The sequence below is a fragment of the Nomascus leucogenys genome, chromosome 11 (genome assembly GCF_006542625.1).
Source record: "Nomascus leucogenys isolate Asia chromosome 11, Asia_NLE_v1, whole genome shotgun sequence".
Classification (NCBI taxonomy): domain Eukaryota; kingdom Metazoa; phylum Chordata; class Mammalia; order Primates; family Hylobatidae; genus Nomascus; species Nomascus leucogenys.
Window position 1 is genome coordinate 105,366,107 of NC_044391.1, and position 275,180 is coordinate 105,641,286.

A 275,180-nucleotide genomic window follows, 5' to 3' on the forward strand; every position below is an offset into this window, starting at 1 on the left:
AAAAAAAAGGAATAAACTGATTCATACTACAGTGTGGATGAATGTTGAAAACACTATACTAAATGAAGGAAACCAGACACAAAAAGTCATATAGGATTCCATTAATATGAAATGTACAGAATAGGCAAAGCTACAGAGACAGCCATATTGGTGGTTTTTAGGGACTAGGAAGAGGGGAAATAGAGAGTGACTGCTTAATGGATACAAGGCTTCCTTTTGGGGTGAGGAAAATGTTCTGGAGCTAGATAGTGGTGAATGAGTGCATAATATTGTGAATGGGGCCAGGAGTGGTGGCTCACGTCTGTAATCCCAGCACTTTGGGAGGCCGAAGCGGGCAGGTCGCCTGAGCTCAGGAGTTCAAGACAAGCCTGGCTAACATGGTGAAACCCCATTTCTTTTTTTTTTTTTCTTTTTTTTTGAGACGGAGTCTTACTCTGTCGCCCAGGCTGGAGTGCAGTGGCGCAATCTCGGCTCACTGCAAGTTCCGCCTCCTGGGTTCACGCCATTCTCCTGCCTCAGTCTCTCCGAGTAGCTGGGACTACAGGCGCCCGCCACCACGCCCGGCTAATTTTTTGTATTTTTTAGTAGAGACAGGGTTTCACCGTGGTCTCGATCTCCTGACCTCGTGATCCGCCCGCCTCGGCCTCCCAAAGTGCTGGGATTACAAGCGTGAGCCACCGCGCCCGGCTGGTGAAACCCCATTTCTAATAAAAATACAAAATTGTCCAGGTGTGGTGGTGGGTGCCTATAATCCCAGCTACTTGGGAGGCTGAGGCTGGAGAATCGCTTGAACCTGGGAGGCAGAGGTTGCAGTGAGCCCAGATGGCTCCATTGCACTCCAGCCTGGGCAACAGAGTGAGACTCCATTTCAAAAAAAAAAAAAAAAAAAAAAAATCAATCAATCACTATTGCAAATGTGCTAAATATCACTAATGGCAAATTTTATGTTATGTATATTTTACCACAATAAAAAATAGTGCATTTTACTACATGTAAATTATACCTCAATAAAACTGATGTAAAATATTATTTAGGTAATTAATGGATGCTAAAACTGGTGGGTGAAATTTTGATGACGATTAGAATAGTTACATACAATCAAATTGTCTCCCTACAAATGTACTTATTTAATTATAAAAAGAAAAATAGTAGCATTATAGTGGAGAAATCTGGCAAGCAACACCCGTGATGGTTAATTTTATGTGTCAACTTGGAGTGTTTTTGAATGAGATTAACACTGAAATTGGTGAATTTTGAGTAAGCACATTGCCCTCCAGAATGTGGGTGGGTGTATGAGTAACAATTCTCCAGAGAGACAGAACCAATAGGAGATAGATGATGGATGAATGGATGGATGGATGGATGGATGGACAGATAAACAGATAAATGGATGAGAGGGGATTTATTAGGCGAATTAGCTCACATGACCATGGAGGCTGAGAAATCCCACAACCAGCTCTCTGCAAGCTAGAGACCCTGGGATGTGGCAGTCCAAGTCCAAGTCCGAAGACCTAGAGCCAGGGAAGCCAATGGCATAACTCTCAGTTTGAGGCCGTCGACAACCTGAGAACCTGGGAGGCCTCTGGTGTAAGTCCCAAGGCCAGAGAGCCTAGAGTTCTGATGTCCAAGGGCAGGAAAAGGAGTGTCCCAGCTCCAGGAGAAGGAGACAGAGGAAATTCTTTTCTCTCCTTTTTTCTTCTCTCTGGGCCACCAGCAGATTGGATGGTGCCCTCCCACATTGAGGGCAGATCTTCCCTACTCAGTCCACTTACTCACATGCCAATCTCTTCTAGAAACACCCTCACAGATGCACCCAGAAGGAATGCTTTACCACTTCTCTAGTCTTCTTTTTTTTTCCAGACTACAGTCAGCCTTCTTTTTTTTTGAAATGGAGTTTCATTCTGTCACCCGGGCTGGAGTGCAGCGGCGTGATCTCAGCTCACGGCAACCTCCGCCTCCCAGACTCAAGCAATTCTCCCACCTCAGCGGGGATTACAGTTGTCCACCACCACACCCAGCTAATTTTTGCATTTTTAATAGAGGAAGGGTTTTGCCATGTTTGCCAGGCTGGTCTCAAACTCCTGACCTCAGGTGATCTGCCTACCTCGGCCTCCCAAAGTGCTGGGATTACAGTTGTGAGCCACTGTGCCCGGCCCCGGCTTCTGAATAGGTCTTCCTTAATTTAGTCAAGCTAAGACCCAGAGTTAACCTTCATAATGTTCCTCATCTAATCACTTGAGGGCCTGAACAGAACAAAAAGATGGACCTCCATGAGAAAGAGGAAATTCTCCAGCAGGCTGCCTCCAAATTTCATCTGCACCATCTGGTCTCCTGGGTCTTTAGCCTGCCAGCCCGCACTGGACTTGCCTGTACAAGCACATGAGCCAATTCCTTATTTTATATATACGTGTTCTCTCTCTCTCTCTCTCTCTGTCTCTCTCTCTCTCTGTTGGTTCTGTTTTCTCTGGAGCACACTAACACACCACTTATTGAAAGGATCAAAGTTAAAATCGCCAGTAACAGTAGCTGACATGTACATCCTCCCAATGAGACATAGTGAAAAGGATACAACATCACTTATGTGGTGTCCCTGTGGAAAGTGCATATCCTGAATCTAATTATGAGGAAACAACAGACAAACTCAAACTGAGGGACATTCTACAAGACAACTGGCCAGTACTCTTCAAATGTGTCAGTATCACAACAGACAAAAAGGAGAAACTACTCCCAGTAGAAGACCCTTAAAGGCTGGGAGCGGTAGCTCACGCCTATAATCCCAACACTTTGGGAGGCTGAGGCGGGTGGATCACTTGAGGTCAGGAGTTTGAGACCAGCCTGACCAACTTGGTGAAACCTCATCTCTACTAAAAATACAAAAATTAGCTGGGCATGGTGGTGGGCGTCTGTATTCTCAGCTACTCGGGAGGCTGAGGCAGGAGAATCTCTTGAACTGAGAGGTGGAGGTCGCAGTGAGCTGAGATTGCGCACGCACCACTGCACTCCAGCCTGGACGACGGAGTGAGATTCCATCTCAAAAAATAAAAATAAAAACAAAAACACAAATATTAGCCAGGCATTCTGGCGTGCACATGTAGTCCCAGCTACTCTGGAGGTTGAGGCATGAGAATCACTTGAACCCGGGAGGCAGAGGTTGCAGTGAGCTGAGATTGAGCCACTGCACTCCAGCCTGGGCGAAACAGTGAGACTGTGTTTCAAAACAAACAAACAGGCCGGGCGCGGTGGCTCACGCTTGTAATCCCAGCACTTTGGGAGGCCGAGGCGGGCAGATCACGAGGTCAGGAGATCGAGACCACGGTGAAACCCCATCCCTACTAAAAAATACGAAAAATTAGCCGGGCGTGGTGGCGGGCGCCTGTAGTCCCAGCTACTCGGAGAGGCTGAGGCAGGAGAATGGCGTGAACCCGGGAGGCGGAGCTTGCAGTGAGCCGAGATTGCGCCACTGCACTCCAGCCTGGGCGACAGAGCGAGACTCCGTCTCAAAAAAAAAAAAAAAAGATTTACTGATATGTTCTATCCCCAGTCTGGGCAGTGGCATCCTGGGGGCCGAGTCTGAATCTTCCCTCTTGGGCCAGATCAGAGGAAAAGCAGCACTCTGCAGGCCAGCATGGTGGTGGCTGAGGTGAGCAGATGTCTGGACAGGGACCCTGGTGGCCACAATATGTTATAAATATATACAATATTTGTCTATTTAAAAATTAAAATGCCGGGCATGGTGGCTCACACCTGTAATCCCAACACTTTGGGAGGCCGAGGTGGGCAGATAACATGAGGTCAGGAGTTTGAGACTAGCCTGACCAACATGGTGAAACCCCGTATCTACTAAAAATACAAAATTATCCGGGCGTGGTGGCAGATGCCTGTAATCCCAGCTACTTGGGAGGCTGAGGTAGGAGAATCGCTTAAACCTGGGAGGCGGAGGTTGCAGTGAGCCGAGATCGCACCATTGCACTCCAGCCTGGGGAACAAGAGCGAGACTCTGTCTCAAAAAAATAATAATCATAAATTTAAAAAATTTTTTAATACTTTTTTTTTGTTTTTGAGACAGGGTCTTGCTCTGTCACTCAGGCTGGAGTGCAGTGGCTCAATCACAGCTCACTGCAGCCTCAACCTCCTGGGCTCAATCAATCGTCCCACCTCAGCCTTCCAAGTAGCTGGGGCTACAGGCATGTGCCACCACATCCGGCTAAGTTTTAAATTTTTTGTAGAGGTGGGATTTTGCCATGTTTCCCAGGCTGGTCTTGAACTCCTGGGCTCAAGTGATCCTCTTGCCTCAGCCTCCCAAGTTGTTGAGATTATAGGCATGAGCCACTATGCCAAGCCTTAATTAATTTTTTTAGTGACAGAGTCTGGCTTTGTTGCCCAGGCTGGAGTGTGATGAAGTACAATCATAGGTCATTGTAACCTTGAACTCCTAAACTCAAGGGATCCTCTTGTCCCAGCCTCCCAAGTAGCTAGGACTACAGGCACACACCACCACATCTGGCTAATTTTTTATTTTCTTTTTATTTATTTATTTATTATTTTAGAGATGGGGGTCTCACTATGTTGCCTGGGCTGGTCTTGAACTCCTGGCCTCAAGGGATTCTCCTGCCTTAGGCTCCCGAAGTGCTGGCATTACAGGTGTGAGCCACTGCCAGCCAGTTAAAGCTTTTATAACATCCATTACTCTTGTACTGCAGCACTTATCTCAAGCCACTGTAACTGTATATTTGTCTGCCCTTTTCACTGAAGTGTGAGACTCTCCTAGGCAGAGGCTAAGTCTTTTCAGCTCAATATCCTCCTATGGGCCAGGCGCGGTGGCTCACGCCTATAATCCTAGCACTTTGGGAGGCTAAGCAGGCAGATTGCCTGAGCTCGGAGTTCAAGACCAGCCTGGACAAAATGGAGAAACCCTGTCGCTACTAAAAATCCAAAAAATTACCCGGGCATGGTGGTGCTCACCTGTAATCCCAGCTTCTCAGGAGGCTGAGGCAGGAGAATCACTTGAACCTGGGAGGCAGAGGTTGCATGCAGTGAGCCGAGATCGCTCCACTACACTCCAGCCTGGACGACAGGGCGAAACTCTGTCTCAAAAAATATATCTATATATCTATATCTATATGTATATCATCTATATCATCTATTCTCCTATGACTACCACGTAGCCCACCCCATGCTATCCCTCAGCCCGGCCTGGGATCTCCTCCTGGAACCTGGTTCCTGTGCTGTCCCCTTCTACCCTTGGCTGTCATGCTGCTGCCTCACCACCAGAGGGCCTTCCAGCTGGACCTCAGAGACCCTTCTTACTACCCCACCCAAGGTGCCAGGCAGCCAGCACTGGCTCCCCACCCCCTGCCCCTCATCCTGCAGGGTGCCCTATGCTTTTTGTGGAGCCATTCACCTGTCTCACCCTCCATTTGCCTCAGCTAAGGCGGCCTTCCTAGCAAGATCTCAGGACTGGTCCAGCTTTGCAGCAAAATTTGGCTTCTGCCAATGTGTGTGTCTGGTGTCTGATAGGGATACTATCTTCCTGGGAGGCTGTCTTACATCCAAGCTCTCCTCAGGACCAAACAGAAGGACCTCTTTTTCCATTTCCATGTGTCGGAGACCTCCCTAATGACTGCTATTTGCAACCTCATGTTTGTCCAAGGGCTACATGTAGCTTTTGGTTCATTTGTAGAGGGGGCAGAGCACAAGGTGCTTGTGGAAAGGTGGCCACTGCCTGGATATATGTGAGGCCCTCAGAACCAGGGTTGGTCCTACCTGAGGCCCTGGATCACCTGGAGGGACCATCAGCCCATCCACTGTTTCTCCCTAGGCCTGAAAGAGGGACCCTTGTTCAGGATGAAGCTGATAACAGACTCAGTAGAGAAAGGGGGAGAGAGGTGAATGGAACCATGACCCAGGCAGTATGGAAAGAGGGCTAGGACCCAGCTGGAGCTCCCTGTGTGTTGGGTACATGTGACTGTGTCTGTGCTCCCTGTATCATTCCTGTGCATTTCCACCCATGAAATTCCCTGGGAAAAGGTCAAGCTGTCTCCACCATGCTAAGTGGGGTGAGCAAAGGAGATGGTTGGGGTTGAGGGTTCAGATGCTCAAGGAGGCAGGGATCCCCCAGGGGGACGATCACTGGTGATAGTGATTGAAATCAGAAGGAGAGAGTTAATGCGGAGGAGTGAGAACCATGGGCCCGACTCGAAAGCTCACTTCCTACTGGCTGTCCTCCATCCCCAGCTCTCCTCAAGCTCTCTCTGCAGAATCTCAGTATGGCGTCTGCCAAAAAGCTTATATGGATGATCCCCAAACATGGTCATCTCCTCTCACTTCCTCAGGGCTCTCAGACTCTTCCTTGAGGGTCCTGGGAGAGGTTTTCCGGACCCTCCTACTTTTTGACAGCATAACACTGTCAAGCACATGCAAAGTCTGCCAATAACAAGGGGCCCTCCTGACAAGCAGAGATGTTTTCTCTTCAGGGCTGCGGTGATGGGTGGGGGTCACTGCTATGAGGGGGCAGTCTGCAGCCATGAGAAGGCTCTTCAGGCTGGAAGGCTTCACTCCCAAGGCCCGCACAGCTGAAGAGACCAAAGGGTTATAGGCTGAGGGAGCTATCGTGCCCACCCTCCCACCCCAGCAGAAGTGGGGGGTTGGCAATGCCACGATGCCAAGGCCGGCTGCTTGGGGGTGGGAGGAGGTCACTGCAGTGACGAGGAATCCCTGCTTGGAGTGAGTGGTCACTGAAGTGGCTGCATGAACTAAAGTACCTGCAGGGATGGGGGGAGGTTTTCTGCGGTGATGAAGAGCACTTTGCAAAGGAAAGGGGTCAGCTTCTTAGGGGAAGAGTCCTGCGGTGACGGTGATGGGGGCTGGGGTTCGCTGCAGTCAGGAGGGAGGGTCTCTGCAGCGATGGGCAGCCACCCAGGGCAGGGGGTGGGGTGGGCTGGGGAATGGGATGCCGTCGTGGTAATGGGATAGCTGGGGTTGCGGCAGTGTCGGTGGCACTTGCAGGACCCCTGATTCCTGAAGAATGGAAAGGGTGGGGTCTCTGAGGCCTCGGTCCTGCAGTGACGGGGATCCGTGCGGCGGCGGGGACGCGGTCCCTGCACTGCAGTGCCCAGTCTGGCTCGGGCTGCCGCGGCTGGCGCGGAGGCGGTACCGCGCCCGAAGGAGGGGGGAGCGCCAGCCCCGCCGCAGCAGCAGCAGGCGGGGCCACGGCAGGCTGGAGGGGCGGCCTCTCGGAACGGGGGCGGGACCACCGCCAGCAGGGCCCGCGCCCCTGCGGGAACTCAGAGCCGCTGCAGCCACAGTCGCGAGCTGGCGGCCGGCAGGTGCCGGTACCGAGGGCCACCTGGGGCGCAGAGGCGGCACCACCCACACGGATCCCGTGGGCACCTAGAACTCCGCGGAGGACGCGACGGTGAGGCTGAGACTGCCACAGGGAGGGGGGCGATCCCCAGAGCCAGCCCGCGGCATCCCTTGCGCGGGCCGCGGCGACTGCAGGTGCCCCCTCTTCCCACATCAGCTCTGCCGGGGTGGGGAGCGGTGCCCTGGCGGCTCCCACGGACTCTCTCTGGCCCGACACCTCTCCCGGGCTTGCCTCCCAAAGACCCCCTCTTTTCGCTTTCCCAGCTCGTTCTTCCCACCCTTAACCCCTCCACTCTGGCCAGCACCCGCGTCGGATGAGGCACCAGGGAGAGAAAGACCGAGGCCCTTTCGGCGCCCCCTCCACTCTGCCCCCGCGATTCCTCGCCGGACCAGGGGCCTCCGGGGGGATTCGGGCCCTTTAAACCTCCGCCTTCCCAAAGCATCTTCCATCTCCATCCGCGCCGCTTCCGACAGCTGGCGGCCGCGGGGAGCCCCGGGGGGCCGACAGGTACGGGGGTGGCTGCGAGGTTGGGAGTGGGCGGTGGAACAGCTGTGACCGCCCCCAGCCCCGGGGGAGCCGCGGCGGGACTGCTGGGCGCCGAAGGGCGCGTTAATCATTAACCCTCCGCGGTCCGGCTGCCCAGGTAACGCGTGAGGATGCCCTCCTCGCCACCACGCCTGCCGCCCCCTTATCTCCCCCGCCACCTGTCACCCTCAGGAGCTCCCGCTTGGCCTCGCGCCCCGGCAGGCCCCGTCCGGGTGCTGGAGTGAGACTCTCGCGCTGGCCTCTGGAGCGCGGGGTGGGCGCCCCGTCACCCTGCACCCAGCTTCCCCGGCCGGTTCCCGCAGGGCCGGCCTCCGGGCGCCATGCCCGGCCTGTACTGCCCCTCCAGCTGGACGCCGCTGCCGCTCACGGACTCCTGGGTCCGGGCCTGCGCCAACGGCCCCTGCCTCAGCGTGCGGGCCCGGCTTACCTACCGCAACCCGCAGCCGCAGCCGGTGGACGGTGAGGCCCGGGTGGGGCGCGGGCGGGGCGGGGCGGGGGGTGAGCCGGGCAGGGTCCGACGCCGCCTCCCGCCGCCCTCCCCAGGCGTGTTCGTGTACCCTCTGGCCGAGGCCGAGGTGGTGTCCGGCTTCGAGGCCGAGGCCGCCGGACGGCGCGTCTCCTTCCAGCTGCAGAGCCGGCGCCGCTCGCAGGCCGCCTGCTGCCGCGCTCTGGGCCCCGGGTTGGGGACCCCGACGCCCCGCCGCTGCGCGCAGGGTGAGTCCAGCGCGCCCGCACCCGCGCTCCTGAAGGCCGGGCGCAGCTCAGGCTCCCGCACCCGCTCGGCCTCCGCCCGTCCCCCGCCTTCCTCCGGGCACTGCCTTGTGCATTCATTGGCTCATCCTGGTATTCAACAGTCGTGGGCTGGGCACCTGACCTGCGCCAGGTGCTGGGAGAACATGGCCCGGAGGTTCACAGCCTAGGAGACAGACACAGCAGGCAGCACAGGGCTTGCGGGGGCGCCAGCAGCCCTTACAGCCCAGGAGACCTGTGTAAGGGGCTGCAAAGGCAGCCTTCTCCCCAGGTGGTCCCCTCCGGCCCCTTACTTTTTTAGGCTGCACACGTCAGCCCGGCCCCGCGTGGGCCAGTGAATCAAGTGTAGACTCCTGTGCCTAGCAGCCAAGGCCCTCGCTCTCACCCCATTCCATCCCTCTCCCCGCGACCCCACACACCAGGTACCATTGCCACTGGCCACACTGACTGACAGGTCCCTTCCCACCTCTCTGCTCTGTCTTCCCATCTTCTATTGAGCAAATTCATACTTGTCCTTTAAGATCCACTAAACGTCACTCCTAGGGAAACCCTCCCTGACTCCCCCACAAATAGCTGCACTGTTTCCCGGCTCCCCAGCCTTTTATGCCCCCTCGTTATGGCACTTACAGGGGGAGTCATTGTCACAGATCTGCCTGTCTGTCTCCCCGCTGGAGCATCTCCAAATCCCAGCACCTCACACAGAACCTGGCACTATGAGGTCCAGCAAGTGCCTGGGGAAGGGACAGAAGCCCAGCCCTGTGCTGCGTGCTGTGCTTGCACCTGGTTCTTTCATTGATTCATTCATACATGCCTTTGATTCCTGCCCAGGGGATTTACAATCCAGGTAAGAAGAAGACGAACAGAAGCCAGTGGTGTTGAGAGCTGGCATAAGCCCAGCAGGTTAGAGGCTTATGGTTAGAGGCTAGAGTGAGCTCTGGGCTGAGGCCCCAGGAATGTTCCAGAAGGAGGTAGAGCCAGCATTTGACTGCAAGAAAGGGTAGGACTCAGTTAAGTGGAAGGTAGGGGCAACAGTATAAGCAAATGCTTATAAGTAGGTTATAGTGGGTAATGACAATAAAATGCCTCGTGTTTACAGTGATTTACAGTTTACAATCGCTAGTATCACCTCATTTGAATCCCAAGTAGTGGGTAATGCAGGCTTCTTCCTGTTATGGGGGATGGAAGGGGGATAATCCCCCTTCCTCCTGTTATGGGGGATGAAAGTCATAGCAGGGGTCACTGACTTATATGTTGGGTGCATTGCATACATTGCCTCATTTGTTCCTCACCACAATCACAGAGTTACTATGATCTCCACTTTATGGATGAGGAAACAGGCTCCTCAGAACAAGAGAGCTGCCAAAGGACTCAATTAGAGGTCACAGAGCTGATATGTAAAACTTGATGCTGTGCTGTCTCCACTGTGTCAGTTGGCTGGGATGGAAGCCCCTTTCTTTCTCTCCTTCCATCTTTTTCTTCCCTTCAGTTATTCAGCAAGTATTTATCGAAAGGATGAACAATTGGTCATTGTGAGGAAGTGAGGTACGGTAGGGCTGTGAAGGTGGGCTGGGGCCAGACCACGTCGGTGGTGTACACAGCTGCCACTGTACATGGCTGGTCATTATTCCTTTAGCAGCCCCACCAGTCCCCAGACAAACCTAGGAGCTAAATAAAACAGTGTGTGCAGTGTGCAAATGAAGCTTTATGTCGTCTAGCCTGCTTCCTGCTTCTCTATTCCTCCTGCCCGGGAGGAGTAGAGAATTCTGGAGCCACCTTGGTGGGCAATGGGGGAGCTCCTGATGGTTCAGGAGCAGGAAATTTATGAGCAGAGTGGGGTCCCAGGCCACAGGGAGATGTCTATCCACAAGGGATAGTGGCCAAGGGTTGAATGGAAAGAGGCAGGCAGGGGGAGAGGGGCGTAGGGTGTGGGGATTCCCAGGGCCTTGAGAGTGGACGTGGCCTCTTCTCCTCAGCCTTCCATTAGCAAGGATGTCACTGCGCTCTTGCCTGATGACAGCCAGATCTGTTCACAGTTAGTCTGCCTCTCCTGCCATCATTCATCTCATGCCTCCATCCTGCGTCACCAATGCATTAGCCTAGTGCCAACACGCAAAGTCCCCCTTGCCCAGGCTCCCTGACCCAATGCCTGCTCCCACCTCTAGCTTCCTCCCTCTCCTCTGCTTCCAGCGTGCTCTGACTCCATTTCTCACCCATCGTAGGTCATCTTGTCTTGGATCTGGCCCAGGCCCGGTCCACGTTGGTGCTGCCCACAGGCCTTATCGCCGCGGCTGGCACCATGACGGTGACCCTGCACAGCAGCCGGGAGCTGCCCTCAAGGCCTGACGGGGTGCTGCATGTGGCCCTGCCCACTGTGCTCACCCCGCTGGCCCCGCCAGGCCCGCCGGGGCCCCCTAGGCCTCCGGGGCTCTGTGACGACAGGTTGGGCCTATGGTGATTCTCTTCGTCCCTCCCTCGGCTTCTCTGGGTCTAGTGCGGGTGAGGGGGCACTGACAGGGTACCCAGAGGAAGGGTGAGGAAGGGCTGGGGCCAGTCAGCCGGAGGGGTTAGGGGCCTTCACAGTGGCCCAGTGACCCTCCTCATGCTCCCTTCCAGCCCCACCAGCTGCTTCGGGGTGGGCAGCCCTCAGGAGGAAGGGCTGGCCTGGGAGGAGCCGGCTGCCCCTCGGGACGTGTTCTCAGGCCCTGCCCGCTGCCCTGCCCCATATACCTTCTCCTTCGAGATGCTGGTGACTGGGCCATGCCTGCTTGCAGGTGGGTGCATCTGGCTGGCCTGCCCTCTTTTCAGATGCCCACTCCTTCCAGTGTAGTGACTGGAAGGGAAATAAGGCTCGGGCATAGGAGGGACACAGGACAAAAAGACAGGGACCCAAGCCTCTGGAACATCCGGGTTAGCGGTGGGAGCATCCCCTGGTCACCTCTACCCAACACACACACCCCTAATTTTATCAAGGTAATTTATTTATATCTCATCCCACCCACCAGTGGGAAGAGAGATACTTACAATGGGACCAGTACCTGTGATGAAGTAGGTTTTCCTTAGGCAGAAGGTTGGGGGTGGATGCTAAATCAGCACCTGGCTGATGCATGACTCTTCGACCAGCCAGAAACCCCGCTGGAATCTACTTCCCACTCCAGGAAAGCAGGCACATCCTTCCTCTTCCATCTGACCCCCTATAGATCAGACTCTGAGAGCTGACTGAATCAGCCATGACCCCTGCCAACAGTTGCTGTCCCTGGGAAGGTGTGATGGCTGCATCTCCCCTTCCTGTCTCTGTGTCCCTCAGGCCTGGAGAGCCCCTCTCATGCTCTGCGGGCAGATGCCCCCCCTCATGCCAGCTCTGCAGCCACCATCTGTGTCACACTGGCAGAGGGCCACCACTGTGACCGGGCCTTGGAGATCCTGCTGCACCCCAGTGGTGAGAGACTGGGACACACCGTGGGCCGGCTCTGACCTGCTTCTGTATGAATGGGGGAAGCATTTCTTAAGTGCAGGTTTCTGGGCCCCAGCCAGATGGACTGAGTCATCTGTGAGGGCAGAGCCTGTGGTGCAGGAAGGCTGGACCTGCAGGCTCCTCCTGGACAGTGAAACTGGGCACTTGGGGTCCAGAGGCAGGGACTTCCTTGACAGAATTCTGTCCTCTCCTCTCAGAGCCCCATCAGCCACACCTGATGCTGGAGGGCGGCAGCCTGAGCTCAGCAGAATATGAGGCCCGGGTAAGGGCCCGCCGAGATTTCCAGAGGCTACAGCGAAGGGACAGTGATGGGGACCGGCAGGTACCGCCATAGGAGCCTGGCCTGGCCCCCGGCCTTGGCTGCATTTGTGCACAAGGAGCAGGCAAGCAGGCTTGCATTGGGATGGGAGTGGGGAGGCCTCTTTTCTCAGCAAGATCTTTCCACAGCTGCCACCAACCATCACAGAGGACAGATGAGTATTGTCATTGGAGGGCCGATGTGAATCTCTCTGGGGTGTGTCTCAGAGGATGGAGGCTAGGTCTGATATAAACAGAAGACAGCCACCTGCCGTTGCCCCTGCCTTTATTCGAATTACTACAAAAAGATGTCCCCTCTGGGTGAATCAGATAGAAAAAGGCCCCAGAGCCAGTCCCACTGCCCACCCTCAACAAAGTAGCACTAAGCCTTGCCCAGGCTGACTTGGGACTCCCCTGCTCAGGTGTGGTTCCTGCAGCGACGCTTCCACAAGGACATACTGCTGAACCCCGTGCTGGTGCTGAGCTTCTGCCCGGACCTGAGCTCCAAGCCCGGACACCTGGGGACAGCTACACGGGAGCTACTCTTCCTTTTGGATGGCAGCAGCATGGCACACAAGGCCCGTGGGGGTGTGGTGTGGGCAGGCCTGGGGGGTTGGGTGGGGCAGTGGGTCTGAGGTGGGCTGGGGGCAGCCTCTTGAAGCCAGGAGTTACCTTGTTGCTTCAAACACCATCTTCCAAAGAGGAAGCAGATGGCAACTCCTCAAGGGATTCCCTTAGACAGCAGCCCTGCTCCAATCGCCAAACACACACTGTCATGCTCTCTTGCTCATATTCACGCACACACATGTCTCTCCAGGATTCCAAGAGCCTCTCACACATAGACTCGCACTCAGTCACAGGGAGTCACTCCAATCACAGGGAGACTCAAGTTTCATGTATACGTCCAGAGTCCCACCCAGTCACGTATACCTCCGGAGTCCCACCCAGTCACGTATACCTCCGGAGTCCCACCCAGTCACGTATACCTCCGGAGTCCCACACAGTCTCTCACACACACTTGGGGGCTCACTGGCACAGTCTTTCCCTCACACCCAGGGCCTCTCCCAGGTTACCACAGCCTCTCACTTGAATCACAGCCTGGATAAGGCAGTGATCTGGCTTCCCTTGCTCTCTATCAGGGCCCATGGGGCCGGCCTCACACCACCCTCCCTGGCCCTCCACAGGATGCCATTGTTTTGGCTGTGAAGTCCCTCCCGCCCCAGACGCTTATCAACCTGGCCGTGTTCGGGACATTGGTGCAGCCACTCTTCCCAGAGAGCCGGCCTTGCAGTGATGTGAGTGTGGTCCAGGGATTTGGGGGCCTTACAGAGAGGTTTCAGCCCAGTGCATCCCAGCCTGTGCCTTCTCGCTCCAGGATGCTGTGCAGCTGATCTGCGAAAGCATTGAGACCCTGCAGGTTCCGAGTGGGCCCCCAGACGTGCTGGCTGCTCTGGACTGGGCCATGGGGCAGCCCCAGCACAGGGCCTACCCTCGGCAGCTGTTCCTGCTCACTGCTGCCTCACCCATGGCCGCCACTACCCACCGAACCCTGGAGCTCATGAGGTGGCACAGGGGGACAGCAAGGTATGGGATGGGCAGAGCCAGATGCCTAAGATTGAGCCCCCACAAGGGGCTCCTGATGATCACAGCTGCTTCCTTTCCTTCATCAGATGCTTCTCCTTTGGGCTGGGGCCCACCTGCCACCAGCTGCTCCAGGGTTTATCTGCCCTCAGCAGAGGCCAGGCCTACTTCCTGAGGCCTGGGCAGAGGCTGCAGCCCATGGTGAGCTTGAGCCTGGGCCCTGTTCCCTACACCTGGAAGTTTTTCTCCCAAGTTACACATCAAGTCTGAAACAGAACTCAGGCAGGCCATGGGGGCTCCTGGCGCCCTTACCAGGCCTTCTCCCCACTCCAACCAGGGGAAGAGCTGTTGGTGCTGTGAAGGCCAAAGGTGTCGGGACACTGTCTCTGACCACCCTCTGAATCTCATTTAGTCCTGGAAGGGAGCCTCATCCTCACAGTCTTGCCCCATCCATGTGGCAAAGCTCAGGCCAGGAGACAGACCAAATCCTGAGGGCTGAGCACTCAGCCCCCTGCTTGCTCCTATGCTCATTCCTTCTCCTGACCCCAGCCTGGCCCTGTGCCCCATCAGCTCAGGGGCTAGGCAGATGGCATCAGGGGAAGGGCAGCCTTCCTGCTCTGTCTGGCCGTATGACACCTCTTTCCCTCCCATGTCTTCCCTGTGGCCACTCCCCACAGCTGGTGCAGGCTCTGCGGAAGGCACTGGAGCCTGCTTTGAGTGACATCTCTGTGGACTGGTTTGTGCCCGACACCGTGGAGGCACTGCTGACCCCCCGGGAGATCCCAGCACTCTACCCTGGGGACCAGCTGCTCGGTTACTGCTCACTCTTCAGGGTGGATGGCTTCCGGCCCCGCCCACCAGGGGTAGGCCTGGGCTGGGGTGTGGTAGGGGGGCTAGGGTGAGGCAGGGGGGCCTGGGATGGCTGAAGTCCCCGCATCTCTTCCAAACCCTTTCTCCATTCTCTGTGCTTCTCTCTACCAAGCTCCTCTACTATCCCCCAGGGCTCCACAGAGATCACACTGGGCCCCCCAAGGTGACCACACACTGCCCCCTTCATGGAGTCTTCCACTGAGTTGTCTGCAAAGTGTTGCCCCTGAGTTTTTACCCACGGTCACTAAAGCACACAGCCACAGAAAACAGCACCCGCATTTGCTATGAGGTTTCTGTCAAGGCTTGCTCATGGCTTCACATAGTTCCCTATAGAAAGCACCAGCCAACATATTTTCTGCGATGCGCAGTGATGGACGAGCATAATCTAGGCACAATCTCTAATCCCAGCTCTGTCACTTACCAGCCATTTGATTTGAGCAAGTCACTTCACCTCACTGACCCATTTCCTCATATGGAGATGATGTTTTTCACAGGTGGTTGTCATCGGGGTCATAAAGTGAGTACTCTTGGCAGAACACTTGACACAGTAGGAGCTGGGGACATGGTAGTTATTCTTTAATGAAAAGCCTTATCTCTTTAGAAGAACTATGCATGCTTCCTCCCTTTTGATCATGAGAGCTGTATAACAGACTTTTTTTTTTTTTGCCTGGCTGCCAGGGAGCTCAGGGCCAAACTTAAAGCTCAGCTTCCCAGCAGCTCTATTAACCCTTACGGCGACCATGTTTGCTTCCTCCTTCTTTAGTACTTGTCTTTTGTTTCGGGTTTATTGGTTTTGTTGCCTCTTGCTGTGAGCCATCTAAAAATGTTTGGAAAGAGGTAGCACATAACTGCAGTTAATTTTTTTCCCAATAATATTCTATCTAGGGCCAAGAGCCTGGCTGGCAGAGCTTGGGTGGGTCCGTGTTTCCATCCCCAGAAGAGGCCCGATCTGCTGCCAGCCCTGGCACTGAGCCCACTGGCACCTCAGAGCCACTGGGAACAGGCACTGTATCAGCAGAACTGTCCAGCCCATGGGCTGCCAGGGACTCGGAGCGGAGTGAGTGCCCAGGTGTATGTGTGTGGCTGTACTGGAGTGGGCACTGGGAGGGGTCAGGGCTGGGGTCCATTCTACTGCCTCCCAGCAGGTACTGATGCTCTGACAGACCCAGTCACGGATCCTGGACCCAACCCCTCTGACACAGCCATATGGCGCCGCATCTTCCAGTCCTCGTACATTCGGGAGCAGTATGTGCTCACCCACTGCTCTGCCAGCCCCGAGCCAGGCCCAGGCTCCACAGGCAGCAGTGAGTCCCCAGGCTCCCAGGGCCCTGGCTCCCCTGAAGGTAGTGCTCCCCTGGAGCCCCCTTCTCAGCAGGGCTGCCGCAGTCTGGCCTGGGGAGAACCTGCAGGCTCCCGCTCCTGTCCCCTGCCTGCACCCACACCAGCTCCATTCAAGGTGAGATCCAACCCACATTCATTCGCCTTGTATCCAGCAAATATTTATTTACCACCTGCTGTGTGCCAGACATTATGTAGAGTTTACTATTAAGTCTAGCTAGAGAGAAAGGTGAGGAAATCCCCAACGATAATACCATGTAACAACCAGTGATGAGCACAAGGCCATGTATTATGGGGCTTAAAGTCAGGGTGACTAATTCTGCCTGAGGGAGTCAGGAAAGTCAGAGCCATATCTGGAAGAATAAACACGAGTTAGCCATGCAGAGAGGGAAAAGGCATAAACGAAAACACAGAGACAAGCAACAACCACAAGTGGGAAATAGGGAGTGGAGTGGGATGATGCTGGGAAGGGGCCAAGGCCAGAGGTCATTGTAGGCCAAAAGGAACTTGGCCTTCCTCCTCAAGCTGGTGAGCGGCCACCCAGGGTTTCAGACAAGGGGCATGGGCCAGCTGTGCATCCATGTATGATGGTCAGGGGTTCTGCATTCCTTGACCAGTGGCCCCCATATCTCACATGCAGGTGGGGGCCTTGAGTACTGAGGTGCTGGGTCGTCAGCATAGAGCTGCTCTGGCTGGCCGAAGCCTCTCATCCCCTCCAGGCCGGGCAAACCAAGTCCCCGGCCGACCCCGGAAACCCTCTCTGGGTGCAATACTAGATGGCCCAAGTCCTGAGCCAGGCCAACAATTGGGACAAGGCCTGGATGACTCAGGTAAGTGTTGGATGGGGAGCTGGTTTCCCTGACACCAAGGCGGCCTTGGGGAGGTAAAGCCCAGAGGACCACTCTGCCCATGCACCTGCTGTCTTGCCTCCCCAGGAAACCTGCTCTCCCCAGCCCCCATGGACTGGGACATGCTGATGGAACCACCCTTCTTATTCATGGCTGTGCCTCCTAGTGGGGAGTCGGCCCCTCCGGCAGTGCCTCCCCAGGCTCCACGCTGCCATGTGGTGATCCGGGGCCTGTGTGGGGAGCAGCCTATGTGCTGGGAGGTGGGTGTTGGGCTGGAGACACTGTGGGGACCTGGAGATGGCTCACAGCCTCCCTCACCTCCTGTAAGAGAAGCTGCTTGGGACCAAGCACTCCATCGATTGACAGCAGCCTCTGTAGTCCGGGACAATGAGCAGCTGGCCCTCCGAGGAGGGGCAGAGACCACAGCTGACCGGGGTGAGTTGCTCATGGGTCCAGTCAGGGCCCAAAGGCATGGGCTTAAAAACAGCAAAGGTAGAGGTCTGTGTGTTTGATCACTCTCTATACCTCGCTTTGATAACAAAGGATTTGAGGCTCATCACAGACAAGATAAAAAATTAAGCGGGACAATGGGAAAAAGTAAAAATAAAAGGAAACTGAGAATGAGGTTATATTAAAGGTGCATGCTGTGAGGTTATATACTCTTGCAAGGATCAGATCCAGAACTGACAAGCTTCCTAGCAGCCAGCACAGAGGGCAATGTGATCCTGTAATGATTCACAGCACCCACAACATAAAAACAAATCTTTGTCATTTAGGAAAATACTTAAAGTTCATTTCCTCAGTTGCACTAGCCACAGCTGAAGTACTCAGTAGTCACATGTGGCTACCACATTGGATCATGAAGAGCGAGAACATTTCCAAGTTTTATTAGTGCAGAAATAGGTGGAGGAAAATGTGACAGTTAATGCTTCCTCTGGGTGGTGTCCAGAGTGCTGAATTTCTGGGCAGCCAGGGGGCCCTTGCTCTGCCATGGGTTGAAGATTCAGCCTGATCACTTCTTGTCAAAGTTGGGGAGTCTGAGCTGGTTCTGGGCCTAGCAAGGCAATCTACTCTGTTAAAGTCGATAGAGGGAGAAGCTGGGGAGAATACTGCAATTTTTTCTATGAGTCCTCTGTAGAGTGTGGGTGGCGGGGCCTCCACAGACCGCTCCTTGGTTCCACAGGCCATGCCCGGAGGTGCTGGCTTCGAGCCCTTCAGACAAGTAAGGTCAGCTCTGCCCCCTCCTGCTTCACTTGCCCTGTAGCTGTGGATGCTACTACTAGGGAGGTCCTGCCTGGGGCCCTGCAGGTGTGCAGCTCAGGTAGGGGCCTCTTCTGGTGACCTCTCAGGTGCAGCTCTCACCTCACTGGCCACTCTCCTGGACAAACCTGACTCCTGTCCCCTGTGCTCCTGCAGAGCCCGCTGAGCCCCCAGGAACCCCTCCTGCCTCTCACAGCTATCTAGATGCAGCTCCTCTGCCCACTGTTGTCTACTCTAAAGGTAACACCCAAAGGTAGGGAAAGGGTAGGGGCACCTGGGCTTAGAGACCGCCCCCTGGCACTGATGATCCCCACTGCAGGACTTCAGAGAGGCTCTCCAGCAGGCGCCTGGGACTCGGACCAAAATGACAACTCCAAGTGTGCTTTGGGGGACCCTGCCACTCCCACGGAAGGTCCTCGCCGCTCACCTCCCCGTCCTCCCTGTCGGCTCAGCACGGGCCGCCGTCACAAACTCTGTAGCCCTGACCCGGGCCAGGCCAACATCAGTGAAGGCAGCGACCATGACTACCTGCCCTTGGTGAGGACTCGGGAGGTGGAGGGTGGCGCCGCCGGGGCCGGGCGCTGTCTCAGCTCGCTTCTCCCCCCACCTCCTCTCTCCTCAGGTGCGGCTGCAGGAGGCACCAGGCTCCTTCCGCCTGGACGCGCCCTTCTGTGCCGCTGTGCGCATCTCGCAGGAACGCCTCTGCCGCGCCTCGCCCTTTGCCGTGCACCGCGCCAGCCTCAGCCCCACCTCGGCCTCATTGCCCTGGGCACTTCTGGGCCCTGGTGTTGGCCAGGGTGACAGTGCTACGGCCTCCTGCAGCCCATCCCCCAGCTCGGGCTCCGAGGGGCCAGGCCAGGTGGACAGTGGGCGGGGCTCAGACACCGAGGCCTCCGAGGGGGCGGAAGGGCTGGGCGGCACCGACCTGCGGGGCCGGACCTGGGCCACTGCCGTGGCACTCGCCTGGCTGGAGCACCGATGCGCCGCTGCCTTCGGCGAGTGGGAACTGACAGCGGCCAAGGCTGATTGCTGGCTGCGGGCCCAGCACTTGCCTGACGGCCTTGACCTGGCCGCCCTCAAGGCGGCAGCCCGGGGGCTCTTCCTGCTACTGCGCCACTGGGACCAAAACCTGCAGCTACACCTGCTGTGCTACAGCCCAGCGAACGTGTGAAGGCTGCCCGCTGCTGCTTGGGCCGGCGCCCCACCCAACACACTCATCACTGCCGCCCAAGGCTGGCCTCTTGGTGCTGGGAAAGTGTAGGCTGGTGCCAGCCTGTCCCCCACTGCTTCTTACTCCCTCCCTGGAGCCCTCTTGCCCCCACAAAAAGTGCCTGCCTGTGCTCTCTCCCGCTCCTCCCACCCCACTCACACTCCCCTCCATCCTCTGAGCTCCCTGCAGCACAGTGGAAGGGTAGAGAGCCACAGTCCCCAAATCCTATGCAATAAAGTGCCTCTTAGGACTGCTTGAGTGGATTCTTTATCTGTTCCATACGTGTCCCTCACAGCCTGGACCAGGCATCGGCTGCCCCCACCTCCATGTAGGTTGCACAGAGGTGGACTTAGCAAGGTTTATTTGGAAGGGCACAGAGTCCATCCCACCCCAGGTCCTGAGGGTGGACTGGAGGGAAAGGGACTTCAGTGGGCTTTCTTGCTGTGTTGGGTGCTCTTGGGGAAAAGCTGCGGGCCCAGCCAGAGCTGCAGCAGGATGACGGCATGGCATATGTGCAGGGCAGCAGAGCTGCAGGATGTGGAAGGGTATGTGTTCCAGGAGAGCTCGATGAGCCCCAGCACCAACAACCTGGAGATGAGAAACAGGTTCCACGTTTCATCCAGTTTCAAGGCCTGCAGACCTGCAGCTCCTCATGCCCTAGACATAAGCCCCCAACAGGAACTCCCTATCCCTTCCCACTCCCCCAGCTTGTCCCGGCTGGTACCTGAGCAGGTGTGTGAGCCAGCGTGCAGGCGTGGCCCACAGGAGGTAGGGCAGTGTGTGGAAATACCACACGTAGAACTGGTAGTGGAGGGAGCGGCTGAAGCAGATGCCAATGAAGTTGGAGGTGAAGAGGGTAGAAACGATCTGTATGTGGTGGTCAAGGCCAAGGGCAGGAGTGTGTGGGGGGGGGGGCTATCCCAAAACAGAGGGGCAATAGTTTTTAGGTCACATAACCCCCTGGCTCGGCCATTCCTTGATGCATGCCTTTGGGCAAGTTTATTAACCTCTCTGGACCTGCTCCTCAACCGAATATGGAATATGGAAAGAGTAATACCTAGGGCCATAAGGCCTTGTGGGTTTGAACCCCTAACTTACTGGCTGTGTGACCTTGGTAAGTTACTTAACCTCATGAAGTCTTAATTTTTCCATCTGTAAAATGAGAATAGTAAATGTAAGTGTACCTCCCTGTCTCGGGGTCTCTTGTGAGCTTTCAATATTAGAACATATGTAAATCTCTTATGATAGTACCAGGGAGAGGTACTCATAAGAGTAGCTCGTATTTAGAATTAAGAATCAAATAAACTTCAATATGTGAAGTGCTCAGCACAGTGGTGCAGAATAGGACTTGTATGATTGGGGTCCCCTTTCCTCGCCCAGGTCACCAGCTGTCAGGGGATAACTGACCAGGACTCTGTCAGCACCTAGAGAGGGCAAGACTTACCTTCCCACAATTTAAAGGATATGGTTGGGTGTAAGGGGCTGGGGTGGAACCTTCCTTTTGGAGGGATCCCTCAGCAGCGACAAGATACTTTCCCCTGTCCTGGGGAAAAGCCATTCAGACAGTTATCAAGCCCCTTTTGTGAGTCAAACTCTAGAACCACCCCATGAGCTTAACTGACACTTCCCCCAAGCAGCCCCTAAGGCTTAGGCCCTTCACTCCTTCCCCCAACTCTGCCCATAGCACTACCACCTTTTCTCACCTGTGCCACCTGCAGAGGGCAAACAGCAGGAGCAGGGTGAGGTGGGCAGTCAACAGGGCCAGGTGGAAGGCTCGATGCAGGAAGAGAGCCTCTGGGAGGAAACGCCAGTTCACTGTCCAGCGGAATAGAAACTGGCGGCCAAGGTCAAAGGAGCGGGACAGGTAGCCGATGGGGTTCTCCAGCAGGAAGGGCAGCCCCAGCACCACCTGAGGATTGGTGTGATGTCAGCAGAGCTGCCAAGGCTCGTTCCCAATGACCAGCCTTCATGCTACTCATTGAGGGGTGTGGGACTGGGATGTAGGCCTCAGAGGTTCCCCAATTCCCACTATAAATAGCAGGAAAACCACGCCCCCACCCCCACCCCAGGCCAGTGCCTGGAGCCAAAGAAGCTCAGGAGGCAGGTCACAACAATGCTTTAAGGTGTGGATTCACCAAGTCATAAATGGGCAGAGCAAGGAAGGTTCTCAGAAGCCAGGCAGGGTGGCTCATGCCCGAAATCCTAGCACTTTGGGAGGCCAAGGCAGGAGGATTGCTTGAGCCGAGGAGTTTGAGACCAGCCTGGGCAACCCAGCAAAAGCCCATCTCAAAACTTAAAATTAAAAAAAAATAAAAAGGCTCTCAGAGACCCTCAAATTTAATACCCTATTTTACAGCTATGGAAACTACAGCCTAGAGATAGCGGCTTCCTAGCTCAGAATCAACTCCAAAACCCTGTCTCTTGGCTTTGAGGGAGTCTCAGGGATAGAGCCCCTCAATCAAGACAAGTGGCTTCTCCTTGATTAGAAAAAGGAAGGGTGAGGTGGGGGTACCTGAAGGCCAGCACAGATGCCCAGCTTGGGGAGGGCCCCACGGAAGCCAAACTGTGTGAGGAGAAGAAACAGTAACCCAGGGGCGAAGAGCAGCACATTCATCTTCACAGAGACTGCCAGGCTGGGGTGAGCAGGGGAGAGGAAGGGTGGAGATCAGCTCCAGGGCCGTGCACACAACACCCAAAGACATACCTCCCACCATCACCACAGCAACCTCCCCCTGCCGCCATGCCAGCAAACTCCAGGATGGGACCTACACTCCCAACTATTGGAGGGAAGAGCCTGGAGTAGGCAGGAGGCAGATACATAGTCTCTATGCCTACTATATTCGAATGAGCATATACTGAGTATTTAGAATGTGAAGGACTAATTCCAACAATGAATACTGTCTGGGAGGAAGACAGGGTGGAAAGAGGGCATGTGTGTATGTTGGGGGATGGCAGGGCAGAAACTTTCTATAGATCCTGGACTCCCTTTGTGGAGCCCTGAGTGACCCATGCTGTCTTGGCTACTCCTTTACTCCCTCTGCTGCAGGAAATTGGGAAGAGATGGAAATGCAGAAAACGAGAGGGGGCCAGAAAGAAGAGGTGTTGACCTGAAAAAGCAGCAGCCCCAGCCCCAGCGCTGGGCCAGCAGGAGGTTGATACTGAGGAAGAGCAGCACCATAGCCACTGGGTCATTGAAGAGCCGCAGCACAAAGATGGAGTGGACACGGTAAGAGGCGCAGCACATGAAGAAAAAGACGAAAGGAGGTACCTAAAGGGAGAACACAGTAAGGTACAAGGTCAGCTCAGCAAGCCTGAGCCATCCCCACCACCCAGCCCTCCCAGGCTGGGGCCCTGTCTGCACTCACCTTGCAGGTCTGGTGATAGATCAAGAAGACAAGCAGCAAGGTAGCCAGGTAGAGCACAGCAAAGATGTTCTGGGCCATGCGGATGTCAGTGCCTCGGCTGGTGGCATAGTACAACCCCATAAAGATGTACACGAAACCAGCTGGGTACCTGGAAGATGAGAGAAAATGTAAGCCTGGGTCAGATCACACAGACTAGTACCTAACCAGCCCCTCACATCCTCCCTGAACTTCCTGTCCCCACTCACACAAGTGGTCCGGTGTCACCCCGCAGTTGGGTATAGTCATAGGTACCATTGATGACGCCTTCTACCTGGGCCATGTAGGCCTTCCAGTCAATCTCTGTGTCTGGAAGAAGACAAGATGATCTGGTTACTTCTGAGTCTAGAACTTGTCTGCCACCCTCCCCATGCCTCCAGACCATCAAAACACAGACCTTCAGCCAATTCCCAGGGCTTCACTACCTCTTAATCTAACTCTTTATCTGACATTCTCTGGGTGAGTCCGGGCATCTCAAACTCAACATTTCTATAAGTGAACTTGTGATCTTTCTTCCCACTCCAATCTACTCCCTTTCCTGGGTTCCGCAAATGGCACCACTGACCTCTTAGCTACCAGGTCACGAACCTGAGTAACATCTTTGATACTCCCTCCTCTCTCATTTGCAACCCTTCGTCAACAAGTTCTGCCTGTTCCTCACCGTAAATATTTCTATCTCATCCTTCTCTGCTACTACATACTCAAATTTGAGCCTAAAGTAATCTCTAGCCCCAATGATTATACAATAGCCTGCTAATTAGGCTCCTGACTTCTTCTTTTTTTTTTTTTTTTGAGACAGAGTCTCGCTGTCGCCCAGGCTGGAGTGCAGTGGCGCGATCTCGGCTCACTGCAGGCTCTGCCCCCCGGGTTCACGCCATTCTCCTGCCTCAGCCTCCCGAGTAGCTGGGACTACAGGCGCCCGCCATCTCGCCCGGCTAATTTTTTGTATTTTTTAGTAGAGACAGGGTTTCACTGTGTTAGCCTAGGCTCCTGACTTCTACTTTCACCCTACTACAATATATTTTCCACCTCATACACCAAAGAGCTCTTCCTAAAATACAAATCGTAACAGGCCTCTGCTTAAAACCTCTCAATGATTCCCCAAGACCCTTAAGATAAAGAAAACTCTGTATTATTCCCATTTTTAGAAGGGGAGCCTAAGAATTAATTAGGTTAAGTGACTGGCTTAAGATAATTGAGCTAGGATGGTGGAGTTGGGATTGAAGCTTGCAGGGTCCCAAGTTCTTAATTATCATGCTATCTTCTTAACAAAACTTTCAAATTCCTTCATGATCTGGCCTCAATTTCTGCATTCCCATCTCTTACTACTCCCTTCACTTGATTTCTACACTCTAGCTCTAAAAAAATTATTTCAGTTCCTCAAAGGAACCAGGCTTTTTTTTTTTTTTTTTTGAGACAGAGTCTCACTCTGTCACCCAGACTGGAGTGCAGTGGCACGATCTCAGCTCACTGCAACCTCCGCCTCCCGGGTTCAAGTGATTCTCCTGCCTCAATCTCCTGAGTAGCTGGGACTACAGGCGTGTGCCGCCATGCTTGGCTAATTTTTAAGTTTTGTATTTTTAGTAGAGATGGGGTTTCACCATGTTGGCCAGGCTGGGTTTGTTTTTCTTTTGAGACAGGGTCTTGCTCAGCCACCCAGGCTAGAGTGCAGTGGTGCGATCTCAGCTCACTGTAACCACCGTCTCCCCGGTTCAAGCGATTCTCCTGTCTCAGCTTCCCAAGTAGCTGGGATTAGAGGCACTTGCTATCATGCCCAGCTAATTTTTCTATTTTAGTAGAGACAGGGTGTCAACATGTTGGCCAGGCTGGTCTTGAACTCCTGACCTCAGGTGATCCGCCCGCCTCAGGCTCCCAAAGTGCTAGGATTACAGGTGTAAGCCACCGTGCACAGCCAGGCTGGTCTTTAACTCCTGGCCCCAAGTGATCCACCCACCTCAGCCTCCCAAAGTGCTGGGATTACAGGCATGAGCCACCGTGCCCAGTCTAACTGAAGATTTTTTTTTTTCTTTTTTACATTGAGTCTTGCTCTGTCACCCAGGCTGGAGTACAGTGGCGCAATCTCGGCTCACTGCAACCTCCACCTCCCGGGTTCAAGCAATTCTCCTGTCTCAGCCTCCCGAGTAGCTGGGATTACAGGCATGTGCCACCACGCCAGGCTAATTTTTGTATTTTTAGTACAGATGGAGTTTCACCATGTTGGCCAGGCTAGTCTCAAACTCCTGACCTCAGGAGATCCACCCGCCTAGGCCTACCAAAGTGCTGGGATTACAGGTGTGTGCCGCCGCGCCCGGCCTAGCTGGAGATTTTTAATAGAGGATCCTCTGTCCAGAGCACTCCATCCCCTCACCTTTTTCTTCTTTCCTTAAGTAGCTAGTTCCTACCTTCCGAGGGTGGCTCTATGAAGCCTTTGCTGACTCCTCCAACTTGGTTTAAGTGACTTCCTATGCCCTTTATGGCATCCTGTCTTACTACTACCATGATTATGATGCATTATAATTGCCTGCTAACTTACTGTCCAGGCCCGAGTTAGAAATGCATCCCCCCCCCTTTTTTTTTTTTGAGATGGAGTCTCGCTCTGTCGCCCAGGCTAGAGTGCAGTGGCGCGATCTCGGCTCACTGCAAGCTCTGCCTCCCGGGTTCACGCCATTCTCCTGCCTCAGCCTCCCGAGTAGCTGGGACTACAGGTGCCCGCCACCACGCCCGGCTAATTTCTTTTGTATTTTTTTTTAGTAGAGACGGGGTTTCACCGTTTTAGCCAGGATGTTCTCGATCTCCTGACCTCGTGATCCGCCCGCCTCGGCCTCCCAAAGTGCTGGGATTACAGGCGTGAGCCACCGCGCTCGGCAGAAATGCATCTCTTATTCACCACTGTACCTCTTTCTGGTAACCAGCATAATGCTAGGCATATAATAAGCACTAAATAAATATTTGTTGAATTAAGAGTCTTTAGCAAAAAAGCCAAGTGCCTTAAGCCTAGAGTATAGTTTCAGCCTGGAAAGGAGTAGCCAATAATGCCTAATGGACTCAAGTGGTCACAAAATGCCATCATTGAGAAGGGACGTTCAAAGATCACAGAACTGAACACATGGAAAAAGCTGAGACCCAGAAAGAGACCTGAGGTATCCAAAGCCACAGAGAAAAGCAGCAGCAGCAGCAGTACAACAATTTTGGCTCAAATCTGACTTCTAAGCTGGTTTGCAGGCTGTAAGTTCAGTGCAGAAGGCCAATCTCTAGGGTATCCACCTCTGCCATGCGGGCAGATTAAGATACGGTTTTCTGTAGAGCAGGCTTGGCGCTCAGATAAGGGATATGGATGGGTTCGCAATTGATGAGTGAGTGGATACAGAGTCTGGTTTGGAGTTCCAGGTCTGAGATCCAGTTTGGGTCGCGGGTTCAGGTCTCCCTCCCTCCCCTCCCCTCCCCCTCGGCGCACTCACATGCCACCCTGTGAATGACCCAGAAGGTGATGCCCACCTCCGCCAGGCAGAGGCAGGCGGCCACCAGCAGCGTGTAGCGCGGCTCCCGCAGCAGCAGGCGCCGCTCTTGCCAGGCGCGCTGCAGCCATTGCTTGCAGAGTCCCGCTGCCTGGGCCACGGAACCGGACCGGCCGCGTTTCCGCAGCCCAGCCGCCATCTTAACGGTGCGCCGCTTGTGAGGGCCAACCACCCCCGGAAACCCGAACCTTCGACACTTAGGTTCCGCTTCCCGCGCCTGGCGTCCCACCAGGCTAAGCGCCGATCCGAGTAGCCAGTCTTCATTTATTCCACTAAAATGTAATTTTTCTACATTTGTCTCCTCTGATGCACTCCACGCTCCATAGGAGCAGGGACAATGTCTTACTCCTCAGTTTATACCCAGCCCTGGGTACACAGGCGCTAATTCAGAACGAATGTCCAGAAAAGCAACGTTCCTGCCTACCTCCCCACAACTCCTGAAGCCAGCATTCTACTTCGCCTGCGCTGGGAACATCTGTGTTCATGCTGTCTCTCCAGGAGGGCAAAGCCCTTGTTCGCGCCCCTCCTGCCTGCCCTTAGAGCCTTCCAGATGCTGAGAAAAATGAGCCTTTCACTAATTTTCAGATTTCCTAATAAAAGTCATTCACACTGAAAATATGAGACGACGCAGTGATGAGCCCACGTGAGTCTGACACCATGAGTGCGGCCCTAGGAAATGAGCTGGCAGTACAGCCGGAGGATTCAGGGTCTGGGCGATGGTTTTCCCAGCCGGAGGATTCTTCGAAGAGCGCTTAGTAAAGGACGGAAGTTCCACGTGTTTGTGTTGAGCAACTGCAGATGGTGGGCGGAGAGACCAGGACCTCGCCTTCTGCATCCTGCCTTCTGTATTGGCTGAAGGGCCGGCGGCTCTGGCGGCCCCGCGGTTGAGAGCATGGCCTCTCCAGGGGCCGGTAGGGCGCCGCCGGAGCTACCGGAGCGGAACTGCGGGTACCGCGAAGTCGAGTACTGGGATCAGCGCTATCAAGGCGCAGCCGATTCTGCCCCCTACGATTGGTTCGGGGACTTCTCCTCCTTCCATGCCCTCCTAGAGCCGGAGCTGCGGCCCGAGGACCGTATCCTTGTGCTAGGTGGGTAATCCCCGCGCGGCCCCGCCAGGTAGAGCTGGCAGGACCGGCGCCGCGTGGGCTTGGCCCGGTCCGCTTTCCTCCCGCCTGTCTAACCGTCTTGGAGGACGCCTGAGTTGGGACGCGAGATCCAGCTCCTTCAGAGTCCCGGCTGTATTTAGTCAAGGCAAACAGGAGTAAGAGATTGTAGGTCCCGGGGCCCTCTGGAGAAAGACAGTCCCTCAGGGTTTGAGCGTGGGGAGTACCCAAGACCCTGTCCGGACCCTCGGGAGGCAGGCAGCCTTGGGGACCGGATTGCTCGGAGGACCTAGTTCAAGTTCTAGCGCTAATTGACTTGTATAACTTAGGACAAGTCATGAACCCGTTCTGAGCTTTAGATTCAGTTCTAGAAATGGGACTGCAAGTTCACATCGGAGGCGGCACGCGCAGGCACCTCGAGAATAATGCCCAGCGCTTTTCTTTTTGCCCCTGGGCACTGGGAGCCAGAGTCACCTAGAGAGAGTCCTATCTGAAACTTGGTCCTATGCCTTAGAGAGTGAGAACAGCACCCTCTAAGGGTGGAGGGGAGATTGCCGCCCAGGGTGATGAGATTCCCCAAAGGGAAGACGTGCTGGAGGAAAGGTAGGTCCCTGGGGTGTTCGGCTGACCTCTTGAGGTTCTCTCCTACTGTCAACCTTGGAGGCGCTAGTAAAGTTTGAATGAGCAACAGGTTTTCTTCCAATTGTCTTTTTTACTTTGCTCTTTGTAAAAGCCTTTGTATGTTTAAGTGAAGTCTTTAATAAATAAAAAAGGTATATGTAACATATATGTAAGGTATAAATGACAAATCTAATGTGTGTGTCTATTCCCCTCAGTTTGAGAAATAGAACATTACTAGGGATAGAAAAAAAGTATAATTTAGTGGTTAATAACTTGGCTGGGCGCGGTGGCTCACGCCATTAATCCCAGCACTTTGGGAGGCCAAGGCGGGCGGATCACCTGAGGTCGGGAGTTCGAGATCAGCCTGACCAACATGGAGAAACCCCATCTCTACTAAAAATATAAAAAATTAGTCGGGTGTGGTGGCGCATGCCTATAATCCCAACTACTTGGGAGGCTGAGGCAGGAAAATCGCTTGAACCCGGGAGGCGGAAGTTTCGGTGAGCCAAGATCATGCCATTGCACTCCAGCCTGTGCAAGAAGAGCAAAACTCTGTCTCAAAAAAAAAAAAAAAAAAGAAAGAACTTGGACTCTGGGCTGGGCTCATGATTCACGCTCATAATCCCAGCACTTTGGGAGGTCAAGGTGGAAGGATCACTTGATCGCAGGAGCTCAAGACCAGCCTGGGCAATATAGTGAGATCCCATCTCTACAAAAAATTTAGGCCAGAGCAGTGGCTTATGCTTGTAATCACAACACTTTGGGAGACCAAGGCAGGTGGAGCATTTGAGGTCAGGAGTTCAAGACAAGCCTGGCCAACATGGTGAAACCCTGTCTCTACTAAAAATACAAAAACCATCCAGGTGTGGTGGGACGTGCCTGTAATCCCAGGTACTTGGGAGGCTGAGGCAGGAGAATCACTTGAGCCCGGGAGGTGGAGGGTGCGGTGAGCCGAGATTGCACCACTCCACTCCAGCCTGGGTGACAGAGTGAGACCCTGTCTCAGAAAAAAAAAAAAAAATTAAAACTTAGCTGGGCATGGTGGCCTGTGCCCATAGTCCGACCTACTCAAGAGGCTGAGGCAGGAGGATCGTTTGAGCCAGGAGATCCAGGCTGCAGTGAGCTGTGATGGCTCCACTGGGCTCCAGCCTAGGCGACAGAATGAGACCCTGTCTCAAAACAAAGCAAAAGAAAAAACAAACAACCACCTTGGACTCTAGAGGCAGTGAATTATGTTCAAATCTTGGCTCAGCTTATACTGGCTGTGTAATCCTGGACAAAATACTTGAATTTCTGTGCTTCCATTTTCTCAACCTTAAAAACATAAGCATATTTATTAATTGGGCTTTAAGATGATTAAATGAGCATGAAAGATACCTAGAACAATGCCTGGCAAAATGAAAAGTATATTCAAGGTTCTCTGTGTGGTCCTCCTAAAACCCCTTCTTCCCACAAGTAAACACTTTCTTGAATCTGTGATTTTAAACCATTGCACTTATTTATAGATTTACCTTAGATCTATGTTTTCTCACGCTTTAGTGTGTATCAAAATTACCTGGAGAGCTAGACTGCACTGTGAGATTCTAATTCCAGGGATGGTCTAATGTGGGTCTCAGGAATCTGTATGTTCAACAAGCTTCACAGCAGATTCTTATGCTGGTGATTGGCAGAGTAACACTGCCTTAAAATCTATTTGACTGTTTTTTCACCAAACTGATGCTTTAAAAAAAATCTGCTTGACTGGGAACTATCCTTTTCTGGATAGGAGGGGCAAGAAGTCTAAAAATCAAAAGGGGAATTTCTAGAATCCGCAAGATGTAAGACCAAGACCCACAACTTGGGGAATACTCTACGTTACATTCCACCTCAACAGACTTGAGTGCCTGATAAGAGCCAGAGAATGTCCTGGGCCCTTTCTAACTTACTTAATCCTTATGACAACCCCTAAAAGCAAGTCAAAAGTATTAAGAGACTTACTCCAGGTTAGGGGTCTGTAAACTTTTTTTGAAAATGGCCAAACAAGTAAATATTTTAGGCTTTGCAGGCTACATAGTCTCTTTTACAATGACTCGCTTCTGCTATTGTAGTGGAAAAGCAGCTACAGACAATACAAAAGTGAATGAAGGCCAGGCGGGGTGGCTCATGCCTGTAATCCCACCACTTTGGGAGGCCGAGGCGGGCAGGTCACCTGGGGTCAGGAGTTCGAGAGCAGCCTGGCCAGCATGGTGAAACCCCATCTCTACTAAAAATATAAAAATCAGCCGGGTATGGTGACAGGCACCTGTAATCCCAGCTACTGCAGAGGCTGAGGCAAGAGAATTAATTGCTTGAACCAGGGAGGCGGAGGTTGCAGTGAGCCGAGATTGCGCCACTGCACTCCAGCCTGGGTGACAGGGTGAAACGCCCATCTCAAAAAAAAAAAAAAAGTGAATGAGAATAGCCATGTTTCAATATAACTTTATCTACCAAAACAGGTGGCAAGCTGCATTTGTCAACCCCTGCCACTCATTGTCTTAGATTGAGTTCCCCAGAAGCAAATCCTGAGATGAGGATTCATGTCCAAGTTATTTGTTAGGAATGTGCTCCCAGGAGAATTGGTAAGAGCTAGAGGGAACAGAGAAACGGAAGAAGCAAAGTTTCCCTGAAGGTAGTTTCAGCCTGAAGAGTCACAGATGTACACCATTAGAAGCAAACACACACCAAAACCCAGGGATATAAAACTAAAAATCGGTAAAAAGACTCCCAGGGCATCTGGTCAGAACACTGACAGTGTCCACTACTGTCATGCAGCAAGGAAGTGGTGAAGTAAGCGTGCTTTGTGACACCACACAGATGGGAGTAGGGAGGCATCTGGAACTCTTAAAACTGGTAAAATGATTACATTGTGAATTATAGCCTAATGGCCATATTGATATAGCTAACAATGGAATGTCACCACTGAAGGTGAGTGGGCCTCTTAAAAACTGGGAGGCAGTTGAACACAGTGGTTTAAGAGCTCTGGCTCTGGAGCGATAGAGGCCTGGGTCCAAATTCTGGCTCTTCCACTGACTATGTATGTGACCTTGAGAAAGTTTCTTACCACTTTCCTCAATTTTCCCATATAGAAAATGGGAATGGTAATAATAGTATCTTTTTTTTTTTTTTTTTAGATGGAGTCTCGTTCTGTTGCCCAGGCTGGAGTGCAGTGGTGCAATCTCAGCTCACTGCAAACTCCACCTTCTGGGTTCAAGCGATTCTCCTGTCTCAGCCTCCCGAGTAGCTGGGATTACAGGCGCCCACCACCACGCCTGGCTAATTTTTGTATTTTTAGTAGAAACGGGGTTTCACCATGTTGGCCAGGCTGATCTCCAACTTCTGACCTCAAGTGATCTGCCCGTCTCGGCCTCCCGAAGTGCTGGGATTACAGGCATGAGCCACCGTGCCCAGCCAATAGTATCCTTTATATGGCTCTACTGTGAAAGTAAACTGAAATAATTCTTATAAATGCTTAACATAGTACTGGTGTTCAATAACTATTAGCTATTATTATTTTTATTGAAAATGGGAATCAGAAAGGCAGTTTATCCAGGACTGTTCAGAGAACAGAGTACCCTGTTGGAAGACTCGTGTGTCTGGTCCCTATGGCTGAAACATCCTCAAAGCAAATGAATGTATATGGATGGCTGGCCCCACTTTGCTGTTATTGAGCTTCTCCGATTTGCTATGCTTGCTTGACTTCATGCTCTGTAGGAATCTTCTTGTTTTTTTTAGAGACAGGGTATTGCTCTGTCCCCAGGCTGGAGTGCAGTGGTGTGATCTTGGCCCACTGCAGCCTCTTGAACTCCTATGCTTAAGCGATCCTTTGGAATCTTTTGATCATAATCAAAAATTAATCTGGAAGCGGCCAGGCGCGGTGGCTCACGCCTGTAATCCCAGCACTTCGAGAGGCCGAGGCGGGCGGATCACAAGGTCAGGAGATTGAGACCATCCTGGCTAACACGGTGAAACCCCGTCTCTACTAAAAAAAAAAATACAAAAGAAATTAGCCGGGCGTGGTGATGGGCACCTGTAGTCCCAGCTACTTGGGAGGCTGAGGCAGGAGAATGGCGTGAACCTGGGAGGCGGAGCTTGTAGTGAGCCAAGATCAAGACTCCGTCTCAAAAAAAAAAAAAAAATTAATTTGGAATCAATTTGACTTCCAATTTAGATTTCCTATAAAGGGAAAAGGGACTGACCAGAGGATTCAACTCCTGTTCCCATGATGGCTATTTTTCTTGTTAAAAATTAGTAAATTAGCATTCTGGCTTATATTTCAATCTTGGTGTTGAGTTAGGATCCACTCAGCACTAGGCCCTCATGTGATGTATTCTTGGACATGGATCAATTCTCCAAGGCTCTACTTCCCTCAGGCCCCACTTTGGAAGGCAGTGGCTTTCCCAAGCCCCTTCTTAGTTGCTGGCCCCAAATCTCCGAGTCAACAGAATCAAAAGTCACTGCTTGTAAGCATGACTGCCCCAGTGGCCAGCTTTTGTTTCCCCTTCACCTTTGGTAAAGTTCTCTTGGAAGGTGCCATCTTGTACTAAGGAGAACAAAGGAAGGAAATCTGGATTTGTCCACAGTTTGGCAGAGCTCTACAGGTATATGAGGTCAGGTGTGGGGGTAATGAAGGGATTGTGGGTCAGCAAACCCAGTGGGATTTCAACCTGGAACTAAGTCAGGTTCTGCCATCCTTACCCCCATCCCATGTGCTGTATCTATTGTGGCTTTTTGTGGCTTCAACTTTGGGAAGCACGTGTTGGGTTTTCCTAGGCAAGATAGTTTTCCTTGAGCCCTAGGGCTTGAAGAGAAACATGGGAAGGGGCAGCTGGGGAGCAAGCAGCCAGCTGCCTCTGGGTACATTGTCCAGGTGCCAAACCCTGATAGATTAGGGCTATCCCAACTGCTGATCCTGTGATCCTCTTAGGGAGGCAAGTGGGGATTAAAGGAAATCTAATCCCAAGAGCTGAAGATCCCCAGTGGGGCTGTCAAGAGCTGTCACCCAGCCCCATTCTCAAGCTGGGACTGGCCATAGGAGGGCCTGGAAGAGGCCACTGGATCTTCTAAGGAAGTCATGCCCATTGGACTATAGATCCACATCCACTCCTCTCTCTTGTCCATCCTGACCCTACCCCCTTTGGGACTTCTTTCCAGGCACTTCCTACCAGAGTGTTGGGAAGTTGTCAAGACTCTGTTTTTCAAGACTTTGCTTGGTTGTCAGCTCTCCGGAAACTCTTGGCTGACTCACCTGAGGTGAGGTCCAGACCTTCCTGTGTGGTCTCACAGCCTGTCTCTATCGAAACACTCATCATGTTTTGCGGCAACTGTCTGATTACACATTTTTTCCTCCTACTGGAGCATGAGCTCCTTGAGGGCAGGGACTTTTATTCATGGGCAGAGCCTAATATGTAGTGCTCAATACATATATTAAGAATTGCGGCCAGGTGTGGTGGCTCATGCCTATAATTCTAGCACTTTGGGAGGCCAAGGCAGGTGGATCACCTGAGGTCAGGACCAGCCTGACCAACATGGTGAAACCCCGTCTCTACTAAAATACAAAATTAGCTGGGCGTGGTGGTGCATGCCTGTAGTCCCAGCTACTCAGGAGGTTGAGGCAGGAGAATTGCTGGAACCCGGGAGGCAGAGGTTGCAGTGAGCCAAGATCGTGCCTCTGCACTCCAGCCTGGGCAACGGGAGTGAAACTCCATCTCAAAAAAAAAAAAGAAAAAGAAAGAAAAGAAAAAAAGAATTGCAAGGAATTAGTCAGCTCCACTGTGTGTCCCCACCTAGTTTCCCCTTCACTTGTTAATTCTGTTTTGGAAAACAAAGTAGAATAACCCCTAACATGAGGTCTTCCCAGGGTTGATATCTTCTAAGCTTTTCTAAGAGGTTGGGGATTAGGATAATACTAATTTTTATCATTATTATGCTACTAATAATATTATGGTCCTAATGATACCAGTATTATCCCCATTTTGAATTTGAGGAAACTGAGGCTCAAAGAGTTGAATGATTTGCCGTGGCTGTGTGACTAAGAATATCAGAACCCAAATCTCTGAACTCCTAACTTTAGAGCTCCTTCAGCTACTCTACAGTTCTTAGTTCTTTTTCTTTTCTTTTTTTGAAACGGGGTTTCGCTCTTGTCACCCAGGCTAGAGTGCAATGGCACTATCTCGGCTCACCGCAACCTCCGCCTCCTGGGTTCAAGCAATTCTCCTGCCTCAGCCTCCCCAGTAGCTGGGATTACAGGCATGTGCCACCACGCCTGGCTAATTTTGTATTTTTAGTAGAGATGGGGTTTCTCCATGTTGGTCAGGCTGGTCTTGAACTCCTGACCTCAGGTGACCCACCCTCCTCGGCCTCCCAAAGTGCTGGGATTACAGGCGTGAACCATCGCGCCCGGCCCCTAGCTCTTAGTTCTTAAGTTTAATGCATCACATCCTGTATATGGCCTACATATTATTATCTTCATTTTTCTGAATAGGAAATCCAAGTTTTAGCCAGGGGTGGTGGCATGTGCCTGTAATCCCAGCTCCTCAGAAGGCTGAGGCAGGAGAATCGCTTGAACCCGGGAGGCGGAGGTTGCAGTGAGCGGAGATTGCACCACTGTACTCCAGCCTGGGCAACCGAGTAAGACTTCATCTAAAAAAAAAAAAAAAAAAAAATTCTATGTTTCTAGTATTTAAACAACTTGTCCCAGCCCACACAGCTAGGAGTGATAGAGCCAGGGTTTGCACCCAGCCCTGTGCGATTCCAAGGCTTGTGCTTTTTCTGCACTCTGCCACCTCCTCTCAGTACTGGAGGGTTTGGATTGAGAGAAAACGGGGCCAAGAGTGGATGGATATTCAGGGGGAGGTGAGAACCAAAGCTAACGTAGCTCTTTTGCCACCCATCCCCTCCCACCCCAGGTTGTGGGAACAGTGCCCTGAGCTACGAGCTGTTCCTCAGAGGCTTCCCTGATGTGACCAGTGTGGACTACTCGTCAGTCGTGGTGGCTGCCATGCAGGCTCGCTATGCCCATGTGCCGCAGCTGCGCTGGGAGACCATGGATGTGCGGAAGCTGGACTTCCCCAGTGCTTCTTTTGATGTGGTGCTGGAGAAAGGCACGCTGGATGCCCTGCTGGCTGGGGAACGAGATCCCTGGACCGTGTCCTCTGAAGGTGTCCACACTGTGGACCAAGTGTTGAGTGAGGTAAGAGAGCAACAAGAGAGGAAGGCAGATCAATAGGTGGGGCTGCAGGGTTGAGGTTTCAGGGGACAGGAAGAAATCAGAAGCCAGAAGCATGTTTTGGAGCAAGTAGTGGGTCGCCCTCAGGAGTGTGGCTCTCTGAAGGAAGGGAAGGGTTAAGCGGGGTCGAGATTTAGAGGCGGCTGGAATAGTCAGGCTCACAAAGGCTGATGTGTGGTTACTGGGTTGCCATAGGGATGAGGTAGCAGCCAGGTTCCTGACAGGTGACAGAGACTGCCAAGGTGAGCAGTTATAGGAAAGTGGTGCCCCTATACCTGATATCACTTCTATACCCCTCCCTGAATAGAATATAGCCCTAATCCCAAGGAATGGCCAGGGGCAGAGAGAGTGGCTCACTCTTTGCCATGGAAAGCCTGAGCTACGGATATGGGATGGTTCCTGAGGTTTGACTGGGAGGGCATCTAGAACAGTACTGACCTTTGAGAACCTGAAGATCCACTTCTCACCAATGGCTTCTCTGTCTGCCTTGCAGGTGAGCCGCGTGCTGGTCCCTGGAGGCCGGTTCATCTCAATGACTTCTGCTGCCCCCCACTTTCGGACCAGACACTATGCCCAAGCCTCTTATGGCTGGTCCCTGAGGCATGCTACCTATGGCAGCGGTTTCCACTTCCATCTGTACCTCATGCACAAGGGCGGGGAGCTCAGTGTGGCCCAGCTGGCTCTGGGGGCCCAAATCCTCTCACCCCCCAGACCTCCCACCTCACCTTGCTTCCTTCAGGACTCAGATCATGAGGACTTCCTTAGTGCCATTCAGCTCTGAGGCCAGAGCATGGTCCTCCACCCTTCCTGCCATTCTGCCCTGGACTCCTCAGGTAGTTGGAATTCCTGACTCAGGACTTGGGGTTGGGTCCAAGGTGCTTACATCCCAGGGGCCTCGTGCCTAAGATAGAGGGTGGGAGCGAACCCACATGAACCAATACAGCCCAGCTCCAACTAGATCCAGATTCCAGGTTTCTTGCTTCTTTCTTGGGTTCCTCAGTTCTCTCCTGGATTCCCCAACCTCTGCCACCACACCAAACCACCAGTGATGCATCCCCTGGGGCAAAGCTCAGCATAACCCCTCTGCACACCAGCCAGCCTGGAGACCGTTGTCCCTGGGGCCTGTTACTGATCCTCATCTAGCCTTGATTTATCCACAGGAGACTGCAGGCTTTGAACCTAGACCGCTTTATGTTTCTCACCCTAGCTCCATCCCCAACACTGGTGACCAGTCACGCCTGGGTTGTATCTCTACCCAAGGAGGCCACATCATAATGATGTTCCCAGGCCAGGCTGGCTTGTCTGTCTTACTTGGCAACCATCCCTCACCAGCAACATGCACCTGAGATTCCCAAGTACCTGCCCCCACTCCCATTTTGGCCTGGCTCCTGAGACCTAAGCAGCGGCCACACACACACAGGGAGGTCTGTGTTTATTCACACACTCCTGGTACAGTGAGGATGGAGGAACATTTACAAAGGGCACCCCTGGGTTGAGAACATCTCCGGGGCCACAGATGTCATCCAAAGGTGCAGAGCAGTCCCTATTTGGGTTCCCAGGGGTAAGACGCAGGGGTCCAAGGTAAAATCGGATCTGGGCCCTTGGAAGGTGATGATACCTTGGGGAGAAGGGGTCTGCCAGAATGCCTCCTGGGGTCAGGCCTGGGCAGACTGGCCATGTGGTTGGTAACCGTGTCGGGGGCTTGTCTCACCCCAGCCTCAACACCCATCCTATCTGCCAGGCGCAGAAGAGCGTGGCCGAGACTGAGGGGAGGGCAGGAACCATGAGCAGAGCCAGTAAACAAAGAGTCGGATATAAAAATACAAATGTGCTGAGGAAGTCTCTTAGAAAGAGGGTGAGGCTAGGGTCACGCCAGACAGGGGTGGGGGTGAGGAACGGCCCGGAGGACTGGGCTCAGGTGGGTGGAAAGCTCATGCAAGTACGCAGCCAAACATCCCTGGCCGCGCGCGGTCCGACACCGGCGGCCGCCCGGTCTGCAGACCAGACTGGCCGGAGGGGGGCGGGGCAGGGGAGCCGTGCGGGAGGGGGCGGGCCGGGGGCTGGGGGCCGCGGGTCTCCGTGTCCGTTCCGGTGTGCGGGGTGGGGCTGCGGCCCGAGGTTTTAAAGTGCATGAGCGCGGCGGCGGGTTCCGGGCGGGTCCGCGCCGCCGCTACCGCGGCCGCCGTGGTGCTGAAGCGGACAGCTCCGGAGTGCCTGGCGGCGGCGGCGGCACGGCCCTGCAGCCCCCGCCCGCGGGCGCCTGGGCCGGGGCCGGGGGGCGCCGGCAGCCGCATCTCCGGCCCGCGCTCCTGGCCGCTGCGAGGCTGGGCCCGGAGCCCGCCGCCCGAGCCGGCGCGTCTACACTCCGGACGGCGGCTTCTCCCCCATCCCCTTCAGCACGTCGTCTATCCGGTCATCCTCGATCACCACTGCGCAGGGAGAAAGCGCGTCAGCCGCGCGGCCTCGGGGGGCGGCGGCGATGAGAATGAGCCCCGCGTCCTAGCGTCCCGCGCAGCTACTGCCCGTGGCCCAGCGACGCCCCTCGGAACCCTGTGCCGCGGTGTCCTCCCCGTCCGAACTCTTCTGGAGACCCAACCCGCCGCCAAGCCTAGGTCCCACAGACCCCCTCCCCTCCCGATGGCGGAACGCCCCTCTTCAAAGGCTCCAGCTATTCTCCCTCCCAGTGCGAGCCCTCCTGCCACCTGAGCCTTCCTCCGAATTGATCAGAAACCTTTTGCTCACGGAATCCCCCTCTTCAACCCTCACTTCAACAGATCCCCCTCCTCAAATGGGGCTCAAACCGAGTATCCAGCTGGTCCAGCCCTCTCCTCCACCTGAGCCCTCTCGCCGCTGGAACCCCTCTTCCGATCCTGGCACCAACAGAGCTCCCCTCCCCATGCAAACAACCAAGACAAGCGGACCCCCGGCCTCCTGCCCTCTCTTGTTAGACGCCCCTCTCGATCCGAAGGTTCTTCGTATTGTCCACCGACTCAGTATTTGATCCCAAAGAATCAGCCCGTTAACCCGTGTTCCCACTTTCGTGCAGCCCCAAATGCCCCGACCGGCCCCTCCCCCTCGCCCGGGTGCCAGGGCTCTGCTTCCAGAGGTGGCGAGCATCGAATCCGGGGCACCGTGTTCCCGGGAGAAGGGAAGAGGGGGACACACACTGCAGCGGGGACCCCCCCTCCAGCCCGGGCCGGAGAGCGGCTGGTGTGCTGGTCTGCGGCAAGAGCTGCGGGCACTCGGCGGGGAACGGCAGCCGGGGGGCGCCCGGCGGAGGGTTTCTGGGTCAGGCGGCGACTCCGGGCCCGGGCCGCGTACCTCGCTTGGCTCGGCCGATCTGGCCCAGCTTGGGGGGTCGCTTGGCCTGGTTGCCCGCGAAGAAGGAGTTGGTGTCCTGCAGGCGGCAGCTGAAGGAGAGGTCGGAGCCCTCGGGGTCTGCGCCGAAGCGGCCCATCTTGTCTTCGCTGTAGGGCAGGATCTCGGACATGGCGGGCGCGGGGTGGGCGCGGGGCGGGAGCGGGACTGCGGCGGGGCGCGGGCGGCGGGCTTGCTGCCGGACCGGCCCTACCTCAGCAGGGGAGCCGGCGGAAGGATGAAGTCATGCAGCATCCGGGGCTGAGGAGCCAAGCGGGGCCTCCTCCCCCGCGCCTCCGCCTCCCGGGCCGCTGGGCAGGCGGCGGCGGCGGCGGTGGCGGGGACCGGGCGGGGGCGGGGGCGGGGGCGGGGGGCGGGGGTGGCGGCGGCGGCGGCAAGAGCGGAATGACGATGAGCGCCCGACTGCGGCAGAGCACGGCGGGCGGGGCGCGGTGGAGGCGGGGCGGGTACTGGCCAGGGGAAAGAGGCGGGGCCGGGGGCAGGAGCGCGCCCAGCTACCCCGGGAACCGAGGCAGCTGGAGTGGGAGGTTCCCGCACTGTGGCGGGGAATGGCCGGCACGTGGGTCTTGGAGAATAGTACCAGCCAACCCGGCCGGGACCTCGCGGGGAGGGGCGGGACCGAAGGGGGGTGGGATCGAGCCTGGTACTGGAGGAGCCTGGGGGAGGGTCTGACCCCTAGGCTGGGAGAGGCGTGCAAGGGGGACTGGAAGCATGGGGGCAAAAGCTGGTCGGGCGCATTGGGGCGGGAAGGCGGCCGCAGGGCTGGCAATGGAAAGCGGGGAGCGGGAAATGCGCGGGGAGGAGACTCGGGTACAGGGTAAATGGGGAAGGCAGGAACCCACAGCGCGGGAAGAGCTCGGGCCAGTGGGATGGTGCTCTCGCCGCTGACGCGCTCTTGTACTAGTTGCTCTGCTGGTCTTAAGTAGATCATCAGGGTCCGTGCGTCTCTGACTGCCCGTCTGTGTCTCTGTCTCCGCCTTTGTATGTGTCAGTCCATCTCTAAGTGTCTGTATCTCTCTGTCTCCGTGCCCCGTATCTCTTTCGCTGTGTTATGGCCTTTGTCTATGCCTGTCCCTTAAGTGTCTTTGCCTTTCTCTATCTATCTCCATTCTTGACTCCTGTATCTATGTGCCACAGTGTCTCCGTCTCCTGAATCTGGGTATTTCAGTCTCTCCTGGGAGGGGTCTATAGTAACTGGGCCGACGCGCGCGCACCAGGGCAGACACCCCCAGCCCTAGTCCGGTGGCTGGAGCCGAAATGCGGACTGGAAGAGCCCGTCGCTCCCTGCGGCTCCCCCAGCTCTGGAGTGGTGCTCTCGCAGTGTAGGAGGAATGAATGGCGGCGTCGCGGGGGGCGCCCTGGCTGCGGGTGACGCGGGGAAGCTCGGAGCACCTGAGGACGCGGAGCGCGCCAGTGTGTGCCCCGAGGGAGTGCGGTAGAGATGGAGGGTGCCCCCCGCCCTCGATGCTTTGGACCACGGGTGAGTTCTCGCCTCACCGACGGGAACATGCCCTCTTCTCCCCTTGCCTCCCGCCCCCACAACCCCCGCCCTGGCTGGCCGTCACCCGCGGCGTCACCTGCTTGCCAGCGCGCAGGAGCTCTGGCGCAATCACTGGCCTTGGGGAGGAGGGGGTGTCTCACATGCGGCGACAGTGACGGCAGCGCTGATAAGGGTAATGATCACCCTGTACGTTCATTCCACACTCCAGGCGGACGCGCTTTCCTTCCTTAATCTGGCCAAATCACCAAATCACACAGCTGGTGAGGCTGCCTTGTAGTGGGTCTCCTTGCAACACTTCCTCGCCAGGTGTTAATACCGGAGACACAGGGACAAACGCAGTGGTGGCTGCCCAGGGAACTGGATGGGGGGCGGGGCGGTATGCCACAGGATGCCTTGATGCCAGCCTCACTCAAGGGCCCAGGCCTGGGGGCCCATCACTATGAAGCCCTCCTCTGCTCTGTCCTAGTCAGAGGGCCACAGCTGGAGGTGGAGCCCCAGCCTGGAGTGAGAAGAGCCCTGAAACTGGAAGGACAATAAAGGCAGAAGACTGGGGTCACTGGAAGAGAGTCCAGAAAATTCCATATCCGCTGGAGGTTGTCCAGTAATGGGTTCCAATCCTGACTCCCACTTTCTCAGTGACCTTGAACTGAAGGACCCATAATCATGGTTTTAAAAAATTAATTCGTTTGTACTTAAAACATTTTAGGAGGCTGGGCGCAGTGGCTCACGCCTGCAATCCCAGCACTTTGGGAGGCCGAGGTGGGTGGATCACCTGAGGTCAGGAGTTCGAAACCAGCCTGATCAACAAGGCGAAATCCCGTCTCTACTAAAAATACAAAAAAAATTAGCCAGGTATGGCACACACCTGCAGTCCCAGCTACTTGGGAGGCTGAGGCACAAGAACCGCTTGACCTAGGGTGGCAAAGGTGGCAGTTGGCAGACACTGGGCCATTGCACTCCAGCCTGGGCGACAGAGCGAGGTGAGACTCCGTCTCAATAAAAGAAAGAAAGAAAAAGAGAGAAAGAAAGAGAGAGAAAGGAAGGAAGGAAAAAAATTTTAGGAAAATTAAGAAAATCACATAACATCTTTTTTTTTTTTTGACATAGAGTCTCGCTCTGTTGCCCAGGCTGGAGTGCAATGGCGCGATCTCGGCTTACCATAACCTCTACCTCCCAGGTTCAAGTGATTCTCCTGCCTCAGCCTCCCAAGTAGCTGGGACTACAGGCACATGCCACCATGCTAAGCTTTTTTTTTTTTTTTTTGAGACGGAGTCTCACTCTGTCGCCAGGCTGGAGTGCAGTGGCACCATCTCAGCTCACTGCAACCTCCTCCCCCTGGGTTCAAGCGATTCTCCTGCCTCAGCCTCCCGGGTAGCTGGGACTACAGGTGCTTGCCACCACTCCCAGCTAATTTTTGTATTTTTAGTAGAGACAGGGTTTCACCATGTTGGCCAGGATGGTCTCGATCTCTTGACCTCGTGATCCGCCCGCTTGGCCTCCCAAAGTGTTGGGATTACAGGAGTGAGCCACTGCGCCCTGCCAATCTTTGTATTTTTAGTAGAAATGGGGTTTCACTATGTTGGCCAGGCTGGTCTCAAACTCCTGACTTCGTGATCTGCCCGCCTCGGCCTCCCAAAGTGCTGGGATTATAGGCATGAGCCACCATACCCGGCCTTATAACATTATATATATATATCCTTCTAGTCTTTTTCCCATGTTTCTGCATGATATGACACCTCTCTAAGCCCCATGTTCTAGTCTGAAGCATGGGGATGATAAAACCTACTTATTAAGGAAAGTTTTGCTGGGCACCATTCATGGCTCACACCTGTGAATTCCGCGACTCAGAAGGCTGAAGCAGAAGGATCGCTTGAAGCCAGGAGTTGGAGACCAGGCTGGACAACATAACTAGGCCCCATCTCTAAATAAATAAGTAAATAAATGAGCAAGCCGGGTATGGTGGTACACACCTGTGGTCCCAGCTACTTGCAAGGCTGTGGTAGAAGGATCACTTGAGCACAGGAGTTTGAGGCTGCAGTGAGCCATAATGGTGCTGCTGCACTCTGGCCTGGGTGACAGAGCAAGACCCTGACTCAAAAAAGAAAAGGACAGTTTTGTAGATGAAACTGTCCCGGGGGTAAAGTGGGTTGTCTGAGGAGGTAGTGAGCTGCCCCTCACCTAAAGTGCCAAGGAAGAGGCATGAGGGTTCTTGCCAAGGATGAGATAAGAGCATTGTGTGAGGAATTGAAACAATTCTCCTTTCTCTCTGCACAATGAGGGAGATTGGAGAAATGACGGTTTAATCCAGAATTCACTTGGTTACCTCCTTCTTAAATAATTATATTCCATCCTTGCTGTGCCTGCTGGATCATGGTTAAAGCAAAAGTCCCAAGTACAAACCTGTGGACTATTACAATATATAAGCTTCAGCTATGTTGTAAAAATGTGGGGATTTCTTTAAATTCTGCTCCTCTCTTTAAAATTCTGATATTCTGCGTCCTTCCCATGAGAGGAAAATACATTTTCACACTAAAATGAAATAAAGCTTGTATAGAGTGCGTGACGGTGCGTTGAGTCTCTCAGTTGGAAGGTCCCTCAAACCTAGTATACTTGCTCCACGTGCTCTACACAGATAACATGCCTTTTGACAATTATTAGTGACACTTTTAGTCAAGTGGAAACTGTAGACCCCTGTAGTGGGTTGAATAGGGGCTCCCACAACAATTCAATCTTCACCTGTAACCTCAAAGTGTGACTCAGGGCCAGGTGCAGTGGCTCATGCCTGTAATCCCAGCACTTTGGGAGGCCAAGGCGGGAGAATGACTTGAGCCTAGGAGTTCAAAACCAGCCTGGGCAATATAGTGAGACGCCATCTCTACTAAAAAAAAAAAAGTAGTTAGGCATGGTGGTGCATTCCTGTAGTCCCAGCTACTTGGGAGGCTGAGGTAGGAGGATAACTGGAGCACAGGAGCTAGTTGGCAGTGAGCTATGATTGTACCACGCTGCACTCTAGCCTGGGTGACAGAGCAAGACCCTGTCTTAAAAAAAAAAAGTGTGACCTTATTTGGAAATAAGGCTTTTGCAGATACAATTAGTTAAGATAAGGTACAGTCAAGCTAGATGGCTCATGCCTGTAATCCCAGCACTTTGGGAGGCCCAGGTGGATGGATTACCTGAGGTCAGGAGTTCAAGACCAGCCTGGCCAAGATGAAGAAACCCCATCTCTACTAAAAATAGCCCAGATTGTGCCACTGCACTCCAGCCTCTGTGACAGAGTGAGATCCTGTCTCAAAAAATAAAATAAAATAAAATAAAATAAAATAAAATAATAAAATAAAATATAGGCCGGGTGTGGTGGCTCATGCCTGTAATCCTAGCACTTTGGGAGAACAAGGCAGGAAGATCCCATGAGCCCAGGAGTTGGAGACCAGCCTGGGCAACATAGGGAGACCCTGCCTTATATAGAAAGAAAAAAATAAAAATAAAAAATAAATTAAGATGGGGTTATACTGGATTATGGTGGGCCCTAAATCCAATCACTTATGTGTTTATAAGAAGAGGACAGACACACAGGGAAAAAGGCCACATGAAAGATGCAGAGATAGGAGTGAAGGAACTACAAGGTAAGGAACACCAAGAATTGTTGGGAGCCACCAGCAGCTGAAAGAGGCAAGGAAAAATTCTTCCAAAGGAGCTTGACCCTACCAACACCTTGATTTTGGGCTTCTGGCCTTCCAGCCTTCCAGCACTGTGAGAGAGTAAGTTTCTGTTGTTTTAAGTCCCCAGTTTGTAGTACTTTATTACAGTGACCCTAAGAAACAAATACAAGCTGTTAGAAATATTTTGGGGTAAGCCGGGTGTGGTGGCTCACACCTGCAATCCCAGCACTCTGGGAGGCCGAGGAAGGTGGATCACCTGAGGTCAGGAGTTCAAGATCAGCCTGGCCAACATGGCGAAACCCCATCTCTACTAAAAGAACAAAAATTAGCTGGGCATGGTGGTGGGCACCTGTAATCCCAGCTATGGGGAGGCTGAGGCAGGAGAATTGCTTGAACCCGGGAGGCAGAGGTAGCAGTGAGCCGAGATTGGCCCCTGCACTCCAGCCTGGGTGGCAGAACAAGACTCCATCTCAAAAAATATAGGCCGGGCGTGGTGGCTTATACCTGTAATCCCAGCACTTTGGGAGGCCGAGGTGAGCGGATCATGAGGTCAGGAGATCGAGACCATCCTGGCTAACACGGTGAAATCCCGTCTCTACTAAAAATACAAAAAATTAGCCGGGCATGGTGGCAGGCTCCTGCAGTCCCAGCTACTCAGGAGCCTGAGGCAGGAGAATGGCACGGACTTGGGAGGCAGAGCTTGTAGTGAGCTGAGATTGCGCCACTGAACTCCAGCCTGGGTGACAGAGTGGGACTCTATCTCAAAAAAAAAAAAAGTATGTATATATTTTTTGGGGGGGTAGTATTTTTACTATCATTTCTCTGATCATGTTTCTCCTTCCTTAGACTCTCTCTGGGCCCTTTGGTCCTACCCTATCCACCTGATGGAAGCCCACACCATGAGGGTATTTCCTGGGCCCATTCTATTTAAAAGAAACCGATAAATTACTATATCAGTCTGTTTTCACACTGCTGATAAATACATACCTGAGACTGGGTAATTTATACAGGAAAAAGAGTTTAATGGACTTACAGTTCCACGTGACTGGGGAGGCCTCACAATCATGGCAGAGGGCAAGGAGGAGCAAGTCATATCTTACACGGATGGCAGCAGGCAAAGCAAGAGAGCTTGTGCAGGGAAACTTTCTCTTATAGAACCATCAGATCTCATGAGACCCACCCACTATCACAAGAACAGCACAGGAAAGACCTGCCCCCATGATTCAATCACCTCCCACCAGGTCCCTCCCACAACACATGGGAATTCAAGATGAGATTTGGGTGGGGACACAGCCAAACTATATCAATTACCAAAAAAAGAATGAGAAAGATCTATGTGAACAGACATGGTAAAATCCTCAAGACCTGCCAAAATGTCACCAAATAACAAGTTTAGAGTAGAATTTTACATATGTGGGAAAAGTACACATACACACACATATGTATACACACCTACATTCACATATATACATACAGTATATGTAGGAACATAAATGCACATAAAAGAAAGATCTGGGCAGGCTCAGTAGCTCACACCTTTAATCCCAGCACTTTGGGAGGCTGAGGCAGGTAGATTGCTTGGGCTCAGGAGTTTGAGACCAGCCTGGGAAACAAGGCAAAACCCCATCTTTATTAAAAATACAAAAATTAGCCAGGCATGGTGGTGAGCACATATATTTTCAGATACTCAAGAGGCGGGAAGATTGCTTAAGCCCAGGAAGTAGAAGACGTTGCAGTGAGCTGAGATTGCGCCACTGCACTCTAGCATGGGTGACAGAGTGAGAACATGTCTCAAAAAAAAAAAAAAGAAAGAAAGAAAGATTTGGAAAGATACATACCAAACTGCAAATGATAGTTATCTCTGAGGATGGTACCAGGATCCCAACAGAATGAATTTTATCTTTCATTCAATATAATTCTAGAGTATATTACATTTGCAATAAAAAGGTTTAAATATTTTACATTTTATTATTTAATTTTCTTTATTATTATTATTATTTTTGAGACAGGGTCTCCGTTCCATCACCCAAGTTGGAGTGCAGTAGCATGATCTTGGTTCACCGCAGCCTCAACTTCCATGGCTTAGGTGATCCTCCACCACACCTGGCTAATCTTTGTGTATTTTTAGTAGAGACAGGGTTTCACCATGTTGCCCAGGCTGGTCCTAAACTCCTGGGCTCAACCAAACCTCCAGTCTTGGCCTCCCAAAATGCTAGGATTACAGGCATGAGCCACTGAGCCCAGCCTTGATATATTTTTTTAAAGGCTTAAAACCAGTGATATAGCACATTTATCAAACATTATACTCTAGCCCCAGACAAATTAGTTGCCTTTGAAAGGAAAATAGTGGGCCAGGTGCAGTGGATCACACCTGTAATCCCAGCACTTTGGGAGGCCGAGGCTGGTGGATCACCTGAGGTCAGGAGTTCAAGACCAGCCTGGTCAACATGGCGAAACCCCATCTCTACTAAAAATACAAAAATTAGCCAGGTGTGGTGGCAGGCACTCATAATCCCAGCTACTCTAGAGGCTGAGGCAGAAGAATCGCTTGAGCCCAGGAAGCGGATGTTGTAGTGAGCCAAGATTGTGCCATTGCACTCCAGCCTGGGTGAAAAGAGTGAAACTCCGTCTCACACACAAAAAAGGAAAATAGTGTAGCAGTTAAGAACATGAAGCTTAGATTCAAATCCAGGCTCGGCCCTCTACCTGCTTGTAACTATGGACAAGTTATTAAGCTTCTCTGTGTCTTAGGTTCCTCGTCCCTAAAATATGGACAATGATATTGGTAGAACCTATCTTATGGGCTATCACAAGGATTAAATAAGTTAACATATATATAAACTGCTTAGGTAAATGTTGGACTATAGAAATGTTATTATTATACAGAAAAACATTAAGAAAAAAATGCCATCACTAGATATATTTATTATTAATATTTTGTTGTATGTACTCCTAATCTTTGTTGCTTTTTTTGTTTGGGTTGGTTTGTTTTTTGTTTGTTTTTCTTGTTTTCTTTTTTGAGACGGAGTCTCGCTCTGTCACCCAGGCTGAAGTACAGTGGCGTGATCTCGGCTCACTGCAACCTCTGCCTCCCGGGTTCACGCCATTCTCCTGCCTCAGCCTCCCGAGTAGCTAGGATTACAGGTGCCTGCCACCACGCCTGGCTAATTTTTTGTATTTTTAGTAGAGACGGGGTTTCACTATGTGGGCGAGGCTGGTCTCGAGCTCCTGACCTCGTGATCCACCCGCCTCGGCTTCCCAAATGCTGAGATTACAGGCATGAGCCACCATGCCCGGCCTTGTTCGATTTTTGAGATAGGGTCTCACTCTGTCATCCCTTCTGGAGTGCAGTGGCACAATCATAGCTCACTGCACCCTCAGTTTTCCAGGCTAAAGCGATCTTCCCTCCTCAGCCCCCTGAGTAGCTGGGACTACAGGTGCATGCCACTCACGCCCGGCCAATTTTTTTTTTATTTTTAATAGAGATGAGGTCTCACTATGTTGCCCAGGTCTCGAGCTCCTGAGCTCAAGCAATCCTCCCACCTTGGCCTCCCAAAGTGCTGGTATTACAGGCATGAGCTACTGTGCCTGGCAATTCCAATTTTTTTTTAACCTATGCTCTTATACCTTCTGCTTAACAAAAATGAGATTTTGTAAGCCTTTTTCTCCTCCACTTAACTGTATGTGGGGGACATTTTCCCACAGCATAAACTCTTCTTGTCTATCATTTGTAAATGTTGCATAGCATCTCATTGTATGGATGTTTGATTCAACAAGCCCTCTACTCTTGAACATTGAATTCCCTCCTAATTTTTTGTTTATTATTATAAATAGTCCTGTGATGAACAAATGTTGTAGGAAAAAAATGGCCACATTATTTTGTACCTCCTCCAATCAAGAAGTAGCATTTATTTCTACAACCCTGAATGGGCTTGATCATGTGACTTGCTTTGCCCAATTTGGACGTTGGTAAATGTGTTGCAAGCAGAGGCTTGAAAAAAGTGTTTATGGCCAGGCACGTTGGCTCACCCCTGTAATCCCAGCACTTTAGGAGGCCAAGGCGGGTGGATCACCTGAGGTCAGGAGTTCGAAACCAGCCTGGCCAACATGGACAAACCCCGTCTGTACTAAAAATACAAAATTAGGCATGGTAGCACATGCCTGTAATCCCAGCTACTCGGGAGGCTGACACAGGACAATCACTTGAATCCGGGAGGCAGAGGTTGCGGTGAGCCGAGATCACACCATTGCACTCCAGCCTGGGCAACAAGAGCGAAACTCTGTGTCAAAAAAAAAAAAAAAAATGTTTATGGCCGGGCGCAGTGGCTCACTCCTGGAATCCCAGCACTTTGGGAGGCCGAGGCAGGCGGATCACGAGGTCAGGAGATCAAAACCATCCTGGCTAACATGGTGAAACCCCATCTCTACTAAAAATACAAAAAATTAGCCCGGTGTGGTGGCGGGTGCCTGTAGTCCTAGCTACTCGGGAGGCTGAGGCAGGAGAATGGCATGAACCCAGGAGGCGGAGCTTGCAGTGAGCCAAGATCGCGCCACTGCACTCCAGCCTGGGCGACAGAGCGAGACTCCATCTCAAAAAAAAAGAAAAAGAAAAAAAAGTGTTTATGTACTGGGCCTTGCCCCTTCTTTGTTGCTGAGAATCCTAAGGCCACCATATGAAGAAGCCTGGGCAAGCCTACTGGAAGAGGAGATAATACACAAAGACACTGTTCAGACATCCCAGCTGAAGCCCAAAAATGTAAATGAAGCCATTCTAGACCATGCTAAACCATCCAGCTCCTGCTGAGCTGGCCAATCACAAAGAATCACAGAACATGAGAAATAATCAGTGTTTGTTATTTTAATCCAGTTTGAGATGATTTGTTACACAACAAAAGCTAATTGATAAAAATATCCCATGGATAATGATTATTTCCTGGAACAATTTCCTAGAAGTAAATTTTCTGGGTCAAAGAGTGTGCACACTTTTATACCTTTTGATTCATATTGCCAAAAAGGTTGTATCAACTTGGAAGCTACCAGCAATGTATGAGTGTTCATACCTTCCATCTTTATCTATACTGAGCTTTGATGTTTCTTTTGTATTTGAGATGGAGTCTTGCTCTATCGCCCAGGCTGCAGTGCAGTGGTGCCATCTTATCTCACTGCAACCTCCATTTCCCAGATTCAAGCAATTCTCCTGCCTTAGCCTCTGCCGTAGCTGGGATTACAGGCACCCGTCACCACGCCCGGCTAATTTTTGTATTTTTAGTAGAGACTGGGTTTCACCATGTTGGCCAGGCTCATCTCGAACTCCTGACCTCAGGTGATCCACTCACCTTAGCCTCCCAAAGTGCTGGGATTACAGGCATGAGCCACCACACTGGGCCTCATTGATGTTTCTTGTTATCTTCATAACTACATTGTGTTTGTAAATTTAACACACAAGCCATTGTCCATTCCCTCTCAATTCACAATCAATGTAGACCAAAAAAAAAAAAAAAAAAGATTATCCATGTAGGAAAAAAGACCAAAAAAAGATTATCTCTGTAGGAAAAAAGATCAAAAAAAGATTATCCATGTAGGGAAGGAAGAGTAGAAAAGAGAGAGAGAAAATAGGAGAATAAGAGAGAAACAGAGTCAAAGATGAAAAATACAGAGAAAGAAAATAGAAATATAAAATAGAGCAAACTCCAAGACTGTTATACATAGGGTATTTGACATGTAGTCAGAAATAGTTATGGGGGGCTGGAAGTGGTGGCTCAGGCCTACAGCACTTTGGGAGGCCAACGCAGGAGGATTACTTGAGCTCAGGAGTTTGAGACCAACCTGGGCAACATAGTGAGACCTCATTTGTATGAAAAAAAAAAAAAGAAAAGAAAAAAAGGCCAGGTGTGATGGAATGCACCTGTAGTCCCAGCTACTTGGGAGGCTGAGGTGGGAGGATCGCTTGAGCATAGGAGGTTGAGGCTGCAGGGAGCTCATAATGCCAGCCTGGGTGATAGAGCAGAATCTGTCTCTAAAAATTGGAAGGAAGGAAGAAGGAAGGAAGGAAGGAAGGAAGGAAGGAAGGAAGGAAGGAAGAGGGGAGGGGAGGGGAGGGGGGATAGTTATGGGTCTAAAAATAATTTGGGTCATGAAAGAGACTTGAAAAGAAAGTGTCCATTTAGGCCAAGCCTAGTGCATCTGAGAGCACTGTAAAAATAGGTAACAGGCTCTATCATATGTGGTTGCATTTAATTCTCACAGTAACTCTCCGAGACAGGGGTGATTATTCCCATTTTGTAGATGAGAAAAATTAACAGTCAGAGATTTCAAGTAACTTGATAAAGATGATACAGCTGATAAAGAATTGAGCCCAGATTTGAGCCCAAGTCTGCCTGTCTTGGAAATTTATGTATTTCCACTTATTCTTCCTAGAAGGGATGTAGCAAAACACTAGCAACTAATGCGGGGAGGAAGTGTAGCCACCTTTTGATTCATATTGCTAAACTGCTCTCCAGAAAGGAACCATACTCCCTGGGTTTAAATCCCAGCTCTGCTACTTACAAGCTGTATAACTCTTAGTGTTTCTATGTCTCAGTTTCCTCATCTGTAGAATGGCTTCGTAAGTGTCATGAGTGCATAAGATGTAAACCACTTAGAGCAGTGGCTGCCACATAGTAAAGTGCTGTCTAAACTTGCTATTTGTAGTATGCTGTTGCAGTGACCCTGGGAATATTTCTAATGATCCTGTTGCCAGGTGGCCCATACGTAGTAGCTTTCATTATGCAATCATGCACTACATAACAACCTTTATGTCAATGATGGACTGCATGTATAATAACAGTTGTTTCATAAGATTATAATACTGTAAGCCAGGCGCAGTGGCTCACATCTGTAATCCCAGCACTTTGGGAGGCCAAGGCAAGTGGATCACTTGAGGTCAAGCATTCAAGACCAGCCTGGCCAACATGGTGAAATCCCGTCTCTACTAAAAATACAGAAATTAGCTGGGTATGGTGGTGTGTGCCTGCAGTCCCAGCTACTCGGGAGGCTGAGGCAGGAGAATCGCTTGAACCCAGGAGGCGGAGGTTGCAGTGAGCTGAGATCACGTCACTGCACTCCAGCTTGGCGACAGAGGGAGACTCCGTCTCAAAAACAAAAAAAACAACACATTGCCCATTATGTGTCATGCACTGTCCCATATACTTTACAAGTATTATTTCATTTAATTCTCACAACTAGCCTTTGAAGTCAGTATTAGTCTTTTTTTTTTTTTTGAGACAGAGTTTTGCTCTTGTTACCAGGCTGGAGTGCAGTGGCACGATCTCGGCTCACTGTAACCTCCACCTCTTGGGTTCAAGCGAGTCTCCTGTCTCAGCTTCCCGAGTAGCTGGGATTACAGGTGTGTGCCACCACACCCAGCTAATTTTTTGCATTTTTAGTAGAGACAGGGTTTCATCATGTTGGCCCGGCTGGTCTTGACCTCCTGACTTCAGGTGATCCACCCGTCTCGGCCTCCCAAAGTGCTGGGATTACAGGTGTGAGCCACGGTGTGTGGCCTGAAGTAGGTATTCTCATTTCCATTTTACAAATGAGGAAACTGAATCTGGATCCAGAATCTTTTATCCTTGCTGTACTGTACTGTTTCCTGTTTGAGAACCATGCAATTCTGGGGTGAAAAGTGCCAACAAAAGCAATGCAACACTTCTCAGCCTGCTTCATTCATCATCTACTCTTTCTCAGCCGCAAGAACATTCTGCATTAGATCCACTGCAGCAAGTTGTCTGAGAACTGAGGTGAGCGTCAATAAATGGACTATGGGCCAGGCATGGTGACTCATGCCTGTAATCCCAGCACATTGGGATGCTGAGGCGGGAGGATTGCTTAAGGCCTGGAGTTGAAGACCAGCCTGGGCAAGGTGGTGAGACCCCGTTTCCATAAAAAATTTTAAAAAATTAGCCAAGCACAGCAGCACGTGTCTGTAGTCCCAGCTACTAGGGAGGCTCAGGTCGGAGGATTGCTTGAACCTAGGAATTTGAGGCTGCAGTGAGTTATGACCATGCCACTACACTCTAGCCTGAGCAACAAAGTGAGACACCCTTCTCTTATTTTGTGTATTTATTTATTTTTGAGACCAAGTTTCGGTCTTTGTTTCCCAGGCTGGAGTGCAGTGGCATGATCTCAGCTCACTGCAACCTCCACCCGCTTGGGTTCAAGCGATTCTCGTCTCAGCCTCCCAAGTAGCTGGGATTACAGGTGCCCGCCACCATGCCTGGCTAATTTTTGTATTTTGAGTAGAGACGCGGTTTCAGCATGTTGGCCAGGCTGGTCTCGAACTCCTGACCTCGTGATCCACCCGCCTCGGCCTCCCAAAGTGCTGGAATTACAGGCGTGAGCCACTGCGCCTGACTGACACCCTTCTTGAGAGAAAGATGAAAAAAGAAAGAAAGAAAGAAAGAGGAAAGAAAAGAAAGAGAGAGAGAGAAAGAGAAAGAAATGGATTATGTGTTTGCTACCCATTCAAGCCTTCTCAGGTCAAATTCTTGTACTCTCTCAGTGGGGGTGGAGGATGGGGAGAGGAAGATGAAGCGCACTCTCTTTTCCTTTTTTTTTTTTTTTGAATTGTAAAACACTAGGCACTTTTCAGTGCAGCAGCCTGCAATAACACCAGGCCTGATTAAGGAATGACAATATGGAAGGCAGATGGCAGATGCATGGGTGCCACACTATTGCTTTTCAGTTAAATATTGCTTGGTGTTAGTTTTTTTTCTCCTTGTAAATCTCCCAGATAAAACGGTTTGCTTTCCCCAAGTTAGAAGTGTTAGCACGTCTTTTCTTTAAATATCTGTGCATGGCTGTTTTTTTCCCTGCCAATTTGTCACCATCTGTAACCCTCCCTTTATGAGACGATCTGATGACAGCAGTTATCTTGGAGAGTAGAAGTGTGGTCTTGAAGCGCCACGGAAGAGTAGAGTCAGTGTAGGCTGTGTGTGTGTGGAGTGTATGCTCCCCCTGCACTTGGTGTGTGTACATACAGAAACACAGTTTGCGTGTGTGTTGGCTCTGGGTGTGTTGTGCGTGTGTACACTGTGTGTGAGTATGCAGTGTGTGTACATTCTGTGGGCATCTCATGTGCGTGTGTGGACTGTATGCTGGGCGTCGTGCCTGCCCGTGTCCTTGGCGTCTATGTGCTCTCTGCACATAGGTAGGTACCATAGGTAGGTACCACGTGCACACCCTGAATGTGAGTGAACTGACTGTGTGCTCTGTATTTGCCGGCTGAAGAGGGGCTATGTGGACTACTGGGGGAAGACGTTCCTCAGGAGGGCATAATTTCTCTAAAGTGCTTAAAGGGGATGGAGACAGCCTGAAATTTGGAGGAAGTAGGCCAAGGAGTATTAGCAACGTCTGGGCCTGGTTGAATTTCATTACTTTTCATAGGAAAGTAAATTATGGGTGGCTTGAAGGAGGGTGCTGCTGAGATGGGGGGCGGACCATGAAGCGTGGAGGGGTCTCCGGTGTTGCTGGAGGGCAGCTGGAGCCTGCGGAGATCCTCGGCGCGCTCCTCCCTCTCCCCCACGCTCTCTCCACCCCGGGCGGGGCGCCGCGTGGGGCGGGGGACTCGGGCGGGCGGGGGCGGCCGCGGTCGAGCGGAGGCCGCGGCCGAGCGGGGGTGCTGCGCGGCGGCCGTGATGGCTGGTGGCGGCGGGGCCGGGCAGGGGACCGGGGCCGCGGCCCGGGAGAGGGCCAGCTGCCAGGAGCCCTGAATCACCGCCTGGCCTGACTCCACCATGAACGTCGCGCTGCAGGAGCTGGGAGCTGGCAGCAACGTGAGTGGGGGCCCTGGCCTCCACGGGAGGGGACCGGGTGGAGGGGGACGAGGCAGAGGGGTCGGCCGCGGAGGGGCAAGCGGTGCCCGGCTCGCGGAGGTAGGGCTGCGTCCCAGGCCTGGTGGAGCGGTGATAGAGAGACCCCAGGCCCGAGAGCAGGGCAGGTGGGAAGGGAAGGGCCCTCTTCGCAGGGGGGAGGGGTCCGCGAGGCAGGGAGCACTGGGGCAGGGTCGTGGGCAAATAGCCCTCTCTGCCTGACCTCGGTTGGCAACCCCGACTGTCTGGCAGATGGTGGAGTACAAACGGGCCACGCTTCGGGATGAAGACGCACCCGAGACCCCCGTAGAGGGCGGGGCCTCCCCGGACGCCATGGAGGTGGGCAAGGGGGCTTCCCCTTTCTCACCAGGCCCCAGCCCTGGCATGACGCCTGGCACACCCAGGAGCTCTGGGCTGTTCTGGAGGGTCACCTGCCCCCACCTCCGCTCCATCTCTGGCCTCTGCTCTAGGACTATGGTGAGGCGATGCTAAGCCATGATGTTGCACAAAACAGACTCAGGGCTCAACTCACCGGCTGGCCTCATTGCCCCCGGGCCCAAAGTTAACCCTGTGGCTCTGAAAACTGCCTGTGGCTTCACCCTCTCGTGATCTTGGACCCCTGCCCTGCAGCTCAGTCACTCTCTGTCCCCCTATGTTCCCCAGGTGGGATTCCAGAAGGGGACAAGACAGCTGTTAGGCTCACGCACGCAGCTGGAGCTGGTCTTAGCAGGTGTCTCTCTACTGCTGGCTGCACTGCTTCTGGGCTGCCTTGTGGCCCTAGGGGTCCAGTACCACAGAGGTAGGTGGGCCCACACTCTTCATCAGTATTCATAACTAGGGGTTCTGGAGGCCTAAGGGCCTCTAAGATTTTCACTTGTGGGGACCAAGCCTTCCCTGCAGAAAAGCCCCCCCGCTTTGCTTTCTCTTCCCAACCTTCCTGCTGTTATGGCCCTTGCAAAGAGTTTGCCCCTTCCAGACAGACAGACTGACAGTCCCCTACCCTCCGGCCATGTTCCCTACCACAGACCCATCCCACAGCACCTGCCTTACAGAGGCTTGTATTCGAGTGGCTGGAAAAATCCTGGAGTCCCTGGACCGAGGGGTGAGCCCCTGTGAGGACTTTTACCAGTTCTCCTGTGGGGGCTGGATTCGGAGGAACCCCCTGCCCGATGGGCGTTCTCGCTGGAACACCTTCAACAGCCTCTGGGACCAAAACCAGGCCATACTGAAGCACCTGCTTGGTGAGTGGGGCTGTTAGGGAGGCCTTGGGCCACCTATGTGCCTTGTGCCCAGCACAGGGCCTGGCACTTAGCAGATAGTCAATGTCCATGAATGAGGAAGTGGATGGCTCTGTGAACACTCCAGAGAGTGGGGAGGCAGAGAGCAGGGGACTCTTGAGAAGTGCAGATGGGTTTGACGGGGGCAGAACTCTGGGTATAATGGAGGGCCGCTTCTCTGTACTCTGTTTGGAGCACTGTCGTGGTGTGGTAGACACCAGGGAGCCTGTACTGCTTAGATATCCTTGGGTCTCCGTGGACAGGGAGAGGAAGCCACGGCTTGCTGTTTCAGACACTCTTCCTGGGTCTGCGTTAGGAGGACTGCTCATTGACAAGGCAAGGAGAGAAACCGAGCGAGGGCCAGGGACTCCCTCTCAGCAGTTAACGTAATTGCCACCTGGATCCTGTGTTCTGCCCCACAGAAAACACCACCTTCAACTCCAGCAGTGAAGCTGAGCGGAAGACACAGCGCTTCTACCTATCTTGCCTACAGGTGGAGCGCATTGAGGAGCTGGGAGCCCAGCCACTGAGAGACCTCATTGACAAGGTAGAGCCACTGAGCCAGCTGAGGGCAGGGGAGCAGGAGGGGCCTTGAGAGAGGAGATGGCCAGGAACGCTTTGGGAGCTCCTGTGCTAATCATTCCACTTATGGTCTCTACATAGATTGGTGGTTGGAACATTACGGGGCCCTGGGACCAGGACAACTTTATGGAGGTGTTGAAGGCAGTAGCAGGGACCTACAGGGCCACCCCATTCTTCACCGTCTACATCAGTGCCGACTCTAAGAGTTCCAACAGCAATGTTATCCAGGTGATGAGCTGGGAAAGGGTGTGGAGAGACTTAGGGACCCTTCGCTGAGCCCAGACTTCCCTCTCCTGTGACAGGCAGGCTGGGCTGACCCCCTGCCCCCACCCCAACCCCTGCTCGGGAATTCAGGTTCCCATGGTGGGGAAAGTGAGGGGCTCACCTCCTTTCCTTGACATTGCAGGTGGACCAGTCTGGGCTCTTTCTGCCCTCTCGGGATTACTACTTAAACAGAACTGCCAATGAGAAAGTAAGGAACATCTTCCAAACCCCCATCCCTACCCCTTGCTGAGCTGGGCTGATCCCTGTTGACTTTTCCCTTTGCCAAGGGTCAGAGCAGGGAAGGTGAGCCTATCCTGTCACCTAGTGAAGTAACTGCCCCTCCTTTCTTCCTTCTTTTCTTCCTTCCTCCCTCCCTCCCTTTCTTCCCCTTTTCCTTCCTTCCTTCCTCTTATTCTTCTAGTAGGTTTCATAGACACCTACTGTATGCCAGGTCCAGTGGGGGAATTCTGAGATATAAGTTTCCGAGCCATTGCCACAGGAAGCGTTCAGTGTCGAAGGGTTCATGGACCTAGATAGCTGAGAACAAAGCTCACAAGAGGGTCCTCAGGATTCAGGAGAGACTTAGGGAGCCAGCAAAGTCTTCCTGAAGAGATCGCATTTGAGCCAGGCCCTGTAGAATATGTAGGAGTGGATGAGGGCATGCTGGGTAGAAAGAAGTTTAGGCCAGGTGTGGTGGCTCACGCCTGTAGTCCCAGCACTTTGGGAGGCCGAGGGAGGTGGATCACCTAAGGTCAGGAGTTCGAGACCAGCCTGACCAACAAGGTGAAACCCCATCTCTACTAAATATACAAAAATTAGCCAGTCGTGGTGGCAGGCGCCTGTAGTCCCAGCTACTCAGGAGGCTGAGACAGGAGAATTGCCTGAACCTGGGAGGCGGAGGTTGCAGTGAGCCAAGGTCATGCCACTGCACTCCAGCCTGGGTGACGAAGCAAGACTCTGACTCAAAAAAACAAAGAAAAAGAAAAAGAAAGAACAGTTTAAACAAAAGTGTTGATGAGGCTGAGCACAGTGGCTCACACCTGTAATCCCCGCACTTTGGGAGGCTGAGGCCGGTGAATCACTTGAGGTTAGGAGTTTGAGACCAGGCTGGTCTACATGGTGAAAACCCGTCTCTACTAAAAATATAAAAATTAGCCAGTCAAGGTGGTGTGCACCTGTAATCTCAGCTACTTGGGAGGTTGAGGCAAAGAGAATCGCTTGAATCCAGGAGGCAGAGGTTGCAGTGAGCCGAGATGGCACCACTGCATTCCAGCCTGGGGAACAGAACGAGACTTCATCTCAAAAAAAAAAAAAAGTGTTGACGAGGGAAAGGCTAGGTGTGTCTGGACCATGGCAAGGGGTCCACTGTGGTAAAATATAGAACTCAAGGCAGATGAGAGGCTGGAGGGGTGGGCAGGAACAGGTTATGGAGAGGACCTTGAATAGCACACTACGGAGTTGATTCTGTAGCTCCCGGAGAGCCACTGCATGCTCCAAAGTAGGGAGGGAGCGCAGTGCTTTGGGAAGTCAGTTTGTTTGGGGTGTGGAAAGTAGATGTGAGAAAGAAAGCCTGGAGATGAATTAAGAGTATCTGTGGTACTCCGTGCTCTGAGTCAGGAAGGTCCCAAATGAAAGAGGTGGCAGAAGGAATGGTAGGAAGGGGAGGATGTAAGAGATATCATCAAGTCAGAATCATGAGTTCTTGGTGCCCGGATGTTAGAGGAGGGAAGAGGTGAAGATGGCTGAAACTGTTCACTTCCGTGATGGTGGAATGGAGGGGTCCCTTGGGAATTAGGGGTGTCTGTAGGAAGAACCAGCTTAGGGTACATTGAGAAAGAGGAGACAGTGCAATGTCACAGGAATAGGAGAGACTTTGGAGTCAGACCTGGATTTCAGTCTCAGCTCTGCTGCTTTGTGCAAGTTGATTAATCTCTCTGAGGCTGTTCCCTCATCCGTAAACAGGGGATCATAGCATCAACCTCATACAGTGTTTGGAGTAGGTTAGGGGTACAAACTTATGCTCCTGCATGTGGCAGATGCTCAGGGTGTGGGAGCTGCTCCTTTTAGACATGTGAGTTTGATGGGACCTGGGCACCTTACATACTGAGAGGTCAGCAGGCAGCTGGGAAAGCTGTGTGGAGTCCTGAAGAGACAATAAGCCTGAAAGGACCCAGAGGCTTGAGGGGCATCTCCTTAGAAACCTAACCAGGCCAGGCAGGGTGGCTGTAATCCAAACACTTTGGGAGGCTGAAGCGGCCTGATTACTTGAAGTCACGAGTTTGAGACCAGCTGGCCAACATGGTGAAACCCCATCTCTACTAAAAATACAAAAATTGGGCCAGGCATGGTGGCTCTCGCCTGTAATCCCAGCACTTTGGGAGGCCAAGGCAGGTGGATCACTTGAGGTCAGGAGTTTGAAACCAGCCCGACCAACATGGTGAAACCCCATCTCTACTAAAAATACAAAAGTTAGCCCAACGTGGTGGCGGCTGCCTGTAATCCCAGCTACTTGGAAGGCTGAGGCAGGAGAATCACTTGAACCCGGGAGGTGGAACTTGCAGTGAGCCGAGATGGCACCACTGCACTCCAGCCTGGGCAACAGAGCAAGACTCTGTCTCAAAAAACAAAAGAGAGAAAAGAAAAAAGAAACCTAAACAAAGGCTTTGAAGAGGTAAGACAGGAGGAGGACAGAGAAAGGACAGAAGGAGATCCTTGTATTTTAAGGGCAGTGGGAGAGTCGGCAAAAGAGATTGCTGTGGAGTAGGACAACCATTTGTTGAAGCATAGGGTTCTGAGAGCAAATGTGACCAGGAACCTGCCTAGTTCCAGGGTGCGGATAGGCTGCAATGAAGGGAGAGGTCTCTGCAAAGGCAATAGGTTATGCAAAGGTTCCAAAGTGGGAAGGCATATGGCCAGCCCACTGGCCATTCTCAATGGGAGAGGGAGCAGGAGGGGCATGTGGGCCAAGGCCTTCTGGACAGGTCCATAGGCTCAACTATGCAGGAGCATTGTGGGCCAAATTTAGGATTCATCCCAAAAGAAATGGAAAGGGAAACTCAAAAGTGATGTGGACAGATGTGTGATTTTGACATCATCTGAGTCAGGGGAGGAGATAATTTTTACAATTTGGGAGAGACAACATCCTTCAACCCTTTGGAAGGGGCAAGAGGAAAGACTTGGGTTTGGCTGTCAGCATGTCACTGGTTGCCTTCAGGAAGCCTCCTGTGCTGGGATCTAGAGAAAGATGCAACACAAAAGGTTAAGATAGGATGAAAACTACGAGTAGTTTGGGTGCAGTGGCTCACACCTGTGGCCCCAGCACTTTGGGAGGCCGAGGCAGATTACCTGAGGTCAGGAGTTCGAGACCAGTTTGGCCAACATGGCGAAACACTGTCTCTACTAAAAATACAAAAATTAGCCAGGCCTGGTGGCCCTCGCCTGTAATCCCAGCCACTGGGGAGGCTGAGGCAGGAGAATCGCTTGAACCCGGGAGGCGGAGGTTGCAGTGAGCCAAGATCACACACCTGCACTTCAGCCTGGGTGACAAAGGGAGACGCCATCTCAAACAAACAACAACAACAAAAAAAACTAAGAGTAAAGCAGGGTTCAGGAGAGTCTCAAAAGTAAGCACTAAGCTGAAGGTGAGGAGGTGGGGAGAGAAGGGGTAAGGTGAGATCACTGGTTTAGCTAACCAACCTCCTCAGGAGCTGGGATGACTGGGATTGGTACTCAAAGCTCTTCCTCTGATGCCAGCAGCAAGCAAGAGGAGAGGTGAGAGACAGGAGGAATTTGAAATACACAGAATGGAGATTAAGGGATCTAAAACTTCTTGGTAAGTAGAAGAGGAGATGGCCTTTGGCGATTAGGGGAGCCCAGGTGGGCCTTCAGGTTGAGTGGGAAGTGGTTTCTGGGAGGAGGGTTAAGGAAATTGGCACAGAGCAGTGTTGAGTGTCTGTTTGCAGGTTTTCATCCTGTTATTCAACAGATATTTATTGAGCACCTACTATGTAGCAGACAGCTGTGCTTGGGCCTGAAATTACAGTGGTGAACAAAGCAAACACAGCCCTGCCTTCATGGAGCCTCAGGGCCAGCGGGGGTGAGGCCGCATGAGTTTGTACTGGACCTGAGCAGGGCCAGGGCCGCCATGGCCCTGGGGTCATCGGGCCTGGGCCACATTCTCACTCTGCCATCTGCTAGTTTGTGATGGAAGTCAAGCTGTGTCATCTTCCCAAGCTTCTGCCCTGGGGTGTGAAATGGGACTCATCTTCACTTCATGAAGTTGCTGTGCGGGGAGGAAAAGATACACTGTATGGAAAGCCTCCAATAGAGAGTCTGATGCATGTCTACAGAAGTGGTCACTAAATATTTCTTCTCCATGCTTTTCTCTCCCTTGGAGACTAGCAGGTAGTGGAGAAAGCAGCAAGCTTGAGGCCTGGCAGGATGGGAGGTAATAGAGGCCTGAGGACACCATGGCCCCGATCCCCTGTGAGGTCCAGTCAGCTGTTCAGTGAAGGCACATGGTCACTGATGGGCTGGGACAACTAGCAGGGATCTAGGAAATGAGAAGGCAAAGCAGTATGGGAAGCAGGCCCATCCACTGGACAGACATTTGCAGAGCACTTACTCTGTGTTCTAGTCCCTGGAGACAGCAGTGAGTAAGCTGCTGTAACTTGGAACAGTGCTCTGCTGGAACTCACCTTCTCCTTGGGGAAATAGATGATAAACAAGTACAGAAGTAAGTAAACATGACCCGGTGCAGTGGCTCATGCCTGTAATCCCAGCACTTTGAGAGGCCGAGGCGGGCAGATCACCTGAGGTCAGGAGTTCGAGACCAGCCTGGCTAACATGGTGAAACCCCATCTCTACTAAAAATACAAAAAATTAGCCAGGCGTGGTGGCACACGCCTGTTGTCCCAGCTACTCAGGAGGCTGCAGCAGGAGAATCGCTTGAACCCAGGAGGTGGAGGTTGCAGTGAGCCAAGATCACGCCACTGCACTCCAGCCTGGGCAACAGAGTGAGACAAAAAAAAAAAAGAAGTAAGTAAGTAAACAATACTTAGCCAGTGGCGGTAAGCAGTGTGTCAGAAATGAAACAGGTCATCCAAGAAGGCTTCAAGCAGAAGAGATAGTGAGCAGAGGTGGTGGTAAGAAGAGATCTCAGCCTTGGGCAGGAATTGTTGCTGGGCTCTGAGGATCACTCGGGCCTTGACAGGTGCTCACCGCCTATCTGGACTACATGGAGGAGCTGGGGATGCTGCTGGGTGGGCGGCCCACCTCCACGAGGGAGCAGATGCAGCAGGTGCTGGAGTTGGAGATACAGCTGGCCAACATCACGGTGCCCCAGGACCAGCGGCGCGACGAGGAGAAGATCTATCACAAGATGAGCATTTCGGAGCTGCAGGTGGGGCAGGCAGGGGACTGGAGACAACTGAGAGGGGCCAGCACTGGCACAGACCACCCAGCTTCCCTCCATGCTGTCTCCCCAAGGCAGCCAGTCCTTTCCTCATTCCCTTGCTTTTCTGTGCTCCACTGCACTGCTGCTGTCCTGGGAAAAAAAATGGTGTCCATTTAGGCCACCTCTCACTGGGTCATCCTTTGGTCCCTTTCTTGTTGCCTGGGGATGCATGGAGGGATTGTGTTAAAAATGTGTAACAGTTTGTATGAGATGTCCACAAAACAATCAGAATAGGCTGGGCATGGTGGCTGACATCTGTAATCCCAGCACTTTGGAAGGCGAAGGCAGGTGGATCACCTGAGGTCTGGAGTTCAAGACCAGTCTAACCAACATGGTGAAACCCCATCTCTACTAAAAATAAAAAATTAGCCGGGTGTGGTGGCACATGCCTGTAATCCCAGCTATTTGGGAGGCTGAGGCAGAAGAATCGCTTGAACCTGGGAGGCGGAGGTTGCAGTGAGCTGAGATCGTGCCGTTGCACTCCAGCTTGGGTTAACAAGAGCGAAATTTCATCTCAAAAAAAAAAAAACCATAGAAGTGGAAGTTTCTACTGGGGGACCTGTACTGTGCCAGGCCATTAACACTTTAGATGTTGGATTATGGAAAAGTTGGGGTGGGATGTGGTTCTGGAGGAGAAGCCAGTATGTGCAGGGTGTCAGGTGAGTGGTATTTTATCAATTGTTAGGAAAATATTTGAATATCTAGGCCCCAGCTGAATGTCACACATAGTGGTTATCCTTGTATAATAAGTGGTTGGGCTCCCAGATTGGAGGTGCCCAGGCCTGGAAAAGGGTATGTTACAGGAAGGATACACCATGAAGCCAGTAGTTGTTGCTATGGCAATGGGAAGGGCTCCCAGGCTACAGCATACAGTGGGGGAGGGTTCTGCTGGAAGCGAGTGGGGCAGGCAAGGCCTGAGATTTTTTTCTCTTAGGCTCTGGCGCCCTCCATGGACTGGCTTGAGTTCCTGTCTTTCTTGCTGTCACCATTGGAGTTGAGTGACTCTGAGCCTGTGGTGGTGTATGGGATGGATTATTTGCAGCAGGTGTCAGAGCTCATCAACCGAACGGAACCAAGGTGTGGGGGGAGCCCAAGGTGAGGGTGGGTTCCGTGGACGTCTCCAGCAATGCTGGGCGTAGTGGACTGGCCCAGCCACACAGAACAACATTTGATAATGCTATGGGCCTTCCAAACATCCAATCAGAATGTCTATGGGCTTTTCCTCTGCGCTAGGGTTGCAGGATGCTCCCTGTAATCTCTGTTCCCGCACCTCTCTCCAACCTGACCTCTACAGGGAGGTGTGTGGCCCAGGGACCAAAGAGGAACCCTGGGACAGCTTCCACATATGCCTCTTGGGACTCCTGCAGCCTGCATGTTCCTGGGGGCTGGTTTGGGGGGCGGGAAGGGCATCCCACCTGCCCTTTTCTTATTTTCTGGTCTGATTGTCAGCATCCTGAACAATTACCTGATCTGGAACCTGGTGCAAAAGACAACCTCAAGCCTGGACCGACGCTTTGAGTCTGCACAAGAGAAGCTGCTGGAGACCCTCTATGGCACTAAGAAGGTGGGCTCTCTGATTTTGCCTCCACGTTCTGATCCAGTCAAGCCGATGCTGCACGCCTTCAGTGTGTCAGGCACCGTGTGCCTCATGGTGCACAGGTGCATAGTATGGAGCGCACAATTTGGAAGCAAGCCGACTTGGGTTCCAATCCCAACTAATTCATTTTCTAGCCTGTAGGACCTTGGGCATATCACCTAGCCTCTCTGACTCTCCATTTCCGGCTCTGTGAAGCAGGAATAACTTGGAGGGTTGTCAGGAAGAGTATTAGCTGAGTTAATGTAAGTGAAGCACCTGCACAGTACATGATATGTATAGGCACTCGGCTTTGATGAGTAGGATGGAGAGGATACAATAAATAAATGAGTATTTAGTTTCAAGATACCCCATTAAGTGGGGGGAGTGGACATGTAAACAAATACATTATATTTTGTGGTGATAACTGCTCACACTGAGTGAAAGACTTTTGTGCTATAGGACAGAGGTGGGACAGCACATTTCACCTGGGGGGATCGTGGGGAAGGGCATCAGAGAAGCCTTCTCTGAGAGGTGCTATGTGATGGAAAAGTTCACCAAGAAAGCCGGGGAGAAGGGCATTCCAGGGACAAGGAACGGCATGTGCAAATTCCTAGAGGCCAAAAGGAGCATGGTGGCTTTACACATGTTCTGGCATGAGCTTGAGGAAAGGGCAACTGAGAGACGGGGTTTGGTAAGGTGGGCATGGGGCACTCAGGAAGGGACCTGAATATTGTGTCGAGAAGTCCGGCCTTGATCCTTTCACAGATGGGGCTCCATGGGAGTAGCCATGGAAAGGAGAAACACAATTGGGTTATGTAGGAAATGATGTTTCTGGTGGCTAAATGGAAGATGGAGGGGAGCAGCAGGGAAGTGGGGATGAGAATGGAGTCAGGGTGTCCAGTTAAGGGGCAATTGCAGGCTGGGCGCGGTGGCTCATGCCTGTAATCCCAGCACTTTGGGAAGCCAAGGCAGGTGAATCACCTGAGGTCAGGAGTTCAAGACCAGCATTGCCAACATGGTGGAACCCCATCTCTACTAAAAATACAAAAAATTAGCTGGGCATGGTGGCAGGCAACTGTAATCCTAGCTACTCGGGAGGCTGAGGCAGGAGAATCACTTAAACCTGGAGGTTGCAGTGACCTGAGACTGCATCATTGCACTCCAGCCTGGGCTACAAGAGCAAAACTCTGTTAAAAAAAAAAAAAAAGGCAATTGCAGACTGGGTGTGGTGGCTTGTGCCTGTAATCACAGCATTTTGGGAGGCTGAGGTAGGTGGACTGCTTGAGCTCAGGGGTTCCAGATGACAGTGTTATAGGGCAGGGAAGTGGTAATCATTTTTCCCATCCACTTGAGTGCACATTAAGAAATCAAAGCAGGGCCGGGCGCGGTGGCTCACGCTTGTAATCCCAGCACTTTGGGAGGCTGAGGCGGGCGGATCACGAGGTCAGGAGATCGAGACCACGGTGAAACCCCGTCTCTACTAAAAAATACAAAAAATTAGCCGGGCGTGGTGGCGGGCGCCTGTAGTCCCAGCTACTCGGAGAGGCTGAGGCAGGAGAATGGCGTGAACCCGGGAGGCAGAGCTTGCGGTGAGCAGAGATTGCGCCACTGCACTCTAGCCTGGGTGACAGAGCAAGACTCCGTCTCAAAAAAAAAAAAAAAAAAAAAAAGAACGAAAGAAATCAAAGCAGGCAGGGCACCGTAGCTCATGCCTGTAATCCCAGCACTTTGGGAGGCCAAGGTGGGCGGATCACTTGAAGTCAGGAGTTCAAGACCATCCTAGCTAACATGGTGAAACCCGTCTCTACTAAAAATACAAAAAATTTAGCCAGGCACGGTGGCGGGCGCCTTTAGTTCCAGCTACTCGGGAGGCTGAGGCAGGAGAATGGTATGAACCCGGGAGGTGGAGCTTGCAGTGAGCTGAGATCGCACCACTGCACTCCATTCTGGGTGACAGAGTGAGACTCCATCTCAAAAAAAAAAAGAAGTCAAAGTAGTAGAAACTGCTGCTGATAGACTGAATGTGGGGGTTAGGGAGATGGAGGAAGCTGGAGTGACTCCCAGGTTTCTTGCATGGGGGACTGACTGGATATAAAATTAGTTGTGGGCCAGGCACGGTGGCTCATGCCTTTAATCCCAGCACTTTGGGAGGCCAAAGCGGGCAGATCGCTTGAGCTCACGAGTTCAAAACCAGCCTGGGAAACATGGTGAGACCCCTTCTCTACTAAAAATACAAAATAAAATAGCTGGATGTGGTGGCACGTGCCTGGGGTCCCAGCTATTCGGGAGGCTGAGGTGGGAGGATCGCTTGAGCCCAGGGGACAGAGGTTGCAGTGAGCAGTGATTGCACCACTATACTCCAGCCTGGGTGACAGAGCGAGACCCTGTCTCAAAAAAAGACAGATGTGGTGCTGAGCAAACCCAGGACTCTTGTCCAGAGCTGAGAAGGGCTGCTAGCCCCAGTGACAGAGAAAGGCCCTCTGACTGGAGGACACAGCCATCTCTGTGGTCCTGGCTCTTTGTCCCTTAACAGTCTTGTGTGCCGAGGTGGCAGACCTGCATCTCCAACACGGATGACGCCCTTGGCTTCGCTCTGGGCTCCCTCTTCGTGAAGGCCACGTTTGACCGGCAAAGCAAAGAAATTGTGAGTCTACAAGATTCTTTCAACATTATGCCCTCAAAATTGACTGTTCATGTATGTGCAGACATATAGAATAACAACGGGGGCCAGGCACGGTGGCTCACGCCTGTAATCCCAGCACTTTGGGAGACCAAGGTGGGTGAATCATGGGGTCAGGAGTTCGAGACTAGCCTGGCCAACGTGGTGAAACCCAGTCTCTACTAAAAATACAAAAAATTAGCCGGGCATGGTGGCGGGTGTCTGTAATCCCAGCTACTTGGGAGGCTGAGGCAGGAGAATCAACTTGAACCTGGGAGGCAGAGGTTGCAGTGAGCCGAGATGGTGCCAGTGCATTCCAGCCCGGGCGACAGAGCTTAACTCTGTCTCAAAAAAAAGAAAAAAGAAAAGAAAAACAACTGGATATAAATTCATGAACAAATGAAGTAGTGCTGCTTTGGGCAGTGGGATTATAAGAGTCCTTTAAAGTTGTCTATGTGTTTATGTTTAACTATATAACTAGAAGAAATATTTATTTATTAGGATATGATAATGGATGTGCTTAAAGTATTACCTGTAAGGATGTTTATGGTTTTTATGGCAATGTTGTTTATAATAGCAGAAAATGAGGACAGGTTAAATGTCCAACTATAGGGTAAAGGAAAAATAAATTGTGGTTAGGATGGGTTGTGAGGATCCTTAAACGGCTGATATATGTTTCAGTGAAAAAAGTAGGTTACAAAAAATATATACCTTATACAACATAATTCCATATTTTATATGCATATCAGCGGAGGGAAAAACTCTAGAAGTGGGTAATCAAATGTTAAAAGAACTTATCTATGAATGAGTGATTTGTAACTGGTCTGTTCTTCAATTCTCAATTTTCCAAATTTTCTGTGAATGCCCTCTTTTCATAATCAGATAAAAAATCATTGCACTAGGCTGGGCGTGGTGGCTCACGCCTGTAATCCCAGCACTTTGGGAGGCTGAGGCGGGTGGATCATGTGGTCAGGAGTTCAAGACCAACCTGGCCAAGATGGGGAAACTCCGGCTCTACTAAAAATACAAAAATTCCCCGGGCGTGGTGGCGGGAGCCTGTAATCCTAGCTACTTGGGAGGCTGAGGCAGGAGAATCACTTGAACTTGGGAGGTGGAGGTTGCAGTGAGCCGAGATGGTGCCACTGCACTCCATCCTAGGTGACACAGCCAGACTCTGTCTCAAAAAAAAAATCATTGCAATATATTAAATTATAATGTAATTTGATGAACTTATTGTCAATTAAAATGTTTATTTAATTAAGAAAAAAGCCAGCCACAATCCCAGTACCTTTACAACTGGTGTTTCCTTCTCATCCTCTCCAGGTGCTCAGCCGTATTTCATTAGTCTAGACGTTCCCATTTCCCCTGGGGGGACGGGGGTGGGGCACCAGGTTGGATGGGCAGGGGCAGGGATGCATTCAGTGCAGGGGAAGGCTGACTTTGCCTCCTCCCTCCCAGGCAGAGGGGATGATCAGTGAAATCCGGACTGCATTTGAGGAGGCCCTGGGACAGCTGGTTTGGATGGATGAGAAGACCCGCCAGGCAGCCAAGGAGAAAGTGAGCGGTGGCTGGGGTTGGGGCGCCATCTTGAGGTGGGGTTCAAGGATACAGTTTTGCTAGGAACCTGGGGAAGGAAACAAACCCTTAACTTGGTCTCTTCAGGCAGACGCCATCTATGATATGATTGGTTTCCCAGACTTTATTCTGGAGCCCAAAGAGCTGGATGATGTTTACGATGGGGTGAGTACCTACGCTCATCAGTACTGAACTTCAGCCCTGTAGAGGCACTGTTCCCTGGCCTTAGTAATTGGGGCTCAAGCACTGGGAAAGAGGTGCTTGTCGGTTTCTTTTAGAGGCAGATGGAGGTAACCAGCATTGTTAAAATGTTGGCTCTGTGACAGCTGCAGGCCAAACAGCAGTGAAATATACTGTTAACGAGCCAAGATTTGGAGTCAAGCGTAATCAAATTCTGTTTCTACCCTTAACTTTTTAACTTTAACAAAACCTCTCTAGGTCTCGGTTTCATTTTCTGTAAAATGGGGGTCCTACTAGTGCCTACCTCATAGGGTTGTGAGATAAATGAATACAGTATGTAAAAAAACAGCACCCGTAACATAAATGGCCTTTAAATATTGCCAATTATGGTTTACTAGCTACTTTACAGCTGAGGAAACTGAGGTTTGGAGAGATATTAATGAGTAGCCAAACTGGGGCTATTATCTTCTCCAATGGATTCTCTTGCTTTCTTTCTACTTCCACCTTTCCCATAGTACGAAATTTCTGAAGATTCTTTCTTCCAAAACATGTTGAATTTGTACAACTTCTCTGCCAAGGTTATGGCTGACCAGCTCCGCAAGCCTCCCAGCCGAGACCAGTGAGAATGAGGGGGCGGACATAGACACTAGGGGCGGCAGCAGAGGTGGGGGAAGTTTTCCTGGGATGGGGGAAAAGGGTGGCAAGACTGGTCCCAGACCGGCGGCCCCATGGCCTTGCAGGAGGTAGGGCAGGGCTGCTGGGAGGGGAGCAGTGTCAGGAGAGTCAGGAGCCTCAGCCTCTCCCTCTTCCTCCGCCAGGTGGAGCATGACCCCCCAGACAGTGAATGCCTACTACCTTCCAACTAAGAATGAGATCGTCTTCCCCGCTGGCATCCTGCAGGCCCCCTTCTATGCCCGCAACCACCCCAAGTGTGTCTGAAGCAGGAGGGGCTGGGTGCTGGGGCCTGGGCCTGTGGCTGAGCTGGGAGCAGGGCTGGTGGTGGGATTCAGAAGTACCCCCACCATGTCCTCACTTGCCATTCCTCACCCACCAGGGCCCTGAACTTTGGTGGCATTGGTGTGGTCATGGGCCACGAGTTGACACATGCCTTTGATGACCAAGGTAGGGGCCCATGGAGTCGTCCCCTCTAGCTTAGAATTCCCAGTGGCTCCTGCAAGGCCTTGGGACACTGATGTAGCCCCAAGGGCCCTGAAGTCTGTGGACCAGGGCTGGTGGGGGCACTGCTGCCCCCAAGGGATGAGCTCTGGTTTTGGTGGGGTGCAAAGGTGAGTTCTCCTCAGGGCGCGAGTATGACAAAGAAGGGAACCTGCGGCCCTGGTGGCAGAATGAGTCCCTGGCAGCCTTCCGGAACCACACGGCCTGCATGGAGGAACAGTACAATCAATACCAGGTCAACGGGGAGAGGCTCAACGGCCGCCAGACGCTGGGGGAGAACATTGCTGACAACGGGGGGCTGAAGGCTGCCTACAATGTGAGTGGCCTGACCAGCCCTCCAGTGGCTGAGGCCTGCTGGCCTGGGGTGAAAGGTGCTGGGTGGATGGGGGCAGGCCTGGATGGGCTTGCTGCCCACTGTTCTGTCTCCAGGCTTACAAAGCATGGCTGAGAAAGCATGGGGAGGAGCAGCAACTGCCAGCCGTGGGGCTCACCAACCACCAGCTCTTCTTTGTGGGATTTGCCCAGGTATCACCCTCTCAGAAGGCCTGGGGTCTGCCCCTTTGTCCTGGTCCCTCCTGAGTATGTCATTAGGAGAAGTGTGGGGCACACGTCAAAGGGGCTAGGGAATGGGGCTGAGGCTGGGGCGTGAAAGGTGGGCTGGGAAGGCCTGTGCCCAGAGCCTCCGGCCAGCCAGGGCCCACAGAGGCAGCCTGAAGAGGCCTGAGCGGGAGCACGCCTTGGTAGGATTTCGCATAGCGCCAAGGGCAGGGTTGTCGTGCTTGAGGGGCACAGGGTGGGGCAAAGGGTGGCGAAGGAGGCAAACGTTGATCCTCACGCTGTTCCTGTGAGGGAGACATGCAGGAAACTAAAGCTCGGGACGCAGAGTGGCCTGTCCGGGGCTGCCCAGGAATAGAGTAAGTGACAGAGCAAGGACTCAGGCAGAGTCTCTGCTGGGCAGCCACAGCAGGCAGCTTCAGGGGCTCCGCTTTTTCCCCTCGTCATGTCCATGCTGGGCAACCCGATGTCCAGGGCAGGTTTGGAAGGAACTTGGGAGGGGCTGCAGCGGTGGTGGTTTGTGCCCCTGGGATGGCTGTAGCTGACTCTAAGGCCCGGCTCCAGACTAGACACCATATGCCCCCATGTCTGTCCTGGCCCGCAGGTGTGGTGCTCGGTCCGCACACCAGAGAGCTCTCACGAGGGGCTGGTGACCGACCCCCACAGCCCTGCCCGCTTCCGCGTGCTGGGCACTCTCTCCAACTCCCGTGACTTCCTGCGGCACTTCGGCTGCCCTGTCGGCTCCCCCATGAACCCGGGGCAGCTGTGTGAGGTGTGGTAGACCTGGATCAGGGGAGAAATGGCTGGCTGTCACCAGACCTGGGGCAGCTCTCCTGACAAAGCTGTTTGCTCTTGGGTTGGGAGGAGGCAAATGCAAGCTGGGCTGGGTATAGGTCCTCCCCACCACAGGTGACACGAGTACAGACCCTCCCCAATCACCACATTGTGCCTCTGCTTTGGGGGTGCCCCTGCCTCCAGCAGAGCCCCCACCATTCACTGTGACATCTTTCCATGTCACCCTGCCTGGAAGGGGTCTGGGCGGGGAGGCCAGTTCCCATAGGAAGGAGTCTGCCTCTTCTGGCCCCAAGCTCACTCAGCCTGGCGGCCATGGGCCTGCCGTGCCTGCCCCACTGTGACCCGCAGGCCTGGGTGGTGTACCTCCTGGGCTTCTCCCCAGGCTCACTCAGTGAGCACTTAGGGGTGGACTCAGCTCTGTCTGGCTCACCCTCAGGGGCTACCCCCACCTCACCCTGTGCTCCTTGTGCCACTGCTCCCAGTGCTGCTGCTGACCTTCACTGACAGCTCCTAGTAGAAGCCCAAGGGCCTCTGAAAGCCTCCTGCTGCCCACCGTCTCCCTGGGCTGAGAGGGGAAGTACATATGTGTAGCGGGTACTGGTTCCTGTGTCTTAGGGCACAAGCCTTAGCAAATGATTGATTCTCCCTGGACCAAGCAGGAAAGCAGATAGAGCAGGGAAAAGGAAGAACAGAGTTTATTTTTACAGAAAAGAGGGTGGGAGGGTGTGGTCTTGGCCCTTATAGGACCCTGTGCCAATAAATAGACATGCATCCATCAGCCTGTCTCTTCCTTCAGTCCTGTTTTCATGTATCCATTCACTCATTCCACCAGTGTCTACAGAGCAACTACTGTATGCCAGCCACTCTCCTCAGTGCTCATTTACTCACTCAGTAGATACAGGGGACTGAGATTTGAAGCCCAGAGAGGACAGAGAAAGAGAAGACAGAGAAAGATGGAGGAATGGAAGGAAGTTTGAGTCTAGCTGGGCAGAATACGTTATCTGCTAACTGGTGGCCATAGCCCCATCCTCAGCTGTTCTGCAGCTGGAAGGATTTGCTGCTTCCCTCCACTGGTGCGTGCAGCCGGGCCTGACACTGAGTCTGGGTAACTACTGGGCCAGGGTCAACTTGGAAGATGGGCGGCCCTTGCCCTGCAGTGGTGGGAAGTCCTGGGCATATCACTCCCTGAGCTCCCAGAGCTCAAAGCCCTGGCCTCTGCTTGTAGCTGAAAAGACAAACATTTCCTTCTAGCCTCAAAGGCTCAGAGCTCCCGAGAGTCAGCCATTCCACCTACACACACTCATCAGGCCTACCAAGTGCCAGGCACAGAGACTGCACATATGGCCTCTACCCTCCAGAGTGAGGGAGGGAAAAGGAACATTGATTGAATACCTCCTGTGTTCCAGGCACCTGTGCTAGGTGGCTCATTTCTTTATTCATTCATCCATTTATTAATTTATATATTCATAGGCTTATTTTCAAAAAATATATTGATTTATCAACAAACTGGTGATACAAAAATGAATAAGATAGGTGAGGTGGTGCGCCTGTAGTCCCAACTACTCGGGATGCTGAGGTGGGAGGATAGCTTAAGCTCAGGAGTTCAAATCCAGCGTGGGCAACATAGCAAGACCTCATCTCTTAGGAAAAAAAAAACTGATGAATGAGAAGTTTCTTCTTCCCTTAGGTGACTCTTCTTCTGTTGGCACTTTCACCTTCATGAGCTCACCTAATCCTTGCAGCAACCGCCCTTTACAAATACTCTAGTCTCCATTTTACAGATCTAACCCTAACTACTTCACTGCAGTCAAAGAGAGCTGGACTGAAATGGAAGCTCTGATAGTTTTGTGAGCTTCAGCCTGTTCCCTAACCTCGAGGAGCCTCAGTTTCTTCACCTATGAAATGAGAACTACAGCAAAACAGTGGAAAGAGTCCAATCTCAATTCTCTTTATTTTTTATTCTTGAGATGGAGTCTTGCTCTGTCGCCCAGGCTGGAGTGCAGTGGTGCAACCTCCACCTCCCAGGTTCAAGCGATTCTCCTGCCTCAGCCTCCAGAGTAGCTGAGATTACAGGCGCGTGCCACCACGCCCAGCTAATTTTTGCATTTTTTGTAGAGATGGGCTTTCACCATGTTGGCCAGGCTGGTCTCAAACTCCCGACCTCAAGTGATCCACCTGCCTCAGCCTCCCAAAGTGCTGGGATTACAGGCATGAGCCACAGCACCCGGCCTCAATCTCAATTCTCTTTAAAACTCAGTGCTCTAGTCCAGGCGTGGTGGCTCACACCTATAATCCCAGCACTTTGGGAGGCCGAGGCGGGCTGATCACAAGGTCCAGAGTTTGAGACCAGCCTGGCCAACATGGTGAAACCCCATCTCTACTAAAAATACAAAAATTAGCTGGGCGTGGTGGTGCATGCCTGTAATCCCAGCTACTTGGGAGTCTGAGGCAGGAGAATTACTTGAACCGGGACCTGGGAGGTGGAGGTTGTAGTAAGCTGAGATTGCGCCACTGCACTCCAGCCTGGACTACAGATCGAGACTCTGTCTCAAAAACAAACAAACAAACAAAAAACCTTAGTGCTCTCCAAGGTGCAAGTAGGGATGAGTTTGTTCAGTGTGGAAGGGCAGGAGTGAAGCTCCGGTTATGATTGCTGCTGGTCCTTGGCCCCTTGGTGAATGGCAATAGTATGTGTCCCACAATCTCTCCATAAAGAGCTGTATGTGGATCTCTGTCATGTGACCTCAAAGTGCTGGCTGGCCATGAAAGGAAGAAAGTAGCTGACTGCTCAGAAAGGAGGAAAGTGTCCTGAGGAACTCCGTGACCCAGGGAAAGCACAGCCTGAGTCTCTAAGAGCATGACTCCAGGGCAAATGGCTGCGTGTATTAGAAAGAGGAGGCCATCACATCTGCAGGCCTGGTCTAGCTCCAGCTCTGCCACCCTTGAGCTGTGTGACATTAGGCCTTCAGGTCTCAGTATCTTCTGCAGTCTGTAAAACAAGTGAATTGGATGAGATGATCTCTGAGGGGCATTTCTGCTTTAATGCTCTAAAAAGTGAATCCATGGGCTTAGCAAATTCCAGAACCCAAAGAGATAGTAATAAGTGACTTGCGACATTCAGATGAGATTTATAATGTCAGACAGCATAATGACTGAGGAGACAGGCTTGGCAGATAAAACCTTACCCTTTCCCTGACACCTAATTTCAGAGGCCAGTTTAGGATTCTGACAGGCTGGCCAGTGGGGTATTAAAACCTCATACTGCAAAAAGATCAAAGTGTCAAATGATGAGGATGATGGCTAGCCTTAATTTACTGGGTCCCTATTTTGCTTAAGCTTGTGCTAAACACTTTAAACATACCTTCTCATTAAATGCACACAATGATTTGCAAGGAGGTTCTATCATTGTCTCTATTTTACAAATGGAGAAACTAAGGGAAAAGATCACGTAACTTCCAATGTCAGACAAGACAGATTGCATTAAAGTTAGATTTGGAACTCAGATGGCCTTAATCACCATCAGTTAGTCTTCCAACATGACAGAATTTAGAGTCAAACACACACATCTGTCTTCTGGGCAATTTCATCATGCTTCTGAGTGGGACCATCACCAGTAGGTGCATTTCCATGCAACCCAGATTCCCTGGGCAAGGCACATGTGACAACCAGACAGCTTCAGGAAACCGAAGCACATATTGAGCTGAAATCAAGCCAGGGAACACCTGTTTGTTGAACACTCTGCAGCTGCTTGGTTCCAGAGGCAAGCCAAGGTGAACATCAGGTAAGAGATGTAACCTTTACCCTTAGTAGCCCTGTCAGGCTGAGTATTCGTATGTGATACGCTCTGGTGTGTCAAGGCAGAAGGGGAAATAAAGGATGGTGCTCCTCGGTGGACACAGGAAAGCAATTATTGGTAAAGTGCTAGGCCATCCCTTACGCAGTCCCATTGGTAAGTCTAACTAATTCCCATCCACAATAAGCTAACATATGCCAAGAAGTATGATTTCACACCCTTGATAGCACTTTGGAAATATTAGGGTGGAAGAGAGTCCCTCATAAAAATAAGCACAGTTTTCTGCAGGATTGGAGGTCCTATTTTTTTTTTTTTAAATAAAAAAAGCAGGCTGGGCGCAGTGGCTCATGCCTGTAATCCCAGCACTTTGGGAGGCTGAGGTGGGTGGATCACCATGTCAGGAGTTCAAGACCAGCGGGAGAATTGCTTGAACCCTGGAGGTGGAGGTTGCAGTGAGCCGAGATCGCACCACTGCACTCCAGGCTGGGCGACAGAGGGAGACTCCATCTCAAAAAAAAAAAAAAAAGTGCAGTTTGAGTGGGTCTATCATGATTTACAAATGGAGAAACCTGATGATTTTCCAGTGCCTAGTTCTGGCATCCAAAGACAGCCCCCAGTGGGTCATTATTATACACAAAGATGGCCTGAAGATGAATGCAAAGCCATTCATTCATTCATTCACGCATGCATGCATTCTGCAAATATTTATCAAGGCTTACCACAAGCCAGGCGCTAGGCTGGAGGCTAGGAGCATAAAGATGAATAAGACACAGTTCCAGGCTGGGCACAGTGGCTCATGCCTGTAATTCCAGCACTTTGGGAGGCCAAGGCAGGTGGATAACTTGAGGTCAGGAGTTCAAGACCAGCCTGGCCAACATGGTGAATCCCCGTCTCTACTAAAAATACAAACATTAGTGGGGTATGGTGGTGCATGCCTGTAGTCCCAGTTACTTGGGAGGCTGAAGCAGGAAAATCACCTGAACCCAGGAGGCAGAGGTTGCAGCAAGCTGAGATCGTGCCGCTGCACTCCAGCTTGGGCGACAGAGCACAGTTCCTGTTCTCCAAGGGCTCACGGTCTAGGGAGGGAGAGGCATGTGCCAAGCAAGATGAGAGCACAAGGGAAGAAATGAGTAACCTAAAGGTAGGGTAGGAAAAGCTTCCTGGACTGGTGACATTGAGCTGGAGCTCAGAGGATGGGAGAATTTACTAGCTGAAAAACAGTGAAAGGCGTTTCATACAGAAGGAACAACAATGTGAAATGGCCAGTCACCTGAAGGGGCAAGGCCTACTCAGAAATGGTGAAGTGTTTAGAATGATCAAAAGGGGATAAGTGAAAGGGGCATAATAAGGGATTATGAGTGTGTAGAAGGGTGGTAGTAATAGTAGGTATGAAAAGAGAGAATTGTAAAATCTTCTGTGGGACTAGGTATGAAAGGGAAAAAAGGTCGGGCGCGGTGTCTCACGCCTGTAATCCCAACACTTTGGGAGGCCAAGGTGGGCAGATCACTTGAGGTCAGGAGTTCGAGACCAGCCTGGCTAACATGGTAAAACCCCGTTTCTACTAAAAATACAAAAAATTAGACAGGCGTGGTGGCGCATGCCTGTAATCCCAGCTACTTGGGAGGCTGAGGTAGGAGAATCACTTGAACCCTGGAGGCAGACAGAGGTTGCAGTGAGCTGAGATTGTGCCATTGCACTCCAGCCTGGGCAACAAGAGGGAAACTCCGTCTCAAAAAATAAAAAAGGAAAAAAAAATTAAAGAATAAAATTTGCTGTCAGTCCTAGGAATTAAGAGTAAGAAGGGCCACAGCACAATCTGGCTGTTTGAAGAATATCTCACAAAGAAATAAGCAAGGCAGTGGAGACAGTGCAATGCTGAGTGCTGCCGGGAGCATGCCTGGTGTTATGTAAGTGATGGCTTTGGGTTGAACTGTTCTCTGTTGTGTGAGCTATCCATAAGATAATGTAGCTCTACAGCTTAGGCCATGTTTGGGGGGCAGCATGGCAGGCTTACAGATGTAATGTAGGGAAGGAGGAAGGAAGGGTCAGGTAATGGGTTGGCCCGGATTGGAGAGCAGTTTGCCACAAGGCTGGGAGTTTGGTGATATGGTAGGAAGGAGTGCTCCTAGAAAAACAGTTTGGCTGAAATGAAGCATGAAGCAGGACATCAGTGTTATCAAGGGGCCTTGAAAAAATGGCCACAGCTGGGCACAGTCACTCACACCTGTAATCCCAGCACTCTGAGAAGCCAAGGTGGCAGATCACTTGAGGTCAGTTCGAGACCGGCCTGGCCAACGTGGCAAAACCCCATCTCTACTAAAAATACAAAAATTAGCCAGCATGGCCGGGCGCGGTGGCTAGCGCTTGTAATCCCAGCACTTTGGGAGGCCAAGGCGGGCGGATCACGAGGTCAGGAGATCGAGACCACGGTGAAACCCCGTCTCTACTAAAAATACAAAAAAATTAGCCACGCGTGGTGGCGGGCGCCTGTAGTCCCAGCTACTCGGAGAGGCTGAGGCAGGAGAATGGCATGAACCCGGGAGGCGGAGCTTGCAGTGAGCCAAGATCGCGCCACTGCACTCCAGCCTGGGCGACAGAGCGAGACTCCGTCTCAAAAAACAAAAAACAAAAAATTAGCCAGCATGGTGGCGGGCACCTGTAATCCCTGCTACTCAGGAGGCTAAGGCAGGAGAATCGCTTGAACCCAGCAGGTGGAGGTTGCAGTGAACTGAGATCGTGCCACTGCACTCCAGCCTGGGCGACAGAGCGAGACTCCGTCAAAAAAAAAAAAAGACAGAAAGAAAGAAAAAAGAAAAGAATGGCCAGACATTTGCATTTGGCAAGAGAAACTTGGAAGCTTGAGGGGTTGGAGGTGGGGAGTAGCGGACAAGAATATTTAAGTCACCCTGCAGATCTGAGGTAACTGGAAAGTAAAATGACAACTGCCTGCTTTCTAGCTGTCAGGCACCTACCTGGGCACTTTAAATACCTTGGCTCATTTATTTTTCTTTCTTTTTTTTTTTTTTTTTGAGACTGAGTCTTGCTTTGTTGCCCAGGCTGAAGCGCGACAGACAAACTAGATTTGTCACTGTGGGTTCTATTTACATCCTTACGAGAAAAACCTGTGGCCGAGGAAAACTCGGTATCTCCGGTCGCAGACCGCCCATCTACAGCAGTGAGCGTACCCAAACTCCACACGGCCAAGTCCCGCGGGTTGCAGGAAACTCCGAAGAGGTCGGGGGCCAGGGGTGCCTATGGCGCCGGGGAGGCTGGGAATTGTAGTCTCCGCCTGCCTCCGGGGGCGGGGTCCGAAGGCGGGGCTCTCGGGCCGTCGGGGGTGGGTGGGTCGCCGAGCGCCCCGGCTCGTCCAGGCGTTTCCGGTCGCAGGCGGGCTCTGGAGGAGGAGGGGCGCCGCGGCCGACGCGCGCGAGGCGGTCTGGGAAAAAGGGCGGTGCGAGCGGGTGCGCGCGCAGCGGGCCGGCAGTGGCGGCGGAGATGGAGGAGGGAGGCCGAGACAAGGCGCCAGTGCAGCCCCAGCAGTCTCTAGCGGCGGCCCCCGGCGGCACGGACGAGAAGCCGAGCAGCAAGGAGCGGCGGGATGCCGGGGACAAGGACAAAGAACAGGAACTGGTGAGGCGCGACCCCGAGAGTCGGCGGAGGAGGCCGCGGGGCTGAGTCACGGCGGCTCCGCAGGCCTCAGGCCCGACACCCAACGACCTCACCGCGCCAGGGAGAGGGCTGTTGGGGCGACCCTCGGGACTCCCGGCACATTGCCTCTCTGCTCCTCATTCTCCGTTCCGCGCTGTCACCTCCGCCGTCCCCACCAACTCTCACCACCGCCGCGTGAGGTGGACTCGGGCGGGTCATTGTCACCTCTGTTTCCTAGAGTGGCATTCAAGTAGAGCCTGGTTCAGAACCCAGGCTGATTTCCCACCAGGGCTTCCCATTCCCACTCGGTTTCCTTTTCCACCTGGTCCCTCCTAAGGAGGCAGGCTTATTCTTCACCTGCCCCGGGTAAGTGGGAGGAGGACGTCTTTGGGATTCCTTCTCTTCATGAGCTGCTTCTCCCAATCCTCCAGTCTGAAGAGGATAAACAGCTTCAAGATGAACTGGAGATGCTCGTGGAACGACTAGGGGTGAGTTACGATGTTAACATGATTCGGTGCATGTTTGGATCTTTCCCACTTGTTTTATTCTTTTTTGAGGCAACTGCTATGTGCGGTGGACTGTATTTTAGGGTCAGTGTTATGATGATGTTGGGAGGCAGGAGAGTTACAAAGGGTATTTGTACAGTTTTGCAGCTTTCTCTTGTGGGAGAAGCAGAGTTCTTACCTCTTAACTTGGATCATTTGTTTTTGTGCCAGGCAGGGTGCAGGGAGTTGAGGAGTCACAGATGAATGAATAAGACACAGCATTTCCTTGGAGGAGTTGTTAAGTTAAATATCTCTGTATTATGACTTGAAGGGGTGTGACTCCTTTTTGTCTGAGCCCTGTCTTCTCTTGATCAGGAGAAGGACACATCCCTGTATCGACCAGCGCTGGAGGAATTGCGAAGGCAGATTCGTTCTTCTACAACTTCCATGACTTCAGTGCCCAAGCCTCTCAAATTTCTGCGTCCACACTATGGCAAACTGAAGGAAATCTATGAGAACATGGCCCCTGGGGAGAATAAGGTAAAACTGTTTCAAATCTGGTGGAGGCCTAGTTTAGGAATTCCTTTTTACCCAGACCATGGAGGGTGCTCATTGTGAGTCACAGGAAGCCTGATAGACCTAAGCCCTGATCTATTTGAGGAGAGTTCATCACAGTCAAAATATCCACAAAAGAGCTGAAAGGAAGTTCAACTTCTCAGAAGACACTGTTTCTGTCATGTGTATTGGACTTTGGGGTTTCATTAGCATGGTCTACTTTTATGTTTAACCTTGATTTTTCTCTTTTCTTCTATCCCATATACATTCATTTATCTCTAAAATATGTTCCACATTCAGTCACTTCTCTGCCTGCTGGTACAACCCTAATCCTGGAAATGTTCAGTTTTTGCATGGGCTATTGCAGCACCTCTTAAATGATGTTGTTGCTTTTGTCCTTTGTTCCTACACAGTCTGTCTTTCATGTAGCAGCTATCGTGATCTTTCTTGGTTATGGGTCTTTTCTGCTTAAAACCTTTTAATAGTTTATAATTGCAATTAAAGTAAAATTGTGGGCCTCCATTTTTCTCCACTTTATCCCTCGTTTGTCACCCTTCAGCTGTGTTAGTTTAAAAGGAAGATAGTGTCTGGGTGTGGTGGCTGTTACGCCTGTAACCCTAGCACTTTGAGAGGCCGAGGGGTGGATCACCTGAGGTCAGGAGTTTGAGACCAGCCTGGCCAACATGGTGAAACCCCGTCTCTACTAAAAATACAAAAAAAAAAAAAAAAAAAATTAACTGGGTGTGATGGTGGGCGCCTGTAATCCCAGCTACTTAGGAAGCTGAGGCAGGAGAATCGCTTGAACCCCGGAGGCAGAGGTTGCAGTGAGCCGAGAGTGCACCATCGCACTCCAGCCTGGGCGGCAAGAGCGAAACTACATCTCAAAAAAAAAAAAAAAAAAAAGGAGATAGCAATAACACCAACCTTGGTTTTTGTGAGGTTTAGCTTAGATAACATGTTAAATTTCTAGTACAGAGATTGGTATATAGTTAGTTCAATTTCAGAGACAATGATCTTGATTCCACAATGCACGCTCCCTTTATGCTGGACTGTTGGGTTTGACTTCAAAGGACTCTTTTCTTTGTAGCGTTTTGCTGCTGACATCATCTCCGTTTTGGCCATGACCATGAGTGGGGAGCGCGAGTGCCTCAAGTATCGGCTAGTGGGCTCCCAGGAGGAATTGGCATCATGGGGTCATGAGTATGTCAGGTAAGATCTTTCTTCTTGGGAATCTGAAGGGGGCTCTGAGGCTCTGAGATAATTCAGAATTCTCTTGTGGAGTACAATCTGTCTTGGAGCATCAGTGTATTGAATTTCCCAGACACTGGATTCCTTGACCCACAGAGAAGTGCTTCCTCTGAAGCTGTGCTCTCTTAATTGTCTGGGCCTATCTGTAGGCATCTGGCAGGAGAAGTGGCTAAGGAGTGGCAGGAGCTGGATGACGCAGAGAAGGTCCAGCGGGAACCTCTGCTCACTCTGGTGAAGGAAATCGTCCCCTATAACATGGCCCATAATGCAGAGCATGAGGCTTGCGACCTGCTTATGGAAATTGAGCAGGTGGACATGCTGGAGAAGGACATTGATGAAAATGCATACGCAAAGGTCTGCCTTTATCTCACCAGGTGAGTGAACATGGTAGGGAAGGGTGGCAGGCATGCCCTCCTCAGCACCTCTCTCTCAGTTGCGCCTCCTCTATTTCCCCAAAGCATTTGCTCAAGCATAGCATCACGCTGTGGTTAATCTGTTGATGTCTGTGAGTTTCTTGAGGACAGAGACTTTGTGTCTTCTTAGTAGTTCTAACATCTAGCACAGTGCCTGGTGTATATAGTAGGTATTTATTATTTATTTTGGGTAAGTGAATTCAATGGGGAAAATGAGTGCCTGGGACTTTTTGAATTCTTTGTTACTTTTACTTTTGTAGTTGTGTGAATTACGTGCCTGAGCCTGAGAACTCAGCCCTACTGCGTTGTGCCCTGGGTGTGTTCCGGAAGTTTAGCCGCTTCCCTGAAGCTCTGAGATTGGCATTGATGCTCAATGACATGGAGTTGGTAGAAGACATCTTCACCTCCTGCAAGGATGTGTATGTAGGGAAGAAGCTGGCAAAGAGATAAGCTCGTGAATAGGACATTTGCATAAAGAGCTGGGACTTGTAGTTTCTGATTAGGGCTTGAGGGGTTTTCCTGTGCCCTTAGTGGGCAGTGGTGAGCAGATGTATGGGCTCTCTCCACAGGGTAGTACAAAAACAGATGGCATTCATGCTAGGCCGGCATGGGGTGTTCCTGGAGCTGAGTGAAGATGTCGAGGAGTATGAGGACCTGACAGAGATCATGTCCAATGTACAGCTCAACAGCAACTTCTTGGCCTTAGCTCGGGAGGTGAGACTGCCGTTTTTTCATCAAGGCCTTTGCGTCATAATTCTACCTGCCATTTCACCTCCCTCACTATACCTCTGACTAGACTCTCCTTGATTAGAATTGCCATTCAGTGGGATAGCAGAAGGGACAGCTGGGGGAGTTCTAGGGAAGCAGTTGTGACCCTCTGACTTCTCTTCAGCTGGACATCATGGAGCCCAAGGTGCCTGATGACATCTACAAAACCCACCTAGAGAACAACAGTGAGTAGCCCTCTCTCTGTATGGGATTTGGGGGATTGTAGTTATGCCCCTTGTATTGGGAGTGATGGCTTGGCCAACATGCTTCTCCTATCGAGCTCAGAATCCCCATGAACCTTTTTTCAGGTCACTGCTTGGGGATATAGGTAGAGGGTACTAAGGGACTAGCTCAGAACCAGAGACCAGTTGCCATGCTGTGTTTCTTTCCTGTCCTACCCGAAACCTTCTTTCCTTACTTTTCCTCTCCCTCCTGTTGCAGGGTTTGGGGGCAGTGGCTCTCAGGTGGACTCTGCCCGCATGAACCTGGCCTCCTCTTTTGTGAATGGCTTTGTGAATGCAGCTTTTGGCCAAGACAAGCTGCTAACAGATGATGGCAACAAATGGCTTTACAAGAACAAGGACCACGGTATAATTCTGTTCCTGCTTTGTCTTTTGTTTTGCTTTGATCACTTCTTTTGTCCTCTTGGAGTCATACGTTATCTGACAAGGGATCCACCGTGCAGTTCTTTGGAGAACTCTTTATAATAACAGGATCCTCAGGATAGGGACATTTTAAGACTAATAGATTCTTCCCTGGTATAGGAATGTTGAGTGCAGCTGCATCTCTTGGGATGATTCTGCTGTGGGATGTGGATGGTGGCCTCACCCAGATTGACAAGTACCTGTACTCCTCTGAGGACTACATTAAGGTTGGTCTGCATACAGCCTGCTCATGGGGACTTCCCCCTTCCATATTCTAGTGCCTAGCAGTGCCTGTCTTTCACTGATGAGGTTTGCTCAGTTTTTAACTCCAGTTAATGAGGGTGCTGCAGTGAGGCCCATGTTGCATCCTTTGTGGTGAGGAAGGTAGAATATCCTGAGTGAAGAATCTGTTTGCTCTTTGTAGTCAGGAGCTCTTCTTGCCTGTGGCATAGTGAACTCTGGGGTCCGGAATGAGTGTGACCCTGCTCTGGCACTGCTCTCAGACTATGTTCTCCACAACAGCAACACCATGAGACTTGGTTCCATCTTTGGGTAAGGTTCCTCGCTTGTCTTTCTGGTAGTGCTCAGCCTGTATACTCTGGAGAACAGGAACTGGGCCCTTTTCACCCATATTGCCAAGGGCTACCACTGTGCCTATTGGGTATCTGGCTCTTAGTGAATGTTTGCTGAGATGGTGAATGAATGACCGATCCTCCTTTTGTTCTTTTCTTGCTGCATCCTTGGGTATGTGCTGGGGACCACCTCTCCATGGCTTTTGCAGGCTAGGCTTGGCCTATGCTGGCTCAAATCGTGAAGATGTCCTAACACTGCTGCTGCCTGTGATGGGAGATTCAAAGTCCAGCATGGAGGTGAGTAGAGGCTATTGAGCATATAGAGTAAGTAGGGAAGGTGCTTTGAGTCCTACTTTCTGTGATAAATAATGAAAAAGAAGTAAGTGTGTGCATGCGTGCATACATGTACATGCCTGTTTGTGTGTATTGAGGGGCGTCACCTCAGTGAAACCCCTTGATCTGGGATTCTAAGCCTGTGGTGGTTTTAAGGCTAAAGAGTTAACATTTTAGGCCTGGCACAGTGGCTCGTGCCTGTAATCCCAGCACTTTGGGAGGCTGCAGTGGGCGGATCACTTGAGCCCAGGAGTTCGAGACCAACCTGGGCAAGATTATGAAACCCCATCTCTACCAAAAATAAACAGAAAAATTAGCCGGGTGTGGTGGTGCTTGCTTGTAGTCCCAGCTACTAGGGAAGCTGAGGTGGGAGAATTGCTTGAACCCGGAGGTGGAGGTTGCAGTGAGCTGAGATCGCGCCACTGCACTCCAGCCTGGGTGATAAGAGTGAGACCCTGTCTTTTTAAAAAAAAAAAAAAAAGTTAACATTTTAGTGTTGAGTTCTGTCCCTTGGAATCTCTGAGAAACTACTTGGATTAGAGTGAAGTGTGACTTAACACAGGCTGGGGTTGATGATTCTCCTTAGTATTGTAGTCATTGTTCAGCCTTAAATGTTCATACTTGTGCAGAGTCAGTAATGGATAAATACAGCATGGTGGCTAGTGGCATAGGTTTTAGAGTCAGAAAGACTTGAGTTCAAATCTTGCCACCTCTGCTTATAAGCAGTGTGATCCTGAACAAGTAATTCAATCTCTTTAGGCCATATGTTTCTCATCCATAAAAGGGGATAACAGCCAGGCACTCAAGCCTGTAATCCCAGCACTTTGGGAGGCCGAGGTGGGTGGATCATGAGGTCAAGAGATCAAGACCATCCTGGCCAACATGGTGAAACCCCGTCTCTACTAAAAATACAAAAATTAGCTGGGCGTGGTGGCGCGCACCTGTAGTCCCAGCTACTCGGGAGGCTGAGGCAGGAGTATCGCTCGAACCCAGGAGGTGGAGGTTGCGGTGAGCTGAGATCGTGCCACTGCACTCCAGCCTGGCGGTAGAGCGAGACTCCGTCTCAAAAAAAAAGAAAGCAGTGCAGGGGATAACCTCAGGATCTGTGACCCTGGGGCTGTCATGAGGGTTAAATGTCAATAGCACGTAAAACAGTTAGCCTAGTGGCTGGCATATAGTATATACTCAATGAATAATGGCTACTATTGTTATTTTGATATTACGAACTAATATTATTATGGAGGATATCTTGCAGTGGACTGTAGGAATAGGCTATCTTGAATCAAGACATAAATAAGTATTTTAATAACTTACTCTGTGTAATACTGATTTTCCTACCTCTAGGTGGCAGGTGTGACAGCTCTAGCTTGTGGAATGATAGCAGTGGGGTCCTGCAATGGAGATGTAACTTCCACTATCCTTCAGACCATCATGGAGAAGTCAGAGACTGAGCTCAAGGATACTTATGCTCGTTGGCTTCCTCTTGGACTGGGTCTCAACCACCTGGGTGAGGGGATGTTTCTATTTGGGCAAAGAGCTGACTGTAACTGGATACAACAGGGAGGGTTTATGTGTCAGGCTGTGCTGGATGGAGGCAAGTATCCTCTGACCCCTTGAATCTGTCCTGTAGGGAAGGGTGAGGCCATCGAGGCAATCCTGGCTGCACTGGAGGTTGTGTCAGAGCCATTCCGCAGTTTTGCCAACACACTGGTGGATGTGTGTGCATATGCAGGTCTGTGTCTTTATGAGTCTGTTTTGTGCTTCCCCAGTGACTCCTCACTTCTTTCTTGATCCTTATTTTCAGGTTGTTTCTCCTTTCTCCTTCATTCCGATCTGCTCTAGATTCTTTAGACTTCTCCTGTTTTCCAAAGCTTTTCCTTGGTAACTTGTCATTTCTATCCATTCTCCTTCACCACCCTGACGCAGGCTCTGGGAATGTGCTGAAGGTGCAGCAGCTGCTCCACATTTGTAGCGAACACTTTGACTCCAAAGAGAAGGAGGAAGACAAAGACAAGAAGGAAAAGAAGGATAAGGACAAGAAGGAAGCCCCTGCTGACATGGGAGCACATCAGGTTATATGGGCAGCTGGGCACTTTCAGAGAGGCTGTGAGAAGAGATAAGCATATAGGGGAGCTGGGTTTGGTTTTTGCTTTAGAGCCCCTCTGGGTATTGCCATGTATTGAAATAGCGTGAGACTGGGTTCTGTATGTAAGGGGTAAAGGTGTTCCCCACAGGATGGCTTTTTATTCTCAGATGGACTTGAGTCAAGGGTGACTGTTCTTTATTCCTTGAGCTTAGTGGGTTCTGCTGTCTCTTCAATTGCAGGGAGTGGCTGTTCTGGGGATTGCCCTTATTGCTATGGGGGAGGAGATTGGTGCAGAGATGGCATTACGAACCTTTGGCCACTTGGTGAGTATAGCATGAAGAAAATTGGAATATACTGGTTTTGATGGCCTGGGGTTCCCCAGGGAAGATTTTTCTGATGGGTTTTCTTGGTGGAGAGGTGGTCTTTTTGCTGTGCCTTTTCTTTCTTTCTTTTTTTTTTGAAACAGAGTTTTGCTCTAGAGTGCAACGGCACGGTCTCAGCCCACTGCAACCTCCGCCTCCCGGGTTCAGGCGATTCTCCTGCCTCAGCCTCACAAGTAGCTGGGACTACAGGCGCGTGCCACCATGCCCAGCTAATTTTTGTATTTTTAGTAGAGACAGGGTTTTACCATGTTGGCCAGGATGGTCTTGATCTCTTGACCTCATGATCCACCCGCCTCAGCCTCTCAAAGTGCTGGGATTACAGGCGTGAGCCACCGTGCCCAGCCTGCTGTGCCTTTTCTTCTTTTTTTTTTTGAGTTGGAGTCTTGCTGTCACCCAGGCTGGAGTGCAGTGGCGCGATTTCAGCTCACTGCAGGCTCTGCCCCCTGGGGTTCACACCATTCTCCTGCCTCAGCATCCCAAGTAGCTGGGACTACAGGCACCCGCCACCTCGCCCGGCTAATTTTTTGTATTTTTAGTAGAGACAGGGTTTCACTGTGTTAGCCAGGATGGTCTCGATCTCCTGACCTCATGATCCGCCCGCCTCGGCCTCCCAAAGTGCTGGGATTACAGGCGTGAGCCACCGCGCTCGGCCTTTATATGCCTTTTCTACAGAGGTTAAGGCCCCCTTTTACCCATCAGTCCACTCCTGTAATGGAACTTGTTTTTACTGCATTCCCTCTTACTGTTGTATTTTCTTGGATCATCAGCTGAGATATGGGGAGCCTACACTCCGGAGGGCTGTACCTTTAGCACTGGCCCTCATCTCTGTTTCAAATCCACGACTCAACATCCTGGATACCCTAAGCAAATTCTCTCATGATGCTGATCCAGAAGTTTCCTATAACTCCATTTTTGCCATGGGCATGGTGGGCAGTGGTGAGTATCAGGCAGAAGAAGATCATAAACAGATTAGGGGAAGATTTGAAGCCCCTTTATTCACTTCTGTAATGCTTAACATTTCCAGGTACCAATAATGCCCGTCTGGCTGCAATGCTGCGCCAGTTAGCTCAATATCATGCCAAGGACCCAAACAACCTCTTCATGGTGCGCTTGGCACAGGTAAAGAATAGAACTCTTCTCCACAGAGCGTGCCGGGGAAGTATCTGTGGTGATGGAAGGAGGAACATGGAGTGTTGGCCCAGGAGGAAAGATGTGACCAAGTGGGAGATTTCTGTTTGGCTGGGTTAGGCGATGTCTCCTCAGTGGTAACTCCTCACCTCTACTTCCCTCTGTTCTTTTCAGGGCCTGACACATTTAGGGAAGGGTACCCTTACCCTCTGCCCCTACCACAGTGACCGGCAGCTTATGAGTCAAGTGGCTGTGGCTGGACTGCTCACTGTGCTTGTCTCTTTCCTGGATGTTCGAAACAGTGAGTTCCTGTCAGAAATTTTATATCATAGCATGTAGTGCTCTGACTCCACCCTTTCCAGGGCCACTTTGATAATTTAGGTTCAAGACCCCAGTTTAGGCTGGGCGCAGTGGCTCACGCTTGTAATCCCAGCACTTTGGGAGGCCGAGGCGGGTGGATCACGAGGTCAGGAGATCGAGACCACGGTGAAACCCTGTCTCCACTAAAAATACAAAAAATTAGCCGGGCGTGGTGGCGGGCGCCTGTAGTCCCAGCTACTCGGAGAGGCTGAGGCAGGAGAATGACGTGAACCCGGGAGGCGGAGCTTGCAGTGAGCTGAGATTGCGCCACTGCACTCCAGCCTGGGCGACAGAGTGAGACTCCGTCTCAATAAAAAAAAAAAAAGACCCCAATTTAGCTCTGTATCACTCCAGGTTCCTGAGGTTCTTTGGGCCTGTGACATGAGACTTTCATCACCCACACTTTTGATCTGGCCCAAAGAGATTTGAGGGTGATGTGCCCAGCATCTGCTCCTAAGTCACTAGGGAAATGCGATTTTCAAGTCTAAGGGCTGTAAGCAAAGTGAAGTGGAGGCATCTCTGGTTAGTAGTAGGGTATATGAGGGGAGGAGTGTGGATTCAGTCGTATGACTGACAGGTTAAAGGGTCAGCGCTGAGGTGGGCCCTCAATGTTTCTGGCCAGGCCTGCCCTTTTGTCTCTTAACTTTTTGTCTTGTCTGCTTCCCTCAGTTATTCTAGGCAAATCACACTATGTATTGTATGGGCTGGTGGCTGCCATGCAGCCCCGAATGCTGGTTACGTTTGATGAGGAGCTGCGGCCATTGCCAGTGTCTGTCCGTGTGGGCCAGGTGAGAGGTTGAGTCGAGGGGAGGGCTCAGGCTGTATTCCCAAACTGGAGAATGTACATATACTTGCTTTGCTGAAACTGGCGTGGGCGGTGGGTTGTTGCTACTTTTCCATCTTTCTTTTCAATTTTCTTACCCTACAGGCAGTGGATGTGGTGGGCCAGGCTGGCAAGCCAAAGACTATCACAGGGTTCCAGACACATACAACCCCAGTGTTGTTGGCCCACGGGGAACGGGCAGAATTGGCCACTGAGGAGTTTCTTCCTGTTACCCCCATTCTGGAAGGTTTTGTTATCCTTCGGAAGAACCCCAATTATGATCTCTAAGTGACCACCAGGGGCTCTGAACTGCAGCCGATGTTATCAGCGGGCCATGCATCCTGCTGCCAAGGGTGGACACGGCTGCAGACTTCTGGGAGAATTGTTGCCTCCTGCTCTTTTGTTACTGAGTGAGATAAGGTTGTTCAATAAAGACCTTTATCCCCAAGGTCTCTCTGTGTCCGTTTTCTGGGGTGTCATGGCTGGAGTCTAAACTAGGGTAAGGAGTGGAAGTGAGAGGGCATTGTTTGGAGCAACTCTGAGTCTAGGTTAGCAGCACTGCCGTGGATGGAAAGAACTGAGTCCCTTCCCTCCCCTGGGTGGAAAAAACTAAGCCCCTCCTTTCTAATCATCTGTTTGCATTTTCTTAGAACCCTTGAGAAGCCAATAAATGTAATGGATCTTCTCTTTGTTTTGTTTTGTTTTGTTTTTTTTGAGACAGAATCTCGCCATGTCCCCCAGGCTGGAGTGCAGTGAGGCAGTCTCGGCTCACTGCAACGCCTGCCTCAGCCTCCCAAGTAGCTGGGACTGCAGGTGCCCGCCACCATGCCTGGCTAATTTTTGTTTTTGTGTTTTTTTTTTTTTTTTAATGGAGTTTTGCTCTGTCATCCAGGCTGGAGTGCAGTGGTGTGATCTCGGCTCACTGCAAGCTCCGCCTCCCAGGTTCACACCATTCTCCTGCCTCAGCCTCCCAAGTAGCTGAGATTACAGGCACCCGCCACCACGCCCGGCTAATTTTTCCTATTTTTATTAGAGACGGGGTTTCATCATGTTAGCCAGGATGGTCTCAAACTCCTGACCTCAGATGATCCACCTGCCTCGGCCTCCCAAAGTGCTGGGATTACAGGTGTGAGCCACCATGCCCAGCCAGTGGATGTTCTTCCTAGGAGACGCAAATATACAAATTTTTACACAAACTCTTCCAAATAACTTCAGGGGGCTTGTGGATCCTGTAAATAACCCCCCACACTCGCCCTCCACCACCAATACACCCTCTTCAAGCCTATCGTCTCCTGACCTTGGGCTAAGGATGTCCAAAAGTGGGCAGCCTCATACTTTTCTAACTTGACTTCTGTGCTACTGAATGAAAGGGACATCTTTACCTCCCGCAACCCTCTGTCCCTGTTGGGAGGTGCTATGAGGAATTTGATCATGTTAACATCTACTTCTAGGATGTCCTGTAGAAAGTGGATTCAAGAAGTCTGGACCCTCAGCCTCCCAAGTAGGTAAGGTAGGGCTACAGGTGTGTACCACCACTTCTGGTTTTTTGTTTTTTTGTTTTTTTGTTTTTTTTTAGAAATGGTCTCTTATCACTCAGTCTGGAGTGCAGTGGCACAGTCATAGCTCACTGTAGCCTCAAACTCCTCGACTCAAGTGATCCTCCTGACTCAGCCTCCCAAGTAGTAACTAGGACTATAGGCATGAGCCACCACAGCTGGCCTACTTTTATTTTTGTAGAGGGGGGGTTTTGCTGTGTTGCCCATGCTGGTCTCGATCTCTTGGCCTCAAGGGATCCTTCCGCCTCAGCCTCCCAAAGTGTTGGGATAACAGGCATGAGCCAGTGTGCCTGGCTATTCATTTATTTATTTATTTATTTTGAGACAGAGTCTTGCTCACTGCAGCCTTGGCGTCGGGGGTTCAAGAGACTGTCCTGCCTCAGCCTCCTGAGTAGCTGGGAGCACAGGCATGCACTACCATGCCCTGCTAATTTTTGTATTTTTAGTAGAGACGGGGTTTCACCATGTTGGCCAGGATGGTCTCGATCTGACCTTGTGATCCACCTGCCTCGGCCTCCCAAAGTGCTGGGATTACAGGTGTGAGCCACCACACCTGGCCCAGTTATTTTATTACTAAATTTTTTTAGAGACGAAGTTTCACTTTGTGGCCCAGGCTGGAGTGCAGTGGCATGATCCTGGCTCACTGCAGCTTTGAACTTCTAGGCTTAAGTGATCCTCCCACATCAGCCTCTCAGGTAGCTGGGATTACAGGCATGGGACATCAGCAATTTTGGATTGAGTCATCTTGGCAGCCTGTATAAAACGGTTGAAACAGGACTAAAGAAGCCCTGTTGAACCCCTTTATGGTCCTGCCATAATCTTCAAATTAGCATGTGTGATGTGATGAGCTTCTGTTATATAATGTGGATATAGTAGTTGCCTTACCTGATTTCCAGTGGTGGTGATGTTAAAATAAAAGGTGATTTGTAAACTAAAAAGAATAATTCTCTCCCAAATTGTGATTTAGGTGATTGTGCTTTAGAATAAGACAGTTTCATAGTGGCTTTTAACCTTTCACCTTTAGTTCTTCATTCATCAGTGAATAGCAATGGAGCCTTACTCTGCATCAGACATTAGTCTAATTTATCGGGATGCAAATACAGAAAAAAAATCCTGTGCTCAAAAAGTTTAATGAAATGATGAAAACAATTGTGATTGATTCTTACCAGGGTGTGAATAAGGTACCCTGGTATTACTGAGATGGGGCCTAAGTGCCTGGGGCAATCAGGGGGGACTTTGAGGAAGCTTATATGCTTAGAGGAAGATAAGTTTGTACAGAGGAAGAGGGCAGAATATAGCTAAGGGAGTAGCAAAGGCAAGAAGGAGGAAAAGCTGTTTTCAGAAACTTACCGATAATTTGGTTTGGCTAAATGTATAGGGGCCAGGGAAAAGGGTGGTAGGAGATACAGCTGGAAAATTCAGGCTCAGACCAGGTTTACAAGAGCTTTGTTGTGCTAAGAATTTGACAGTGTCTTTCAACGGGGCCCATTGAATGAGAGCAGAAAAGTGACATGATCAGCTATCTGGGTGAGAAAGCTAAATCTGGAGGACAGGAGAGCAGGCAAGAAAATGAATGCTTGAACTAAGGCAGTTGAAATGGGGACATAGGGAAGGGTAGAATAGTTATTTTTTAAAAGATAAGATCAATAGGACTTGATTTTGATCCAAATACCAGTAGGACCTGGTGTCTGATTAGATGTAGTGTGTGGATGGAGAAGGAATATAGGATGAATCCCAGATTTTCAGGTTAGGCACTATCCATTATGTAAGCAACAATGTATTTGGGGGTCTTGATTGAGTAGGGAAAGCTAACAAACTCTGGCCAGGTAATAAGTATCAGAGTCTGGATGAAAACCCAAGCTATCTGACCTGTGGATTTGGCTCTAGATGATGGTCCCTTCTGGCCTCTGTCAGCTTTTTCTTTTCTTTTTTTTTTTTTTTTTGAGATGGAGTTTCACTCATGTTGCCCAGGCTGGCATGCAATGGCAGGATCTCAGCTCACCGCAACCTCCGCCTCCCGGGTTCAAGCAATTCTCCTGCCTCAGCCTCCTGAGTAGCTGGGATTATAGGCATGCGCAACCATGCCTGGCTAATTTTTGTATATTTTTAGTAGAGGTGGGGTTTCTCCATGTTGGTCAGGTTGGTCTCAAACTCCCAATCTCAGGTGATCCGCCTGCCTCAGCCTCCCAAAATGCTGGGATTACAGGCGTGAGCCACTGCCCCCGACCGGCTGTCAGTTTTAAGATTACTTCTCTTCTGTCCTTATTCTTCCATCCTTACGCTTTTGTCCCTCTGTGGGAGTGTCTGCTCTTTTTATATTTTATTTCATTTATTTATTTATTTGAAAGAGTCTCACTCTGTTGCCCAGGCTGGAGTGCAGTTGTGATCTCAGGTCACTGCAGCCTCCAACTCACAGGTTCAAGCGATTCTCCTGCCTTAGCCTCTCCACTAGCCGGGACTACAGGTGCTTGCCACCACATCTGGCTGGTTTTTCTATTTATAGTAGAGATGAGGTTTCACCATGTTGGCCAGGGTGGTCTCGAACTCCTGACTTCAGGTGATCTGCCCCCCCTTGGCCTCCCAAAGTGCTGGAATTACAAGCGTGAGCCACCGTGACTGCCTTTATTTTTTTTTTATTTTTTATTTTTTGAGACAGAGTCTCACTGTCATCCAGGCTGGAGTGCAGTGGCGCAATCTCGGCTCACTGCAACCTCTGCCTCCCGGGTTCAAGCAGTTTTCTGCCTCTGCCTCCTGAGTGGCTGGGACTACAGGCACGCGCCACCAGACCCGTCTACTTTTTTGTATTTTAGTAGAGATGGGGTTTCACCATGTTAGCCAGGATGGTCTAGATCTCCTGACCCCGTGATCCGCCCGCCTCGGCCTCCCAAAGTGCTGGGATTACAGGCGTGAGCCACCGCGCCCGGCCCATGATCTTTTTAAACTACAAATCTCATACTACTTGCCTAGCCTAGTTAGAATGTTTCTATCCTTTTAATTTCCTTTGTTATTGGCCTTTCAATGACCTAATCTAAATTATTTTCAAAGCCTGCATAATTCGTATTGTATCACGATTTACTTAGGCAGGACCGAGTCTTTAATTTCTTTTTTTTTTTTTTTTTTGAGATGGAGTCTCACCCTGTCGCCAGGCTAGGCTAGAGTGCAGTGGCACAATCTCCGCCCACTGCAACTTCTGCCTCCCGGGCTCAAGCAATTCTCCTGCCTCAGCCTCCCAAGTAGCTGGGACTACAGGTGCGCCACCACGCCCTGCTAATTTTTGTATTTTTAGTAAAGACAGGATTTCACCATGTTGGCCAGGATGGTCTCGATCTCTTGACCTCGTGATCCGCCCACCTCGGCCTCCCAAAGTACTGGGATTAAGGCGTGAGCCACCGCTCCCGGATTTTTTTTTTTTTTTTTTTTTGCCGAGTCTTTGATTTCAGTTTCTCAGCCCCCAACCAGCACTTCGCCTTGTACTTAGCATGCACTCAATAAATGGTTGCTTGAAGTATGAATGAACTAAAGAATCGCGGAACAGAGAGAAACACAGAGGGGAATCGGTCTGGGAGTTTCAAAGTTCGGGAAGGGACACGGGGGCGGGCTGTAGCTGTCATGTGACGGGGCGGGGCAAATCCCATGTGCTCGGCGGCGCAGATCGCCCGGCGCGGCTCCGCCTCCTGCGCCGGTCACGTGGGGGCGCCGGCTGCGCCTGCGGAGAAGCGGTGGCCGCCGAGCGGGATCTGTGCGGGGAGCCGGAAATGGTTGTGGACTACGTCTGTGCGGCTGCGTGGGGCTCGGCCGCGCGGACTGAAGGAGACTGAAGGTAAAGCCGCCATGTCCGGGCCCGACCCGGCCCCCCCACCCCCTCCCCCCGCATCCGCCGCCATCCGGGCCGGGACCGGCCACCCTGCGCCGCCGCCCTGGCGCCCTGGCCCCGCGGCCCGAGCGCGGGCCCCGGCCCGCCAGGGTCCCGATCCCCGGCCCACGTGTGCCTGGCCCGGCCCGGCCTGGCTGCTGGGTGGGGGTGGGGAGCGCAGGGCCGGACTATGCGGGCCCCGCGGGCTGGTAGGGCGCCGGGTTCGTCGCTCCGAAATGCCACCTCGGCCTGACCCGAGGAGGCCCGGCAGCCCACGGGCGCAGGCACCACGGCTCCCGGCCCGCCGCCCCCTCCCCCCTTCGCGGCCGGGCCGCCGGGAAGTGACACGTTGTTCTTTGGCACTGGCCCGCGCTGCGCAGGGAGGGCGCAGGGGAGGGAGGCGGTGGCGGCGGGCAGGGAGGAGCCCCCGGCCCCGCCCGCCCTCCGGGCCGACCCTCACTTGCCTGAAACCGGCTCCTCGACGGCCGCCGCCCGCCTGGCCTTTTAGGGCCTGACTCCTGCCCTTCCTGGCCTACACTCCTGGGCGGCGGCAGGCCTAGCTTCTGGCCCAGTGCGGGTTCCCCGGCGGCAGGCGTACCTTGTGTGCCCCTGGGCCAGGCCCGAACCCGGTGTCCCCGGGTGGGGGGTGGGGACACCACGGCCGAAGCAGCTAGCTCCTTTCGTGATCCGGGAGCCTGGTGCCAGCGAGACCTGGAATTTCCGGTCTGGTTGGTCTTGGGCCCCGCGGAGCCAGGTTGATACCCTCACCTCCCAACCCCAGGCCCTCGGATGCCCAGAACCTGTAGGCCGCACCGTGGACTTATTCTTAATCGAGGGGGTGAGTGAGGGGACTGTTTCAGTAGGTCAGGGGTTGGTTGGAAGTGATGCGGGTTTGACAGCATGTTGGTGGGGACAGGCTGTATCTTTTCTGCTTCACCCTCTTGGCATCTCTGGGACTCCGTATGGGACCTAGCCCTTGCATCAACCCTTTCACCGCCCCATTTGCCTTAAGCTTGGGTCCCTTCCTCTTCCTGAGCGCCACTCTTTCCTAACAGGTGCTGGGGGGACCCTGATGTGGCACCAAATGAAATGAACAAAGCTCCACAGTCCACAGGCCCCCCACCCGCCCCATCCCCCGGACTCCCACAGGTAATTAGGGAGGAATTAGCAGGGGTGGGGGTGGGGGAGACCAGGCAGTCGGGCAGGAACAGGTTCCAGCCTCTGGATTTTCCTACCCCCATCTGTGTCAGGGCAAAGTGCAGCCGCCTGCTGCCAAATTGAGACAGGGCCCCTGGGCTGTCCCCGGGGGCTGTCACGGGGAGGGGGTATGTGGATTGTTAAGGCTCTTGCCGCAGATCTGCTCCCCTTATTTCACCAGCTTGGGTTTCTGCCCCACCTGGGCTTCCCCTCTTGCTGAACTCTGGTCTCCCCTCTTCAGCCAGCGTTTCCCCCGGGGCAGACAGCGCCGGTGGTGTTCAGTACGCCACAAGCGACACAAATGAACACGCCTTCTCAGCCCCGCCAGGTGAGGGGCTGTGGGGAGGGGAGTAGGGAACCTGGGTGGGAGCAGTGGAAAGCTTTGGCCAGTTTAGGTCTAGGATGGAAACTGGAGGCCCCGTACCTGGCCTTAATCCTCTGTGTTCTTTCATTCGGCTCTGCGCCTTGCCCTGTTGATTACTTATGGTGGCTGGTCCCATGGATAGTATGTTGTCAATGAGGGTGGCATTACCGGGATCCTAGTGCCTCTGAGAATTGGGGGCAGTGCTTTGGGCCCTGCTGCCAACTCTTGCTTTCCTATTTGCTCCTTTTACCGGAGGCTGCCATTGCTCTATTGCTTTCTCTGCTTTCTCTTTGGACTGTGGTGAGGTAAACACTCCAGCTGGTCCTTGCCTTTCTCTGTTCCCCAACTTCTTCCTTACTAAGTGGGAGGATTCTTGTCCTGTCCTATTGCCTTCATTCCCTCCCCCCGCCATCACCTTGGGGGTAATTCTCTTCTTTCCTGTCCCCATGTGCTCTCAGGGAGGATTCAGGTCTCTGCAGGTAATACCCGTTTCCTAACCCTGGACAGTCTTCTGGTCTCATCCTTACCCTCGGCCCTAGTCAGGGGCTAGACATAGGGAATGGGGATCTTCAGGGTGGTGACTTGTTTGGTGTCCAGGTTCTCAGTTGGAGGTCGAGTGATGCATGTTAGGGGCTACATCTTGAAGAACGCGCATCTGGGGACTGGGATGCTGTTGCATGTTATGGTTAGCTCCTCATTACATGCTGGTGGAGCAGTGCATGCTGGGGGTATGTTGCCTGAAAGGGCCTTACTTAGGCATGGTGCATCTCGGTGTTAGGAAGCCTCTGCAGAGGGGTAATTTGGTAGAGGTGACGTGCGTATGCATGGCAGTGAGAGAGTAAATCTCTACAGGATGCAAAGTGTACATCTGAATTTGGAGGGCGTGTGTGTGTACAAGAAGCCGCTTAGCCATTTGGTCAAGTGGTCTTGTAAGGATTGGTCTCCATGTTCTAAAGCCCACAGTACTTCTTTCCAGGCTATAGAGACATTGTGGAGTGGCTATTTTTTGTCCACTTCCTCCTCTTTACAATGCCAACTGCTTTCCTCCCTCCTGACAGCACTTCTACCCTAGCCGGGCCCAGCCCCCGAGCAGTGCAGCCTCCCGAGTGCAGAGTGCAGCCCCTGCCCGCCCTGGCCCAGCTGCCCATGTCTACCCTGCTGGATCCCAAGTAATGATGATCCCTTCCCAGATCTCCTACCCAGCCTCCCAGGGGGCCTACTACATCCCTGGACAGGTGAGGCTGGGGGCTTGGAGCCTAGAAGCCACAGACCCATATACCTCTCACTTCCCTCCCCCTGACCCTCCAGTTCCATTGCTTTTCCAGAGGTGGGACTTCCTTCTGGTCATTGTCCAGAGTTGGCCTGGCTTGTCTTGACCTACGTTCTTTTTGGAGTCTGATATGGAACTCATAGCTCCCTCAACTCCTTCTCTCCCCCTCCCCCACCAGGGGCGTTCCACATATGTTGTCCCGACACAGCAGTACCCCGTGCAGCCAGGAGCCCCAGGCTTCTATCCAGGTGCAAGCCCTACAGAATTTGGGACCTACGGTAAGCAGGGGAGGGAGTCAGAGGTGAGAACAAGCCCAAGGGAGCGTCTAAATTCATCTGCTGATTTCTAAAGCAGAAGACCCTTCCCAGGCTTGGCTTCTGGTCTAAAAATGATAAGGTTAATAGGCGGTAGGAATTGGTGCTTAATATTTAACTGGTGTTGATTGTGGGGAGAAAATTTGATTTTATTGCCAGGAGAGTTAGAGTCTTCCCCACATCAGGGAATGTTAGGATCAGGCACCAGCCTGAGAGCCTGTTAGTAGGCTTTCCGTGTGACACTTCTTCCACGGTTGGGAGCCCATGTAATGCAAATTTGGGAGGTTTTTGTAGCTATTTTTTATTTATATTCTATGGAAGGATTAGTCTGTTCTTTATGGCAGTGGCTTCCAAGTTTTTTGATCACCTATCAGGAAAAGTTTTGAGTATGAATCTCTCATACATGTATGTTTTTGTTTATATGTATGCAAAATTTAAACAAATACACTTGTGCTTGTCAAAAACAAACAAGTGGAATTTAGGGATGAAATTAAAGAATGTGCCCTGGCCGGGCGAGGGATCTTGCTTGTAATTCCAGCACTTTGGGAATCAGGAGGACTGCTTAAGGCCAGGAGTTTGAGACCAGCCTGGGAAACATAGTGAGACCCCATCTCTATTTTAAAATTTAAGGGGGGGCTGAGCACAGTGGCTCACGCCTGTAGTCCCAGCACTTTGGGAGGCTGAGACAGGCGGATCACTTGAGGTCAGGAGTTCGAGACCAGCCTGGCCAACATAGTGAAGCTCCGTCTCTACTAAATTTTATTATTATTTTACTTTTCTTTTTGAGACAGTCTCGCTCTGTCACCCAGGCTGGAATGTAGTGGCACAGTCTTGGCTCTCTGCAGCCTCTGCCTCCCATGTTCAAGTGATTTTCCTGCCTCAGCCTCCCAAGTAGCTGGGATTACAGGCGTGTGCCACCACACCCAGCTAATTTTTGTATTTTTAGTAGAGACGGTGTTTCAACATGTTGACCAGGCTGGTCTCGAACTCCTGGCCTGAAGTGATACCTATCTCAGCCTCCCAAAGTGCTGAGATTATAGGCATGAGCCACCACGCCTGGCCCCATCTCAACTAAAAATACAAAAATTAGTCGGGCTTGGTGATGCACTCTTGTCATCCCAGCTATTCGGGAGGCTGAGGCAGGAGGATCGCTTGAACCCGGGACGTGGAGATTGCAGTGAACCAAGATTGTGCCACTGTATTCCAGCCTGGGCAATAGAGTGAGACTCCGTCTCAAAAAAAAAAAAAAAAATTAAGGGGAAAAAAAGAACTCACTCCACTTTGGAGATAGTTTGCTTTAAGGAATTAATTTTTTTTCATCTTGAGCCTAGTTCATAATGTTACTTTGTTTATTTGCCCCTTTGTAAAGGGCTGAAGACAGGAACTAGACTCAAGTTAAATGGAACAGGGTTGGCAAATCTTTTTCTCTCATTACCAGCCAAAGACCTGGTTCTGTTTCAGGTTCAGAGTATGTGTGTACATGTTGATAGCGGGTGGGGTACACACACGAGAGTAATTTGTACGGTGGAAGGACAGACATAAGTCCTCCTGGTCGCTGGTGTGTGGTGGGGAAAGAGTGCCTGCCTACGAGGGGTGTGTGTGTGTGTGTGTGTGTGTGTGTGTGTGTCAGTGTTAGGAATTCTTGTAAACGCAGTTCAGACTGGTTCCCCAGCTTTGACAGACACCTAATTCCCTGGGGGAGGAGGGCAGGGCAGGGCAAGGGGCCGGCTGTGGGTGGTGAGAGGTTTTGGGGTGGGAGGTGTCAGGCAGGCATTAGTATATGGTTGGGCCCTGACGCTACCACCATTCTTCTCCGTCCCCCCTCCCCCAAGCTGGCGCCTACTATCCAGCCCAAGGGGTGCAGCAGTTTCCCACTGGCGTGGCCCCCGCCCCAGTTTTGATGAACCAGCCACCCCAGATTGCTCCCAAGAGGGAGCGTAAGACGGTGAGTAGCAGTGAGGGGCTCCGGGACATCTGGGAAGGGGAGAATCAAGGTCAGGTGCTGCTGGGACATTGTGCTGGAAAGAGCAGTGACTTGAGGAGGAAGGAGCTGAGAGTGGGCAGAGAATGGGGTCTGTGGAGTGCTCAGGTTCTTTGTAAGATACTATGATTTCAGCATAGAAGCAGGTCATGGGAAGACTGAAGTGGCTAGTGAGGAAGTTCCTGCGAGACCTGGGTGCTGGGGGGTCGGAAGAACTATGCTTGGTTTTGGGTTTCTGGTGGCTTGCCTTGGAAATGGTTTGTTTTCTGTGGCCCCAGCCCCCATTCCCCCCTGCCCCCCAGTCCTGGAAGCTCTCAAGGCCTCCGCCTCTGCTCAGTCCTCAAGCCCTGGGCGTGGTGCCCAGAATAGGGTGCCAGAGCTGGGGAAGCCGCTGAGTCACCCTGGCTCCACCTACTGGATCTGGGCCCTGCCCCCAGAGATCAGGCACACTAGCCACAAGTGAGCCGATTGGGTGCTAGATGGGGGTCCTGGGCCCCAGGGTGTGCAGCCACTGACTTGGGGACTGCTGGTGGGGTAGGGATGAGGGAGGGAGGGGCATTGTGATGTACAGGGCTGCTCTGTGAGGTCAAGGGTCTCTTAAGGGTGGGAGCTGGGGCACGGACTACGAGAGCCGCCAGATGGGCTGAAAATGGAACTCAAGGGGTTTCTGGCACTTACCTACCTGCTTCCCAGTGGGGGGTGGGGAGTTGGCCCAGAGTCTTAAGATTGGGGCAGGGCGGAGAGGTGGGCTCTTCCTGCTTCCCACTCATCCTATGGCTTTCTTTCCCCAGATCCGAATTCGAGATCCAAACCAAGGAGGAAAGGATATCACGGAGGAGATCATGTCTGGGGCCCGCACTGCCTCCACACCCACCCCTCCCCAGGTACCGTCTGCTTTTCGAGTGGCACCCTGGCTGGGATGTCTGTTCTGCCCTGGACTCCCAAGTCCCTGGATCTTTTCTTTCAACTAAGGGATTTATTTCCCTGCTTTCCTGGATTTCTAGGCAGAGCTAAAGTAGAAATGGCTCTAGTAAAGAAGGGTTGTGGGACTCTTCAGTGCAAACTTGGTAACCCTTTGTGTCCTGCAGACGGGAGGCGGTCTGGAGCCTCAAGCTAATGGGGAGACGCCCCAGGTTGCTGTCATTGTCCGGCCAGGTAAGTAAGCGGGTGGGACGGAGCTTTTATGGGGAAAGGGAATGTTAACAGTTTAAATGCTGAGGTGGTGGAGTGACTTGAACTGGGTACCAGAGAATGATGACTTAGATTTCAGGTTGTGGGATTTTGAGGGTGAATTGGGTTTTGGATGAAAGTGGAAGTATAGCTTAGGTGGGAGAAGATGATGAGGGGGTATTAAGTTGGGAATGCCTTGGCTGGAGGGTGGGGAGGAACAACAGCAGTGAAGCACTTGCCTTTAGTCGCTCATTCTTCCTTCCTATGGTGCAGATGACCGGTCACAGGGAGCAATCATTGCGGACCGGCCAGGGCTGCCTGGCCCAGAGCATAGCCCTTCAGAATCCCAGCCTTCATCACCTTCTCCGACCCCATCACCATCTCCAGTCTTGGAACCGGGGTCTGAGCCTAATCTCGCAGTCCTCTCTATTCCTGGGGACACTATGACAACTATACAAATGTCTGTAGAAGAATCAACTCCCATCTCCCGTGAAACTGGGGAGCCATATCGCCTCTCTCCAGAACCCACTCCTCTTGCTGAACCCATACTGGAAGTAGAAGTGACACTTAGCAAACCGGTTCCAGAATCTGAGTTCTCTTCCAGTCCTCTCCAGGCTCCCACCACTTTGGCATCTCACACAGTGGAAATTCATGAGCCTAATGGCATGGTCCCATCTGAAGATATGGAACCAGAGGTGGAGTCAAGCCCAGAGCTTGCTCCTCCCCCAGCTTGCCCCTCCGAATCGCCTGTGCCCATTGCACCAACTGCCCAACCTGAGGAACTGCTCAACGGAGCCCCCTCGCCACCAGCTGTGGACTTAAGCCCAGTCAGTGAGCCAGAGGAGCAGACCAAGGAGGTGACAGCATCAGTGGCGCCCCCCACCATCCCCTCTGCTACTCCAGCTATGGCTCCTTCAGCTACTTCCCCAGCTCAGGAGGAGGAAATGGAAGAAGAAGAAGAAGAGGAAGAAGAAGCAGGAGAAGCTGAGAGTGAGAAAGGAGGAGAGGAACTACTCCCCCCAGAGAGTACCCCTGTTCCAGCCAACTTGTCTCAGAATTTAGAGGCAGCAGCAGCCACTCAAGGTAAGGTGTGGTTGGACGGTAGAGGTAGGGCGGGCTAGGGGATATGGTTCCTTGCCCTCCTTGATGACCTCCCATTTTTGCCATGTTTCTGGGTCCCTGCAATGGAATCTAAGAACTAGATTAAGGACTTTTAAGCCTAAAGAGGGTGATGCAAAGGGGAAATATTGTACTTTGCCTGCTTTTTATTTCCCAGGGATTAAGGGTACCCCTTAAATTATAGGCAAAGATCCATGCTTTTATTTATTTATTTTTAATTAGTGGCAGTATCTGTGCCAAAGAGGAGACGGAAAATTAAGGAGCTAAATAAGAAGGAGGCTGTTGGAGACCTTCTGGATGCCTTCAAGGAGGTAAGGGAGCAGAAAACGGGAGGGGAGAGGGCCAAGTTGAGGTATGGAACAGTGGTCATTCTGCAACCAAAACTGGATGTTCTGTTGTTCTAGGCGAACCCAGCAGTACCAGAGGTGGAAAATCAGCCTCCTGCAGGCAGCAATACAGGCCCAGAGTCTGAGGGCAGCAGTGTGCCCCCACGTCCCGAGGAAGCAGATGAGACCTGGGACTCAAAGGAAGACAAAATTCACAATGCTGAGAACATCCAGCCCGGGGAACAGAAGTATGAATATAAGTCAGGTATGCTGAAGAAAGGGGTCAAGAATGGCTTGGGTTTTCTTATTAGGGCCAGAGGAGGCAGTATGATTGCTTCATTCTGTTTTCCTTGTAGATCAGTGGAAGCCTCTAAACCTAGAGGAGAAAAAACGTTACGACCGTGAGTTCCTGCTTGGTTTTCAGTTCATCTTTGCCAGTATGCAGAAGCCAGAGGGATTGCCCCATATCAGTGATGTGGTGCTGGACAAGGTTAGTGGCTTGAGTTGGGGAGGGGACAATAAGTTTGTGCTGGATGGATTGGGGAGGAGCCTGAGGTCCTGAAAGAGTAGTCAACTGCCCTAGCCTGCTTCTGAGACCTTTTTCTGTCTTCTTTGCAGGCCAATAAAACACCACTGCGGCCACTGGATCCCACTAGACTACAAGGCATAAATTGTGGCCCAGACTTCACTCCATCCTTTGCCAACCTTGGCCGGACAACCCTTAGCACCCGTGGGCCCCCAAGGGGTGGGCCAGGTGGGGAGCTGCCCCGAGGGCCGGTGAGTGGGGCTGGGTAAAGGGGCAGGTGAGCAAGGAGTGGGAGTGGATGATTCGCTTGTGTCTCAGTGCTAGCGGGGAGGGGTTTGCCCTGGAGGCGTGTAGTAGTGGTGTCACATATTGCGCTGACTAGTTTCATGTCCCCTCTTGTCTTCATCCCTTGCTTAGCAGGCTGGCCTGGGACCCCGGCGCTCTCAGCAGGGCGCCCGAAAAGAACCACGCAAGATCATTGCCACGGTGTTAATGACCGAAGATATAAAACTGAACAAAGCAGAGAAAGCCTGGAAACCCAGCAGCAAGCGGACGGCGGCTGATAAGGATCGAGGGGAAGAGGATGCTGATGGCAGCAAAACCCAGGTACTGACAAGTCCTGCTTTTGGTCTCTCTCCATTTCTTCTCCAGGTCTGCCATCTGTGCCCTCTTTGCTTCTTTTTGTCCTTATCACTAGCATCTGTCATGCATAAGTCCCCACCACCCCCTCCTGTCCCTCGCAACAGCCTGTTCTGAGACCCTCACTGGAACTCTTGTCTCTTCTCCCTCCAGGACCTGTTCCGCAGGGTGCGCTCCATCCTGAATAAACTGACACCCCAGATGTTCCAGCAGCTGATGAAGCAAGTGACGCAGCTGGCCATCGACACCGAGGAACGCCTCAAAGGGGTCATTGACCTCATTTTTGAGAAGGCCATTTCAGAGCCCAACTTCTCTGTGGCCTATGCCAACATGTGCCGCTGCCTCATGGCGGTTAGTTTCCACTGGGTTCTAAATCTTATGGTCTAGTTGCCCATTTCTATTCCCAAGACTCCTTGAGTCCAGCTTCTTGGTTCCCCTCCAACTTGTGCCTCTTCCAGCTGGAAGGAGGCAGAGCTGGGGCCAGAGATCTTCCTGGGTCAGGTAGTTAAAGGCTCTTGGAGGGCCTTCCCTGCCCAGGACTGGTCTGAGTGTGACATTCTGTCTGCCCTACAGCTGAAAGTGCCCACTACGGAAAAGCCAACAGTGACTGTGAACTTCCGAAAGCTGTTGTTGAATCGATGTCAGAAGGAGTTTGAGAAAGACAAAGATGATGATGAGGTTTTTGAGAAGAAGCAAAAAGAGATGGATGAAGCTGCTACGGTGAGAGAAAACCCACTATCGATTCCATACCCCAATTACCTCCTTCCCTTACCCAGATGCTACTCAGCTGTAGAATTTGGAATGGAGATAGTGGTGTCTTGGGGATTTCTCTGGCTCAGGACTTTTTTTTCCTTTTTGATACAGTCTTGCTCTGTCACCCAGGCTGGAGTGCCGTGGTGTGATCTTGGCTAGCCTCCACCTCCCGAGTTCAAGTGATTCTCCTCCCTCAGCCTCCCAAGTAGCTGGGATTACAGGCATGTGCCACCATACCTGGCTAATTTTTTTGTATTTTTAGTAGAGACGGGGTTTTACCATGTTGGCCAAGCTGGTCTCAAACTCCTGACCTCAAGTGATCAGCCTGCCTCAGCCTCCCAAATTGATGGGATTACAGGCGTGAGCCACTATGCCCAGCCAGCCTGCCTCAGGACTGAGTGCTTATTGCTAGGTTTGGATATCCAGGTAGAAAAGGGTTTTAGCCGAGTGGCTGGTTATCTTTTTGACACAATCCCTATCCCGTGAATGGCAGGCAGAGGAACGAGGACGCCTGAAGGAAGAGCTGGAAGAGGCTCGGGACATAGCCCGGCGACGCTCTTTAGGGAATATCAAGTTTATTGGAGAGTTGTTCAAGCTGAAGATGTTAACAGAGGCAATAATGCATGACTGTGTGGTCAAACTGCTTAAGAACCATGATGAAGAGTCCCTTGAGTGCCTTTGTCGTCTGCTCACCACCATTGGCAAAGACCTGGACTTTGAAAAAGCCAAGGTAGAGGTCCTTGCATCTGGAGGAGGATGGGCTGAAACATGTGGGGCTCACTGAGCCCACAGTGATGGGGCGGAAGGCCTGAGGAGGGGTGGGGCCTGCAGTTATAGGTGAGACATGAGAAGTTCCTGGTCTGATGCCTTTCTCCTCCCTAGCCCCGAATGGATCAGTATTTCAACCAGATGGAAAAAATCATTAAAGAAAAGAAGACGTCATCCCGCATCCGCTTTATGCTGCAGGACGTGCTGGATCTGCGAGGGGTGTGTGTCCCCCTCCTCCCCACTGCCAGCCTGCTGCCTCCAGTTTCTGACACTGCCTTGTCTAGCCTTCCCTGACATCATCGTGACTGGCCCTCTGTCTCCACAGAGCAATTGGGTGCCACGCCGAGGGGATCAGGGTCCCAAGACCATTGACCAGATCCATAAGGAGGCTGAGATGGAAGAACATCGAGAGCACATCAAAGTGCAGCAGCTCATGGCCAAGGGCAGTGACAAGCGTCGGGGTGGTCCTCCAGGCCCGCCCATCAGTGAGTTCCAGGCTGGGATTGAGAAGGGAGCAGTGAAGGGACCGGGAGGTTATACTTTCCTCTGATGACTTCCTGTTAGTGCCACGTGTCTGGGCCACTGAGACCCCATGATGGAACTGAGGATCTGAGGAAGGGAGGCTGGGGGTGGCCCAGGGGGAAGGGGCTGCTAGGATTTATTCATTATTCCAGTATGCCCCTCTTTTTGTGTCAGGCCGTGGACTTCCACTTGTGGATGATGGTGGCTGGAACACAGTACCCATCAGCAAAGGTAGCCGCCCCATTGACACCTCACGACTCACCAAGATCACCAAGGTAGGGGTGTGTGTGGGAGTGGGTGATTTAGCTCAGGTTTAGATCTTAGTCCCCTCACTTTTCTAAGGTTGAGAAGGTGACAGCTGAATGTTTCCTTTTAGACTAACTGGTTGGATTGCTAGAGACAGGCCTGCCAGCTGTAGAGGGAGGGTGGTACTTCCATTAGTCTGGACCAGTGTTTGGCAAACACACACACACACGTGCCAGATCCAGCTCATTCATACATCCCAGGACCCAGTAGTGGTTTTTACATTTTAAAGTTGTGAAAAATCAAAAAGTGAACGGTAATTTATGCTGTGGAAATTAAATGTAAATGTCAGTGTCCATGAAGTTTTATTGGAACATAGTCACAGCCATGCCTTTATCATCCACAGCTGGTTTCATGCTACTGTGGCAGAATTGAGTAGTTGCAATAGAGACTGGCCCTTTATTAAAAAAGATTTTCTGACCCCTGGACTGGGCCATTCACTACCTGTTTGGCTGCATATGGTGGTGCTGGCCAAGGGACTCAGCCGAGTTAGACTTACGATTCCACTCCCCTTTTCTTCTTCAGCCTGGCTCCATCGATTCTAACAACCAGCTCTTTGCACCTGGAGGGCGACTGAGCTGGGGCAAGGGCAGCAGCGGAGGCTCAGGAGCCAAGCCCTCAGACGCAGGTATGGAGGCAGTGTCAGGAGCTGGGTGGTTATCCATCAGAGCTCCCTTGAGGACAGAGCCTTTTCTGTTAGGGAGGCCCTCAGTACAAGGTGGTTAGGCAATGCAGGCAATAGAGGAGGTTTGTATTGTGGTTCCAGGGATTGAACTGCTTTACTTTTGGGACTGGGACCAAGTGTCCTAAACTGGCAAGTAGGGGATAAAATGCAGGAAAGGAGAAAAATATTTTAATACGGATTTTCTGCATCCCTAGCATCAGAAGCTGCTCGCCCAGCTACTAGTACTTTGAATCGCTTCTCGGCCCTTCAACAAGCGGTACCCACAGAAAGCACAGATAATAGACGTGTGGTGCAGAGGTGAGGTTTCCTGGACATCTTTGTTATTCACACTGGGGGTACCATGATTGGGTTCTGGTTGTTGCCATAGGATGGAAATTCTTCATACCTGTCCCGGTTGGAGCCCTTGGGTTAGATTGGGGCATATTCGTTATGCCAAGAACAAGGCCCAACAGTTGCTCAGCATGTTGTGTAATTACATAAGTGCCTGGGCAGTGCAAGTGTGTGAAAATGTGTCTGTCTGTCTTTCAGGAGTAGCTTGAGCCGAGAACGAGGCGAGAAAGCTGGAGACCGAGGAGACCGCCTAGAGCGGAGTGAACGAGGAGGGGACCGTGGGGACCGGCTTGATCGTGCGCGGACACCTGCTACCAAGCGGAGCTTCAGCAAGGAAGTGGAGGAGCGGAGTAGAGAACGGCCCTCCCAGCCCGAGGGGCTGCGCAAGGCAGCTAGCCTCACGGAGGATCGGGACCGTGGGCGGGATGCCGGTGAGAGTCTGGGAGAGGAATGGAGGGCAAGGCGTTGGCTGCCTTGGGACTAGCTGGTCCCCAGCTTTTTGAAAGCTCCGAATCTTGTTGCTGGGAAGACTGAAAAGTCCCTCTAATCTGTGTTCTCTTCCCACAGTGAAGCGAGAAGCTGCCCTACCGCCAGTGAGCCCCCCAAAGGAGGCTCTCTCTGAGGAGGAGTTAGAGAAGAAATCCAAGGCTATCATTGAGGAATACCTCCATCTCAATGACATGAAAGTAGGCAGTGGGAGCGGCATGTGATTGAGGAGTGGGCAGGGAGGGATCATGCTGGCAGGCATAGGGGTGCGGGGTCTGGGTCAGACAGTGACTGGTCTCTTCCTGCTGTGCCCTGCACCCCTCAGGAGGCAGTCCAGTGTGTGCAGGAGCTGGCCTCACCCTCCTTGCTCTTCATCTTTGTACGGCATGGTGTCGAGTCTACGCTGGAGCGCAGTGCCATTGCTCGTGAGCATATGGGGCAGCTGTTGCACCAGCTGCTCTGTGCTGGACACCTGTCTACTGCTCAGTACTACCAAGGGTATGACTGGCTTCTCTGGGCGTCCTACTTATACAGACCCACAATTTTCTATCTCCTTTTTGGGACCCTTGAAACCTTGCATAAGAGTATAGGTTCCCTGGCTGGGTGCGGTGGCTCACACCTGTAATCCCAGCACTTTGGGAGGCCAAGGTGGGTTGGATTCCTAGAGGATCACGTGAGGTTGGGAGTTCTAGACCAGCCTGGCCAACATGGTGAAACCCTGTGTCTACTAATAATACAAAAATTAGCCAGGTATGATGGCACAGTAATCCCAGGTACTTGGGGGGCTGAGGCAGGAGAATCGCTGGAACCGGGGAGGTGGAGGTTGCAGTGAGCCGAGATCGTGCCATTGCACTCCAGCCTGGGTGACAAAAGCAAAACTGTGTCTCAAAAAAAAAAAAAAAAAAAAAAAAAAGAACAAAAAAAAAGCAGTGTAGGTTCCTTGACCATCCTGGTCAACATAACTTTGGGGGGTTAAGGGGGGTGAAAACAATCTAAGGACACAGAGGTGGCCTTAGCTTGAGATAATTGTCCCCATGTCTAGAAAATGTTCCCAGGGGTTCCATAGTTGATCCCTTAGCCATGCCATGTTGCCACAGAAGGAGAGTGGGGACCTGGCCTAGAATGTCTTGTCTTTGAATTCCCTTTGCAGGCTGTATGAAATCTTGGAATTGGCTGAGGACATGGAAATTGACATCCCCCACGTGTGGCTCTACCTAGCGGAACTGGTAACACCCATTCTGCAGGAAGGTGGGGTGCCCATGGGGGAGCTGTTCAGGTAAGTTCTCCTGGGTGGAATTCAGGGGAGGTAAAGACCAGAGGAAAGGTGGTAGGGAAATGGCTGGGCTGGATACCCTGGTTTGGAGGGAGATGGAGTAGTGGCGAGAGAACTGTGGAGGCTGTCAGCATTAGGTTTTTCTCTTCTTGTAGGGAGATTACAAAGCCTCTGAGACCGCTGGGCAAAGCTGCTTCCCTGTTGCTGGAGATCCTGGGCCTCCTGTGCAAAAGCATGGTGAGTGAGGGCCAGGAGTCCAGAGATGCCTCCCATGGGGTGGTTTTGGCTGTTTGCTGTGGCCCTGAAGCTTCATGGTCCATTAGTGGAGTGGAGTGATGGTGATGGCAGGATTGTGTTGGTACCTGGGAGAGGAAATACTGAGGTGGGCCATCTCCCGCACACCAGTTCCTATCATGAGTTCTGGCCAAGACTGGAGGAGAATGGCAGTCTAAGACCCTAGGCCCGTGATTGATGCGTTTATTTATTCATTCATTGAACTAGGGTTTTGTTGATGATCATTTGTCATATACTAAGCACTAGGGATACAGCAATGAATAAAGCACAAGAAACAAGTTGGTAGAGAAAAAAGAAGAAATGGGCCGGGCGCAGTGGCTCACGCCTGTAATCCCAGCACTTTGGGAGGCCGACGTGGGTGGATCATGAAGTCAGGAGTTCAAGACCAGTGTGGCCAATATGGTGAAACCCCATCTCTACTAAAAACACAAAAATTAGCTGGGCGTGGTGGCAGGCGCCTGTAATCCCAGCTACTCAGGAGGCTGAGGCAGGAGAATCACTTGACCCGGGAGGCAGAGGTAGCAGTGAGCCAAGATTGTGCCAATGCACTCCAGCCTGGGAAACAGAGCAAGACTCTGTCTCCAAAAAAGAAAAAAGAAATGACAGCTTGATAAAAACAACAGTAAAGCATGACATAAAACAGTTGAAATAGAGTGGAGTATCTTAAGTACTGTGGGGTTGCAAAGGAATATTTGACAATATTCGTGACAGGAGGATTTCAGGGTGCTGAAGCCGCTTTGTGAAAGTTAATTGGTAACTAGTGAATATAAAGGCAAAAAGATGGGGAAAGGTAAGTTGAGTGTGGTACTTTGTGGAAGTGAGAAGTTGGGGTGAGTGCGTGCAGTTTGAAGAGTTCAGCCATCTGGAACCTGGAGGAATCACACTTGGGATTTAAAGGAATTGTTATGTCAACATCATTTAATTCTTTTAAATAGACATGTACCGGGACTAGTTGTTGTTGTTTTTTAACAACAAATAAGCATATTGAACTATTTGTGTATTTTATCCACTCCAAGGTGCCATAGATTATGAGTGCCATAGATTATAAGACATTCTTGATGCGCTGTTAAGAAAGAAAAGACTGGACCGGGCGTGGTAATCCCAGCACTTTGGGAGGTCAAGGCGGATCACGTGAGGTCAGGAGTTGGAAACCAGCCTGGCCAACATGATGAAACCCTGTATCTACTAAAAATACAAAAAAATTAGCTGGACATGGTGGTGTGCACCTGTAGTCCCAGCTACTTGGGAGGCTGAGGCAGGAGAATTGCTTGAACCCAGGAGGGGGAGGTTGCAGTAAGCCAAGATTGTGCCACTGCACTCCAGCCTGGGCGACAGAGCAAGACTCCATCTCAAAATAAAAAAAAGATATATATCGGCTGTAAGACAACTTTTAGTTAAAATGTGAAAAAATGGGCATGTTTTAAAATCTGTGAACTGCAGTAATCTTGCTAAGAGCCAGTGCCATTATTCTGTTATAAAGAAAAGAGTGATGTCTTCATAGTCTATTGCCTCTTACAGAAAATGTGCTCAGACTGCTGGTTTTATGAGGATTTTTTATTCGTGTTAGGGATGGGGTATATTTGTGTCTAAGATTTTCTGGGTTTAGGAAACAAGCATACTTGTTAGAAGTTGTCCCTTCCTAGAGGCCCTTACATCATTTTTCCTACCCTAGTGTCATAGCACTGTGGTGGACAAGTTCTCTTTTATTTTATTTTATTATTTTATTTTTTTTGAGACAGAGTCTCGCTGTGTCGCCCAGGCTGGAGTGCAGTGGCACGATCTTGGCTCACTGCAACCCTCGCCTTGGGTTCAAGTGATTCTCCTGCCTCAGCCTCCCGAGTAGCTGGGATTACAGGCACCCACCACCACGCCTGGCTAATTTTTGTATTTTCTGTAGAGACGGGGTTTCACCATGTTGGTCAGGCTGGTCTCCAACTCCTGACCTCAGGTGATCCGCCCACCTCGACCTCTCAGAGTGCTAGGATTACAGGCGTGAGCCACCGCGCCTGGGACAGGCTTATTTATTTGGGTGGTTATTTGACTGACATCTGTGCCCTGCACCAGACTGTAGGAATGGAAGGGCTGTGCCTGTTAGTACTTCTATAGCATCCTTAATGCCTAGCAGGTACCTAGTAGGCTTTCAGTAAATATTTGTTGGATTAATGTGGTAGAGCTGTTGGGTCCTTGGAGAGAGAGAGCTTTGGTAAGTTGGGTTGGTCTTGTGTTTTCCAGGGTCCTAAAAAGGTGGGGACGCTGTGGCGAGAAGCTGGGCTTAGCTGGAAGGAATTTCTACCTGAAGGCCAGGACGTTGGTGCATTCGTCGCTGAACAGGTTTGGGGATGGAGTTGGGTTAATTCTAGTGTTTGAGGCTGGCCAGTCTTCTTTCTTGTCTCACGTTGGCAACCTTAACTCTTAACTGCGGGCCTTTTCCATTGCAGAAGGTGGAGTATACCCTGGGAGAGGAGTCGGAAGCCCCTGGCCAGAGGGCACTCCCGTCTGAGGAGCTAAATAGGCAGCTGGAGAAGCTGCTGAAGGAGGGCAGCAGTAACCAGCGGGTGTTCGACTGGATAGAGGTAGGTTTCTCCTGGATATCGATAAAGGAAAGGTAGTTCTTAGGGTGGGGGTGGGGGCAGCAAGAATGAAGACTGAAGGGCCCAATTCAGAATCTGGGGATCATTTGTTTCTCCCATACAGGCCAACCTGAGTGAGCAGCAGATAGTATCCAACACGTTAGTTCGAGCCCTCATGACGGCTGTCTGCTATTCTGCAATTATTTGTAAGAGGAACCAGGGAGATGGAGGGGCAAGGGTGGGCCTGACAGACAAGTGGAGGGAGGTGGGTGTCAGCCTTGGCCTCCCAGTTCTGAACCGGGGTAAGGGTATATTGCTCCACTCATCCCTGTCTTCTTGTAGTTGAGACTCCCCTCCGAGTGGACGTTGCAGTGCTGAAAGCGCGAGCGAAGCTGCTGCAGAAATACCTGTGTGACGAGCAGAAGGAGCTACAGGCGCTCTATGCCCTCCAGGCCCTTGTAGTGACCTTAGAACAGCCTCCCAGTAAGAGCCAGGCCATGGGGACAGGGGTGGGGTGGAGGGACTGCCAGATAGCAGGGCATGAGACCCTTCATGGAAGGGTCTTAATCCAAGAAAGGTATGTAGTCGTTAGAGAGCAAAATGCCCTCCGGGTTTCATTCCTTCCTCTTAGGTTTGTGTTGTGTTGTTCCTACAAGTGGAAGGAGTTAGACACAGCCTTGAAGGGTAATTGACTGCCTGTTTTGTGCCTAGCCATGTGTTTGATGCCAACAGTGCAGAGGTGATAAATGATAGGATCTTCCCAGTACCGTGTGCCCCCACGGCGTGGCACAGGACTGAAATGCTTTGCTTACCTTGCCTCATGTAGTCCTCACAAATGTTGTTTAGGGTAGATGGCATTACCCCTATTTTCCACATGAGGAGACTGAGGTCTCGTTGAACATGTCTCAGGTTATGCGTTCAGAACATAAGTATGTGTCAGGGCACTGGCATGCTCACAGAGAGGAAGCCAAGCAATTTCCTGTGCTGGCCTGGAGTTAGTACTGGCGTGAGCAATGAGCCTGGGAAGACGGGGTGCTCTCGGAGGGAGGACACCTGGTCTGAGGGGTAATGAGTGGTAATTCGCTCCACGACAACTGGGAAGGGGGGGGAGGGGGAGAATGCTTGAAACGAAGACACTATGTGTGTTCTTTCTACCTATGGTAGGAAGAACTTGACACAGGGAAAAGAACTACTGAAGAAAGGCCAGTGTGGGAGAGCACAGCAACCAGTCCTAAGTGAGGCAAGATGGGGCTGAAGAGAGGGATATGGGCCTGACCACACAGGGCCGGGTGTAAGCCATGGCCAGAGTCTGGGGCTTTAGCCTGAGCGCAAGAAAACGCCTTCGTGGGATTTTAAGCAAGGAATAAAGGAATTTGATTTTGGTTTTTAGATCATCCTGGCAGTAGAGGGAAGAGTGGTTTGGAATGGGGTGGGAGTGGATGTGGCAGTGTTAGCACCAGTGGCTCAGCCTTGCTGGTGATGGTGGAGAGGAGGAGGCAGATCCGGAGATACTTAGGAAATGGAGTTGGCAGCTTTTGGTTACACTGGTCTGGGGAGGGGCCATGAGAGATTAGAAGTCATGGATGACTCCCAGGATGGTTTTTAAATCACAGTGGGTTTAGAGGCCATAGTGTGATGTCATTTGCTGGGGTAGGCAACGGTGAATCAACTTGAGTTGTGGTCCTTGAGTAAGGGAATCAAGAGATGTCAGATCGATAGCTGGGGTATCTGGGTCCTTTTGGAAAAGAAGAGGTCAGGGCAGGAGGCAGCTTTGTGAAATGCCGGCACAGGGTAACTCATGTGCAAGTCATAAGAGGATACGGGCTTGCCTGAGGGAGAGTGATAAGGGCCTGAGATACAGCCCCAAGGACGTGGAGCGGACATATTGGTAGGGACCAAAGGAGGACAGGCCCCTCTGAACCAAGGGCAAAGAAATTTGAGGAGAGGGATGTGGTTGATAATGCTAGATGCTGCTGTGAGCGTTTGTAGGAGCAGGCCTGAAAATGCAGGATGTCTGGAATATAAAAACATAGAGGCCACCCTGGCTAAAACAGTATTTAGTGGGGTAGGGGACAGATTCTGGATCAGAAAGGACTGAGAAATACTTAAGCGAAACAGAAAGAAGGGAAAACATCAAGTGTAGACAAAATATTTTATTAGCTGTAAGATAGTGGTTGCAAACAGGGCTTTTTGTTTTTAGGTGGGAGAAACTTGGGCTTGAAAATACAGGGCAGAGTGCATAATTGATTGGATGGGGTCCCTGGGTGGGTATGCGTGGGATTTGGAGTGTAAGTACGGGTAAGTGAAGGTTCTGCCCTGCTGTGGCCCATTGCTATGGGGTGGGGGTAGCAGGTGACTGTGCCCCTAGGCAGTTTGTGACTTTGAGGCTGGGCATGCCCTGCAGAACATCCTGGCTGGCAGCATCTCATAGATGGCTTAGAAGTGTGTAAGGTTTGGTTTGGAAAGACTGGTAGTGCTTTGTGGGCACTGGGGTGGGTTGTGTTTCAGGGGTTATAGGACATGTGTTTGGGAAGGCCACCCAGCAGCTAGGGGTTGAGGAGAAAGAGGGTCCGAACAGGTGATGCTTGAGTTGAGTCCTGAAGGAACAAGACACGAGGAAGTTTCCGGCAAAGGATATAGCATCCACAAAAGTGTCAAGGCCAGAGAAGGTGTGTATGTACAGGAAATGTGTGGGGAAGGAAGGGAAACTGAGATCAAGAGTTGTCAGGATCTGTTTGGGGGGCAGTGAATGTTTAGGTTACATGTAGGATATATATAGGACTTTATGTATGATATAAAATATATAGGACTTTTAGCGATTTCCTGAATTCAGGAGTACCAATTCTGAATATAGTTTTCTCCATTAAATACATCATGGGCAGAGAGGTTTCAGGCTGCCAAGGTGAGGCCAAGCAAGTTTGTAAGGTTTTTCCAATGGCCAAGTGACTCATTGCTGTGCAGCAGTCTCAGATCATGAGATTAGCATCCTGTCAGAGGCCTAGTCACTCTGGAATGGCCACAAATATCAGGTTGGTGCGTCAGGGCCTTGTTTGAACAGTGGAGCTTGGGAGGGTTCCCTGGGGGTGGGCTGGGGTGGCGGTGGCCAGTCACCTCTAACTGCTGTCCTGCCTGCTTGCAGACCTGCTGCGGATGTTCTTTGATGCGCTATATGACGAGGACGTGGTGAAGGAGGATGCCTTCTACAGTTGGGAGAGTAGCAAGGACCCCGCTGAGCAGCAGGGCAAGGGTGTGGCCCTTAAATCTGTCACAGCCTTCTTCAAGTGGCTCCGTGAGGCAGAGGAGGAGTCTGACCACAACTGAGGGCTGGTGGGGCCGGGGACCTGGAGCCCCATGGACACACAGATGGCCCGGCTAGCCGCCTGGACTGCAGGGGGGCGGCAGCAGCGGCGGTGGCAGTGGGTGCCTGTAGTGTGATGTGTCTGAACTAATAAAGTGGCTGAAGAGGCAGGATGGCTTGGGGCTGCCTGGGGCCCCCCTCCAGGATGCCGCCAGGTGTCCCTCTCCTCCCCCTGGGGCACAGAGATATATTATATATAAAGTCTTGAAATTTGGTGTGTCTTGGGGTGGGGAGGGGCACCAACGCCTGCCCCTGGGGTCCTTTTTTTTATTTTCTGAAAATCACTCTCGGGACTGCCGTCCTCGCTGCTGGGGGCATATGCCCCAGCCCCTGTACCACCCCTGCTGCTGCCTGGGCAGGGGGAAGGGGGGGCACGGTGCCTGTAATTATTAAACATGAATTCAATTAAGCTCACTGCCTTTCTGCTTTATGGCCTGCTCCCTCTAGAGAAGGTGTTTATAGGTGGGGATCCTTCCCAGAGCTGGTACTGTGGCGCTGTTCTCTGTAACCTGGCACCACTCCTGCCTCTTCCCCTGTGCATGATTGCAGGGATCTGAGGAGGTTTCCTGGGAGGTTGGGCCCTCAGATGGGCTTGATGGGTGCGCCCTCCTGGTCCGGAGAAAAGGGAGATTAGTGATAGGACATTCTTGCTAGACTCTGCTCTCCTACCAGAATGATTCAAGCCCCTGTGTGGAGAAGGCTCTTATGTTTCGGGTTGTTTATAGCTGGAGAATCCCTTTATGGCTTCAAGGTGTGATCTGTAAAATGAAGGGGCTGGATGCATGAAGGGACGTTTTGCGGCCCCGTGTAGTGTGACTGGGCTGGCTTAGTGAGTGTTCGCTGCCCCTGCCTTCAGGTGGCAGTCGGCCCTAGGAGGAGAGGACCGGCGTTTTCGAACCCGGTCCAGGCCGCCTCTGCGTGGCCGTGACGTCGCTGCGCCCCGCCTACTTTGGGTGGTGATGCGGCGGCCACGCCCCCGCGCTTACGTCACCGGCCCGGTTCCCTCTCCGGGGAGCGGCGGCGGACGCGCGGCTCCCACCCCCTCCCCTCTCACTGGCTCTCCCCTCCCCAGTGTGGCCGCGACCCGACCCTCTGCAAGGCGATGGCCCGCGCCCCGAGCGCAGGCTAGCGTGCCTGGGTGCCCGGCCATGGGCTATATCGGCTCTCGGAGCCCGGCGGGTCAGGGTAAGAGGCGGAGGCCGGGTACGGGTTGGGGAGTCGGGCTGCGGCCGCCGGTGCGCGGTGCGCGGGCGGCGGGTGGGTGGGGGCCTTGAGGAGGGGGCCGGTGTCGGGAGAGGGAGGAGCCTGCACCGGGAGGCGGGCCAGGCAACAGGAGGGAGCGGGAATGAGCAGGGAAGGGGCCAGACCGACTCCGGTTCGCTCCCACGGCCTGCCTGCCTTGGGGTTTTGCAGGACAGACGCATGGTCTCGCCGCCGGCTGCCGTGTGCCCACTGCTCAGGGTGGCTGGAGACGCACAGCCCCGGGAGGGGCTGGGCCGCCCGATGCCCCCACCACTCCAGCCCGCGGCGACTGGCCTTGCGCGCCCACACACTCACTCCCCTCCGCCTACACCTCTGCCTTCACCGTCCTGGGAGTGGCCCTGTGCTGGGAACCTGCTTCTCCCAGCCGTGTCCCCATCTTCTTAAAGAGGTAGCCTTTCGGCCCTGGCTAAGCACCCTACCACAGAATTTTTGTCGGACATTGACTCCCCTCTTCAGAGTCAGTTGGCGAAGGGGAACTGAGGTCCCGTTTGGGGCACCTGTGAACACTGAATCATCTCTCACCTATTACAGTTGTTTTAATGTCCTGCCCCCACTCAGCAAAAACAAATCACCCTATTCTGTGGAGGGAAAGAGGAACCCAGAGGCAGGCCATCAGGGCTTCCTTCCCACAATGCTGACCCCTGCTTGGGCCTCGGTTTCCGTGGGTGGCCATGCACACCGGGCCTGGCCGTAGTCCTGTGCATCAGAGGTCGGCCAGCTTCCTTTACTCCAGTGTGGTGGATTTCTCCATGCATAAGGCGAGGCAGGACTGGGTTTGGGATGGGTCCTGGACCTTCAGGGCAGGTGGTCAGTCACACAGGCCTTGGTGTGGTTGGTACTTGATGTTCTTTGCAGCTAAGACTGGCTGAGATTTGTACTTCCCTTGAGGAATTCTGGGATTTGTAGTCCTAAGTTAACCTCGTGGCTTTTGAAGCTGAGGAGCAGCTGACTGCTCTGATCTCTCTGGCCCTGCCAAGGCTTGGAGTTCAGGAAGTCATCACCTCCTCTAGTCAGGGGTGAATTTGGCTGACCTCAGGACTGGCCTCGAGAGCCCTGGTTAGGTACCAGTTGGGGGCCAGGGATGGCCTGTAACCTCCTGTTTTCCTTCTGGTTGGTAGCATTTCTGGGGACCAACAGCTGGCTGAGGCTCAGGGACAGAGACGGCTGCTCCAGCTAAAGGTCAGTTGTGATGTACATTGCCTGTTGGCACTGTCTAGGGAATGGGCCTCAGCTCCCCGAGCCCCAGAGAGCTTGGCTGAGCCCTGGTGTTCCCACCTCCTCAGAGCCATGAGGCAGGAATGTTCTCCTTATGTGACTAGGCACAGGTTCCAAATGGGGAGGGGACTGGCTCAGCATCCGGAGCCAAAACAGGAATAGAACTGGGAGCTGAGCCTGGAGCAGTTCTGGGCTTTTGGTTCTCTGCATCAACACAGCCAGCATGCCTATGATTTCTGTGCTGGGCAAAATGTTTCTGTGGCAGCGTGAAGGGCCTGGAGGACGATGGACTTGTCAGACAAGTCGCAGAGGTGAGACTAGGGATCATGGATGTGATCTGGGAGATGACGGGAAGCTGAGCAGTAGGGTGCTTAGGTGGAAAAGGAAAATTACTCTGACTTAGATATTAAGAACCAGGCTGAAACAGGGAGAACCAGGCTGGGGCCAGACAGGGCATCAGGAAACGGCTTCAGGGGACAGGGGTGAAAATCAGAAAAAATATCATGAGTTCGTCAGAAAAGAAGAGTAAAGAGCTGTGGACCAGCTGAGGCTGGCGAGAGGAAAGAAGGCAGCAGGAAGAGAGAAGGAAGGCGACACTCCTGCAAAGGGTCCAGGGTGGCAGTGGTGGGGGGAACAGTGATGGCGGAAGAGCTCAGTGTGCTTTCCAAGAGGAATGGGTAGGCTGGGAAACGGGAAGGAGAGCAGAATTTATCATTGTTTGGTTTCACCCTAGGATTTTGAGGCAAAATGTATCCAGAGCAGGAAGGTGGCCAGTGGGCTGCCACAGAATGGCCCCAGGGGCCCGAGGGTCAGTGATGTGTGGGATGGGGGCTTTTAGAGTTGAGGAGAGCACTCAGTGGGCGCTGGTCTTCTGGAAGGTGGGGGAGGGGCCGATAAATGATATGGCAATACTGGATGAAAATGGGGATCTCTGCAGAAGTAGGGGCACAGCTGAGCAGCCTTTCCCCTTCCTCTCAGTGTCCTCGGACCCCGCGTGGGCTGTGGAGTGGATCGAACTTCCTCGGGGTCTCTCTCTATCCTCTTTGGGATCTGCTCGAACCCTCCGAGGCTGGAGCAGGTCCTCCCGCCCTTCCTCGGTGGACAGCCAGGACTTGCCAGAGGTGCTGGGCCCCTGGTGGTGGGGGGAAGGAGGATGGCATCCATATAAAGGGGATCTGCAGCCCCCACCCACGCTTGGCCAGGCAGCTTCTGGCTCCCTTTTCCGGCGAGCGGAGGCGCTATTCGGCGGCGGGCCGGGAGGCCGCCCCCGTGCCGGTCTGCTCTGCTCGGCGCTGTGCCAGCAGGCGGAGAGCTCGCGCCTTCCGCGCTGACGTCAGCGCATCCCGGGCCGTATCCCGGGAGACCCTGTTGCGTGGTGATGGGTTGCCAGGGAGACATACACCTTTTCTCTGGGCCTGGGCCGCAGCTGCGCGGAGCGCCGGGTACGGATGGCGGCGGCTGAGGGGAGCGAGGCGAGGGCGGGAGAGCAAGCTAAGAAACACCCAGCAGGTGCTCCCCGCCCTAGGCCTGGCTGGAGGCTACCGGTGCCACCCTGGGGGCCCTGTCAGCCAGGTACCCAAGGGGAGGGATCGAGGGTGGGCCTCAGGTCAAGGGGCAGTGTTGGCCGCCCTTGTGAGGGACGGGAGCGTGATCGAAGAGAGCTGGGCAATTCCGGGGAGGGATGCGTGCCTCCAACTTCATTAAGTGAGGGAAACATTTGCTGGGGCTTGTCAGGGGGCCCTGAGCCAGGTACAGGGTGGAGTTAGGAACTGAGGTGCATCAAACTTAGGCCTTGCCATCCTCAGCTCCCTCAGGAGACAGACAAGGGCAATGATGGGGGCGGGGTGTGTCAGAGAAAAGAAGAGGCTGTCGGCTGAAAGCATTATTTGCAAGTGACACGGAGATGGGCCTTAAGTGATGGCAAGCATTTTTTCACGTAAGGATGGCATTCTTGGCCCAGAGGAAAGCTGAGTTCCTTTTCCTGGAGGCAGGTGGGCTGCTTGCTGACAGGGATTGGTGGAGAAGGGTTTTTGTTTTTTGTTATTTATTTTTATTTATTTTTTTTTTGAGATGGAGTTTTGCTCTTGTTGCCCAGGCTGGAATGCAATGGTGCGATCTCGGCTCACCGCAGCCTCTGCCTCCCGGGTTCAAGCGATTATCCTGCCTCAGCCTCCAGAGTAGCTGGGATTACAGGCATGCACTGCCACGCCCGGCTGATTTTGTATTTTTGGTAGAGGCGGGGTTTCACCATGTTGGCCAGGCTGGTCTCCAACTCCTGACCTCAGGTGATCCACCTGCTTCGGCCTCCCAAAGTGCTGGGATTACAGGCATGAGCCACTGAGCCCGGCCTGAGAAGGGGGGTTTTATTGGGCAGAGGAGATCAGCGGTGGATTCAAAGGAGGCTTGGAAGGAGGCGGGGGCGTCACAGAGTGGGATCCTTCAGGGCCTGGGTATGATGCCTGCACTAACCTCACTGGACAGTAGTGTAGGCTAGACAAGATTTTACAGACGTGTTGCGACCGGCTGCACTCCAGGGAAACAGTTTACATTATATCTTACCTCATTCATCCAGCCTTTGCATTTTTGTTTGCTTGTTTTTGAGACAGAGTCTTTTTCTGTCGCCCAGGCTGGAGTGCAGTGGCACAATCTTGGCTCACTGCAATCTCCGCCTCCTGGGTTCAAGCAATTCTCCTGCCTCAGCCTCCTGAGTAGCTGGGACTACAGGCGCCCGCCACCATGCCCTGCCCATTTTTAAAATTATTTTTAGTGGAGATGGGGTTTCACCATGTTGGCCTGGCTGGTCTCAAACTCCTGACCTCAGGTGATCTACCCACCTTGGCCCCTTGGCCTCCCAAAGTGCTGGGATTACAGGAGTGAGCCACCACGCCTGGCCCAGCCTATGCTTTTTTTTTTCTTTTGAGTCTTGCACTGTAGCCCAAGCTGGAGTGCAGTGGCGTGATCTCAGCTCACTGCAACCTCCGCCTCCCGGGTCCTGCTTCAAGCAATTTTCTTGCCTCAGCCTCCTGAGTAGCTGGGATTACAGGAATGTGCCACAATGCCCAGCTAATTTTTGTATTTTTAGTAGAGACGGGGTTTCACCATGTTGGCCAGGCTGGTCTTGAACTCCTGACCTCGTGATCCGCTCACCTCGGCCTCCCAAAGTGCTGGGATTACAGGCGTGAGCCACCGACGCCCGGCCAGCCTATGCATTTTTAAGAAATTATTCTGTATTAGGTGCTATGCTAAACATTGGGCACTACAGTGACCAAAACAGACTGAATTCCCCAAGAGCCAAAGACCAGTGAGGGTGACCAACAAGAAACAGGAAATGCAAAAGAGACCATTATTACTCACTACAACTAAGGGCCACAAATGGGGTACATTGATGGAGAGTGATTTGTTAGAGACTACAGAGGGAGGACAGACTACCAAGAGGGGGGCCAGGAAAGCTCCTCTGACGAGGTGGTATTTCAGCCCAAACTGGAAGAATGAGAAAGAGCCAGCCAGCCATCAGAATAGTCCAGAAGAGATGGGGAGCACTATACTCACTACACTTTGGCCTGAGAAAATAGCATGGGATTGGAGGAGGCTGGGGAAACACCACTTCTGCCGACCTGGGCAGGAGGCATTGAGGGCTTGAGAAAGGGCAATGGCAGTAGCAGTAGAAAGGACAGGGTAGGAGCAGGGAGTTTGCAGGTGGAATCATTAGGTCTTATCAACAGATATGGGCAAGCAAAGCCAGGGGAGAGTTGATGGTAATGCTGAGGTTTGGAGCCAGGCTAGATGGGTCAGTGGTGGGTGATGCAAAGGAAAGAGGTCAGGAAGCAGGGCCAGACGTGGGGAGAAGGTGTGGGGGTTTGGTTTCCATCTTGCCGAGTTTGCTGGAATGTGGATGGGAAGACCAAGAGGAGGAGCAAGGGGCAGAGGGGAAGGGAATTTTGAAGTCCTGGATGCCACACTCTTCTTCCTTCCTCCTCTTCCCTCTCCTCAGAGGTCCCACTCGTGGTTTTTCATGTCCTGCCCTGCCTCCATCTCCCCTGGGTGCTGGGAAAGTGGAGGATTAGCTGAAGTTTTGCTTCTTAGGGCCTGTCTGAATCTCCATTGCTTTCTGGGAGGACATAATTCACCTGTCCTAGCTTCTTATCATCTTACATTTCTCTGTAGCCACGGGGACATATGTGCTGTTCCTTCCTAGCTCCTGTCTCCTCCTCATGCCTTCGCTGGGGTATGGGCATGTTAGGGGGAAGGAAGGTCATTGCTGTCAGAGGGGCACTGACTTTCTAATGGTGTTACCCAAGGTGAATGTTGGAGACACAGTCGCGATGCTGCCCAAGTCCCGGCGAGCCCTAACGATCCAGGAGATTGCTGCGCTGGCCAGGTCCTCCCTGCATGGTATGCAGCCCCTCCCATGTTTCTGGCCACTTTGTCCTTTGTCCTCCCTTTTTTGCACAGTCCCTTTGGAACTGTTTCCTGTGAGTACATGCTGGGGTCTCCCCTTTCTTCCCTTGCTCAGGTGAATCTCAGCCCCTTCTCCCACCCAAAGGTTCACATGGATCCTAACTACTTCCACCCTTCCACCTCCCTGCTCCTGTGCTCCCTGGCCTGGTCCCTTACCAGGCTTCTCTACCCTCCCCTATCTCCAGGTATTTCCCAGGTGGTGAAGGACCACGTGACCAAGCCTACCGCCATGGCCCAGGGCCGAGTGGCTCACCTCATTGAGTGGAAGGGCTGGAGCAAGCCGAGTGACTCGCCTGCTGCCCTGGAATCAGCCTTTTCCTCCTATTCAGACCTCAGCGAGGGCGAACAAGAGGCTCGCTTTGCAGCAGGTGGATGGCAGAAAGGGGATAAGCTACACTTTTGGCACAGGGCTGCTTTCTTTCTTTAGTTTATTTTATTTTTTTTGAGACGGAGTCTCACTCTGTCGCCCAGGCTGGAGAGCAGTGACGCAATCTCAGCTCACTGCAACCTCTGCCACCCCAGTTCAAGCGATTCTCTTGCGTCAGCCTCCCGAGTAGCTGGGATTACAGTTGCCTGCCACCGTGCCTGGCTAATTTTTGTAGTTTTAGTAGAGATGGGGTTTCACCGTCTAGGCCAGGCTCGTCTTGAACTCCCGACCTAGTAATCCACCCACCTCGGCCTCCCAAAGTGCTGGGATTACAGGCGTCAGCCACCACACCCGGCCAGGGCTGCTTTCTTATCTCCTCGGGTCTGACGTGGGGGTTGGAGTCTTTCCATACCATTTCTCCTCTCTCCTATCTCCAAGCCGAGCCCTAGACTTAGCTCACCTTCTCTGCTTATGCATTCTGTCCCTGCGACAGGAGTGGCTGAGCAGTTTGCCATCGCGGAAGCCAAGCTCCGAGCATGGTCTTCGGTGGATGGCGAGGACTCCACTGATGACTCCTATGATGAGGACTTTGCTGGGGGAATGGACACAGGTGAGGGACATCCTGGGCTAGTGCTGTGGTGGACCCACCTGATAGACCTTGGGATTCTTTCAGAGCCACATCCAGAACACTCTCAGCCTTTGGAAGGGGAGGGGAGAGGGACAGACTCAGTCCAGGCAGGCCTGGACACTCCAGGGACAGGAAGGCTGTCCACACTCATGGGTGGGAAATGAACAGACAGAAATGGAGTCGTTCCTTTCCCACAGGTGCTGCTTCTCTGCCTGTCTGCACAGTTGTGCCTTGCAGTCCTCAAAAAAAAAAAATAAATAAAGACCGAAAGACCTCAAGGACACCTTCTGTGCAGCCACATCTCTGGGAGGGTCTGCAGTGCCTTTGCCTCTTCCTCTCCGAGGCAGCCTTCTGGCTGGCTGTGGCAGGGCAGATGAGCTGCAGTGCACAGCCCAGCACCTCGCAGGGCTGCAGCCCAGGTCAACAGGAAGGCATGCTGGGCCTGGAACACCCACGGGGCCATGCTGGCTCCAACTCAGCATCCTTGCATTCCAGCCTGTGGGCCTTTCTCTGGGCCAGTGCTTGCAGAGGGGACCCTGCAGGGCTCTGCAGCTGTGTTCGGCCCTCCTTTCATCTTTCATTCCCTAGACCACATGGCTGACTTTCTCTATAGCTTCTGGGCTCAAGTCTCACAGGCCACCATTCCCCACAACCTCTTTGCCTTTGAAGATTACCTCTACCATCCCCTACCCCTCCAGTGAATTAACAAGTTCTCCAAGGCAGGCAATACATGAGAGCAGGTTGGAGACTGCTGCTGTGGTCTGGAGGGCTGATTTGGTTGTCTGAAGCCAAGATGGAACCTTAAACCACAGGCATTTTTATTTGATTGAGTTCCAGGCCTACTTTGACCCCTGGAGTAATGATAATAACTAACATTTATCCAAGGCTGCTACTAGCCTGTGTGGAATCTTTGTGCAAATTAGAAAAAGGCACCCCTTTCTCTGGCAGGCACAGCCTTTCTCTGGCAGGCCAGGGCATGCTGCTTGGTGAGCAGAGTATGGGTTAGATTTTGCTATTTCTCACTGCCTTAGACAGGCCCTGTTGTGCGATGAGCAACCTATATGGCCATATGCGGTGACCCTGCATTTATTGCTTGTTTACTGTGTGCCAGACATTTTTTTTTTTTTTTTTTTTTTTTGAGACGGAGTTTCACTCTTGTTGCCCAGGCTGGAGTACAATGGCGCGATATCAGCTGACCGCAACCTCCTCCTCCCAGGTTCAAGTGATTCTCCTGCCTCAGCCTCCCGAGTAGCTGGGATTATAGGCATGTGCCATCACGCCCAGCTAATTTTGTGTTTTTAGTAGAGACGGGGTTTCTCCATGTTGGTCAGGCTGGTCTCGAACTCCCAACCTCAGGTGATCCACCTGCCTCAGCCTCCCAAAGTGCTGGGATTACAGGCGTGAGCCACCGTGCCTGACTGTGTGCAAGACTCTTGTTCTTGTATTGTTACAATCTCCAACTCACCATTAAGGAAACTGAGGTCTCAAAAAGTTGTGACTGGTTCAAGGTTACCCAGCACCTATCCACCACCCCCAGAGCTATGCCAGGGGTGGAGTGGGGCGAATGTGGCTTCCAGGTTGGCCAATTGAAATGGAGCCAGCAGGACTGTCTTCTTTTCTCTTCTCCTCACAGACATGGCTGGGCAGCTGCCCCTGGGGCCGCACCTCCAGGACCTGTTCACCGGACACCGGTTCTCCCGGCCTGTGCGCCAGGGCTCCGTGGAGCCTGAGAGCGACTGCTCGCAGACCGTGTCCCCAGACACCCTGTGCTCTAGTCTGTGCAGCCTGGAGGACGGGTTGTTGGGCTCCCCGGCCCGGCTGGCCTCCCAGCTGCTGGGCGATGAGCTGCTTCTCGCCAAACTGCCCCCCAGCCGGGAAAGTGCCTTCCGCAACCTGGGCCCACTGGAGGCCCAGGACTCGCTCTACAACTCGCCCCTCACAGAGTCCTGCCTTTCCCCCGCTGAGGAGGAGCCAGCCCCCTGCAAGGACTGCCAGCCGCTCTGCCCACCACTAGTGGGCAGCTGGGAACGGCAGCGGCAAGCCTCTGACCTGGCCTCTTCTGGGGTGGTGTCCTTAGAGGAGGATGAGGCAGAGCCAGAGGAACAGTGACCCACATCATGCCTGGTGCTGGCATGCATCCCCTGGCTGCTGCCAGGGGCAGAGTCTCTGTGCCCAAGTGCGGGCTCAAGGCTCCCAGCAGAGCTCCACAGCCTAGAGGGCTCCTGGGAGCGCTCGCTTCTCCATTGTGTGTTTTGCATGAAAGTGTTTGGAGAGGAGGCAGGGGCTGGGCTGGGGGCGCATGTCCTGTCCCCACTCCCGGGGCTTGCCGGGGGTTGCCCGGGGCCTCTGGGGCATGGCTACAGCTGTGGCAGACAGTGATGTTCATGTTCTTAAAATGCCACACACACATTTCCTCCTCGGATGATGTGAACCACTAAGGGGGTTGTGACTGGGCTGTGTGAGGGTGGGGTGGGAGGGGGCCAAGCCAGCAACCCCCCCACCGTCCCCATGCCTCTCTCTTCTCTGCTTTTCTTCTCACTTCCGAGTCCATGTGCAGTGCTTGATAGAATCACCCCCACCTGGAGGGGCTGGCTCCTGCCCTCCCGGAGCCTATGGGTTGAGCCGTCCCCCAAGGCCCCCTGCCCAGCTGGGCTCATGCTGTGCTTCATTCACCTCTCCATCGTCTCTAAATCTTCCTCTTTTTTCCTAAAGACAGAAGGTTTTTGGTCTGTTTTTTCAGTCGGATCTTCCCTGGGAGGCTTTGGAATGATGAAAGCATGTACCCTCCACCCTTTTCCTGGCCCCCTAATGGGGCCTGGGCCCTTTCCCAACCCCTCCTAGGATGTGCGGGCAGTGTGCTGGCACCTCACAGCCAGCCGGGCTGCCCATTCACGCAGAGCTCTCTGAGCGGGAGGTGGAAGGATGGCTCTGGTTGCCACAGAGCTGGGACTTCATGTTCTTCTAGAGAGGGCCACAAGAGGGCCACAGGGGTGGCCAGGAGTTGTCAGCTGATGCCTGCTGAGAGGCAGGAATTGTGCCAGTGAGTGACAGTCATGAGGGAGTGTCTCTTCTTGGGGAGGAAAGAAGGTAGAGCCTTTCTGTCTGAATGAAAGGCCAAGGCTACAGTACAGGGCCCCGCCCCAGCCAGGGTGTTAATGACCACGCAGTGGAGGCCTCTGGCAGATCCTGCATTCCAAGGTCACTGGACTCTAGGTTTTTATGGTTGTGGGAAGGGTGGGTGGCTTTAGAATTAAGGGCCTCGTAGGCTTTGGCAGGTAAGAGGGCCCAAGGTAAGAACAAGAGCCAACGGGCACAAGCATTCTATATATAAGTGGCTCATTAGGTGTTTATTTTGTTCTATTTAAGAATTTGTTTTATTAAATTAATATAAAAATCTTTGTAAATCTCTATATACATCTGGTCATTGGAGGTTCCAGTTATAAACCCATCTTAGTTCCACCCCTTTCCCCTCAAAGGGGGAGCAGGCGTCAAGTGACCCCAACCCATCCTGCCAGGGCAGGGCCGATCTTCCTGCCCCTGGAAAACTTGCTGCAGGTGGGCAGTAGGTCAGATTCCAGGTAGGATGAACTGGGAGAAGCTGGCACCCCAGGCCTGGAGGGGGCTGGGGTGCAGCCTCTGGCTGTAGCTGCCTCCTGCTTTCCCAAGGCAGAAGGAATGAAAGATGCACATTCTGGGCTGACGGGCATGGCTAGCACCATCTTAGGCCACCCACGAGGGGCTCATTGGCATTTGTCGTCGCTGTCGGAAGGGCTGCCCTCCCGGGGGAGGCCATGATGGGAGTGGGGCCCCCAGAGTGCATGCACCTCAGTGGTCTCCGTGTCACTGCTGCTGGTGGCACTGTCTCGGAAGCTGGCAAGGGGCGGCCGGACTTTCACACCCTGTGCTGTGACAGAGCCCTCAATGGCCTTCCGGAGCTGGAAAGGTGAGAGGAACAGATGTCTGGACCCAGATGTCAGACTCCTCCCCGCCTTCCTCCCCAGGTGAGCTGGACATAAGTTTCCATGACTTTTTGGAAGTGGAGCAGCTTTGGAGGCCACCATCATCTCACCTCCTTTAGAGTAACGATTCCAATGAGTCGGCCAATACTGGTGACATAAGCATGGTCCACTCCCAGCAGTGAGAAGATAGTGTGAGTCTGCAGTGTGGGGAGAAAAGAGATTGGACTTGATGGACGAGGGGCAGCTCTAAATGACAGGCCCAGGCCACAGGGGCCCAGGGCAAGGTTGGTGTGGAATAGAAGGGGTGCCACAGATTGGGAGGGAAGGAGACAGGACTGCTGGAGGGAAAATAATAACAATAGTAATAATAATGAGAATGTTTCTGTGTCCAGGCCTCAGGAACTTGATACTCAAAATCCTTATATTGCTTACATTGACGGAGAAATAGGATGGGGGAATAATTCTTAGTCCCATGTTAGAAAGGGGGACGCGGGACAGAACAACTGTTCACACGTGAAATCTAGTGACTGGCCAGGCTCCGTGCTAGGTCTTACATTATCATTTAATTCCAGTACTGTCCTAACAACTAAGCATTAGGAGAAGCAGCATGGGGCTCAACAGTGAAGTGCCTTGTTCCGGGCGGGTCATCAGGAGTGGCTGTGCAGCCCCAGTCACTTTTCATCACACTAGAGAGGGACGCACAACCCCAGTCCTGTTTAGTTGCAGATATACCGAGAAGGGAGAGCCCACACCGACCATAAGGGCACCTGGGCCCTGAATCCTATGCCTCTCGTTCCACTGCTTCTCAGTTGCCCTCCTATCTGGCTGGCCAGGTTTGGAGTCTCTCTCCCCTGCTCTGGCATTCCAGTCTGGCCTGCAGCATGCTATGCCTCTCATCCAGTCTGCCTTTTCTAGGGTCCAAGCAGCATCCCAAGTTCTGTTGAGATGCAGCTTGCAGTCCAGGAGGACAATGGTCACCCCCATCTTCCCATGTTTTTCTTGCTTTGAGCTCTCCCCTAAGCTTTCAAATATAATCACCAGGGGTTCAGAAATTGTCAGCCAGTTCTCCTTATGCTTTAAGTAGATTTTCTTGGGGCCAGATGTCTTGAAAAACGCTCTCCTGACTCAGCAGTTCCTGGAATTTTTGGCCTATCATTTATCTTACTGTTCTGAGTTTACTTTAAGCCTCTTGGCTTAATGTTTGAATCAAGATGAGCAGTAATAACAGCTTCTTGTGTACCAATTACTCAGAACTCACTTAAATTGCCTTAACACTTTTTAAATGTTCTTACACATTTGAAATTCTTTAGGGAGGGATTTCCAGAACTTTCCTAAATTTCTCCACCCATGGCATGACAGTACTTAGAGAGGCAAGAAGTTCAATTTTAGAATAAGCTCTTCTGGGCGCGATGGCTCATGCCTGCAATCCTAGCACTCTGGGAGGCCAAGGTGGGTAGAATGCTTGAGCCCAGGAGTTTGAGACTAGCCTGCAATATACGAAACCCTGTCTCTACAAAAAGCCAGACATGGTGGTGCATGCCTGTAGTCCCAGCTACTTGGGGGGCTGAGTTGTGAGGATCACCTGAGCCCAGGAGGCAGAGGCTATAGTGAGCCATGATCGTGCCACTGCACTCCAGCCTGGGTGACAGAGTGAGACCCTGTCTCAAAAAAAAAAAAAAAAAAAAAAAAAAATTATTCTGTGTTCCTTCAATACCTATAACACAGTTGTCATGTGGTTAGTGATTCCTCTTCCTATCTAACTTGAGTCCTACATGCTACAAGTTAGCTTTAATTTCCTTGTCTGACTTCAGAGGGAAACATTTTTATTATAAGGCTTCCTGTGTTAATAATCCCTTAGCCTTGTCTTCTTATGGTCAAATAACCCCTCTCATCTTCTCCCAAGGAGCCTATTAAATAGTTCCCTTGAATTTTCTTTTTCTCCACAATCCTAATCAGGTGAGCTTCTGGCAGGCGATATGCCTTTCAGGTTTGCAAACCACTTGCCCCTGACAGTCACCAAACCTTACCAATCCACTTCCTGAACATCCTGGCCATCACTGACTCTAGCCTCACTATCCTCACCAAGACTGGGGCTGCAACAGCCTGATGGGTTCTTCTCCTTTCTGCCTCCTTTCCCTCCAGTCTGGCCCTGCTTAACCTATGCACTTTGTCAAACTTGAGTACAGCCCAGACTCCCTAGAAGGCCCATGAGACCCTTCCCAAGCCAACCCCAGCCTGTCTTTATAGCCTCACACTCTACTGTGCACTCCAGCTTCCAGCCTGCAGCTTCACATAATCACTCTTCGTTTTCTGAAAACATTAATTTCTTCTACACTTCAGCTCTTCTCTCATTACAGTATTTTTTTAAACAATTTTTTTTAGTTAAAAAATTTTTTTGGGCCGGGTGCAGTGGCTCATGCCTGGCCAACATGGTAAAACCCTGTCTCTACTAAAAATATAAAAAATTAGTCAGACGTGGTGGCACGCTCCTGTAATCCTGGCTACTCGGGAGGCTGAGGCAGGAGAATCACTTGAACCTGGGAGGTGGAGGTTGCAGTAAGCCAAGATCGCACCATTGCACTCCAGCCTGGTGACAGAGTGAGACTCCGTCTAAAAATAAATAAATAAATAAAATTCTTTTGTTAGAAGACAGTCTCGCTATGTTGCCCAGGTTGGACTTGAACTTCTGGGCTCATGCAGTCAGCCCTCCCACCTCAGCCTCCTGAGTAGCTGGGACTACAGGTGCACACCACCATGCCCAGCATATGCTATCTTTCAAAATTCATCTCTCAGTATAAGTAGTAGGAGTAGTAACAGTAATTCCTAACATATATTGAGTATTTACTGTGTGCTGGGCCCTATTGTAAGTGCTTCACATGTTTCAAGTCCTTTAATTCTTAGAAAACCCAGTGAGGTGTGATCCCCATTTTACAGATCGGGAAAGTGAAGCACAGAGAGGCTAAGAAACTTACCAAGGTACACAGCAAGCCAGCATGTGGCAGAGTAAGGATTTGGGTTCAGCTAGTCTGGCCCTAGCCTTGGCTGCCACTCTGGCCTTTACCATTGCTTCTCCGTGGGTGGCCTCTGAATGCATTACTTATTAGCTGGCACAGTGATCTCCAGTTGCACGGGTTTCTAAGTAGTCTCCAGTGTTTTCTCTCTCTTATCTGAATGTTCCCCTCCTGAACTTAATTGGGCGACTACCTATTGATTCCTCAGGCCTGTAAGGACATTTTGAATTCTAATCTTTTATGTTCTTATCACTTCCAGTTCTTTGTACTTTTGTTAGTTGGTTCCTCAAAGACTTCTTCTCTTCTTCTGATTTTTAAGTTTGTAACAAATATCTACTTTGTTCTTTTTCATTTAATTTAATTAGACATCACGGAACCCATTGGAGGGCCCATACTTCTTGGGCCTGGGAACAGTGAACTGACATGGAGAGGGACAACGTGGCCTTCTGAAAGAATCCTGGGAGCAGGGCCAGGAAATCTGGGCTCTGGGCCTGACTCTGCTGTGCTGACTCAGTCACGTGACCTCCTTGCTGCATGCCTCAGTTTCCCTGTGTATTAATATGGTTAAGGCCACAGGCTTTTGAGTCAGACCATCCTAGATTCCAGGCCCAGTTCTGCTACTTATTATTATTTTTTTGAGATGGAGTTTCACTTTTGTCACCCATGCTGGAGTGCAGTGTCGTGATCTCGGCTCACTGCAACCTCCGCCTCCCATGTTCAAGCAATTCTCCTGCCTCAGCCTCCCAAGTAGCTGGGATTACAGGTGCCTGCCATCACGCCTAGCTAATTTTTTGTATTTTTAGTAAAGATGGAGTTTCACCATGTTGGCCAGGCTGGTCTCGAACTGCTGACCTCAGGTGATCCACCTGCCACAGCCTCCCAAAGTGCTGGGATTACAGGTGTAAGCCACTGCACCAGTTCTGCTACTAATTAGCTGTGTGTCCTTGTGCAACTTGCTCAACCTCTCTGAATCTCAGTTTTCTCATCTATAAAAACTGGAAGATCGCAATATCTAATAGTGTGCTTGTGATGATTAAACACTTGAAGAGCTTAGCACAGTGTCTGGCACATAGCAAGCACTCGAAAAATGTCAGCATGATCATCGTCATGGATGTCTGAGGAGTAAGATCATTGTGGAAAAGCCTCAGAGGTTTTGGAAGAAGGGCTTTAGATAAAAACCCTCTCAGGCCTATTACCTTTTTTCTTGGAACTGCACTGCAGTTTGCCACTCATCCAAGGACTTCTAAGTTCCTTTATTACCTTTTGCCTTTTTGTTTCTCTTTTGTCCCCTATGCTTCCTGCCTCAGTCTCCGCTTGTCCATGCTATACTGGCTCTTAGGCAAAGCTTGCGTGTAAGCTAAATGCCCAAGCTGCAGGTTTTGGGCACATCTACCTGCTGCTTATCCCCTCCCCCAAACCCCCCAACGCTTCAAGGCTTGTACATTATGCCTGTCAAAAATTTAGCTAAAACACCCTTTGGCTTCTGCTGGTCCCAGGAGCCATTTTACCAATGCAGGCTGCCCTCCTTAGGAGTCCTGGAAGCAGAGGGCTCCTGGCCTCCTCTGGTGTCTGCCTCACCCACCACCAGGCAGTCTACTCAGTTCCTCACCCCATTTCTGCAGGCTGCTTTGCAGTTCTGCTGAGCCATCTTCCTGCGTCCCTACCAGTTTTCCTTCGGCCCACATTAAGGCAGACTTTCTGGGGTCTGGCATTCCAAGCCCCCCACTGGGTGTTTCTCATCTTTGTTTATCTCTTCTCTGCAGTCTCCCCACCCCTACTTGGATGTTTGTTAGCTTGTTTATTGGATTTTCTTATCCTGCCTGTTTCTCACCCATTTTTTTCCACATGGGCGTATCAACCTTGTTGGGCTGTGGTGGCCTCCTGCCTAGCTCTGACCCTGGCCTGGCCTTCTGGCTTCCACCCAGCTCAATCCCTGTCTTTGTTGCTTCGTTGGTCAAGAGTTCCCTCGAGGGCAAGGCTGAGCAGAGGAAAAACGATGCCTGGCTCCACCACAGAGCAGGGGGAGGCTGCTCCCACCTCCCATCATCCAAGCAATATGTCTAAAAAACATCTCAGCACTGACCCAACTCCCTTCTCCTCCCTCCTTCCCCACTGGCCTGAGTCCAAACTTGTAGGGGAACCAAGATCCCCATTGTGTCCTGAGAGCCCAGACCAGCCCTGGGCCAGGCTGCTGGCCCTACCTTGTGCAAAGAGGTCCGCTCCACCAGCTGGAAGGGAGCAGGATCAATTTTGCAGTCACTGAAGTTGACAGGTTCATCTAGTTGCTGCTCCTCCCACTCCAGAATCTGAGGGGAAGAGACTACGAGGTTTAGGGAGAAGGTGCCTGTAGCTGACCTCACCTCCCTGAAAGCTGGCCTGCCCTTTTTCCAACCCCGTGGTCCCTCCCATGGGGACAGCAGCCAACATGATGACTGAACACACCCAGGAAGAAACAGGGTCCAGAGTCCAGTGGCACCTTACCTCTTCAGGGCTCATCTCGCCTTCCAGGTCGGCGTCACTCTAGTAGAGAGGGAGGGAGGCTGGCAGCTAGGGGCTCTGGAGTTTATCCAGCCTAGACCCTGCCCTCCCTGCCCGGTGCCCCCGAGCTGCTAGAAGAGCAGGCAGGCATACTTACTGCCAGGGAGATTCGGACCCGCTTCAGCTTGCGCTTCTCACAGGATTCCAACTTCTTCAATTTTGTTAGAGCCAAACCAGAAAGATGAGGAGTTGAGGTTATAGGGAGAGGGGAGGTGAGGGGAAGTGGTGGAGCCCAGGGGAAAGGGTACGCCGCAGGACCCGAGCTGACAGCAGGGAGGGCCGAAGGGCAGGGAGAATAGAGGCAGGCACTGCAGGGTTAATGACGTGGTCTCAGCATTGCAAAGGGAGCTGGGGAAAAAGCAAGCTAGGAGGACAGGCTCCAGCCACTCACCTCCGAAGCAGCCTCAGGGGGTGGACTGCCACAGAAGAGGCTCCGGAGGGCAATGCCTGCCGACTCTGCGCTCCCTGTGTTCCCAAACATAAGGCCCCAGGGGGCAATGTCATCTTTGGGGGAGAGGACCAGGAAAGGTAAGGAAGACACGGGGAGAGGTATCCTAGTTCCAGCCCTGGCCCACGTGGGCAGCCTCTTCCAGCTGGGATGTACCCCAGCAACAGGGCTGGGCAGGGACTCTAATGGATCTCAGTAGCTTGGCCGAGGCTCTGTGGACACAGGAGAGATGGGCTTACCTGTGGGACTCTCTCCGAGGTTCCTGGTGACACTGGGCCCCCTCTTGAGTGCAGGCTTTAGGGGCTTGTGGGTCTCCCCCCGGGCTGCCGGGAAGGCTGAGTCTTCTGTGTTCACCTGCATAGGCAGGAAGGGGCTGGTGAGGCCACGGCCCCAGACCACCCTCCCCATCAGTCTACACAATGACATTTAGGAAGTGTTTGTGGCTTTTCCCCTCACCTGGAAGCAGACAGAAGCCTCAGGGCTAGGGGGACCCTCCTGATCAGAGAGTGGAGAGGTCTGGGTGGCTCTGCGCTGCTGCATGTGCTGCCGCCGGCGGGCTGGGCTCAGCTGGGCCCCCAGCAATGCCACCACCTGTGAACGCTCGATGGAGCCCAGCAGAATCATGGACTCTGGACAGAACAGGTGGAAGGACTCAGGAGCTGAGAGCGAGCCCTCCAGCCCCATCCTTCTCTCACACTCAGAGTGGGGCCTTGCACGCAGGCCACACACCAGAGGGAAGCCCCCACATGGCAAGTGCTGGCCCTTTCCCTTTGGAACCAAGGAGACCGGTCCTGAGCTCCCTGCCCCTTCCCGAAGCTTCGACCCTGGGAGATGCCCCTAGCACCTGGGACCCCTCCTGGCCTCACCAGGGGACTCCACTAGGGCCAGCATTCGGCCCTTGGTCCTGTGCAGTGCCAACCGCAAGTCCCGGAAGGTGCAGCTGAGGGCCACATGGGGAACATCCCGCACCATGATGTCCTCCACACGCACCCGGTACTGCCTAGGGGCCGAGAGAGGCGCTTGGTTTGTGGTCAGCATGGGGAGAGATGCCCAGAGCATTGCCATCCCAGGGCCACAAGGAGGGTTCCAGAGCCCATCCATGGGGACGGGGGCTAAGGACCAAGGGGTGCTCCCACCCTTCTTTCTGAACAGCAGGGGCCAGCTACAGCCCCTCCGGAGTGTGGACAAAGGTGGCTCATCTCCCAGCTTCACAGGCTCCACGACCTTGCTGGAGGTGGGTGTAGGGGGATCTAGGATGCCCTCTGCCCCTCACCCACAGCCCCTTTGGCACCCAGCCCTCCGTACTGGTGGCGGCCCCAGCCGAGTTCAGGCAGGTAGGGCAGTTTCTTGATTCGGATGATGCTGTCATAGAGGGAGGGCTGTAGACTCTGGGCGACGGCGTTGGCCAGGATGACGGCAATCATGACAGGCAGGATGTGGGCAATCTGGCCTGTGAGCTCGAACACGATCACAGCCGTGGACACTGTGTGTGTCACCGCTCCTGCCAATGCAGCTGCCCCTGGGGACGGTCACACTCAGTCTCCTCAGGGTGCCCAGGCCCCAGAAGACCCTCCGCAACCAGGGCAGGTCCTGAGTGGGTCCCTCAGGGCTGCCCAATACAGTCCTGGGATTGGACCTGTGCATCTGAGGGAAGACTGGTTTCTGCCAGCAGGGGGCACCAGAGTCTCAGACCCTGCGGCCGGGGCGTGGGTGGGGGGGTCTTCCAAGGCCGATGGGACCTGAGGCACTCACCGACCACAGCGTAGCCCCCAGGCACAATCCGGTAGGTGCTGCTGTCCGTATGAATTCCATCTGGGAACCAGGCGGCCATGCTTTCTCCCACCAGACGCCCAAATGCTGCTCCTTCAGGGAGGGGGGTGGGAAGAGAAAGAGGCAGTGGAGGGGGAGGGCAGGGGGCACTAGGAAGAGAGAGGATCAGAGGGTGAGGGAGGGGCCAACGGGTCATTCAGTGCAGGGCACAGCCCTGTGGGGTCAGGGTTTGGGCTAGGGCTGGACCAAAAACCCGCTCTTGGGCAGAGGGTTGGCTGGGGGCACGGCCAGAGGCTGGGGAAGGTGCAGGCTGGGAGAGCAGGTAGCTGAGAACTCACCAATGACAAAGACAGGCATGAAGGCCCCACAGGGAACTGGGATGGTGGTGGCCAGTGCAGACATCCAGAACTGCAGGCAGGGGGTGGTTCAAAGGCGAAGAGGCTCCACCTGGCCCCAGGCAGCCCACAGCGCCACCCAGGAGAAGTCTACCTCGCTGACCAGGTGGGTGTAACCCTCCCAGCTACCCTGTAACCCTCCCAGCTACCCTGTAACCCTCCCAGCTACCCCGTAACCCTCCCAGCTACCCTGGAACCCTCAGGCCTCCCAGGTGACGGCAAGGGGAAGGACTCTGGAAGCAGATGGCTTGGGTTCAGATCATCGCTCTGCCCTCTAGCTGTATGGCTTTGGGCCAGCTACTTCACCTCGTTGTGTTTTGACTCCCCATCTTTCAAACGGGGATGATAATAGTGCCTGTCCCATGGCACTGTGGAGAGGCTTCGATGAGTGAGCACTGCGTGGCAGGTGCTTAGAAGGGCAAGCTATGTAAAGGTTAGCAGTATACACGTGAGGAGCCCACCTTCATGAGAATGAAGATGACCAGGGTGAGGAAGACATTGGCACGTGGTGGGTTCCAGGCCTGTGAGGTGCTGGGTGGTTCTAGCTCCTCCACCAGGCCCTGGTGGACCCACGTCCGATTGTCAAACAGGGTGACCAGCGTCTCTTTCTGTGACAGCTAGAGTGAACAGGGTGCCTCAGGCTGGGAAACCGACAGGATGAAGGGAAGAGGCCATGGGATCCCATGGGGAACAAGGGGTCCCACAGTCACGCTGGGGCTGTTGGCTTTGGAGGAATGCCTTCCAAGGGAAAGCACAAAACTCCTGTTCTGCCTGTGGTTACCTGTCCAGCCATGAACTGTCCAAAGCCAGGGGGGAAGGTCAGCGTGGAGATGAGCAGGGTCACCAGAGCCGGGAAGAGCAGGCGTCTAGAGTCGTAGGTTTCACATCAGTCGTGGGTGGCCAAGGGCTGGGTGCCCTCGCATATCTCAGGGCTGAGGTCAGAGCAGAGCCTTGGCTCTTTCATGAAAACACTCAGTCCTGACAGAAGGTCTCCTTTGCTGTTTATGATACGATAGCCCCAAGGGTGATGGTGGACTGGGGTTATTCTAAGAGCAGGGGTCTGACCCAAAGACCTTTCTGTCAGCCCCTGACTGTGTAGGTGGGTAGCAGCAGCAGAAAGTCCATCCTCCAAGCCCTCCCTTGGGGCTCTCCGAGTTGTTATTCCACCCTCCACCCTGAGAAGCCCATCTGGAGGGCATATTGTGTGATGGGGTGGAGAAGTTTCTGCCTCTGTTTGTCTCTCTGCGGTGACTTAGAGTGAAGGTCAATGTTGGGGGAAGCTGGGGTCACTTGTGAAGTTGACCAGAGGTGCGTAGGGAGCAGGTTCAGCTGGCTGCCCTCTCTCTGAAGGATGTCAGTCCCAAGGGAAGTCATGTCTCAGGCCTCCCCACTCCCAATCCTCAGGATCACACTGAGAGAGCTATGTTCTGGAGATAAAAAGAAAATCTTGGCCAGGCACAGTGGCTCACACCTGTAATCCCAGCACTTTGGGAGGCCGAGGTGGGCGGACCTGAGGTCGGGAGTTCGAGACCAGCCTGATCAACATGGCGAAACTGTCTCTACTAAAAAATACAAAATTAGCTGGGCGTGGTGGCACATGCCTGTAATCCCAGCTACTTGGGAGGCTGAGGCAGGAGAATCGCTTGAATCCAGGAGGCGGAGGTTGCGGTGAGCCGAGATCGCACCATTGCACTCCAGCCTGGGCAACAAGAGTGAAACTCCGTCCCAAAAAAAAAAAAAAAAGAAATCTCATTCATCCCCACGGGTCATGGGGGGAAACTGAGGCTCAAACACTCTCCAGAGAGCATTCCTATATGGGCCAGGCCAGAGGACCTAAGGAGGCCTTAGTCTTTGATTCCCAAATGTCCTCTGCCACTGACTATAAACTTAAAATTGCCAATTTTCAGGTAATTTACATGAACATAAAAATGCTCAGTCAGCCTGGAAAACACCGCTGGCTGATTTCTCAGTGGAGTGCCTGTTTTGACTGGGCCATTCTCTCCCCATCACTATCCCCTGACCTACTGTGGCCCTTATACAACTCAAAGCAGCCTGGAGAGGAGCCGAGAGCCACTCACTTCCTCATGAGGAAGCGATTGATGGTTTTCTGCTTCCGCATCACCTGGACAATCTTCCGGTTCAGGTAGACAAAGAGGGCTCCACCGAAGCCACTAGCAATACTGGAAAGGGAAGAGGCACCTGAGTGAAAAGGAGTCTTCTAGAAACCCCCCTCCTCTCCAACGCCCCCAGCCCCCTCAGCTCCTCACCCAATGACAGCAAAGGCTGGCAGCTCCTGCAGGTCAAAGGGGAAGTCGAGCCGGAATCGGGTTTTGAAGAGGGCCGTAATAGTCTCTAAAGGGAAGTACAGCAAAGGGAGGCAGGCCTAGCCTCGTGGGCCCCCTACCTGGCACCATCTCGGGCTGCCCTCATCCCCTGGGTGCTCCCACCTTCATCCCGGTTCCAGACTGCCAAGACCCGGAAGATGAAGGCACTGAAGGTGGCAGCGAAGAAGCCCCGCCAGTAGTTCCGTACTGCAAAGAAGGTGGAGGTGACCTCGATGCTGAAGAGGACGCCTGTGAGGGGGAGGGAGACCAGCACTTGAGGCCTGGGCCTGGCCTAAGGCCTCAGACCCAGATAAGAGGGACCAAGGAGGAGAGGCCAAGGGCAGGGTTGTGGGCTGAACTGACCTAGGAGCCCTGCCTACCTCCAATAGGTGCTGCGAAGCAGCAGCCCACCCCCACAGCACAGGCGGCAGCCAGCATCTCTGTGTTCCGGGATTCATTCTGGCGAGAGTGGTGGCAAGAGGGGGTCAGCTGTGGGCTCAGCAGCCTCTGCCCCCCTTCCCCCAGGGTTCCCCTTACCTCATAGATACCCCCAAAGAGGGAGAGGAACTTGCTGAGAAGGGCGGCACACATGCTTGCGATATGCACAAAAGGGCCCTGCGGGGTGGGGCAGGCGGTGAGTCGGAAGGGGGCCCGCCCTGACCTTGGCCTGGCCTCCTCTTCCACCAGGAGGGACTCCTTCATTCCCCAACCTGCAGTTACCTCTTTGCCAAGCGGCATCCCGCTGCCCAGGGCGCAGGTCAGCCCAATGACCTTAGCTATAAAGGTCTTGAGGGTGAGGTATTCTTTCAGCACCACTCCCCGCAAGATGGTCTTCATCTCAGGGATGCCAGAGCCTGGAGAGGGAACAGTCTCAGGAGAGGCATTTGATGCGCCCATTTCAGGGGTCCCGCCCCTGCCCTCCCCTTCTCTTCTAACATACCGACAGCCTGAGGGGCCAGGATCTGTGTGAATCCGGCTGAGAAGGTGATGAGGACAACAGGGTAGGTGACCCAGGCCAGGTACTGGAGCAAGATGCTGGTGTTCAAGCCCCGGGACATCCACTGCTGGGCTGTGGGAAGAGGACCTGCTGGACCCCCAGTGCACACACCCACTGCCTGCCTGGCCAGTGGACCACGCTGATATGACAGGCTGTCCCAGAGAGTAGCACACAGAGTCAGGGCATGGGGGAAGGAAAGGGTCCCTGAGGGTATTCACTGGGACAAAGCGCAATCTAGGCAAGAGGGTCACTTGGAGAGGGGATACAAGAAGCTGTGCCCTATGGGAGTGACCGAGATGATGCCTGAATCTGGGCAGTCAGACTGGCTGGGGAAAGTGGTCAGTGGCCAAGAAGACAAGACGCCTTCCTCCATGTCTAGACGAGTGTGGCATGGACGCAGGAGGTTTATTCCCAGTCCTCCCCCTGCCAGCTGTCGCCCTCACCTTGCAGACAGGCAGCAATGGCATAGTCCATGACCCAGCTGACCAATGCCATGAGGAGCCCCAGCAGGACCAGGAAGATCCAATCTTCACCAACCCTGGATACTAGGAACTTGTGGCAGCGGACAGAACAGACTGGGTGCAGGGAAGGGAAGAAGGGGAGGCTGGCACCAAAGTGCTGCTACCCCTTTTACTGCCCCCTCAACTGCCCCCTCTCCCCCATCAGCAGCTCTAATGGCCTCTGCTTCCCTCAGCACAGCACAGCCAGGTCCCCTGCCCCCACCCCAGTTCTCACCGCGGCATCGGGCGCAACGGCTCCGTCCATATTCCAAGAGCTCTGGGGCAGCCCGAGGGGAAGGGGGACCTTTCCAGGGTTCAGGCCCTCCCAGGCGAATCCGAGCAGCTTCCTCTTTGGCAAAGGCCCCAAGGTCCTGAGTGTACCGGCCATACATCTGGAGCAACAGAGGGGATGGGGGCATTCGAGGTCATGGGCTGAGTGGGAACGCAGGGAGGGTTCTTAGAGCCTCCACTCCCCTTCTCCCAGCCCCCACACTGGATATCCCTCTTGAACGCACAGTTCCGACTCTGGCCTGAGGTGTGGGAACAATGCACATTGCAGACTGTGGGGGCTGTTCTGGCCAGAGTGATGGGGACAGCCAAGGTACAGGGACACAGCTCTGGGGGTGGCAGAATGATCGGTCCTCTTCTCACAGGCTTGGGGCTGGGGCACTGAGGAGGAGTGAGAGGGAAGCCCAAGAGCAAAAGATGGAAAAACCTGTGGCACAGTCTAAAAGTGGGAGGCGGGGAGGCCAGGGAGTAAGGGATGATCAAGGGCACATGGGCAACAATAAGAGCCTCATGGAGCTCGGGGCAGCTGAGTTGGGCCCAGGAGCAGGCGCAGCCCCAATCCTTATCACGTTCCTGCTGGGCCTCTGGCCTGTGACCAACTCAGCTGCACCCCTCCCACCCACCCTAATCCCCTTGTCCCCATTCTCCACTGCCACCCCCACCAGCCTGCCAGCCCAGCTGGGAGTGGAAAGCCTCTCACTTAGGGTGGGTGGAGAGGGCTTGGAGCTGCACTGAGCCCAGTGGTGGGTTGGGGGACAGCGGAGGCCGAGGATGGCTGGGCTGTGACTGTGGATGCTGGGGTGATGGGGAGAGTCGCCTGAACCATGGCTAGACCTGCCAAGCTGGGCATGTGTTGGGGGGCGGGGAGGAGTAGATTCCGGCTGCCACCCGCAGAACTTCGGGACACAAAGGGCTCCTGTTGGGGCTGGGATGGGGGGGAGGGAGGGAGGGAAAGATAGAGACAGAGAGAGGGTGAGAGATAGTGAGGAAGGGGAAAGCAAAGAGAAGAGAGGGAACTAGAGAGGAGAAAGGAAAAGAGAAAAGAGAGGCAAGGCGAAGGGACGGAGAAGAGAAGGAAGGGGATGAGAGGAAGAGAACGGAGAGTATTAAGAGGCAAGCACAGTGTAGGAGGAGGGAGGTGAGAGTGGGAGAGAAAGACAAAGGGATAGGATGGGGAAGCGGGGCGGGAGCAGGCTGGAGCACAGAGTGCCCGGGACAGAGCTCGACCCTGAGAGCTCATTCCAGAGACAGCTGGAAGGGACAGAGGAGGGGTGGCTGGTGTTAAGAGGCACCATTTAAGAGGCCAGGTGCCTGGCTTCCTTGACCATGCTCCTATCCTGGTCTGGGCAGATTAACAAGTGTCTCCTACCCCATCCCAAGGGTTGGCCCCTTACCCTTGCTCTACTCCCATCTCTCCCTGACATCCTGATTCATCCAGCTACTTTCTCCTAACTGGGCACCTCCCAGACTTAGTTATAGCCTCTCCTCTCCAAGACGTTCCCTCCCTGCCACCTTCCTGGGCAAATTCCAGCCCAAGCTGGTAAAAAGGAACCACGGGCCCCTTCCTTTCCCTAGGGCTTGGGTCTTCCACCCCAGTGACATGAGGAGGGTCACGTGGCTTCTCAAACACCAAGTAACAATGGGGGCGATAAGTCAGCTCAGAGCCCAGGACCCCTGCTTCTAATGAGGTCAGGGGACACACCCTGGGGTGGGTTGGGGCTGGATACCCCGCATCAGCATGGACAAAGGTCCAAATTCCCACACCCATTCCTGCTTCATCCACCCTCCCTAAAGCTCCTGTCCCCCAGAGTGACAAGCCACCTTTTTCCAGAGTCAACTGAGGGGCTCCTGGAGCCAACGCTGGGTGTGGAGCCCCCAGAGGTAGGGTCTGGGGCTGACCATCTTTCTACACACTCGATTCTATGCTTAGCATGGTGCCATGCACATGGCAGGGACACAGAGAATGTCTTGGGTGGTGGAGATAGTGGCGTAGAGAAAGTTCAATGGTGTGAATGGTGCCGCGGAAAGGGCAGTGGGGTGCTGAGACTTGGGCCCAGGTGGTGAAGGGGAGGTGCAAAGAAAACGTGCATGTTGTGGGGTGAGGGGAAGGACACCTGAGACAAGTACCTGGTGTCCTTGTCCTCTGCAGGCCCTCAGCCTCAGCCAGAAACCAGCATGCAGTTTTCCATACCTTCGGCCCTGCAGCCTCAGACTTCCAAGCCTCAGTTTCCCCAGCTCAAAAGGCTAGGACAGGATTAGGGTAGGCCCCTGGTCCTCGCGCTTCCCAGGGTAACCTGGAGCAGCGGTCCCGGAGCGCACTCCTCGGGCTCAGCTCAGCTTCACTTACCAGGGTCTGCTCGTACTGCAGCGCCCGTGGCTCCATCCCTTCCTCCGCCGCCGCGGCCGCCATCTCCGCGCACTGCCCTCTCGCCTCGCTGGGCGGTTCCGGCTCTGTCCTGAACTCGGCTCCCGGCCCGCAAAGTCCGCGCCGGCAGCCGTCCCGTCCTCTCAGCCCGGGAGGCCGAGAGCAGAGTGCGGCGGGCCCGGGCGGGCGCCGCTGGCGCAGCCTCCCGCTCGCGTCCCCTCCTCGGCGGGCGGGCAGAGGGCGGTGCCCTCTGCGCTGCTCCGCCCGCCGGCCCATCCGGAGGGGACGGCCCAGCCAAGCTGGGGTCCGCGCGGGGCCTCCCGAGAGGCGGCAAACGGCGCTGGGAAGGCGCAAGCCCGCGCCGGCTCCCTGCGGAGGCCCGGGTCGGAGAGGGGCGTCCGGGAGGGGCGGGTCTACTGGCACGTGGAGGGGCCGGCCCGGGTTCGCGGTTCCCCGTGCCCAGGTTCCCCGTGCCCCGTCCCCAGCCCAGGGGCTGCAGACGCATGAGCTCCGTAGGGGTTGGGGCTGGGGGCTGCGGAGATGTCTACATCGGACTCCTCCGGGTCAGCCCGTTAGGAGCCGCCTCCCCTCTGCCCCTCCGAAGGGACGAGCGGCCCAGACAGGCCTGGGAAGGCCCCTCTGCCCCGTCAGGGGTGAAAAGCAAAGCTGGAAGGATTCAGAGAGGGTTGGGGCCGTCTTCCTCATCCTTCCTTTTCTCCGGGCTCCCCTGGGTAGGTGCACTTGGAGCAACCGGGCCTGCGGGGTGTGCGGGAGTGGAGGTTGGGGAGGGCACCGGAAGGGATCGGCCGGAGGGAAGGGAGCGCCAGGTGCCGGGAAGTCCACTCCTGGGACGCGGGCGTGGGTCGCTTCTCCCTGGCTGGGCCCAAAGAGGAACCCAAGTCGTTGCTTCCATCCCTCCGCTTTGGGGGAACGGCCTGCTGGTGTTCTGGGTTCTCTATCAGGGGCTGGGGAAAGATAGAACAGAGGGCGGAGCGCGCGCAAAGTGGATGGGCAGCGTAGAGATAGTGTGAGGGGAGCGAGGGCAGCGCCCAGGAAACGCACAAGTGTGCAGGAGAGCCAGCACCAGGAGGAAGGGGCATTTGGGAGGCAGAGGCGGGGCTCGGGGGCGGGGGCAGTGCCCAGGAAGGGGGGCCTTGTGATAGAGGCCAGCACCGAGGAGGAAGGGCCAGTGTGAGGGAAGAGCTGGTATCCAAGGGACAGGGCAGTGCCAGGCTTAAGGGGCACGGAAGGGATCCATGTCCAGCAGAAGGCAGTGGAGGGGGAACACGCAGCACTGAGCTGGAGGGGTAATGCCCAGGGGGAGGGGGGTGGCGGGAGCCCGGCTGAGGGGGTTGTGTGGGGGAAGAGAGCAGTGGTGGGAGGGTGCAGTACGAGGGGAGGGGACAATGCAGGCTTTCCTCTTCTCCATAGCGACATCATGGCAAATTCCCAAACTGGACGGATCCGGCTCGGGTTACGTCCAGCAGGGCCGAGCCGGCCCAGGCCGGCCCCGGGGTCCTCGGTGCCGGCTGGAGGGGCTGGGCACCTCTGGGGCGGGGTTCTGCTCCACCTGCCCTCGGCGCGGACTGTGCCCTCGGCGGGCACGCGGACCGGCGGGGTAGGGCTAGGGCCCGGCTTCTCTGGGCCAAGGATCAAGGTCCCTGCCTGGGTTAGGCCCCCACGCATTCCAGTCTTCGGAACCCGGCCTGTGAAGAGGGCGCAGTAGAGCCCCAGCGGAGCGCGAGAACCCGCTCTACAGCCGCGGGAGGTTGGACCTATTGTTTCCCCGCCCTGGGCAGAGCCACCTGGACATGAGACCCGCCCTCAATGCCGAAACCTCTCGGAAACCATCTTTCGGGACGGAAGTTAAGTAGCCCCGAGCGGGAGGCTGTGGCGGAAGTGGTCGTGTTACCGCTTGTTTGTGCGCATGCGCCACTCTTGTCTAGCCGCCGCGCTTTCAGGAGCTGCTTTTGGTTCTCTGGTCTTGTCCACGCTAGGGGGTGCGCGTACTCCCAGCTGTGGTCGCGCGCTCACCCCTTCTGCTGCTCTCGTGGCCCCCTCGCGATGGCGGGCATCCTGTTTGAGGATATTTTCGATGTGAAGGATATTGACCCGGAGGGCAAGAAGTTTGACCGAGGTAAGTAAGGTATGTAGGGGCGGTTTGGAGGAAGACGGACATGCGGACACGCGGACATGCCCCTGGGCCCCGTGTCCACCCAGCTCTTGTGGCCTACCCCTACCAGCAGGTCCTGATGTAGGGACCTCCCTCAGTAAACATTTTATGGATGAGAAAATGGAGACTCCCGAGCGCTCTCTGGCTTCACGCATGCCGTGCCCGGTGCCTGGGTGGCCTTTTGTCATGGTGCTGGCAAACTCCTGGGTATCTTTATAATCGCTACCTGCTCTGTACTAGACACTGTCTTGTGAGACCAGCCTGGCCAACATGGTGAAACCCCGTCTGTACCAAAAATACAAAAATTAGACGGGCGAGCCGGGCGTGGTGGCGGGCGCCTGTAATCCCAGCACTTTGGGAAGCCGAGGTGGGCGGATCACGAGGTCAGGAGTTCAGGACCAGCCTGACCAACATGGTGAAACCCCGTCTCTAATAAAAATACAAAAATTAGCCAGGCCTGTTGGCGCATGCCTGTAATCCCAGCTACTCGGGAGGCTGAGGCAGGAGAATTGCTTGAACCCGGGAGGCGGAGGTTGCAGTGAGCCAAGATCACGCCACTGCACTCCAGCCTGGGCAACAGAGTGAGACTCTGTCTCAAAAAAAAAAAAAAAAATTAGCAGGGCATGGTGGCGGGCGCCTGTAATCCCAGCTACTTGGGAGGCTAAGGCAGGAGAATTGCCTGAACCTGGGAGGCGGAGGTTGCAGTGAGCCAAGATCGCGCCACTGCACTCCAGCCTGGGCGACAGAGCGAGACTCCGTCTCAAAAAAATGGCAGTCCTCATGAGGTGGGTGGTGCCTTTCCCATTTTTCTCTGAGAGGTTGAGTAAACCACCCAAGGCTTCACAGCGAGTAATCTGACTTCAGAGCCTATATTCTTCTATTGTCCTCAGAATCTTTAGTGCTTTGTGAAGTCTTCTTTGAGTTAGAGTTAGCTGCTTGGTATATATCTTTTTTTTTTTTTTTTTTTTTTGAGACGCAGCCTCGCTCTGTCGCCCAGGCTGGAGTGTAGTGGCACGATCTTAGCTCACCACAACCTCCGTCTCCCGGGTTCAAGCGATTCTCTACCTCAGCCTCCCAAGTAGCTGGGATTACAGACATGCGCCATCATGTCTGGCTAATTTTGTATTTTTGTAGAGACGGGGTTTCACCATGTTGGCCAGGCTGGTCTCAAACTCGTGATCTCAAGTGATCCACCTGCCTCGGCCTCCCAAAATGTTGGGATTACAGGCATGAGCCACTGCACCGGCCTACACCTCTTTTTTTTGTCATCTATCAATAATTTTCTCTTCGATGTCTCTTTCTTTGCCTGGAGACTAAGATGTTTTTCAAGATGGATACCAGTTCTTATACATCTTGGTAACTCCCCTCAGCACAGTGCCTAGCATAGAAAGAGAAAACCTTTGGATGATTGAATAACTTGCCCAGAGTCAGGTTCTCAGTCATCCAGGCAGGCTTTGCTGCTGGAGTATCTTTGGTTGTTTTCTGGGGATTACGTTCGCTTGCCACAGTTTTTCTCCCCTTTTCCTTCTTGCATATCTGGTTCTGATTGAGCCTGAATTTCTATGAGAGCAGGTGAGAGACCAGTGGATGTAGACTGGGTTAGATTGAGTATTCTGTTGCATACAATCCCACACTGTAGGATCTGCCTTGGCAATACTTCTGTCACTCTTTTCCTGCTTCTCCCCAGTGTCTCGACTGCATTGTGAGAGTGAATCTTTCAAGATGGATCTAATCTTAGATGTAAACATTCAAATTTACCCTGTAGACTTGGGTAAGTATTGAATACAGACAATAATAAGAGGCTTTTTGCTGCTTCCACTATTCTTCACTCTCTGATATTGCTGTTATTTTCAGGTGACAAGTTCCGGTTGGTCATAGCTAGTACCTTGTATGAAGATGGTACCCTGGATGATGGTGAATACAACCCCACTGATGATAGGCCTTCCAGGTGAGGGAGTGGAGAAGGTAATACCTGAAATATGCCTTGAGGACTAAGTAGATAAGTGATATAGAAAGACTCTTCTTTAATTCTTGGAATAAATGATGATCAGCAGAATCTGAGTAACCTTAAGGAAATTTCTGCACTTAAGAATTCAAACAGGTCAGGCACCGTGACTCACACCTGTAACCCAAGCACTTTGGGAGGCCGAGGCAGGAGGATTGCTTGAGTCCAGGAGTTCAAGACCAGCCTGAGCAATATAGCGAAACCTCACTGCTACAAAAAAAGAAGAGAAAAAAAAAAAAGGCTGGGCATGGTGTCATACGCCTGTATTCCCAGCTACCTGGGAGGCTGAGGTGGGAGGATTGCCTGAGCCAGGGAGGTTAAGGCTGCAGTGAGCCATGATTGCACCACTGCACTCCAGCCTGGGTGACAGAGCAAGACCCTGTCTCCAAAAAGAAGAAAAAAATTCAAACAACCAGGTATTTATCTATAACAGTGATTACATGCTTGTGAGTTGCAGCCTTTTGAAGGCTGAGGAGGTAACTGCTGAGTGACCTAGGCCATGTGGGTCTTGTGTCTTGGGAGGGAGCTTGGTGTGATGGAAAGACTTTGGCACCCCACTTGAGTTCATTTCTCAGCTCTACCACTTATTTGTTGAGTAACCTTAATCTCCTTCAGCCTGTTTCCTCATCAATAAAATAGAGATGGTCATGCTTAGCTCACAGGGTTGCTGTGAGGACTAAATGACATCATGTTTGTAACGTGCCTGTTGTTATAATGCTGGCATTTAGTTACCAGTAACCATTTTTTTTTCTTTTTGAGACGGAGTCTTGCTCTGTCGCCCAGGCTGGAGTGCAGTGGCGCCATCTCGGCTCACTGCAAGCTCCACCTCCCGGGTTCACGCCATTCTCCTGCCTCAGCCTCCCGAGTAGCTGGGACTACAGGTGCTCACTACCATGCCTGGCTAATTTTTTTGTATTTTTAGTAGAGACGGGGTTTCACCGTGTTAGCCAGGATGGTCTCGATCTCCTGACCTCGTGATCCGCCCGCCTCAGCCTCCCAAAGTGCTGGGGCTACAGGCTTGAGCCACCGCGCCCGGCTGACCAGTAACCATTTTTAAATGGGATCTTTTATATTGTTAATTGCTGTTAAGAATAACTTTGCTGCTATTGCTCCATAGGGCTGACCAGTTTGAGTATGTAATGTATGGAAAAGTGTACAGGATTGAGGGAGACGAAACTTCTACTGAAGCAGCAACACGCCTGTAAGTTACATAATCTTGTGAGGATTCTTTTCCCCCTCCATGTTCTGAGACTTTGAGCTATGCTCCTGCTTCCTCTGTTGGGTCCCTCTCCTCAGGCACCTCAGACCGAGGTGGGAACTAGAAAGAAATAGTTCTGGGAGCAGTTTCCAGTCTGAAATGTAGACTGCCCTTTGTCAGGCCCTCCTGGCCCAGTGGTCCACATGAGAAACTGGTTATCTCACTGTGTAAAGTGCAAAGGAGACTTGCTTCCCCAGGAACAAATGCAGCATTAAGTGATTAGACTGTTAGGCTTTGTGTGTGTGTGTGTGTGTGTGTGTGTGTGTGTGTGTGTGTGTTTTGCTACTCTGTAAAAGGCTTTGTGTGTGTGTGTGTGTGTGTGTGTGTTTTGCTACTCTGTAACCCAATCCCTAGTTCCTTGGTTTTCCTGTCCAGCTATTTTTTCTTTTCTTTAAAATCTTATTAAAACAATATGTGCTTTTTGTAAGCAATTTGAAATGCAGAAGAGTAATGTGAAGAACGAAAAAAAAGTCACCTGTAATTCCATATACAGAGAGAACCTTTTACGTAGACTTTTTTGCATATCCTGGTGTTCTATTTTTTTCTTCGAGACTGTGGTGTTTATTATGTTTTCTTCTGCTCTTTTTGCTTAACATTATGTAAAACATGTTTCCCCATGTTAGTGTAAAGCTTTTCTTTTCTTTTCTTTTTTTTTTTTTTGAGATGGAGTCTTGCTGTGTTGCCCAGCCTGGAGTGCAGTGGCGCGATCTCGGCTCACTGCAAGCTCCGCCTCCCAGGTTCACACCATTCTCCTGCCTCAGCCTCCTGAGTAGCTGGGACTACAGGCACCCACCACGATGCCTGGCTAATTTTTTTTTTTTGTATTTTTAGTAGAGACGGGGTTTCACTGTGTTAGCCAGGATGGTCTTGATCTCATGACTTCGTGATCCGCCCGCCTCAGCCTCCTAAAGTGCTGGGATTACAGGTGTGAGCCACCGTGCCTGGCCAGTGTAAAGCTTTTCTTAAACGTTTTAATAGTTGCATAACATTTCAGTAAGTGGATATGTCTTGATTTATCTGAATATTCCCCTGATTTGGGGCATCTAGGTGTTTTCCACCCTCGATAATATAAAGAACAGTGCCTTGCACATATCTGTGCGTTGATCTTTGTCAGAATTTTGGTTCCTAGTGACACAACAGTAGGAAGATGCCTCTTCTGTTTCTTAGGCTGAGATGGAACAGTGCCTTGCACATATCTGTGCATTGATCTTTGTCAGAATTTTGGTTCCTAGTGACACAACAGTAGGAAGATGCCTCTTCTCTTTCTTAGGCTGAGATGGAGAGCTGCTGAGTGGCAGTGCTCCAGACTCACTGGATAGGGCCTTCTGTTTCAGCTCTGCCTACGTCTCCTATGGGGGCCTGCTCATGAGGCTGCAGGGGGATGCCAACAACCTGCATGGATTCGAGGTGGACTCCAGAGTTTATCTCCTGATGAAGAAGCTAGCCTTCTGAACCTCGCCTGAAGCCAGCCTCGCTGCCAAGTCACTCAGGTCATGGGCATTGTTCAAGCCTGAGTGGCAGCCGCTCTTGCTCACCTGTTGAGGAGGGGCTGGCTCACTGTCCACTGTGGCGGCATCTTTAACTGGCCTGCACTCAATGGGAAACTGACTCGCCTGTGAAAGACACAGTGGGAAAGCTGAAAATGAATCAGAAGCTTTGTGTATATGATTTTTAAATTAAACTTTACTTTTTCAGACTGCCCCTCCCCTTTTTGTAAAAAGTCCACTTACTGTAAAATCTTTTTTTCCAATTTGTCTGTGGTGTATTGTTTCTGGCCCATGGCCAGCTGATCACTTGTCAATGTAGGATCTATTCCAGCCTTTTGGTATCTGGGTTCAGGGTTACCTCAGTCTCCTGGCTGACTGTTCTCAACATTTATCCTCCAGTGCGGTTTTCGGTCTGGGAGAGAGTTATGCTTTTGGCTCCTGAGGGTACCCCAGGCCCAGAAGATACCACCCATTTGGCGCAGAATTTTGAATTGGCAAAGAGCCCTGCTCATGTCCTTCCAACACTTTCAGTCTCTTAGGAAGTCAGTTCACGCTGACTTGAATGAGTCACTTGCATAGTCTAGAAATGTTCATTATTTTTATGGAAGCTTTGGGTAGAGGCTTTTAGCTACAGGCATAGGAGATGACTATGAAGAGAGTACGACGAGAGAACTTGGTGGTTCTGGAAGCAGCTGGAGGAGCTGGCTCTCTGCTCTACATTCCAGTGGTGACCTGGGAGGGAGGGTAAGTGGAAGTGGACAGGGCAGCAATACCAATGAAGTTGGCAGGCCAGAGCCAGGGCCAGTGCCAGGACAATGTAGTGGCCTGACTGCACTCACTAACTTACGAGTGGGGGAAGAAAAAACATTAAGGAAATGGCTAATGATAAGGGCTCCAGCACGTGAGCTGGCTTTTCAGCCTGGCATTAGAGGTCTGTAGGAAAGCATAGGGGTTCTGTTTTCCCCTAGGAAGTTTAGGGTAACAATCCAGAAAGATTCTCTGTGCATTAAACAGTTGTCTGTTTGATCTGGTTTTGCCTGGGAGCTGGTCCCCTGCTGGGATACCTGGGGTATTTCCTTCCCCATCATTTTCAGGTCTTCATGTGAGGTGTTAGAAATAGTATTTAGGGAAATGGGTTGAAAATGAATGGCCTCAGCAGGGAGGAGGAAGAGGTGTTTCTTTTACCTTACCACGGGTAGAGTAGGGGGAGGGAGTTGGGATGAATTTTTATGAAATCCTAGAACCTTTCCATCTGGTGGGTTTTTTTGTGGGGTTGGAGAATGACAAATGAGAGTGAGACAAATGAATTACAAGTAATAGTGTGTAGGTTATCATAGACTGTCCTGGCGGTCTTGGGGTAGCAGAAGAAAGAGAACTGGTAGAGCGTTGAATAGGGATAGGAGTGTTCTGGTTGTAATTGTTTTTTTGTGTTAGTGGGAAGAAGGGATGGGACCAACCAGACTGATTTGGGAATGGGTTAGATTTGTAATAGGGCAGGTCACACTGGAGAAGCCCATGAGTTATTTGCATTTGCCCACAAGTGGAGTAAGTCACATGCCAATACCAGATGCCTGGAAGTTTCTGGTGACATTTGCAGTTTTGCCATTCTATTTTTTTTTCTTTTTTTTGAGATGGAGTTTTGCTCTTGTTGCCCAGGCTGGAGTGCAATGGCGCGATCTTGGCTCACCACAACCTCTGCCTCCCGGGTTCAAGCGATTCTCCTGCCCCAGCCTCCCGAGTAGCTGGGATTACAGGCATGTGCCACCACGCCCAGCTAATTTTGTATTTTTAGTAGAGACGAGGTTTCTCCATGTTGGTCAGTCCAGTCTGAAACTCCCAACTGCAGGTGATGCGCCACCATACCCAGCTAATTTTGTATTTTTTAGTAGAGATGGAGTATCTCCATGTTGGTCAGGCTGGTCTCGAACTCCCAACCTCAGGTGATCCGCCTGCCTTGGCCTCCTCCCAAAGTGCTGGGATTACAGGTGTGAGCCACCATACCTGGCCCTGCAGTTTTGCCATTCTTTTTTTTTTTTTTTTTTTTTCTTGAGACAGAGTCTCGCTCTGTCGCCCAGGCTAGAGTGCAGTGGCGCAATCTCGGCTCACTGCAAGCTCCGCCTCACGGGTTCACGCCATTCTCCTGCCTCAGCCTCTCCAAGTAGAGTAGCTGGGACTACAGGCGCCCGCCACCACGCCCGGCTAATTTTTTTGTATTTTTTAGTAGAGACGAGGTTTCACCGCGGTCTCGATTTCCTGACCTCGTGATCCGCCCGCCTCGGCCTCCCAAAGTGCTGGGATTACAAGCATGAGCGCGCCTGGCCGCAGTTTTGCCATACTTGTCTCTCATCTGTCTGTGCTGGGAACCCATCATTCTCTGGTCCCATTGGTGTATCGTGTCCTAGGTGCTGGCACTTTCATGTGCTATAAAGTGTTTCATTTGATTATTAAATTTAACCTAGCTCAGTATGTCAGTAAGTTAGTTTCCACTTAACATTCCCTTGACTGCATGCTGGAATTTGTAGTATGAATGAACTACTTCTCTTCCATGCAGAAACTGACAGCATTTGAGATTTGGACAACATTTTTGAGCTTTGTGCATTTGTTGCTTCCTTCTCTAGGAAAACTATTCTGTCTGTGAAGGGAGAGAGGGACATGGGGAGATGTCTAAATTGGTCACCTCCACCAAGAACTTTGGTTTTCTACTCAGAACTTTTTTTTTTTTTTTTTTTTGAGATGGAGTCTCACTCTGTTGCCCAGGCTGGAGTGCAGTGGCACGATCTTGGCTCACTGCAACCTCCGTCTCCAGGGTTCAAGACTACAGGCGCGTGCCACCACACTTGGCTAATTTTTCATATTTTTAGTAGAGGCGGGGTTTCACCGTGTTAGCCAGGATGGTCTTGATCTCCTGACCTCGTGATCCGCCTGCCTTGGCCTCCCAAAGTGCTGGGATTACAGGCGTGAGCCACCGCGCCTGGCATCAAAACTCTAATTGTTACTCCTTAAGGACTTGTATGTCTTTCCCAGTAAATAGAATCATTAAATGACATATAGGACAGTGTACCACACTGGGGAGAGTATGGACCCTAGAGTGAGGTCAGACTAGGGTGTTTCTTCTCCTGCCCACAGGGCGTGTAACCACTGATAACTCACCTGGCTTCTCTGAGCCTCAGTTTCCTCATCTCTAAAACAGAAAAGATAATACCTACCTTACAGAGTTGTGTGAATGTTACGAAAAGTAAAGTGTACGAGGTTCCTAGCACATTGCCTTTCATTCTGCTGCTTTGGAATGCCTTTGGTGACCCTGGGGTATTTGTGGCAGTGTTTATGTTTCTGGGTTCCTGGCTCCTCTACCTCCGTGGTAGCCTTTCCTTCCTCAGGGATGGGGGAGAGGAAAAAGCTTCCACTAGTTTTCCTACAGGAACCTCTGGAGGTAGCAGGTTGACTTTTGCAGTGGAATTTGTGTTTTTGTGTAACATAAACCTCCTTTTCCTGAGCACCAAGGCAGCACTTATTTGCAAAGCCCCATAAGCCTGACTCCTTTTTAGAGATCCTCTAGCAGAGTTTATGGTGGTCACACAGAGCTGCTTTTTAGATGCATTTGTGGGAACTGGGAAATGAGCCTTCAACTTGTACTTGACTTGTACTTGTTCTCCTGCTGTGTGAGCTCAAGGAGCCTGACTCATGCCACTTCCTGCACTTCCCCCTGACCTCCACAGGAGGGAGGCAGGCATCCATGCCTGGCAAAGCCTCCTGCTGAGCTGCCAAAGCTCTAGCTGTTTGCTCAGCTGCCACATCCAGGTTCTGTCTTTACTGAACTGTCTACACAGCCTTACCTGGGGTGTGAGGCTCTCCAAGGCTTCCTGTTAGCTTTTTTGTTGGAGGTGGCAGGGTGAGGGAGATCTATTGCCACCCTCGAAGAACATCTTTCCCTTGCTTTTGAGGGAGCTTTTGGGCGCTCTCATTTATTCCTTATACAGTCTCAGTTTTGTCTATTGTATAGGGACAGCGTTTCTGAGAGACAGCTTATTCATTTCTCACGAGTAAAGATCTGTTAAGAATATGGGATCAGAGTCCCACTGAGAATGATAGTAAAGGGGATGGGGGCGTTGGAAGGCCTTGAATTTGAAGCAAAGGAAATTACCCTTTCTCTGTTTTCTGACGCAAGGTTAGTCTCTCCCTCTGTTCAAATGCCAGGCCAGCCCAGGCCTTTGCAGAATTATCATAGAAAAAGAGCATACAGAGAATCAGTGAGTTGCAAATTTCTGCAGAAAATAGACCAAAGAGCTAGCTGCTCTGATGAGTATTGCCGATAGCTTAAAAAAATAGCTTCTGAAGGTTTATAATGTACAGTGAAAAATGATTCCCTTTTCAGTCGTGCGTATCCCTTTTACCAGGGCTTTGGGTTTCAGGAGAAAGTAGGAAATCTTGTCCAGTTGTCTCCCAGGGGCTCCCTGCAGGGAAGGGAGCTGTACATGAGACAATGCTGATGTCGGCAGTGTCTGAGAACCTTACCCTTCCTGAGACAGATTCTGGGAGTGGGTGTAGGATGTGTTTAGAAGAGGGCTGGTAGGGGTGGGCGTTGGAGCAGAAGGGTCAGGAAGCAGGGGGTGGAGCTGGACCACAGGGGTGGGCAAGGTGGGTGGAAGAGGGAAGAGCGTATACTGTCCAGTAGGGAGATGGGTTGGGGAAGGAGAATATCCAGGCTGGAGGTTGGGTGGCAGGGAGCCTGTGTCTGATGTTCCTGGGGAAATATCCGGGGCTCCTAAGGTCCTGTGTGAGGGTCCAGGAAAGAGTCCACGAGTTCCATTCAAGAGTTCGTGTATCCTCTTCAGGTATCCGGGGATTTGGTCCGGGGACCTGGAGGTTTGGTTCAGCAGACCAGGAATCTTGGCTCTGAATCCCTGCTGCCGCTTCAGAAGCCCAGAGCCAGTAGTTCTGGCTGAGGCAGTGAAGTTTTTCTCCAACAATCCAGAAGTCCTGTTTGGGAGCTCGTTCAGTGTGAGGACTAGAGAGGTTCTGCTGGGGACAGCTGTGGTGGGTGGGGCCCGCCTGACGCAGAGGGTGGACCCTCCTACAAGCATCAGGAAACGCACCTTTCCTCGGAGCAGGTGTTGGAAGCTCAGGAAGATGGCATTGGGGTCCTTGTGAGCTGTGGTCCTGCCCTGTGGAGGAAGCTGAAGGCAGAGGATGGTCCTGAGGCCAAACACCAGGGCCAGATCTCAGGCCTCCCTTGTCTAAGTAGGAAAGACAGGATAACAGCACCCAGGCATTGTGGCTGGCAGGGAGCACGCTTAGTAGATCAACTCTTCTGCCCTTGAGCTCCCTGGAAGACCCCTTCTTCCCTCAGGTCTTCTAGGGGGACTGAGTCAGAAAAGAACAGTTTCTACAGATCCCTTGACTGGGGACTTACCTGGGTTCCAAGGAGGCTCTGCAGGGCCCCAAGGAGGAGACGGACCTGTCCAGAAAGCTGCCCCAGGAGGGATGAGAGGCAAGTGGGTCCCAGTTGTCCCCGTGCTGCCATCACTCCCTCCAGCAGAAGGGTCACTGCTCCCAGAATGTCCTGTGCCTTGGTCTCCTCCTGAGAAAGAGATGGAAGAGAGAAGCGCACTGCCTCAAAGGGCACACTAATAGCGGGTGGGGAGCCTGTAGGAGTAGCCAGCAGAGTGAATCATACAGGCTGAGAACTGGACAGGACCAAGGTCCCACCCAGGGCAGGAATTCCTTCACAGTCTCCCGACAGCTGGTCATCAGCCTCTGCTTCAAAAACTCCAGTGTCCGCTAGTCCAGCCTGGTCTTACACTTGGTTTCAGTGAGAAGAGCTCCTTTTTTTCTTACCTTGCTGAAATCTGCCCTGTTATAGCTTTTACCTCTTGGTTCGAGTGCTACAAATTTACTCTTTCTGCTGCAAAACCTTAGGATCATTTGATTTTTAAACTGAATGAAGCCTGGGTGCAGTGGCTCACGCCTGTAATCCCAGCACTTTGGGAGGCTGAGGCAGGTGGATCACCTGAGGTCAGGAGTTCCTAGCACATGGCCAACATGGTGAAACCCCATCTCTACCAAAAATACAAAAATTAGCTGGGCATGGTGGTGGGCACCTGTAATCCCAGCTACGTGGGCGACTGAGGAAGGAGAATTGCTTGAATCTGGGAGGCTGAGGTTGCAGTGAGTTGAGATCATGCCACTGCACTCCAGTCTGGGGGATAAAGTGAGACTCTGTCTCAAATAATAAATAATAATAAATAAACTAAATGTAGATATGAGACTCTATCATAATGATCATAAGGATGAAAAGAAAGGACTAGAAGGAACCCATAGGAACTGCCCTTCTTCCCTGACTCAGTCCTGAGGGAAGAAGGGATGCTGGGATTCTTGAGGATAGATTTTAAACTATTGCTCATAAAACATGCTTCTAGTCTCTTTCTGTTCAGGCTGCTGCTTTCTAGACATGTTAGTTTAATATGGTCCCTCTTAATAAATTAGCATATGTCTTCAGGGGAACGTACGGTGTTCAGGCCAGTATATTTAAGTGTAGTCCACTTGGAATAGAGTTCTGTACGAGCATTTCCACAATGGGGATGCTAAACATCAAACAGACAAGGATTACTAGCTTTAAGAATAGCTGCTTCAGTAATGTTACATGGTAAGTTTGGGGGCAATTTAATTCTCTCAGATCCTTTTCATAGGAAGTGCTAGGGCCAGAGGCTTAAAGGATGGAAGCAGGGCATTGTGGCCTGAAAGCTGGAATAGGACTTTACTCATTAATTTACAAATGTAGAATTTTTCTTTTCTTTTTGAGACGGAGTTTTGCTCTTGTCACCCAGGCTGGAGTGCGTTGGCATGATCTCGGCTCACTACAATCTCCACCTCCTGGGTTCAAGCGATTCTCCTGCCTCAGCCTGGGATCACAGGCTGGGATTACAGGCATGCACTACCATGCCCAGCTAATTTTGTATTTTTAGTAGAGACAGGGTTTCACCATGTTGGCCAGGTTGCTCTCAAACTCCTGCCCTCAGGCGACCCGCCTGCTTCGGCCTCCCAAAGTGCCAGCATTACAGGCGTGAGCCCCTGGCCCACATGTAGAAATTTATATCTCTGTTATTTCACCTTGTTTTTGACCTAGTCTTTCAGTGATTTGAATCTTGGTTCAGTCTTTTGTTATTTTAGTGGTACTTCCCAGCTTTGTGTCATCTGTGGATGACATATGAGTCTTACTTCTTCATGCCAATTTAAGAAGATTGAGCAGGAATAGGTCAAAGGCATGGCCATGAGCGATTTCTCTCCAGCTTTTCATGGTGTTCAGCTTCAAATCTATTCACATATTAGACCTGCAAGCCATCATCTTCTCCACAGGCTATCATCATAGGTGAATGTAGATTGGGTTAGGGTGGCCAAGCTGAAGGTGAGATATTTTTAAAAAGCTCAAGAATGTTGGAGAATCCATGGGAAGCAGCGGGAAACTGAAGACAGGACTTAGGGAAGCCAAGGTTAGGGACGGCTTTCTTACCATCTGGGTTTTCCATTCTCCCAAGCTAAAGTCCACAGCAGGCAGCAGGACAGGTGTGGGCAAAGGGTTAACCTCTGGGCACTGGCTCTGTTGAAAAAGATTGGTGGGGGGAGAAGGGAGCTGAAATAGAGAGGGCTATGGTAGCCTAACAAGCATGCTAGTCCTCCATGAGTACTACCTCTAGACGAGAGCTTTTAAATGAGGGCTGTATTGCGAAGAATAATCCTTGTCAGGGAGTGTGATCAGTAGGTGGTGACAATATGGGAAGAATAGTCATTGGGTCAAGGAGTTAGAGGAGGTGATGGTGTCTTCCTGGGAGTATGGGTGTCTTACCAGTTACGCGGATAAAGGGGATAATGTTGGGAGTTCTCACCAGTCTGCTGTGAAGGACATGGGAGTCACGAAGCAGTTTACTGAGGACTCGGAGGTCACAAGCAGGAGGAGCCGGGCTGGACAGAGTTAGCCTCGCAGTTAGGAGAAGCATGACCACGAGGAGCAATTCTTAGATGAGGAGAGGTGAGGTTGAAAGATGAGGAGGAAATCTTTGTCAGCTGGTATTCCAGGAATTCCCATTCAGGACCCAGACCCGAAATCCAGGGAATCCACCCCTCAGACCCCTTATTTTTGGGAGAATGGGTTCCCCCAGCTTCCTGCCCCCTGCAGCGTGTCTCCTTTCTCTCTCCCCTTCTGTCATGTTTCCATATGGCCCTAGCCCCTCAAGTGTGTTCTCACCAGTCAGCTCCATTCTGGCCGGGGTGTCTGGCTGGCGTGGCTCCCTGTTTGGGGCCTCTCCCCTGAATCCTTCCTGGGGCCATGGAGGCGGCTTGGGATCTTGCACTTCTGGGCAGAGTAGGGTGGGGCAAAGGCGGGCCAAGGATGAGGAATCTATCCTGAAAGTAGCAAGAAGAGTGAACATTTAACCAAGTTTCTAGGAAGAGACTGCCTGGCAGGATGAACAGATGCTGGGGAAGGCTTGAGATGCTGACCAGCCTGGAACTGCCAAAGCTCTGACTTCTCTCACATTGTCTTGTGATGAAAGCATATGGTGTGCTGGATGCAGTGGCTCACGCCTGTAATCCCAGCACTTTGGGAGTCCAAGGTGGGTGGATCACCTGAGGTCAGGAGTTCGCCACCAGCCTGACTAACATGGTGAAACCCCGTCTCTCCTAAATACAAAAAAACTAGCAGGGCGAGGTGGTGCATGCCTGTAATCCGAGATACTTGGGAGGCTGAGACAGGAGAATCGCTTGTACCTGGGAGGTGGAGGTTGTGGTGAGCTGAGATCGTGCCATCGCACTCCAGCCTGGGCAATAAGAGTGAAACTCCATCTCAAAAAAAAAAAAAAAAAAAAGAAAGAAAGAAAAAAAAGAAAGCATATGGTGTCTCCTTTTTGTCAGGACTCCTCAGTGAATCTGACATGGATTGGTGCCACCTACCCCTGCTGAGAACAGCAGGACATGATATGTATACACACATATCTTAACTAGCCTTAAATTATGAGCAACCTTGGTTGTTAGGTCAGAGAAAATCTGGGATGGGGATAGAGAAGGAAAGTATTGTGGCTTCAGCCTGGAGAAAATGGGATGCAGGGCCTGGGTGAGGAACTGGCAAACAGGCATAATATGTTGATGGGTAACTTCTGTGGTGGGGAGTGGGGCTGGGGAGGGGAACTGCACAAAGCTGTAACTGGGACCACTGGAGGTCAGAATTAAAAGGCGGTATGGGAGAAATTAACCTCTATTCTTTCCCTATTTACCCCCACACATAAAACCTCTGGAGCTTTTCTTTGGACTCCAAGTTCTGAAATACTCCATTATCTGAGGCCAAGAGATGGGCTAACAGTCCTGGGACTTCCTTCCTGAGACCAGCTGCCCAGGAATGGGCACCTGCTGGGTGATGCCCACCTTAGGGGCTTACCTTGTCTTAGGCGCCCACTAACATATCTGTCTCATAGCTCACTCCTGCCTCCCTGCCCCCTTGGCAGAACCCCTTCCGGTTCCTTCACAGGACCCCCTACATGGCTTCCTCCTCCTTTCACAAGTTGTGCAAAGAGGCTTGCACCTGATTCAATATTGGGATTTCCTGTAGGTCTGTCAACATGAGTGGGCCCTCCTCCCATTACCCTCTCCTTGCGCCCTGGCTTGCCTGGCCCAGCTTCCCCAGCGCCAGATTCAGAACCTTAAGCTAACAAGGAATGACCAGCTAAGAATGGGGATTGGGGCTGTGTCCATCTTACTACTGTGTTTGCTAAGCCCTAAGTGCAGCTCCCTTTCTTATTTTCTCCCTGGGCTCATGTCCCCTTTCCTTAGGGCCAGCCAGGGCTGTGCTGTATTCCACCAAGTAAGTGATCAGTCCCTCAGAAACCAGCACCCCACCCCCTACCTCTGCTCTGCCCTGCTCCTCCCATTCTGGGAAGGCTACACTCTTCTCGACAAAGGTCAGTGCCTGTAGGTTCCAGTTTGCCTGCCCCTCCCCCAGCTGGGAGCCCATTTCTCTTTGCTGTCCTTTCTACCCTCACATAACCCCACACCCTGCTGGCCACTCACCAGGTAGAGAAGGGCTCCAGGACCCAAGTGCACAGCAGGCAGCCCTCTGGGGAGCAGATGGGTAGGAAGACATGTGGCGGTGGGGCACAGCCCCTCCACAGCAGCAGGTCATATGCCTGCCTGGGCCACTTCTGCCCAATCAGAGAAGGGAGCCACCAGACACTGGTGAAGGCCCCCGGAAGTGACGCCTTCTCTTCCCTGGAGCTCCTGCCTGGACCAGGGTCCACTCCTCCACCCACACACACCACAGAGAAGATTTGGATAGGGGGATCCATCTTTTCCTGGACATGGGCAACCTGGGACCTGGAGGGGGACAGGAGCAGAAGTTTTTTTCCAGGAGGAATCTGGCAGGACATTTGTGTCGCTGGGGAAGAAGCACAGAGGTCTTGTTTAAGACTGGTGGGGTTTTCACCTCCTGGCTATCCAAATTTCTTTTCCCTGGACATCACACCTGCTGCTGAAATCCAACAGGACGCTTGCTTTCCTGCTTTTCTTTCTATAACCCCCTAGAGAGTCCTGTCTTGTCATTCTCCCTTTCGACATGGGAATATGGATATTGCCCACATGAGAGAAATCTCCTGTTATGGGCTGGTGTTATGGGGAAAGGGTTTGGACAGGTTGAGAGGACTGTCAGGTGCGGGGCACATGTATGTGCGCATGCGTGCGCTGGGTTAAGCCTGAGCTTAGGTGCTTGTCTAATAGGGTCCAGGGGCTTGGACGGCTACACACACAGATCTCTGTGCCCAGGGCCCTCCTTTGCTTGTTCTGTCTCCCTCTTCCATCTCCTACCGTTCCACATGTGACAAGAGGAATAACCAGGCCCATGTGTCCCTGTCTTAGGAAAGACAGCTGCTGGACCTCCCCCGCAAATACCTCCCGGCTGGCCCCCCTTTTCCTTTGGCCCTGGCTCTAGCTCCTTTGCTTTCTTCCCAGTCCCAGTCTCCCCACAGTCTCTGTCCTCAGGGGCTTCCTGGCCTGACCTTGATCCCATCATCCCCCCTGTCCCCCAGAACTTCCTCAGGCTCTCTCCTGTTCCTTCTCCCCAAGGATGGGCATGTCTGCTGAGAAGTGTGGCCTAGATCCTGGAATTTTCCCGTCCAGCCAGACGAGATGTCTCCCAAGATTAGGAAGGAGGGTGCTGGGATAGCTGGGAGGATAGTGGGTGTGTGTGGGAGGCAGAGACAGGGAGGCAGGCATGACCACGGAACCAAGAGAAAGGAGGCTGGAAGTGGGCTGGAGAGGCAGAGGGTCCCTTGGGTGAAGGAAGGGGGTGAGAAAGCAAGAGGGGACTGTCGAATGGACCTGAGGATAAGTTACAATGAGAGGGAGATACTGTCACTGCACAGAAGGGGGAATGCTGCCGGTTTCTGGCTAGGTCCCTGTCCTGGGTAACACAAGAATGAGGAGCGACCTCAGAGAGGAGGTAGGGAGGCAGGCTAGGCAGTGAGAGAGGGTGGTGAGGGTTTGGGGGGCGCTGTGGGCCCAGGCAGGGGGAGATCGGCTAATGGGCCTTTCCTGTAGGTTGTCATCTTTAAAGACAAGTATTCATCCTTCGAGCGGAACCGGGTCCTCGCTCACTGAGCGGTCCAGGCCTCAGGCCTAGCCTCTGCCCCTCCCTAGCCTGTGGCTCCCGTCCTGGGCTGGACACCGACCTCCTGGTCCAGCCGCCCTGTGGCCGCCAGCAGCGGGGGGCTCCGGGCCCGCCTCTCCTCCCCCTCTTCGCGCCCCCTGGTCCCTCCCCTCCCCTCCCCCGCTCCCCCTTCCCCTCCCGCCCCTCTCTCCTCCCCTGCCCGGTCCCAGCCCCTCCCTCCCCTCCCCCACCCGCGATCCGGGCCGCTGCTGCTGGGCCGGACCCCCCGGGCTCAGCCCGGCCCCTCGCCGAGCTGCCGCCGCCGCCCCGTTTGCTGAGGAGGAGGCCCCCGGCCGGGGCGTCGGGCGCGGGGCATAAAACGGGCCGGAGCCGGCGCCCGGGGCAGTAGAGCCGCGTACGGCCCGGGTCAGCGCCCGCCCGCCCGCGCTCTTCCCGGCCGCTCCTCCCGCCCCGCCCGGCCCGGCGCCGACTCTGCGGCCGCCCGACGAGCCCCTTGCGGCACTGCCCCGGCCCCGGCCCCGGCCCCCTCCCGCCGCACCGCCCCCGGCCCGGCCCTCCGCCCTCCGCACTCCCGCCTCCCTCCCTCCGCCCGCTCCCGCGCCCTCCTCCCTCCCGCCTCCCCAGCTGTCCCGTTCGCGTCATGCCGAGCCTCCCGGCCCCGCCGGCCCCGCTGCTGCTCCTCGGGCTGCTGCTGCTCGGCTCCTGGCCGGCCCGCGGCGCCGGCCCCGAGCCCCCCGCGCTGCCCATCCGTTCCGAGAAGGAGCCGCTGCCCGTTCGGGGAGCGGCAGGTAGGTGGGCGCCCCGGGGAGGCTCGGGCGGGGAGTCGGGCTCGGGGCGAGTCCGCGCCAGCCCGGAGGGGGCGCGGGGCGCAGGTGGCTCGGCGCGGCGGGCGGCCCGGAGGGTGGGCGGGGGCTGAAGGGCGCGGTGCCCGGGACCCGGGACCCGCGGGCAGCCCCCGGGGCGGCACACGGCGCGAGCTGGGCAGCGGCCTCCAGCCAAGCCCGTTCCCGCAGGCTGCTCCTTCGGCGGGAAGGTCTATGCCTTGGACGAGACGTGGCACCCGGACCTGGGGGAGCCCTTCGGGGTGATGCGCTGCGTGCTGTGCGCCTGCGAGGCGGTGAGTGCACCCCGCGGCCGGCCCGGGCCCTGGCGGGTGGGGAGCGCCGGGTCGCGCGGGCATCGGAGTGGACTCGGAGCTGCTGAGAAGGAGCCCAGTCGGCAGATGTTGGGGATATTTTTCTGGTGGAGGAAGGGGAATCAGCCCCTTCAAGTCTTAGGTGCTGTTACTGATCGCCCACTCTGTGTAAGGCTCTGTGCCAACTCCGTTTCGTTCCTTGCTCATCTAACTCTCATGGCAGCCTTGCTAGATAGAGAGTATTATTATCCCCATTTTCCAGACAGGGACCTTGAGGCCCAGAGAGATGAAGTAGCTTGTCTAGGGTCACGCAGCTTGTAAGTGGCAGAGCTGGCTGACTCTGCGGGACATCCTTGCCTGGGGGGGGTCTCATCAGTTGGCATCTTGCACTCACTTGGGTTTCCCGCTTTTTCCGGGAGCAGCCTCAGTGGGGTCGCCGTACCAGGGGCCCTGGCAGGGTCAGCTGCAAGAACATCAAACCAGAGTGCCCAACCCTGGCCTGTGGGCAGCCGCGGCAGCTGCCGGGACACTGCTGCCAGTCCTGCCCCCAGGGTAAGGCTTGCTCCGCCCTGCAGGGAGGGAGGCAGGGCCACGATACTAGGTCCCCGGCCACTTGGATGGGGCGTCGGACTGGATCTTCCCATGGCCAGCTGAAGCCTGTGTTCTTACCCCACCTCCCCGCAGAGCGCAGCAGTTCGGAGCGGCAGCCGAGCGGCCTGTCCTTCGAGTATCCGCGGGACCCGGAGCATCGCAGTTATAGCGACCGCGGGGAGCCAGGCGCTGAGGAGCGGGCCCGTGGTGACGGCCACACGGGTAGGGGGCCGGCGAACAGCGGGGTTGTGGTTGAGGCTGGGCCACCAAAGCGGCGTTTGACAGTGCTCAGGCCATCTTCCTCCTGTCCCAGACTTCGTGGCGCTGCTGACAGGGCCGAGGTCGCAGGCAGTGGCACGAGCCCGAGTCTCGCTGCTGCGCTCTAGCCTCCGCTTCTCCATCTCCTACAGGCGGTGAGAAAGGGGAAGGAGCAAGGAGGGGTCAGCTGCCGGGCCGGGAGGGAAACTGGGAGAGCTGGGAGGGGCTGCTTTTGGCTCAGTCCGGCCTCACCCGACCTCTCATTCTCAGGCTGGACCGCCCTACCAGGGTCCGCTTCTCAGACTCCAATGGCAGTGTCCTGTTTGAGCACCCTGCAGCCCCCACCCAAGATGGCCTGGTGAGATGATGCCATTTATGAGCACTTGTTCAGTCTGGGCACTGTGCTGAGAGCATGCTCTGCATTGCCTCCTGTGGTCCTCACCACAGCCCAGTGGGAGGAAGGCGCTGACATTATGATGCCCATTTTACAGAAGGGGGAACTGAGGCTCAGTAGGATAATGTGATTTGTTCAAGGTCACACAGCTAGTAAGTGGTGCAGCCAGGACTGGAACCCAAGCATCTGGCTCCAGCGTTCTTTCTTAAGCTTCCTAGGGCACCCTGGAGGTTCCTTTCCATCAGGCCTGCCTGGGCCTCCTAATTGGCCTAGCCTGCACAGTGTCTGAGCATAGGGCCTTCTTGTCTCTCTGCTCCAGGTCTGTGGGGTGTGGCGGGCAGTGCCTCGGTTGTCTCTGCGGCTCCTTAGGGCAGAACAGCTGCATGTGGCACTTGTGACACTCACTCACCCTTCAGGGGAGGTCTGGGGGCCTCTCATCCGGCACCGGGCCCTGGCTGCAGGTAGGCAGCAAAGAGCCCCCGGGGCGTGAAGTTCTGAGTCTTCTCTATCCCCCAGGAAAGGGGAGGGGGGGGGTTTCTGATGGGCTCTCATCATCATCCCTTCCCCAGAGACCTTCAGTGCCATCCTGACTCTAGAAGGCCCCCCACAGCAGGGCATAGGGGGCATCACCCTGCTCACTCTCAGTGACACAGAGGACTCCTTGCATTTTTTGCTGCTCTTCCGAGGGCTGCTGGAACCCAGGAGTGGGGGTAAGTGGGATGGGGGCAAAACATGTGAGAAGGTTAGGGAGAGCACCTGTCTCAGAAAGGCCCACATGTGCGGCCTTGCAGGACTAACCCAGGTTCCCTTGAGGCTCCAGATTCTACACCAGGGGCAGCTACTGCGAGAACTTCAGGCCAACGTCTCAGCCCAGGTGAGTGGGGATCTGGCTCTTGCTGCCACCTGTCTTGGCCTCTTGCTGTTGCCCATCACGCCCTGCTGTGTTCCCAGGAACCAGGCTTTGCTGAGGTGCTGCCCAACCTGACAGTCCAGGAGATGGACTGGCTGGTGCTGGGGGAGCTGCAGATGGCCCTGGAGAGGGCAGGCAGGCCAGGGCTGCGCATCAGTGGACACATTGCTGCCAGGAAGAGCTGCGACGGTGAGGCGGGGTTGGGGGGGCTGGTGCCCTGGGCATGCACAACTGAGAGGCACAGACACGTGCCAGGGAAGGGGCAAGGGTGGGTATGGGAGAGATCCTGAGGACTGGGGGTGTAAGCAGCCATGGAGTAAACCTAGCCTCACCTGTCTTGCCCCCCCCGTAGTCCTGCAAAGTGTCCTTTGTGGGGCTGATGCCCTGATCCCAGTCCAGACGGGTGCTGCCGGCTCGGCCAGCCTCACGCTGCTAGGAAATGGCTCCCTGATCTATCAGGTAAGAGCCAGGGGCTGCAGAAGGTGGGGGAGGGGTGGGGTGGGCAGCAGGCCCCAGGCCTTTACTGCCTCTCCACTTTGCCCTCCTCCATCCCTGCCCATCAGGTGCAAGTGGTAGGGACAAGCAGTGAGGTTGTAGCCATGACACTGGAGACCAAGCCTCAGCGGAGGGATCAGCGCACTGTCCTGTGCCACATGGCTGGACTCCAGCCAGGAGGACACACGGTGAGGGCTCCAGGTGGAGCTGGATCCCAGGGTCCAATGCATGGGCTGTGGGAAGCCAGGTTGGATGAGCAGGGATGTTCATTATCATCCACTCACTCATGGGTTCTCCCACTCATTCATTTATTCATTTGACTTTTTTTCTTTCTTTCTTTCTTTTTTTTTTTTTTTTTTTTTTGAGATGGAGTCTTGCTCTGTCGCCAGGCTGGAGTGCAGTGGTATAATCTCGGCTCACTGCAGCCTCTGCCTCCTGGGTTCAAGCGATTCTCCTGCCTCAGCCTCCTGAGTAGGTGGGACCACAGGGGCACACCACCACACCCAGCTAATTTCTGTATTTTTAGTAGAGACAGGGTTTCACCATGTTGGCCAGGATGGTCTCGATCTCTTGACCTCATGGTTCGCCCACCGCGGCCTCCCAAAGTGCTGGGATTACAGGCGTGAGCCACCACGCCTGGCCTGATTTGACATTTTTAGTGAGCCCCAGACTAGGGACTAGGGTACAAAGCAAATCAGATGTGGCCCCTGTGCTTAGCAAGCTCACAGTCAAATGGGAGCATTGGACCTGGAGAACAGTGCCACAGGCTGCATAGTAGTAAATGTAATGGCAATGGTTGCTACTTACAGGGCCTTTCCATGTGCTAAGTGCTGCATTGGTGGCCTTACATATTTTTTGGCTTTCACAGTATCCATTTTATAGATGAGGAAGTGAAGGCTTGGAGAAGTTAAGTTACTCTTCACGGTTGTTACATAGCTAGGAAGCGGCAGGGCAGGGCCTTGAAACTGGGCCTGCCAGGTCCTTATCCTGTGTTTCGGGTGTGTGGAAGTGTGTGTGGGTGGAGTTGGGGCACAAAATGGCCCAAGGCTTCAGAACCTTGGGCTCGTGTGAGAGCTGAGAGGCCTATCCTCCCCTGCCCCCAGGCCGTGGGTATCTGCCCTGGGCTGGGTGCCCGAGGGGCTCATATGCTGCTGCAGAATGAGCTCTTCCTGAACGTGGGCACCAAGGACTTCCCAGACGGAGAGCTTCGGGGGCATGTGGCTGCCCTGCCCTACAGTGGGCATAGCGCCCGCCATGACAGTGAGTGTCCTTAGGGGTCTGTCTGCCCTTTGGTTTCCTAGAACATTTGAGGGCTGGTGGCAGACAGCCAGAGCCTGGTGTGTCTTTCTTTGTGCCTAAGCTCCTGTTGCCATCTGAAGGTGGGGACATATAGGGTGGCCCTGTTGGCAGACTCTTCCCGTTGCCGAGGTGCAAGGGTCTAAAACTTGCTGCTCTCCAGGCCCTGGACCTATGGACAGTGCCTTTCAGCTCCTGGAATGTGCGCTGGGGAGCTGGGGAATGCGGGGTTTGAGGGCTTGCCCTAGGCCACCTTCTCACCTGTCATCTCTCCTCTGTCTGGACCCAGCACTGCCCGTGCCCCTAGCAGGAGCCTTGGTGCTACCCCCTGTGAAGAGCCAAGCAGCAGGGCATGCCTGGCTCTCCCTGGATACCCACTGTCACCTGCACTATGAAGTGCTGCTGGCTGGGCTTGGTGGCTCAGAACAAGGCACTGTCACTGCCCACCTCCTGGGGCCTCCTGGCACGCCAGGGCCTCGGCGGCTGCTGAAGGGATTCTATGGCTCAGAGGTAAGGATGTGATGGTAGGCGGCAGCTTGGAACATTTCTGTTTTTTAGCTTGAAGGGCTGTGTGGGCCTGTGGTGGGGAAAGCAGAGAGCAGGCAGCCTGGTATAGAAGAGCTGGCGTAAATAAAATAAATTAAACAGTGATTTGTAGGCCGGGTGCAGTGGCTCACACCTGTAATCTCAGCACTTTGGGAGGCCAGGCGGGTGGATCACCTGAGGTAGGAAGCTCGAGACTAGCCTGACCAACATGGAGAAACCCCATCTCTACTAAAAATACAAAATTAGCCGGGCGTGGTGGCGGGTGCCTATAATCCCAGCTACTCTGGAGGCTGAGGCAGGAGAATCCCTTGAACCCGGGAGGCGGAGGTTGCAGTGAGCCGAGATGGTGCCATTGCACTCCAGCCTGGGCGACAAGATCAAAAATCCGTGTCAAAAAAAAAAAAAAAAAAAAAAAAAGAGCTGGCATGGGCTTGATTTGGCTTTTTATTATTCATTCTTCTTTCTATGTCTTTTTTTGGTGGGGGGTCTTGGATGGTATGTAATATCCTGGACCTCAGGGGGGTAGGTGGGATGGACTAAGCCCTTCGAGTGGGGTGAGTTCTTATGGACTTGGAGTCAGAGAGACCTGGCTTCCAAGCTCCACACTATTGCCAGTGGGCTTTGCTACCATGAAGACTTTAGTTAACCTCCCTGGCTCTCAGTTTCTTCATCTGTGAAGAAGCCTACTGTGGGGACAGTAGGCTCAGCCCTAAAGTGTCGTATTCCTATCCATTATGCTGTCTATGTGCAGGCCCAGGGTGTGGTGAAGGACCTGGAGCCGGAGCTGCTGCGGCACCTGGCAAAAGGCATGGCCTCCCTGCTGATCACCACCAAGGGTAGCCCCAGAGGGGAGCTCCGAGGGCAGGTAGGTGGGGAGTCTGGGCAGTGGGGGCAGTGGGGAGGGTGCAGAGTTGGAGGCGCACTGTGTGCCCTTGCACTAGTCACTTGCTGTCTCCGAGTCCTGGGGGTGGTCGTATCACACCCCCCGGCTGGTGGGGAGAATGAGCTACATGAGGAGGCTGGCAGCCCAGCACCCTATCCCTGGCAGCTGAGATGATTGTGGAGCAAATGGCATCCTCCTGGGCCACTGCAGCGCTCAGAGGGCCCAGGTGTCTCCTGCTGGCTGGCCAGCTGCTGCTGGTAAAGACGCGAGGGGGAGCCCCAGCGCAGCCTCAATTGGCCTCTCCTCCCAGGTGCACATCGCCAACCAATGTGAGGTGGGCGGACTGCGCCTGGAGGCGGCCGGGGCCGAGGGGGTGCGGGCGCCAGGGACTCCAGATACAGCCTCTGCTGCGCCGCCTGTGGTGCCTGGTCTCCCGGCCCCAGCACCCGCCAAACCTGGTGGTCCTGGACGGCCCCGAGACCCCAATACATGCTTCTTCGAGGGGCAGCAGCGCCCCCACGGGGCTCGCTGGGCGCCCAACTACGACCCTCTCTGCTCACTCTGCACCTGCCAGGTAGGAGGTCTTGGAAGGGCACACTGGGTCCTGGGATCTGGAGCAAGGGGCCTGGCCATTCCCGTCAATGCCTCTGCTGCTCTCTGCAGAGACGAACGGTGATCTGTGACCCGGTGGTGTGCCCACCGCCCAGCTGCCCACACCCGGTGCAGGCTCCCGACCAGTGCTGCCCTGTTTGCCCTGGTGAGTTCTCTGCAGGGGAGTGGAGGGAGGAGTCGGCGCAGTGCGGACAGGTCCTCTGGGGAGGGAAGGAGGACGGTCACCCTTTGCTTTCACCATTTCTTTGGCTCCACAGAGAAACAAGATGTCAGAGACCTGCCAGGGCTGCTGAGGAGCCGGGACCCAGGAGAGGGTGAGCTGGAAGGGTGTGTTCAGGGTGGGAGGCCCCAGAGGAGCCATTAGGTTGAAGCAGGAGGGGGACAAGAAGGGAAGAGTATATAGGGGGTGGCCTGAGGGGCACAGATTCCAAGCGATGCCTGACAGGACTCATTAGTGTTACTGGCCCCCAAGTGGGCCCTTGGCTTAGGCTCGTGTGGGGGTGGCCTGAGGCTCAAGCCTTGGTTGTGGGCCCAGCTGACGAGCTCATACTAATGGCTGCTGGGCCCTGTTCCCCACCAGGCTGCTATTTTGATGGTGACCGGAGCTGGCGGGCAGCGGGTACGCGGTGGCACCCCGTTGTGCCCCCCTTTGGCTTAATTAAGTGTGCTGTCTGCACCTGCAAGGTATGGCCACCCAATCTTCTCTGGTGCCATAACCCAGCGGGGTCTGCAGAGATGGGGAGGGGCTGCCAGGTGAGGAAGGCCCGTCCTTGGTGAGGAGGGCTCAAGGATCAAAACGATATGAGAAAAGGCCCTTGTGCTCTGAGAGTCTGCTTCCTGTGGGAAAAGGAACAGGGCTGACCTGGGTGTGGATTCTGGCTCTGCCAGCTAACTGGTGCCAATGACCCTAGGCACCTTCTGTCCCTGAGCCTCACTTTCCTCTCCTGTAAGCAGATATGATGGCACCTACCTTGCAGGGTTCCGATGAGGAGCTGAGTTTAGGTCTATAAAGCAAGTCTGGGCCTCTGAGTAAAAGGCCACAGAGAGACTGCATTTGAGGTGTGGAATAGGAGAGGGAGTGGGCAGGAGGCTTATGTGCCCCCTGCCTGACACTCCTTGCTCAATGGATCCCTACAGGGGGGCACTGGAGAGGTGCACTGTGAGAAGGTGCAGTGTCCCCGGCTGGCCTGTGCCCAGCCTGTCCGTGTCAACCCCACTGACTGCTGCAAACAGTGTCCAGGTGAGAGAGGTGGCTGGGCACTGAGGCCTCACCTTTGGGTTGAGGCAGGCTTTGTCCTGGGTGAGGGGAAGTTAATTGAGCATTATACTGAGCACTGCTCTGTGCCTAGCCTAGAGCCAGGACTCTAAATGCAGTGGAAAGAATGTGATATACTAGTGGGGTATGATGGGTTCTGGTTCCTGCTCCATCCATCCATCCATCCACCCATTGACGCATGCATCCATCCATCCATCCATCCATCCATCCATCCATCCATCCATCTATCCACCCATACAACCATCCACCCATTGATGCATCCATCCACCCACCCCTTGATGCATCCATCCATCCATCCATCCATCCATCCATCCATCCATCCATCCATCCCTTCATCCATCCATTCATCTGCCCACCCACCCATCCAAATTTATCACCTACTAAGTGCCAGAAACTGCTAGGTGCTGGGTATTCAAAGAGAATACTCATAAAACTTCGTTGGTCTTCCTGGGCTGACCCTTTCTCTTTCCCTCTCAACAGTGGGGTCGGGGGCCCACCCCCAGCTGGGGGACCCCATGCCGGCTGATGGGCCCCGGGGCTGCCGTTTTGCTGGGCAGTGGTTCCCAGAGAGTCAGAGCTGGCACCCCTCAGTGCCCCCTTTTGGAGAGATGAGCTGTATCACCTGCCGATGTGGGGTAAGTGGGGAGCAGAGGCTTGTGTGAGGTGGGTACTGAGGGCCTGGTCTGGAGTAGGGAGACCTTCCCAGGGAGGTCCCTGAAGACGCTGAAGGCCACTGTGTCCCAGTGCCTCTGGGGGACACTCAGTGTCTGCTCTGTCTTGTACCAGGCAGGGGTGCCTCACTGTGAGCGGGATGACTGTTCACTGCCACTGTCCTGCGGCTCGGGGAAGGAGAGTCGATGCTGTTCCCGCTGCATGGCCCACCAGCGGCGTAAGTGAGGGAGTCCAGGGTGAGCAGCTGTGAGTGGAGGGCTGACCTGCCCGTGGGACTCCTGATCAGGGAAGGGAGCATTCACTGTGTACAGGAACAGTGCAGCCTGCCTCACAAGTGCCATTCCAATCCACCCTCACAGCAACCTGGTGGAATTGTTATTTATGACCTTTTCTTTACAAATGAGATTTCTGAAGCTCAGAGGAATTAAGCAACGAGATGAAGGTCACCCAGCTGTGTGCACTGACCTGTTTAGAAAATGCTGACCTTTCTGGGACCAAGGCAGGGATGCTTTGCCCTGCCTTCCATGCCTCTCTGTGCCTCTCCACTCCCTCTCCCCTCCTCCAGCATTCCCTCCCTTCTGTCTCCAGCAGCCCCAGAGACCAGAACTGATCCAGAGCTGGAGAAAGAAGCCGAAGGCTCTTAGGGAGCAGCCAGAGGGCCACATGACCAAGAGGATGGGGCCTGAGCTGGGGAAGGGGTGGCATCGAGGACCTTCTCGCATTCTCCTGTGGGAAGCCCAGTGCCTTTGCTCCTCTGTCCTGCCTCTACTCCCACCCCCACTACCTCTGGGAACCACAGCTCCACAAGGGGGAGAGGCAGCTGGGCCAGACCGAGGTCACAGCCACTCCAAATCCTGCCCTGCCACCCTCGGCCTCTGTCCTGAAAGCCCCACTCCTTTCCTTCTGTACATAATGTCACTGGCTTGTTGGGATTTTTAATTTATCCTCACTCAGCACCAAGGGCCCCCGACACTCCACTCCTGCTGCCCCTGAGCTGAGCAGAGTCATTATTGGAGAGTTTTGTATTTATTAAAACATTTCTTTTTCAGTCTTTGGGCATGAGGTTGGCTCTTTGCGGCCAGGAACCTGAGTGGGGCCTGGTGGAGAAGGGGCAGAGAGTAGGAGGTGAGAGAGAGGAGCTCTGACCCTTGGGGAGCTGAAAGAGACTCTGGAGAGGCAGAGGATAGCGTGGCAGTTGGCGGGCTTGCCTGGGTTCCGCAGAGGGGCTGGGGATGGTCCTTGAGATGGTCTAGAGACTCAAGAATTTAGGGAAGTAGAAGCAGGATTTTGACTCAAGTTTAGTTTCCCACATCGCTGGCATGTTTGCTGACTTCATGTGTGAAGTTGCTCCAGAGAGAGAATCAAAGGTGTCACCAGCCCCTCTCTCCCTCCTTCCCTCCCCTTCCCTCCCCTCCCCTTCCCTCCCCTTCCCTCCCCTCCCCTCCCCTTCCCTCCCCTTCCCTCCCCTCCCCTTCCCTCCCCTCCCCTCCCCTCCCCTTCCCTCCCCTTCCCTCCCCTCCCCTCCCCTCCCCTTCCGTCCCCTCCCCTTCTGTCCCCTCCCCTTCCCTTCCCTATCCCTTCCCTCTCCCTTCCCTTCCCTTCTCCTTCCTTCACAGCAATGGGGTCTTGTTATGTTGCCCAGGCTGGTCTTGAACTCCTGGCCTCAAGCGATCCTCCTGCCTTGGCCTCCCAAAGTGTTGGGATTACAGGCATGAGCCACCACACCTAGACCAGCCTCTACCTTCTTTGTCTAAAACGAGGCAAACACTTTCCTGTTTTTTTCCTGGAAACTCGTATTCTGGACCAGTTCTGGGGCAAACTGGGGTCAGAGTGGATTGGAATCAGCTCTGGTCCAGCTTTTGGCTGCGCTTACCTTGAGACCAAATCATGTAGAGAATAAGACAAGACCCTCCTGCCCTGTTACCCTCTTCTCTCTCCCCTCCCTCATTCCTACCATCAAGACCCAGGCATTTTGACAAGCTCTAGGAAATGAGGGTATCAGAACAGAAATCTAACAAATGTATGTAGCTGCAGATCCATCTTTCATATAAACAATGTGGAGTCAAATGAATCTGGGATTTTGTGATCTGGTAGGGCAGGGGAAAGGGAAATCATAGCTTCCTTATAGAGTGTTAGGCATGCTGTGTGTGGTTAAGAAGTTATTGTCTTAGCCCATGGAAGCATCGAGTTCCAGTTCTGCTGTTAACTAGCTGAGTTATTTAACTTTCACGAACCCCTGTTTCCCTTTTATAAAACACATGATATCCCCCTCACAGGATTCAATCAGAACACGTGCATTACACAGCTCAGGGCCTGGCACGTATTTGCTGCAAAAGGCACTCTCCCTGAGGTGGGATTTGTGGGGCTGGTTTGGAATGAAGGCAGGGAGAACTGCAGGGAGGAGAGTGGCCATGGGCTTCAGCTGCGTTTGGCAGCTGATATCCTGCTGAATGCTTAGGGGAGAGGAGGGGCTGGACTGAGGATTCAGGGATGATGAGGATGGGGATAACCCCTTGGGCCAGAGCCCTGGCTGTTAATAGGAGGATCGTGAGGGCCAGATAGGGATGAAAAAGCAGCAGTATTCAGCACGGGGCTGAGTGTGGGAGTGAGGCACCAGTTGTGGTATGATGGAGATTTGGCCCAGAAATGGTGGGCTGACAGTGTTGTCCTCCTTGGTGAGAAACTTTGGTGGGAAGAAGGGTTGGAAAGGGAAATTTTGATCCTTGGATTTAACCCGAGTTTGTTACTGATGCTCACAAGACTAGGGGAAGGATAAAGGCAGGTGGGTCACTCTAGGATGGCTCGGTGGGCTCCACAGAGCTGGAACCACAGGCACCAGGAGGGATTCAGAGCAGACCTCAGTGCACGTCAGCTGAGTGAACCAATGAGCAGGTGATGGGTCCAGGCAGAACCCTGTCCTCTTTAGGCAAAAACCCTTGAAACACCTTTCCCATCCTAGCCTGTGTTCCAACCAAAGCTGGCCAGTCTCCAGGCCCTGCCTGAGCCCCAGGGAAGTGGTATGGTGACTCAGAAGGGCCAACCCTGTCCAGTGTGTGAGGAACTTCATTTCAGACTTGTTGGAAGCCCTGATGTTCAGAGACCTCAAGAACATCATTCATTTTTCCCATCCATTCAATGCCCCATCCATTCCCCTTCAGGCAACTGCACATCAGTCAGAGAGGCCTTTCCCTTTCCAAAAAACCAAACCAAACCAAAAACCCTACAACAACAGCAGCAAAATCCAAGCAGAGGCCCATTTTCCGGGGTTTAGTATTTCAGTGTCTCAAATCAGTTACCCGTAGTATTTAAAATTTGATCTCTCACCCTGGGGTCAGTCAGGCCTTTCACATTGCAGAGGGTTTGACTCGACCACCGAGCTTCTCCAGCAGAAACAGACAGAAGGAAATACATACCTGCTTGGCTGAGGAAATGGGGTGGTTCTGATACAACATTTTTTGAAGAGAAAACTCCTTCATGTGCAGTAATCCACTTTGCCAATTTCTCCTTGTGCGACTACCTCTTAGGCATTCCCTAGTGACACTCTGCCCACTTGTAATATACCAAATCCAGATTGTGCTAAGGTAGGTGATGAACAGCGAACAGTTTGGAGCTATGGCATGGTGGTACTGCTGGCAGCTGTCAGTTCACTTTTGTCCATGTCACCAGAGCAGGGTCTGTGCAGTGACTTAAGAACAATAGTTTTCAAATCTTGGCCATGGATGTGTGAAATTGCCACAGGGCAGAGGGACAGATGGGGGTTCCAGGGACCTCCTGGGTGTGGGAGGGCTGAGGCAGGTGGATCACCTGAGGTCAGGAGTTCAAGACCAGCCTGCCAACATGATGAAACCCTGTCTCTACTAAAAATACAAAAAATCAGCCAGGTGTGATGGCGGGTGCCTGTAATCCCAGCTACTCGGGAGGCTGAGGCAGGAGAATCACTGGAACCTGGGAGACAGAGGTTGCAGTGAGCCAAGATTGTTCCATTGCACTCCAGGCTGGGCAACAAGAGCAAAACTCTGTCTCAAAAAAAATAAAAATAAAAAAAAAGTCAACTCCATCTTAAAACTAGCAGGTAGGCCGGGCATGGTGGCTCACGCCTGTAATCCCAGCACTTTGGGAGGCAGAGACAGATGGATCACCTGAGGTCAGGAGTTCTAGACCAGCCTGGAGCCTGGCCAACACGGTGAAACCCCGTCTCTACTAAAAATACAAAAAATTAGCCAGGCGTGGTGGCAGGCGCCTATAATCCCAGCTACTTGGGAAGCTGAGGCAGGAGAATCACTTGAACCCAGGAAGCAGAGGTTGCAGTGAGCTGAGATCACGCCATTGCACTCAAGCCTGGGCAACAAGAGCAAGACTCTGTCTCAAAACAAACAAACAAACAAACAAACAAACAAACAAACAAACAAAAAACCAACAAAACTAGCAGTTACATTCCTTGCCAGTCATGACCCATGGTCATGTCTACAGCTCAGGAAGCAACTTCACAATGCCTGCAAAGACAAACACCTATGACAGCAGAATGTCCTGATGTCCCCATATTCACATAACAACGTATGCTTTTATGATGGTTATAGTCAAGCTTTGATGTACTTACACACTAAAATGCCAAGGATAGTTTTCTTTAAATCAGCAACATAATAAATGTCATGCTGTCAGTCCCCACATGTAGACATAACTTAGCTTTTACATGGATAAGAAACCTATATAAGAAAACCTTAGGCCAGGTGTGGTGGCTCACCCCTGTAATCCCAGCACTTTGGGAGGCTGAAGCGGGTGGATCACTTGAAGTCAGTAGTTTGAGACCAGCCTGGCCGACATGGTGAAACCCCGTCTCTACTAAAAATACAAAAATTAGCCCAGCATGGTGGCACACGCCTATAATCCCAGCTATTTGGGAGGCTGAGGCAGGAGAATCGCTTGAACTCGAGAGGCGGAGGTTGTAGTGAGCTGAGACTGCAGCCATTGCCCTCCAGCCTGGGCGACAAGAGCAAAACTTCGTCAAAAAAAAAAACAAAAACCAAAAAACAAAAAAAACAAAAAAACACACAAAACCTTAGAAGAGGCATTCCTCCTCTTGCTTTCTGAAGACACTCTAGGCTGAAACAGTAGCTTGCAATAAACCATCTCTTCTCACCGCACTCTGCGACTTGCCTTGAGTTCCTTTGTGTGCAAGATCCAATAACCCTCTCTTGCGGTCTGGATGAGGACCCTTTTTTTTGGCAACACTTCTGACACAACAAAAGTGGCAGAAAGGAGAGGTCTCATCATGTAATAAAATTAAGGCAAAGAAAGATTTCTCTGGGCATGCTGAAAGAGACACAGTTTCACCTGTCAAATATTAGGTAGTCATATATGATGTGTGACGAGAAAAGCCTGTGTGTATGGAATGCCTGCATAGAGGGTATTATGGAATGCTGGAAATACATTGTTAGGGATGACAAAAGGGGAGGACTTATTAGAGATTGTGGAATGACTGTGCTGCTCCGAGAATGGAGCTTACAACATTGTTTGGCTTTGATGTGTTTTCATGTACAAAGGGAGCTGCCAGAATTATTTTTGCTCTTCATAAAAGTAAATCATTGTTAACAATTATGGTAATATACAAATATGTGAGAAGGAAAGAAAAATCCACCTGTTATTCCAACTCCTGGATAGCCAACCACTCTTAAAAAAAAATTACTGATGGCTGGGTGCAGTGGCTCACACCTGTAATCCCAGCACTTTGAAGGGCTGAGGCAGGTGGATCACCTGAGGTCAGGAGTTTGACACCAGCCTGGCCATCATGGTGAAACCCCATCTCTACTAAACATACAAAAATTAGCCGGGCGTGGTGGTTTGCGCCTGTAATCCCAGCTACTTAGGAGGCTGGGATAGGAGAATCATTTGAACACTGGAGGCAGAAGTTGCAGTGAGCCGAGATCGCGCCATTGCAGCCTGGGGGACAGGGCAAGACTCCATCTCAAAAAAAAAAAAAAAAAAAAAAAATTCACTCAGTATTTTTCTAAGTTTTAGTCAGTGAAAAGTTCATTACCCAGCTTTGGCCCCGCTCCCACTCCCACGCCAGGTTCTACCCCTACAGTGCCTTCTGCAGCGCCTTGATCCTCACCTGTGAAGTGGCTGTGATGTCCCAGCATAGGGTATTTGTGCGATAGCTTCAGGAGCAGGAGTGCACTTCTTTCTGCACAAATAAGGAAAGCTATGGAGTGCATTTAAGGGAAATCTGACCTTTTGCGTTGAAAATGGCCAGGGAGGTACAAAAACAAAAAGTTTGAAAAAAATCTTCCCTAGCTTAGAGAATCGGGCAAATTTTCTGCAAATTGGCTAGAGCTCTCCCAGGGGAATCCATGCTTCTCAGCTGATGGGTGTTGAGCAGGCCTGGAGGTTTTCCTCTCCTCACGTGAGCAGCAGAGATTGGCCAGGGCCCCAGCCATTTCTCGGGAGGAGTCATTCACAGTTTTTTCTTTTTTTTTTTTTTGAGACAGAGTCTCGCTCTGTCGCCCAGGCTGGAGTGCAGTGGCGCAGTCTCGGCTCACTGCAAGCTCCACCTCCCGGGTTCACACCATTCTCCTGCCTCAGCCTCTCTGAGTAGCTGGGACTACAGGCGCCCGCCACCACGCCCGGCTAATTTTTTTTTGTATTTTTAGTAGAGACGGGGTTTCACCGTGGTCTCGATCTCCTGACCTCGTGATCCGCCCGCCTCGGCCTCCCAAAGTGCTGGGATTACAAGCGTGAGCCACCGCGCCCGGCCGTTCACAGTTTTTTCTTGTCCACCTACCTTGGCTGGGCTGGTTCAGCCTCTTTTGGAGCCTCCGTTTTTGAAGTTCGTCATGCTCCACTGAGGTGCCAGGCCTACTGTGGAGACAGAGACTCCTCACTCTCTCATTTGTGCAGTGGGACAAGCAGGGGGCACAGATAGAGGCAGCCGATGCCAGTGCAAGGGTTGCTGCCTGACAGGCATCGAACTGGATACTTCTCCATGCAGGGGCAGAAGGGCTGCTGTCGAGGTCCTGGGAAGACAACTCGGTCAAGTACATGTGCTTCCAGCCCAGCAGCTGGCGGGTCTCATGAGCATGCCTGGCAAAGAGGCCTGTGAGACTGGAGCAGGTGGCCATGGCTGGACCTTCCACACTTACGGTAAGAACACCCTGGAGATCATAGGCAAGGCTGGCTTGTGCTGCCGGTCTTCCTTGTGGCCCGGCGGCTTTTAACATGGTGGCCTGGGTCCGTGACCAGCCCCCACTCTGAGGGAAGGTGGGGAAGAGGGAGGGAAGCCAGGGACATTCTCCCCAACACTAATATAAAAAAAGGAAAGGACTTGTCCTTTAGGGAGAAAAAAAAGAATGGAAAAAAAAAACCAAAACCAAGAATTTGTCCTTTAAAACTCAAACCTTTTGTGGTCTTTTCTGCCTTCTGTAGGGGTAGCAGTGGAGACATATTCTTTCTTTTTTTTTTTTTTTTTTTGAGACAGAGTTTCACTCTTGTTGCCCAGGCTGGAGTGCAATGTTACCAATTTCTTACATATAAGAAAAAAACCTTTTAAGAACGGGGATGTCTAAGATCCAAGTTTAAGTTGTTTGCATTGTTGTGATATAAACCAGTGTTTTTCTTTTTCTTTGTATTATTTTTATTTTTGAAATAGAGATGGGGAGTCTCACTATGTTGCCCAGGCTGGTCTTGAATTCTTAGCCTCAAGTGATCCTCCTACCTCAGCCTCCTAAAAATGCTGGGATTTCAGGCGTGAGCCACTGCACATGGCCTAGACCAGTGCTTTTCAAGCATTCATGCACATGTGAATCATCTGGGAGTCTTGTTGAAATGCAGATGCTGATCAGAAGGTCTGGGGTGAGGCCTGGGATGCTGCCTTGCCGACAAGCTGCCAGGTAATGCTGCTGCTGTTGGTTCAGGAACACATTACTCGAGTAACAAGGCTGTGGACAGCCCATCACCTGACATTTTTAGCAAAATCTGCCATACTACAAAGCTTCATGTAAGTGTATTCACTCAACTAATATTTATTGAGCATCTTCTTTTGTCAGGTACTGTCTTTTTTTTTTTTTGAGACGGAGTTTCGCTCGTTTCCCAGGCTGGGGTGCGGTGGCGCAATCTCAGCTCACCGCAACCTCCGCCTCCCGGGTACAAGTGATTCTCCTGCCTCAGCCTCCTAAGTAGCTGGGATTACAGGCAATGCGCCACCATGCCCGGCTAATTTTGTATTTTTAGTAGAGATGGGGTTTCTCCATGTTGGTCAGGCTGGTCTTGAACTCCCGACCTCAGGTGATCCAACCACCTCGGCCTCCCAAAGTGTTGGGATTACAAGCGTTAGCCACTGCGCCCCGCCTGTCAGGTACTGTCTTAAGTGCTGGGGGTTTGGCAGTGGATTAAACCAACAAAAAGCCCCGCCCATGTGGAGTTTATAGTCTAGTGGGGAAGATAGTCAATAAATATAATAAACAAGTCAGTTATATAGTGTGCCAGAAGAAGATAGTGCTGTGGAAAAAACAGAGCAGAAGGAGAACTGGGAATTCCAGAGGGAGAGGATCTGATTGCAATTTTATTTTATTTGTGTTTTGTTTGTTTTATTTTTGTTTTTTAAAATTCTCTTTTCAGTCGGGCTTGGTGGCTCATGCCTGTAATCCCAGCACTTTGGGAGGCCGAGGCAGGCGGATCACTTGAGGTCAGGAGTTCGAGACCAGCCTGGCCAACATGGTGAAACCCCATCTGTACTAAAAATACAAAAATTAGCAGGGTATGGTGGTGCACGCCTGTAATCCCAGCTGCTTAAGAGGGTGAGGCAGGAGAATTGCTTGAACCGGGGAGGTGGAGGTTGCAGTGAGCAGAGATCACACCACTGAACTCCAGCCTGAGTGACAGAGTGAGACTCCATCTCAAAAAATATATATATATATTTTATTTATTTATTTATTTTTGTCTTTGTTTTTTTCTGGTTGCAATTCTGAAAGGCGTAGTCAGAGACTGCCCCAGTGACGTGACATGGAAATAAAGCCATGGGGATATATAATACTTTTTAAAAATTCATGAACGTGACTAAGTTCCTTGTCAGGAGAAATGAAGGGAAGAGACCTGCCATAATGGTGAGATTCATGTGAAATCAATAGGTTGGTAAATATCACAGTAGGAGAGGACCCTGAGAAAATGAGTCCCTTGGGATATTGGGGTGAGAACTGGATCTCTACAAAAATAGAGGATAAAGTCTTGATTCAATTATATTTAAATCTCAAAGGACATAGTGTTTCATCTAACATTTAAATGATATGCTATGTGAAGACGAAATATGACCAGAGTGAGCGTTAAAGCAATAGCTACTACCTGGTACAATGAGGTCACATCCATTCATGGGTCAGTTATGCTTGCACAAGTTTGCTTACAAGATGCAACCCACCCAGGCATTTGCCAGTCTGGAAAAGGGGAAGAAGGAAGGCGGATCTACTCAGGGCTAGGAAGGGACCCTATCCTAAAATCTCCACTCAAGAAGAGTTGCAATTTAAGCACATATCTTGTGGTCGGAAATGTGAGAGGCCAAAATGCCACATGAAGCATAAATTGGTTTCCAGGTTGGCAGACAAGGGAGGCTGGAATGTGAAAATCTCACTGAATGCCACCTAAAGAAGCACTAGGCCAGAAAACACAAAGAAGCTCCTGGAAGCTCTGAGGCAAGGGGTGAATGTGAAAGAAGGGGAACAGCTGGGCATGGTGGCTCATGCCTGTAATCCCAGCACTTTGGGAGGGTGAAGCAGGTGGATCACGAGGTCAGGAGTTCAAGACCAACCTGGCCAATATGGTGAAACCCTGTCTCTACTAAAAATACAAAAATTAGCCAGGCATGGTGGCATGCACCGGTAGTCCCAGCTACTAGGGAGGCTGAGGCACAAGAATCGCTTGAACCTGGGAGGCAGAGGTTGCAGTGAGCCGAGATCACGCCACTGCACTCCAGCCTGGGCAACAGAGCAAGACTCCGTCTCAAAAAAAAAAAAAAAAAAAAGGGGAACAAAGGAAAAGTGGTGGTGAGGGGAAATACCCAGTGGACCATCTTGGAAGGGGAGGCTTCAGATACCGGAGGACAAAAGATGCCTCATTCTCCCTCAGTAGCTCCAGCAGCTGGAACCAGCCCAGCCCGTTTTTCCTCCCAAGGGAGTAGGGGCTCACCTGGGGAGAGGCCCAGCATCCTTCCTTCTGACACCCCCCCACCCAGGTCCGAGGACGTCTAAACCAGATTTATAATACTTTCAGGACCCCACCACCCATCCCTTTGGCAAAAACATCACTGCACCTGCTGGCTGATGCCTGAAATTCCTTCAGTAGAAGTTTTTTCTTCTCAAACTAGAAGATGAGAGTTTTAAAATTTTAATGACTGGTTAAGATATTAGGTCATCTGTTTAAGTATAATCTATCAGTCAACAAATGTGAATGATTATTGTCAGATCCCATTGCTTTTTTTTTCTTTTTTTTGAGACAGAGTCTGGCTCTGTCACCTAGGCTGGAGTGCAGTGGCACAATCTTGGCTCACTGCTACCCCGGCCTCCCGGGTTCAAGCAATTCTCCTGCCTCTGCCTCCCGAGTAGCTGAGATTACAGGTGTGTGCCACCACGCCCAGCTAATTTTTGTATTTTTTAAGCAGAGACAGGGTTTTGCCATGTTGGCCAGGCTGGTCTCGAACTCCTGACCTCAGGTGATCCGCCCGCCTTAGCCTCCCAAAGTGCTGGGATCACAGGCGTGAGCCACCGTGCCTGGCCCCCATTGCTTTTTTTTTTTTGGAGACGGAGTCTCACTCCATCACCCAGGCTGGAGTGCAGTGGCGTGATCTTGGCTCACTGCAACCTCTGCCTCTGGGGTTCAAGCAATTCTGCCTCAGCCTCCCAAGTAGCTGGGACTACAGGCACCTGCCGTCATGCCTGGGTAATTTTCTCTATTTTAGTAGAGATGAAGTTTCACCGTCTTGCCCAGGCTGGTCTCAAACTCCTGAGCTCAGGCAATCCACCCGCCTCGGCCTCCCAAAGTGCTAGGATTACAGGCATGAGCCACCGTGCCGGGGCGGGGCGCGGGGGGGTAGGGGGAGGGCATTGGTTTTTGATAAGAGGGAGGGTTAGAGAAAGGGATGGATAACTGAAGGGTGAGGAGGTAGGGGCATGGGGACTTCACAGCCAGCAGGAACATTACAGCGGCTGGGCTGTTTACCTTCAACAGCTCCACAGAGGAAGAGTCACTGTGTGGGGAGGAATTTCTGTCCTGCACATCTGTGTGCTCACCCAGCTTAGTGGGAACTCTGCCACTCAGACATATGATTCACATCAACTGTGTTTTTCATGAGTTTTAGAGACTTTTTTTTTTTTTTTAAAGCAAGGCTGACATCATTATGAAGGAACTTTTTTTTCTCATAGGTTCCAGCCGAGGTACCACTGGAAATGGCACCAGGGAAGACCTTCAAAAGAAGGTTTTTTTTTTTTCCCCTCCCCTCCTCCACAAATAGGTGGTAAGGAGACTTCCTGACATAGCTAAAATAAAAAATTATAGCGCTTTATTTTTGACTGATTATATATGTAACAATTCTCCATTGGAAAAGTTTCAGAAAATAGAAAAGTATAAACTGAAGACAATTTAATTATTTAATAAAATGAGAAGTGCAATTCAGAATGAGCTTCATTTACCTTTGATTTTTTCCCTAGCTTTTTATCCTGAACCTTATGATGCCATGATTTATTTCAAAATTTCAGGTGGTAGTTTTAGTGAATCATACTTTTTAATTCTAAAAATGTTTCCTTGAAGTAAAAAAATTTGGTTAAAAAAATCAAACAAAAATACCAGGAAAAATTCTTTGTGGAGAATACAGAGTTTTTTTTTGGAGTTTTTCTTCTTTCTGTGTGTTTTGTTGAGTTTGCCTTGTGTTTATAGTTTTATATCTCTTTTCCTTGCTTGGCTCTATTACCGCACATATAAGTTTTGCCATAGATTGTCAGAATTTTAAGAGAAACGATGCTAGGCCAGGCACAGTGGCTCAGTCCTATAATCCCAGCACTTTGGGAGGCTGAGGTGGGCGGATCACTTGAGGTCAGGAGTTCGAGACCAGCCTGGCCAACATGGCGAGACCCCCGTCTCTACTGAAAATACAAAAATTAGTGGGGTGTGGTGGCGGGTGCCTGTAATCCCAGCTACTTGGGAGGTTGAGGCAGGAGAATAGCTTGAAACCGGGAGGCAGAGGTTGCAGTGAGCTGAGATGGCACCACTGCACTCTGGGGTGACAGGGCGAGACTCCTCCTCAAAAAAAAAAAAAAAAAAAGAGAGAAAAAGAAAAAAAGAAAAGAGAAATGATGCCAGGTGGCTGTTCTCTTTGCACATCTGGATGAAGACCCAGAGGCTGGGGTGACACTAAAACTCCACAGCCTGAGCCCCATCCAGCTGATGGCAAAGCAGATACTTCACGACTGCGCCTTGGTGAGAAGTGAGTTTGGACACCCCAAATGAACTGCAGCTGGGAGCAGCTCCCAGCTCCAGCTCCCTGTTCATTTTCCAAGAGGTGGCAACAGCCAGAAGGAGTCTTAGATGCGACTCCCAGGGAGGAGGGGTCGCCCCTGAGGATCGGTCCAAAGTTGCTACAAGGCTGGACGTCCTCTCTCCACGTACCTGTGGTTACCTTAATAGTTTGCGATGTGTGTATTCATTTTGGTTGCCAAGAAGACTCAGCTGAGTAGATGTGGGCTCTGTAGACATTGTGAGAAGAAGGGAGGCAGGGAAGTGTGCTTTGCTAGTGATGTGGTTCTTGACCACCATCACCTCAGTTTTGTGACGACTTCCCGGAAATACGGCCAGCCTTGAACTGGCAGCAGTTTAGTAGAGTGGTATGAACCGAGAATGACACTTGTTAGCTGTGTGACTTCGGCAAGTCATTTGCCATGCCTGAGCCTCAGTTTGCTGCAACATGGTCTTAATGATGGTTACCTGCATGATTGTCACAAGGACCATAGAAAACATCTGTACCTGCTTGGCGTATAGTTGGCACTGAATGCCGTCACTGTAATTGAATCTGAGAATAGGTGTGAGAACCATTAGGGAGGGGTGAAATGCTCCCCATGCCCGTGAAAAGGTGGAGGGGACTCAGTGCTCCGGCTTCTATTATGTGATGCGACAATAACTATTACTGTGGGCATGACCACAGCCTTTCTACCTTTGGCAGCCTGTCAAAGGGAATCTTCTGGAGCCAGCCTCTTCCCTCCTTTCCCACCCGAAAGAGGAAATATTCTTTCTTGCTGGGAATGAGGCTGTCAATCTACCTGATTAAGAGTGAGAGAAGAGAGGTGGGGTACAGGGGCGAGGGCTGTAGGGCTGGAGGGGGTGGGTAGGTGTGGAGAAGTCTTCAGAGGCATGTGTGCATAAGGGGAGTAGAATGAGAGCAAAGAGATTCTAACATTCTGGGCTGTGTTTATAGGTCTCCTTTAATATTTTTCAAGATATGGATTAAGTGAAATTTCTTTTTCATAGTAAAATATATATAACACAAAATTTACATTTTAAGGCTGGGCACGGTGGCCCACGCCTGTAATCCCAGCACTTTGGGAGGCTGAGGTGGGTGGATCATGAGGTCAGGAGTTTAAGACTAGCATGGCCAAGATGGTGAAACTCCGTCTCTACTAAAAATATGAAAATTAGCTGGGTGTGGTGGCAGGTGCCTGTAATCCCAGCTACTTGGGAGGCTGAGGCAGAGAATTGCTTGAACCAGGGAGGCGAAGGTTGCAGTGAGCCGAGATTCGAACAGAAACTCTATACCCATTAAACAATAACTTCTCACCCCGCCTCCTCCAGCCCCTGGTAACCTCTATAACCTTGATTCTACTTTCTGTCTCTACACATTTGCTTATTCTCTATCCTAGACATCTTATATAAGTAGAATCGTACAATATTTGTCATTTGTGTTGAGTTCATTTCACTTAGCATAATATTTTCAAGGTTCATTCATGTAGTAGTATGCATCAGAATCTCATTCCTTTTTAAGGCTAAATAATATTCCATTATATGTACAGTCATTCCTTAGTATCCATGAGGGATTGGTTCCAGGATACCCGTAGATGTCAAAATCCAAGGATGTTCAAGTCTCTTATATAAAATGGTGCAGTATTTGCATATAACCTACACATATCCTCCATATACTTTAAATCCTCTCTAGATTACTTATGATATCTAATATATTGTAAAACTATGTAAATTATTATGTTGTATCATTATTTATTTATTGTTATATTGTTACTTTTTCATTTTATTTTGTCTTCAAAAATATATACTTATTTTTATTTTTATTTTTTTTTGAGATGGAGTCTCACTCTGTCGCCAAGGCTGGAGTGCAATGGCGCAATCTCAGCTCACTGCAGCCTCTGCCTCCCAGGTTCAAGCTATTCTCCCGTCTCAGCCTCCTGAGTAGCTGGGATTACAGGCATGTGCCACTACGCCTGGATAATTTTTGTAGTTTTAGTAGAGACAGGGTTTCACTATGTTGGCCAGGCTGGTCTTGAACTCCTGACTTCAACTCATCTGCCCACTGTGGCCTCCCAAGGTTCTGGGATTACAGGTGTGAGCCACCGCGCCTGGCTGTCTTCAAATATTTTTGATTTGTGGTTGCTTGCATTGCTGGTTGGGAAATCGTGGATACAGAGAGGGCTGACGGTATAATCCACATTTTGTTTCTCGATTCATCTGTCGAGGAACATTTGGGTTGTTTCCGCCTTTTGGCTATTGTGAATAATGCTGCTTTGAACATTAGTGTAAAAGTATCTATTTGAGTCCCTGCTTTCAATTCTTTGGATAGATATTTAGAAGTGGAATCGCTGGATCATATGGTAATTCTGTGTTTAATTTTGGAATTTTTCTTTAAGTGCCTTTGGCTGTCAAACTGCATCTTTTGTTCTCGTGATGGTTCTCAAATCCTTTCATTCTGTTATATTTTCTCCCCCTCTTTATTTCATGCCATTGATTTGTTGGAGAAACTGGCTAATTTGTCTCTAGGGAATGATCTACTGCTTAGATATATTTGTTCCCTACTCACAGTGTCATTTAATTTGTTCCTTCATCCCGCATGTTTCCTGTAAACTGAAAGTTAAATATAGTCTTCGTTGGATTCTGGTTCAAGTGTGTGACAGGAATAGCCTATAGAAGTGCTCAGTGTTTTTCACTGGATCCTATCAGGAGCTACCAAAATGTGCTTCTTTTTTTTTGGAGCCAGGGTCTCACTCTGTCTTCCAGGCTGGACTGCAGTGGCACAACCACAGCTCACTGCAGCTTCGACCTACCGGGCTCAAGTGATCCTTACACCTCAGCCTCCCAAGTAGCTGGGACTACAGGTGCATGCCGCCATGCCTGGCTATTTTTTAAACTTTTTGTAAAGATGGGGGTCTCACTATGTTGCTCAGGCTGGTCTTGAACTCTTGGACTCAAGTGATCCTCCTGCCTTGGCCTTCCAAAGTGTTGAGATTACAGGTGTGAGAAACTATGCCTGACAAAATGTACTTCTTAAACATAAACATAAATTTACTCTGAGAATGAATTCTTAATTTCTTAATTTTTATTATTTGTTTATTTATTTTTAGAGACAGGGTCTTGTTTTGTCACCTAGGCTGGAGTGCAGTGGTGTGATCATGGCTCACTGCAGTCTTGACGTCTCGGGTTCAAGTGATCCCGCTGCCTCAGGCTCCCAAAGTGCTGAGATTACAGGCATGAGCCTGTGATTGTGCAATGGGATGATCTCAGCTCACCGCAACGTCTGCCTCCTGGGTTCAAGCGATTCTCCTGCCCCAGTTTGCATTCTTCATTTCATTCGTAATGCTCTGGGGTAGGTACTATCACTCCCACTTTATAGAAGAGGAGACTGAGGCTTAGAGAGATTAGATAAGGTGTGCAAAGACACACTGTTAGTAAGTGGCTGAGCCAGGATTCAAAGGAAGGGACTTGTGCAACACGGATTTGAGGGATCATTTCAGCTTTAAGGGAGGGGTCAGCCGTCCAGGGGTCCACAGACTCAGTGCCCAGGATCCAGGTCCCCTTGAGGTAGGATTCACGGGGCCTCCTCTAGTCCACAGCACTCTCTAGCAAGTTGTAGCTGCTTCACTGTAGATTTTCGTGAAATCTGCAAGGTACAGATGATGTAGAGAGTGGTTCTGGCCTGGGAGCTTTTACAAGAGAATGATGCTCTGTTTCTAAACCAGAATCTCCAGGGATGGGGTCTGGGCAGCGACAGTTTTAAAAAGCTCCCCGGAGACTGTGATGCAGGTGGAGGATAGGATGCAGGCAGGCCTTAGAGGTCTGGGCAGGGCTGTGACTGGCGCTTCCTTGGTGCAGAACTTTCCCTCAGAGCAACCAGCCAGGGAGGGTGCAGTGACTTTGCTATACCTTGCTTAAAAGCCATGGTCTGCCGGGTGCGGTGGCTCACGCCTGTAATCCCAGAACTTTGGGAAGCCAAGATAGGTGGATCACTTGAGGTCAGGAGTTTGAGACCATCCTGGCCAACATGGTGAAACCCCATCTCTACTAAAAATACAAAAAGGTAGCCGGATGTGCTGGCACATCCCTGTAGTCCCAGCTACTCGGGAGGCTGAGGCAGGAGAATCGCTTGAACCCAGGAGGTGGAGGTTGCAGTGAGCCGAGTTCGTGCCACTGCACTCCAGCCTGGGCGACAGAGCAAGACTCTGTCTAAAAAAAGAAAAAAGGAAAAAAGCCGTGGTCATAATCTATTATTTGTGTCCATGAGAAGAAAGATTGTTCTGTGGTGGTACCGGCGGCCTCAGGAATCTCCTACGGAAGCCTCCTAAGCCCAACACACTTACGGGTTCTGGGTAAGCTGCCTATCTGTCTCTGCAGTGTGCTGGGGCAATTGCTGTCAACTGCCAGAAGGTAAGGCCAAAGCCTTCCCCCTTGCTGTGCTTCTGCAGGTGTCCTGCAGTCAGGGATGAGAGTGGAAATAGTGATGGGGGTTCGTTTAAATTAGAGCAGTGCCCTAGACTAATGGAGGTCCTTCTCAGTTGCTAGTTTCACCATCCTTTGCTCCACCCGCCGCTGTCTCCCAACCCCTGCCTGGGCTTCTGTCCCTGCTATTTGCTGGTCATCTCTGACCACCAGTCTCTGGCCACCTCCTGCACCTCTGACAAGCATCTGTCACTCTGGCCCTCGACGTCTGCTGCTCATGTGGGGATGACGGCCCACCTTCATCCTTGGTCCTTGGGTTGTGGGGCAATGCTCACTCTTTCACCACTAGCTAGAACTCTCTGTCACCTATCCCCAGACTCCTGGGACCCATGGTCTTCCTAGTTCCGTTTAGCTTTTTAAGGGGGAAGTGGGTGTATGTGTTTCATAGCAGAATTGCTTGAGCTCCTAATGGTGGTCCTTCCCCACCTCCTACTGGGTTTTACTCTGAAGCCTTTTGCAGGGAGGCATGCCTCCTTCTCCTTCATCATCACCATCATGACCATGTGCTGAGTATCCTGAACTGAACGCACTGTGAGAGCGTAACATACACGCAGTCCTCCGTAGGACCATAGGAGGATTGATCGTAGGAGGTTGTTAGCATTGCCATCCCATCCCTATTTTGCAGATGAGGAAAACAAGGTACACAGAAGTAAAGTTGTATTCCAAGGGAATGTGGCTGAGTGGATTCCTCATGAGATAATTGCTTCCCCCACCTCCTGCCCCTTAAGCTCAGATCTTTGCCTTCCAGGAGGGAGGTGAGTTTGGAGGATTCAGGAGTAGCCTCCCAGGGCACCCTGATTGTTCTGCTGTCCCTGACTGCCACTCCGAGGTGCTGAGTCTGGCCCACTTCCTCACGCGTGGTGATTTCTTTCTTGGGGTACAGTCACCGCACATGTTACAGGCCTCCATTGGGCCTCTATCCCCCACCCCCACCCACACCCACTGGAGCATTATCGCTGCCCGTGCCTGTGTGAACCTCAAATGTGATTAGGGCTCAAGCTATTTTCCGTTGGGCACAAAACACATCTCTTAATGTCCCCAAGCATTTTGTGACAACTTAGTTGGCACAAGGGTGTCTACAGGGTGGTGTCGCTTAACTCCATTGGCCACTGTGTGAGTGGGGTTGAGGGGTGGTAAGGTAAGAAGTCAAAATATCAGTCATCATGGTCTCCGAGTGCCAGGATTCTTGCTGAAAACTACTGTTGTTTTTCTTATAGTTTTTGCTATACCAAATACTAAGTACTTGCATAATTAAAGTAAAATAAACATAATCTGGGAATTTTTTTTTTTTTTTGAGACGGAGTTTTGCTCTTGTTGCTGAGGCTGGAGTGCAACGGCATGATATCGGCTCACCACAATCTCTGCCTCCCGGGTTCAAGCAATTCTCCTGCTTCAGCCTCCCAAGTAGCTGGGATTACAGGCATGCGCCACCACGCCAGGCTAATTTTGTATTTTTATTAGAGACGGGGTTTCTCCATGTTGGTCAGGCTGGTCTCGAGCTCCAACCTGAGGTGATCCGCCCGCCTCGGCCTCCCAGAGTGCTGGGATTACAGGCGTGAGCCACTGCACCCGGCCGGGAAAAACTTTACATACAAAGAAGAGGCCTGGCACGGTGGCTCATGCCTGTAAATCCGGCACTTTGGGAGGCCAAGGCGGGCAGATCACCTGAGGTCAGGAGTTCAAGACCAGCCTGGCCAACATGGTGAAATGCCATCTCAACTAAAAATACAAAAATTAGCTGGGCCTGGTGGCAGATGCCTGTAATCCCAGCTACTTGGGAGGCTGAGGCAGGCGAATCGCTTGAACCTGGGAGTCAGAGGTTGCAGTGAGCCGAGATCACGCCATTGCACTCCAGCCTGGGGGACAAGAGTGAGACTTCTCTCAAAAAATAAATTAATTAATAAAATAAAATAAAATAAATAAAAATTTAAAAAAAGTACAAAGAAGAAAATGAAAATCTAAAATCTTAATACCCAGGAATAGCTACTGTTGATTTTGGTGTAACTACCTAGACTCTTCCTCTGCTGTTACAGCTATGCATGATTGGGGTTATTATGCTCTTTTACTCACAAATAACAGAAATCATCCCTAATAAGATTAACCGAAAAGGAAAATGTACTTGGATGATGGAGGGGGGTTCAAAGAATGTGGGGCGCTTGGCCTTCTGAGGCTGGAGCCAGGAGTCGGGAAGCTGTCTCTGAACAGGACTGAGGACAATGGATTTGTTGACCGCTCCTCAGGTTTTCCCCACCCTGTCTCGCTTTGGGGATTCCTCTCCCAGTTCACGTGGCTCTGGGGACTGTCAATCACAGATTTTCCAGCCCCCAACTCCAGATTCTCACAGACATAGGGGCGCCCTTTGGCCCACTTATTAACTCAGGGCTGAAGCGTGCTCCGAGCGTCCGAGTCTTCCTTGGGATAGCCCCATGGACAGGATGGGAGGAGTTCTCATTTCCCTAGCTGGTGATAGAGTCTGGCCCTTCTAAAGGCTTTTATAATTACGATGGGGCAATAACTAAATCCAAGTAGAATAAGGAAGTGGAGAGAGGAATAAGGCAATACCACGCCTACTTAGCAGCTGGTAAGCTCAAGTCATTCTTTTTTGCTCAAGTTGATCGGATCTGGGTTTCTACCACTTGTTTCTGAATAAGACCTGAACAATACCATTTATCTTGGCTCATCTGCTACAGTCCCTTCTTTTTATTTGTTTGTTTGAGATGAACTCTCACTCTGTAGCCCAGGCCGGAGTGCAGTGGCGCAATCTCAGTTGACCACAACCTCTGCTTCCAGGTTCAAGCGATTCTCTTGTCTCAGCCTCGTGAGTAGCTGGGATTACAGGTGTGCACCACCAAGCCTGGCTAATTTTTGTATTTTTAGTAGGGACGGCATTTCAACATGTTGGCAAGGCAGTTCTCGAACTCCTGACCTCAAGTGATCCACCTGCCTCAGCCTCCCAGAGTGCTGGGATTACAGGTGTGAGCCACCGTGCCTGGCCAGTCCCTTCTTTTTGATGCAGGTCTTTGCTGCTTTTCCAAGTCCAGGATGGCGTGTCCACTGCCTGGCAGTTTATAGATACCCAATCCCACCCATGCTCAGAGACTCCCTGGTTGTGTCTGAGCCCCAAATTCCCAGAGAGGGAATTTGCTTAGAGAATGGAATCACACAGGAAAATGATGGCTGCCAGGGGCCCACCTTTGTGGAGGTGTGGAAGTGTAGGTCGGGAGGGATCACAGAGAGAGAAAGAGGACTGTTCTGAGCCAGACAGGCCTCCTGGAGGGATTTCTTAAGCCTCAAAGTGTACTTATGCATAAGTACACTTTGCATATTTTTGTGTGGGTGGCCGTGATACAGTGCCATTGATTCCTTAGTTTCTCTTGCCCTGAAGATGTCAGGATCTGCCTTTTGCTCTGGGCCCCCTGCCTCCTGTCTCCTACTCTGGGCCTTTCTGCTCCTTCCCTGGGCTCCCCCTATCCACCCTTTGCTCTAATCAAGGCTCTGCTCCAGACAGACTTTGCATTCTTTTTTTTTTTTTGAGACGGAGTCTCGCTCTGTCACCCAGGCTGGATGGAGTGCAGTGGCGCGATCTCGGCTCACTGCAAGCTCCGCCTCCCGGGTTCACGCCATTCTCCTGCCTCAGCCTCCCCATTAGCTGGGACTACAGGCTCTCACCACGCCCGGCTAATTTTTTTGTATTTTTTAGTAGAGATGGGGTTTCACCGTGTTAATCAGGATGGTCTCGTTCTCCTGACCTCGTGATCTGCCCGCCTCGGCCTCCCAAAGTGCTGGGACTACAGGCATGAGCCACTGCGCCCGGCCTGCTTTCTTATCATTTAGTCAGAGAGACTTGAAGTATGCAGAAAACCCCAATGACGCGGAGCAGTGGGGCCCCTGGAGATCAGGGAGGGAGACATGCTCCCAGCTAGGGGAATTAGGGCAGATCTCATAGAGGAAGTGGGTCTTGAGCTGAGCCTTGGAGGACCCCTACACTCAGACACTGCAAGTGGATGGAAGGACCCAGGGCCCTGAGGAGAGTGTGGATTCAGTGGGGCTGGATGAGGAATATGGAGTGGGAGGATAAAGCTGGACAGGCAGGCCCGGGGCAGCTTGTGGAGGGCCCTGAATATCATACTTCTCTGTGCCAGAATAACCAGGGGCCTCCAAAGCTCAGGGCTGAGAGGATGGCTGGGAGTTACCTGTCTCTGTGGGCTAATACCACATTTAGATGTGGGAGAGCAGGTCTGTGCCCAGGGCTGGGCCTCAGAGGGCCCAGTACTTTGGAGCGCCTTCCTTGCAATATTCTAAACTCTTCTTGGATGTCTGGGCTGGGCTGACAGTGCTAGCTGGGCTGGGTGCCCAGTGCCTGGACAGGGTCTGTGTGGGTCATGGTTTCTAGAAGCCTGTTCCTCAAACATTTCTCTGATGACAGAGGCCAGCCAGAGCCGCCCTCCTGGCAGACATGAGTCTGCCCAGGCCCTGTTTCTCTCCTCTGTGGTGTTCTCTGCCCCTGACTCAGGGTATGAGGTCAATCTGATGCCCTGAGGAGCTCCGGCACATATGCCCTATGGTGTGGTTCTGGGGTCTGTGCATGGATCCCACTTCCAGAAGGGAAGCCTGGTGATTCAATTGCTCCCATTGGCACGCACACTATTTCTTTTGTGGGATCATGTGAGTTTGGTCCACCTCAATTTGTCAGACACAGGATGAGTTCAAGGTTCTGGGCTGCAGACAGTCCATGACCAACTCTTAGGCTCGACTGTGAGTGTGCCCAGGCATCAGCCCTCCCACTGCACTCCAACCACAGTGCTGCCTCAGGTCGACAGCACTCGAGTGTACCCGTGAGCCCTCCTCACCTTGCCAATGGCACTAGGGCGGCCAGCCCAGCCCTTCTGTGGTCTCCACACCACATGTCAGGCAGTCCTTGGAGGGTGGCCCACCTCTCTCCTCTGAGGGCCCTCAGCGCTGGCTCACAACACCAAGGGGTCTTCCCACGGATGTCCTGCTTGCCTTGACTGTTACGTGAGCACCAAGGAGACTGTTCTCTCTGTCTGATCCCTGGCTGATCCTTCCTACCGGTGGTGTGTGGAAGGCTGTGGGGGGTCAGCAGGGAGAAAGATCACATTCTAGGGATTCAGCAATTATGGCCTGAAGAGTTCTAGAGCAGTCTGTTTGGGTGATGTGCTGTTTTATGTTTATGCTCTACAATTCTAAATGATAAATTTAATATAATCAGAACACAAAGAATTGCTCTTTTTTTTTTTTGCATACCCTGGGTGAGACTTGCCTTGGTAATCATTATCAAGGAATCACCATCCTTTGAGAGAACCACTGGAAGCCAGTCCTCAGGGGCTGCACTGAGGATGATGCAGTGTGGAATTATGATGCAACCAGCCTTAAATACATGGTGTTAGGGAATTGCAGAGGCAAAAAGGTCTATATTGTTTCAATATAAACAGGTTTTCTAAAGCAATGACATTGTGGATAATTACAGTCTTGCTGCCTGAGATTTATGAAGTTAGTCAGGAATGACAAATTTGATCATAACAAATGTGAAGAGACCGGGCCCGGCGCGGTGGCTCACGCCTGTAATCCCAGCACTTTGGGAAGCCAAGGCGGCAGATCACCTGAGGTCGGGAGTTCGAGACCAGCCTGGCCAACATGGTGAAACCCCCGTTTCCACTAAAAATACAAAAATTAGCTGGGCATGGTGATGCACGTCTGTAATCCCAGCTACTTGGGAGGCTGAGGCACGAGAATCTCTTGAACCCGGGAGGCGGAGGTTGCAGTGAGCCGAGATCGTGCCATTGCACTCCAGCCTGGGCAACAGAGCGAGACTCCATCTCAAAAAATAAATAAATAAATAAATTAATTAATTAATAAAATAACAAACCTGAAGAGATGGTTCCTGGACTCAACAGGAAAAGATGGGTCCTGTACATTCTGAGGAATCTTCATGTTCATTGACTGGACAATAAACAAATACAAAAGGACCTCTTCAATCAATCTGTATTGCTCATGTGGACCCATGTCTTTTTGTAATACATTATAAAATGAAATTGTTCATGTTGACAGGAGCCCACAAAATGTATTTGCCCAGGGCCTGCAAATCCTAGGAGTGCTTTTGCCCTGGGCAGTACTGGAGAGACCATAGGCCCCTACCCGCCACCCCTGTGGCAGTTCCATCCATCTTGGCCTTGAGGGAATGGTCACTGCCCGCCCTTGGGACCCAAGGCTCTGCATCCTGTGCCTGTGTGCTGGCCTGGCCCCATGCACCAGGTAGACACGGGGGACAAGAGGTGTGTTATGGCATAAGAGACCTGGCATGGGGAAGGAAAAGTCACAAGTCAGGAGGAAGAGATTGGTGGCAAGAGACATATGGGTCAGTCTCTTTTGAAACCAGGTGAACAGCCCTAGCCAGGTGTCCAGGCTGTAAGTCAGGGCCTTGTCCTTGAGTCCCCCCGTCCCTCACCCCCACAGTCAGTTAGTCACCATGTCCAGCCAGTTCTGCCTCATAGGGAGCTTGCATTTGCCAAGGTTCACAGGGGAAATAGGACCAATAGGAGGTACATATGTACTTATTCTTCTTATTATTATTATTATTTTTTGAGATAGATTCTTGCTCTGTCACTCAGGCTAGAGTGCAGTGGTATGATCTTGGCTCACTGCAACCTCCATCTTCCAGGTTCAAGCGATTCTCCTGCCTCAGCCTCCTGAGTAGCTGGGACTACAGGTGTGTGCCATCACGCCCAGCTAATTTTTGTATTTTTAGTAGAGATGGGGTTTCACCATATTGGCCAGGCTGGTCTCGAACTCCTGAACTAGTGATCCGCCCGCCTCGGCCTCCCAAAGTGCTGGGATTACGGGCATGAGCCACTGTGCCCGGCCGTACAAGCTATTATTAGACATATTACATATTACGGGACTTGGCTCATGTGATTAGGGAGGTGGGAGGTCAAGAAGTCCCACCGTCTGCTCTCTGCAAGCTGGAGACCCAGGAATGCTGGAGATGTAATTATGTCTGAGTTCAGCTATCTGAGAACCAAGAGCTCTGATGTCTGAGGGTGGGAGAAGATGTCCCAGCTCAAGAGGAGAAAGGAAGAAAATGTGTTCTTCTTCCACCTTTTTGTTCTATTTGGGCCCTGGGGATGATGTCACCCACATTAGTGAGGGTGGTCTTCCATGCTTAGTCTACTAATTCCAGTGCTAATCTCTTTTAGAAACACCCTCACAGGCACACCCAGCAGTAATGTTTTCTTAGCTATCTGGGCACCTCTTAGCTCAGTCAAGCTCAAGCATAACCTTCACCATCACAGAGCTATTCTGACTTCCACCTCATCTTCCTCGTATTGCCCCTGCCTCAGTTCAGGCCTTGTGGTCTCTGTCCTGGACCACTGCAATAGGTTCCTCATTCCTCTTGCTCTGATGGTGCTTCCTCTCCCCATCTTTTCTAGATATTTTTCTTTTTCCATTTGGTATCTATTTTTTAATGACAGCTTTAAATGCATTTAGTTTTTTGTTTTGTTTTGTTTTTTTGAGACAGGGTCCCTGTTGCTCAGGCTGGAGTGCAATGGCACGATCATGGCTCACTGCAACCTCCACCTCCCAGGTTCAAGTGATTCTCCTGCCTCAGCCTCCCTAGTACAGGCGTCCACCATCGCGCCCGGCTAATTTTTGTATTTTTAGTAGAGATGGGGTCTCACCGTGTTGGCCAGGCTGGTCTTGAACTCCTGACCTCAGGTGATCCCCCTGCTTTGGTCTCCCAAAGTGCTGGCATTACAGTGTGAGCCACGACGCCCAGCCAGTTCTAGTTTAAAGAGTCAAGTAACTCAAGATGACTTTTTACCAAAAACAGTAGCCTCTTCCCATCCTTCCTCTCCATCTCCCCCCACTCACCCCGATTTACTGCTTCCTAGAGGCAACCACTTTCCACTCACAGGGCTGATTGCTTTCCTGCTTACCTGAGTGTGTATGTGAAGATGAAGGGAGGATGCTTCATTGCAAGCTTTGCTGCGGAATGGTCTGGGCTGGGCCAGGCTGCTTAATGGGGAGTGTGGATGTCAGAGTCTTTAGGACTTTCTTTGTGGGCTAGTCAGTTTCCTGCAGATGGCTCTTCCAGTCCTGGCGGGGATTAGGGACCTGGCTGCCAGTGTTGGGGAGAAGACAGGGAAGAGGCTGGGGACGGGGCATATTTCCGTCTTCGACTTGTAACTCCTGTTTGATCCCTTTTTTGGTGTGGTGGCCCTGCCCTCACTCTGCTTGATGTGCTAGTTCAGAGACCCTCGATTTTACTTTTTTAGAAGAAAAACACCCAAGTCTGTGAAAGGAGCAGGAGCAGACGAGGTGGGGGGGAGGACCTCATCCCCAGTCCTCCTGTTTTTGGCTCCATCTTTACCGGCCGCCTCTTCCCTGCTTTCAGAGGACCTGGTGCCACCAATACCTGAACCATTTGTGGGTCTGGGGTCTAAAGTTAATTGGCTGTTTACTTCCCTCATGGTTCAGGATTGAGCTTTCTTGGTTCTGCTGCGTTGGTTGCCATTTTTCTAGCTGCTTTCCAGTTTCAAAATGTTGCTATTGACGCCTCTTCTGTTCTCTTTTTCCTTATGGATTTTTTATCTTAAAAAAAAATTCAGAAAGGAGTGAGGATAAATGTACATGCCCAGTCCACCACTGTTAAGCTACTGGAGAGATCCTTCTAGCATTTAATTTAATCAGACATCTGATTATGTCTTCCTCCTGTTCAAAATACTTCCATGGTGCCCCATTGGCAGTAGGATAAAATATAGAAGCCTTGTGAATGGTGTCTTTGGGGTATGCCCCAAATCAGGACTCACTCCTCTCATGGACTAGATTGTACTTGATTCTATCAATTTTAATGAAACAGAAATTTCAGGACACCTAGAAACGGACGGACTCAAAACCTTTACTTTTTTCCCCTATTAAATGGCAATGCTAGAACAATGCTTAGCTATCACCTTGCATGACCTTTAGTTCTTTCTTGCTGGGAAACTGTAATTGCTGAGCAGTTAGGAACCCTGAGATGACTGGGTTTGGTTTGGGGTTAAAGCTCAATGCCGGTGTGGGGTGTGTGTGTGTGTGTGTCTGTGTGTGTGTGTGTGGCGTGTGTGTGTGTGGTGTGTGTGTGGCGTGTGTGTGTGTGGCGTGTGTGTATGTGTGTGGTGTGTGTGTGTGGTGTGTGTGTGGCGTGTGTGTGTGTATGTGTATGTGTATGTGTGTGTGTGGTGTGTGTGTGTGGCATGCGTGTGTGTGGTGTGTGTGGTGTGCGTATGTGTGTGTGTGGCATGTGTGTGTATGTATGTGTGTGTGGCGTGTGTGTGTGTGGCATGGGTGTGTACGTGTGTGTGGCGTGTGTGTGTGGCATGGGTGTGTGTGTGTGGTGTGTGTGTGGCATGGGTGTGTGTGTGTGGGTGTGTGTGTGTGTGTGTGTATGTGTGTGTGTGGTGTGTGTGTGGCGTGTGTGTGGCGTGTGTGTGGTGTGTGTGTATATGTATGTGTGTGTGGTGTGTGTGTGTGTGTGGCGTGTGTGTGGTGTGTGTGTATATGTATGTGTGTGTGTGTCTGGTGTGTGTGTATGTGTGTGTGTGTGTGTCTTCCTTCACACCTGCAGCCTTGAGCCTCTGCAGGGAATTTCCAGTTTATGTTGCCAGTAACTGGAAGGCAGACTCTTTTTTGTATTCTTTCCGGGGCATAAATTGCAGCTGGTGATGAAATGTATTCAATCTCTCTCACTACTAAATCACATCGGACCACACAAATACTTGGCGTAGGTAATCCTATTAGACCTAAACCAAAGGGGCAGGCTTTCCCCTAGACGGATCATGAAGATGCAAAACCGTGGGGTGAGCGGGCAGGGTCATTCGAAAGTGAGAGGCACTGCCATCTATTTTCTCTTCCCTCTTAGTGATAACATGAAGGAATTGTCCCGAACAAGTGCGTTTCCCTTCGGTAGGCCTTGCTCAAAACATGTCGATCAGCTCACTCTATCACCACATCAGAGGAAAATGCTATCATGGGTGGCTCCGGCAGGGCATTTGGGTCCGTGGTGATTTTGCTAAGAATCTCTGATGAAAGGTAGTGAAGTCTCTTAATTGCGTATTTCCTGTGTACTCATCCCTCTTCTCCAAAACAAATGACATTAGCTTTCTGTTTTTTTTTTTTTTTTTTTTTTTTTTTTTTTTTTTTTTTTTGAGATGGAGTCTCTCTCTGTCGCCCAGGCTGGAGTGCAGTGGCACTATCTCGGCTCACTGCAACCTCCGCCTCCTGGGTTCAAGCAATTCTCTTGTCTCAGCCTCCCAAGTAGCTGGGACTACAGGCGCCTGCCACCATGCTCAGCTAATTTTTGTGTTTTTAGTAGAGACAGGGTTTTACCATATTGGTCAGGCTGGTCTCGAGTGCCTGACCTCAGGTGATCTGCCTGCCTCGGCCTCCGAAAGTGCTGGGATTATAGGCGTGAGCCACCACGCCTGGCCTAGCTTTCTATTTCAACTGCACAGAACTACCCATACGTGTCAGCAGGGACCTACTTTCCTTCACATTAGGTTTTCACAGTCTATTCCCTCTGCCTGGAATACCTGCTCTGCCTTTTCTACTCCGGCTAGGTTGGCATATTTGCAGGTTTCAAATCTGCCTGTCATATTCCATCCTCAGAGCCTTTACGATGACTGCTCTGTCTGCCTGGAATGTTCCGCCCCGACATTTCCACATGGCTTGCCCTTCATTTCATTCAATCTCCGCATTTCCACTCAAATCCTACCTCTCGGCCATCACTGTCAATTGCCCTCCACCCGAAGACCACCAGGATCCCACCTGTAGTGGAGCACTTGGGGTTTATTGCTGGTTGCAGTGAAGGGGAACGCACGCCATGGGGCACTGTGGGCGTATCAGTGAGGAGGTGTCAGAAAGAACTTGTAGGGTTTGGGCTTGTTTCTGTCTAGTCCCATCACAGCCACAGAGTGGCCTTGTCTGATGTTGATGTTCTGTGAAACTGTTTATGTTCAACAGGAGAGCACCATGGGCCTGCAGTGAGTGCCAGGCCAAGGCCTGGACAGCAAGAACTGCCTTACTCTTCTTCACCACTGAATCCTTAGTGCATAGAACAGCAGCTGCGGGGAGGGTGGCAGGTGTGGAATGAAAACGTATTGAATGAATCGATAAAGTCTGTCCGCCTGGCAAACTCTTACTCCACATTCAAGTGCCCAGCCAGAAGACCCTATTCTGGGCACCGTCCCTGACTCTCCTGGGTGGACCCTGATCTGGGCCCGGGCTGTGCCTGCAGAGTCTCACTAGAGCGGCTCCTGTGAGTCATGTCAGGGTGCTCTGCAGCCAGTCTCCCCACTGTGCTGCAAATGCCTTGAAGGCAGAGACACATCCCTTCCCTTAGAATCCCCAGTGCTAAACACAGAGCAGGTGCCCCATAACTTTAGTGTGACTGACAGACCAGCTGCAGGCCCAGCTCTGCTGTGTGAACTGTGCCTCTGGCAGGGGCTCCAGAATTCTGTGTGTGTTCCCTGAGAGTATAGGACCCGTGGGCCACTGGGTGGGAAATAGTTAAACAGGAGAAGCCCAGGCCCCAGCAACCAGAGGGTATGTTTGTGAGTTTGTGATTCTCAGGGACACCTTCAGGGCCTGAGGACTTTGGCCCCCATGTGGGGCCTCTGCAGTGTGACTCCATCTGGGCCTGGCTCCTCCTCAAAAAATGCCCCCAGCCAGGAGCGGTGTTTCACGCATGTAATCCCAGCACTTTGGGAGGCCAAGGCAGGCAGATCACCTGAGGTCAGGAGTTCAAGACCAGCCTGGCCAACATGGTGAAATCCCACCTTTACTAAAAATACAAAAATTAGCTGGGCATAGTGGCACACGCCTGTAGTCCCAGCTACTCAGGAGGCTGACATGGGAGAATCGCTTGAACCCATGAGGCAGAGATTGCAGCAAGCCAAGATCGCACCACCGCATTCCAGCTTGGGTGACAGACAGACTCTGTCTCAAAAAAAAAAAAAAAAAAAAAAGACCCTATCTCTCTGCCTCAAGGCCCAGAGGAGGCTGATGGAAGCCCACAGGTTTCAGGAAGGGCAGAGGAAGAGGCAGTAAGAGCCCAAGCACCACCAAAACAGGGGCCATGGGCGGGGGGCGGAGAGGGAGGAGGGACCTGGTTATCTGGCTCTATTCTCACAGCAGCCCCTTAAGGTGTATACAATTATTATCTTTATTTTACAGATGAAGAAACAGAGGCACAAAAAGGTTAAGTAACTTGCCTAGAGACACACAGCTAATGAGTGGCAAGTGGGATTTGGACTCAGGTCTGTCTAATCCTCAAACCCACGTCCTGGACCCCTGCACAGACTGCCCTCCCTCAGTCCTCTGTGTGGCCTCAAGAAGGGTCTGGACATTCAAGTTTAAAAATCCATCCAAAGACTCTGTGGACCCAGTGATCTCTGGAGTCAGTGTTCTGAGGCTCAGAAGGGCCAGGCAGGAGGGAGCCGCCTCTACACAGTCTTGAGCAGAGCGGGCTGTGTCCCGGCACAGCAGGGGAGATCGTAGAGAGAATTCCGCCCTGGGCCCCGTTTAAGTGGGACCTTTAGGCTGCCGGTGCCATGGCCACGGGTCTCAGATCTGCGCGCTTGGCTGAGTATGGAAAATCTTCACTCCTTGCGGCCTTGTCCTTGGCAGAGAGCACCGCCGCTTCCTCTGATGGCCACCAGGGGGAGGCGCTCCCCTGGGAACGGTTTGCAGAGGAGCCTCACCCCACACGTGCCTTCCAAGGTACCCAGCACCAGCCGCTACCCATGGTTACCCGCAGGCCCAGCTCTGCTCTGAGGAGGGAGGAGTGGTTGCGATCAGGTCTTGTCTGCATCACGTGGCTGCCTCTTTCTTTTCTTTCTTTTTTTTTTTTTTTTTTTGAGATGGAGTCTCACTCTGTTGCCCAGGCTAGAGTGCAATGGCACAGTCTCAGCTCACTGCAACCTCTGCCTCCCAGGTTCAAGCGATTCTCCTGCCTCAGCCTCCTGAGTAGCTGGGATTACAGGTGCGCACCACCACGTCCAGCTAATTTTTGTATTTTTAGTAGAGATGGGGTTTCACCATGTTGGCCAGGCTGGTCTTGAACTGCTGACCTCAGGTGAGCCACCCACCTCAGCCTCCCAAAGTGCTGAGATTACAGGCGTGAGCCACCACGCCCAGATGTGGCCTCCCCTTTCAAAGAATAACCCTCAGTGTATGTGTGTGTGTGTATGTGTGACTGGGGAACACACGGGCTCAGTCTGTTATCCTGAGAGGAAATTCATAGCGAAGTGTAAAAGCCCCTGAGTGGGCTGGGGACAGTGGCTCACACCTGTAATCTCAGCACTTTGGGAGGCCAAGGTGGGCAAATCATCTGAGGCCAGGAATTCAAGACCAGCGTGGCCAACATGGTGAGATCCTCTCTCTATTAAAAATACAAAACTTAGCTGGGTGTAGTGGCGCATGCCTGTTGTCATAGCTACTTGGGAGGCTGAGGCAGGAGAATCGCTTGAACCTGGGAGGTGGAGGCTGCAGTGAGCCGAGATTGCACCACTGCACTCCAGCCTGGGCAAGAGTGAAACTCCATCTTTAAAAAAAAAAAAAAAAAAAGCCTACTGGGTTTTAATGAAACCATCTCTCCTCTTTTACCTGAATGAAAGCAGACATGGGACTTTCTACAGATACGGCAGCCTCACAATTCAGTGCTGGACTTCCAGCCAAGACGGCAGAGTGGGCTCACGCTGTGGCCTCCTCTCTCTGTTCCAAACACACAGCAATCAGGAATAAAACAGAAAAAATGATGAACGAAAGGACATAGTTGGGCCCCAACCAAAATGGCTGTCTCTGTGTACCAGAAGCAGACCAGAAATGCAAATTGGTGAGTGGGGCCGGGGGCCTGCTGGCCTCGGGGTCTGGAAATAGCAGTAGCTGCCAGATGCAGAGCTCCTGGTAAGGGAGTTAAAGTGCTCCATGCTACAAAGGGGCCAACAGCCAGGTGTCTGGAAGCCATGGCTCGGGGAAGGTTCCCTCTGCTTGTGAAAAGAATCGGGGGTGGCGGGGGTGGAGTGGGGAAGCCAGCTGTCCACAAATAGCTTGGGGCTTGAGTTGTGGGAAGATGAGGACAGATTCTTGACTAGATGCTGAGCCAAGCCACCCTCTGGCTACGTGCTTGTAGCTGTGATGTCCTCATGCCACAACAGAGTGGAGCCCTGCAATGCTATTGTAAGACCTGGTTCTCAACTGGGCCTGAGGTCCTAGCTCAGGATACTTGGAGATAGAGTGAAAAACAGATGTAAAAACAAGGTGGAAAATCCTCCAACTCACTGTAAAGTTATAAGCCAAAATAGATGAGAAACAATGGTAAGAAAAACAGTCAGCAAGGCCGGGCGTGGTGGCTCATTCCTGTATTCCCAGCACTTTGGGAGGCCGAGGTGGGAGGATCACCTGAGGTCAGGAGTTCAAGACCAGCCTGAACAACATAGTGAAACCCCATCTTTAGAAAAAAAAAAAAAAACAGCAAGAAAGAAAAACAGTCAACAAAATCACCATGTGGAATATGAATTCACTGCAGATTAAATTAATTTTGTGAAAGTCTTACAAAGAATTAAAAATGTTTAGGATGCCAAAAATGGCAAATGAAGGCTTTAATATCCATTGGAAATTAACAGGACATAAATGAAGGCAGATCAAAATGAAACAAGAACAAGTAGATGTGAAAAGAATGAATCAGAAATCTTAGAAATAAAAAGTTTGTTCATTAAAAAAAAGCTCAGTAGACAGAATAAATGACACAAAAAGAGAATTAGCGAGTTAGAAGACATTACTTAGGAATTAACATGAATACAATACACAAAGATTAAAAAATATAAAAGCAGTTATGAGATATGAAGGACAGCTTGCATGAAGGACTATGTATATCTAATAGGAGTTTCAGAGGAAGAGAATAAAGGGAATGGCAGTGAAAAATATATGAGGAAATAGTACCTGAGAAATTTCCTTGGGGAAATTGCAGAACATCAAGGGCAAAGAGAATAAAACCTTACAATAGACCTGAGAAAAAGACAGATTACTTAAAAAGTAACTTCTGGACCTCAGCAAAGACTGAGGCTGGGGACGAGGGAATAGTCTCTTCAAAGTGCCAATTGGATTTTTATACCCAGCGAACTTACAGTGGAAATTTAAGACAAAAGGGGTCATTTCAATACATGTAAAGCGCAGCCCCTCATTGAAAGAATTATTATAGGATATACACTTCAGGAAGAAAAATGAACCAGAAAAAAAGGGGAGAGCACATGAAACACTGTTAAGCATAGAAACAGATAAAATGTTGATAAATTTAAATGAGCATTGACTACAACAGAAACTCCTTTATTATTTATTTATTTATTTTTGAGACCAAGTCTCTGTCACCCAGGCTGGAGTGCAGTGGTGTGATCTCAGCTCCCTGCAACCTCTGCCTCCCGAGTTCAAGCTAGTCTCATGCCTCTGCCTCCTGAGTAGCTGGGACAGGCCTGGATAATTTTTGCTTTTTTTTTTTGAGACAGAGTCTTGCGGTGTCCCCAGGCTGGAGTGCAGTGGCGCTATCTCGGCTCACTGCAACTCCGCATCCTGGGTTCAAGGAATTCTCCTGTCTCAGCCTCCTGAGTAGCTGGGACTATAGGCGCGCACCACCACACCCAGCTAATTTTTGTACTTTTAGTACAGATGGGGTTTCACCATGTTGGCCAGGATGGTCTCAAACTCCTGACCTTGTGATCTGCCTGCCTTGGCCTCCCAAAGTGCTGGGATTACAGGCGTGAGCCACCATGCCTGGCCTAATTTTCGCATTTTTAGTAGAGACGGGGTTTCACCATGTTTGTCAGGCTGGTCTTGAACTCCTGACCTAAGGCGATCCACTCGCCTCAGCCTCCCAAAGTGCTGGGATTTACAGGCGTGAGCCACCATGACTGGCCAAAAACTCATTTAAACTTCTAATTTTTATTAAAGATATACATACACATGTTTTTAGAACTCAAATAACTCTGCAGGGCTTATGTGGGAGGCAGCTTCTGGTCTGGCCCCAGTGATCCTCGCCTCCTGGTGCTCATGCCCTTGCGTCACACCTTTCCACAATGAATAGAGCTGATCTGTGTAACCGGTAGGGTGGTGCAGAAAATAATGGTGTGTGACATCTCAGCTTAAGTGACGACAGACATTGCAGCTTCCACCAGTTTATTATTATTGTTATTATTTTTGAGATAGAATCTCGCACTGTCGCCCAGGCTGGAGTGCAGTGGCATGATCGTGGCTCACTGCAGCCTTGACCTCCTGGGTGCAAGTGATCCTCCCGCCTCAGCCACCTGAGTAGGTGGGACTAGAGGTATGCGTCACCACTCCCAGCATATTTTATTGTTGTTTCAATCAGTTATTGTTATTTCAATAGTAATAGAGAACTGATACACTCACTTATGAACATAAATACCAAAGTCATAAATAAAATATGAGCAAAATGAATTAACTAGCCTATTTTTAGAGTTTAATACTAGAATGTAAGAATGTTTAACTTAATTTATGAATACTACTCACCATATTAAAAAATTAAAGGAGAAAATATTGATCATCTTAATAGATGCAGAAAATTCGTTTGATAAAAAATTGTATCCATTCATGGTAAAACTTAACCAAATTTGGAATAAAAAGAAGCTTTCTGAACATGACAAAGGTTATCTACCAAAAATCACCAGCAAACAAACTCACATGGCACAAATCTTTTTTTCTGAGATGTAGTCTTGCTGTGTGGCCCAGGCTGGAGTGCAGTGGCGTGATCTCAGCTCACTGTAACTTTTGCCTCCTAGGTTCAAGTGATTCTCCTGCCTCAGCCTCCTGGAGTAGCTGAGACCACAGGCACCCACCACCACACCTGGCTAATTTTTGTATTTTTAGTAGAGATGGGGTTTCACCACGTTGGCCAGGCTGGTCTTGAACTCCTGACCTCAAGTGATCTGCCTGCCTTGGCCTTCTGAAGTGCTGGGTTTACAGGTGTGAGCTACCACACCCAGCCCAGAAGCATTCTTTTAAAGTCAGGAGTAAAACAAGGGTGGCTACTCTCATCACGTCTTTTCCACATTGGAGAACCTAGCCTATGCAATAATATAAGAAAAATAGGTATAAGAATTGGAAAGGAAGAAATCTAAATGTGGCTAACCTCAAAAAGATAATGTTGAGCAAAAAATCACTTTGTAAAATGACATACATAATGTGATACATTTTATATATAGTTTGAAAACATGATGGATGTGTAGTTACATATATTTTATATAGTATAAACATACAAGAGAAAGATAAATGTCAGAATTCCATAGAGCTGGGTGTTGGGTGCTTGGATGTCAGATACGTTAGTGTCTTTACTTTTTTGTTTGAAATATTGTAGAAGGAATAACAATCCAGATTTATGTAACTTAGTTAAGAAAGAATGGCCTCTGAGCTCCTCGTGTGTGCAAATTTCATGATTCTAGGGTTCTTGGCATCCCTGTCCTGCTATACTGTGAACTCCCTGACCTTAGGGGCATTGTCTTTTTTTCCTCTTTATATTTCTAGGGCCTAGCATGGTATAGATGTTCAACCTGTGTTTGTTGACTGACTGACTGAGTGAATGGAGAAAGAGGGAAATGCAAAAGAAGAAGGAAAGGAGGAGGATGGATATGAACTTTGAGACAATTCTTTGACTGCCTGCATCTGACATGGACTTGTATGGAAAGAAGCAGATGGGTTTGAGCAAAGGTAGGGAAATTAGCTCAGCTGGACTTCAGGCATGATTAGAGGGAGAAGTCTAGAATGTTTTGTGAGCCTCCCAGTAGAAGGATGGTGTTGATGGCATCACCACCTAGGTAGGGATCCCAGAAGGACATGCAGGTTTAGGAGGATAAGTGCTGTCTAATTTTAGACAGGGCTGTGAGACCTCCAGGTGTAAACATCCAGCTTGTACTAGGATATGTAGGTCTAGCGCTTGGGAGAGAAGCTGGGGCTAGAAACGGCAACTCTGTTGTTATAGGAGAAAGGTGATAAGTAGCATGGTAATCCATAAGCTTCTCCAGGGAGAGTGGGGAGGATGAGGAGAGGAGGAGGCTGCTGACAGAGTCGTGGGGAGCATCAACATGTAAGGACTGGGCAGAGGGAAATAACTCAGGTGAGGAGGCTGAGATGAGAATCCAAAGAAGTAGGAGAAGAACAGGAGAGGCAAGGAAAGAAAGTTTCAGGAGAGAGTGAGTTCAGTGGGGTCAGATAAGGAAAAAAGATCAAGAAATATAAAAACTGAAAAGTGTCCTTTGAATTTGGCAAACGGCGGTCACTTGTGACCCTTGCTGGAAGAGTTTCATTAGAGAAGTGGGAGGAGAAACAGGTTGTGCTGTGTCATCAGTGGTGGTGAGCTAAATGTAAGTAAATGCACAAGACTGAATCTCGAAACCCACTTTTTTTCAGATGCCTGGCCTTGAGGGGTGGAGAGAGGTTGGCCAATGAGATCATGGGGTGGATTTGGGGAATAGGAGATAGTTGACTCAATAAACTAAGAGAAGGAATCTGAAGACAGATTTAATTGTGGGAGAGGCCAGGTATGGTGGCTCATGCCTGTAATCCCAGCACTTTGTGAGGCCAAACCAGGAGAATCACTTGAGCAGGAGATCGGGACCAAGCTGGGCAACACAGTGAGACCCTTATCTCTAAAAAAAAAAATTGTGGGAGAAAGGGGAGATAATGGATGAATAAGGTTTTGGAGGAAATGGAAGAATGTACAAATACTAGCAATACTGATTAGTCCTGCTAATACTGGTGCTAGCAAACACTTACAGAGCCCCTGCTATGTGCTGACAGCTTTTCTAAGTACTTAACATACATTTGGCTCATTTAATCTTTTTTTATTTTTAGACAGAATCTTGCTCTGTTGCCCAGGCTGGAGTGCAGTGCTTCAATCTCAGCTCACTGCAACCTCTGCCTCCAAGGTTCAAGGGATTCTTGTGCCTCAGCCTCCCGAGTAGCTGGGATTACAGGTGCCTGCCACCACGCCTGACTAATTTTTGTATTATTATTAATTTTTTTTGAGATGGAGGCTTCACTGTTGTTGCCCAGACTGGAGTGCAATGGCATCATCTCGGCTCACTGCAACCTCCGCCTCCCGGGTTCAAGCGATTCTCCCACTTCAGCCTCCCAAGTAGCTGGGATTACAGGCATGCACCACCACACCCGACTGATACTGTATTTTTAGTAGAGACAGGGTTTCTCCATGTTGGTCAGGCTGGTCTCGAACTCCTGACCTCAGGTGATCTGCCCATCTTGGCCTCCAAAAGTGCTGGGATTACAGGCGTGAGCCACTGTGCCTGGCTTAATTTTTGTATTTTTAGTAGAGACAGGGTTTCGCCATGTTGGCCAGGCTGATCTCAAACTCCTGACCTCAAGCAATCTACCTGCCTCAGCCTCCCAAAGTGCTGGAATTACAGGCGTGAGCCACCGCGTCCAGCCTAATTTATTCTTTCTAACAATCCTATGAGGTAAGTGCTATAATCACCTCATTTTACAGATGAGGAAACTGAGGCACTGAGAACTGAAGTAATTACCATCATTACCATGTATTGAGCTCTTTCTTTTTTTTCTTTTTCTTTTTTTTGAGACGAAGTTTCACTCTGTCACCCAGGCTGGAGTACAGTGGTGTGATCTTGGCTCACTGCAGCTTCTGCCTCCCGGGTTCAAGCGATTCTCCTGCCTCAGCTTCCCAAGTAGCTGGGACTACAGGTGCACACCACCATGCCCAGCTAATTTTTGTATTTTTTTTTTTAGTAGAGACGGGGTTTCACCATGTTGGCCAGGCTGGTCTTGAACTCCTGACCTCAGTTGATCCGCCCACCTCAGCCTCCCAAAGTGCTGGGATTACAGGCGTGAGCCACCGTGCCCGGCCGAGCTCTTTATATTGATAAGGTACTACATGAAGAATTCACAAGTCTTACTTCTGACAACTCTGCAATGTATTCAGAGATGAGTTTTACATAGCAGGTAGAGCAAGGACACGGCGAGAGGCAGTGAGAACACAGATGGAGAGTTTGCCCCAGTCTCTGATTCTGGAAGGAGGGATGGATGTGGGTTCAGAGATGGTTGTGGACTTCAGGGAGGGAGGGGGAAAAGGCAGTAGGAATTTGAGGCAGTTCAGGGCAATGGGTTTGATTTCTTTGGTAACGTAGAGAAGGAACACATTTATTGTAGAAAACACAGGTAGTGATAAAAGAAAATAAGAGTATTTTAATATCAAGCCCTTGTCACAACCACTCTTAACATTTTGCTATGTTTCTTTCCAGAACTTTTTTTTTCTGAGACAGAGTCTCGCTCTGTCTTACCCACGCTGGAGTGCAGTGGCAAGATCCTGGCTCACTGAAGCCTCCACCTGACCAGTTCAAGTGATTCTCCTGTCTCAGACTCCCGAGTAGCTGGGATTACAGGCACACGCCACCACACGGGCTAATTTTGTATTTTTAGTAGAGTTGGGGTTTCACAATGTTGGCCAGGCTGGTCTCGAACTCCTGACCTCAGGTGATCCACCCGCCTCGGCCTCCCAAAGTTCTGGGATTACAGGCGTGAGCCACCATGCCAGGCCTCTTCCAGAACTTTCTTTAAGAATCCATATGTGAGTGTATATGCACAAAAGACAGAGGTCAGTCCTTCCTTCTGATGGAGAGGATAAGAGTCGAAATAAACAGACCCAGAAGCTGGGGGTGGGGTGGGAGTGGGGCCTTCTGGCATCACTGAGGGGAGCATTTAGCAGATGGGTGCCCAGTGAGTGGCCTAGTTGTCTGAGGAAAATGGTGTGGGGTTTGAAGACTCCCTTTGTGTTTAGAGCGTGTAGAAGACCAGCCCGCAGGTCCCTGAGAGAGGATATAGGAGAGATGGAGGTGAGTAGCTATGACTCCAAGAAGGGGAAGGGGCTGGACTTTGTCCTGCCCCCACACCTGTGGGTCAGCCTTGGGACCTTCTTTGACCCTTGGAAGAACCCACAGGAATCGATGGAGCCAAGCACCTAGCCTGTGCCTTTACCTTTCAGGCCTGTTCTCCAGAAGCAAGATCACAGCTTTGACCAAGATGGGCTCCTGCTGTCCAGGCCCTTCCCTTAATGATGTATTGTAAATCTTTTTCTATTTCATTCAGTGTTTGCTGTGCATCAGAATGTTTGGTGGCCATTCCATTGTGGATGGACCCTGGCTTCTTGCCCAACTGCTTATGTTGGAAATGCCCACCAGACTGGACCTCCCTGGAGACCAAACCCAGCCCATCTTGGGAGCTGGCCAGTGCCATATCCTCCCCCTCTTGTGGGGACCAGCTGAGTCAGTTGCTCCATCTCGCACCTCTCAACACCTTCCTGTGTGGCGCTGGGCCACCTGTGGAAGCCCTGGCATGCCTTGCTGCCATAGCTCGCAGAAGTTATGGAGAAAAGGAGGCCCACACAGACTGAGAAAACACCAAGGCGAGGGCGTGGCTGGGATCCCAGTGCAGGAGCCCCGCTCTTCTGCAGTCACAGTCTTGGCTGGACTGAGCCCTTTCCTCCCAGTGTTTGGCTTGGATGCTAGACCAGGTGAGTCAGCCGTCCTGGCGCACTCTTTTGAGCTGAAAGTCACATCCAGATGGGGCTGTTGCCAGAAGGGTAGAGTTATCAATCTTGTCTTCCCAGCGCCCTCTCTGAAACTAGGTCCCAGAACGTGTCCTGTGGGGAAGTGGGCAATGACAAGCCGTAGGAGCTGACATAGATCAGCTCTAAGTAGCACAGAGCCTCTCTTAGTCACCCAGGGTCTGGGCCCTCAAGTGAGAGACACTTCTCTATGTGTCCTCAGATTCTTGGGCTTGAGTGTGCATCTCCCAGAGGATGCCAGATAGACCTGGTTGGAATCCCAGCTTCGTCACTGGCCAGTTGGGTAACCTTGGCCTTACCTCTCTGGGCCCTCAGAGATGAATTATTCTCATCTTAAAAATGGAAAATGTTGTCTGAGCTTATGAAGATAAAAAGGTCAATGCATATAAATAGAATAGGGCCTTAAAACTGAAATTTCCACTAGACACTAATATGCACCATAGATGTGAAGACCCAAAGTGAGAGCCCGAGTCACCTTATGGAAGATTTTCTATGGAAATGCCAAAAGATCTGATTCAAGACTTTGAAACCCCTTTCCCACTTTGAGACTCTGAAAATGTAGACAGAGAGGTGATGGGAGGATGTCATATGGCGGATGTCCTTGAAGAAAGCTGTGCTGCGAGTCCCATCCTGGGGACAAGTGAGCTCCTGCTCCCTTACCTCACACTTGATAAGGGTGAGTGTCTGTGGGGCAGCTTCTTTAAGAGTCTAACATGAGGCTGGGCGCGGTGGCTCACGCCTGTAATCCCAACACTTCGGGAGGCTGATCCGGACAGATCATGAGGTCAGGAGTTCGAGACCAGCCTGGCCAACATGGTGAAACCCTGTCTGTACTAAAAATACAAAAATCAGCCAGGCATGATGGTTCACAACTGTAATCCCAGCTACTCAGGAGGCTGAGGCAGGAGAATCGCTTGAACCCAGGAGGCGGAGGTTGCAGTGAGCTGAAATTGTGCCATTGCACTCCAGCCCAGATGACAGAGTGAGACTCCTTCTCAAAAAAGAAAAAAAAAAAAAAAAGAGCCTAACATGAGACTCCTACAACTGGGGAGCGGGGTGCCCTGGGATCTAGTTTCACCTGGGAAATCTGGAGGGTGACAGGAGGGCTCACCAGCTGCTCTGGTGGGGCTGCTGCCACCTCATTGGGACCAGCCTGCACCCTCAGAGATTTTTCTGGGTTAGGGAGGCAGGAGAGTTTCTTCTGAACAGACGTAGGTTCCATGGCAGAGACAGCCTGCAAGGACTCCATGTCTTGAGTCTACGTAGAGGGATCCTAGTGGGAGAAGGTTGGAACTTTATGCCCAGGGGCTGAGGAGGGGGTCTCAGATGACCACCTGAAATGAGATTGGACTTGAGACACATCCACAGATTAAAGAGGACTTTGGGAGAAAGGCTGAGCCGGCACTCAGCTGGTAACTTGAGTGGAGGGGGTGTAAAAGCACTCCATGAAAAAGAGGCAAAATTTAACATCTGCCCGCCAAGACAGTCTGAAGCCAGTTCTATGGTAACTGGCTCGGGGAAGCCAAGTGGAACGAGAGAGAAGACCAAGCCCTCTCCATTGTCTCCACCGGAGGTTCCCAGCTGGCCAGGCCCAAGCTGGGGGAAGAGAGAAGGATGCAAGGTAAAAATAAGCTCAGAGTTTTGATGAGTACCTCACATTAAGTTCCAATTTCTGGCTTGAGACCGCGTTTGCAACTAAAAGCAACCACAGACTATTCTAAGCATCAGCAGAAAAATCTCAGGCCTGCTGCAATTGGCATCCAGACTGGAGAGGGTGTCCCATTCGGAATAATTATGATGCAAAGAAATAGCACACTGGTTACTTAAGGCTCAGCAGCTTGGCAGCTGGGACACGCACAGCAATAGGTCTTTGTCTCACTGCCCCACTCACCTGATGGTCTTTGGTGCACAGACTACTCTTTCTCTAGCTCATAGATTATTCCTTGAAGGATGTGTGTCTGAATATCAAGGTCAAGTTCTCTTAGCAAACACCACTTCTTACCACTGATTATCTTGAGCCTAATTTCCCTCGAAGTCAGATGGGCGGGGTGTGGTGGCTCACACTTGTAATCCCAGCACTTTGGGAGGCTGAGGTGGGCAGATCACCTGAGGTCAGGAGCTCAAGACCAGTGTGGCCAACATGGTGAAACCCTGTCTCTACTAAAAATACAAAAATTAGCCATGGCTGCAGGAGCCTGTAATCCTAGCTACTCGGGAGGCTGAGGCAGGAGAATCACTTGAACCCGGGAGGCAGAGGTTGCTGTGAGCCAAGATCGCGCCATTGCACTCCAGCCTGGGCAACAGAGCAAAACTCCATCTCAAAAACAAAAACAAAGAAGTCAGATAACCTCCCTGATGGATACTATCCTGAGAGAGAGAAGAACATGCCATGTTTTTTTCTCTGTTCCAGACAGGGGCAGTGCTACCCAAGAATCAGGCCAAGAGATGGAACTAGGCAGGCTGGCTTCTGCCTCTTAGAAGTCATGTGGCCTCATGGACAGACTTAAGCTCTCTGCCCTACTGGCTGGTCATCTGTAAAACAGTTGATAGTAATAATGTGTATCTCACAGGGTTAAGAGTATGTAATAAAATTATCTATTAGGTTGAACCCTAGGAAATCCCTAACAGTCAACCACTTTTTACTCTGCAAAAATAGCAGTTTCTAATGATTCATCCAAATATGTAAACAATGCTTTGCGACCTCTCCATCGCTAGTTATTGTGTTAAACAAAACAAAACAGCAGTAATAACAAAATTTTTCCATCCATGCTCCGAATAATGAGTCTCCAGAATTCTATTTCCAGGAATGTCTCAAGGAGGCTGGTGAGTTGTAAAGTAGCCATGATCGACAGCTCAAGACCTGTGAATGCTCAAGACCTTCCTGGTTCCCTTGCTAGATTTTCCCAGTACCCAGAGAGCTCACTGTCTCTCTTCTGGGCCTCACTGCAAAAACAAGCACAACCTGTGCCTCAAACACAAAAAACTCTCAATCATATTCTGAAATTTCACTACACTGTGTCTTAATAGATATTTATTGCATTCATCCTGCTTAACATCAAGTGCACCCTCTCAATTCTAAAGACTCGCATTTTTCTTTGGGTTTGAGAAATATCCATTTATTCTTTTTGTTTTCTGAGACTGGGTCTCACTCTGTCACCCAGGCTGGAGTGCAGTGATGCCATCATGGCTCACTGCAGCCTCAGCCTCCCAGGCTTAAGCAATCCTCCCACCTCAGCCTCCCAAGTAGCTGGGACTACAGGCACAAGCCACCGCACCCAGCGTTTTTTTTTTTTGTTTTGTTTTGTTTTGTTTTGTAGAGATGAGGTCTTGCTGTGTTGCCCAGGCTTGTCTTGAACTTCTGGCCTCAAGGGATTCTCCTTTCTTGGCTTCCCAAAGTGTTGGGATCACAGCCTTGAGCCAGCACGCCTGGCCTACTCATCTATTCTTTAAAAAATATATTGCTCGGGCTGGGCGTGGTGGCTCACGCCTGTAATCGCAGCACTTTGGGAGGCCGAGGTGGGTGGATCATGAGGTCAGGAGATCGAGACTAACACGGTGAAACCCCATCTCTGCTAAAAATACAAAAAATTAGCTGGATGTGGTGGCAGGCGCCTGTAGTCTCAGCTACTCGGGAGGCTGAAGCAAGAGAATGGCATGAACCTGGGAGGCAGAGCTTGTGGTGAGCCGAGATGGGGCCACTGCACTCCAGCCTGGGTGACAAAGCAAGACTCTGTCTAAAAAAAAAAAAAAAATATATATATATATAGCTTGTCAGGTTGATAAATTTGACTATATAAAAATTAAAAACTTATGTATGAGAAAAGACTCTATAAATGCAATAGAAAAAAAATTTAAAGAGGAAGTTCACAGAAAAAGTGTCCCAAATGTCTGATAGACCATGAAGGATAATCAGCCTTAGCAGAAATCAGAGTCACGCAAATTAAAATTATAGTGAGGTATAATTTCTCACCTATCAAATTGGAAAATCTAAAAAGTCTGAAAATAGTAAGTATTGGTGAGGATAAGGGAAAATAGGAAGAGCTGTATACTGCTCGTGGAAGTATAAATAGAAGAGTAATTTGGCAGAATCTAGTAAAATAGGAAATGTGCATATCCTATCATTTTGTAATTTTTCTAGATATACACTTGGAGAAACCTTCGCCCATGTGCAGAAGGTGATATGTACTATTATTATATTGTTTCATTGTTTCATGATGGTAAAAATTTGGAACTACTGCCTAAGTCCACCTATAAATAAAGTACTATATAAAAATGTGGTATAGTTAGTTGTACAGTGAAATGTTCTACAGCAGTGTGCAGAAATTAACTTGCTCTTTATAAATGTGGAGAAAGCCAAAACTTATAGTGCTGAGTGAAAATAGCTAGTTGCAGAACCCGACATACAGTATGTTATTACTGAAAGCCACATACAAAGGCATCATATGTATTATATACATTCTTGTATTGTGTATTGTATTGGAAAAGTACACACAAATTTATGACTGTGGTTGCTGCCCTAAGGGAAAGGGAGGAGATTGGGGTCAGTAAGAGCATTAGCCTTGTCTGTAATGTTTTATTTCTTTTAAAAAATTAATTAAGCTGGGCACAGTGGCTCATGCCTGTAATCCCAGCACTTTGGAAGGCCGAGGCAGGAGGATCACCTGAGGTCTGGAGTTCGAGACCAGCCTGGCCAACATGGTGAAACCTGTCTCTACTAAAAACACAAAACTTAGCTGGGCATGGTGGTGCGCACCTGTAATCCCAGCTACTTGGGAGGCTGAGGCATGAGAATCCCTTGATCCCGGGAGGTGGAGGTTGCAGTGAGCCGAGATCATGCTACTGCACTCCAGCCTGGGTGACAGAGCGAGACTCTGTCTCAATAAAAAAAAAAAGTAATTGAAGCACATTTAGTAAAACAATAAATTGTCAGTATTGATTGGTGGTAACACAGTATTATATTATTTACTGTTCTATTTTGTAACTTTAACATTAAAAAAATTCTCTCTATTCTGTTTTCTTCTTCTGGAACATCCATTAGAGGGATGTTGGAACTTTAGAATGTATTTTTCATATCCCTTAAATATATTTATATTTTTCTTCCCACATGCTGCATTCCAGAAGGGTCTCTCAGCTCAATTTTCCAGCTCAGTAATTCTTTTTTTCTAACGTCCTTTTTTTTTCCTTTTATAATACTGTTTTTATCATATTGTTAAAATAGTCACTGGTCAGTGTTTGTGTTTACAAAACCATTTTGTTAAGACTTTGTCCCCTGTTTTGTCCATCTATGTGAAGATGTTAGGAAGAAATGAAGTGGGCCGGGCGCAGTGGCTCACGCCTGTAATCCCAGCACTTTGGGAGGCCGAGGTGGGCAGATCACAAAGTCCAGAGTTTGAGACCATCCTGACCGATATGGTGAAACCGCATGTCTACTAAAAATACAAAAATTAGCCAGGCGCATTGTGGCTCATGCCTGTAATCCCAGCTACTGAGGAGGCTAAGGCAGGACAATCACTTGAACCTGGGAGGCAGAGGTTGTAGAAAGCCGAGATTGCACCACTGCACTCCAGCCTGGGTGACAGAGTGAGACTCCATCTCAAAAAAGAGAAAGAAAGAAATGGTCTATCTCATATATATATTTTATATATATAATATATATAATATATTATATATATTATATATATATAGCTATATGCTTATTAGAATGTCCAAGATAATAATAATTTAAAAAATGAACAATACAAAGAAATGGTCACAGGAACTCTCATATACTGCTCAAGGGTACGCAAAATGGTATGGTCATTTTTTTTTTAAATTTTACTTTAAGTTCTGGGATACATATGCTGAACATGCAGGTTTGTTACATAGGTATGCATGTGCCATGGTGGTTTGCTGCACCTATCAACCCATCAGCTAGGTTTTAAGCCCCACATGCATTACCTAATGTCCTAATGCTCTCCCTCCCCTTTTCCCCCACCCACCAACAGGCCATGGTGTGTGATGTTCCCCTCCCTGTGTCCATGTGTTCTCATTGTTCAATTCCCACTTATGAGTGAGAACATGTGGTGTTTGGTTTTCTGTTCCTGTGTTAGTTTGCTGAAGATAATGGTTTACAGCTTCATCCAGGTCCCTGCAAAGGACATGAGCTCATTCTTTTTTATGGCTGCATAGTATTCCATGGTGTATATGTACCACATTTTCTTTATCCAGTCTATCATTCATGGGCATTTGGGTTGGTTCCAAGTCTTTGCTATTGTAAATAGTGCTGCAAAAAACATATGTGAGCATGTGTCTTTATAGTAGAATGATTTATAATCCTTTGGGTATATACCCAGTAATGGGATTGCTGGGTCAAATGGTATTTCTGGTTCTAGATCCTTGAGGAATTTCCACACTGTCTTCCACAGTGATTGAACTAATTTACACTCCTACCAACAGTGTAAAAGCCTTCCTATTACTTCACATCCTCACCAGCATCTGTTGCTTCCAGACTTTTTAATGATCGCCATTCTAACTGGCATGAGAAGGTATCTCATTGTGGTTTTGGTTTGCATTTCTCTAATGACTAGTGATGATGAGCTTTTTTTCATGTGTTTGTTGGCCGCATAAATGTCTTCTTTTGAGAAATGTCTGTTCATATCCTTCACCCACATTTTTTTTTTTTTTGAGATGGAGTTTTTGCTCTTGTCATCCAGGCTGGAGTGTGATGGCATGATCTCGGCTCACTGCAACCTCCGCCTCCCCAGTTCAAGTGATTCTCCTGCCTCAGCCTCCCGAGTAGCTGGGATTACAGGCATCCACCATCATGCCCAACTAATTTTGTATATTTAGTAGAGATGGGGTTTCTCCATGTTGGTCAGGCTGGTCTTGAACTCCCGACCTCAGGTGATCCACCCGCCTCAGCCTCCCAAAGTGTTGGGATTACAGACGTGAGCCACCATGCTGGCCGTCTAACCTCCACCTCCATTTGTTTTAAAAAATATTTTTTTTCTAACCTCCTTCTTTTTAAAAAAGAAAAAATTCGTCATAGAAGACTTAACATTAGATCTCTCTCCTTAACTAATTTCTAAGTGTGCATTACCTAATTGTTGATTAGAGATTCAATGTTGCACAGCAGATCTCTAGAGCTTATTCATCTCGCTTGACTGAACCCGGATGCCTACTGGTTAGTAAATCCCCCAGTCCCTGGTAACCGCCATTCCACTCTTAGATTCCATAAATTTCACCATTTTAGATATCTCATGTAAGTGGAATCATGCAGTTTGTCCTGTGACAGGATTTTTTTCACTTAGCCTAATGTCCTCAAGCTTTATCCATGTTGTCACATATTGCAGAATGTCCTTCTTTTTTTTTTTTTTTTTTTTTTTTTGAGATGCAGTCTCACTCTGTCACCCAGGCTGGAGTGCAGTGATACAATCTCTGCTCACTGTAACCTCTGCCTCCAGGTTCAAGTGATTCTTCTGCCTCAGCCTCCTGAGTAGCTGGACTACAGGCATGCGCCACCATGCCTGGCTAATTTTTGTATTTTTTGTAGAGATGGGATTTCACCATATTGGCCAGGCTGGTCTCGAACTCCTGACCTCATGATCCACCTGCCTCAGCCTCCCAAAGTGTTGGGATTACAGGCGTGAGCCACTGCACCCGGCCAGAATGTCCTTCTTTTTAAAGGCTTAATAGTATTTCACTATATATATATACCACATTCTCCTCATATATTCATCTGTCAATAGACATTAAGGTTGTTCCTACATCTTGCCTATTGTGAATAGTGCTGCAGTGAACGCAGGAGTGCTAATATCTCTTTAAGATCCTGATCTCGATTCCTCTGGGTAAATATCCAGAAGTAGGATGCTGGATTATATGGTGGTTCTAGTTCTAATATTTTGAGAAACCTCCATACTGTTTTTCATAGTGGCTGCACCTGCACCATTTTGCATTACCATCAACTGTGTGCAAGAGTTCCGATTTCTCTACAACCTTACTAACACTTGTCTTTTTATTTTATTTTATTATTATTTTTTTTGAGACGGAGTCTTGCTCTGTCGCCCAGGCTGAAGTGCAGTGGCGCGATCTCGGCTCACTGCAAGCTCCGCCTCCCAGGTTCACGCCGTTCTCCTGCCTCAGCCTCCCGAGCTGGGACTACAAGTGCCCGCCACCATGCCCGGCTAATTTTTTGTATTTTTAGTAGAGACGGGGTTTCACTGTGTTCGTCAGGTTGGTTTCGATCTCCTGACCTCATGATCTGCCCTCCACGGCCTCCCAAAGTGCTGGGATTACAGGCGTGAGCCACCACACCCGGCCAACACTTGTCTTTTATGTTTTTGGTAATAGCCATCCTGATAGGTGTGAGGTGATAGCTTATTGCTGTTTTGATTTGCATTTCCCAGATGATTAGTGCTCAATTAGGGATTGAACATTTTTTCATATACTTGTTGGCCATTTATATGTCTTCTTTGTAGAAATGTCTATTCAAATCATTAGCCTATTTTAAAATCAGGTTATTAGTTTGTTCTGAACTATCGAGTTGTAGAAGTTCCTTATATTTTTTATTTTATTATATTTTATTTTTGAGATAGAGTTTCTCTCTTGTCACCCAGGCTGGAATCTCAGCTCACTACAACTTCTGCCTCCCGGGTTCAAGTGATTCTCCTGCCTCAGACTCCCTGGTAGCTGGGATTACAGGTGTGCACCACCACACCCAGCTAATGTTGTATTTTTGGTAGAGACAAGGTTTCACCATGTTGGCCAGGCTGGTCTGGAACTCCTGACCTCAGGTGATCCTCCTGCCTCGGCCTCCCAGAGTGTTGGGATTACAGGCGTGAGCCACCGCACCTGGCTCCTTATATTTTTTAGAGATTAACCCCTCATCAGTCATATGGTTTGAAAATATTTCCTCTCATTTCATAAGTTGCCTTTCATTCTTGATTCTTTCCTTTGCCGTGCAGAAGCTTTTTAGTTTGATGTTGTCCCACTTTTTATATTTGCTTTTGTTGTCTGTGTTTTTGGTGTCATATCTGTGAAATCATTGTGAAGATCAATGTCACAGAGATTTTCCTCAGTGTTTTCTTCTAGGAATTTTACAGTTTCCTCTTTCTTTCCTGATTTCATTTAAGTGTTTTACCTTTTTTTATGAGTTAGTCTAGCCAAAGATTTGTCAATTTTCTTTATCTTGTAAAAAAGCTAATTCTTAGTTTTGTTCATTTTTTTCTTTTTCTTTCTTTCTTTCTTTCTTTCTTTCTTTCTTTCTTTCTTCTTTCTTTCTTTTTTTGAGACGGAGTCTTGCTCTGTCTCCCGGGCTGGGGTGCAATGGTGTGATCTCGGCTCGTTGCAACATTTGCTTCCCAGATTCAAGTGATTCTCCTGCTCAGCCTCCGAAGTAGCTGGGATTACAGGCATGCGCCACCACACCCAGCTAATTTTGCATTTTTAGTAGCGATAGGGTTTCGCCATGTTGGTCAGGCTGGTCTTGAACTCCTGACCACAGGTGATGCGCCCACCTCGGCCTCCTAGAGTGCTGGGATTACAGGTGTGAGCCACTGTGCCTGGCTGATTTTTTTCTATTGTTTTTCTTTTTTCAGTCTTATTTATCTGTGCTCTAATCTTTGGTATTTCTTTCTTTCTGCCAACTTTGGGCTTAGTTTGTCATTTTTTCCCCAGTCAGTTGAGTTGTGAAACTTATGAGATGCAACAAACGCCATCCTAAGAGGGTATAGTGATACATACCGACATTTACAGTTAAAGTAATTATTGATAGAAAAGGATTTACTATTGCCATTTTCTTAGTTGTTTTCTGATAGCCTTGTGGGTTTTTTTGTCTGTCTTTTCCTCCTTGCTGTCTTCCCTTGTGTTTTATTTTTTTGTATTGCTATGCTTTGATTCCTTTTGTGTGTGTGTGTGTGTAACTTCTTTTTTTTTTTTTGAAGACGGAGTCTCGCTATGTCACCCACGCTGGAGTGCAGTGGGGCAATCTCGGCTCACTGCAACCTCTGCCCTCTGGGTTCAAGTGATTCTCCTGCCTCAGCCTCCTAAGTAGCTGGGATTACAGGCATGCGCCACCATGCCCAGCTAATTTTTGTATTTTTAGTAGAGGTGGGGTTTCACCATGTTGGCCAGGCTGGTCTCGAACTCCTGACCTCAGGTGATCCTCCTGCTTTGGCCTCCCAAAGTGCTAGCATTACAGGGGTTAGCCACTATGCCTGGCCTTTGTGTATGTTCTATAGGTATTTATTTTGTAGTTACCTTGGGGCTTAGTTAAAATATTTTATTGTTATGACAGTTTATTTTAAGCTGATAATTCAAGTTTAATCACATACAAAAACTTTATAATTTCTATCCCCACTACACTTTATATTATTGTTGCCATAATTTACATCTCTTCATTGGGTGCATATGCCAAGGCTTGAATGTTTGTGCCATCAGAAACTCATGTTGAAACCTAATCCCTGGCCAGGCGCAGTGGCTCACGCCTGTAATCCCAGCACTTTGGGAGGCCGAGGTGGGCGGATCACAAGGTCAGGAGATCGAGACCATCCTGGCTAACGCAGTGAAACCCCGTCTCTACTAAAAATACAAAAAAAATTAGCTGGGCGTAGTGGCGGGCGCCTGTAGTCCCAGCTACTCGGGAGGCTGAGCCAGGAGAATGGCGTGAACCTGGGAGGCGGAGCTTGCAGTGAGCAGATAACGCGCCACTGCACTCCAGCCTGGGCGACAGAGCAAGACTCCGTCTCAAAAAAAAAAAAAAAAGAAACCTAATCCCCAGTGTGGCAGTATTGAGAGGTGGGGCTTTAAGAGGTGATTGGATCATGAGGGGCCTGCCCTTATGAATGGATTAATCCATTATTGGATTAATGGGTAAATAGATTATCACAGAAGTGGAACTGGTGGCTTTATAAGCAGAGGAAGAGAGACCTGAGCTAGTGCTCTCAGCCCCCTCACCATGTGATGTCCTGTACTGTCTTGGGATTATTCAGGGTGTCCCCACCAGCAAGAAGGCCTCCACCAGATGTGGCCCCTTGACCTTGGATTTCCCCGACTCTGAACTTTAAAAAATAAACTTCTTTCATTTACAGATTACCCTGTCTCAGGTATTCAGTTATAGCAACAGTTAATGGATTAACACAGTATCTTTTAATATATTTTTGGTTATAGTTCTTTTCTTTTCTTTCTCTCTCTTTTTTTTTTTTTTTTTTTTTTTTTTTTTTTTTTTTTACAGAGTCTTGCCCTGTTGCCCAGGCTGGAGTAAGTACAGTGGTGTGATCTCAGCTCACTGCAACCTCTGCCTCTGGTTCAAGCAATTCTCCCGCCTTGGCCTCCCCAGTAGCTGGGATTACAGGCACGTGCCACCATGATTGGCTAATTTATTATCCTTTTAGTAGAGATGGGGTTTCACCACGTTGGCCAGGCTGGTTTTGAACTTCTGACCTCAAGTGATCTGCCTGCCTTGGCCTCTCAAAGTGTTGGGATTATAGGCGTGAGCCACCATGCCTGGCCGGTTATAGTTATTTTCAATGCAGTTGTCTTTTAACTTGTATAGGAGAATTAAAAGTGATTTCTCCACCACCATTACAGTAATACAGTATTCTCTTTTGTTTGTCTGGTAGTCTTTATTTCTCTTTCATTTTTGAAGGACAGTTTTGTCAGGTATAGTAGTCTTGGTTGGCAGTTTTTTTCTTTCAGTGCTTTGAATATATCATCCTACTCCCTTCCTAGCTCAGTAATTCTTATAAATTGTAATTATTTTGTTGTCAGCTCATCTGCTTAATTTTTTATTTCCATTATAAAATTTTTGAGATGCCTTATTGACTTTTTTTTTTAAATCACAGCTTGCCTAAATTTGTTTTTGTTTGTTGGCTATTAGACCCTTCCTTATTCTTCCAAGTATTTGCTTTTTTTTTTGGAGATGGAGTCTTGCTCCCATCATGCAGGCTGGAGTGCAGTGGCGCGATCTCGGCTCACTGCAACCTCCACCTCCCGCATTCAAGCGATTCTCCTTCCTCAGCCTCATAAATAGCTGGGATTACAGGTGTGTGCCACCACACCTGGCTAATTTTTATATTTTTAGTAGAGATGGGGTTTTGCCATGTTGGCCAGGCTGGTCTTGAACTCCTAACCTCGGGTGATCCAAAGTGCTGGGATTACAGATGTGAGCCACTGCACCCAGCCTCTTCCAAGTATTTGAATTGCATTAAGTCTTGCTATGATTACGCTTGGCCTTTGTAAGTTCTTCTTCTTCTTTTTTTTAATGGTTCGTTCTATTTCTTTCATAGTGTTGGCCTTACTCAAATACTTGCTGATTGTTGATGTGCTCATTGTTTTAATTGAGAGACTCTGTTAGGCTCTGATGTCTGTGCTGCTTGCTTTGGGAAGGAGTGGGATGGAAGTGGGATTGGAGAAAAGGGAGGGTGGGCAGTTGGGAACAGGGTATGGCACAGGCTGGTCTTGTGGATATGGGTGCTCCAGTTTCTGGTTTGCATGGAGCACTGCTTTGTCTCTCTGACCCAAGCTGACAGCCATTGCCCTACCTGGTGGGAACCCAGTTGCCTCTGGCTGGCTGGGCATTTGTGAATATGTGAGCAGGAATTGGTTTATGGAGGCCAAACACGTGGCAGTTCCTCTTGATGGTTTCTCCCTTTCTCCCCAGATCCCTCCAGCTCCCAGGCCCTTCCTCCTTGGTCATGGTGCTCTCCCACCCACATTTTAAACTAAGTTTTCTTTCTTCAATCAGATCCTATCATCATTTCATCAGCATTTCATCTTTAGGAATTTTCCACTGTTTTTGGTCCATCAAGAGACCCCTTCATGATTTTGGGTTATAGCTTTAAAAAATGTCTTTTCTTTCATTTGTTAGGAACATATCTTATTTAGGCCAGGCGCGATGGCTCACGCCTCTATTCCCAGCACTTTGGGAGGCCAAGGCGGGTGAATCACCTGAGGTCAGGAGTTTGAGACTGGCCTGGCCAACATGGGGAAATCCCATCTCCACTAAAAATAAAAAAATTAGCTGGGCATGGCGGTGTGCGTCTGTAATCCCAGCTACTGGAGAGGTTGAGGCAGGAGAATTGCTTGAACACAGGAGGCAGAAGTTGCAGTGAGCCAAGATCGTGCCATTGCATTCCAGCCTGGGCAACAGAGCAAGACTCGGTCTCAAAAAAAAAAAGAAAAAGAAAGAATATGTCTAATTTATAGTCCACCATCTGTGAATCTCAGGCTTGGAGAGAAAGCTTACGTCCAGATACATATATTTGGCAATCATTTGAATAATAAATGAAAACTTGAAGCATGGTAGGATAAAAGATATTCAGAGAATGTGTGCACAGAGAGAGGAAAAACCAGCCAAGGGCAGAATTTAGGAAATTACCTGTTCTTAAGGGGTTGGGATACAATGAGAAATCAGTGGCAAGGGGTGATTGGAGAGGTAACAGGAGACTCAGAGAGGGGGAGAGAGAGAGGAAGGATAAAGACTACAGAGAGGTGATATGTCAGTTCTGAGGAAAGGTCACAGGACAACACCCGAGGCTGCTGGTGACCTGTGAGAGCTGCCTCACTGGAGTGGTGAGGCCAAAGCCAGATGGAGATGAGCTAACGAGTGAGTGAGAGAAAGCAAAGGCAGGCAGTGGGCACCCTCCAATGACGGTAGTGAGAGAGGGCAGGCAAAGTGGAGGGGGCTTGAAGGCATAACAGAGCCAGGAGCAGATTCTGGAAGACCCTTGGAAACATCCCTCCATTGAATTGACTCCCCCATCCCGCCCCTACCACCTGCAGGGCTTGGCTCTGATCTTGCAGTACAGGAGCAGATATTCTCAGTCGGTCGTTGTTAAGGGTGGTGGAGATCAATCCTTCTCTCCAGTCACTGCGATCTGATCTAGCAGGTGTCTGCTGTTCTCTGGCCTCTCTTTTTCCTCTGGAGGTGGAGAAGTCCCACCACCCTGGGCACGTCCCCTCCACCCTCCTTCCCCCAATGATCATGTCCCTAAAACACCTCAGGATGCCAGTTCATGGCCCCCACATCTTCAGTGGTTTTCCCGTAACCTAAGCCCCTAGCATATCCTTTAAGGCTCCCCATGCTCCGGCCCTTTCTCTGTAATCTCAGTCCCTCCACACATTGCTACTGAGCCTCTATTAAGAGCCAGGCAAGGGACTCACGGCCTAGCAGTGGGGCACTGAGACACCTCTGGAGCAAATGGTGCAATACCATGTGGAATGTTCCGGCATCAAGGTTTGTCCTGGGGCCAGATGGCACTGAGATGGGAGTGGACTAGGTCTAGGGGAAGAAAGCTAGGGGTTGGGCTGGCATGTGCAAAGGCCCAGAAACGAGTCTGTGGCACACTTGGGAAAGGCAGTTGGCTTTGTCGTCTAGACTCTAGAGCAGCGCTTGAGTTTGTGGAGGGAAAGAAGGGGTGAGAAATACGGGAAAGGAAGCCTGTGAGAACTGTGGAAGTGCACTCTGTTCCAAGGCGATGGGCCATGCGGAAGGGCTGTAAGCGGGAGGCAGCCTATCCATGTTGGCGTTCCACAGAGATGGCCCTGGGGCCTGTGCTGGAGAAAAGATGGCACAGGAAGATCCATTAGGAGGCTTGTTCTGTGCAGGCAGGTGGTGACGAGGACCTGTGCTTCCCTCAGCAGTGGGAGGTGATTAGAGACAGTTCCCACACTGTAGCAGGTGAGGGCTGGTGAGGAGCAAAGGTGTGGCGGGCATTTCTAAAGAGAACGCCTGATTAGGCGGTGCAGATCCCACAACATGTGACACAGGGAACGGAGCAGGGGAAGTTGCTGAGCCTCATTATCCGTCCTGCTCCCAGGCCCCACAATCCCACCCACACCTCCTCCACCCAACAGGTCTCTTCTCTGAACACGCGCTATCTTGCCACACCTTTGCTAATGGTGTTCTTTCTGCCTGAAATGCTCTCACCACCCACTCTTCACCACCTCGTACATAATAAAATAAAGGATAATTAGAGCAACCTTTTGAGCTCTCACCACAAATCCAGGGAGGATGCTGACTTCTCTGTTTGTATATTTAATACTCACAACAAGCCTATGAGATGGACATTATTATTCCAGTTGCTAGATGTAGAAACTGGAGCCCAGAGGTGGTTACGTTGCTGATGGGCACCAGGCAGAGCTGGTTCCTGGGCTCTGTGGCACTGGGAAATGCTAGGACCAGTTCTTACCAGTCCCTGGAATGAGCTCCCATCCATAGTTCCTGGGATCGCCTGTCTCGTGGAGGAGAGGGCAGGAGGGAGGGAGCACCAGCACTGAGGACTTTTCCCTTCTTGAAGCAGTCTCTTTCCAGTCTCTTGCATTCTCTTCTTTTTTTTTTTTTTTTTTGACAGAGTCTTGCTCTGTGGCCCAGGCTGGAGTGCAGTGGTGCAATCTCAGCTCACTGAAACCTTCACCTCTTGGGTTCAAACGATTCTCCTGCTTCAGCCTCCTGATTAGCTGGGACTACAGGCATGGGCCGCCACGCTCAGCTAATTTTTTTTTTATTTTTAGTAGAGACAGAGTTTTGCCATGTTGGCCAGACTGGTCTCGAACTCCTGCCCTCAGGTGATCCTCCCATCTTGGCCTTCCAACGTGCTGGGATTACAGGTGTGAGCCACTATACCCAGTCTCTGGCATTCTCTTCCTCTCTACTTCCCTACCCTTCAGGGTTGGGGTTCTTTTGCGTTCTAACTTAGACCTTTGTGTCATCACTCAGTCCATGCTCATGTCTAATGATCACCCGCATCTAGCAATTCCCGACTCTTTATCTTGATCTCAGGCCTCTTTCTCAAGCACCAGCCATGTATATCCACCTACCTAATTGACATCCCAACTTAAACATGTGGCATGGAATACAGAATTCACGATCTTCTTCTCCCTCCCCTCCCTCTTCTCTTCCCCACATCACTGAGTGACCCACCATCCAGCCTCCCCAGGGCTGAACCCAGAACCCCATGTGTCCTTTACTTATCTGCCCACGATGCCCAACCTCTCCCAGCCAGCTTACAACCACCAGACTCAGTCGATTTTCCTTTAAACATCTCTTAACTCTCCATTCCCTTCCATCCCTACCATTACCCTATGTCTGGTTGACTGCCATGGCTTTCTTCTTTATTTCTTTTCCTCCATCTATTGTCTTAATAGCAACTATAAACATCTTTCTAAAGTGGAGAATCGCTTAGATGCAATGCAGCATGGACTCCAGGGCCAAACTACCTGGGTTCATATTGTGGCTTTCTTACTTACTACCTATAAGACCTTGGGGAAATTACTTATCCTTCAGCTTCCTCATCTGTAAAATGAGAATATTAACAGGTTTTACACAATCTCTTATCCAAAACCCTTGGGATCACATATGTTTCAGAATTCAGAAATTCTGCATTTTATAAAAGGCAGTACTTTGCCTGTGTCCTATATTTTTTAACACTCCTAGTGAGATATGGGGCAATACCCTGCAATCAAACATGGCATTTCTGCAGTGAAACATACAAATATTCACATTACATGAGGATAAATAAAGATAGAATGTCAGTTCAGATCAATAAAGATGTCAGTTCAGCTCAAATTTTGCTGCCAAATAAGTTATGAAAATCTTTAGGTTGGGAGAGTTTTGGATTGTGGAATTGACGTTAGCAGATAGTGGACCTACTTCATAAGGCTGGTAGAAAGATTACATAAATTTGGTCAGGCGCGGTGGCTCATGCCTGTAATCCCAATATTTTGGGAGGCTGAGGCGGGTGGATCACCTGAGGTCAGGAGTTTGAGACCAGCTTGGCCAACATGGTGAAACCCTGTTTCTACTAAAAATACAAAAATTAGCCCGGTGTGATGGCACACACCTGTAGTCCCAGCTACTCAGGAGGCTAAGGCAGGAGAATTGCTTGAACCCAGGAGGCGGAGGTTGCAGTGAGCCAAGATCGTGCCACTGCACTCCAGCCTGGGCAACAGAGAAAGACTCCGTCTCAAAAAAAAAAAAAGAAGAAGAAAGATTATATGAATTAAACGTGCCTATAATTTTATAGTCATTTGCAGAATGCTTGGCACACAGCTGGATGATATAAATGCTGGTTAAGGGAGGCATTTTTCTACTTAAACCCTCCTGTGGAATCTCCTAGGTCCCGGGAGAAACCTCACTCCTGGGAAGCTCCTGCATGCTACCTAGCCCTGTCGGCTGGGAGACAGCCCTGCCGCATTTTGTTCAACTCCTCCATTGCTCTGCTGATTTACAGCCTCCAGCTTCCAGAACCTTTCGCCTGTCGGGACAGTAGTCCACCTCCCTTTTCACATGCTTGTCCTATTTGCTCGTTGGGTTCCAGAGGCTCTCTCCATCCCCTGGCTCTGTGTATGGCCACAGAGATTTTTGAAGAGAAACATTTTGCTTATAAAACTCTTGGCTGGCTCATGCCTGTAATCCCAGCACTTTGGGAGGCCGAGGAGGGTGGGTCACCTGAGGTCAGGGGTTCGAGACCAGCCTGACCAATATGGTGAAACCCTGTCTCTACTAAAAATACAAAAATTAGCCAAGCATGGTGGCGTGTGCCTGTAATCCCAGCTACTCAGGATGCTGAGGCAGGAGAATTGCTTGAACCACTGTCCTGCTTACCACACTGTCCTGCAAGTGCTCGTTAACTCGCCTGGCTTCTCCACTGCCCTCTCTGCTCCCTCGATGAAGGAACCCTGGGATCTTGCTTGCCCCTAGTATCTGGCACATAGTATACCCCCAGAAAGTATTTATTGTGAAAATCAATAAATTACCTGAATTGATAATTGTTGAGCATCTGTCTGCGCCGGGCTGCTGGTAAGCCTTTTGCGCAATCATTCCACGCAGATTGCAAAGCTCCTCTCTGAGGTAGCATCGTAACCCCTGCTTTCCCTAGGAGCTTGTGCTCCCCGATCTCCTACCTTCCGGTCCTCCTTGTATCTGTCACTGGGTCACCTCGTTTGCCCACAAAGATTTTGGCATGTATTCCATGGTTTTCCCTGGCAGCTCGGGCCCTTCCCATGTCCTTGTCGAGAAAGCCCCATGCTGGCTTCCCTGTTCTTGAGGCCCCTCATCTCTGGGGGGTTGACTCACTTCAGTCACCCACTCCTGAGGCCACACACAAGATACAAACTCCAAACCCCACCCCCATTTTGTGCCCCACACCCCTGTCCTCCCCTCATGCAGACCCCCACTGCTCTCCATGTCAACGTCATTTTATAACGAGGCATCTTTCAGCACCCCAACCTGTCATTCCCTGCAAAGCGCTACACACTGGTTTTGTCTGCATCTGTTTTTTAGAAAAAGGACTTACTGCCACATTTTAAAAGATCCAGTCATTTTACACACACACAAAATCCAGATTTATGGATTTCCTTAGAGGAGAAAAATCAGAAGATCTGAATTCGAGCCTTGCATTCCTGCCAGAGATCAAGCAGCCTGGGCTCCTCTCCAGTTTGCCTAACTTCTACCACACCCTCTTCTCTTATTTATCTTACCTGACCGGCCTGAAGGCATCTGAGTATGTGAACTTTGTCTTGGATGGAAAGTTTTCAAGGCAGGAAAAACAATCTTATGTTGGCCAACCCAGAAGTTTCTTGGTCATAAAATAGTATGGATGACAATGTCCCCTGTTTGTTGAGCACTGACTGTATGCTGGCACTTCACAGGCAGTGCACCTCTTGATCCTTACACAACCCTAAGAGGTGCAAATTATTATTCTCCCACCTTTTTTTTTCAGGTAAGGAAACCAGGTGCTCAGAAAGGGCAAGTAATTTGCTTACTGACACACAGCTAGAAAGTAGCAAGACTTTGTAGGTGCATGAACAAAGATTGCTCCAAGTACCAGACCATTTGGATCTTGGTGAAACACACAAGATATGAGTGCAGATTGTGAGGAAGCCCCTGACACCTTTGGCCAACAGGATCCGGCTTTCATAGAGAACCAAGCCCTTCATAGGGTTTGGTATAGTCTCAATACAGTAGACATGCTGGAAGATTTTTGAAGAGAAACATTTTGCTTATAAAACTCTTGGCTGGCTCATGCCTGTAATCCCAGCACTTTGGGAGGCCGAGGCGGGTGGATCACCTGAGGTCAGGGGTTCGAGACGAGCCTGACCAATATGGTGAAACCCTGTCTCTACTAAAAATACAAAAATTAGCCAAGCGTGGTGGTGTGTGCCTGTAATCCCAGCTACTCAGGAGGCTGAGGCAGGAGAATTGCTTGAACCCGGGAGGCAGAGGTTGCAATGATTGAGATCATGCCATTGCACTCCAGCCTGGGCAACAAGGGTGAAACTCCATCTCAAAAAATAAAATAAAATAAAACAAAACTCTCTAATGACCTGATTGGTAGGGTTGAGAGTGAGCGTATGTGGTTATAGGTCCAGAATGATGCTCCAATAAGGAAAGGAAGCAAAAAGGAGGCCCAGACCCAGGGGGGAAATGTCTGAGGGCAGACATGCTGCAGGTGAGGGTGGAAAGGACACCAGTTTGCATTTGCTTCCGGAGACAGGAAGCAGGGCCCTTGCAGGCTCCCTGAGACAATGGCATCTCTGCTATAGGAGTTTGAGGGGAAGTCTGGGGCTGCCTCAGACTCTGAGATAGAGGGGCTGTCAACTCTGACTCTCGAAACATGCATTCCTGCTACCTATTTCTTCTTCCTCTTTGGTTCTTACCTGACTCACCTCTACTTCTGAAACAAATACTCTATTGGCTCTGCTGGCAACCTCAGCTCCCTTCGGGTCTGACACAAAGTGGTCCCTCTGCCTGGGGTTTGACTTCTGGGGATCTGGGACTTATCACTTGTCTGAAGCTCTCTCAATGACAGGTTGAATGAAGGCCCAGGGTCTTCCCAGACAGGGCGGCACCCAGGCAGCCAGACAGGGGAGCATGGTGCCTGGGCTTCTGTGAAGCCCTTTTCCCACGCAGAAGGGAAACAGTGGCCTCTTGTACTTTGTCTTTCAAAACTCTGACAAATATGGGTAATGTTTATGATAGGGGTTAAGAAAAGCAGGATTCAGTCGTGTAAATACTGTGTGAGTTTAGCAATTGAGAAAGGTGCCAGGAGGGAGATGTACCAACACATCTGGAGGGATTATCCTATGCTGGTGCCATTGTGGGAGACTTATCTTCTCTCTTCTTTTCCTTTCCAGATTTTCTACCACTTCCAGGTGTTCTACAATGAACAAGTATTACTTTTCTTTATTTTTCTTTTTAGTTTTTCTTTTTTTATTTTTTTTTGAGACAGAATCTTGCCTTTGTTGTCTAGTGCAGTGGTGCCCATAGCTCATTGCAGCCTCAACCTCCCAGGCTCAAGCGATCCTCCCACCTCAGCCTCCCGAGTAGCTGGAACTACAGGTATGTGCCATCATGCCTGGCTAAAGGTGTTGCTTTTCTAAGAAAAACATTTTTTTTAAAAGAAGTTTCATCTAAGAACTTGTAACTGATAATAAGAACATTAATATTTAGTTGAAAGCTTGGAAGGAAAAACATCCAAAAGTTCACTCTGCTTCTTTCTGGAATGTCACCTGACCCTCCAGATAGGGAACACCTAGCTCAAGTAGTCTGTCTGTCTGTCTTGCCCTGTGTATTCTTCTTCATGGCATTGTGACGACCTGACTTACTTTATGCCCATGGAATCGCCTCTTGTCTGCTTCCCCCACTGGCACGTCAGCGGCGCAGGAACAAGAGCGGTTGTGTTCACCGCCATAGCCCAGAGCGGACCTGGCAGTGAGAAGGGGCTCTGTACACATTTGAATGAAGGAATAGCCAGCTTGCGAGCAATTTCAATGTTCTTCTTATTTATTTATTTTGAGGCAGGATCTCACTCTGTTGCCCAGGCTAGAGTGCAGTGACACGATCTTGCTCACTGCAACTTCCACCTCCCACATTCAAGCAATTCTCGTGCCTCAGCCTCCCAAGTAACTAGAACCACAGGCACCCACCACCATGCCCAGCTAATTTTTGTATTTTTGGTAGAGACGATGCTTCACCATGTTGGCCAGGCTGGTCTCAAACTCCTGGCCTCAAGTGATCCATCCACCTTGGCCTCCCAAAGTGCTGGGATTGCAGGAGTGGGCCACTGCGCCTGGCTTTTAGTGTTATTGTTACTATATTTCTGAGTTTCCAGCTGTTTATCCAATAAACTTGCATTGCTTTCATGATCAGAAAAAAATGAATAAATATTATTTTTTTCCTCCATGAAAATAACACAATGAAGCAAACTCTCAATTCTAACATTTGAGGATGAAGTTCTTTTCTATTGAAGTTAGCATTTATTTTTATTTATTTATTTTTTTGAGATGCAGTCTCACTGTCACCCAGGCTGGAGTGCAGTGGTGTGATCTTGGCTCACTGCAACCTCCGCCTCCTGGTTCAAGCCTTTGCTTCCCGAGTAGCTGAGATTACAGGTGTGTGCCACCACTCCCAGCTAATTTTTGTATTTTTAGTAGAGACGGGGTTTCACCATGTTGGACAGGCTGGTCTCGAACTCCTGACCTCAGACGATCCACCCACCTTGGCCTCTCAAAGTGCTGGGATTAAAAGCGCGAGCCACCACGCCTAGTCTGAAGTTAGCATTATCTTAAGTCTCAAAAATACATGAGAAACCTGCTGGTGTGAGTCACATGTCTGTGTGGGCGCATTCCTGCTGAGCTTGTTGAAAGCATAGATGTGTGGAAAAAGATTCCTCTCCATGTGCCACTCTTTGCCCATAGGGCCATTGCCGGTCAACAGGATAGACCTGTGTAAATCTGCCTTTCCAGAAGGCTGGCTGGGAAACCCATGTGCTGTCTCTCCCTCTTGCCCTGTCTGTTCACCTTTTGGTCTTTGGTCAGCAGGTGCAGGGATGTGTTTGCCAACAGGGTTCCTGAAAGCTTGTCTGATTTAGACCTCCAGAGCCACCTGGGGGACATGTCAGAAGGAGAGGGGCTGGGCCTGTCCCCAGATGGACCCCTGCTCTTCTGGGAGGACAAACTGGAACTGGTCTGGATCCAGCTGCGATGCTGCTAGAGGAGAACGAGGCATCTTTTGCCCTCCAACATCTGGAGCCTGCCTTTCCAGGATGGGTCCACCAGGCCTCTGCCCGCTCCCCATTCCTTTCCACACTCCCCTTCTCTTACTTAACTGCTTGCTACCCAGCTTGCAGGGCCTGTTTTTCCTGCTCGGGAACATTGCTTATTTAGGTGATATTCAGGGCTATCTTCAAATTACAGATCACCTTGGAAAAACTCTCTCTCTTTTTTTTTTTTTTTCTGAGACAGAGTCTTACTCTGTCACCAGGCTGCAGTACAGTGGCGAGATCTCAGCTCACTGCAACCTCTGCCTCCCGGGTTCAAGTGACTCTCTTGTCTCAGCCCCCCAAGTAGCTGGGACTATAGGTGCACACCACCACGCCAAGCTAATTTTTTTTTTTTTTTTGAGATGGAGTCTCGCTCTGTCGCCCAGGCTGGAGTGCGGTGGTGCAATCTAGGCTCACTGCAACCTCCGCCTCCCGGGTTCCAGGCCATTCTCCTGCCTCAGCCTCCCGAGTAGCTGGGACCACAGGTGCCCGCCACCATGCCCAGCTAATTTTTTGTATTTTTAGTAGAGACGGGATTTCACCGTGTTAGCCAGGATGGTCTTGATCTCCTGACCTCATGATCCACCCGCCTCGGCCTCCCAAAGTGCTGGGATTACAGGCGTGAGCCACCGCGCCCGGCCAATTTTTGTATTTTTAGTGGAGACGGGGTTTCACCATTTTGGCCAGGCTGGTCTTGATCTCTTGATCTTGTGATCCACCCCCCTCGGCCTCCCAAAGTGCTGGGATTACAGGTGTGAGCCACCGCGCCTGGCCAGGAAACCTCTCTATGCATTATGAAGCTTTCTGACCTCTAATAACAGCACTTCATTCATTTATTTATTTTTGTTTGTTCAATAACAGCATTTCTGACCACAGACTTTTGTGGAATTGTAGCAGCTTCACTAGTGGGGATTTTACTTTGTGATACTTTCCCTACATCGATGGACAGCATCTCCTCCCTTCTCTTTCCTTCTCCAGACTTCCAAACGTTGTGCTTTTCCATCTCATGCAAGCAGGCTCAAGCCAGTGGAAGAGGTGGCCTCCCAATTGCACCAAGGGATGCATATTTCTACGTAGTTTGCTGTAGCTCTATTTCATTTTATACATCAGCTGCCATCATCGTTTATGGACACTTTCTCTCCTCGTTCTGGGAGAAGCCCAGAGGCTTTCTGAAAATGTCCATGAACTCTGGGGTGGATGTTCTCAGGAGCCCTCTGATGAGTTCCTGCATCTTCAGCACTGCTGAGGTCATTTACCTCCCACAGTTCACAGTGATTCTTTCCCTTTGCTCCCACCAACCCAGATATGAGCCTTTTCTATGTGTTCTTCCAGAATCACTCATGCAACATGGTTGGTTTAGAAGGAGACTTTATTTTTCTAATTTTTTGAGATAAGGTCTTCCTATGTTGCCCAGGCTGAAGTGCAGTGAAGATTTTATTGAAAAAGTTGGATTTTTTTGGTCACCCAAGGCAAGCCATTTTAGCATTAGACAGTCCTGCTTTTGAGAGTGCTCTGCAGCCCTGCTGCTGGAGACTCCTTGCTGGTGCCCTGTGTCCTCAGGCTCAGGCCTCTGCTAAGGGCCTTGGCTCCTCTCCTTGCCTAGAATCTGCTGCTGGACTGTATAAAAGCCATATGCCACCCTCTCCCAATTTTTCCTCAGGGGTGAAGTGACAAAGTTAGTTTTGTTTGTTTTGTTTTTAATTTTAATTTTTAATTTAATTTTATTATTTTATTTTATTTTTTTGATACGGAGTCTCACTCTGTCACCAGGCTGTAGTGCAGTGGCACAATCTCGGCTCACTACAACCTCCTCCCCTCGGGTTCAAGCAATTCTCCTGCCTCAGCCTCCCGAGTAGCTGGGACTACAGGTGCCTGCCACCACACCCAGCTAGTTTTTTTTTTTTTTTTTTTTGTATTTTTAGTAGAGATGGGGTTTCACCATGTTGGCCAGGATGGTCTCGATCTCTTGACTTTGTGATCCACCCACCTTGGCCTCCCGAAGTGCTGGGATTACAGGCGTGAGTCACTGTGCCAGGCCATTATTTTACTTTATTTTATTTTATTTTAGTATTTTATTTTGAGATGGAGTCTCACTCTGTCACCCAGGCTGGAGTGCAGTGGCACAATCTTGGCTCACTGCAACCTCCGCCTCCTGAGTTTAAGCAATTCTCCTGCCTCCGCCTCCCGAGTAGCTGGGATTACTGGCATGCACCAGCACACCCGGCTAATTTTTGTATTTTTAGTAGCCATGTTAGCCATGTTTTGCCATGTTAGCCAGGCTGATCTTGAACTCCTGACCTCAAGTGATCCACCTGCCTTGGCCTCCCAAAGTGCTGGGATTACAGGCGTGAGCCACCGTGCCCGGCCAGTTTATTTTTTAAACAAGGTGTTAATTTTCCTACAATTAAGATAAAAAATAAAAACAAAAATGAAATGGACAGAGTAAAATGAGGAAGTCTGAGATCCTGATGATCATACAAAGGTGGACGTGAACCATTATTATGGATTCCATCTCTCTCACGTTTAACATCCTTAGGCACAAGCGCAGGCAGCCTTTCCCACCCCAGCGACCTAACCCTGAGCCTACTCACAGCTCACATGGTTTGAAATGGGTGCACCTTGGGTGTGCTAGAATAATTACGACCTTGGTTCACGACATGCTGCCTTCATTGATTCTTGCTTATTCTTTTTTTTTTCTTTTTCTTTTTGAGACAGAGTCTTGCTCTGTCACCCACGCTGGAGCGCAGTGGTACAATCTCGGCTCACTGCAACCTCCACCTCCTGGGTTCAAGCAATTCTCCTGTCTCAGCCTCCCATGTAGCTGGGACTACAGGCACCTGCCACCATGCCCAGCTAATTTTTGTATTTTTGTAATTTTAGTAGAGATGGGGTTTTGCCATGTTGCCCAGGCTGGTCTTGAACTCCTGACCTCAGGGGATATGCCCACCTTGGCTTCCCAGAGTGCTAGGATTACAGGCGTGAGCCACCATGCCTGACCGGTGCTTATTCTTTTATTTTAGTGACCTATTTATACACCCATAAACCTACTCCTAATTTTAAGAACTAAGCCATTATTGAGACCTTCCTCTTCCTCTGTGTTCCCACCATGTTCTATTCTGCTGCCTCCCTTCCTCCCCTCTCCTGAGGGGTGTGTCTTTCTAAATTTTGTGTCTATAATTGCCTTACTTTAAAAAAGTAGCTTTATCCCCAATTTTGGGGATAGCCAATCTGCTTTTCAAGAAGAACGACAAGGAAGAGGAACCTTTCCTAGCAGATATCAGTGTGGAATAGAGCTGGGAAACTTGACTAGCCACCCAGTCTATGCTCACACCCTCCCAGTTCTCCATGCTGGTACCCCTTCTGGATTCCAGAGGTGGCCAGAGAAGGCACCTGGCTGCCCTCAGAGAGTCCTGGAAACCACAGCCACAGAATAAACCAGGCAGACACAAAGTCTCATAGAGGGACAGTGTAAAAAGCCATCCTAGGAGCTGGCAGGTTTATTTGGGGACAAGGAACATGGCTGCAGAGATGGGGAGCCACACTGTGGATCCCAGAACATGACAGGATCACTCACCCAGTGGCAGCCGCCCAAAGCTTCTTACAGGGGTAGCACAGCACAGCTGGGGACAGAAGGATAGTCTTTTTTTTTTTTTTTGAGACAGAGTCTCGCTCTGTTGCCCAGGCTGGAGTGCAGTGGCATGATCTTGGCTCACTGCAAGCTCTGCCTCCCGGGTTCACGCCATTCTCCTGCCTCAGCCTCCCAAGTGGCTGGGACTACAGGGGCCCACCACCACACCTGGCTAATTTTTTGTATTTTTTAGTAGAGACGGGGTTTCACCATGTTAGCCAGGATGGTCTCAATCTCCTGACTTTGTGATCTGCCTCCCTCGGGCTCCCAGAGTGCTGGGATTACAGGTGTGAGCCACCACGCCCAGCCAGAATGACAGTCTTTAAATGAGATGTTTTCATCCTGCAGTATGGCCTCTGTCCTGAGTTTCTTGAGTTCTCTTCCACTGGGGTCCACGGGGCACGGCTGGTATCTGGTCCCTGGGAATGCTGTCCAGGAGGAGCAGTGACAGTGCCAGAGGCTGCAGAGGCCATAGACAGCAGCCAGCACTGCCATCCCCAAGCCCAGGTGCCAGCAGAAGAAGATGATGAGGAAGGCCAGGTTCTTGTGGCTGTCTGCTCGCCAGGGCTGTCCGGTGGGGCGTACATCACTGAGGCTCCCTGAAGCAACCAGGAGCCAAGCAATAGGAGCACCCAGGCCTTGAGAACCCAGAGCTGGGGCTGGTCAGGGACCCAGACCTGGATGGTGAGCACCAGGGCCAGCAGGAAAACAGGAATCAACAGCAGGCCGTGCACGCGGATCTCCAGGGCACTCTTGTGCTCGAGGTGGGTCACCATCTGCAGTAGCATCACAGATGAGGCCAAGGCTGTGGCTGCTCACTCCAGCTTTACGCTCTGCAGGGCCAGCCACACCTGGCTCACAAGATCCACCAGATCACTGAGCAGGAAGAACCCAAACATGGTGACGTGCTCCCATGAATTGTGGTTCATGAAAGGCCGCTGGGATCCTCCCAGTTTATCAGGGGAACACGGTTGGCGCCAGGTGGGAAGAAGAACTCTCCAAAGATCAAGATGAAGAAAGTCCCCACCTTCACCATACCCTCCATGCGTACCTGTTGCCAACACCTCTGGCTTCGTTTATCCCCTGGGGGAAGTCGGGGGAAGAGGATCTGCTGGCCCCACAGGAGGGCTCTGGACGCCATCAGCACATAGTAAAGCCCCAAGTAATAGATGGTCAGTGCTGGAATCAGGTGTCCCAGGAAAGTGCCCATGCAGCAGCCGGCAGTCTGCTTGGGGGTGGAGGAGTGGGGATTACAAGTGACTGTCCCCACTAGGAGCTTGCCACCTCTGAACTGTCAGGGTAGTCCCTGCTGACCTGCCTCTGAGGCCCACACGCGGGGTGGGCCCAGGTGCTGTGTGGGCCCAGGTCTATTTTCAGGTAGCTGAGAACTGGCTGGGCTCCTCCCTGAAAAGCAGGGCACCAGCCTAGGGTCAATTTTCTATGATGCTGCTTTGCTCCCCTCCTCAGACCCAAGCTCTCACTTCTGTGTTGAGCTTAGGCGATGAAAGAATGCATATGGGCCATCGGCAGCTCATTGTTGCAATTCCAGCGCTTTGGGAAGCCGAGGCAGGAGGATCACTTGAGCCCAGGAGTTTGTGACCAGCCTGGGGAACATAGTGACACCCTGTCTCTACAAAAAATATGAAAAATTAGCTGGATGTGGTGGTACATGCCTGTAGTCATAGCTACTCAGGAGGCTGAAGTGGGAGGATGGCTTGAGCCCTGGAGTTTAAGGCTGCAGTGGGTTATGATCACACTCCTGCACTCCACTGTGGGCAACACAGCAAGACCCTGTCTCTAAGAAATCAAAAACATGTGAAGTACTTGGCACATAGGAAGCACTCAGTAGATCGTACTTATTGTCATTTCTTACTATGCTAACTAGAACACTTGAGGTTCATCAGCCAGTGAATACAAATCCAGGCTCACTACCATTGATAACCATATTCTCAACCCATACCCAAGCCCCTGGGGTAGTTGCCCTTCCCCAAGAATTTCAGTGTCTATGCGGGAAGGTGTGTGGTTGAGGTCCTGGGTGTTGCTTTCTGCTGCTCTCCATCTGCAGTTGTGCTGTTTCTGAGCTTGATTCTGCAGCTGCTGGCCCTGACAAGGCACGCTGTCTCTGCTGCCATCTGATGGCTGGCACTGCAGCCAGAGCTGCCCCAATGCCGTCTGTGGCCAAGCCACTTCCGGGGCTGTCAAGGCTGTCCCCTGACTAGGGACTCCCAGCACTGGCCTCTGCTATTTGGAGGTTCATTACTCCAAGAATTTATTCTGACCAGTGATGGGAAGAGCTTGTTCCAGCCAGTTATGTTCATTTGGGTGAGGGGTTGCTTGAACTCCAAAGTGTCAAGGAGATTTTTGGACAACATGCTTCCAGTTCCTCATCACAGACCTTTATCTCCTTGATGTATCAATCCGGGGCTTGGATGGCTGAGCTGGGGTGCTTTTGAGTACCAGCTACCACAAATGTTACACCCCGAGACACTGCAAGCCTTTGGGGATCATTTCTGGTCTGGCTTGCTTTACCAGTCTCTTCCTCCATTATAGCAAATTATCTTGGAGGGACCCTGTTTTCCTCTGTATATTTTAGCATTTGTCAGGCACAATCTGCCCTGCCCAGTCTTGGTTGTATGAAATGTCTACAAATGTCTGAACCTCCACCTTAATACATGATAATAATAATATTAAATATACATGTGTTTGTATATATGTATGATATATATGTATTTGTATGTATATGTATGTATTTACATACATACACACATGCATACATACACACATGCATACGTGCACATGCACACATATATATATTTAAACACAAGTGTATTAGGGTACTCTGGAGGAACAGAACCCATAGTGTATGTATATAAATGTGCACGTATGTATAAATATATATGTGTGTGTAAATATGTATTTATTTACTATGAGGAATTGGCTCGGACTGAGAAATCCCATGATCTGCCATTTGCACGCTGGAGCCCCAGGAAAGCTGGTGATGTAGTTCTAGTCTGAGTCCAAAGACCCGAGAACCAGGAGCATCAGGGGTGTGAGTCCCAGTCTGAGACCGGGAGAAGACCAATGTCCCAGCACAACAGTCAGGTTGAAAGTGACTTCCTTCCTCCACCTTTTTGTTTTACTCAGGCCCTTGGCAGAGTGGACATTCGCATCCACATTGGGAAGGGCCATCTGCTTTTCTCAGTCCACTGATTCAAGCACTAACAGACACACCCAGAGATAATGTTTAACCAAATATCTGCGAACCCCATGGCCCAGTCCCTAGTCAGGGGGCAGCCTTGACAGCCCCGGAGGTGGCTCAGACACAGAGGGGATTGGGGCGGCTCTGGCTGCAGTGCCAGCCATCAGGTGGCAGCGGAGGCGGTGTGCCTTGTCAGGGCCAGCAGCTGCAGAATCAAGTTGATACAGGAAATTAACCATCACAAGTCTACCTGTTGTGCAGTTGGCTCCCATACACACCTCCTTAAACCATACTAATCCCCCATTAAAGACAATACCAAGGTCATGATTTCACCTAACACGATATAACTGTCCTGTGAACAACCAAAAATATACAAATTTCTTCCCCAGAAGAGAAAGTAAAGTCATTGAGTGATGTTTACTCCTCTGCTTGATATTCTGTAACTTAAATAAAATGATGTAAAATTAACTATTAATTAATTAATATTTAAATGCTAAGCAATATTTAAATACAAAATTTAATACCTCTTATGTTATTCCCAATCCTCTTGTATTCCCAATACAAGGGAATAAGAGAAAAGAAAACAAAGATAATATATATTACGTATTATTATATACCATGTACACACAGAAGTATTCATAACAAAACAAGGAAATACTCATGATAATTACAGTCCTCATTTCTGTAACTGGTCACACGGTTATAGCTGGCATTTATAACCACCTTATTCCACCGTCCATTCTGTTTTCTCTTGGCCTTCAGCAAGCGCCTCAGCTAGTCATGGTTCTTTACCCGGTGAGGTGACCCAAACCTTCATTCCTGGAGCGTCTGGGTCATTAGTAGTCCTGCCTGGATTGGGTTGTTGCCGTTTTTTCTATTTATCTTAACCACAGGACATGATAATACTGAGAGACTCCCTGAAGGATCTCCTGTATTCCAGACCTACTCTTCCTTACCTCCATTGTGGAAGAGCAGCCCCATTTCCCCTTGGTAGTCCAGATTAATCACCCCAGCTGGCAAAGTAATCTACTTCTTTGCCTGTTGACTCAGAGGCATATGAGGAACCCAAAGTGACCTGGTGGCCAGGTCTTGACTTCCAGTTCAATGGGCTCATTGTGTCTTCTTGTGGAAGCATTCCTCCTTCTGGAATTAAGATCTTCAGGCTAGCAGAGCGTAAGATCATGGGAACAGGAAGCAAAAATTTTGCAGCTGGGCACGCTGGCTCATGCCTGTAATCCCAGCACTTTGGGAGGCCGAGGTAGGCAGATCACTTGAGGCCAGAGGTTTGAGACCAGCCTGGGCAACATAGGGAGACCCTGTCTCTATAAAAAATACAAAAATTAGTTGGGTATGGTGATGTACACCTGTAGTCTCAGGTACTCGGGAGGCTGAGACAGGAGGATCACTTGAACCCAGGAGGCAGAGGTTGCAGTGAGCCAAGATAGTGCTACTGCCCTCCAGCTTGAGCAACAGAGTGAGACCTTGTCTCAAAAACAAAACAAAACAAAACATTTGCTAGTGGGTCACTAAGGATAATAGTGACTGGTGCCACTCCCACTTCCACCCATTGATTACTGGACTCATGAATCATGGCTATGGGAGACAGAGCATCATATATTGGATGCTGGTTGAGAGCATACACAGGCTTCTAAAGAAATTTGTTCTTGCCCTGCAAAATATTGCCAACTATTCAGTGCTGAAACTGAGTCATCAAGAACTTGATAGAAACTGTTCTATCAAGCCAGCTCCTTCAGGATGAAGGGGAACCTGATAAGACCAGTGAATTACATGATCATGAGTCATTGCCACACTTTTTCTGTTGTAAAGTGTTTGGAAACAATGCTGTATGGAATTCCACTGGATAAGGCATACTTTAAGTTCATGGATGGTGGTTTTGGCAGAAGATTTGTGAGCAGGGTATGTAAATCTGTCTCCAGAGTAAGTGCCTATCCCAGCAAGAACAAAATGCTGCCTCTTCCATGATGGAAGTGGTCCAATGTAATCAACCTGCCACCAGATAGCAGGCTGGTCACTGTGAAGAATGGTGCCATATTATAGACTCAGTGTTGGTCTCTGCTGCTGGCAAACTGGGCACTCAGTGATGGCTGTAGCCAGGTCAGCCTTGGTGAGTGTTAGTCCACACTGCTGAGACCATGCATCCTCCATCCCTGCCACCACAGTCACCTTCTTTTCTTTTTGAGACAGTGTCTCGCTCTGTTGCCCAGGCTGGAGTGCAGTGGCCCAATCTTGGCTCACTGCAAGCTCAGCCTCCTGGGTTCACGCCATTCTCCTGCCTCAGCCTCCTGAGTAGCTGGGACTACAGGAGCCTGCCACCATGCCTGGCTATTTTTTTTTTTTTTTGTATTTTTAGTAGAAACAGGTTTTCACTGTGTTAGCCAGGATGGTCTTGATCTCCTGACCTCGTGATCTGCCTGCCTTGGCCTCCCAAAGTGCTGGGATTACAGGCGTGAGCCACTGCGCCCAGCCACAGCCACTTTCGTTATGAGCCCATTAGGCAATGACAATGATAATGAGCCCATTAGGTCGTCAGATGCTGACTGGTATCCATAGAACAAGTCATCCTATTTACTTGATTATTAATATCCTTCTCTGTTGAGGTTGCCTTTTGGTGGACATTGACATGGGACACAAATGTCTTCAGGTTTTTTGTCCATTCAGAGAGGTCTACCCATATATCTCTTTCTCAAATTTCCTTATCACCAATTTTTCCATTCATATTCTTTCTGAGTCCCTGACCATCCAGCCAAACCACTGGCCATAGTCTATAAATGGGTATATAATTGCATGTCTGGCCATCTTTCCTTTGAAGCAAAGTGAACAGCCAGATGCACTGCTCAAAGTTCCACCCGCTGGGAGGATTCCCCTTCATCACTGTCGTTCGGAGGTGTCCCAGAAAGGAACTGTAGTGCTGCAATTGTCCACTATCAGGTGGTGCCTGCATATTGTGCAGCACCATCTGGGAACCAGCCCCAAGTCTTCTCTTCCTCTGTCAACTGATGATAGGGAACTCCCCATGAGGCCATAGATGTAGGCTGGGAGAGAGAAGGCAGGGTAGCAGGAGTGGAGGACCGTGGGCTTTTGGGCCGATTCTTCATGTAATTTACCATTGCCTACAGAGCTTTCTCAGGCCCAATCGTGTATATACCACTTCCGTTTGATGATGGAGTATTGCTGTGCACACCCAAATTTATGGCTTGATGGGTCAGATAACATCCAGGTCATGATGGGAAGCTAAGGTAACTTGATGGCCCGTGGTTAGGCACACAGTATCTTTCTAAGGCCCAGTAGCAGGCCAGGAGCTATTTCTCAAAAGGAGAGTAATCTGTGGAGGATGGCAGAGTTTTGCTCCCAAATCCTAAGGAAATTCACTTGTAGGGGCCTGCCAAAGGCTCCAAAGAGCATCCCTATCTGCCACTGACATTTCACGCACCCCTGGATCTGCTGGATCATATGGCCCAAGCAGCAGAGCAGCCTGCACAGCAGCCTGGACCTGTTGCGTAAGCTACTGTGCCCAGCCTGGCTCTGTTTTTATGATTCAGATTAGACTTTTGTTAACTTGGCTTAGAACTTTTCTGCTTATGCGGATCAAGTAATCAGTAGGTTTCCCATCTATTTCACTTCTAGGAACACCATGCTTAACAGCCGGTGCCATTGGTCTGCAGGAGTCAGCAATTCCAACAGCTGCTGTGACTTTGCTGTCCATCACGGTAACCACGTTCACCTCGCCTGTGGCAGTGGAGTGCTGCCACTTGGTCCCTGCGCCCTGAGATCCATGACTCCCATTACACTTAAGTTTCCCAATTCAGTGACTGCAGTAAGTTCTGCCTACAGAGACGAGGGATTACAAAGCTCTTTCAGGCTGCTGAGGCTCCATCACAAATTTATTTCTCACAGTATTGGTAAAAAGCAGGTCTTCTGGCCCTTCCCAGTAGGTCTAGGAGATGTACTTTTATGTCTTAGTTGGTGAGTAGGTCTTAAATGACAAATCCCCATGAACATCCCATCTTCCTACGCCTTTGAATCCATTCTGCATTAAACCAAGGCATGTCCACCATTTCTAGTTTGTTCATGGTGTGTCACCCTTTTTGTTTTCTTTTTGAGACAGAGTTTCACTCTTGTTGCCCAGGCTGTAGTGCAGTAGCATGATCTTGGCTCACTTCACCTCTGCCTTCTGGGTTCAAGCTATTCTCCTGCCTCAGGCTCCTGAGTAGCTGGGATTACAGGTGCCCACCACCACGCCCAGCTAATTTTTTGTATTTTTAGTACAGATGGAGTTTCACCATATTGGCCAGGCTGGTCTCAAACTCCTGACCTCAGGTGATCTGCCTGCCTCAGCCTCCCAAATTGTTGGGATTACAGGTGTGAGCCACTGTGCCCGGCCAACAGTGGGCCATCTTTGATCCACTCATGAGCCAACTAACCAAACTGTTAGAGTCTTTTCTTATTTTCTGAGCTGCAACATTAAAATGCAGGATCTCTGCTTAGTGAGCCCATGTCAATAAATTCACTCTGATACAACTTTATGCTTTTTCTTTTTCTTTTTTTAGTTTCTTTCTTTTCTTTTCTTTTATTATTTATTTTATTTTTTTCTTTTGAGACAGAGTTTTGCTCTTGTTGCCCAGGCTGGAGTGCAGTGGCATGATCTCAGCTCACTGCAACCTTCACCTTCTGGGTTCAAGCGATTCTCCTGCTCAGCCTCCAGAGTAGCTGGGATTACAGGTATGCACCACCATGCCAGGCTAATTTTGTGTTTTTAGTAGAGATGGTGGTCTCACCATGTTGGCCAGGCTGGTCTTGAACTCCTGACTTCAGGTGATCCACCCGCCTCAGCTTCCCAAACTGCTGGGATTACAGGCGTGAACCACTGCACCCTGCTTGTTTTTTTCACTATTATCTCACATCCTCAATATCCATTCCCATACATGTTCCCCAGATTTCTGTCTATAGAAATTAGAAAACTTAAGTAGTTCTTTTGGAGTATAGCACACCTCCTCACGGGTAACCTTTGTATCTCATCTGAGGGGCTTGCTGGGACTTGAGTCTAGACTTGAAGTCTAGAAGCAAAAAGGGGTGTTGGGGGTGGATCCTGAAGAGAATCAGCATTGTTTTGCAAAGGCAACTGACTCAAGGGAGGCCATCAGTTTCCTCTGGCAATGCAGAGTTAGTTCGCTCAGATGGAGGTGGGGAGGCTGCTTCCATGGCAAAGAAGACTCATAAGAATTTCGGGGCTCTGGCTGGGCGCAATGGCTCACCACACCTGCAATCACAGCACTTTGGGAGGCTGAAGCAGAAGGATTGCTTGAGGCCAGGAGTTCCAGACTAGACTGGGCAACATAGTGAGACCCCCATCTCTACACACACTCATACATACAATTAGTGGGCATAGTACTGTGTGCCTGTAGTCCTAGTTACTTGGGAGGTTGAGGCAGGATTGTCACTTGAGCCCAGGAGTTCAAGGCTGCAGTGAGCTATAATTGCACCACTGCACCCCAGCGTGAGTGACAGAGCAAGACCTGCTCTCTCCCTCTCTTTTTTTTTTTTTTTTTTTGATTTTTAATAGAGATTGGGTTTCACCATACTGGCCAGGCTGGTCTCAAACTCCTGACCTCAGGTGATCTGCCCACCTTAGCCTCCCAAAGTTCTGGGACTGCAGGCATGAACCACTGTGCCCGGCCAAGACCTGGTCTCTTAGAAAACAAAACAAAACAAAACAAGCCCCAAAACTTAGATGTTCACTGTTCCTAGCTTCATCGAGTCTTCCTACGCATCCCCATCCCATTCTTTCCCAGTCAACACCCTCACTTTCACAGCAGACACCTGTTGAAGACACCTGTGAGGCTGGAAGTTCAGTCCGTGTTGTAATCCGGCCAGTCACAGGATTCTCTGCCTGATTTTCAGTAATCTCAGCGCTTTGGCGACAGGAGATAAGGGTCTCCTTCAGGGCACATATAGTAGCTTTTAGGTTATTTACACCGCGTTTGAACTAGGAATTTGAATCCCTGAACTCATTCGTTTCTTTCACCACTTTGTCCAGTGACTCTAGGAGCAAGTAGCCAACTTTGTTATATTCATTAGTTTTTCAAAAACGTTAGAAAGTATCTTGTATATAGTCACCCAGCTCTTGGCTTCTTATAAGTGGTTGATTAGGTGTATCCAATGGGAATATTTTGCATATTTCCATTGTCAGCTCATGCCATGGGCGACTAGTGCTCTCTTTCTTACTGGAAACAGAGCTGTTAGTCTCTTTAAATCTATTCAGACTAGAGAGACAATGCTAGAAATCTTAGAACCAATTCAGAAAGCTCATTCTTAAAATTCTGTTTCTCACGGGAGGCTGAGGCAGGAGAATCGCTCGAACCCAGGAGGCGGAGGTTGCAGTGAGCCGAGATTATGCCACTGCACTCCAGCCTGGCGACAGAGCGAGACTCCATCTCAAAAAAATAAATATATATATATTTAAATATATACATATAATATATATGTATATATATTAAATATGTATATAATATAGATACATATTTTATATACACACACACACATATATATATATATATTTTTTTCTTTTTTTGAGACAGAGTCTCTCTCTGTCGCCCAGGCTGGGGTGCAGTGGTGTGATCTCAGCTCACTGCAAGCTCTGCCTCCCGGGTTCAGGCCGTTCTCCTGCCTCAGCCTCCAGAGTAGCTGGGACTACAGGCGCCCGCCGCCACCACACCCGGCTAATTTTTTGTATTTTTAATGGAGACAGGGTTTCACTGTGTTAGCCAGGATGGTCTCGATCTCCTGACCTTGTGATCTGCCTGCCTCGGCCTTCCAAAGTGCTGGGATTACAGGCGTGAGCCACTGCACCTGGCCATATATATATATATTTTTTTGAGACAGGGTCTCCCTCTGTCAGCCAGGCTGGAGTGGAGTGATGTGATCATCGCTCATTTCAACCGTGAACTCCTGTGCGCAGGTGATCCTCCTGCCTCAGCCTCTTGAGTAGCCAGGACTACAGGCATGCACCACCATGTCTGGCTAATTTTTAAAATTATTTGTAGAGATGGAAGTCTACAGCTATGTTGCCTAAGCTGATCTCAAACTGTTGGCCTCAAGTAATTCTCCTACCTTGGACTCCCAAAGTGCTGGGATTACAGATGTGAGCCACCATGTTTGGCCATAAAATCTTTATGAGTCAGAGTTCTCCAGAGGAACAGAACCAATAGGAGATAGGTAATAGATATGTACATATTGAGGCTGAGAAGATCCACCATCTGTCATTGCAAGCTAGAAATGTGGAAAAACTGGTGGTGTAGTTCCAGTCTGAGTCTGGAAGCCTGAGAAGCAGGAGAGCCGGCAGTGTGGGCTCCAGCACAAGTCTGAAAGCCTGAGAACAAGAGGGTTGATGGTGTAAGTTCCAATCTGAGTCTGAAAGCCTATGAACCAGGAGCACTGATGTGAGACCCAGTCTGAGGGCAGGAGAAGACCATTGTCCCAGCTCAAACAGTCAGGTTGAGGGTGAATTCTCCCTTCCTCCACCTTTTCGTTTTATTCAGGTCCTTGGCAGAGTGGATACTGTCCACCCACATTGGGAAGGGCCATCTGTGTACTCAGTCCATTGATTCAAACACTAATCTCCTCCTTAAGCCCCCTCATAGACACACCCAGAGATAATGTTTAACCAAATATCTGGGCACTCTGTGATCCAGTCTCATTGCCATATCAAATTAACCATCACAGCACCTTGGCTCAAGCCTGTAATCCCAGCCCTTTGGGATGCCAAGGCAGGCAGATCATGAGGTCAGGAGATTGAGACCATCCTGGCTAATATGGTGAAACCCCGTCTCTACGAAAAACACAAAAAATTAACCAGGCATGGTGGCGTGCACCTGTAGTCCCAGCTACTTGGGAGGCTGAGGCAGGAGAATAGCTTGAACCAGGGAGGCAGAGGTTGCAGTGAGCTAAGATTGTGCCGCTGCACTCTGGCCTGGGCGACAGAGCGAGACTCCATCTCAAAAAAAAAAAAAAATTAACCAGCACAAGTCTCAGCAGCCTTCATGTTAAATAGATCCTTCTGTGGGAGAGATGTCAGATGGCTCTAGATATATCTGAGTTTTAGCTCTGGAGAAGTCAGAAACTATGCTGTATCTTACAGATATAGATATAGGGGATTTAAGGTTATGTAGTTGGGTTGATACCAGACATCATTTTTAAAATCCTTTTTCTTTCTCATTTAATTTATTTCACAACTCATGACCTAATCAAATATAATTTCCATTTAAATTACAAATGACTTTTCATTAAAATTACAAAGCATATAATTTTTGCACTAAATATAAAAACCTATCATTCTGAGCAGATTGCAAGGAACGCAAACATCCAGGGTCCTCAATGACCTTTCCTGCTGACCCTCTCAATTACTGCTGAATTGCTCATGGTTTGCACCAAGCTGGAGTTAATGTAACTATCTTACCCTTTCCATCCGACAGTGAAAGTGCTTAAAACCTTTCTGGGTCTTTAATTAGATTTGTCAGCATACACACATGTTGCTGCAATTCTAATTATCCTAGAAAAACTAATACAAATCATGATAGCACTCTTATGTGCCAAGGCACTGTGCTAAGCACTTTACATATCTACTAACTCATTTAATTCTTCACAACACTCCCTTTGATCCCTCTTTTATGGATGAGGAGGCGAAGCACAAACCTGCCTACATCATTGGTTAGTGGGGACCTCACCTGGGCTATTCTCTGCTAATTCTAGGGAAAGGTTTCCCATGCCTACCCTCCATGAGTTTCTGTATCCTTCCCCATCTGCAAGAAGAACATCCTTCCAAATATGCTACATCAGCTGGTGACTGTGTTTCAGTCACAATCTGTTTTTTTTTTCTGCCAACCTTTTCTTCTGAAAAATTCCTGATCCCATTTTAGAAGTGACCTGCCATGATGCCAACCACCTGGTGTCCTCTAGTGTGGGGACATCTGGGGCCTGGCTCACACCCAGAGGGAGTGAACCAAACCTTGGTGGGCTGCTAGGAGTGACACCCAGGCACATCCTTGGGGATCCTTGTCCCAGAAAAGGGCTCAGTCCAGGTTGGGCACCATCAGGGGTCATCAGGAAACAGCTGGGAGGATTTCATCAGATCCCCTCTTAGCACGTGGTTGCAGCAATTAATAATGAGAGGGAGAACTGGCTGGCCTGGAGGTCAGCAGAGTCTTCTGGGACTCTGGAGAGCCTCACCCCAAGGAGCAGCCCAGTGTGGTCCATGTGGAGGTCCTAGAAACCATAAGGTCTGCATTTGGGGCAGCAGTAGTAGAGGCAACGTTTTCTCTGAGCTCCTCCCGTCCTGAGGTTCAGGACTTGTCTTCTTACACCATGCCCCAGCCCCCGGCCCACTCACTGGGTCTTGGCTCTACCTTCTTGCTCCTTCTCTGTGCACTCCCTCACCCCCACTCTGAGCAGGGACCTGCCTGGAACAGACATTGCCTTTGAGTTCTTGACATCTAGTAAAGACAACCCATGAGCAGGTAAAAGCCTCACAATACAGAGCAGGATTAATAAGAACAAAATGCAAAGCCAGTGAAGATCAAGGAGGAAGATATTCCCAGCTGGGGAGTCAGAGCAGACCTCATAGAGGAGGGGGCATTTGAACTGAACTGGGAAGGTCCAGACCTTGCAAGAGGAGGGCCTGGCGTGGGAAATCACAAGAGGAGAATGTGGTTCAGTGAGGCTGAAGCAAGGTGCACAATGAGTGGATGGCACTGGACTGGCAGGTCTGGGCAACCTAGAGAGGGCCTTAACTGTTGGACTACCCATCTCTATGGGGGTTGCGAGCTCAAGCTCAGGAGTGAGAGATGGCCTGGGCTGGTATCTAGTCTAATTTCTGTTGCTTATAACAGAATACTTGAAACTGGGTAATTTATTTTAAAAAGGAATTTATTTCTTACAGTTACAAAGACTGACAAGTCCAAGATCAAGGAGCCGGATCTGGCGAGAGCCTTCTTGTTGGTGGGCACTCTTGCAGAGTCTTGAGGTGGCACAGAGCATCACATGGTGAGGGGCTGAGTGTGCTAGCTTGGGTGTCTCCTCCTCTTCTTATAAGGCCACCAGCCCCACTCCCATGATAACCCATGAATCCATTCATCCACAAAATCCATTCATAAGGGCAGAGTCTCATGACCCAGTCACTTCTTAAAAGCCCCACCTCTCAACACTGTCATTTGGAGATTAAGTTTCAACATGAGTTTAGGAGGGGATTAACATGCAAACCATAGCAGCAGGGACTGTAACAAGTGAGCTGTCTCCAGGGCCATGCCTGGCAGCCTCTGTTGGGAGCCTTTTTCTGTGCCCTCCCTTGCCGTGTGCATCAGGTGAATAGGGGCGAGGGATGTCTAATGTTGAAAGGGACCTGGGGTGGAGGAATAGATCACAGGTCAAGGGGAAGGGGAAATTGGAGGGGAGAAAGCACGTGGGTTGGTCTCTACTGGAACCAGGTGAACAGCCAGCCAGATGCTCAAGTCAGAAACTAGGGCATCATTCTGGGCTCCTCCCTTCCTTCACTCCTGTATTAGTTTGTTTTCATGCTGCCAATAAAGACATACCTGAGACTGGGTAATTTATACAGAAAAGAGATTTAATGGACTCACAGTTCCACATGGCTGGGGAGGCCTCACAATCATGGCGGAAGGCAAGGAGGAGCAACTCACATCTTACATGGATGGCAGCAGGCAAAGAGAGAGCTTGTACAGGGAAACTCCCCCTTATAAAACCATCAGATCTCATGAGACTTATTTACTATCACAAGAACAGCATGGGAAAGACCTGTCCCTATGATTCAATTACCTCCTACTGGGTCCCTCCCACAACACGCAAGAATTGTGGAAGCTACAATTCAAGATGAGATTTGGTGCCGGCGCAGTGGCTCACAGCCTGTAATCCCAGCACTTTGGAAGGCTGAGGCAGGCAGATCACCTGAGGTCAGGAGTTCGAGACCAGCCTGGCCAACCCTATCTCTACTAAAAATACAAAAATTAGCCAGGCATGGTGGTGTGTGCCTGTAATCCCAGCTACTCAGGAGGCTAAGGCATGAGAATCACTTGAACCTGGGAGGTGGATGTTGCAGTGAGCCAAGATTGTGCCACTCACTCCAGCCTGGGTGATGGAGCAAGACTCCATCTCAAAAAAAAATAAATAAAAAGATGAGATTTGGGTGGGGACACAGCCAAACCATATCAACCCCTCATGGTCAATTGCTCACTGTGTTCACCCAGTTCTACCCGCTAAGGGGTTATTTGGACTTTCCTCTCCATTCCACTACCCCAACTTGGTTCTCTCCTGGACCATTAAAGCATCATCTTGACTCTTCCTCACTTCATCTCCTGGCTTTTCTCTTCCATAGAGAGGTCTTGTTAATATTCATATCTCATCATGTCATTTCCCTGATGAACATTCTTGAAGTTCCCTGTGTCAGCTGCAGGTGGAATCTGAACTTCTTTTTTTTGAGACAGAATCTTGCTCTTGTTGCCCTGGCTGGAGTGCAGTGGCACAATCTTGGCTCACTGCAACCTCCGCCTCCCAGGTTCAAGTGATTCTCCTGCCTTAGCTTCCTGAGTACCTGGGATTACAGGCGTGCACCACCATGCCCAGCTAATTTTTGTAATTTTTTTAGTAGAGATGGGGTTTCTCCATGTTGGTCAGGCTGGTCTTGAACTCCTGACCTCAGGTGATCCACCTGCCTCGGCCTCCCAAAGTGCTGGGATTACAGGCCTGAGCCACCGTGCCCGGCCCAGAATCTGAACTTCTGTGGCCAGGCAGAAAAGGTCCTGTGTTACCCGTCTCCTTTATCATTCATGTCCGTATTGTCCCATTTGCTAACATTTATGTTTCCGCTCCACTGGATTCTTTGCATTTTTCTAGAACATACCCATGCTTTGCATTGCCTTGGTCTTTGAATATTTGGTCCACTTTGCCTGCAAAGTCCCCTCTCACCTTATCTTCCTGGTAAACTTCCAGCCAACACCTCTTTACCAACCAGAGAATCATGGTTCAACTGTGCACAGGCTTGCACAGAAACTGTTCTCATATTGTCTTGTCATTGTCAATATGGCAGAGACACACCTTAGATACCTCTTTGAGAAAGGACTCACTGCTCAGCCGCCCGGCACGTGATGAGCTGATAGCTCCAGCTATAGACTCCTTTAGGGTCAACCTCTGCTTTCCAGTTGAGATCATATCCTTTGCAGGGTGGCCTCCCCAGTGATGACTAAGGCAGTGTTACAATGGCCTGGTCACTTCCTCCCAATGCTGGACTCCCAATGAACAATCTGCTCTGGAGCTTCCCACTGGGCAGTCAGAGACCTTAGCTAGTCTGCCTCCCAATCAGAGGGCTCTCTCTGCCCATTCTGGCTTCTGCCTCTTTCTTTTCACAAGTCCTACTCCCCAGTGAAAGTTTTGAATTCCTAGCTCCATCTCAGCATCCATTTTGGGTTTTTTTGTTTTTGTTTTTTTCTTTTTTTTTTGAGACGGAGTTTCACTTTTGTTGCCCAGACCGGAGTGCAGTGGCACGATCTCCGCTCACTGCAACCTCTGCCTCCCAGGTTCAAGCGATTCTCCTGCCTCAGCCTCCTGAGTAGCTGGGATTACAAGCATGCACCACCATGCCCAGATAATTTTTGTCTGTTTAGTAGAGACGGGGTTTCACCATGTTGGCCAGGCTGATCTCGAACTCCTGACCTCAGGTGATCCACCTACCTCAGCCTCCCAAAATGCTGGGATTACAGGTGTGAGCCACTGCGCCTGGCTTTTTTTTTTTTTTAAGATGGAGTTTCACTCTATTGCCTAGGCTGGAGTGCAATGGTGCCATCTCGGCTCACCGCAACCTCCGCCTCCTGGGTTCAAGCAATTTTCCTGCCTCAGCCTCCCGAGTAGCTGAGATTACAGGTGTGTGCCACCATGCCCAGCGAATTTTTGTATTTTTAGTAGAGATGGGTTTCACTATGCTGGCCAGGCTGGTCTCGAACTCCTGACTTCGTGATCCACCCGCCTTGGCCTCTCAAAGTGCTGGGATTACAGGTGTGAGCCACCATGCCCGACCCATGGGTTTTCAATAGTGGTCCAAGAAAGCAGTTGGTCAGACAGGGTTTGGGGGCTGGATCACTCCACCACCAACTGGCAATGAGGCCACACCCCAGGATTTAAGTGAGCATGGAAAGTCCCCAGCACATGTTGGTGGCTCTATTGTTAAACATTTCACTGATGCTGACGTGGGAGAATGTGCCAGTGAAGGGGAATGAATTGGCCTATGTGATAAGTCAGGCATTTGAAAGGTACACAGGGGAGAAAAACATTCTACACAATATGGATAATATATGATGTATAATATATATGAATATAGAATATAAGAATTATAGATAGATACGTGGAAATGAACGATTGCATTGGTGATCTACAGACACATAATGAAAAGCTGAGGGCAATTAACAAACAATTGAAAACTAAGTGTGAAAGCCAGAGGGTTTCTTTGGCAGCTTATGAAGAATCCTTCGTGTCCTCTACTCGGTGAAGAAAAGGAAATGAAGATGAAGCCATGAGTTAACAGAGCAGCTGCACTCCAAAGATGGCTGAATGCTCTAGCGATTCAGATCTCTGGGACCCCGACACATGGGATGGGACCTCAAGGTGGTCACCCCTGAACATTCTGAAGCCCTGTGCTTCTCTGGCTCTCAGAACCTGCAGAGGTGGCTCGTCCCCTACACTTGAGAGTACTCCCTCCTCCTCCATCTTGGGGGACAATGCAGAGGTCTTTTTTTTTTTTTTTTTTTTTTGAGACGGAGTCTCGCTCTGTCACCCAGCCTGGAGTGCAATGGCGCGATCTCGACTCACTGCAACCTCCGCCTCCCGGGTTCACGCCATTCTCCTGCCTCAGCCTCCCGAGTAGCTGGGACTACAGGCACCCGCCACCACGCCCGGCTAATTTTTTTTTGTATTTTTAGTAGAGACGGGGTTTCACCATGTTAGCCAGGATGGTCTCGATCTCCTGACCTCGTGATCTGCCCTCCTCGGCCTCCCAAAGTGCTGGGATTGCAGGCCTGAGCCACGGCACCCGGCCTGACAAGGCAGAGGTCTTTCCCCTACAAGGCAACAGGTGTCCTTAGGCAGCTGCCTTCACCTCATCTTCTGGCTGCTAGACTTAACTCCTGGGGTGTGGCCCTCATTGCCAGTGGGTAGCTAGACTTTACTACTGGGTTAAATCATTGTGTGGTTTGCCTGGGGATATGCTAGCTGGATACAGGAGGAAAGGGGCTATATTCCAAAGGAGCTGTAAGATCTAGTCAACAGGTGCCAGCAGAGGCTGCCGGAGTACTTGTGGGCCTGGATTCTGAGAGCTTCATGGGACTGGAGAAGGGAGCTATAAAGCACAGGATTTAACGCCCTAGTAAGGACCCCAAGGGAGGGTGCAAGATCACTGCTAGGGTGGCTCCTTGAAGCCTGGACAAAGTGGCGGCTCAAGCTGAGTGAGGTTGAAATATCTGAATTGCCAGGGCAGAGGGCAGAGAAAGGGATCAAAAGCCTTGGGAAAGTGGGTGGGCATTTGGAATGGAGGCAGTATGTTAGGCAAAAGAGAGTAAGATTCTATGGGGAGACAGGAGAACACACCATCTGCCACGGTCATGACTAGGCCCCTGCAGGCCAAGACTGATGCTGGGAGAGGCAGGCACAGAACTTGGTTTGCTGATTGTACTGGAGATGATAAGGCTGGGGCAATAGAGAGCAGGGGGCAGCACTTAGTGGTCAGAAGATGGGGGTCTGAACAACTGCAGCAGCAGAGAAGGTCAGAGTGATAATGACAGGGGCTTGATGTTCAGACAGTTATGGAGATGGCTAAGAGAACACAGTGTCTCCAGTGGAAAAACAGATAAGCAGCCCAAAGGGAACTGTTACGTATAGAAGTACAGTTGGCCCTCTGTATCCGTAGATTCTGCATCTGTGGATTCAACCAATTGTGGGTGGAAAATAGATATATTTTTTAAATTTTGTGTGGCTGAGTGCAGTGGCTCACACCTGTAATCCCAGCACTTTGGGAGGCCGAGGCAGGAGGACTGCTTGAGACCAGGCATTCAAGACCAGCCTGGGCAACATGGTGAGACCCTGTTGCTACAAAAGATTGAAAAAAAAAATTCATCTGCACCGAACAGGTACGGACTTTTTTTGTTCTTTTCATTACTCCCTTAAAAATACAGTATAACTACTATTTACATAGCATTTACATTATATTAGGTATTATAAGTACTCGAGATTATTTAAAGTATTCAGGAGGATGTGTGTAGGTGTGTGCCAATACCGTGCTTTTTTTTTTTTTTTTTTTTTTTTGAGACAGAGTCTCACTCTGTTGCCCAGGCTGGAGTGTAGTGGCATGATGTCAGTTCACTGCAACCTCTGCCTCCCAGGTTCCAGTGATTCTCTTTCCTCAGCCTCCCAAGTAGCTGGGATTACAGGCGCCCACCACAACGCCTGGCTAAGTTTTGTATTTTAGTAGAGAGGGGGTTTCACCATGTTGGCCAGGCTGGTCTCAAACTCCTGACCTCGAGATCCACCCGCTTTGACCTCCCAAAGTGCTGGGATTACAGGCATGAGCCACCACGCCTGGCTAATACTGTGCCATTTTATTATCAGGGACTTGAGCATCCATGGATTTTGGCATCCATAGGGGTCCTGTAACCAATACTGCACAAATACCAAGGGACAACTGTATTCAAAAAAGACCAAAAATTAATAAGCAGGAGGCTGAGGGTAGTTGCCCCAATAAAGTCATGATCCCTTGCCCAGTGTCTGGACCTCAGCCAGTTTTCAGACTCAGGACCCATTGGCTGCGGAGGTGGCTGGAACCACAGGAGAATCCTGCAATATCATGGCAAGTATGCACTTTAATGATATCCCCAGTCCTTCCCCCAGAAGGACCTTACATTTACCATGGTGCTATATCCTGGTAAAAGGGTAATACTCAGTTTTTTTTTTTTTTAGACAAGGTCTTACTCTGTCGCCCAGGCTGGAGTGCAGTGACGTAATCTTGGCTCACTGCAACCTCTGCCTCCTGGGTTCAAGTGATTCTCCCACCTCAGCCTATGGAGTAGCTGGGATTACAGGTGTGCACCACCACACCCGGCTAATTTTTGTATTTTTATTAGAAACAGGGTTTCACCACGTTGGCCAGGGTGGTCTTGAACTCCTGACCTCAAGTGATCCACCTGCCTCTGCCTACCTAAGTTCTGGGATTACAGGCATGTGTCACCATGCCTGGCCAAGATAATATTCAGACATTTCAAGGACAGTTGGACACAGAGTCTGAGTTGATGTTGCTATCCAGAGGCCTGAAGTGTTATCATGGTGCCTCTGTCAGATTAGAGCATATGGAGTCCTGGCCAAAAACCCTGCTTACAGGGGGGTTATGATGTTCATAGACTCGTCTGGTGGCCTGTGGAACTGAGATTGACATACTTGGTAGTTGGAGTAACCTCCACATTGGAACCTTGGCCTATAGGTTAAGAGCCATGAGAGCAGTAAAGCCCAGATGCAATCCTCTGAAACTGCCACCGACCTACAGCCAGAATAAAAACACAAAACAGTAAAAAAACAGTGTATCAAAAACAGTATCTATCACATTCTGAGGGGAAAGGTGGAAATGAATGCCATACTTAAGAATCTGAAGGCTGCAGAGATGCTGGTCCTCATCCTATCTTCACATAATCAACAGTCTGGCCCCTGTGCCTCGTGGTGGTAAGTGAGCCCCATTTGGGTACCAAGACCTCTGACTTTGTGGAGCCCAGAGTTGCAGGGATGGGAAGCACGAGTTCACCCAGGGGGTCACTGGGAGTGATGGCAAATGAGCCACTCTTACTTTTTTTCTTAAGAAACTCACAGTCTACACTCCTGCTTTTTAACTCCTTTGTTCCTGGGTCCATCTGTTCTTCCTGCTGAGGTTGTAGCAACATAGAAAGGTTTCTGATTCAGTTAGCATTCTGTGCCCTGGAATATGGTGCCTCCAAGCCAGCACGCCAACTGTGCCACCAACAAGTCATTCCAAAGTGCTAGCATGCTGGCAGCTTCTGATGGTGCAGCAGGTGAGACCACCAGCGATCTCATGATCATGGCCTTACTTTGCTGTAAAGGGAATTCCCTGGTCAGATGCTGCATTAACTACACGTCCTCATCTTTTGTATTCTTGGTGTTCTGGCATTTGGGGCCTTGATCCTGCCTCTCTCAGGGCTAGCTAACTCCCAGAAATAGCCAACAATCTCCCTGCAAGCACATCCTTGATAGGAAAACCAACCAATCCAAGTCCACACCCGCAACCATGTCCTTTATCAAATTCTCACATATCACGCCAATATTCCCCCTGCCCTAAACCACCCCAGGGCCGTGTACCAAACACTTAGGGATCACTCTTTTTTTTTTTTTTTTCAGACGGAGTCTTCCTCTGTCACCCAGGCTGGAGTGCAGTGGCGCGATCTCAGCTCACTGCAAGCTCCGCCTCCTGGGTTCACGTCATTCTCCTGCCTCAGCCTTCCGAGTAGCTGGGACTATAGACGTCTGCCACCACGCCCAGCTAATTTTTTGCATTTTTAGTAGAGACAGGGTTTCACCGTGTTAGCCAGGATGGTTTCGATCTCCTGACCTTGTGATCTGCCTGCCTCGGCCTCCCAAAGTGCTGGAATTACAGGCGTGAGCCACCACGGCCGGCAGGGATCACTCTTTATAGCCCAGGGCCTGCCAAAACGATTTCATCTATCCAATCCTGGACTCAGCATACCTACCCTGCCTTGTCTGTTACTCTGCATGAGAACCCCCATAGAGGCTCTGGGCTGCACTCTGCCCTCACCTCTCTTTTGCCTCCTGATCAATCCCAGTCCTTCCTCATGTGGCCTTGCATGGTGTGCTGTGCCTCCTGTTTCCAGGGATCTGTGAGGATAAACTTCCTTCTTCATTACAGTCATTTCCATGTCTGCATATTTGGCCATATCTGGTTAATACAAATCCCAGGTACATTTGCATAACAGATGCTCTGTTGTATGGGATGTCATGCCTGTGAATCAGGCATTCCATAAGCCTTTGGAGAGCAGTGCTGGTTGAGACCCTATGGGAAAGAAAGGCAAACTTATACCCAGAATAGATGTCTATTCTCGTGAGAAAAAACTGCTGACCTTCTAGGATAGAAGCGTTCCAGTGTAGACAACTTGCCACCATGTGGCTGGTTGGTCTTTTTAAGAAGTAGCACCATACCACAGGCTTAGCATGGATCTCTGTGCTGGCAGATTGGACAGGCAGAGGCAGCAGGAGCTAGACTGACCTTGTGAAGTGGGAATTCATGCTGATGGGCCCATACATAGCCTCGGTCACTGCCCATTGTGCTGGCACCGGGGTAGGCACTGACAAAGGCTGGCTACTGTCAACTGGCTGAGTCATTTTGTCCACTGAGGGCCTGGCCACTTCCATGGTGGATGCTTTCTTGGACCACTCCCAGTTCCAAATGTTTGGTTGAGCTCTTTAAAAAGCAAGTGTGAGACAGAGTTAGGCAGCAGACATTTGATTGAGGAGTAACACCTGTGAAGAAAAGGAGTAAAGCAAGATTGGGCAAGGGGAGGCTCAGATGGCCATGCAAATAAGACAAAATCTCTGCCAGCCCAGTTGGGCGGCTCCAGGCAAAGACTGGTAAAGGCTAGGCCCTTGGACCACCACTGCACTCATTTATGGGCTGGGGCTTGCTCCCAAAATAGGGTGACCTTGGCTCCAACACTGAGGCAGATCCTGACGAAGCCAACAGCTGGAGGCTGCCTGCCAACCACACTCCTTACAGTTGGGAAGCACATCTTTCCTCAAAGGAGGGTCAGGACAGGACATTTTCCTTGTTACCAGGGGCTCAGACTCATCAAGAATGAGGGCTAGGGTCACCCCACAGCTAGACCATGAGGGCCGACAGAGGTGGGAGCTGAGGGCAGGGCAATTTAGAAGGAATAGCGGAGGGAGCCAAGCACCAGTGGTGGCCCTGAGGCCAGTAGCAGTGAATGAGGTCTCTATTTCATGTCCGTAACTTCCCTCTTGTACAGAGGCCCCCCAGATCCCCGGGGGAGCTGCTCCCTACATGTGTCCACATGACCGTGACATGTGGACTGTGGCAGCCACGGGGCTGCTCTGCTCCATTCTCCTTTGAGAAAGTATTGCTGCCCAGCCGCGAGGAGTGTGATGAGTTGACAGCCTCAGCATCTGGGCTGGTGTTCAAGGTCAGCTACGGCTTTTGAGCTGAGATCATGCTGTTCTAGGGGTGGCCCCAGCCAGAGACTGAGCTTGATGATAAGGGCCTGGCTGCTTCTGCCCTGTGAACGACTCTTCTAACAGAAAGTCTTGGACACCTTTGTTCCAGGGCTCCCCTGGGGCTGGCCAAGCTTTGTCACATCTGCACTGTGGTCTGGCAGCTCCCTGCCCCACCCACCTTTCCTCCCCTTTCCTCTCGGAGGCGTTGCTTACCAATGAGGCTCGGGTATTCCCGACTCTGTCTCAGCCTCTGCTTCTCAGAGAACTCCGCCGACATAGTCTGCATGGCACAGTCCTCTCTGATCTCGGAGGACACCTGTCTTTTTTTTTTTTTTTTTTTTTGAGACTGAGTCTCGCTCTGTCGCCCAGGCAAGAGTGCAGGGGCGTGATCTCAGCTCACTGCAACCTCCGTCTCCTGGTTTCAAGCGATTCTCCTGCCCCAGCTTCCTGAGTAGCTAGGATTACAGGCACGCACTACCATGCCCGGCTACTTTTTGTATTTTTAGTAAAGACGGGGTTTCACCATGTTGGTCAGGTTGGTCTTGAACTCCTGACCTTGTGATCCACCTGCCTTGGCTTCCCAAAGTGCTGGGATTACAGGCGTGAGCTACCATGCCCGGCCAGACACCTGTCTTAACAGCACGTGCTTCCTACATGTTTGTGGTCTGACCTACTGACCAGCTGAACGCCCATCTCAACTGGGTGTGAGTATGTTCTCTAGAGTATGGGACCAGAATTCCGAGTATGTTCTCTAGAGCATGGGACCTGCGGACCACTGGGTGGGAAATAAACAGGAGACGCTCAGGCCCCAGCAGCCAGAGGGTATGCTTGTGAGTTTGTGATTCTCAGGGACAGCTTTTTGGCTGGAGGACTTTGGCTGTCAGGTGTGGACTCTGCTGTGTGGACTCCATGTGGGCCTGGCTGTCTCCATACCACATCCTTCCCTGCTTCCCTGAGGGTCAGATGAAGAAAGAGAGACTTCTAGACTAGGTTCCAGGGACCGAGATAGCAAGTGGTCACAGAGCCCACCACCTCCAAAACGGGAGCTGCACTCGGAGAGCAGCTGGTGCCCCCAGAGACCAACAGCAAGGGGCAGCGTTTCAAGGAGTGTTGGGGGCAGAAGAGCCCTTCCTGGTTCACTCCTCCATTAAGACTGAAAGTAGGGGGCTGGGCGCAGTGGCTTATGCCTGTAATCCCAGCACTTTGGGAGGCCAAGGCAGGTGGATCACCTGAGGTCAGGAGCCCGAGACTAGCCTGGCCAACATGACGAAACCCCGTCTCTACAAAAAATATGAAAATTAGCCAGGCACGGTGGCACGTGCCTGTAATCCCAGCTACTCAGGAGGCTGAGACAGTAGAATCACTTGAACATGGGGGGCAGAGGTTGCAGTGAGCTGAGATCGCCCCATTGCACTCCAGCCTGGAGAACAAGAGTGAAACTCCGTCTCAAAAAAAAAAAAAAAAGACTGAAAGTAGGGAGGGCAGGGACAGGCCCTTTCATCAGTGGCCTTTATGGTTACAGAGGGGGCTCCAGGGAGAAGACTAAACAACCTTCCTCAGCCTCCGCAGGCAAAGCACAGACACCCTTTCCTAGCTAGAGGAGTGAGGCTCACTCCCAGTGACCTCCATCCTACTTGGCCATTGATTTTTTCTTTTTTTTTTTTCGTGGAGTCAGGGCGGCGGGGGGGTCTCATTATGTTGCCCAGGCTGGTCTCAAACACCTGGCATCAAACAATCCTTCCACCTCAGCTTCTTGAAGTGTTGGGATTACAGCAGGAGCCATCATGCCCGGTAATTTTTGTCACTTGTTCTATTAGGGGAAATCATGTGAAACCGCTATTTTTATAATTTGAAAAACAGTGAAATACTGCCAATTTTGTATATACTTAATATATAGAGCTGAATTTAAGTTAGGAATAGGTATTCCCAGTTTAGGGTATCTATTTATGAACCTTTCCCATAGCCGCCATTCCTGGAGCGCCTCCTATAGGTCAGCCACCAAACAGAGCACTTACCGTGTGTGATTCTATTCTCACAGCAGCCCGGAGTATGCACAATTATTACCCCCTTTTACAGGTGAAGAAAGAGAGGCACAGAGAGACTAGGAACACACAGCTAGTGAGTGACAGAGGTGGGATGTAGACCTGCATCTGTCTGAACTGTGAACCTGTGTCTCTGACCCTGGTGCAGACTGCTCTCCCAGGGTCCTCTGTGCAGCCTCCCGGGGACAGAGGGAGGAGCGAGCACTGGAATTTGGGTTAAAGAACCTATTCAGGGCTGGGCGCGGTGGCTCACGCCTGAAATCCCAGCACTTTGGGAGGCCGAGGCAGGTGGATCACCTGAGGTCAGAAGTTCGAGACCAGCCTGGCCAACATTGCGAATCCCCATCTCTACTAAAAATACAAAAATTAGCTGAGCGTGTTGGCAGGTGCCTGTAATCCCAGCTACTTGGGAGGCCGAGACAGAAGAAACGCCTGAACCCGGGAGGCGGAGGTTGCAGTGAGCTGAGAGCTGAGATCACATCACTGCATTCCAGCCTGGGAGATAGAGCAAGACTCTGTCGAAAGAAGAAAGAAAGAAAGAAAGAAAGAAAGAAAGAAAGAAAGAAAGAAAGAAAGAAAGAAAGAAAGAAAGAAAGAAAGAAAGAAAGAAAGAAAGAAGAAAGAAGGAAGGAAGGAAGGAAGGAAGGAAGGAAGGAAGGAAGGAAGGAAGGAAGGAAAGAAAGAAAGAAAGAAAGAAAGAAAGAAAGAAAGAAAGAAAGAAAGAAAGAAAGAGAGAGAAAGAAAACGTATTCAGAGAGCTCTGGACCAAGTGGCCCCTATGTGACAATCAGGGTCAAAGATAGACTTTTTGGCGTCTAAAGCAGATATAATTTGTGGGACCCTCTTTAGGAAAGATGATATGAAAAATGTTAGTTTTGCAAATTTTGCACAAAATATATGTCCATAATGAACATTTTGCTATGACTGCTCCCTGGCTTTAGGAGGGACTTGTGTAAGGGAGGGGTCCTGAAGCTTAAGCTTCATTATCCAGGTTCTGACACCCAGAGGGTCCAGGGTCCGCTGGTCTGTGTATGTAAAACCTTAACTCTTTGTTGGCCATGTCCTTGGCAAAGGGCACTGCTGCTTCTTCTCGTGGCCACCAGGTGGAGGCGCTCCCTTGGGAACTGTTTGCAGAGGAGCCTCACCCTCCCAGTTCCCTTCCTTGGCATTCTCTGCACCAGTGTGGCTCCCCGCTATTACCCTCAGGCCCACCTCTGATCTGAGGGAGGAGTGGTCGCTGATGAGGCCTCATCTGCATCCTGTGGCCTCCCCTTGCAAAGAATAACTCTCAGGGAAAGGAAAGTACAGCAGCTGGAGGCAGCATATGAATTCTACTTGCATTATACCAAGGAGGAAACTTTTGTTCCCCCAGGCATCCCTGACCTTATAGAAAATTCCACAAGTTAAAAGTAGGTAGGCTGGGTGTGGTGGCTCATGCCTGTAATCCCAGCACTTTGGGAGGCCGAGGCGAGCAGATCACGAGGTCAGGAGTTCAAGACCATCCTGGCCAACATGGTGAAACCCCATCTCTACTAAAAATACAAAAAAATAAAATAAAATTAGCCAGTCGTGGTGGCAGATGCCTGTAATTCCAGCTACTTAGGAGACCGAGGCAGGAGAATCACCTGAACCCAGGAGGTGGAGGTTGCAGTGAGCCGAGATCACGCCACTGCACTCCAGCCTGAATGACACAGCAAGGCTCCATCTCGAAAAATTACAAACAAACAAAAAAGAATTCTGAGTGTCTACTCTTTGTAGGACTTTAGAAATAAAGAGAAGGGGATATAAAGATAAACAAACGTGTTCCCGCAGTGAGTTAATTCACTCTTTTGTGAAAAAGAAAGATATACAAGTCACTGGGGTACTGGTTTAAAAAACTAATAAAACAGAAAATGTGAAAGAAAATATAAGATCTATAGAGGATCATCAATCTTAGGACTCCAACACCTAATAGTAATCGTAGAAACTAGGAACAGAAACGTTTGGGGGAGGGAGGAATTTTCCAAATATAAAACAAGAAAACTTGCTAGAGCTAAAGAACATTTGACCACCATCAAAGAATAATGAATGAAAAATAATTTCATTGATTGGGGTATTGGAGTATTGGGCCAAGCAAATGACACAGGACTTCCTGGAGGGAAGTCCAGCCTCCTCGCCACCTGGAGTTTTTCTGGTGCTCCTAGAATCAAGCATGACTAGTAAAAATTTTGAGAATCCTGCATGACTCTCGTTCCTTTGTAAGTGACATGTTAGTGTGTTTGTTTATATCTCTGGAATCTTGAACAGTCTCTGAAACCCCAGCATGTCGAACTTCCATGATGATGATGTGGGCGTGCCTGGGCAGAGTTATTTGTCATTCATTATTCTTTGATGGAAGTCAAATGTTCTTTGGTTCTAGGAAGTTTTCTTGTTTTATATTTTGAAAATTCTTGCCCCTCCCCCCTATGTTTCTGTTCCTAGTTTCTGGGGTTACTATTAGTCAGGCGTTGGAGTTATGAATTGATCCTCTGTAGATCTTATCTTTTCTTTCACATTTTCTGTTTTGTTAGTTTTTAAAATCTATTTTCTCATCTACCAACCCTTCTATTTAAGTTATTTTTCAGTGATTATATTTTTCACTTCCGAGAGCTCTAGGTTGCTTACTAAATTTTCTTATTTTAGAGCTTTCTGTTCTTTTTTGTGCTGTAATCATTTCTCAAATTTCTCTGAAAATACGATGTGTAAAAAAGTATGTAAAAATGAAGTTTTCTCTTGTTCCCAAGCTATCCTTGTTTTCTTTAGGGTCATTTTTCCTGTTTCATTTTTTTCTCTCAGCTTTTTATTTTAAAAATGTTCAAACACACATATAAGTTGGAAGAAGAGTGCAATGGATACTTATATATCCTTTTCTTAATGATTACTAATTAACATTTTGCCACATTTGCTTTCTTTCTCTCTTTCTGGTTTTTTAGCTGAATTGTTTGAAAACAACTGCAGACATCACAACATTTTACTCCTAAATATTTGTGCATTTCCTTTAAGAATAAGGACATTCTCCTTCAGGACCACAAGATTGTTATCACACCCCAAACACTTAATATGAATTGAAGAATATTTTCTTTCTTTTTCTTTCTTTCTTTCCTTTTCTTTCTTTTTTTTTTTTTTTTTTTTTTGAGATGGAGTTTTGCTCTTGTTGCACAGGCTGGAGTGCAGTGGCATGATCTGGGCTCACTGCAACCTCCACCTCCCGGGTTCAAGCGATACTCCTGCCTCAGCCTCCCAAGTAGATGGGATTTCGGGCATGCGCCACCATATCTAGCTAATTTTGTATTTTTAGTAGAGATGGAGTTTCTCCATATTGGTCAGGCTGGTCTAGAACTCCGGACCTCAGGTGATCCGCCCACCTCGGCCTCCCAAAGTGCTAGGATTACAGGCGTGAGCCTCTGTGCCTGGCTGAAGAATATTTTCTAATATACAATTCATATTTAACTTCCTCATTTGTGCCCACTGTTACTTTAATAGCATTTGTTTCAGATCCTGGAACCAATCAAGAGTACATATTATAGTTAGTGATTATGTTTCCTTACTCTCTTTTAACCTAGAACAGTCCCCTTCCCCTGCCCCTTACCAATATTTTGGTGGTTTTTTATGTCATTACATTTCTGAAGAGCTCAGGCTAGCTCTCTTGTGGAAATTTCTACACTCTGGATTTATCTAATTGTGTAAAGCAGGTTCGGCATTTTTCTAAAGAACACTTCCTAGTTAATTTTAAGATGGCGTGACATCAGGAAGCAGGTGCTTCCTCGTGATTAGATCCCGCCTGTGCACTGTCAGCAGCAACATCACATGCATAAAGCCACATCCTATTCAGGGCAGCGCACTCAAGGACCCACATGTCCTCCTGCTTTTCATGGCTGATGTTGATTTTGACTACCCAGTCAAGGTGCTGCGTGCTTTATCCACTTATTTTTCCCTTGCAGCTAATAAGCCATTTGGGAGGAGAAATGTTCAGACTATGTAGATATTCTGCTCTTCATCAAACTTTGTCCTATTGATTTATCACCCATTTTCCTGACCTAGGCCGTATCCTGCGGGTTGTAAAATGATGGTTTTCAAATTTAACCACTCCCTCTACATTGATCAGCACTTTCTGGCTCTACAAGATGTTCTAGGCTCATCTTGTACTTCCCATATTCTGGTCCTAGAATCAGCCACTTCTCCAAGAATCCCTGGTTCTTTGAAGTGGTTGCCTTTATTATTGGAGGATACTTTCACTGGATATTAAATAGGTTATAGGTTGGCAGTCCCCACTCAGCCTTTGGTACTTTGAAGATGTTGTTCCATTGTTTCTTGGCATTATTTATGATGAGGTCAGTGTTTTGTCGTGGTTTCATTAAACTTTTTTTTTTTTTTTTTTTTTTTTTGAGACAGAGTCTCACTCCAGCCCAGACTGGAGTGCAGGGGCACGATTTTGGCTCACTGAAACCTCTATCTCCAGGGCTCAAGGAATCCTCCCACAATAATTAGCCTCCTGAGTAGCTGGGACTACAGGCATGTGCCACCAGCCTCAGCTAATTTTTGTATCTTTTGTAAAGACAGGGTTTCGCCATGTTGCTTAGGCTGGTCTCAAACTCCCAGACTCAAGTGATCCACTTGCCTCAGCTTCCCAAAATGCTGGAATTATAGGTGTGAGCCACAGCACCCCGTCCTAAACATTTTTTTCATTCAATGTTTCATTTTTCTCTGACCGCTTTTACAATTGTTTTACTTATCTTCGGTTTTTAGTGTTTGAGCTTCTTGGATCTGTGTGGTGATATTTTTTCATTATATTTCTTCAAATACACTTTTTTCCTGCCACAGTGTCTCACCTCCCCTACTGGGACTTCAGTTACACACATATTAGACTGCTTAATGTTGTCCCACAGGTCACCAAGTTTCTGTTCACTTCTTTGCAATCTTTTTGTTTCTCTCTGTGATTCACTTTGGATAATTCTGTTGCTTTCCCTTCAAATTCATGGACTTTTTTTCCTGCAGCGTCTGATCTGCCCTTAAACTCATTCAGTAAATTTTTCACTTCTGATACTGTATTTTCTAATTCTAGAATATCCATTTTGTCCTTTTCCATAGTTTCCATTTATCTAATCAGTTTCCCCATTTGTTTACTATATTCGGCTTTTCCCTTTAAGTCCTTAAACATATTTAAACATATTTATAATGGATGTTTTAAGATCTGTGTCTGTTAATTCCAACATCTCTAACATTTCTTGGTTTGTTTTTCTCAACTCTTTTTTTTTTTTTTTCCTGATTATGGGTTACATTTTACTGCTACTTCACCTCTTCAGTGATTTTTTTTTTTAATTGTATGTGAATTGTAGATGCTGTGTTGTTGGGATTATGTGATATTCCTTTAAAATGTGTTGGGGTTTGTTTTAGCAGGCAGTCAATTTACTGGTAGATCAGCATTTTTTTTTTTTTTTTTTGAGGCTTGTTTTAAGCTATGTTAGGGCTGATTTAGATTACTCCTTTCTTTTACTAGGAATAACCTTAGGAGAGAATAGCTCTATTCCAAAGACGTGGACTTTCTGAAGGTTTGACCAAATTCTGTACTGCTCAGCTACTCTGGCTAGTTGGAACTTCCGTGTCTCTCAGTACTGTGAGACCTCTGTGTAGCTCCCGGCTCCCTAATATCTGTTCTCTACCGTGCCTTGCACACGAACGCAGAAATGAGTCTGCATTCTCAGCTGAGTATTTAGCTGAAGACTTAAGGGGAATCCTATGTCGATTTCCGGAGCTCCTTCTCTGTGCAGCTCTCTCTTTTCAGTATCCTGCCCCACAACTTTCAGCTGCCTCAGAAGGCTTAAAATCAAATGTCTGCCTTCTCAGCTCAATGAGCCCACTGTGCTGTACTTGGGCTCTGCCTTTCTGTACTGTGGTCTAGAACATGAATCTCACATGGATTTCTCTTTTCACAGGGATCCCGGTTTTGTACTACCTGTTGCCCAATATCTGAAAAAAAATTTATTTATATATGTCATCTAGTTTTTGTTTCTAATGGCAAGAAGGCTAGTCCAGTACTAGTGTCTCATGTCTAGAACCATTAAGAAATTTTAAATGCCAACTACTGTACAACTTTTGAAAAAGCACACTTTTTGAATTTCTTATTTCTTCTGTTAGCTTTGGTAAATTTTATTAGAAAGTTGACTAATTTATCCAAAGTGCAAACTATACTGGTGTAAAGTTGTTTATAATATCCTCTTATTATCTCTTAATGTTTGTAGGATCTGTAGTGATTTCCCATTTTTTATTCCTGACATTGCTCTTATGTGTATATATATATTTTTTTCCTTTTTTCTTGATCAGTGTTACCAAGAGCTTACTAATCTTTTCATTGAACACTTGGCTTTGTTGGTCTTCTTCTTCCTCCTCCTCCTCATCCTCCTCTGCCTCCTCCTCCTCTTCTTCTTCCTCCTACTTTTCTTCCTCCTCCTCCTCACCCTCTTATTCTTATTCTTCTTCCTCTTATTCTTATTCCATGGATTTCTGCTCTTATATGTATTTTCTATTTTCTCTCTTGTACAGCTATTCTGTTACTAGTTTTTGAGTTGGAAACTTAGATGACTGGTTTTTAGCCTTTCTTCTTTCCTAATATATGCATTCCAGGCTCTATATTCCCCTCGAAATGCTGCTTTAGCTGAATTATGTAACTTTTGGTATGTTATATCTTCATTACCATTCGGTTTGAAATATTTTACAATTTTTGATGTATTTCTTCTTTGACCCACAGATTATTTAAAAGTATATTGCTTAATTTCTAGGCAATTGGAAATATTTGAATTATCTTTTTGTTGTGGATTTTTAAAGCTTAATCCACTATGGTTAGAAAATATGCTCTGAATGGTTTAGATCTTTTGACATATATTGGAGAATCTGTTATGGCCTAGCATGTGGTCAATGTTAATAAATTTTACATGTTCACTTGAAAAACTATGATATGTATTTTGTCATTGTTGAGTGTAAGGCTCTCTATATATATCGACTGGGTCAAGTTTGTTTGTTTGTTTGTTTGTTTGTTTGTTTCCCTTCTTTTCCTCTAAGAAGAAGAGTATATAAGCATGAAGACTTATTGGGTTATTGAGTAATAATCCTGCAATTCCCCTCTCATGAGTGTTAAATAATTTGTATGCCTTTTTCTTTTTTAAATCTGTGTATTGTCAGTTACACAGCAACTGACAAACCTTCAGAGAATAAGGGAAAGCTTTCCTTTCTCTCCTACAAGTAACACTGAAGAACCAGTATGTAAAGTTCACATAATTTCTATTGTTACCTTTTCAATAGTTTACAGATTATTCTAAGAAAATCTTTTAATGTATCTCCATGACATTTTATAATATAGCACAAAAAAAGAAAAATGCTAATTGTATGTATATTATAAAGTTTTACCATCATTTCTAAATTAAAAAGTATTAAATTGAGATCAAAACCACCTTTGCAAAATTATGATAGTGAAGCAGTTTCATTGTCTGGGGTGAATACCTGGGGTTCGTCATCTTTTGTTAAGAAAATTTAGGACACGAGGAGTTTAGGAGCGGAGGTTTAATAGGCAGAAGAAAGAGAAAGGAGAACAGTTCTCTAGTGAGAGAGAGGGGCTCTGGGAAGGGAAAGATGACTGGGTCAAGTTTTTAAGTGTGTTGTTCATACTTTTATATCCTTATCAGTTTTTTTGGTGTGTATACCTTTTCTATCAAGATGTTGAGCAAGAAGTATTAAAATTTTCCTCTATGACTGTGAATTTGTCTTTTTCTCCTTTAGTTCTGCCTAGTTTTCTTTATATATTTTAAAGCTATGTTATCGGCTACATATAGATTTACGACTGTGATGTCTTCCTATTCAATTGGCCACTTTATCATTATGAAATGAACTTATTTCTACTAGAGCTTCATAGCTTAATGTCTACATAGCTTAACATTAGTATCACTACCTTTGGGTAAGTTTTTATGTGGAATATAATATTTCCATCCTTTTGCTTTCAACCATGTGTGTCCTTCTATTTAGTGTGTCTTTTGTAAGCAATACTTAATTTTTTTTTTTGACAGAGTCTTGCACTGTCTCCTGGGCTGGAGTGCAGTGATGCAATCTCGGCTCACTGCAACCTCCACCTCCCGGGTGCAAGTGACTCTCCTGCTCAGCCTCCCAAGTAGTTGGGATTACAGGCGCTCGCCACCACACCCAGCTAATTTTTTTTGTATTTTTGGTAGAAACGGGGTTTCACTATGTTGGCCAAGCCGGTCTCAAACTCCTGACCTCGTGATCTGCCCACCTCTGCCTCCCAAAGTGCTGGGATTACAGGTGTGAGCCACCTGTAACTGTTATTCCAGATAAGGTTTGGTTTATAATTACTCTCTATTTGCATGTTATTTGACACACCTGTTTTATGTCCCTTCTTTTCTTCCTTTCTTGGCTTCTTTTAGATGAATAAAATATTTTTTATAATTATTTTTTCTCTTATTAACTTACAGTTATGCATTCTTTTACTATTCTTTGAGTTTTGCACTAGAGATTATCACGTAGATGACCACTTGATTTTCTTTACTTTGTATGTGATTTGGAATTTTTGCTAACAGAATATTTTCTTTCTGTTTATAATAGCTTTACTCAGATACGTCTCAGAGGTGACCATTCTGGTCAATTTTCTGTGTATAAATGCATTCAACATCTAGATTTAGTCCTTTTATAATTCCAGAAAGTTTTCTTAGATTATAATTTTTATGGTTAAACACTTTATATTTTATTTTATTTATTTATTTATTTTTGAGACACAGTTTCGCTCTTATTGTCCAGGCTGGAGTGCAATGGCGCAATCTCGGCTCACTGGAAACTCCGGCTCCCAGGTTCAAGCGATTCTCCTGCCTCAGCCTCCTGAGTAGCTGGGACTATAGGCACCTACCACCTAATTTTTGTATTTTTAGTAGAGACGGGGTTTCACCATGCTGACCAGGCTAGTCTCAAACTCCTGACCTCAGGTGATCTCTCTACCTTGGCCTCCCAAAGTGCTGGGATTACAGGCGTAAGCCACCATGTCCAGCCAACCTTAATTACTTTTAAGTGTACAATTTGATGGGTTTTGACAAATAATTTTAGTTGTGCGATCATTGCCACAATCATTGTTGGATTATAATTTTAAATATTACTTCTGTCCTATCGTTTTGTTTTGCTTTTTAGGCAATTCCAATTATATGTACAGTATATAATTTTTTGTATATTTTCTATAGCTATCACTTTTTTCTCTGATTGTATTTTACCTCTTTGTTTGTTTTTGTTTTCCTGCCTATGTCTCTTACTATATTTTTAGTTGAAGTTGAATCTATTTGCCTTTAGGCATCTTGTAATTTAATCTTTATTTCTGAAATGGTTTAATTTTTCCTTTTACTTTTTTCCTGAGTTTTATTAACTCACTTCACGAGTTATTTTTGTCCATTTCCGTCCTGATTTTTTGAATTTTGGTGTTCTTTTTTATCTTTAAATACCTGTTTAATAATATTTAATTCATATTAGATACTGTGTCATAATTTTCCTGTCTCTTGGTTGTTTTGGCCCGTAAGAAATTCATTAGTTGAAGATACTAGCCTCTGACTTTATGTTTTCTTCTCATAGTGGCTTTGTGTAAATGCTACGTGTCATTTTTGTTTACTCAAAAGTATATTGAATTTTTCTGGCCTGTCAATAGCAAGTGTTTCTTTGTGAGATGGGGATAAAAGACTTGAGCGGCTTACTAAGATTCTTCGTTTAAGAATGCCCTTATCTATTGGTACCGTGAAGTTCAATTTTCATGAATAGATAGTGCTTTTGTGAGAGAGAGAGGTTGGTATGTCTTTTGATTCTGATTCTCTTTTGTTTCTGTACGACTCTGGCTTTCCACCAGTTTGTTCCTTTCTTTTCTTTACCTCTCAGTTTCTTTACCTTGTAAGTTGCTTTCCTCTCCCCAGAAGTGGTGACTTTCCAAGATTGTTACTTCCAGTCCTGTGCACTTCCAAAGCCTCTTCCTCGGGGCTCCTCAGCAGCTAGTGCTGACTCACCAGATCTATTCTCAGTACTTCTCCACTCAAGATGAGTGGATTGCAGACCTAGTAGGTTCCTTCACTCATTGTAGCATCCTACACGGAGTGATTTGAGAAACTGCTAGAAGATTTTGAGCAGAGAGAAGTGATTTTATTTGACTTGTGTTTTGAAGGGATCACTCTGGCTGATGGGTGAAGAACAGATTGGGGAGGGGCAAGGATGGAAGCAGAAGGTGTAGCTCGGGTGGCTATTACTATAATCTACATGAGAAATAACAGTGGCTTTGATCGGGATAGTATTAGTAGAGGTGATGAGATTTTGGATTTGTTTGTTTGTTTGTTTTTGTTTTTGGAGACAGAGTCTCATTCTGTTGCCCATGCTGGGGTGCAGTGGCGCTATCTCAGCTCACCGCAACCTCCACCTCCTGGGTTCAAGTGATTCTCCTGCCTCAGCCTCCTGAGTAGCTGAGATTACAGGCATGCATCACCATGCCTGGCTAATTTTTGTATTTTCAGTAGAGATGGGGGTTTCACCATGGTGGCCAGGCTGGTCTCGAACTCCCGACCTCTAGTGATACACCTACCTCAATTTATTCTTTAAGTGTGGGAGTGTGTGACTTCACTCTTGCTGGGCATTGCCTTAGGTGCTGTTTATAATGTGGTATTTTATCGCTACAAAGAGCCTGTTTTGTCAATCTTATGATCTGTATTTTAACATTAATGCTGGTTAGTTGTAGCTAAACTGCAAAAGGGAGGGGATATAATAAAGCATGTCCAACCTCACATTACATCATGGCCAGGAACTCGGTTTTAAGGTTTTTCTGGGATCCTCTTGACCAAGAGGGTGTCTATTCAGTCAATGGTGGGAGGGAGGAGGGGGCCTAGAATTTTATTTTTAGTTTGTAACAGAGGAACTTCTGAACTACTCAACAGGCGGGCAGGGCAGGCCTTGAACCATCGATTTCACTGCTGAGTCTGGAATTGGTAGAGTATGTATGGAAAGGAGGACCTCAGGGAGCAGATCCAGCCACTCAGTGGACAGAGTTTAGCTTGAGCAAAGCGGGCTGCGGTCCACAGTGGGGCTAGTCCTGTAAAGACACTAGGCAGAGTCTTGGGGCCAACTGCAGGGGCCATGAAGCAGAGCTCACACCCAGGTAAGGCCCTGGGGGTAGGTGATTGTGACTTGTGGGTGACCAGGTGGCAGGCCCTGGGGCAGTTCTCTTCAGAGCCAAGGCCCACCAGGTTGGGAGACTGGAGGCTATCACTCGTGGGCTGGTCCTTTTGGGATCTAGAGCTGCAGTGGGCTCAGCAGGGGATACAGGGAGCTTTGGCTGCAGGAAAGGAATTATCATATAAGGATACTAGCAGATTGCATGGAATCTAAGGATAGGAAGAGACGGGACCTTGGGAGGATTAGGGAATTGGAAGGCAGGCACCAAGTTCCTTTCTCTCACTGTGGTGCCTATGCATCCTCTGTTTCCCTGGCTCTGCCAGATCTCTCCAGTCTTCTCTCTGCCTGGGTCGCTACCCTTTCCTTTTTCTTAGCTTTCTCTACTTTGCCTCAGGCCCAACAAAATCTGCCTCATTCTCTGAGATCTACAGGTGAAGGGCCCACGGAGTTTATCTCAGTCTCATGAGAGGGAACCAGTTGGTAACATCCACACCCCATGCCTTTTGCATCCTCATATTGGGGACCAGGCAATCAGTTTGAGAGGTGACCTTGTCCAGTCATGGCCCCCAGGGTTGTGGGAGAAGGAATCTCTAAGAAGAGGGCATGATCAGGAGAAACGATGAGTGGTTCTAGTTTCTGATCCACTTCAGGCGGTTTGCAGAGTAAGAATCTCTGCCCAGGCCCCACTGGATTCACCAGCTTAGAATCCCTTTTACTGTCTTGTTAAATTAACTTTTGTTTTGTCATAACTTTTTGCAGACATATCGATTACATCTGTAAGATGCGTCCATTTTAAGTGCATAATTCAAAAAGGAAAATCACCCAGGAAAAGCAGAGCTCGTGTGTTTGTCTGTTTCCTGTTGGTTATAACAAAACACCTGGAACAGGTAATTTATAAAGAAAAGAAATTTATTTCTTGCAGTTCTGGAGGCTAAGTTCAAGACTGAAGGGCCACATCTGGTGAGGGCCTTCTTGCTGGTGGTGACTCTCCATAGAGTCCCAAGGTGGTGCAGGGCATCTCATAGTGAGGGGGCTAAGCATGCCAGCTCAGATCTCTCTTCCTCTTCTTATAAAGCCACCAGTCCCACTCCCATGATAGCCCATTAAGCTATGAATAGATTAATCCATCCATGAGGGCAGAGTCCTTATGATCTAATCACCTCTTAAGGGCCCCACCTCTCGATGCTGCCACACTGGGGATTAAGTTTCAACGTGAGTTTTGCAGGGGACGTTACTACCATAGCAGCTGGTAAGACCAGGCACTGAGAAAATCGTCCTGTTTCCTCTGGAGTTCCCATCCAGAGCAGCTTCCTGAAGTTGTCTGTGCTATAATGAAAGTCTGAGGTCTTAATCTGGCTCTAGAATAGGATAACAGCAGCTGAAGGGGAAAAACCAGTACCTGCCATCTCCTGCTGGATAGGAGCTGGATGGCAGGACAAGTGGAAACCTGCTGAGGTTCCATCACTGGGAAGGGAGTGTCATGCAAGAGACACAGAAGCCCCAGCGGGCCCACACTGAGCCACTAATAGCAGGAGGGAGGCAGAAGCTTTGGAGCCATAAAGACCAGGACTGGATTTTCAACTCCGCCATTCCCTAGGCATGAAACACTGGAAAATTCACTCAGTCATCTGAAACCAGCTACCTCACATAAAAATTAAGATAACAACATCTTACAGAGTCGGTGCTAAAATTAGAGATAATGTTTGCATGAATCATGGTGCTCTAAAAGCTGGCCGTTATCATCACTGTGGTCTGCGCGCACACACACACACACACGCACGCACACACACATGCACACATTAAAAAATAGACAGATAAAGTGAGTGCCTCCGTGGGTCTCCCGGAGGTATGAAGGTGCTGGATTGAATGTGTGTGGAAAATCGCAGGCAATGCTGTTACAGGTAATGGTACTGGGGGCCAGGGGCCTTTCAAGGGCCTTAAGATAATATTTCACACCTCAAATTAAATGATTGACTCAAAATACAAAATAAAAACTCTACAATTAAAATTGACAGAGGCGAAGTCATCTCCAGTGCAACGAACTCATAAATGATACTTTATCCTTAGATGTAAACTCTACAAGAGTTATATAGGCCGTAGTATGTTGGCGTCAGGGTTCTAAGCTTTATATTTTGGCCCCACCATTGTGTGGTTCTGGGCAAGTCACTGAACCTCTCTGTGCCTTTTTCCTTATCTGTAAAATGGGAATAATAAGAGTGCCTACTTCAAATTGTTATTGTAAAGTACTTAAAATGGTGTCTGGCACATAACAAGCCTGGCTATTATTATATTTATTATAGGATGAAGGTGCATTTTAATACGCTTGATATAATTGGGCAGAAGTAAAAGGGTCCGAGCCTCATAAAGGCCTTAAAACAACTCTGATCACTTTTATGTGACTGTATTTTTATGTAAATCAGGTATAACTCAGATTGTAAACTACAGAGTGTGATTGTATCTTTATAAATATTAATAGTTCTCTGCAGGATGATACTGCTCCCAGAGGTATTTTGGAGATTTGCAGGGCTTTTTCTTTTGTCATCATGAACAGGGGTTACTGCTGGCATTTAGTTGGGTCAGACTAGTACAACAAAGTTTTCTCGTGTGTCCCTCAGGACTTTTATTTATATTTTATTTATTTATTTATTTATTTATTTATTTATTTATTTATTTATTTTTGAGATGGAATCTCGCTCTGTCACCCAGGCTGGAGTGCAATGGCGTGATCTCACCTCATTGCAACCTCCCCCTCCCGGGTTCAAGTGATTCTCTCACCTCAGCCTCCTGAGTAGCTGAGATTACAGGTGGGCGCTACCATGCCTTGCTAATTTTCTTATTTTTAGTAGGGACGGGGTTTCGCCCTGTTGGTCAGTCTGGTCTCAAACTCCAGACCTCAAGAGATCTGCCCACCTCTGCTTTCCAAAGTGCTGGGATTATAGGCGTGAGCCACCACTCGTGGCTCCTCAGGACTTTTAAATACAACAAACCTGGCTGGTTCACGCTGGTAATTTCAGCACTTTGAGAGGCTGAGGTGGGTAGATCACTGGAAGTTAGGAGTTTGAGACCAGCCTAGGCAAAACCCCATGTCTACTAAAAATACAAAAATTAGTTGAGAGTGGTGGTGTGTGCCTGTAGCCCTAGCTACTCGGGAGGCTGAGGCAGGAGAATCGCTTGAACCTGGGGGGTGAAGGTTGCAGTGACTGAGATTGTGCCACTGCACTCTAACCTGGGTGAGAGAGCGAGACTCTGTCTCAAAAAATAATAAATAAATAAATATAACAGGCCGGGCGCGGTGCCTCACGCCTGTAATCCCAGCACTTTGGGAGGAGGGCAGATCACGAGGTCAGGAGATCGAGACCATCCTGGCTAACACGGTGAAACCCTGTCTCTACTAAAAACAGAAAAAATTAGCCGGGTGTGCTGGTGGGCGCCTGTAGTCCCAGCTACACGGGAGGCTGAGGCAGGAGAATGGCGTGAGCCCAAGAGTCAGAGCTTGCAGTGAGCCGAGATCACACCACTGCACTCCAGCCTAGGCGACAGAACGAGACTCCATCTCAAAAATAAAATTAAAAAAAAATAAATACAACAAACCTATTTATGACAATCCAATTCTAAAATCTAACTGAACCTAGGGTTATATAGGTGAAAAACCTGCTTCTAATTATTTGAGCCTAGAACAAATTCCATTTTATAAGTAAATACAAAGTGGGTTTTTTTGTGTCAAGATTTAGTAAGTACTAAATTTCCTAGGAAGCATCAAGTGCGTACATCAAGGAAAGATGGCACAGTGCTTTATTTGAAACTTGTCAAGAGTTCGCCATTTTGAAAAGTCACCGATGGCGATCCTGCTTATATTATTGGCATCATCAAATTTGTCTGCATTGTGACTGTCCTCTTCATGGCGACTACATCTACATAGGAATATACTGATTTAGCATCTATGGCAAAATGTCAAATATGGAGGAAAAGGGTGAGTATTATTCAGTTGAATGTTAAAAACTTGGTTTTTATATCTTCCCACATGTGGAGAGTTGTCAATATGCCTATTCTATACTTCTTTTAAAATAAACAGTGACCACGAGAAGCAAAAAATAAAGATTGTATAAAGAAATACATTTATAAAGTTGGCAGCATATCATATTTCTGAGATTTAAAGAAGTTTGAAACTAGAATAGCCACGAAATATTAAAGAAAAATCTCTGAGTAGAAGGTAAAGTTGTTGCTAATTGTTTCAGCATAATATAAATGATTGCAGAATATGGTAAGCAGTATAATATTATAGAAAAAACTCAAATTACCGGTGGTTTATAGGTTATTAGAATGATAGAAAAAATCCAACTGAAATTTTTTTCTTCACTGAATTCTGATGATACTGTTGTAAGAAAAATCAATGAGATGGTGAAACTGCTGAATATCAGCTGTGTAATGAGATCAGTGGAGCACATTTTCATTACTAGTGGATAAGATCTCCCAGTGGAATGAGGAAGCTCTCCTGTTCACATGGATAAGGTTAAGAAATGAAAAAAGCCACAGTGAAAATTTATTTTCAAAATTACTGGCAATGTATACAAAGGCATTGACAGCATCCAAAACCCTTGGAATGTATTTCATAGAAAAAAATAATTCCCTTTCCCATTGTCATTATATTGTACGTGCCACAGATCGAGCCTCAACTAGAATTTCTTGGCAACGTGGGTTTGTAGGCCATTAAAAAAATTAGCCCCAGATGTTTAGCACATTGAGAAGACAAATATTTTGTGAAAATTGTATGTTATTTTATTTATTTTGAATTCCTTGTTGTTTTTCAAGATTTTCAGTGTTGCAATGATCTGCCTTTGAAGGCTTAACCTCTCTGAGACCTCTTGTAGTCTCTTATTTTACAGTTTCTTCTTCCAGCTTAGCGTTTATTCTCCACCACCTGATGAAATAAAATAACCCAGACCACAATGAAATAAACAGGGTCCAAAACTTCATCATGTAAAATGTACAGTTGCATTATTTCAATGTTGATTTAAAAAAATGTCTTTCGGGAGGCTTGTACTACCAAAAAAAGGCACAAAGGTAAAAATATTGAAGCATATTGTATACAATTATCCATCTATCCAACTGAGCAAGTCCCAATTAAGTTATTTTATTTCATTTTTATTCATTATTTTTCAACTTTTATTTTCGATTCAGGGGGTACATGTGCAGGTCTGTTACCAGGGCATATTGTACGATGCTGAGGTCTGGGGTAATAATGACCCCGACACCCAGGTACTGAGCATAGTACCCAACAGTTTTTCAACCTTTGCCCCCCTCTCTCCCTCCCCACTCAGTGGTCCCCAGTGTCTGTTGTTACCATCTTTATCTCCATGATTACCCAGTGTTTAACTCTCACTTATAAGTGAGAACATGTGGTACTTGTTTTTCTGTTCCTGCATTCATTTGCTTAGGATAATCACCTCCAGCTGCATCAATGTTGCTGCAAAGAACATGATTTTGTTCTTTTTTATGGCTGCATAATATTCCTGGAGAGAGAGAGAGAGATAGTATTTTCCTTTATATTATATATAACATATACATATAGAATATAATATTATTGTGTATATAATATATAATGTATATTATATCATGTATATAATTATATTATATATTATGTAATATATATTATATAATATAATTATAATATAATACATATATTATATATTATAACATAATTCATTTATAGATTTTATACACACACACACACACACACGTATTTTCTTTATCCAGTCCACTATTGATCAGTATCTAGGTTGATTCCATGTCTTTGCTGTTGTGACAGTGCTGTGATGAACACGTGAGTGCATGTGTCTTTTTGGTAGAACGACTTTTCTTTTTAATATATACCCAGTAATGAGATTGCTAGATTGAATGGTAACTCTAAGTTCTCTGAGAAATCTCCACACTGCTTTCCACAGTGGCTGAACTAATTTACATTCCCACCAGCAGTGTATAAGCGTTCCCTGTTCTCTGCAGCTTTGCTGGCATCTGTTGCTTTTTGATTTTTTAATAATAGCCATTTAATAATTGCCATCTGGTGTGAGATAGCATCTCATTGTGGTTTTGACTTGCAATTTCTCTGATGATCAGTGATGTAGAGCATTATTTCACATGCTTGTTGGCTGCTTGTATGTCCTCTTTTGAGAAAGGTCTGTTCATGTCTTTTGTCCACTTTTTAATGGGGTTATTTGTTTTTTGTTTATTGAACTGTTTAAGTTCCTTATAGATTCCCTCCCTCCCTCCTTTCCGCCCTTTCTTTTTTTCTTCCTTTCTTTTTTTTTTTTTTTTGAGACAGTCTAGTTCTGTCGCCCAGGCTGGAGTGCAGTGGCGCGATCTCGGCTCACTGCAAGCTCCGCCTGCTGGGTTCACGCCATTCTCCTGCCTCAGCCTCCCGAGTAGCTGGGACTACAGGCGCCCACCACCACGCCTGGCTAATTTTTTGTATTTTTAGTAGAGATGGGGTTGCACTGTGTTAGCCAGGATGGTCTCGATCTCCTGACCTCATGATCCGCCTGCCTAGGCCTCCCAAAGTGCTGGGATTACAGGCGTGAGCCACCGCACCCGGCCTCTTTCTTTCTTCTTTCTTTTTTTCTTCAGGGTTTCACTCCTGTTGCCCAGATTGGAGTGCAGTGGCACGATCTTAGCTCACTGCAACCTCTGCCTCCTGGGCTCGAGCAATTCTCCTGCCTTAGCCTCCCAAGTAGCTGAGACTACAGGCATGTACCACTGCGCCCAGCTAAGTTTTGTAATTTTTCTAGAGGCGGGGTTTTACCATGTTGCCCAGGCTGGTCTTGAACTCCTGAGCTCAAGTGATCTGCCCACCAGACCTCCCAAAGTGCTAGGATTACAGGTGTGAGCCACCTGGCCTGGCCAGATTCTGTATATTAGACCTTTGCTGGATGCATAGCTTACAAATATTTTCTCCCATTCTGTAGGTTGTCTGTTTACTCTTTAGTTTAATTAGAAGCTCTAGTTTAATTAGGCCTCACTTGTCAATTTTTGTTTTTGTTGCAACTGCTTTTGAGGACTTAGTCATAAATTCTTCCCCAAGGCCAATGTCCAAAATGGTGTTTCCTAGGTTTTCTTCTAGGATTCTTATACTTTGAGGTGTTACATTTAAATCTTTAATCCACTTTGAGTTAGTTTTTGTATATAGTGAAAAGTAGGGGTCCAATTTCATTCTTTTGCATATGGCTAACCGGCCATCCCAGCACCATTTATTCAATAGGAAGTCCTTTCCCCATTGCTTATTTTTGTTAACTTTGTTGAAGATCTGACGGTTATAGGTGTGTGGCTTTATTTCTGGATTCTCTATTCTGTTCCATTGGTCTATGTGTCTGTTTTTGTACCAGTACCATGATGTTTTGGTTACTGTAGCCTTATAGTTAGTTTGAAGTCAGGTAATATGATGCCTCTGGCTTTGTGCTTTTTGCTTAGGATTGCTTTGGCTATTTGGGCTTTTCATATAATTATTATTAGAGATAGAGTCTTTGTTACCCAGGCTGGAGTGCAGTGGCACCACCATAGCTCACGGCAGCCTTGAACTTCTGGGCTCAAACATCTTCCCACCTCAGCCTCCTGAGTAGCCGGAACTATAGGTGTGTGCCACCACGCCTGGCTACTTTTAAATTTTTTTTTTTTGTATCAGACTCAGGGAAAAAAGAAAAAGTTTTAAAACTAAATATAAGACCAAAATAAAAAAGAGAAAACAAATTTTTGTAGAGATGGGGTCTCACTGTGTTTCCCAGGCTGGTCTCGAACTCTTGGCCTCAAGTGATCTTCCCATCTCAACTTCCCAAAGTGCTGGGATTACAGCCATGAGCCACTGTGCCTGGCTTCAATTCAGTTACTTCAAAACCTGTCCTCTGTGTCCCCTATTTCCCCCTGGTACTGAGCCTGCACTATTACCTGTAATAGCTGTGCCTGCGATTCTCCTGCAAACATGATCACACACATTCAATCCAGTACCTTCAATGCAATCAGGCAGACCCACGCAGGCACTCACCCTCTCTCTCTGTGTGCATGCAGACCAAATTGATGACAACGGCCAGCTTTCAGAGCCCCATAAGCTATGCATATCCCAAACATTATCTCTAATCTTAGCACCCGCCCTGTAGGGTAAGTGTTATTATCCCTTTAGTCTGCTTCAGTTTGAGACTCAGGTTTGAGAACTGAGGCAAGGCAAG

At 50.3% G+C, this 275,180-nt stretch overlaps 13 protein-coding genes and 1 non-coding gene across 60 annotated transcripts; 9 read left to right on the forward strand and 5 right to left on the reverse strand.

Moving 5' to 3' along the window:
* Positions 1-7,328: 7,328 nt before the first annotated feature.
* VWA5B2 (von Willebrand factor A domain containing 5B2) lies at positions 7,329-19,786 on the forward strand. 8 transcript variants are annotated; one of them, XM_030822894.1, is made up of 20 exons: positions 7,329-7,414; positions 8,081-8,368; positions 8,453-8,623; positions 10,879-11,110; positions 11,273-11,430; positions 11,964-12,095; positions 12,329-12,453; positions 12,851-13,006; positions 13,613-13,723; positions 13,804-14,012; positions 14,099-14,210; positions 14,687-14,872; positions 15,765-15,936; positions 16,022-16,335; positions 16,858-17,047; positions 17,153-17,500; positions 18,249-18,386; positions 18,482-18,565; positions 18,645-18,862; positions 18,948-19,786. In XM_030822894.1, exons 2-20 carry the CDS (start codon positions 8,230-8,232, stop codon positions 19,494-19,496), a joined length of 3,744 nt encoding a protein of 1,247 aa, XP_030678754.1. In that variant the 5' UTR covers positions 7,329-7,414; positions 8,081-8,229; the 3' UTR covers positions 19,497-19,786. The 8 variants fall into 8 exon arrangements, with proteins under 8 accessions (XP_030678754.1, XP_030678753.1, XP_030678752.1 ...); XM_030822893.1 differs by lacking the exon at positions 7,329-7,414 and adding an exon at positions 7,778-7,870; XM_030822892.1 differs by lacking the exon at positions 7,329-7,414 and having other exon boundaries at positions 7,970-8,368.
* On the reverse strand, positions 19,785-26,640 carry ALG3 (ALG3 alpha-1,3- mannosyltransferase). Of its 2 annotated transcripts, none has more exons than XM_003256565.2 (9): positions 26,395-26,640; positions 23,146-23,245; positions 22,901-23,048; positions 22,643-22,803; positions 22,048-22,168; positions 21,239-21,444; positions 21,002-21,078; positions 20,260-20,404; positions 19,785-20,123 (listed from the first exon to the last, which is right to left on the reverse strand). In XM_003256565.2, the coding sequence occupies exons 1-9, from the start codon at positions 26,588-26,590 to the stop codon at positions 19,961-19,963; spliced, it is 1,317 nt and encodes a 438-aa protein (XP_003256613.1). In that variant the 5' UTR covers positions 26,591-26,640; the 3' UTR covers positions 19,785-19,960. The 2 variants fall into 2 exon arrangements, with proteins under 2 accessions (XP_003256613.1, XP_012365996.1); XM_012510542.1 differs by having other exon boundaries at positions 26,432-26,621.
* Positions 26,641-27,311: 671 nt separating this feature from the next.
* Positions 27,312-36,383, forward strand: EEF1AKMT4 (EEF1A lysine methyltransferase 4). The gene is made up of 3 exons (XM_012510552.2): positions 27,312-27,539; positions 35,099-35,382; positions 35,912-36,383. Exons 1-3 carry the CDS (start codon positions 27,344-27,346, stop codon positions 36,197-36,199), a joined length of 768 nt encoding a protein of 255 aa, XP_012366006.2. The 5' UTR covers positions 27,312-27,343; the 3' UTR covers positions 36,200-36,383.
* Positions 36,384-36,833: 450 nt separating this feature from the next.
* Positions 36,834-39,218, reverse strand: CAMK2N2 (calcium/calmodulin dependent protein kinase II inhibitor 2). Its single transcript, XM_030822900.1, has 2 exons — positions 38,740-39,218; positions 36,834-37,847 (listed from the first exon to the last, which is right to left on the reverse strand). The coding sequence occupies exons 1-2, from the start codon at positions 38,906-38,908 to the stop codon at positions 37,777-37,779; spliced, it is 240 nt and encodes a 79-aa protein (XP_030678760.1). The 5' UTR covers positions 38,909-39,218; the 3' UTR covers positions 36,834-37,776.
* On the reverse strand, positions 39,006-40,626 carry LOC115837307 (wiskott-Aldrich syndrome protein homolog 1-like). The gene is made up of 2 exons (XM_030822899.1): positions 40,374-40,626; positions 39,006-39,773 (listed from the first exon to the last, which is right to left on the reverse strand). Exon 2 carries the CDS (start codon positions 39,725-39,727, stop codon positions 39,020-39,022), a length of 708 nt encoding a protein of 235 aa, XP_030678759.1. The 5' UTR covers positions 39,728-39,773; positions 40,374-40,626; the 3' UTR covers positions 39,006-39,019.
* A 12,945-nt stretch (positions 40,627-53,571) lies between these two features.
* On the forward strand, positions 53,572-70,676 carry ECE2 (endothelin converting enzyme 2). Of its 4 annotated transcripts, none has more exons than XM_003256557.2 (19): positions 53,572-53,768; positions 54,057-54,281; positions 54,468-54,603; positions 54,830-55,045; positions 55,504-55,628; positions 55,745-55,891; positions 56,070-56,135; positions 61,140-61,328; positions 62,317-62,459; positions 62,832-62,946; positions 65,492-65,602; positions 67,076-67,174; positions 67,280-67,357; positions 67,888-67,991; positions 68,191-68,301; positions 68,427-68,494; positions 68,674-68,864; positions 68,978-69,073; positions 69,708-70,676. In XM_003256557.2, exons 1-19 carry the CDS (start codon positions 53,730-53,732, stop codon positions 69,882-69,884), a joined length of 2,436 nt encoding a protein of 811 aa, XP_003256605.1. In that variant the 5' UTR covers positions 53,572-53,729; the 3' UTR covers positions 69,885-70,676. The 4 variants fall into 4 exon arrangements, with proteins under 4 accessions (XP_003256605.1, XP_003256606.1, XP_030678758.1 ...); XM_003256558.2 differs by having other exon boundaries at positions 54,057-54,143; XM_030822898.1 differs by lacking the exon at positions 54,830-55,045 and having other exon boundaries at positions 54,057-54,143.
* A 2,890-nt stretch (positions 70,677-73,566) lies between these two features.
* PSMD2 (proteasome 26S subunit, non-ATPase 2) lies at positions 73,567-87,589 on the forward strand. The gene is made up of 23 exons (XM_003256553.4): positions 73,567-73,679; positions 75,471-75,598; positions 76,748-77,321; positions 77,771-77,827; positions 78,200-78,364; positions 79,467-79,588; positions 79,777-80,001; positions 80,301-80,459; positions 80,610-80,754; positions 80,933-80,993; positions 81,250-81,396; positions 81,573-81,679; positions 81,877-82,004; positions 82,234-82,321; positions 83,702-83,864; positions 83,988-84,089; positions 84,284-84,429; positions 84,683-84,766; positions 85,594-85,762; positions 85,851-85,945; positions 86,129-86,255; positions 86,984-87,102; positions 87,243-87,589. Exons 3-23 carry the CDS (start codon positions 77,187-77,189, stop codon positions 87,423-87,425), a joined length of 2,727 nt encoding a protein of 908 aa, XP_003256601.1. The 5' UTR covers positions 73,567-73,679; positions 75,471-75,598; positions 76,748-77,186; the 3' UTR covers positions 87,426-87,589.
* A 4,744-nt stretch (positions 87,590-92,333) lies between these two features.
* EIF4G1 (eukaryotic translation initiation factor 4 gamma 1) lies at positions 92,334-113,204 on the forward strand. Of its 18 annotated transcripts, none has more exons than XM_030822901.1 (34): positions 92,393-92,513; positions 93,328-93,384; positions 93,602-93,695; positions 93,985-94,071; positions 94,566-94,586; positions 95,166-95,342; positions 95,556-95,655; positions 97,524-97,636; positions 98,464-98,556; positions 98,761-98,827; positions 99,116-99,925; positions 100,184-100,272; positions 100,366-100,552; positions 100,644-100,777; positions 100,906-101,064; positions 101,231-101,419; positions 101,606-101,803; positions 102,026-102,172; positions 102,699-102,935; positions 103,088-103,192; positions 103,299-103,458; positions 103,670-103,770; positions 104,324-104,426; positions 104,678-104,780; positions 105,012-105,244; positions 105,381-105,499; positions 105,625-105,797; positions 106,450-106,575; positions 106,728-106,809; positions 109,099-109,197; positions 109,305-109,439; positions 109,561-109,642; positions 109,779-109,919; positions 112,576-113,204. In XM_030822901.1, the coding sequence occupies exons 3-34, from the start codon at positions 93,636-93,638 to the stop codon at positions 112,755-112,757; spliced, it is 4,812 nt and encodes a 1,603-aa protein (XP_030678761.1). In that variant the 5' UTR covers positions 92,393-92,513; positions 93,328-93,384; positions 93,602-93,635; the 3' UTR covers positions 112,758-113,204. The 18 variants fall into 18 exon arrangements, with proteins under 18 accessions (XP_030678765.1, XP_030678766.1, XP_030678771.1 ...); XM_030822910.1 differs by having other exon boundaries at positions 93,925-94,071; positions 112,576-112,904; XM_030822904.1 differs by having other exon boundaries at positions 92,445-92,513; positions 101,234-101,419; positions 112,576-113,203.
* On the forward strand, positions 103,515-103,590 carry LOC115837424. Its single transcript, XR_004032468.1, has one exon. It is a non-coding gene; the product is annotated as a small nucleolar RNA SNORD66 (small nucleolar RNA).
* A 576-nt stretch (positions 113,205-113,780) lies between the features above and the next one.
* FAM131A (family with sequence similarity 131 member A) lies at positions 113,781-124,135 on the forward strand. Of its 3 annotated transcripts, XM_003256573.4 has the most exons (7): positions 113,781-113,979; positions 115,176-115,236; positions 116,251-116,393; positions 119,571-119,664; positions 119,916-120,098; positions 120,591-120,707; positions 122,359-124,135. In XM_003256573.4, the coding sequence occupies exons 4-7, from the start codon at positions 119,595-119,597 to the stop codon at positions 122,832-122,834; spliced, it is 846 nt and encodes a 281-aa protein (XP_003256621.2). In that variant the 5' UTR covers positions 113,781-113,979; positions 115,176-115,236; positions 116,251-116,393; positions 119,571-119,594; the 3' UTR covers positions 122,835-124,135. The 3 variants fall into 3 exon arrangements, with proteins under 3 accessions (XP_003256621.2, XP_030678779.1, XP_004089739.2); XM_030822919.1 differs by lacking the exons at positions 113,781-113,979; positions 115,176-115,236 and adding an exon at positions 115,267-115,583; XM_004089691.2 differs by lacking the exons at positions 113,781-113,979; positions 115,176-115,236; positions 116,251-116,393 and adding an exon at positions 116,405-116,844.
* On the reverse strand, positions 124,048-139,664 carry CLCN2 (chloride voltage-gated channel 2). Of its 2 annotated transcripts, XM_003256546.2 has the most exons (24): positions 139,303-139,664; positions 136,903-137,059; positions 136,611-136,742; positions 136,111-136,239; positions 135,891-136,024; positions 135,708-135,785; positions 135,551-135,629; positions 135,294-135,419; positions 135,114-135,198; positions 134,925-135,026; positions 133,628-133,712; positions 133,308-133,463; positions 132,790-132,859; positions 132,434-132,544; positions 131,987-132,200; positions 131,548-131,681; positions 131,138-131,310; positions 130,921-131,035; positions 130,625-130,698; positions 130,331-130,384; positions 130,177-130,215; positions 129,897-130,001; positions 124,795-124,881; positions 124,048-124,660 (listed from the first exon to the last, which is right to left on the reverse strand). In XM_003256546.2, exons 1-24 carry the CDS (start codon positions 139,594-139,596, stop codon positions 124,466-124,468), a joined length of 2,928 nt encoding a protein of 975 aa, XP_003256594.2. In that variant the 5' UTR covers positions 139,597-139,664; the 3' UTR covers positions 124,048-124,465. The 2 variants fall into 2 exon arrangements, with proteins under 2 accessions (XP_003256594.2, XP_003256596.2); XM_003256548.3 differs by lacking the exon at positions 136,611-136,742 and having other exon boundaries at positions 124,054-124,660; positions 139,303-139,599.
* On the forward strand, positions 139,604-146,508 carry POLR2H (RNA polymerase II subunit H). Of its 2 annotated transcripts, none has more exons than XM_030822921.1 (6): positions 139,604-140,051; positions 140,752-141,466; positions 143,181-143,264; positions 143,348-143,441; positions 144,616-144,699; positions 146,091-146,508. In XM_030822921.1, the coding sequence occupies exons 3-6, from the start codon at positions 143,216-143,218 to the stop codon at positions 146,206-146,208; spliced, it is 345 nt and encodes a 114-aa protein (XP_030678781.1). In that variant the 5' UTR covers positions 139,604-140,051; positions 140,752-141,466; positions 143,181-143,215; the 3' UTR covers positions 146,209-146,508. The 2 variants fall into 2 exon arrangements, with proteins under 2 accessions (XP_030678781.1, XP_003256616.1); XM_003256568.4 differs by having other exon boundaries at positions 140,752-141,457.
* Positions 146,509-150,182: 3,674 nt separating this feature from the next.
* On the reverse strand, positions 150,183-158,035 carry THPO (thrombopoietin). 7 transcript variants are annotated; one of them, XM_030822924.1, is made up of 8 exons: positions 156,709-158,035; positions 156,297-156,599; positions 154,483-154,640; positions 154,124-154,251; positions 153,751-153,837; positions 151,654-151,821; positions 151,337-151,417; positions 150,183-151,220 (listed from the first exon to the last, which is right to left on the reverse strand). In XM_030822924.1, exons 1-8 carry the CDS (start codon positions 156,837-156,839, stop codon positions 150,837-150,839), a joined length of 1,440 nt encoding a protein of 479 aa, XP_030678784.1. In that variant the 5' UTR covers positions 156,840-158,035; the 3' UTR covers positions 150,183-150,836. The 7 variants fall into 7 exon arrangements, with proteins under 7 accessions (XP_030678784.1, XP_030678783.1, XP_030678782.1 ...); XM_030822925.1 differs by having other exon boundaries at positions 150,533-151,220; positions 151,337-151,405; XM_030822926.1 differs by having other exon boundaries at positions 150,536-150,694.
* An 88-nt stretch (positions 158,036-158,123) lies between these two features.
* Positions 158,124-176,624, forward strand: CHRD (chordin). Of its 9 annotated transcripts, XM_030822933.1 has the most exons (24): positions 158,429-158,675; positions 158,901-159,004; positions 159,445-159,574; positions 159,707-159,835; positions 159,927-160,026; positions 160,142-160,229; positions 160,585-160,726; positions 160,835-160,975; positions 161,057-161,139; positions 161,217-161,364; positions 161,528-161,634; positions 161,739-161,858; positions 162,774-162,930; positions 163,256-163,476; positions 164,264-164,377; positions 164,706-164,969; positions 165,059-165,152; positions 165,265-165,321; positions 165,588-165,691; positions 166,145-166,247; positions 166,764-166,918; positions 167,070-167,172; positions 173,941-174,092; positions 176,531-176,624. In XM_030822933.1, exons 1-23 carry the CDS (start codon positions 158,528-158,530, stop codon positions 174,024-174,026), a joined length of 2,898 nt encoding a protein of 965 aa, XP_030678793.1. In that variant the 5' UTR covers positions 158,429-158,527; the 3' UTR covers positions 174,027-174,092; positions 176,531-176,624. The 9 variants fall into 9 exon arrangements, with proteins under 9 accessions (XP_030678794.1, XP_030678795.1, XP_030678793.1 ...); XM_030822934.1 differs by lacking the exons at positions 173,941-174,092; positions 176,531-176,624 and adding an exon at positions 167,544-168,006 and having other exon boundaries at positions 158,124-158,675; XM_030822935.1 differs by lacking the exons at positions 173,941-174,092; positions 176,531-176,624 and adding an exon at positions 167,547-168,006 and having other exon boundaries at positions 158,124-158,675.
* The last annotated feature ends 98,556 nt before the right edge of the window (positions 176,625-275,180 follow it).

What these genes read in the sequence shown, in the direction of transcription:
- VWA5B2 (XM_030822894.1), top strand. Translation starts at nt 8,230, where the DNA reads ATGCCCGGCCTGTACTGCCCCTCCAGCTGGACGCCGCTGCCGCTCACG. An exon ending in CCTGCAGGTGTGCAGCTCAG is followed by an intron (nt 18,387 to 18,481) that starts GTAGGGGCCTCT and finishes GTGCTCCTGCAG; the next exon opens with AGCCCGCTGAGCCCCCAGGA. An exon ending in ACCATGACTACCTGCCCTTG is followed by an intron (nt 18,863 to 18,947) that starts GTGAGGACTCGG and finishes CTCTCTCCTCAG; the next exon opens with GTGCGGCTGCAGGAGGCACC.
- ALG3 (XM_003256565.2), bottom strand. Translation starts at nt 26,590, where the DNA reads ATGGCGGCTGGGCTGCGGAAACGCGGCCGGTCCGGTTCCGTGGCCCAG. An exon ending in GGTGACACCGGACCACTTGT is followed by an intron (nt 23,049 to 23,145) that starts GTGAGTGGGGAC and finishes CTCATCTTCCAG; the next exon opens with GTACCCAGCTGGTTTCGTGT. An exon ending in GCCCTCTGCAGGTGGCACAG is followed by an intron (nt 21,079 to 21,238) that starts GTGAGAAAAGGT and finishes GCTTTTCCCCAG; the next exon opens with GACAGGGGAAAGTATCTTGT.
- EEF1AKMT4 (XM_012510552.2), top strand. Translation starts at nt 27,344, where the DNA reads ATGGCCTCTCCAGGGGCCGGTAGGGCGCCGCCGGAGCTACCGGAGCGG. An exon ending in GGACCGTATCCTTGTGCTAG is followed by an intron (nt 27,540 to 35,098) that starts GTGGGTAATCCC and finishes CTCCCACCCCAG; the next exon opens with GTTGTGGGAACAGTGCCCTG. An exon ending in TGGACCAAGTGTTGAGTGAG is followed by an intron (nt 35,383 to 35,911) that starts GTAAGAGAGCAA and finishes TCTGCCTTGCAG; the next exon opens with GTGAGCCGCGTGCTGGTCCC.
- CAMK2N2 (XM_030822900.1), bottom strand. Translation starts at nt 38,908, where the DNA reads ATGTCCGAGATCCTGCCCTACAGCGAAGACAAGATGGGCCGCTTCGGC. An exon ending in GATCGGCCGAGCCAAGCGAG is followed by an intron (nt 37,848 to 38,739) that starts GTACGCGGCCCG and finishes CTCCCTGCGCAG; the next exon opens with TGGTGATCGAGGATGACCGG.
- LOC115837307 (XM_030822899.1), bottom strand. Translation starts at nt 39,727, where the DNA reads ATGATCTACTTAAGACCAGCAGAGCAACTAGTACAAGAGCGCGTCAGC.
- ECE2 (XM_003256557.2), top strand. Translation starts at nt 53,730, where the DNA reads ATGAACGTCGCGCTGCAGGAGCTGGGAGCTGGCAGCAAC. An exon ending in AAGCCTCCCAGCCGAGACCA is followed by an intron (nt 67,992 to 68,190) that starts GTGAGAATGAGG and finishes TTCCTCCGCCAG; the next exon opens with GTGGAGCATGACCCCCCAGA. An exon ending in TATGCCCGCAACCACCCCAA is followed by an intron (nt 68,302 to 68,426) that starts GTGTGTCTGAAG and finishes CTCACCCACCAG; the next exon opens with GGCCCTGAACTTTGGTGGCA.
- PSMD2 (XM_003256553.4), top strand. Translation starts at nt 77,187, where the DNA reads ATGGAGGAGGGAGGCCGAGACAAGGCGCCAGTGCAGCCCCAGCAGTCT. An exon ending in TGGGGTCATGAGTATGTCAG is followed by an intron (nt 79,589 to 79,776) that starts GTAAGATCTTTC and finishes GCCTATCTGTAG; the next exon opens with GCATCTGGCAGGAGAAGTGG. An exon ending in ACTGGGTCTCAACCACCTGG is followed by an intron (nt 83,865 to 83,987) that starts GTGAGGGGATGT and finishes TCTGTCCTGTAG; the next exon opens with GGAAGGGTGAGGCCATCGAG.
- EIF4G1 (XM_030822901.1), top strand. Translation starts at nt 93,636, where the DNA reads ATGAACAAAGCTCCACAGTCCACAGGCCCCCCACCCGCCCCATCCCCC. An exon ending in TGGACTTTGAAAAAGCCAAG is followed by an intron (nt 102,936 to 103,087) that starts GTAGAGGTCCTT and finishes TCTCCTCCCTAG; the next exon opens with CCCCGAATGGATCAGTATTT. An exon ending in TCCATCTCAATGACATGAAA is followed by an intron (nt 105,500 to 105,624) that starts GTAGGCAGTGGG and finishes TGCACCCCTCAG; the next exon opens with GAGGCAGTCCAGTGTGTGCA.
- FAM131A (XM_030822919.1), top strand. Translation starts at nt 115,496, where the DNA reads ATGCCTATGATTTCTGTGCTGGGCAAAATGTTTCTGTGGCAGCGTGAA. An exon ending in TTGTCAGACAAGTCGCAGAG is followed by an intron (nt 115,584 to 116,250) that starts GTGAGACTAGGG and finishes CCTTCCTCTCAG; the next exon opens with TGTCCTCGGACCCCGCGTGG. An exon ending in TGCTGGGGGAATGGACACAG is followed by an intron (nt 120,708 to 122,358) that starts GTGAGGGACATC and finishes TTCTCCTCACAG; the next exon opens with ACATGGCTGGGCAGCTGCCC.
- CLCN2 (XM_003256546.2), bottom strand. Translation starts at nt 139,596, where the DNA reads ATGGGCCGGCGGGCGGAGCAGCGCAGAGGGCACCGCCCTCTGCCCGCC. An exon ending in CCTGGCCCCTCAGGCTGTCG is followed by an intron (nt 136,025 to 136,110) that starts GTATGTTAGAAG and finishes TTCCCTCTCCAG; the next exon opens with GCTCTGGCATCCCTGAGATG. An exon ending in CCTCGGAGAGAGTCCCACAG is followed by an intron (nt 130,699 to 130,920) that starts GTAAGCCCATCT and finishes TTGGGAACACAG; the next exon opens with GGAGCGCAGAGTCGGCAGGC.
- POLR2H (XM_003256568.4), top strand. Translation starts at nt 141,148, where the DNA reads ATGCCGAAACCTCTCGGAAACCATCTTTCGGGACGGAAGTTAAGTAGC. An exon ending in ACTGATGATAGGCCTTCCAG is followed by an intron (nt 143,442 to 144,615) that starts GTGAGGGAGTGG and finishes ATTGCTCCATAG; the next exon opens with GGCTGACCAGTTTGAGTATG. An exon ending in ACTGAAGCAGCAACACGCCT is followed by an intron (nt 144,700 to 146,090) that starts GTAAGTTACATA and finishes CTTCTGTTTCAG; the next exon opens with CTCTGCCTACGTCTCCTATG.
- THPO (XM_030822922.1), bottom strand. Translation starts at nt 156,839, where the DNA reads ATGTCGAAAGGGAGAATGACAAGACAGGACTCTCTAGGGGGTTATAGA. An exon ending in ATGTCCTTCACAGCAGACTG is followed by an intron (nt 153,838 to 154,123) that starts GTGAGAACTCCC and finishes CTTTTTCAACAG; the next exon opens with AGCCAGTGCCCAGAGGTTAA. An exon ending in GAGAATGGAAAACCCAGATG is followed by an intron (nt 151,822 to 153,750) that starts GTAAGAAAGCCG and finishes TCTCTTTCTCAG; the next exon opens with GAGGAGACCAAGGCACAGGA.
- CHRD (XM_030822928.1), top strand. Translation starts at nt 158,528, where the DNA reads ATGCCGAGCCTCCCGGCCCCGCCGGCCCCGCTGCTGCTCCTCGGGCTG. An exon ending in TGCCAGGAAGAGCTGCGACG is followed by an intron (nt 161,365 to 161,527) that starts GTGAGGCGGGGT and finishes CCCCCCCCGTAG; the next exon opens with TCCTGCAAAGTGTCCTTTGT. An exon ending in GCTCACTCTGCACCTGCCAG is followed by an intron (nt 164,970 to 165,058) that starts GTAGGAGGTCTT and finishes TGCTCTCTGCAG; the next exon opens with AGACGAACGGTGATCTGTGA.